General features: G+C 48.1%; 3 protein-coding genes and 1 non-coding gene across 5 annotated transcripts; 2 read left to right on the top strand and 2 right to left on the bottom strand.

Annotated features, from left to right (window-relative positions):
- The first annotated feature begins 66,531 nt into the window (after positions 1-66,531).
- SLC22A23 (solute carrier family 22 member 23) lies at positions 66,532-233,689 on the top strand. Of its 2 annotated transcripts, XM_032861479.1 has the most exons (11): positions 66,532-67,380; positions 103,927-104,030; positions 109,719-109,873; positions 189,195-189,363; positions 208,891-209,018; positions 216,426-216,528; positions 218,501-218,733; positions 220,328-220,360; positions 220,486-220,509; positions 221,579-221,702; positions 232,638-233,689. In XM_032861479.1, exons 1-11 carry the CDS (start codon positions 66,715-66,717, stop codon positions 232,993-232,995), a joined length of 2,097 nt encoding a protein of 698 aa, XP_032717370.1. In that variant the 5' UTR covers positions 66,532-66,714; the 3' UTR covers positions 232,996-233,689. The 2 variants fall into 2 exon arrangements, with proteins under 2 accessions (XP_032717370.1, XP_032717371.1); XM_032861480.1 differs by lacking the exon at positions 220,486-220,509 and having other exon boundaries at positions 66,533-67,380.
- On the bottom strand, positions 137,749-137,853 carry LOC116870113. The gene has a single exon (XR_004383186.1). It is a non-coding gene; the product is annotated as a U6 spliceosomal RNA (small nuclear RNA).
- Positions 233,690-238,444: 4,755 nt separating the features above from the next.
- Positions 238,445-253,240, bottom strand: PSMG4 (proteasome assembly chaperone 4). The gene is made up of 3 exons (XM_032861478.1): positions 253,003-253,240; positions 241,698-241,773; positions 238,445-238,634 (listed from the first exon to the last, which is right to left on the bottom strand). The coding sequence occupies exons 1-3, from the start codon at positions 253,174-253,176 to the stop codon at positions 238,513-238,515; spliced, it is 372 nt and encodes a 123-aa protein (XP_032717369.1). The 5' UTR covers positions 253,177-253,240; the 3' UTR covers positions 238,445-238,512.
- Positions 253,241-282,914: 29,674 nt separating this feature from the next.
- On the top strand, positions 282,915-286,130 carry LOC116869888 (tubulin beta-2B chain). The gene is made up of 4 exons (XM_032861473.1): positions 282,915-283,093; positions 283,932-284,040; positions 284,342-284,452; positions 284,809-286,130. Exons 1-4 carry the CDS (start codon positions 283,037-283,039, stop codon positions 285,867-285,869), a joined length of 1,338 nt encoding a protein of 445 aa, XP_032717364.1. The 5' UTR covers positions 282,915-283,036; the 3' UTR covers positions 285,870-286,130.
- Positions 286,131-286,792: the final 662 nt, after the last annotated feature.

Genomic DNA, 286,792 nt, shown 5'->3' with positions numbered 1-286,792 from the left:
AGAGTTTGGCCCGGTTGGCCTAGGAGCACATAGTCTGCCCCAATGGAGCTAGACATGTGAAGGCCCAAAGCCACAAGTGCACACTCATCCCTATACAGTCCCAGTGAACAGCAGCCCCTAGGCTGCGGAGAACGAGCTGGGCGACTGTATACAGTGGGCCAGGCTCCAGCACCTTCATTGTCATCTGTTTCCAAAGGGACCCATCAGCAGGCCTCCCTGTGCCGTGGCCACCTGCCCAGCGGACCCTGGGGTGTTGTACAGTTGGAAACTCTCAGTCCTTCCTTAAGTCTCAGTTGCCCCCGGGGCCCATCAGTCATTGGTGCTCCGTTCCTAAGTGGGCTTGATCACCCATTTACCTCCCCTGCCGTGCTGAGCAAACTCAGGTCCCTTCTGAAAGAAAGTTCTAGAAGGGGAGCACCACCCCTGAAGAACACTGGGGGCAAAAGAACCCGTTTCAGAAGGACTGTGGTGGTTTCCAGGCCCAGCGGGATTCAAGTCAGCTTGGTGTGAAGGAGCCCAGAATGAATAGGCCAGCTGACCCTTTCTCTGCAGCTCTCATTAGAAACTGGCTCCATTGTCACAAAGTGGAGGGGGAGTGAGGAAGCCCAGGGACAGCACTGTGCTCTCCAGTTGCTGAACTTCTCTGTAACCCTGGTCTGACCTTCTGCCTTCTTCTCTCAGAAACATGACAATGACGGTCCAGGATCCATCTAGGATTTCACAGAAACCTAAATAATATACTCAGAGTGCCAAATCGTGTCCCTTAGGTAAAAGCAGTTCCTAGGAGATTTTCAGAAAGGTAAACTTAAAAGTCCATGCTGAAAATACTTTGTGCGTCTTCCCTTCCCTGCAGAATTGCAGTTAAGCAATCTATGGGAGCTCGCTGGTATGGAATAAATGTGCAGCACATAAAAGCCTGCAGGGACCCAATTCTGCCATACAGCGCAACCTCTTCCTGGACACCCCATGCCTCGCAGATTAAAGGATCATCCTAAAAATATTCAGAGAATTTCTGGATGTTCATTCTCATGTAAAAGGATATTCACTCATTTACTTCTCAAAGGCCAGGCACCAACCTGATGCAAAAGTGAAGAGACACAATTCCCATCCTCAGCATCCCATGCTTGGGAGCAGAAGACAAATGATATATGATAGTTACAACACAATGAGACAAGCACTATAACAGAAGAGAATTGTCTTTTGTTTTAAGTGCAACAGAAACCCAGAAGAGGGACCACACTAATGCTGCATAGGTAAATCAGGAAAAGAATGAGTCATAGAGGGAATTTTCAGCTGGGTCTTGAAGGATGGGTAGGAGTTTTCAGGGGGGGAGCGAGGTAGGGGTCATTCTATCCAGAGCCGGAGGTATATGCAACAGTTTTGGGGTTTAGAACATTGTGGCATAGTCAGAGGGCTTAAATAGTTCCCTGTGCCCAGAGTGTGGGGTATAAGAGGCAGGGGAGGAGAAATTGTAGAAGGGCTGCATGAGCTGAGGCTGGAAAACTCTGTCAGGACCCCATTACCATGACAGCTTCAGCCTGCAGCTCCCAGCGACTCGGGCAGCTGCATTCATTATTCTGTGGAAACTAAAATTAAACTAAACGAAGTGGTCAGATTAACCAAATAGGCAGCCTTTGCCTCCTTAACGATAAAAGAAGGTAGTAGTCTCTCACTTGATGAAATCTGAAAAACAAGGGACTCTTTGTCCCAAATATCCTATCTCCCAACCTGACCCAAGACCGGAAATGTCACCGTCTGGGTGCCATCCCGTTGGATCTGAAAGGTGGTTTGGTTTTCAATGTCCGTGAACAAAAACGGAGAGAGACTGGGTTGAGAGAACAGCTTGAATTCTAATCCTCCTGGGGACTGACCTGGGGGGCATCTTGCCATTTTGTTACTGGCCATTCATGGTTCCCTTCTGTGAAACACCTCGTCCATGCTGTGCCTAATTTTTCTACTGAGTTGTTTCTTATTGACTTACAGTAATTCTTTATGTTCTCTGGTTGCTAATCCTTTATTGGTTACACATGTGACAAGTATCTTCTCCCAGTTCAGTGGCTTATCTTTTATTTTATGAACACCTGCATTTGTCTAACAGCTCACCTGGGATCATGGAGTTTTGTGCCTGACAGATGGTCGAGAGCGGGGTGTTAGGACCCAAGACAGAGTCGCAGGCCTGGATAGAAAAGGCTAGACCCAGCGAAGAGAAGATAAAGTCCAAGAGGCTGACTCAGCCTTCACTGTTGGAGGACTTGACACCTGTGCATCACTCTTGTCTCCCTGGTCTCCTCCACCCAAACATTCAGGCCATGGGAAACCGTTCAGATCTCTGAATGCGCCATGCTCTCTCTGCCTCAGTGCCTTTTTCCCATCCTAGTCCCTCTACCAGAGCTCCATTCCTGAGCCCTCCCCCAGCCCACTCTGCCTGGAAAGTGTTAGTGCCCCGTCAGTTCTCACCTGCCTGTCCTCTCCCAGTCATCCTAGGACCCAGCTGCATTCCCTCCAAGAAGCTCTTAAAGGACCCTGACTCAACCCTGCACCTTCTTCTTTGACCACATATTGTCACATTACAAAAAAGGAAGGTCAATTAAACACATTGTTAATATTACTGTATTAAATTTGTTCTCTGCTTCAGCAAACTGCCCTGCTGAGACTCCCACCTTTTTTTTTTAATTTGATAGTTGGGATATTAAGATTAAATTAAATATTCATATTTTCCTCCGAAAACATGTAAACTCCACTACCTCTTAATACATTACTGACAATGAGGCAGGCAAAAAAGTAAACATGTTGCTGAAGCAATTTCTTTTCCTCCGTCAGGGCAGAGTGTGGGAAAACTGTTGTCCCACTTCTAGGTTTAAACAAAAATTATACCTACAGCTGAAGTAATGCTAATATGTCACAGGAAAGAGTTCTGGCTGACACAAATACACACATTTTCTTCATTTTTTTTTTTTTTTTCAGAACCACCAGCACATGATTTAGGCAAAACAGGGTACACAGGAATATGACTGAGTTTTTGGCCAAGCCAAAAAACAAAAACAAAGAAACAAACACAAACCCCTGAGCCCACTCCCAACCTACCTCCTAAGCCCCACTCACAAAAAAGTTATCCTAGCAACTGTGTCTTTCACGCTTTATAAATATTAACTTCTTAAACCTGCACCTTCTTCTTTGACCACATATTGTCACATTACAAAAAAGGAAGGTCAATTAAACACATTGTTAATATTACTGTATTAAATTTGTTCTCTGCTTCAGCAAACTGCCCATTAGACCATCATTTCACCCCACCACATGCCCACTTCCAATGAAACCAATGGCGTGTTCACAGTCCCTAACTTCAGATACCATAAGACAGGAGACTCTCACTTTTTACTCATTCCCACAGTATCCCTTTATCCCCTCCTGCAGACAGATTCCTAACTTTTGTGGGCAAAGCGTTCTACTTCTTTTGCATTCCACACATCATATAGCACGAGACTCAATGCACCATTACCTATTTAATACATTTTTTTTAAAGAACAAAATGACTTGATAAAGACAATTTGGATGTAATCACACTTTTAATGAGGCTTCCCTGATCACTAGCATAAATACCGTTTTTTTTTATATCAGTATTTATGTTGTAAGTCTAGCATTTTGTAGAAGACACAAGACAGTTTCAGTTGAAGTTAGAACTTTTATGACCTGTATTTGACTCAGGAGTGGGACCTTCTGTAGGAATTATCGGCTGGTGGGACAGTAACAGAATAGCCCAGACGCTGTAGAAGAGGCACCCAGACCTATACTGGACTAGGATGTAATGACAAGATAAACCATTATGGTATCAAGCCTTTATGGCAGCCAGTGTTCCTTAATTTCTCTGACCCCACGCTAAAAAAAAAAAAAAAAATCTCCTTTTGGTATTGCCTCTGAGATCTGCGTGGAACATCCTCAGTTCTCAAACCATTATTCTCTGCATATGAATGGATTCATTGCTCTAAGTCAGTTTAACAAATATGTATTGAGCACCTAGTGTGTTCAGGATAGAATGACAAGGGTTAGGACAGATAGCAAGCTAAGTCACAACATGGTACACACGGGAACACCCCTGCAGCCACCAATACCTTGGAAGCCGAGTGGAAGGTGTGGCTGGGAAGACGCCAAGGAGAGGGTTTGAGATTTAAGTCACAAAGCTGCTTCCTTGGAAGACACCATATTGAAATGAGAGTCCCTGCCCCGGCTCTCTGGGTGACTGGAACCACATGTACGATCCATGGCCAGACAACGTCAACTAGCCTTGACCTCTGCGCAAGGAGCCCTGCTCCCGAACTTTGGGAGGGTGGGGACGAGCCCACCTGAGAGACAGTGAGGTCGGCAAGCAGACATGATGGGCTTGACACTTCCTGTCTTAGGAGGTGATCTCCAGGTTGAGTTATTCCGTTGCTGAGTGTCTCTCGGATGAGGTTGACCACTGTTGTCGCTCCATTTCCCCACAGATGACCCAAAGAAGGGGAAAAGCCCTTTATGCTGCTGCATCAGGTCATGTAAGGATAAGGAGGGAATGCCTGGTGAGGGCTTGTGCTGTTTTGTTGTGATGAATAAATCATGCTGAGTATTGACACCATTATTGATGATGGTGGGGCTCGCACAGCACTCACCTGATTGCTTTTTTAAAATTCCTCCCCAAAAGGGCATATTTGGTAAAAGCGAAAAGATAAGATTAATGGAGAAGCAAGGGAATGTGAAGACCGCCCCACTGGGATGAATACAGGAGTTCACACCCGTAGAGTCATCTGACCGTAAGGGCCCAAGCACCTGACTGACTTCTAGATCCTGCTTCAGACGCTGCCCATGGCAGCTCCAGCCAGCCCTGACAACCAGACTCGTCAGTGCGGCCAGCCAAAGTGGCCCTTGTGGTACGGAATGACCGATAGTCTCGCTGTATATCTCTCATTTCCATTCCGGGCACCACACACGGATTCCATTACCTTACCCTCTCCTCAGAGACAGGCTGAGCTTGTCTTTCTAGCCTCTGGTTTCATTCTTCCTATATAATCCATAAGAAAGGTCAGATTGACTCGGCAATTCCTTCCAGCCCAAGTGTTCTTACTTCTAGTTACAAAGCTCCTAGCATTCGTGCCTAATCACCTTTCATCCTCACAACTAGCCCTTGTGGTGGTTCTCTTTTAGTTCGCATCTTACAGATGCGGGAGCTACGGCGCAGAGACATGAAGTCACCTAAAATAAAGCCACACAGCATGTATAGCAGAGCCCCAAATTCAAACTTGGGTCTCTTGGACTCTGTGATCTGAATTCTTAGCTATCACGCTGAGTACTGCCTGCGATGGTTGATTTTATGTGTCAACGTGACTGGGTCACAAGATGCCCAGACATCTGGCTAAGCGTTGTTTTGGCCATCTCTATGAAAGTATTTCCGGAAGACATTAGCATTTGAATCTGCAGACCCTCCCCGGTGTGGGTGCGCCCCATCCATCTGTTGGATTAGGCAAACAGAACAACCGTTGTCCCAACTAGAACAAAAAGATGGAGGAATGGGGAGTTCTCCATCTCTCTGCTTGCCCATGAAGCTGAGACATGGATCTTCTGTCTGAGACTTGGACCCGGACTGATACCCCTGGTGTCTCTGTTGTCGGACCTCCCGCTCACACTGGAACTGGACCCTTGCTCTCCTGGGTCTCTGCTCTTGCACACAGACTGTGAAACTTCTCGGTCCCATAATTGCATGAGCCAATTCCCCCTAATGAATCTCCCTCCAGAGATAATAAGTTAGATACACGTACAGGTGTCTACGGAGACTCTTGTCTCTGCTGCTCTGGAGAACCCTCTCCAAGGCAAGCGAAACTCATCCTTTGTGGTACTTTTCTCTTCGACAATTCTCTAGGATAAGGATGATGAAAGGAGGGATGCCTGGATGGCTCAGTCGGTTAAGCGTCTGCCTTCGACTCGGGTCACGACCCTGGGGTCCTGGGATTGAGCGCCGTGTCGGGCTTCCTGCTCAGCCGGGAGTCGTTCCTCCCTCTGGCCCTGCTTCCCACTTGTGCTGTCTCTTTCTCTCGTTCATATAAATAAATAGAATCTGTAAAAGAACAAAAAGGACGATGAAATTAGAAGTCTGAGTGACAGTATTGTCACCCATCTACCTAGTCAACATCAGCTGCTATTATTTTAAACAACTTCAACATAAGCTCATTATTTTTAGTAGTGAACTTCTGAGTTAAGATGGCTTTACAGAATCTCTTCCCAATTCTCAATAAAAGTAAGGGGAAAAAAAATAAATTAGGGGGAAAAAAAAGGAATTTTCCACTAGCAACCAAGGGGGAAATGAGTGTAACTCAAAAAACAAACAAACAAACAAACAAACAAACAAAAAATTTTCAAAAATCGGAAGCCAAGGGGCACCAGGCTGTCTCAGTGGGTTAAAGCCTCTGCCTTCGGCTCGGGTCATGATCTCAGGGTCCTGGGATTGAGCCCTACATCGGGCTCTCTGCTCAGCGGGGAGCCTGCTTCCCCTGCCCACCACCCCGCCTGCCTCTCTGCCTGCTTGTGATCTCTGTCTGTCAAATAAATTAAAAAAAAAAAAAAAGTCGGAAGCCAAGGCAAGGAAGAATGTGGCATGGAGCCAGGTGGTCGGGCAGCCGCCATACTGCTCCCAGAGCCGTAATTGTGGGTCCCCCAAATCCTGAGAGCCAAGCTAGGAGGAGAGCTATCTCTCTCTTTCCTCTTCTGATAAATGAGTAGTGGAATCAGTCGTGGGGGGAAAATGGGTAAAACAGGGAAGGGGGTGAATCAGGGACTGACTGAAGGCCTAGCAGAATGCGCATAGCTTTGGGGAAATAATCTGTAAGCCTTAGCCCAGTTCCCATGGGAGTGGGGCATACCCTCCAACTGGGTAAGTAGGGCCTGTCACCAGAGAGGGAACAAAATTTCCTTTCATGAAAGAAAGTCTAGACGGTCCAGCAACTATCCCAGTTCATGTCAATTGAACCCCTTCCCTTTACACATGCAATTCTTTGAGGCAACAGAAAGGGAAATATGCAGGCTTCATACTGCTCGTAGAGAAAAACAACTTGGTCTCAGAGAGGGAAGGAGTAATGTCAAGTTACCCTCTTTGATTCAGAGCAAACAGAAGGTCTGCAGAGAGCTAGTCAGGCATGTGTCAGATGAAAGAAGTGGCCGGGCAGCTAAGCAAACATATAGCACAAAGAACAGGGCAAAGGAAGGGGGTGTGGTGAGGGGTGGGGAGGGAATTCACCAAGAGTTCAAAGCTGAGAGGATAAAATGACAGGCAAGAAGAAAGGGAGACTGCACGCCTAAAGAAACAGCTAGTGAACAATGAATCTATGTCATGAAACACACGTGTCACACACCAGTAGGAATTAGGGTTACTGGGGCTCCTGGGTGGCTCAGTCAGTTAAGCATCTGCCTTTGGCTCAGGTCATGGTCCCGGGGTCCTGGGATCAAGCCCAGGATCAGGCTCCCTGCTCCTTGGGGAGCCTGCTTCTCCCTCTCCCTCTGCCGCTCCCCCTGCTTGTGCTTCCCACCCCTCACCTCGTCAAATACACTAAAAAGACCATTAAAAACAACAAAACAACAACAACAAAAAAAGAGTTACAGTTCCCAAACAGAACGTCACTGATAGACAACATAAACTGGGGCATTGCAAAAATAACTATGAATTTGCTAGGGCCGCCCTAACAAAGTGTCACAGACTGGGGGACTCACACGACAGAAACTGAATCCCCCACAACACTGGAGGCCACAGGTCCAAATCAAGATGTTGACAGGGGGGATTCTTTCTGGAAGCCAAAGGGAAGACTGTTCCAGCTCCTAGCTTCCAGGGTTTGCCAGCACGTTGGGCATTCCACGGTTTATGATTACACCACTCCAGTCTCTGTCTTCACGCAGTTTTCTTTCCACTGTGTGTCTGGGTCAGAATTTCCTACTCCTTATAAGGACACCAGTTGCTGGCTGCATGCAGGCCCACTGCAATCTAGTATGACCTCATTAACATTTTTACATCTGCAAAGACCCTATTTCCAAATAGAGTCACATTCACAGGTACCAGGGGTTAGGACTTGAGCATATGTTTTTAGGGAACTCAGTTCAACCAGAAATAACAATAGAACTGAATAGAATTAAGAGGAAGAGGAAGAGAAACTGAAGCACTAGGACAATGTCAACGTCCTCATCTTCGTGTGGAAAGAGACAAGCAATCATGTTCTAAAACCCAGACATGTCGATGTGTACACGTATGCATACGGATAGAAAACCCCAAATGGTGAATTCTTCTGTCAACTCTTATATTCAGAGAATATGTAGTTAAGAAACATTTACTTAAGGTTCAACAGCTTCAGTTTATTTTTGTTCTTTTATAAAATAAGTGAAATTTCAATGTAACGCTCTTTGTTCTTTCAAGCATTCTAGTGACTCCTTACCATGTTGTTCCGTTAAGCATTTCCAATATGAACTTCCTTCCTGACAACCAACAAAACCATGAGAAAGCATGTGACTAATTCAGAGCCTTAGTCATGTTTGCAGCACCGCAGCTAACAGTGTGCCTGGTACATAGCTGTTGTTTAATAAATGCTTGCTTGCTACATTGGCTTGTTTTGTTGCTAATTATACCATGCTGTACTGGGTAACGTGCAGCAAAACCACTGTGGGCGTGCTCTCTAGAACCCTGCACCCGTAGAGGCACAGGGTGTCCAGTTCTCGAAGACTACATTTCTCATTTCCCTTTTGCACCCAACAGTCTAACTCCGGGAGATTCATTCCAGACATAACTAAGGGGGAGACGGCACTGTTGTCCTCCGATGGGCTGAGCCTGTACTCAAAGGGAAAATGAATCCCTTCTTTCTGTCTGGAATGTATTTCGTGCTCCCTGCTCTGAAGCCCTATTCGCGGGCAACGTAGTCACTTCAACCACGGACAACAGAATCTGCTGGTAAAAAGCCAAGGGTGAATGGGTCAGCCCCTTGGGCTCGGCGCCTTCCCTGCAGCAGGCATTATTACTGCTGGAGAAGGTAGCCCGGATCCAAACAGAGCAGGTGTTGCTGCTGACAGAAGCGGCCAGGTGTGCGGGCACTCCCACTGTCCCCCACCTCCCACGCCAGCTCACCTCCAACTTCTTTGGAAGGCATCCGAGAGCTGCTCGGGGCTTAGTAAAGATACAGCAAGGCTCTTGGGAAAGAAAACTAGGGCTGAACGCCTTTCGCCTCCTTATCTGCATCTGTCTGGTGTAAATGGCTCTCTCCCCCTCCCTCCCCGTCTCTCTCCCTCATTTTCGCCCCAGTGCGATCAATATTCCCCTCCATCACAGATTCGGGACCTGACAGGCTGCGTTTGCCGTTCCTGTGCTGACTCATCCACGGAGCCCATCACGGGCCAAGTGCTCCCTCTGGCCGGAAATGCTACTCAGTCGAATCTCCAACTCTGGTTTATCTTTGCTCCAATCGGTTTCCTTTTTCCTTTTCCCCAGAATGTCATTTCGGTCTCCTGTGCCTTGCCAACCTGGGAGTCCCAGAGAGACATTAACACGGGGTGGGGGGGGTGGTTTGCAGGACACTGAGGGAAGGGCGGCAGGGACTAGTAGTGTCCCTTGTAAGTATCAAGAAGCAGCAGCTGAAAGGAAGAAAGCACCAGCACTGGTGAAGGGGCGAGGTCTGGAGCCAAGTAACACACTAGAAATAGCTACCACCCCAGAAGGGCATATTCTGCGTCCAGCTTTGGTTTGATTTCCTAATTTTGTAACCTAAGAAGGACCACAGGGGTGGAGAAAAATAAACACTTGTTTAAATTCTTTTCTGGAATGTCAGCTGTCAGGTGATCAAGATTTCTAGCTGGCTGAACCTCAGAGATGACTGCTTTCCGCGTCCTTTAGCCACAGAGGAGGAGCCAGAGGGATGCCAAGACCAGTTCTGTCTCCAAGGTCAGACAGGGGACAGGGTCCCGCGTTTCAGTCCTGGGCTGTTTTCCTGCCCTCTTCAGTGTGACCTCTTTGTGCACAGCCACCCGAGTGTTTATGCTGTCAAGTGCTTCACTCGGCAGGGTCTGTGGTTTGGAACAGCTGGCGGGTAGCAATACCGGCAGAGAGACCTCTTTAGGGACGAGAAGCATGGTTGCAGCCGGTGGTGCAGGAAGACCACTCTGCAGCCAGGGGCTCCGGGTGAGGGCAGGGAGAGGCAGCGGGAAGGACTGGGGCCAGCTTCAGCATGGAGGGTTCCCCGGGGATTACAGGAGCTGAGGCTCTCATCTGCCTCTCTGTTACACTCCGGGGGGCAGAGGACAGACAAAACGGCCTCACACTAGAACTTCTGAAGATGGTAATGAGCAATTTGACATTCTCCATCTTTAGGTCACCAAGCAGCATGAGCTCTTCTGAAAAGTTCTCCTTGTAGCCTTGCGGCAATCTCTGCAGAGAGAGTGCTTGGCTCCCATCAATTCTGCTCCCTTGGTCTGCAGCGAAGGGAGCGGTGGGGGGAAGGATGCTAGCGAATAGGAGGGATGAAGGGTAAGAAGGTGGGGAGATAGGAGGAGGGGGAAGGGGATGGGGAGTTAGTGGGGGACGTGATGGAGTGTGAGGACGTAATGTGGAGGGAAGAAGCCAGGTCTAGCTGCTGTGCTGTGACCCCGCCAAAACCACAGGGTTATTCAGGTTAGAGTTCAGGACTTCAGGGAATGCCGGCCCCGAGACTAAGGGGAGAAAGGAGGGACCAGCAGGGGACTGATCAAGCCCAGCTGCTACTCCAGCGTCAGTCAACTCAGGGTTCTCCCAAAGGAGACCGTGCATAGGCTGTTTTGATGCAATTGTGTGCAGGAAGTAATAAATTGAGGAAGGAGAAAGAAGACCCCCAAAGTACCTTCTTTTTTTTTTTTTTTTAAGATTTTGTTTATTTATTTGACAGGCAGAGATCATAAGCAGGCAGAGAGGCAGGCAGAGAGGTGGGGGGGAAGCAGGCTCCATGCTGATCGGAGAGCCTGATGTCGGGCTTGATCGCAGGACCCTGAGATCATGACCTGAGCTGAAGGCAGAGGCTTAACCCACTGAGCCACCCAGGCACCCCTCCCCCATGGTGCCTTCTTGAAGGCTGTGAAATCCCAGGATTGCAGACTCTGAGTTGAGAGTCACCTTTGAGGCCATCGGCCCATTCGTGCACCCGTGTAAGACTATCTCCTCAATCAGCCTCCTTTGAACCATTCCGAAAGAGCTCTGGTCTGCTTGCCCTTTAACCATTCCATTCACGTCAATCTAACTGCTAAGACATTCATCATATTACAGACTCAAAATGGGCTCCCCATAGCCTCTAGCCTTTTTTTTTTTAAATCCTCTAGCCTTTACCCTAATCCTTCCACGTGATTCTCAGAAGTCAGATTAGTACACCTTTGTAACACAGTTCAGAAGCTGCGTGTGTGTGCATGTGAGTGTGTGTGTGTGTGTGTGTGTGTGGTGAAGGGGAATTCCCACATTGTTCATATGTATGATCTTGGCAATTACAAGCAATTAGCAAGCAATTGAGTGATCTGTTCAGTTAGAGATTATCAGTGACTAATGCAAAAATCATATTTTTGTTTCATAAATCTATTTGAATTTCTGAATCCTAAAACAATCCAAAAAAAAAAAAAAAAAGCTCAACCAACTTTCCAAATGTGATGCTGGAAATACTAAAACAAACCTCCACCTTTTCCCAATATGCATCCCCCATCTTTAATAATGACGGATGCCGCCCGGTCACTAAGCCCGGAACCTTCCAGTCTTCTTGATGCCTCCTTTCCTTCCACCCGGTGCCAGTTTTGCTGGACCCCTCTGCATTGTGGCCCTGCCCTAGCTTCCATGAGTAGCTCAGGTCTTCCTTAGCCTCCAACCTGCCCCGCTCCAGGCTCCAGCTCCTCAGGCTGCCTCGGCTGTCCACAGCACAGAATCCGAACTCCCCCAGCTGCTGGTTTGTGTCACCCGCCCAGAGGCCCCTCAATACCCCACATCTGCCTTAGCAACCCCAGCTTCTTGCCGTGCTCTCTCCTCTCACAGCACATTTGAACTTGGCACTGGACCCCTAGCCTAGGTCTCTCAAATGCACATGTCCCAGCCACATCTCAGCCTGCTCCCCCCAGCTATCTGCTCCTAAAGAGCCTGGGCATCTTTCCCCCTGGGCATCTCAAAGGGTCTGCCTTTTGGTCTGAAACTCTCTTTTCTTGTGCACCAGCCAGCCCTTTTCTTTACCACTCACCTACCTAACTCCAGGTCCTGAGACCCAGAGCTATGGGGCCATAGCCCCTCCTTGTGTGGCCCTGGGGTACCCTGCATTTCTCTTCTCTTTCTCAGGTTGACTCCTCCCAGGTCTCCAAGCATGGATGGCCTCCATTAGGGAGGGCACCCCCCCATGTCATTTGTGGCTGCTTCTCCTGTACCTAGCACAGCACCTGGCCTGCATGAAGAGCTTGGTACATACTTGTGACGAGCAAGTGTCCCCTTTTCTACTGAATGCAGCTCAGATCCCCACAGAGCCCTATAACAGTAATCCTAAAATCCCCTCCATCCTCCTTGCCCACTCTGTGTCCTTGTACGGGCTATACAGACCCGACTGACTGCTCTTCTCTCCTCAAACAGACTGGAACATTCCACCGTGAGACCCTTGCTCACAATAATAGGTACTGTATATATGTACTATGTATATATAATATACCAACACAAAATAATATTCAATTTCATACACTAGCTCAATATATAAAATTAAATGGTAGTATTATTTAATATGCAATGCTTAATAATAAATTATAAAAATAAATTATTATACATGATCTGTTAATATAACAATATAGGAATATACTATACATAATATATTAACAAAGTGACATACACATAAGACATTGATATAATAATACATCACACATAAAATATTATATAACAATGTGTTATAATCTAATAATTTATTATTGTCCATTACTGAGTGTTCATATGTTATAATTAAATACAGTGGTATGTATACACCATCAAGTGTGTGTGTATGTGTATACATAAGGACAATACACACTACATTCTTTTCAGGTCAGCCACTCTCCAGGACACATTGCACGTATTATTTCATTCATTCTCAACAACGGCTCTATGAGCTCAGGTCGTCTGCAGCTTGCCCACCCATCCCTACTAATCTGTGAGAGTGGATCGAGTGGATCTATCCTTCCCTTCATGACGCCAGTCCTTTCTCTACGCCCCTTGGATGCTGAGCATGGCCCAGAGTCTGTCCTCACATATATCCATTAGGGCACAAGACATAACTCCCTGAAACATGGGAAACACACCAAAAGCCAGAGGTAGGCCCGTTCCTTTCATTTACCTACAGCACAGGAGCTAGTCCATAGCCGCTCAGATTGAATTACGCAGGGTTCCCACAGCAGCTACCACTCAGTCTACAGACTTGATACAAAAACAGGTGAGCAAGTCATACATTTGCTCATTGTGTTCTGCCCCAGACATTAGCTTGACTAAACCTTTGATACATTCATTAGACCAGTTAGTTGAATGACACCTATCCTGTTAACTTGCTCATGACATAGAAGTTCTGTCAAAATTCAGACTTAAAACACAAGTCTGATGGGTAACTGATGTGGGCAGGGCGAAGTCCTCTCTCCACCTGTTAAAGAATGTCCCTATACTTCTCAGACTTACAGATGAAATGTCATTGTCCTGGACTACGCCAGGCCCCCTCCCCCGCTGTGACTCATCCCACAGTTATGGGGGCTGTGAGGCGGTCAACTCTGGTCTCACCATCTGACTCCCTCAGGCCACTGGGCAGGGCCCCAGGAATACCTAGGCCTGTAGAGCCCTCCTGCTCCCTCAAGGACATCAGTCCCTTTGTGCACACCCTCCCAACCCTGGCAGCCGCTGTCTTCCTTACTTCCTCTTCAGAGAGCTCGGCAGAAAACCCGCCTCTTTCTCACCAGGAAGCAGGGGCAGCTGGAGGCATGTGGGTACTCCAAGAAAACTCATACTTTAATGGAATTTAATACCATTCAATATCTATTTTGAGAAGAAACTGAGTGCTGCTCCAGCCCCCTTCCTTCCTGTTCCCTCCAGGCAAAATTCAAGCTCCACACCATCATCCCAAGCAATTCTGCTCAGCGTTCTCCCCACCATTTATATATCCAGTCCAGAAAACAAACCAGCGAAAAAGCCCACAGGGACCTGGATCTGCTTTCTCTAGAAGGCACTTCAGTGAGCACTTTGGAGTGGGTGGGGCTCACCTTTCACACCAAAGTAAATAGTCAAGAACTCTTTCCAGATGCATTGGGCAATCAACTGGAGTCAAGTTCTGCAGGTAAATGTCATTTTTTCTCTTCCTCGTTACATTTCTTGGACTGTGATAGCAGCCGGAGGCCAGACTCCTCCAAAGTGGGGCCTGGGCATGTGACTTATTCAGGGCAGGGACAGCAGGGCAGGAAGTGGGAGGCGGCCACGCCGGGCTGTCCTGCCACCTCAGCGGATCCTGCAGATAAATCTAGAGTGAAAGTTACTCCTTGGACCTTGTCTTCTGTCAGAGCAAGGAACCTGGGCTTTCATATTCCTTCCCCAGACAGCGGTTGCTAAAGCCCTCCACCCCCTGCCATGGCAATGTGACTTCCAGACACTTGAGGGACCACAAACGCAGGCCAACTTCTCCAGCTGCCTGTGGGCAGTCCAGGCATAGGGCTGCCATCAGAAGCCAAGTTCAAGGACACTGGGGCTTAGGCACCCAAGAACCAGTGGGGCCACGGAGACCTGGACAGAGCACCCACAGTGGCCACTGCAGTGTGCCATGTGGAGTGGCACTTTGGGCCACTGCTGCCCAGCTGGGGCACTCCTTAATCAGGTTCTGCCAAGAACTGGGGATTAATAACCTCGTAGAATCCAGTTATAATCCTGGCATCATCAGGTAACCAAGAGGAGCCTCCATCATAATCTCTTTCTGTGTGTGTATTATGGGGAATGTGTGTGCACACGCACGCACACACACACACAGTGGCCGATGGAACCTCCACACACATACGCTCCCGACTGCCTTCAGAGCACAGCAGAAGGGCAGAGAGTAAACGCTGGAGCGCAGCTGCCGGTGGCTTGGAGAAGACTCACACAGGTGACAGTCCCTTCCATCCTGCTGGACATCCAGCGTCTCCCTGAGCAGCACCTCTGTCCCCGTGCTGCTTCTTCCTGCCCCCCACCTCTTAGCCTTTCTGGGTCCGTTTGCAAAAGAGCATCTGTTTCCTGAATCCTGTTTCCTTTTATCACCGACCTTGTGTCTTCCTTTGCATCCATAGGATTTATTTGTGAATCCTTTCCTGAAGCACACACAGTTCATACACAAACCCTTCTCAAACCATTCTCACAGATTCCTGGAGGCTGTGTCCTTCGCCAACAAGGATTCTGAGTCTCTGAAGCCCCGGTCCACACTTTATAAGGCAAAGAGCTATCTGTTTCTAGCGATTATTAGAGTTTCTCCCAATTTTACTGGGGCCAGAGCCTGCTAGCGGGGAGGTCACCTCACAGCCCTTGCCCCGAGACTGCACCTAACATTGGGTGTTGTGAAGATGCCACAGAGAATATAAAGAGCATATGCTAGAAGCAGATGGCCAGCTTTGAGTCCCATTCCCACCCCTTGTTAGAGGGGGGTGTTAGATCACTTTCCCCATCTGTCAAATGGGGGTAATAATAGTAACTGCCCACCAGGTTCTTCTAAGAAAACAAGATCATGCAAGAGTAAGTGAACAAAATAAAGTCTGGAGCACAGTTAACATTCCAGAAATTAGGGGTGGTAGGCACAGTCACAACGGCCACTGTTTTTATTTTTGTGGGGATGGACCCAAAGAAGAACATCTCAGAGATTCCCTCTGGTTTTGCAAACCAAAAGCAAATATCATTTGCTGGTCATTGACACTAGGAACACCCAAATCCCAGGGGCAAGCTCAGCTGCCTAGCCTGTTCTCTTGGTCCTGTGAGAAGGAGATACTCGGCCCACAGCCATGTCGAACTGACTCATTGGACCTGCTTCAGGTAGAAGGAATTTGTGTGTGTGATTTGTGTGTTGCAATCAAAGTAGTGGTCAGTTATGGGAATTGAAAATAAGATTGACTAATATTGATTAACTTGATATTCCTCTGGGGTTTTTAAAAATTTTTTTTGAAGATTGTATTTACTTATCTGAGACAGAGAGAGAACATGAGCATGAACGCATGGGGGGTTGGAGAGCAGACAGAAAGAAAAACAAACCTCCCACTGAAGCAGGGATCCCAACGTGGGGTTTGATCTCAGGATTCCCCCCAAGATCATGACCTGAGCTGAAGGCAGATGCTTAATGGACGGAGCCACCCAGATGCCCCATTCCTCTGGGTTTTAACACAACATGCTACAAGGCAGATTCAAGCTCAAATTGGCTAAAAGCAGGAAGATGTTTACCTTTCAACATTATCTTCTCCCTATCCATTCACCTAAACTTTCTTTTGTTTCAGCTTTTTATTTTTGAGTAATTATAAATTTACAAAAGAGTTATAAGAATAGCACCAAAAATTCTTATATATATTCACCCAGTTATCAATTATTAACGTTTTTCTATATTTACTTCATTACTCTTATCTAAATGCATAGGTATATTATTTTTTTCTGAACAATTTGGAAATGAGAAGCAAACACCCTTTAACCCTAAATATTTCATCATGCATTTTGTGATAACAAGGATATCCTCTTACTAAACCACAGTACAATTATCAAATTCAAATAGTTTGGCACTCATACAATACTATGACCTAATGTGCAGTACATACTCAATTTTCACCAGTTGTTCCATTAACATCCTTTATGTATAAATATACATAGGATCCAGACGGGACCACACAGCCCCTGTAGTTATCAGGTCCTTTGCCTCTTTTAATCTACAACAGGTCTGTATCCTTCTTTGTCCTTCAAAGTCCTGATTTTTTTTTCCAGCTTTATTGAGACATAACGGACAATACTGATATTTTTTAATAGTATAGACCATCTCCTTTGAAAAATGCCCCCAATTTGATTCTGTAGAACATGTTCTCATGATTAGATTTAGATTAGACCTTTTTGGCAGGAACACTATTTGAATGGTGTGCTCTCGATGCATCCCCTAGGAGGGACCTAACATCAGTCCCATTATGGCAAATGGTAACATGCTCATTGGTAAGGTGGTATCTACCAGGTTTCTTGACAAATCTTTGTTTCAAAGAGGAAATCAACTGCAGTTTAAAGATGTAACTCATCCCTCAATAAATTTATATATCTAACATGATCCTCCAAAATGTACTAATAATTTTCCTTCCCTCAGAAATAGACAAGCAGGTTCAGCCAAAATAAATCAGCAAGCATAGCACAGGAAAGACCTAAAAAAATGAGAAAAAAAAATGAGGGGAGGGACTGGTCTCCCAGTCCTTAGAACCCATCGTAAGACCTTGGTTAAAAGTGCAAGATGGCACATGAATAGACACCCAGCCCAATGGAACAGAAGAGGTCGTCCAGAAATAGACCCAAATGTACACAGGACATTAGTATATGACAAATATGGATACTCCAATCAGTGGGTAAAGGTGGCCTTTGTAATAAATAGCGTTGGGTCAAGTGGATAGACATTAGGGAAAGGTAAAGTTCGACCCACGCTCCATCTAGCACATCAAGGTAAACTCTGATGCATCAAAGTTTTCAATATAGAAAATAAAGCTATGAAAGCATTACCAGCAGGCCTTCTATAACTGGGCTGGATCTCCTGCACTTCCCAACCCTGCACCGCAGAGTTCTGACCCACTCGCCCTCCCTGTTCCCTGCTGGGGAAGGCTGCTTACGTTGATGACGCCAGCAGGTTCCTGTACCCTCCGGCCAACGGGAAGCCATGACAGGACAGATGAGGGCCTGAGGGAAATGAAGGCAGGGTATTCACTTTCTGGCTTCCTCCTGCAGGCCACTGTTTCCCCAACAGACACCAACTCTTCTCTACTTGGCCTGGTCTACAAAACTCTCTTTCGCTCTAGGCTACAGTAACCTATCTGCTCTTCGTCCCCTGGAATCCAGGGGTAATGACACCCCTAGTGCTCCTAGGCCCTGATTCTTCCACCACCCTTGGAGGAAAGTCTCCCTAAATCTTGTCTACACCCCCTTATAAGTAATCCTTTTGTACATAAACTCTTCTCGAATTATCTTAATTGGGACTCTGCTTAGGATTCTGATTAGTACAATAACCTTGGAGTAGATTGGGATACCTATGTCTCAAACTCCAAAAGCAAACAAACTAACCAAAAAAAAAGGTTCATAATTATAACAGGAACCAACAACAACCACTTCTATATAGAAAGTGTCATCAAAGCACAACACAAAGAAAAGAGACAGCAACTAAGGGAAATATTGACAGCTCATGACACAGAAAAGTGTTTTTCTCCAAAAGATAAAAAAAAATAGTAAAACCCCAAGACCAATAGAAAAATGGGCAAAGGTCACGAGCAGTTCACAAACCAAGAAAGCCAAACAGTCCTAAACACTTGTGAGCACTCATAATTACAGACATGAAAATTAAAACTCCACTAGGGCACAGTTTGGAACACTTCCAAAGGTCTGACAAAACCCCCCACTGGCTAAGTGCTAGGGACACAGATGTTGGTCTTCCTCAGTGGAAGCACCAAACGGTAGAGCCCGCCCCCCCCCAGGGGTCTAGCCATCGTGATTTCAAACGCACTTTCCGTTGGACCCAGTGACCCTGCTCCTGGGGTTCTATCTGAGCAGGAAGAACTACCATCTGACAGATCATTCCTTCCAGCATTGTTTGTGTTAGTAAAACATCTGGAAACCACCCAAGGGTCTATGTTTGAGGAACTAGATAAATAAACTTGTGATTTATTCACATGCTGGCATAGCCTGTCCCTGTTAAAAATATATATATATTTGTTTAAATGAGGAAGCTCCCTGTGAACTAAAATCAAAGTATCTTCTGGACACATCACTAAATGAAAACAGAAAAGGGAAAAAGTATGTTATAATGTGGTATGCTAACTTTGGGGTTAAAAAGTAGGAAATAGGAACATCATTTCTGTGTTCTTGTGTTGGCAGAAAGACACACAGCAAGGATACCAAAGAAATGAATTATGGCAGAGCCTTGGGGTGGAGGCAGGAGCACGTGGCTGGGCAGCCAAGGAGCGGGATTTCTCAGAGCCTACCTTCCCTGTTGGTTCCATTTTTGAACAATATGAATGCGGCGCCTATTCCAAAAGATAGAAGAGGAGGAAGAAGAAGACATGGAAGGCTTAGATGGAGAAAATGAAAAGAAAGACCAGAAAGAAGACAAAGACAAAGGAAATGAGCATGGGGATGGAGAAATGAACCACATTGCTTGGGATGGAGGGCTGGGTAAACTCTCTCCTCCGTAACTGTTTCTAGGGTTTGGAGAGCCACAGAAAGAGGGGCAGAGGTAAAGAACACGGGCTTGGGAATGAGAGAGACCTTGGTTTGACCTTGGAGCTTCTGCCTTCTTACTGGACAGATGAGACCACCTCTCTGAGCCATAGTGTGCCTGATGGGGAAGTGGGCAGAGTAGTCCTGAATTCACAATGGCATTGCGAGGACCTGATCAGATAATATAGGTCTATAGAAAGCACTGACTCATAGGAAATATGAGACATTCTTATTTTTATAGCACTCAGGCAGCTATGTTGAAAGGTAAGAATTTAATTGCCCATGTAAACTCTTCTTACCGAAAATTCTCCCTGGAAAATGAAATTACTGTCTTCCAAATAAATACTGAGCCTTCTATTTCGAAAGGCATTGCTGAAGGCTCTTCCCTGGGCTGTGCTTCCATCATTTAATTAGCCTCCATTAAGGATACAAAATGTCAAGGCACATGCTTTACTCTCAACGAATGCAGTGTTGGGTTTTCCTCTCTCTTTCCATATTCCTCCCCCTCAGTCTTCTCTCTTTCTTTCATCTCTCCCCCTTCTCTTCATTCATCTCCATTTTGTCTTCTCCTTTCTCCTCCTTTTACATCTCTGGAGTCACAAATGACCAGGATGTTAAAAACGGAAGCGACCTTAGGAGACCAAAAGTCCAATCCACTCTTGCTGCAAATCCAAGTCCAGAGAGAAAGAGGGTTCACCCACAGGCCAAAGTGGAAAGAGGGGAGGAGGCAAGGACTCCACTCATCCTGGTGCCTACTTAGACTGTCCCCACTCCAATGTCTTGTCTCGACCATTGATCTAATTCTGAGGGGCAGGAGAACCTGGCAGTCATCGGCTCTCTTTGCAGTGTCCCGTGTAGGGCATTCATTCTAGGCTTTGGAGCACAATTTTTATAAATGCCCAAGAGCATGTTCTTGCAAATCAGAAACCTTTCTCCCAAGACTACCATCTCTGCGTTTCCTTTCTCTTGGTCATGACTTTTTCAAAAAATTATCAAACTGACACATGGATAATTAAAATCAAAGAGAATAAGTCTTGTGATGAAAATGGTGCCTTGAGCTCTTTGCTATTCTAGCATTCACAGCCCTGATTCTAAATAATATCATTAGATGATTATTTTTCAGTTTATTGATTTTAGACATTATCTGCTGATTTCCTGTCATGAACACTATGTATTGAATCACCTTGGTGCTCCCACTCTAGTTCCATCTCCTCCACCTTCTCCGTATTGGCCAAATCAATAGTCTGTGTTTATAAAATTATGACCGGGAACCGTGATTTAATTCATTCTGTATACAACTTTTTAAATTTATTCCCCTGGATCTAATAATAGCTATCATTTTTAGAGCCAGTCATTGTTTTTTTGTTTGCTTTGTTTCATTCTTCCTAAAATCCTCAACAAATTATGGAAACCTTCTGGTTGTTATTGCTTACCTACATGACCAAACATATCAGATATCTAACTTAACTATTCCAGTTCTTTTCTAGGCTACATCTCTCCTAAACCTCCAATCTTCCAGCCTCAGGCTGGACCAGGAGCACCACCAGTCTGGTTTCAGATTCTCTTGTCTGGAGTCCACTGCTTCCCCCTTGGTGCACCCAGTTTTGGTAGTACTTCTCTAACAACTCCCATGAAATTGTGCATGAGAGTTCAGGATTTTTAGACTATGCATATCTGACAAATGTCTTTAACCTACCCTTCCTCTGGATTGATGAATCAGTAAGTCAAGAATCTTTTCTCCCTGGTCTTCTGGCTTCTGTTATGGTTTTGAGAAGTCCCCATAAAATTTGAATTCTCTTGCCTTTGTATGGGACCTTCTCTTTCTTCCCTGGAAGCTTTTAGGATCTTCTGTTCCTACTGGTGTCTTAATATCTCTGTAATGGGCCTTAGTTAGGGTGGTTTTTTTCATTCATTGTGTTGGCCATTTCATGGACATTTTTATCTAGAAAGTTATGCATTTTGTAGTTGAGCTATATGCTTAAGATTTGCACACTTTATTTGTTCCACCTTAATGGAACTTCAAAAACAGGAAAGAAGGAGCCTATTTTGGAGCTCAAAAGCTGAAATGTGAACACTGTGGGGGTGCCTGGATGGCTCAGTCTGTTAAGTGTCTGAATCTTGATTTCAGCTGAGGTCATGATCTCAGTGTTGTGAGATCAAGCCCCAGTCGAGTTCCACACTCAGCTCAGAGTCTGCTTGTCCCTCTCCCTCTGTTCCCCCCCCCACTCTCCCTCTCTTTCTCCTCTCTCAAATAAATGAAATTTCTAAATGAATAAAGAAACAAATAGAAAAAAATAAATAAAAATAAAATGTAAATGCTTCATACCTGTGTTCCCTCTCTTGAGGCAGTACACACTTCTAGAAGAGAGGGCAAAGGCAATAACTGTTTACCAAACTCAGTATCACCAAATTCTATCTTGCCTTCCTTACCTGGCTTATGGATCCTTACCCTCTCAGGTAGGTGGGTGTTCTTATAACCCATTTTACTGATGAGAAAATCAAGACTCAGAACACTTAAGTAACATTCCCCAAATCCCAGTGCTAACTCACATTTCAACATGATTTGGAATCCTGCTGATCACACAAAGAACGTTCTTTGTTTTTATTTACTTATTTATTGGTGGACATTAAGCCTCCATTTGAGACTGTTAAGAAAATGCCAAAATTTCATAATTCTGCTTTCTGTGTTAATTTCCTATGCATTTGGAAATATTTAATATCCTGAAAATAACATTTGATGATGTAAATAAATAAGAAAAGTTTTGTGGAGAAATTATAATAAATTAAGGTGTTTCTGAAACTCAAAGATATTCACTGGATGTATTTTTTTCTGCCATTGTGGTATATATAAGAAAACGCTAATCATTGAAGAAAGCCAAGTGAATCTATGTGAAACATATATAATCATGCTTTTTATATGTTTATGTGTTTTTACAAATGGGGTTTACAAAGACACATAATTACATAAATTATAATTTTTTCTAAATATAATTTATAAATTATAAATAAACCGCAATTTTGGAAGACCATGAATCTTGGGGAGTAGATGATGCTTTTATTTCTAGTCAAATCTGTGAAGTTTAAAACAAAATTGGAGGTAGACAGACACAATTTGGACAGCCTCTATATGTCCTGTGGATGTCCGTGTCATCACTGGGATATCTTGGAATCTCCTGACATCAGTTTTCATGAGTCACTTTCAGATCCACGCCACAGCCACAAATGGACAATTTGTCTTACAGTCCTCATGTACTCCAACCTCTTCTGTACCACGTATGCAGAACTCAGCAGATGCAGAACTCAGCCTCTCTTCTGCATTTCCACAGAGACCAACTGACAGGAGACGTGTGTGAATTTGGCACATTCTCCTCAAGTTGTGGAAAAGTTTACATGGCAAAAATACCAAAAACCTTTGTTTGCCTGATGACACAATCATTCCTTTCTTCATCTTTACCTACAACCAAACTCCTATTCTTTTCTCTTTTTTTTAAATCGAGGTGTAATTGACCTATAACATTATATTAGTTTCAGGTGGATGCCATCGTGATTCGGTACATATATACATTATAAAATGATCACCACAGTGAGGTCTAGTTAACGTTCATCACCATACAGTTACAGTTTTCTCTTGTGCTGAGACCTTTTAAGATCTACTTTCTTACAAACTTTCAAATATACAGTATTGTATTATTACCTGCATATGTACTGTCACAATGCTAGACATTATATCCTCGGGACTAACTTACTTTATAACTAGAACTGTGTACCTTTTGACCACCTTTGTCCTTTCCCCACCCCTCACCCCCCTCAACCACCAGTCTATTCTCTGTAGCTATGAGCTCAGTTTCTTAATTTTTTTCTTTTTTTTGGATTCCACATATAAGTGAGATCATACAAGATTTGTCTTTTTCTATCTGGCTTATTTCACTTAGCACAGTGCCCTCTAGGTCTATCCGTGTTGCTGCAAATGAAGGATCTCCTTCTTTTTTATGACTGAAATATATATATATTTTCTTTATATATATATATATATATATATATATATATATATATATTCTTTATCTATTCATCCATTGATTAATTAAAAGCTCATGTTCTTAATTAAAATTCTGGAGTGCTCCCCTGGAGAAGCATAGAAGTGGTCAGGGAGGAAGGAAGGAAGGAGAGGACACCAGCTGGTATCACTTGAAATTATTTTGCTTCCCATTTTCTATCCTTTTGCACCTGTAGGGAGATGGTGAATCTCAATCTCCCAGGTAGACTCAAATGAAAATCTAGGCTCCTTGAAGCTAAAGAAAAGTATTTTAAGGTTCCATGTTTTCTCTATAGAATACTGCAAAGATTAGTATTCTATAGAATACCTTTCTAATGGGATAAAAGGTACAGCATTCTCCCGCCCATTTGGTTCTAAGGTGATATTTTATTGGCACTAACCACTCCTCCAATAACCACAGAGGTGGGGGAAAAAAAAAAAAGTGCCCTGTTGGCTCTCTTTCCTTTAAAAGAACATTTCTCTTGGGGGTACTGACCTGGCACTCCCTCGTGTAAACATGAACAGTAAACCAACAGCCAAATGGATCCCTGTGGCTTTTCCCTACCAGATGATCTGTGATCCTTCTAGCTGATTCCCACTTAATCGACATAGTTCTTTTCCAATTAGGTGCTATAAGAGTCAACTAAGCATCTTAGTTTCTCTAATGACACAAAGGCGTCAAAGGAAGAAGGACTACTCATTGCCATGATGGAAATCTGGAGAAAATAGAGGTAAATAGTTCCCTGATAAATGGAATCTTCAGTTGGATTCGCTTTCCACAATTAAATTTGCTGGCTTAGCCTGGTTTCGCAATGCAGTGATTAATGCATTAAACCAATTAAACTCTAAGTCACTCTTCACATTTGTTTGCCTATTTTTTTAGAAGCGCACACACAGAATTAGTCTGAACCAGAGGTGTAATTTATTTGTCTGCAATCTTGAGTCACAGAGTTCCCTCGGGGTATCTTTCCACTGGTTCTTTCTTAATCTCAAAGGAGTATTTTTTTTTTTTTCAAAACGTGATTTATTTAGAAACAGGTTGCCCAGCAAAAACTCAAAGTGTTCCACGTTTTCGATTTCAGAATGTGCTCATATGACTTAAGAAACGTCAGAACTATGCACTCTCTGCTTTTACAGCTCTGAATTGGTATGCGGTGGCGCACGTTGTTAACTGCGCTCGCTTCCTCACAGAAATCAGAAATGGCCGCCCTCTCTAGATGTGCCTGTCAATATTGGAAAGGTAAAGTGAGAAAACAGGAGTGATCATCTTCACACACCCTTTCAAGTCTATTAAACATCTTTCCAGTGTTTTATTTTAATTCCAGTTAACATCCAGTGCCATATTAGTTTCAGGTGTACAATACGGTGATTCGACACTTCCATACCTTACCCAGTGCTCATCACAACACGTGTTCTCTTTAATCCCCATCACCTATTTCACCCATCCCCCTTCTCCTCCCCTCTGGAGTCCATCATATTGTTATCTATAATTAAGAGTCTCTTTCTTGCTTTGTCTCTCTCTCTCTTTTTTCTCCTTTGCTTCTTTGTTTTGCTTTTTTTAAATTCCACATACGAGCGAAGTCATATGGTATTTGTCTTTCTCTGTCTGACATGTTTCACTTAGCATAATGCCCTCTAGCTCTATCCACGTCCTTGCAAATGGCAAGATTTCATTCTTTTTATGGCTGAGTAATACTCCATTGTGTGTGTGTGTGTGTGTGTGTGTGTGTGTGTATCACATCTTTTTTATCCATTCATCTGTGGATGGACATGTGAGTTGCTTCCAGATCTTGGCTATTGTAAATAATGCTGCAGTAAACATAGGGGTGAATGTATCCCTTTGAGTTCATGTTTATGCATTCTTTGGGGGAAATACCTGATATTTCAATTGCTGGATCATAACACAGTTTTATTTTTTACTTTTTGAGAAAGCTCCATACTGTTTTCCACAGTGGCTATTCCAGTTTGTATTTCCAGCAACAGTGAAAGAGGGTTCCTTTCTCTCCACATCCTAACCAACACCTGTTGTTTCTTGCGTTGGTGATTTTAGCCATTCTGACACGTGTGAGGTGAGATCTCATTATAGTTTTGATTTGCATTTCCCTGATAATCAGTGATGATGAGCACCTCTTCATGTGTCTATTAGCCATCTGTATGTTTTCTTTGGAAAAATTCTTATTCATGTCTTCTGCCCATTTTTAGTTGGATTATTTGGGTTTTGTGTGTTGAGTTGTATAGGTTCTTTATGTATTTTGGATACTAACCCTTTATTCGATATGTTATTTGCAAATATTTCCTCCCATTCAGTAAACTGCCTTTTAGTTTTGTTGATTGTTTCCTTTGCTGTGCAGAAGCATTTTATTTTGATGAAGTCCAAAAACTTCATATTTGCTTTTGTTTCCCTTGCCTCAGCAGACATTATCTAGGAAGAAGTTGCCATGGTCAATGTCAAAGAGGTTACTGCCTCTGTTCTCTTCTAGGATTTTTATGGTTTCACATCTCACATTTCAGTCTTCAATCCATTTTAAATTTATTTTTGTGTATGGTGTAAGAAAGTGGTCCAGTTTCATTCTTTTGCATGTAGCTGTCCAGTTTTCCCAAAACCATTTGTTGAGGAGACTTTTTCCCACTGCATATTCTTGCCTTCTTTGTCAAAGATTAATTGACTATATAACTGTGGGTTTATATCTGGGTTTTCTGTCTATTCTATTGATCTATGTGCCCATTTTTGTTCCAGTCTGTGCCTGGAACAGCTTTGTAATACAGCCTAAAGTCTGGAAATGTGATGCCTCCAGCTCTTCTTTTCTCTTTCCAGATGACTTTGACTATTTAAGGTCTTTTGAAGTTCCATACAAATTTTAAGATTGTTTGTTCTGGTTCTGTGAAAAATGCTTTTGGTATTTGATAGGGATTGCATTAAATATATAGATGGCTTTGCATAGTATAGATATTTTAATAATATTTGTTTTCCAACCCAAAAGCACAGAATGTATTTCCATTTCTTTGTGTTGTCTTCAATTTCTTTCACCAGCGTTTTATGATTTTCGGGGTACAGATCTTTCACATCTTTGGTGATATCATAGGTATCTTATTATTTGGACTAGAATCATAAATGGACTGTTTTCTTTTTTTATTTATTTTTTAAATTTCTTTTCAGTGTACCAGAATTCATTGTTTATGCACCACACCCAGTGCTCCATGCAATACGTACCCTCCATAATACTCACCACCAGTCTCACCCAACCTCCACTCCCCACCCCTCCAAAACCCTCAGATTGTTTTTCAGAGTCCATAGTCTCTTACAATTCCTCTTCCCCTCCAATTTCCCCCAACTCCCTTTTCCTCTCCATCTCCCCATGTCCTCCATGTTATTTCCTTGTGCTCCACAAATAAGTGAAACCATATGATAATTGACTCTCTCTGCTTGACTTATTTCACTCAGCATAATCTCTTCCAGTCTCGTCCATGTTGATACAAAGGTTGGGTATTCATCCTTTCTGATGGATTGTTTTCTTAATTTCTCTTTCTGCTGCTTCATTACTGGTGTATAGAAATGCAACAAATTTCTGTAGATTGATTTTTGATTCCTGAGACTTTACTGAATTTGTGTATCTGTCTAAGGAGTTTTGGGGTGGAGTCTTTAGGGTTTTCTATATAGAGTATCATGTCATCTGCAAATAGAGAAAGTTTTCCTTCTTCCTTACTAATTTGGATGCATTTTATTTCTTTTTGTTTTCTGATTTCTGTGGCTAGGACTTGCAGTACTATGCTGAATAAATGTGGTGAGAGTGGACATTCTTGCCTTGTTTCTGACCTTAGGGGAAAAGCTTTCAGGTTTTCCCCCATTAAGGATATGTTAGCTATGGGATTTAAGTCTATTAAACTTTATGGCGCTGCAACATTAGATAATGTGTTATCTAAAGTTCAAAAGAAGTTTTCTTCCTAAACTTTTACTTAGCTTTTGGCCTTAAGCTAAAAGAAAACCAAAGATATACATAATTATTACAACCCAGATACAAGATCACAGCTTTCTTCTAGAACATTCATGAAACTCCATGGTGCATGGCCAAGAAATCATCAGAACTCAGGCTTCAGGCCTGCTACTACTTACCATGTAATGGTGGGTGAGTAACTTACCCTCTCTGAGCCTCAGTTTCCTGACATGGGGCTAATACCTGCTTGGGCCACTTCACAAAGTTGTGTTTGGATTCAAATGATTTAAAGCCTGTGGAGGCCCTTTGCAGCCTGTGAGGTTGTCCGGCCTCAGCGCATTGGTGTGTGGCTTTTTTATTATTGTTTTAATGTCTCCTCAGTGAGGTCTGCAAGGTCTGCAAGGTCTGAACCATGTGGTGGAGGGAGAAATCCTCAGAGTGTCTAAAATTTTACTCTCAACTTTTCATTTCTCTTTCTGTGCATATTTGTGGAGCGTGCGATGTGCCTGTGTTTGCTGGGAGGCTCGCTTGCTCAGCATCAGTTCCGGCCTTCTTCTGGTTTGTCTTCCTGACCTCAAAGCCTGAAAAGTTACAAAACACTGCCCAGATCCCTCGTGGCTAAGCCTCCTCAGGTGTTTGAGCTTGATGTATCGGCCATGTTTCTCACTTCCATAAACTTGGCTCTTGCACATCTGCCCTACGGGCACAGAATGATCGAACCATAGCATGGACAACCCAGTGATCTGCTTGAGCCCACTTGTCTCAGCCTCCTGCTTCCCTTGTAGTGCCCCCCCTCACCTTCCCCACACACACCAGGAGGAGTCTTCCTGGTGGGAGGCACTTTCCAGATATAAACCAACCAATTGGAGCCCACACCCCAACCACCTACCTCCTCTGTGGGCTGTCAGACTCCAGTCACTGTCCACCTGACATATTCACCCCAGCCAGAAGGACAACCAGAGACAGCTCCCATGACCCAGAGCTTGCAGAAGATTTCCAAGCTAGCCAATCTAAAGCCTTCTTACTCTACCTCATTTACTCTTTCCTGAAGAAATGACAAGAAAGACTGTTATTCACATTTCTCCTCTCTCCCTCTGCCTCCTGGGTAACCCCGATGCTTCCCATGTGGTCCTGCGTGGTATGCACTTCTCTTGGGATCTGTGAGAAATAAGCTATCCTTTCATCGGCAATCATTTCCTGATCTGTTGGCCTCACCCTACCTCCAATTTTCTATTAATACACTGTATTGCAAAGCATCTGCAAATCAGCTGCACTCACAGGAGACCTGGAGTTGAAAGGTTAATTCGGGAGCAGGTGGGATGTGGATTTGCCAGGTCGCCCAGGTGCAATGTAGTTCTGAAGCTACAAGTTCAGAACACAACTTCCTGCTCTCTGCTTTGCTGCTCAGGTTTTCTACTGCCGGAGCCAACGATCTTGTGTTTGTGCTTCCTGACCCCACAATGCCCTGAGTGGCAAAGGTAGCAGCTCCCCTATCAAGCTCTGTCTGCAGTGTGGTCCTGGGGGCCTTGGCCATGTTCCCGTGTAGGCTATATTCTTCCCCCTCTTCATAAATACCTTCTTCTCCATATTAAATCTGTTTAGATGTTTGGTTATATACAACACAACCCTGCCTGATACAATATTTCATAGTAAATGTATCACACAGGATCCTTCAGACAGAAGCCACAGGACTTATGGGAACAGAGAAAATTTAATATGTAGAATTATTAAGTAACACGGGACTCACTCCTAAGAAGGGTAGAAAAAATGCTGAAGAACACAGAAGCAGCCAGTGTAGGGACAGCCACTGCTTCTTTGGCGGAGGGAGCTCATCCAAGGAAGCAATATGGTTAGACAGGCTTGCCCTCCTCTCACCATGGCTGAGATCTGGACATCACTGCAAGGGTCAGCTGAGGCTTGCTGGGAGGTCAAGAGCTCCCCAAGGGTCACAGGCTGGAGCAGGACACAGCTTGCCCTGGTCCCAGCAAAAATGGCTAGAATGTGTCTTCCTGGGGAGCACCCTCAGGGTGTCAGCAAGACCGGCTGCGAAGTCACCTGGGCCACCAACGAAACACCCTGGAAGGAATGTGCTTTGCCATGTGCCGCTGGTGGGGAAGCTTCCCAAGGGGAGCCAGGGTGTAGGTCCAGGAGGAAAAGACCATGGATCCAGGGAGAAAAGCCCCTTCCTCTTGCTGTGTTATCCCTCTGGGTCCAATCAGGAGAGAGAAACCACAGTTATTTGAAACAAGCAAACTTTCATAAAATAGAATTATTAAGCCATAACAGGGGGATGAGACTAATGAGGGAGTGGCTAGTGAGAGGTAGAGAGAACTCTTTAAAAGTACAGGAAGCACAGACAGAAATAGGAGAAGGAGCAATAGCTCTAGGGCTGAACCAGAGCTCCTGAGAAAGCAAGTACACCCCCACACGGGCTGGGATCCGCGCCCTGCGAGGGACGTCTTGGCTACGGCTAGGTCAATAGCATACATGTCGCCGTGTTGCCTCACCAGCAGAACTTGCTGGAAACCTGTTCCCTACAGTACCCCCAGAAAGCTGTTCATGTGCCATGTCTCAATGGACTTCCTCCACTGCAAAGCCTCGTGAACAGGGTGCCAGAGGGGATTTGCTGACCTGCAAGTGCCTTGAGCCGCGGTGCACTGTTGGACACAGATCTGGCTCCAGAATCACCAAGCTGCTCAAAGAAGGGAAGATTTGGTGATACGAAGTACTACACTGATCCTTGATAACAGTCTACCCTCCAGCTACTTGGCCTCTAGATGCATTCTTTGATGCACATTTGAACTTTTGTACTCACCCCTTCCCCGCATGAGGAGGTGAGTAGCCATGGTACCCATCCCTGGATGTGTTCATTACTCTCCTGATTCAGTCATAGTGTCACCAAATAGTGTGTCACCTAAAGCCTAAATGAAAGTGAATTTGTACATGAAGTAATAATGAAAGGAGAAGAGAGAAGAAGACACATAGAAAGATACATGCATCTAAGCAAAGAGAAAAGAGGCAGAGCTACTTTCTGCCCTCCTTTATGTCACTGGTCACAAGGCTGTAAGTGGTACCTATGGCTTCCTTCTTCCACTTCCCATTCCGTGTTTCCCTTGCCCTCAGCTGAAACTGCCACAGGTCATTTACATGACAACCTGAAACTTCATTGGCAAAGTGGTCTGAATCCTAATGAGTTCTTCTCTTCTTTTTTTGTGGGGGACGTGAGGGAGAGGTCTGTAGTTTCCTATAAACCTCCACTATGAAGCATGGAAATATTTAGAGTCATCCAAGGAATCCCCTGGGTTCCAGATGTCATCCTCACTGCCCTGTGGGGCAGCAGCAACTCAATCTCCCCTCGGTTATTGGGATTGATCCCTCCAGCCAGCAGAGTGACCTCTTCTTCTGCCTATTAGTTAGTGGCATAATAGGCCCAAAATAGCCCAGTGGCAGTCTCAATCATACAACTCAGTGAAACCATCGTTGTGTCCAATGGTGGGAACATCTCCAAAGCAGCAGAGCTCAGAGATGCTGGGACAAGAAGCAAACTTTCTGTGACTGGGTTACTAATGACAATGGAGAGAAGAGTACCTCTACTTTCATTGCTTGACTCCTAGATTCATGGATCTTAGCAAAGGAGAGACACCCCTTAAGACAGAATCCCATTCTTTTGTGTGTTATGTCCCAACTGGCATTCCACCTGAGTCTTCATGAAGCTGTTCGCCCTTTCAGTGATGGAGTGTATGGTTAACTTCATGGCAGGAGACCATTACCACATTTCCTTCACTGTGAAGTGATTTCCTTGATCAAAAGCAATGCTGTGCAGAATACCACGACAGTGAATGAGCCTTTCCAGAGTCCATGGGGGCAGCCCGTCAGAAAGAGTGCATCTCAGTAAGGCATAGCTGTGTCCTGAATACACTGTTCCCCTGAGGACGGATCTCTACCCCCTCCATGATGGAAGAGTGCCAACGCCATCACTCTGCCCCAGGGGGTTGGCTCGTCTCCCCCAAGGAATGGTGCCATACTGGGGACTCAGTGTTGCTCTCTGCTGCTGGTGCTGGTGGTGTTGCTCTCTGTTGCTGATGGTGGCCCTCAGAAAAGTTCCAGCTGTCTAACCTGGAGCCAAGAGATCCACGGGAGTCTTCCTGATCCCACAACTGCTTGACTGAGACAGAGGTCGAAGCACCCTGGACAGATCCTTCCTATAGTTTTTTCCTAGGAACAATTTCTTGGATCTTAGAGCCTATTCTTCCAGGTCTTTCTAAGCATCTAATTATTTGTATCAAATCCTTTCTCTTAACATTTTCTCCTGTCTGCAATTAAACCTGGTGTGTTATAATGTTTTATGATTAAATATTTGTACAATCTTATGTGAATATATTTGATATGCCTGATTAGCTTTTTAACTAATGCATAAGCGTGATTTAAAATTTTTTAGAGACTTTTACCTAGAGAGCATGCCGTGGTCCCTTGTGGACATAAGGTTTTATGGAACTCCTGGAACACTGGAATAGTTATCAATGGGTTATTTGAACCAAGCTCAAATTTGCTTTAGGCTAATGAAGTATGGAGCATGGCCCTCTGCCGTGGCCACGTGCTCTTGTGAGCTTCCCTGCCCCCCACATGGTTCCTCCCAGGAAAAGTGCCCTGAAAGGGCTGCAGTTTCTTCCCCCTCCTCCCCCTCCTATGCCTCCCCCTCCTCCTCCTTCTTCTCCTCATTCTTCTTTTTCTTTCCAAATCACCCTTAGGTCAAATTTCTTTTTTATGCCTATACTGTCTATCTCAGATGGACACCTTAACCTTTGTGATTTTAATAAATGGTCCTCTGGTACAAAAAGTTCCCTTGGCTCTAAATGAAGCCTTTTAAGGTCAGTTTTAGTCTTTTTCCGATTTCCAGCTTCAGCGGGGCCAGGCTCAGAGACTCACGGTGGGCAAGGGAGCCACAGAGTTGCTCAGCCATTTCTCTGCCTCAAAGCTCCCCTCACTACCACTCTCCATGCCACCTCTGACCACCAGAGTGGACAGAGAGAAGAGAGGGGATGCAGGAAAATGGCTCAGGACAGGTGCCAATGTCACATTGGTGGCCTCTGCAGGTGGCTCTTTCTCCCACAGGTGGCTTTGTCGGTCCCTTAGAGACCCCTGCTCCTAAGACCCTCCCAGTGCCCGCCACAGCCAAGTGCAGGCTGTGTCTCCCTGCTTGGCCATGGCCAGCAACCTCTCAGCTGGCACTCTCAGAGGCAGACCCTGTTTCGGCTCTGTCTCTTCCTGTGGCAGGTCTCTGGGCATGGGCATGGTCCCATGGGAACAGATGGCACTGGCCACTCTCTCCACCGTCCATTCTCCTCATTCCCCTGGTCCTACTGCTGCAGAGGCCGGGTCTTTTCACTCTGCCCTCCAGGCAGCTCCCGCCAGCTCTGCCCTGGGCTTCCTCAGACCCTGGGATTTGTGTTCACACGGGTACTCCAAAAGTGACCCTCCCCTGACCCAATGTGAACAGGAAGCGCACCCCTCCCTGACACACAGCCTCTCCCAGCCCCTCCTCAGAAGCCCTCATTCCCCACCAGGCTCTTCCGATCAGTCCAAACCCTGAAAGCCTGAGATGGGCAGAGCCAGCAGGGCTGAAAAACACCTGACATCTCTTCTCGGAGAGGGGTTGGCTCTTCTCATAAGAGCTTGTCCCTAGTTTTTGTTGTTGTGTTTGTGTTTGACTGGGTTTTGGTTCAGGGGGTGCTTTTATTTTGTTGTTCTGGTATGGGCCCAGAAAAATAAAGAAATAGGAAAAGACACATTTCAAGGTTACATAAGAATCTTCCTCTCCTGGCTCAAAAACACATTCAGGTTCTTCAAATATGTATTGTTCTAATAATTCTTAGAGGTCAGCAGGCTCACATGTTAGTATTAGACCCATTTTTCCATTAAGAAAACCAAAGCCAAGTGAGCTCAGGGACTTACTTGCAGGGGCCACACAGGGAGCTCTTTCTCCCCGAGGTTCCTTGGAATTCAACATTTTCCCATATTTGAATCACCTATAGCCACAGAAGAGCATTGCCCTTCTATGTCAGATCACATCTGTGTAGCATTATAATGATATGACCCACACTGGAAACGGGTCGTCAGCCAACATTGCTCATAGACCTGATATATGGGGCACGTTGCTGCTGGTGATGACATTTCTCATTCATTTGTATCCCATGACAGCTGATGTCACCATCACCCTTGACACCTAGATCACAGGGGCCTGAATCCCTAACCTAGAATTTATCCAAGTTCAGTGCCATTGCCGGGGTTTCTCCTGGTTCCCTCTGGCCCTGAGCCCACACACTCCCCAGGTGAACTCAGTCTGTGGTGTATCCCACCCCTACAGGCAGCCCCCAACTGGGCCCCGTGTGGACCCAGCCCTTCCTGGATCCCCACCAAAGAAACAGCACACGCACAGACTCTCTGTCCCCAACACATTTCCTGAAGACGTGAGGAGAGGGAGGAAGTTTTCATCGGAATAAAGTCAATGCTCCCATTCCAGATGTTCTTTCAGCTCCTCCAAGACCAGGCAGTGCGGACCAGCCATACCCTCCCCAGGCTGCCCCCGGAGCTGCACCAGATCCCCAGGACAGCTCAGCTCCTTTTTCCCCACCCCTCACCCCCATTTACATCATTCCTTCCTCTTCCTATTCTATTTTGTCAAACTCTTCAGCTCTCCCAGCCCTGATGCCCAGATCAGCTCTGAGCTCTTCTTGGCAAATCCAAATCAAGATCCTTGGCCGAAGTAAAAAAGGGGAGCCTTTTTCATTATTAGCACAACATTCTGTGTTTACTCTTGTTTACTAACATGTCCTTTAAGAGAATCCGAACTCCTCCAAAAACAGATCAATTTGATTTCAAACAGCAATTTCTTTTCCTTTTTTTTTTTTAATATGCTATATTTATTGAAGGAGAGCCAGGGAGACCCCCAGTTGGAAAGACATTACATTCCAAGCTAGTTAGATTGATGAGAGCATTTTAAATCAAGCAAATGAAGATTTCCAATCCATGGGACCCCTATTCCCAGCAACTGATGCAAAGTAGCGGAATTTGCTTAAATACTTTACAGGTCAGCTTTCACTTTGTCAAGAGGGGACAGCTAACATCAAATGATCTTGAAGGAGTAATGAAGATGTTCAGGACAGACAGAATAAAAGAAAGGGTGTAAGAAAGTAAATTTCCTGTGCCTCCAGACTGCACACATGTCCGGGTCTCCCTCTCAGCGGAATCAGACCCTACAGATTGATCCCGCTTCCCTCGTCATTCCTTATCTCCCCCTGTGCCTCTCAGTAGACTATCTGAACACTTCCTGCGGGGCGTCCATTTCTCATGATCCAGAAACAGTTTCTTCAGTTTCGTCGGAAGTCAGCCTCTCCAAAGCCCCCAAATGGGTTTCTCAGATTTGCACATTTTTGGTGTCAGTTTTACCAATAGACCCCAGACCTCACTAATCTGCAATGGTCATTCCACAAGACAGATTTTCTTTCCTGTGTGACTCTCAAAGAATTCCTTCTCCTCTTTCCAAAAAGAAAAAAAGTCAGATCCTCTCTAAGCCAACTAGTACACTGTTTCTTCTTTTCAATACTGGTTTCTTTTCCCCTCTCAGTCAAGCATTTATCTCTGCTCTTAAGGCTAATGGCCCCAAATTAGTGCCAAGTATTCTATTTAAGTCACATTTTAAATAGCAATAATGGAATTGGACTGTAGCTTTTACCAGGAGGAGGAGGAGAAGAAGAAGGTGAGGAGGAGGAAGAGGAAGAAGAAGAAGAGAAAGAGGAGGAGGAAGAAGAAGAAGAAGAAGAAGGAGGAGGAGGAGGAGGAGGAGGAGGAGGAGGAGAAGAAGAAGAAGGACAGAAAGAAAAAAGTAAAGGAAGGAAGGGAAGGAGGGAGGGAGGATAGGGAGGGAGGGAGGAGGAAGAAAAGGAGGGAGGAAGAAAGGAAGGAGGGAAGAAAGGAAGGAGGGAAGGAGGGAGGGACAAAAGGAGGGAGGGAGCAAGAAAGGAAGGAAGGTAGGAAGGAAATGTCAAGAAACTGGGCATTAAGGCAGTCCAGTTTTGAGTCACACCAGAGTCCTTTTTTCTCTCTCACAGACACAGTTTCCATCCCGAAAGGCTTTCTCCGTCAGTGATGTATTGTTTTCAGGTTAGCTTTGTGTGGAAAACAAGTAATTTAGGGGCACCATAAAAGCTTATTGATTACCAATGGTCCACTCTGTGGTAGGTACTTAGGCAAGGAGAAAGAATGAAAACTATAAATACGCCCCAAGTTTACTTCTGCAGAAAGAAGTGGACCAAATACCAATATGGCACCTTCCCAGCCCAGATCATTTCTTGCACTCATTAAAATTCAAAAGCAGTGATCCAAGCGTGTCCTGGAGGAAACTTCCCAGAGTCTCGCTAATGGATCTCTGGAGCCTCCCTCTCCGTCTCCAGCAAAGGCTCTCTGAGGGAAGATGGGGAGGAAAGGCAGCGGCTCACAAAACTGAAGCCGGCTTCAGAATCACCTCCAAGGCCTGCGAAACCACAGCTCACTCAGCCCCACCTCCCAAGGTCAGGGACAGCCCAGCCACTGGCATTTCTAACCAGCTCCCGGTGCTGCTGCTGCTGCTGGCCCAGAGATCACTGAGAATCACCGGTTACAAAGCAGTAAACTAGAGTGGTAAAGAACACAAACTCGGCAAGTCAGACTGCCCCAGATCCAAACCCTTTCTCCACCTCCCTCACTGTGTGGCCCCGGGCAATTACTTTTGGGTGCCTCAGTGTCCTCCCCTATAAAATGGGAATTAGGGCTACGATCCTACTACATAACATTGTCAAGAGAACTGAATACATTTACATGGGTAAAGTACTTACAACAAACCCGGCACATGGTAAGAACCATGTACAAGCATTAGCTAATATTATATATTTTTTAATTTAGATGATCACATTGTTTGGTGACCCCGGTCGGGCCCAGAGTAAGCAAATCTGCTCTGCCAAAGGTCTTGTAGGTGAGCCCGCATTCTCTTCTCAGCTGTTTGCAGTTAGACTGAGACTAGTCAAACTATAACTGGGCCTCAGTTTCCTAAGCCATAAAATGGGATGGTCAGAGAGTCGGTTTCAAGGTTCTTGTTAATAGAAACACAAAGTGATCTATTTTGAATGTCCGTGGGTTGTAAACTACACCCAGTCATACCTTCTTTTTTAACTTTCCAGTGTAGCATGTGTCTGGGTCCTGTACTGGTTAGAGAGGCTGACAGTGTGCAAACTTGCTCTTCCGGTCTCTTTTCCCGGCTGTCTCCTGCCTCCCTGCTCAGTTGTGGCAGAAGGAAAAAGAAGGGAAAAGGAGCTGAGCTGGAGGCTGCACAGGCGCCTCCCATAACCCTCAGGGCAGCCCTAGGGGGCAGGTGGCATTGCCCCATTTTGCAGATGGAGAAAGTGAGCCAAGGCAGGTAGTAAGGGCATAGAGTTACCCAGCTGGGAGGAGACAAAGCTGCAGTCTGAGCTCTGGTCCGAGGCCTCACGGAGATGCTGAGGGGTGGAGAGGCAAGGGTACAGATAGGCCCAAACAAACACACCAGAATGCCCCAGAGGGTCCAACAAAACAGCGGAACTCTTGACATGCGGCCACCAAACTAGTTCTCAGCGCCGATTTGACGCAATCATCCCAGCTTCCACCACTCAGCCAGGGGTGGCCACACCCCTCATCTCTGCCCCAAAAGCTTCACAGGAGAATATGGGGTGACCAGCTGCACTTCCTGTAAGTCCTTCTGCACAGCTGTTCCCCTGCCTGTGGTCAGGAAGCTCACCACTCCAAGCCCGTGCATCTCCTCCACCCTCCCCGGGGAATTAGTCATCCTTGAAGGCCTGGCCCTCACCACCTCTCCAGGGGATCTCTGTGGCCTGCACCCCACCCTGCAGTGACCCTCTCTCCTTCCCTTCCCCCCCCACCATCCCCAGCACCCCAAATGTTTCCACCATAGCATCCAAGACACTTTACAGCATGCTTTCCTTCCCCTATCTGGCCCCTCTTATGGGCTCAATTGCATCCCCCACACACAATTCACACGTGAAACTCTAACCCCAAAAAAGGAAGTAAGGGTTAAATGAGGTCATTAGCATGGGCCCCAATCCAGCATGACTGGTGTCCTCAAAAGAAGAGGGGAATCAGGACCCAGACACATGGAAGACTATATGAGGACCAGGGAGAAGGTGGGATCTACAAGCCGAGAGAGGCCACAAGGAACCAACCCCTCTGACAGCTTGATCTTGGATTTCCAGCCTCTAGACCATGAAGAAATGAATTTCTGTTGTTTAAGCCACTCAGTTCGTGGTATTTGTTACAGCAGCCCCTGCAGACTAATACCCCAACCCCAACAAACCTAAGAAACACCTCCTCATCTTAGAGATGAGCACTGTTCTTCCCAGAAACTCTGATGCCCATGATCGTCCCTCGTTCCCGGGAGGCCTTCGGTAAATGGAAGTTGACTAAATCAATGGGCATGTCCATATATACACACATATACATATATACACTGTCCTAATGTTTCAGTAAAGCCCTGTTATGTCCCCCACCTGATATAAGAGACATGTGAGATAAACAGCCTCTCCCTTCTGCCCAGAGTGACACTTGCAAAAACAACAGGTAAAGGGGATTGGCTGAAAACACACAGGTGTTACTTCTGCTGACTGCGGGGACAATTTTAAAACAGCAGTCCATGACCCCCAGAAGCTGGCCTGGCCATGCTATTCAACTGAACGGAAGCCTTGGTTGGCACAGGGCAGCAACCCCAGATGTCATTCTGAAAACCACAATAAGATGAGACAAAGCGAGGCCACTTCATAATTTCATCTAAGCTCACACAAAACCAGGTCACTGTACCACCCACAAAAATACTCCCCCCCAAAGGTCCCTATATGGGCTGAAGTGAGTGCGTTCTACTTTACCAATTACAGCTTTAGGTTATCTTAGTCTCCCCTCTCTGTAAAGATTTATTGAGGTGCCCAAGGAATCGCTCCCACATTCTGACATCATCCAACCTCCAACCAAACTCTAAAGCCAATCCTGGCTTCCTTCTCATGCAACCAAATCCCCAATCCTATAACAGACCCTTTCCAACACTGAGATTCTCAGGTTCTTCACAGTGAGGTCCTCACTGCAGCTAGTAATGAACCCTACTTGTCCAAGTGCAAGTGTGCCCCTGGGGTCTTGGGCCTCAGCCCCTTGACAATGGTGTTCAGTTGACTTTTGTGTGATGCAGTGAGATATGTTAAAAAGCCAAAATTTTAAGAAGGGTGTCAAGAGAAAGATAAAGTAGAGCCATCAAAGATTAAGAAGAGAGCTTTGGCAATTTCCAAAGGGAGAGACAGGTTTGGGAGGCATATTAAAGAAGGTTGCCTCCATGCGGGTAACCCTTTCTCCCACCTCTCAACAAAACCTGCAGTAGTGTTGGTACCATTTGCTAAACTCTTGAAACTGGGTCTGGGGTTGGGACACAGAGGGGCCAAGTCTTACAATACCTGGCTGAAGAAACTGGACTATAAGCAGATACCTTAAGAGAGATGAGCTGTACCCAATAGATAACTGTACCCAAAGCTATCTATTGGGTTACCCAAGACTTCCTCTCCACCACTCTGAAAAGGTCTACAGAGCAGTCTGATGATGACAAGAATAATTTATACAGTGCACTGGCCATGGTGGGTGCTTGAGGCTGATTAGGGGACATCTGTCCAAACATTCTAAGAAACCCTTCAGCCTTCTAAGAAAGCTGGTCATGGGACCCATCACTACTCTACCCACAGCTGATGGAATTCGCACTGGGCTTCTGGACACCGGGCAGCCAATCTACAGGCTGGCTAGTGGTCCATGAAGTGGTCCTGACCTGAGCGTTTGGGGGACAAGGAATGACAGTGGCAGATGGATAGATTCTGGTCCTTTTGTGGGCAGTTTTTATGTAAATTAGACAGAAGACAGCACGAGTGAATCCTTTATTTGTAGGACTGCTCTCTAACAAAGTACCACAAACTGGCTTCACAGGAATGTCTTGTCTCTTCATTTGTGGAGACCAGAAATTAGAGATCAAGGTACTGGGAAGAGTGGTTCTTCCTAAGGGCTGTGAGGGAAGAATCCACTCCAGGCTTCTCTCCTGGGCTTGTAGAAGGACATCCCCATGTTCATACAATGTTCTTTCTGTATGTATTTCTCTATATCTAAATTCCCCCTTTTTATAAGGACATCAGCCATATTGGATTAGCACCCACCCTGATGATGCAAGAAGTCACCCAATTTAATGTGACTTCCTCTGTAAAGGCCCTGTCTTCAAATAAGGTCACACTCTGAGGGGCTGGAAGTTTTGGACATAGGAATTTGGAGGAATATAATTCAGCCTGTAAACAGTGAGTGAGTGGATACCCAAGCAGACATTTGAAAAACATCATTTTGGGGGAGCCTGGGTGGGCCAGTCAGTTAAGTGCCTGACTCCTGATTTCGGCTCAGGTCATGATCTCAGGGTTATGAAATCCAGCCCCAGGACAGGGTCTATACTCAGCGGAGAGTTTGCTTCTCTCCCTCTGCCTCTCCCTCTGCTCCCCCACCCCGCCCCCGCTCACACGCACATGTTCTCTCTCTCTCTTAAATAAATAACTAAATCTTTGAAAGACATTATCTTGTACAGTTCCTTTCAAAGTGCAATATGGCCTTGAGTCATCTGAAGACCTTATTAAATACTGATTCTGATTTAGTCAATCTTGGGTGGCCCCTAGGATTCTGTATTTTTTTTTATTTATTTTTATTTATTTTTTTAAAAGATTTTATTTGTTCATTAAAGAAAGAGAGAGCATGAGCAGGGAGAGAGGCAGAGGCAGAGGGAGAAGCAGACTCCCCACTAAGCAGAGAGCCCGACACAGGGCTTGATCCCAGGACCCTGGGACCATAACCTGAGCTGAAGAAAGATGTTCAACGGACTGAGCCACCCAAGTGCCCGGGATTCTGTATTTTTAAAGCCAATGGCAAGATGATGCAGATGCTGATGGTGGTGGTCTATGAACCACACAATGAGTGTGAAGAGAATAGGACCTCTCCTAGGATCACATTCTCCTTTTGAAGAGGACTTGCTGATGCATGAGTAAGACTGGCCAATTCTCAACAGTTTCTTGTGTTCTGTGAACTCAGGGCAGCAGTCCTCGACCTTCACAGCACATTTCACCCACCTTGGGAGCTTGGACAAAGTCCTTGTGGTCCCATCTCCCAGAGATCCAGATTTGTCTGGGATGGACTTGTGATTTTTTTTTTAAAAAGTCTTCCAGGTATTTCTACCATTGCTTTCCATGGCATCCTTTCTACAGGTCATATATTTACATTTTAACAGGTGCACTGGTTCAGTAAGTGACCCTAATTGTGAGAATTTCAGCCACTAATTTCAACAGTGAGAAAATATCTGTGGACAGAGAAGTTCTTCCAATAATAGAATGAGGTCATTTTAGTGCTTCATGAGATCATCCTTGCCTGAAGTATAGGGGACTGAGACATAGGCTATCTTGTCAGTTCCCTTATTTAGAACAGAGACATTTACTCATTTTCTAAGAATGCACTAAGTTGTGCTCAAGGCGAGAACTAGCTCCCAACCTATAAACACCTGTAATCCTCAAAGGACAGGAAATACTCTTTCCGTTGTTGGTGCTTTAACAGAACGAGGATGTCTGGATGGAAGTGGGCCTTCTGCCACCGGTTCTCTAAGGACCATGACCCAGTAGAACAGTCCCAAGACCAGGTGCTTGAAAATGATCAAATATTAGGCTATGTAGTCCTGTTAGTTTGGCAGTGGAGGCAAGAAGCTGAGATCTAGGGAAATAAAATATGGCATTTCCAAGGAGAGTGACTTAGAAAAATCATATAGAATTTGAAACAAAGAAAATGTGCCCCTGTGAGTCTCTTTGTCCAAGTGTGCAACATTTGAGCATTGAGTCCCGAACACTGTATTATTTAAAATGCACATCCCACGCTCTGTCGTTAACAGCCTACTGATGACTGTCTCTTCCTGTGACCATAAGTCCCTTCTTGTCAGGCCATGTTATCTGGATCAGAGAGTCTCCAGTACCCAGCACAATGTCTAGCACATGGCAACAGGACAGGAGGGTGGGTGTCTGCAAGGTCCCTGCTCTATTTGAGCCCCCAGCGCACAGAGGAGCTCAGTAAGTATTTGATGAATGAGCCTCAGGTCACTGAGGACCCAAAAGTCAAGTTCTCCCTCTCCAGAGGCATGCCCTATCCTGTAACTTTTCAGATGATTTCATTTACGCAGATGGATGCAGCTTCAGCAGGAGAGAGAATGGAAAGGGTGGGAGGTGGCTGCTTTGAGAGGCAGGGATGGTGAGTCATCTTTGAGCTTGACCTTCCCTTTTCCCCTGAAGACAGTCTAGGTTCCCACAGCCTGGCCACCTCGTTTCCTGCCCACCACTGAGATCTGAGAGTCCAGAATCCAAGCTGCCTTTCTATATGGTGGTGTTTCTTTAGAAGATGACTGAAGTGTCCTTGTTGACAGCTCCTCTGTCTTCCATTTCAACTGCTTCCCACGCAGTTCTGCCCTGATGCTCCCAGCCTTGCCCTCAAGTGACCCTGAAAGCTGTCTTTTTCCAAATGAGGACCCAGCGCACTTTTGCCACAGGCAGGCACCCCCGGGCCAGGACTATGCATCCTAAATAAATTCAAAATAGCTCTGCTGATATTTTGGAAACTGATTAGTAACCTGACGTTTGCTCAACTCAGCTCGTAAGTTGACATCTATTCATGTCAATCAACTAGTAGCTATGGAATATCAGTCAGGAGTTCAGGACCCTGCTAGGTCTAAAGAAAGCAGAAAAGCATTTTTATGGGGGTCCCAACCAGAAAAAATTTTCCCTTTACCTGGAGAGGCTGGGTAATGCTGAGGACAGCAGCTAGGTGCTTCACTGTAAGAGCAGCTGGAGGATGGGGACATGACTGGGAACTGCAGCAGGGGGAGGAGGTGGGGTTGGGACTGAAGCAGGGGAAACATCGAAAGGGGGGAATCATGGGGTGTGAGGATGACATGGGCACAAAGGCACAGAGGCAGGAAAGTCAAGCTGTCTCAGGGCACCTCCAGGAAGCTGGCCTGCCGACTGGGACAACTGGTCGGCTGGTCCCAATGGACGTGGATGTGCAAAGCCTTGATGAACAAAGCAAGGCTGGTGATTCGGAGAGACCAGTGAGGAGGCAGAATAGAAGCAAGCAGAGGCCAGAGGGACACTGATCAGAGAGGAGCAGGGTAGCCATTAGGAGGTGACAGGCTGACCTGGGGTAGCGGGCTGGAGATGGGAACAAAAGGACAACTTCAAGGTGAGAATGGCAGGATCTGATCCAAAGGACAGAGAAAACGGAGGCTTTCGGTAAGAGAGGTAAAAAGTCGTGACTGCTAGGTCAGACGTTTAGGACAAATTCTCGTGATGTGAAAATGAGCTGAAGAGTTATTTTCTAAAATTTTTTTTATTCTTTTGAAAAATTGTGTTAAAATAGACATGACATAAAATTTTCCATTTTAATCATTGTGTTCAGTGGCATATGGTTCAGTGGCATCAAGGACATTCACAGGAAGGAGGATCCCAGGAGGAAGGATCATCTTTCCTCCAGTTTCCAGTGACACATTCCTCATCCCTGCCCATATTTCTACCAACATTGTGCCCACAGTGATACACATATCTTCTAAGATGACAGAGGCCTTCTTTCCAGCTCTTCTCTTCTCTTCTCTTCTCTTTTCTCCTCAAGTTCACTTTAACATCCATGTTTCTACCAGTGGGCTCTCATGAGCCCATTGAAGCTTAATTACCTTCTTAAATGCCCTGTCTCCAAATACAACCACACTGGGGTTAGGGTGTTAGCATAGGAAACTTGTTCCACAGTTCAGTCCATAACAGCATCTATCTGTTTAGAGGATCTCATCCTGGCCCTACCTCCTCAAGAAGCCATTTAACCACAATAAGTCTCAGTCTTATTGTCGGGGGGAAAGCAGGACCTTTCCCCAGACTTGTCATGCTGGTAGAAGGTACTTCAGGGTCCTGCACACTTAAAGAATTCCTGGTCATGGCCTCCCCCATACGTGGTCTAACAAACAACCAAAGCCCATCTCCAGCCTCATCTCTGGGGGACACCCTTCATACTGACCTCTAGCCTAAGTGCAGGAAGGGTAGCATCCTCTTTTTTGGGTAGTTTTTGGGGAGTACTTTGTTTTAGAATAGAGACCAAGGGTAGCAAATACTGTGTTGCAAAGGAGTCTCCAAAGTGTTCAGTCTCTGCTCGGTCTGATGGGGTGGCAGGGCCCGCCTGGGGCATAGGGGGAGGGGCCATACTTACCCAGAGTACCCGAGGCTTGGCTGTCAGTCACTGGGCTCTTGTGTTTTTCATTTCCTAGGTTCTCAATAACCCTACTAACACTCTCCATTATGGGGATTTGTTGTCCAAGGACATGGAACCATTATATCAGAAGGTACTGAGGACCGTTTATGATGAAACCACAAACTAACATCCTTGAATCCTTGGAATTCCCAGAAACGAGTACGGAGCCTTATACTAAGTGAGAGATGAGTGAATTCCCACACACACGCACAAGGCACTGTGAAGAAGTAGTGCTAGGTTTCATGTCTCGAGCATCACATCTTGCATTACAAAGCAAACAGAACAGAAGACTGCCACACGTCATCTCAGACAAGACAAACACTTAAGATAATTAAACCAATAAATAGTTACAAGCAGATTTACCTATGTTGACACGCATCTCACTTCTGTACGCTTTAAGAGTACTTTTGCCATTCTGTCATTTAGGATTTCCCATGTAGTATTATAATTACATAATTCTATTTTGTCTCTCTCATTAGAAAATAAACTCCTTGAGGGCCAGCAGCCCCTCTTAATCTGTGCTCCGACAGCCTGGTACACAGTCTCCCACATCATCAGTGTTGAACTTGGGACAGATGACTCAACAGATAAACGGGGAGGGAGGGCTATCAAGCTCCCAGAGCTGGAGATGCCAGCCATGGCTTCCTTTTCTCATTTCTTTCTCCCTTATCCCATCACCTAAGGGTACCACAGTGGCACCGTCTGATTTATTCTGGTCTTTGTGTCTGCAAACGCATACATTAGCTGGGTTTTTAAAAAGGGGTGGCTATTCAAAAGCCTGGAATTAGATATTATTTTGGATGCTCGCAGAGCTAATTATGGGATTTAAAAAGATGCCCTTATCCCGAACAGGAATTGGGATGCTTCCTATTTTTTAATGTAAAACATGAAGTAAACATAATTCACTGTCATTTTTAATGTCCTGGTACATTTCAGAGACCCACTTAAGATAAATGATTTCCAAATGCCTGATCAGTCTGGTTTGAAAGCCTCTATGGAATTAATGTTCTATAATGTATTCAAATCATTTTAAATCCAGGCCTTGCTTTGATTTTGTTTTTCATTGCCATCATTGATAGAAGTACAAGTTCACATAAATAGGACGTTGCCAATGGGATGTGCTCTGCCCCAGCCATTAATTCCAGGGCTCATTTTCTAGCTCAGCCCCGATGAGCAGAGAAGTTGCAAGACAAGCCACTGGAAATGTTTATCGTGACACATATGTAGTTGGGCAGGATAAAGGTGGAGGAGTGTAAGTCTGTGTGTGTGTGTGTGTGTGTGTGTGTGTGTGTGTGTTTTAGCTTCAGATACTCACACCCAGAGGAAAGATTTTGAAATCTGTCAGATATAACAGAAAAGAGTTTTTAAAATAGATACATATGGTTAAAACTCAGAACAAATGAAAACATGGATTTAAAAATTTGTACATTAAAAAGACATTCTCGGGCGCCTGGGTGGCTCAGTGGGTTAAAGCCTCTGCCTTCGGCTCAGGTCATGATCTCAGGGTCCTGGGATCGAGGCCCGCATCGGGCTCTCTGCTCAGTGGGGAGCCTGCTTTCTCCTCTCTCTCTCTCTATGCCTGCTTCTCTGCATACTTGTGATCTCTCTCTCTCTGTTTCAAATAAATGAATAAAATCTTTAAAAAAAAAAAAAGACATTCTCCTACCTCTTATTTAGTAGTTGTTGGTGTGTCTCTTTAGCATTCCTTCACACACATGGGGATATATTTTATTTCCCCCCAGAAAAGATGATTATAAAGGAGGAATCCAAATTGTAAATGACACTTATTAGGTATTGACAACATGCTCTAAGTGTTCATTTAATCCCCAAATTAATTCTAGGAGGTGAGGATTCTTATTTTCCCCACTTTATAGATGCAGAAACTGAGGCAAGTACAAAGTGAATTAGGTACTTTGCCCAAGCAAGTGGAGAGGCAGGATTTGAACCAGGCAGGGTGGGAGATCCTAACGTCTGCCCTCTTTCCATTCAGGCAGAGAGAAAAATCTGCAGAATTTCTGTTCTCTTCAAGAGGAGAAACTATTTCAAAATCAAATAAACCATTGCTCCTCAGGTATTAGAAGAGAGGCCAATGAGGTCCTTGGAATATGAAGGTAGAGTAGCAAAGACTGTCCCCAGCCAGAGAGCCATGGAGGAGTCATCACTGACACAGGTTGTCTCAGTGCCTGTGAGAGAGACCCATGTTCCTTTGAGGCATGTCCAAGATGTGGTAGAAATGTAGACCAAGCCGCCTAGTCCTTCTGTCTACTCCAAGATGAAGTCCAAATCCACTGTAGTATCAGGACCTAGCTAGCAGTGAATTTGTGTACCCAGCACTTGGGGTGGTCTCTCACATGTGAGATGCTGAATGAATGGATGCCCAGAATGAGAAATGGAACAATTCACTAATCCATTAAAAGAATGATTGACAACCATGATAGGCCAGATGTTGGGCTAGAATGGCAGGAATACAGGGATCACTAGGACTTGTTTCTGCCTCAAGATGTGGATAATTTAGAGCAGAGCACAAGAAGACACTCAGGACACTGTGATGTGGCATTACAAATGACGCGGTGATGGCACGTACACATGGAGGTACAAAGATGACCGCTGTGTCTGCAGGAAGTTGCAGGTATATAGGTGGGAAACAAAGTCCACCCAGATGATTCATCAGAAAGTGTGGGTAGGGGCGCCTGGGTGGCTCAGTGGGTTAAGCCGCTGCCTTCGTCTCAGGTCATGATCTCAGGGTCCTGGGATCGAGTTCCGCATCGGGCTCTCTGCTCAGCAGGGAACCTGCTTCCCTCTCTCTCTCTGCCTGCCTCTCTGTCTACTTGTGATCTCTCTCTGTCAAATCAATAAATAAAATCTTTAAAAAAAAAAAAAAAGTGTGGGTAGGATTAATGGGAAACGGGGGGGTTGCAGTATAACAAAAAAATGTATTTGGTCTTTGTCCCCAATTCCTGGCACAGATCTAAAATTCTTGGCATTTCCTGATGATGGGAGTGTCTTTTGTTATTCATAATGAGCCCCTTTTGACCACACCTGAGTTTACAGCAATGATGCATTAGCATCGTTGCTAATTGGTGGGTCCTTAGACAACTTTAGGATGGTGTTGGTCCACAGAGGAACCACCATGTGACCAGAGAGCTAGAACTTTCAGCCCCATTCTCTGACCTCCTAGGAGAGGAGAGAGCCTGGAGGTTAAGTTCAACCATCATTGGCCATCAATGGCCAATCAATCATGTCAAAGTAATGAAACCTCCACAAAACCTCCGAACAACAAAGCTCAGGGGAGCGTCCTAGTTGGTGAACAGAGAGATGTGTTGGGAGGATGGTACACCTCACCTCCACAGGAATGGAAGTGCTTGCATTCAGGACTTCTGAAGACCTTGCCCTCCACATCTCTTCATTTGGCCATTTCAAACTCCCTTTGAGTTGTATACCTTATAATAAAACTTCAATTGCAAGCATAGTGCTTTCCAGAGTTCTGTGAGTCATTCTAGTAAGTTATCAAACCTGAGGGTGCCTTATGGGAACCCTGGAATTTGTAGCCAAGTTGGACAGAAGTGTGGATCACCTGGAGGCCTAGGATTTGCAGCTGGCACCTAAAGTGGGGGCAGTCTTGTGAGGCTGAGTCCCTTAGTCTGAGCTCACTCTAGGTGATCAATATCAAGATTGAGCTGAATTATGGGACTTCTGGTTGGTGTCAGAAAAATGGAGAATTGTTGAAAGGACAGAGGGGTGCTACAGCACCCAGAGTCTGGCAGCAGAGAGAAGATGTTGCCACCCCTCAACCTGTTAGGACAAGGAGAAATAAGAGTGGGACCCAGGGAGAACACTATGAGAAGAAGCCCCTCGGGCAGGGGCCTTCATCGTGTGCAGGGCTGGAGCTAAAGATTCTGAGGGGGTTAGGGGATTCTCTCACCTACCACTGAGTACCAGCCAAAGACCCCAGAAGGGGGCGACACACTTAAAAACCTAAAGAAGATCAAGAAATAAGATGGACAGCATCAAGACTTGCCTTTATTTCTATGGAGAAGAACTTGCCAACTTTTTCAAGCAAACCAAATAAGAACATACCTGGGCAGTAACTATTGTAAAGGGACATCATTATACTAATAATTCAGAAAACAGTTAAGAAAATTGCAAGCCAAATTTTCCCAAAACGTTGTATTGACTCTTCTCAACAAATCCCTATCGTTTGTAAAATCCTGAGTTAGCACAATTTATGATTTCTTAAATAATATCTAACAAACACCAACAACAATAGAAGAAGATTGACAATTTGGGCTACATCAAAATTAAACACTTCCACCTAACAAAAGGCACCACAGGTGAAGTTAAAACCAATACTGACAACAAAATGAGCCAAAGACTGAGAGAAGATATTCACAATGCATGTAAGTGATAGAGGATTAGTATCCAGTATACATAAAAACTTCTCTAAATCGTTGTTTTTAAGAATGATCTGTTGGGGAGCCCCTGGGTAGCTCAGTTGGTTAAGTATTTGCCTTCAGCTCAGGTCATCATCCTGGGGTCCTGGGATCAAGTCCTTCATCAGGCTCCCAGCTCAGCAGGGAGTCTGCTGCTCTCTCTGTCTGTCTCTGTCAAATAAATAAATAAAATCTTAAAAAAAAAAAGAATGATCAATTCATAACAACCCAAACAACTAATAGGGAAATGAATGATGAATTGTAATAAATTTATAGAAATAGCACTAAAATAGCAGTTCAATCTCCAAGTATCATCCAGGACAAATTTGAAAAACCTAGACTTGAGTTAAAATGTAAGTTGAAGAAAAACCATATGAAGTGTTATTTACCTAAAATACAAACACCACTAAACATTAATTATTTACATATACACACAAAACATTAAAGCATGCATGGAAAAGAGAGACCAGGATCAGAAGAGGGGGCTGCTGAGGGCAGGAAGAAGGGCAGGACGAAGGAAGTTGGGAAAAGAGTTCCGAAGTTACCTTTAAAAAAACATGAAGTGGTTATGTCCACATTTGCGAAGACTGGATGGTATATGCTTTTATTAATCTCTGTACTTTTCTGTGTGTTTTCCAGGCATCTGGAGCAAAGTCACCCTGAGACTTCTTTGAGTCGCAGCCCCCCTGAGCTACTTGCTGGTCCCTAAATGGCCTGGTTCACCTCTTTCCCACCCCTCAAGACTCAAAGTGGGGATGGCCAACAGCGATCACTAGCAGCTTCTTGAAAATGCAGATCTCAGGTCCAACCCAGACTTCAAGACTCAGAATCTGCATTTGAACAAGCCTAATGGAAGTCTGAGCAGCCTCCATGGAACTGCTGTCCCCCTCCTTCCCGCCCACTGCCCCGATTACTAGCCAACTCCTAAAACTCTCGTCTGGATGTAGCTCCATGATTGCCTATTCTAAGGTTTCTTTGAACCCCTACCTAGGTCAAGAGTTGTCTGTGCATGCAGTACACCTCCTTTTCTCAAAACAGGAAGCATTATCATCAAGTTAGTTGAACTGTGAATTCCTCAATAGTCCCATTAGCCTTTGGGCAGTTATCCTTATCACAATATATGGCACATGACATGAACTCATGGAATGTTATAAGAATCAACAAGAACCACATTATTAAGTGCTAGTAAGGCCATCGTCCATGCTCAAACTGTTTATCCAGGGAATGGAAGGATATGGTTCTAGAGCACTTTAATACATGAAATCCATGTCTTACTACCTTCTTGGTTCTCAATCCTTTAATAGAAATTAAATTTACTTTTACATTTTCAGCGTTTAAGGAACTGCGCATGCTTAAAATTTTGTAGTAAAGTGCTGTTGTTTTCTGTTGGTTTTTTGGTGGGGGCACACCTTAGTAAATTGGTGTAAAAAACGTCTCTACTTCGGGAATTCTTAATCTCTCCCAAAGTCAGGCCCCATCTGAGGCGAGATGAAAAATGTGGATCTTCTCCGCAGATAAATGTACATAATTTCAGCTTATAATTTCAGTATCTACCAACTCCAGGTGAAGTCTAAAAGGCAGTGCAGGATACCCTTACTTAACATTGTTCTAGAGTTTTCCACAGCATCATGTAAATAGAAATGTGTCTGTGAACATTCCCACCATATGATGCCTTTGATAGCAACCTTATTTCTCTTGCTACAGAAACAATCCCACAATCCACTGAAAATCAAGAACACCTTAAAAACTTTTACCATCACTGACTAATAAAGTGGTTTTTGTTTTATTTTTTATTTTATTTATTTTTTAAAAAGATTTTTATTTATTTATTTGACAGAGAAAGATACATCGAGAGAGGGAACATTGAGAGTGGGAGAGGGAGAAGCAGGCTCCCCACTGAGCAGGGAGCCTAACTCAGGGCTTGATCCCAGGACCCCAGGATCATGACCTGAGCTGAAAGCACACGCTTAAGGACTGGGCCACCCAAGCACCCCTTTGTTTTGTTTTTAAAGATTAATTTATTTGAGAGAGAGAGAATGAGTGGACAAGAGGAGGAGGGGCAGAGGGAGAGAACCTCAGGCAGACTCCTGGCTGAGCATAGAACCTGAGATCATGACCTGAACAGAAACCAAGTGTCTGACACTCAACAGACGGAGCCACACAGACACCCCTAATAAAGTGTTTTAACTTGAATTAATCCCACAGTTCCCACCCACAAGTCTAGAAGACAGGAAGTCAGCACTAAAATCAACACTTAGAGTTGGAAGCAATCACGAAGGAGGGACATGGGCCTGAGCAAGAAGTGAATCCTGTCCTCAGTTGCCTGATCCAAACGGTATTTTATCAAGTGGCTTTACTTTCCCTTAAGATACACAAAAAGTGGAGCACCTGGGTGGCTCAGTGGGTTAAAGCCTCTGCTTTCGGCTTGGGTCATGGTCCCGGGGTCCTGGGATCAAGCCCCACATTGGGCTCTCTGCTCGGCGGGGAGCCTGCTTCCCCCTCTCTCTCTGCCTGCCTCTTGTGATCCCTGTCAAGTAAATAAATAAAATCTTTAAAAAAAGATACACAAAAAGGTCTTTGGTAACAGTCAGGAAAGCAGTGGAAATCTTTTATTCCATTTATAAGCATCATCTAACTACCATATAGTTTAAGCAAAAAGGACACTTAATGCCTAAAGGTATCAAGGGATGGGAGGAGCCGTCAGCCTAAGACTCCAGTGATGTCAGAAGCCCAGATCCTGAGGTTTAACTCCCCCAGGTTGTGCTCATTTGCCTCAAAGAAAAGTCCAATGCCCAACCCCTCAGTGAGTGGCCCCTAAGGCCTTCGGGGGAAAAAAACACCACCTTCCAGAAGTGCTCACTTCCCCTGACATTCAGGCATTGGAGCTGTGAGGAGTTAATAGAATAATAGTACTAATATAATAATGAGCATTTGCACTGTTTTTAGCTTTGCAAAGCTCTTTCACTTTGTGTCAGTCTAGCAGTTTAATTATGTTGCCAGAAAGAAAGAGGAGCTTCTTTCTCCACTGAGGCCTTGTGTCGCTCTGACAAGGCCCCCACAGAATCCCCCAACTTGTGAGGCTTGAAATTTATGCTGAATCATGGGAGACTGGGCGGTCTGTGGCCTTGTTTGTGAGCTCTCAGATATTTGTGAAATGATTCCCTGGGGACATAAGTCAGCTCTTCCTAGAATCAGAGCGAGGTCAGAGGTTGATTGAAAAAGACAGAAATTTTTTAAAAGGGCAGAAATTTCAAGCAGGGTGGAATTCATGAACAAGGGTAAACTTTTCAGAAGGATGGCCTTTCTCTCTGGGACTTCTATCATTACAAATCTGGAGCTAAAGTGGAACTTTGAATGAGTAACATTTTATTTTGGATTTTGATTTACTTTATGTATTGCATTGATGTTTGGAAAAGAAACCAACTTCATCAAAATAATGGAGGTAAACCATGGTGGTGGAATTTGCTTCCACCTGTGGCAGGTTAACTAAATTCATTGGCACTAATGGGGGAGTCCATGCGGTCCTTTGTCGGTTAGCTGATTTTGCCTAGTGCTATCCCTCCCTCCACTCACTATTCACTGAGCCCCTGCTAGGCACAGAACGGGAAGGATACACAGTTGGGTCTTCAGAGAGCTTGAGATCTCTCGGATGAACTCAGAGAGAGCCTATTTTAAAACTTGGAAGCTATTTGTTTACAGAGAGATGAAGTAGGAGAATCATGAGCATAAAGCCATCCTTTCGGCTAAAGGGGAAAATGCTCTACTGATAGCATGTCAACAGTTTTATTATTGATCTTAAGATATTCTACACAAATTCCATTTCCACGGAGGCAGCATCAAGGAGGTGTTCCTGGGAATCAGAAGACCTGAGCCCTAGTCCCAGGCTGACTTCTGATAAACTCTTTGATTTAGGTCAAAGGATTCAATTTCTCTGGGGCCTCAGTTTCCTCTCACAGAAGAGGAGGCTTCAGGTAGGTGCCCAGAGGTTCCCTTTAGCTTCGTTATTTGTTATCATTCAAACACTTTCTTTCCCTCCTGAGAAAGGGAGAAGCTATTTTTTGTTGTTGTTGTCTTGGAAGAAATCCAGCTGTGGTGCACTAGCAAATCAGTAACAGTCCCACCCCTGAACGAGCTGCTTCTTCCCCTTTTCTCTTTTGACCAGCCACCGTGGGTGGCCACCTTCAGGTAGCTCTTGAAACAAATGAAAAGAATGTCCTCCTTGCCCGGGGCATGAGCACAAGTGGCTATTTGCAAAGCGACATGAAGGCCATCATTAGTGTGAGTTCACACTTGGGTTTACAGCAAAACAGCATCTCTTAGCAACAGAGACCTTCAAACAGTGAAGCCGAATTCCAGTGTAGACACTTCCAGAAGGGAGTGAGGAATCAGTGTTGGAGAAAATGAGGGCCTCCTGATGTAGTCCAGAAACCATGGTAGCTAGAAGAAGAAGAGGAACCACCAGAATTCTTTTCCCGAAATGGCCCGAGGAGCTGGTCAGCATGTTACCTTGATGGGACCCAAGATCCCTCTCAGACTCAGGGTAAAGGGGCATTGCTGTTGAAACTCGCCGACTCACCCTCGGCAAGCTTTCACACCCTGAGATTTAATTAGGTGGGAATGTGAACCTATCCCATGTTTACTCCTTTGAGAGGAGAACAATAAAAGAGAGAGAGAGCCCACAGGAATAGGACTTTGTACTCTATCCTTTCATCTTACTACAGTTAGAAAGCAAGTTCCATCTGAGGAAAGGCAAACATCAAACATACCTTTATGGGGAGGACACATGGGCAAGGAAGGACTTAAATTCTTCACCCATTTCTCTTGAGGGTGAGACACTGGTCACTCTCATTAAATGATGAAGGAGAAACACTCGGGGAAGATCAAAAAGGGGCAGTATTTTAAAGTGGGGCCAGAGAAGAAAGAAAGTTCTTTAGCAGCTAGCCAGAGCCTGATCTCAAATTGCCTTGTCACAGGGTTGCGGGGTCCTCTCTTGAGAAGCTTTTGTGCGCCTCAGAAGAAAAATCATTATGGTCAGAGCCATCTTAAGGACAACAAAAGACATGCTTCCTCCTTATTTTATACTCACAGACCATTTTTAGCCTCAAATGATATTTCTCAGTTTAGTCGCTAAACTGGGTTTCAATGGACTTTTAGCTACTTTTTCTTAAAGTCAAGAAAGTTAAACAAAAGTTCACAAGAAAAAATATTCAAAAGAAAATATTCAAAATTCAAATATTCAAAAGAAAAGCAAAGGATTGAGGTACTTTACCTGTGCTTCTGGTTAGTTCTGTTTGTAGCAGTGGGATTTTCTGAGCACCTCACACCATGAAGACAAGAGAGGGAGACACAGAATTTTGTACTCCAGAGTCTTTTCAGCAGGAGAATATTTCTGGACCTGAAAGAGAAGGGAATCAGGCAAATTTATAAGAAGCCCTCATTGTCTAGAGTTCTGTTTTGTTCACTGACTAAAGGTGAATGCTGACATTATCCCTTTGGCGAGGTGAACGATTCCTGGAGAGCTCAAAGGGCTCAGAGCTGTCTCTGGGGAGGGCGATGGGTAACAGTCATGGCCTGCAGATCTGTAAGTGGGCATTTTCCTGTAGGGAAGCACTTTGGGGTTTCCCAAGGCTACGGGTGTTAGAGCAGAGAGGAAGCTGGTTCCAGAAGCGAGGACACTCATGGGAGCCAAGGAAGCCCACGAGGTGTGACTTTGGGCTGGGAAGACGGGGAGAGGAAAGGGCAGCAGCCCTCTGGCTGGAGATGAGCCCTGTTGGATCTAGACATTCACTCAGTCAAATCGAAGAGACCTGCCTGTAAGAATTCTCTGCTTTGTGGAGCTCTCTCCTACCAGGGCTGGAGGGAGTTGCTGGCAAGGACTAGCATCCTGAACTCTGCCGTCAGCCCGAGTTTCGGGAGTGAGTCCTGGTTCTGATACTGTGTGACCTTGCGCAAGTTACTTAACATCTTTCACACTTGCCTTCTTCACTCCAAAATGGTGCCAAAGGTGCTTCTTTCATAGGTGTGCAGGGTACTTTAAGTGAGGTAGCACATATCTAGAAAGGCATTAGAGGACTCACGATATGGCAGCTGTGATCGTTCTTAAGCTTACGAGGAATGTGTCTAATGTCTGGTTCTGTCAAAGACGCAGAACAACGTGTTTGCAGCAAGATAAGGCAAGCAGGACGAGGTAAGGCCTCGACCTAGCATCAGATCTGCTGGGTGGATAAAGTCGGGGGGCAGGGAACTGGGAAGGCTCCTAGGGTGGTCTGGGTCAGGGGGATGAGACACAGTGTGAGGGTTCCGCACCTGCGCCATGTTTATCTCGCAGATATCTGGTAGACAAGATGGAGGATCAGCTCGCCTGCCCTGGCCAAAGAGAGGCAACTGGGATTTCAGGACAATCCGCAGAGGTCTGGGCCAGCAAACATTCACTACCAGGAAGTCTGACCACAGGCAGCAAACTCAAGCTCTGTGTCTGTCTGACTCTACTGCAGAATTATTTAGCAGAGCTAATGGAATGAAATGCCTGCTGGGGATTCCAACCTCTTTTCTCTATTTGATTGCTATTGAAATCTGACCTTGGGTTTGTGGGGATGTAGCATCAGATAAACTCAGTATAGCTATCTTGGGTGGTTGGGGTCAAGATGATCGCTTCTGATAGCACCTAAAGAATACTGGATGCTTGTGTAACTGTTCATATGTGCAAATCCCCTTTGTCCCCATGATCTCAGTTGCTCCTCATAGAAAGGCTGCATGACAGGTGGGTGAAGCAGATAGTACCATTATTCCCATTTTACAGTTGAGCAAACCAAGGCTCTCAGAAGTGATAGAATTCATTCAAGTTCACACCACCAGAAGGTTGGAGGGTTGGGACAAAGAGTCAGGAAGGCTGACTTCAGATACTCTCTTTTCCCACCAAGTGTTTCTTGGGTTTGAGAATTTTATCCTTGTGTATTTGGGCTTTGATGTCTAGAGGCAGCCCTGCCATGGGGTTTCATGGGCAAGGAAGCCAGCAGGGAATTGGGGTTTTTGTTGTCCCACATTCACCTGTCACAGGTTAAGGGGGAGCTAAACCCCAGGGACTTCCCATTTCCTTGACAAATAGGCTTCAGTAATCCAAGCGCAATGCTTTGGGGGAAAAGTCTGAGGTGTGGAACGACAGAAGCAAAAGCCCCTTAAAGCTGGCCTCCCTCTCTCCAACCCCCAGACCTCCAAAAAGAGTTAAAGGGGCCCTGAGGGGTCTGACCAAAGCCTTGACACCATTGCCCACAGTCACCTTAGCCAGAAAGGTCCCAGAAGGTTCTGCATCCCTTTCACCTAGTGATGGACCATTAACAGTGCTCTCAGACTCACTGTAGATGAAAGATAGGGTTTAATTTGGAGTCCTTGGGGTTTTGTGGTAGCAGCTCCCACTAATTTTTTTGCTGAATTATCCTGAAAAGGAGGATGCTTTCCTGACACAGTTTGTAACTAGCAACTCACCTACTTTCTGTTTTGGCTTGGGAACCCACAGTGATTTCTATATATTTAAAAATCTAGAATTTGCGCCTAATTTCTAACTGGGAACAATGGAAATGGACATTGTTGTTTCTCCTTCCCGAAGCTGGGCCTGGGCAACTCTACTATTCCACTTCCCATCATCAAGGCTCCGAGGAGGCTAGGGCCACCTCCATGACACGTGACCAAGCCTGGCCAATCAGAGCCAATCACAGGCTGGAGAACACGGTGATAGGGTCAAAAAGAGGACTGACCCAACCCGCCATAAATCAGAGTCAATAAGATTGGCTGTGATACTGTTGGAGCTTTTAGAAAACAGACATTCTCTTCCTGTTGGAGCTGCCAGGGTGAGCAGGGGAAACACCACACAGAGCCTAAGAACGAAGGTCACAGAGAAGAAAACAAATTCAAGAGGTGGAAACAGACCAGGATTTAGCCACGTCTAAAGCCACGCAAGCCTTGGTCTTTCTGGTTTACGTAAGCTAATAAAGTCCCCTTTTTTGCACAAGTCAGTTTGCCTTGGGTTTTTTATAGTTTGGATATGAAAAAAAAAATTAATACCAGGACAGTATTGGTAATTTCCTATACATGTTTTGCTATGTAAGAAAGTTTGATGAGACCCCAGATCCTAAAATAAATCAATTTTCGGAGACTGAGGTTTATAGAATTCACTTTAACCTAAGACTCACTAACCAGCATATTCTGTGGCATCTCTTCATTGTTACTTGTGTCCTCAAAGAATACAAGCGTTTTTCTGATTTCATAAACATGTAAGCTGTTCCGTGCTGGCTCAGATGATGCCCTCACCAGCCCTGTGGTTTAACCATGGCCCAAAGTACAATTTTTGTGGGTTGGTGACTTCCAAGGGATCATTTTCAATAAGTGAGACATGACTTACTGTAGAGCCCACTGTATCATACAGTCCTACTTCCAGATGTTTACCCAAGAGAAGTTAAAACATATGTGCACACAAGGAACCATAGACAAAGGATCAAAGAAGCTTTATTCAAAGTAGCCCCAAACTGGAAACAGCCCAAACGTCCGTTAACGGAATCGATAACAAGTTCTAGCACAGTCACGCAAGAACAGTACTCAGCAATGTATACAAAGGAATAAAATACCGAGACATGCAACAGCACGTGGGTGAACCACATACGTGCCACACCGAATAAAAGACACTAGACACAAGACAGCACATGCTGTCCAGTTCCATTTGTTGTCAGTTCTAGAACAGGAAAAACTTATCTATAGTGAGGGAAAGCACACCAGTGGTTGCCAAGGTCACGTGTGGGGTGGGAGGATTGGTTGCAAAGAGGCACAACAGACATTTCTTGGGTGAGTGAAATGTTTTGTATCTTGATTGGGGTGATGGTCTCACAGGTGAATACGTCATGAAACTGTACATTTAAAATGTGTCTATGGGGGCGCCTGGGTGACTTAGTCGTTAAGTGTCTGCCTTTAGCTCAGGTCATGATCCCAGGGTCCTGGGATCCAGCCCCGCACCAGGCTCCCTGCTTGGTAGGAAGCCTGCTTCTTCCTCTCCCACTCCCCCTGCTTGTGTTCCCTCTCTCGCTGTGTCTCTCTGTGTCAAATAAATAAATAAAATCTTTTAAAAATAAATTAAAAAATAAGACAAATAAAATGTGTCTATGTAAAATATGCCTCCATAAAGTAGTTTTGTTTTTTTTTTTAAAGATTTTATTTATTCATTTGACAGAGAGAGAGATCACAAGTAGGCAGGGAGGCAGGCAGAGAAAGAGGAGGAAGCAGGCCCTCTGCGGAGCAGAGAGCCGATGCGGGGCTCGATCCCACGACCCTGGTCTCACGACTCGCGCCGAAGGCAGAGGCTTTAACCCACTGAGCCACCCAGGCGCCCCCATAAAGTTTTTTTTTTTAAGTGAGGTATTTCCCTAGGATTTTCTTCTTTTTTTTTTTTTTTAAGATTTTATTTATCTATTTGAGAGAGGCGGAGAGAGACAGAGCGTGAGCAGTGGGGAGCAGGCAGAAGAAGAGGGAGAAGCAGGCTCCCCGCTGAGCAAGGAGCCATGTAGGAGCCTCTATCCCAGGACCCCGGGACCATGACCCGAACTGAAGGCAGCTGCTTGATTGACTGAGGCACCCAGGTGCCCCTCCCTAGGATTTTCTTTCTTTCTTTCTTTCTTTTTTAAGATTTTATTTATTTATTTGACAGATAGAGATCACAATTAGGCAGAGAAGCAGGCAGAGAGAGAGGAGGAAGCAGGCTCCCCACTGAGCAGAGAGTCCGAATTGGGGCTCAATCCCAGGACCCTGAGATCATGACCTGAGTCAAAGTCAGAGGCTTTAACCCACTGAGCCACCCAGGCACCCCTCCCTAGGATTTTCTTAACTTCAAGACTCATGATGTTTATATTTAAAATAGTATCATCAAATTTTAGTCTATAAATACTTTATTATTATGTATTGTGTTAATATATAATATTATCATAAAACTGCCACAAGGTCCATAAAATTGTCCAAATATGCAATTTTCACTACTATCTTTGTAATTTTATTCCTGCTGTCCCTTTAACTTGGAATACACTGTTTCCTCTTCTCTCCTTGACAAAATCCTATGTATTGTCCCATTCTTCATTCATTCATTCATTTCCCAAATATTTATGGAGTGCCAGACCCTGTGACAGGCTGTGGCACTGTCGAGACATATAAATCAGGGGCCCTGCCCTTTAGGGACATATACTAGAAAACAGAGTTTTACTTGAATGCCCAGATCTATATGCCTAGCATTTTTTGGCTGACAAAAAGACTGTCAAAGACTATTATCCTGGAGGCTACAGGCCACTCCATTACATTACCTAAAAGTGTGACAGTAATTCCATACCCATGTATTTTGCTGCTTCCCTAAAGGTTCTATGTTATCTTTAAAGAAATAGAATCATTGAGGAGGCTAACGAGACAGGAGGAAAACATCTCTGAGAAGTTAAAGGGAAACTTGGTTTCAGTGCATTTCTACGTCTATGATGAAAACATGACAAAATATGGGGACGTAACTCAAATGAAAGGGGAATCGAAACAAAGTGAAAGTTGCCAGCTTTCTCAGATGGGGCTGGAGGCTCACCTGGTCTTGGTGGTCTTTTAGACAGACTGGAGACTGGACCCCAGCTGACAAGTTTGCTGGTGGCATCTTTTAACATTGTAGGGTATTTTTAGAAAATCAGTTACTATAACAAGCTTTTATTAACATTTATTTTTCAATTATTTACATTTTCTTCTGCTCCCCCATCAACTCTGGGTTACAAACCATTAAATCTTTATTTGATTCAAAATATCATCACGAAGATAGGACCTACATAGAGCAAAATTACTAATTTAAATTAAGTGGGATATTCATGTTTGAAAAGACTGTCAAATCACCTTTTTTTTTTTTTAAGTGTTTATTTTGGAATAGTTTTAGACTTCTAGAAAAAGTTGCAAAGGTAAGACAGACAGTTCCCATATGCCACACATCTTTGTCACAACTAATGAACAATATTGATATATTTTTATTAATTGAAGCTTACAGTTTACTCAGATTTTCTTAGTGTTTATCTAATGTCCTTTTTTTAATTCCAGGATCCCTTTCAGAATGCCACATTACTTTGATCATCATGTCTCCTTAACCTCCTCTTGGCTCTGATAGGTTCTCAAACTTTCCTTGTTTTTGATCACCTGGACAATTTTTAGTACTGGTCAAGTATTCCCTAGAATGTTCTGTGATTGGGATTTGTCTGATGTTCTCCTCATGGTTAAACTATGGTTATGGGTTTTGGGGAGGAAGATCACACAGAGGTGAAGACTCATTCTCATCACATCCTATGGAAGCTACGTGCTGTTGATGTGTCTTCTCACTACTGACGTTGTTCTTGGCCACCTAGCTGAGGTAAGGATTATCAGGTTTCTCCACTACAGCTTTTCTCTCTCTCTCTCTGTCTTTTCTACCTCCCTTTCCATATGCTCCATTTTGGAAAGAAACACTCCATACAGCCTGCACTTGAGAGTCACACTCAACCTCCTCGAGGGCTGTGTATCTACACACATTCTTTGGGATTCTTCTGCATGGGACATTTGTCTCATCCTCCCATTTCTTTCCTTATTCAATCCTTTCTTTATACCAGTATGGATTCATGAGTAGTTATGTTAGACTTTGGGTCATTACACAACGCTACTTTATTTTGTTGTTCAAATTAGGAGCTCTTTTCACTTGGCTCCTGTGAGACAACCCTGTCACTGGGAGGGTGGGACAGTGGTGATGGGATCAGGGGGAGACTCAGAAGTTTCTTACTTTGAGGCACTACAAGCTGCCCTGGGTTCATTTGTGTATTTCCTGCCCCAGTCCTAGAATCAACCATTTCTCCAAGGAGCCTTGGTTCCTTTTATTGGAGAATGGTATTAGAAACCAACAACTCATGCAAGGTGTGCTAATTGCTACTGGGGTGTCAAATAACCTTTTGAAATAGCAAAGGTGTTTTACTCGAATTTAAAATTGTAGTTTTATTTTTTTAAATATTGTTAACAAAAAATGCTTCAGTGACTTTATGTGTTTATGGATTATTTTGCTATAGAAGCACTAAATTTTTATTCAAACCACTATTTGGTGGCCCACAATTTAGAGTGACAATAAATATGTATATGTCATTCATTGTTTTAAATACAAATGGTCCTTCAGGACTCTCTAATAGCCAAAAATTCAAACTGACCTTATTAGAGACAAAAATATTATCTAAAAAAAATTCTTTGTCAAAACATCTTGATTCAGAAAGCATATTCTGGGTCTATGATTTACCTCATTTTAGGATTATTCCTTACTCTCATATTCTTCTAGCTTCTAGTCATTGAAAGAAATCAGCTTAAAAAAAATTTAGATTCGACTAGAACACCTAGACCATACAGTAGTGCGTTTTTCTTCCTCTCCATTTAGAATTAGTAGGGAAAGAGGGGGAAAGAGTTGTATAAAGAGCATTATTTCATCTATCTTAGGAAGTGAAAATCTCTTTCTCTAAACCTTTGTTACTTGATTGTTGTTCTCACAAACCTTCCTGACAATAACAATCTTCAGATTGCCCATTCATTGCTGAAAGCCCCAACATCCATACTTGAACTTGAAGTTCATTTGCAAATTTGGGGATGATGCTCCTAAGCAACAGAGGCTGATTCCACGCTAGAATGAAACATATAATATTCACCTGTCAGTCCTCCTGGCGTTCTGTCCTGTGTGGGGGACAACATTCCTAAGCACAATAAGGCAAATGTGACATCTGTGATTTTTAGCAAACAGAAGCCAACATCAACTTCTAGATCAATTTGTTATACTAATTGTTTTTTTACTCAATTAAAGGAGTTCAAAATTAAATTTTGACCAAGCTTTTTAAAAGTAATTCACCCTTATCAATCATGTTTACAATTGAATAGCTTTTTGCACTGAAGTCTTCATTTTGTTATTTCTTTTACTTGGCCTTTTGGTCAGGAAAGATGAATATAGCTGTATTCACTGTGTTAGTTTTTCTTAAGATCTTACCTGTAGTTTTCCTTTGGCTAGATTATGTGACATTTTTATTACTTCTGCCACTGAACAAAAGTAGCTTTTTCATTTTCGCTTATGATAGGTCTTGTAAATGTCAAATTCCTTGTTAGAAAGTCAGAGTTAACGTTCCAAAAGTCAAAGGATGATATAAGTAATGTTCAAGTGTATACATTTAGAGTTTGAAGTAATTTCAAATCACTTTTTCCTAGCCCCCACCCAAATCAAGATAACCTACTTTCCAACACTTACTTGAAAGAGAGAAATCAAGCTGCACTAAGAAAAAAGAAAGACACATGATATTCTAAACTGTGGCATTTATCTATATTTCAAGTATAAATTAAAAACAGGAACATACAGAGGCACTTGGCTGGCTCAGTCAGAAGACTGTGTGATGCTTGATCTCAGGGTTGTAAGTTCAAGCCCTATGTTGGGTATAGAAATTATGTAAATAATTTTTTTTTTAAAGTGAACATACAAGTAAAACTAATGTGGAATCTATTTGCTATGACTAGTATTATACATTCGAAGTTAATTAATCCTGACACCAATTCCTTGGAACTCACTTTTACAGAATTATGAAGGACTTAAAATTAGATTTCTATCAACTTTAGAAGTAAGCTACGTTTTTTCCCCCTCCTGTTATCTCCAAGGAAATAAAATTGTTCAAATGTATTCGTGATTAGGTGTTATCTCTCATTTCTTTATTTTCTCAATCTTTAGGAAAGTGCAAACTGATAGATTATTTAACACGCTTTCAGAGCAGGAGAGAAGCTCAGCTTCTTTACAGTGTTAAGTAACAAAAGTTCAACAGAGTAAATTTTAAAGATCAAATCAGCTTTATTAATTCAAGTTTAAATTTAAAAAAAATGAACATACAGATTCATGTTCACAGATGCAAGCTCCAAAGGACTACAGAAAGGGAAAGGTTTTTAAAGACAGGACAATGAAGTCCTAAACAAATAAAAAGTTTCTTTCAGGTGAGGTTACCTTCTTTTGGGGACAAAAAGGTCTCACTGTGTGGATTACCTCATCTTCCTTTGGGGGATGGAGAGGGTCTATGTGACAGATGACTTTATTGGTACCGACCAGAAAATTCTTAATTGACCTGTTAAGACTAGATTTTGAAGGTGGTTGTATGTGCAATTAGGTTAGATGTTAAGCCCCAGTTTGACGATATGCCCTAGCATAAGTGACTCCATTTGGGGCCTGTGGTTTTCTTTTTGATAACGGAGTTGAGTGAGTGCAGGATAATAATATAAATTAGGGTCACAAATTCAGATGCTTTTGGGGGCCAGACAAATGACATGCATGAGGGGTGTGTGCCAAGCAGGGATGAGGGGGAGCTGGGAAATACCCACCCATTTACTATATTCGAAGGAAGCACAGCCCTGCAAAAAACAGGCATCAAAAGGGCCGAGGTTTCTTCCTTATTTTGTTTTTATGGTTTAAAAAAAAAAAATGTTCAGACTCCTGATTTTCCAACATTGACAGTTATTTTTCTGGGAACATTGTGTGTGGTCTGTGAGCTGCATTTGTCTTCCAGGCCAATCGTCTGCGCACAAGAACTTCATCCTGGGAGCTAATCCATTAGTCACAATAACTTACAATAAGACATATAATTGTTCAAACGGATTCTCCGTGCTGGCTGATCTGAGCACTGTATAGGAGAGATTGAGCAAAGAGGAAAAGGTTGCTTGGTGACTTAAGAACCAAAGTAAACAGAGCTGTAGGATCCTGGATGATAATATCAAGCGATAATAACTTGATACGCTCATTTATTCAGCAAAATTGAGTGTCTTGAGTGCCTTACATATGCCAAGCGCTGTTTTAATGCCCCTGAATTGCAGCTGAGGGCAAATACGGAGGACCTGTCCAGACGTAGGAGATAATAAATAAAGAAGTAAATGAGAAGACTGGCACTTAGTGATAGCCGCCACCCAGAAAGGAGGGTAATCTGATAGCAGGTTCCTGATGGGCTGTCCCATACCAGCTGGGGCACCTAAAAACTTGCCCTGGAGGTTATTAGTGTCAAATTCCTCTTCCTCGCTGCTTGCTCTAGGTTCCTCTGTGATGTCATTTGTGATATGTCTTCATGAATTGAAGGCAAGTTTAATTTTAGTTAGTTACCTTTTGATCTTGACTACATTTGGTGGGGAAGCACGTCGATGGGAGAGGGATTTAGTCAAACCTCTAATCTAATCAGGAATTTAATTACAAGGTAAGTCAGGGCTGGGTCAGGACTACAGATGGCTAATTGCAAACATTTTATGTTGGTTCCTTTTAGCTTGGATCTTAGAGGGTACTGTTTTCTAGTGTGCCTCCTAATTCTGAGACTGTACCGTCTGAGGATTTTTTTTTCAAGATTTTATTTATTTATGTATATTAGAGAGAGAGAGAGAGGGGAAGAGAGAGCACGCACACAAGCCTGGGGGAAGGGCAGAGGGAGAGGGAGAAGCAGACTCCCCGCTGAGCAGGGAGACCTATGTAGGGCTCCACCCCAGGACCCTGAGATCATGACCTGAGCCGAGCCAAAGGCAGATGCTTAACCGACTGAGCCACCCAGGTGCTCCCATTTGAAGATTTCTATCACCCTTCTAGGATAAGGACTAATAGCACCTTGGCAATGAAACTTCAACAGAGGGTTAGGGTTTCTCCCACCTAAAAATGCATATTAACAAATATCTCTTTAAAACACTTCCTGGGATGCCTGGCTGGCTCAGTTGGTGGAGTGTGGGACTGTTGGTCCCAGGGTTTTGAGTTTGAGCCCTACACTGGGTATAGAGATTACTTAAAAATAAAATCTTTCAAAACAATTAAAAAAAAAAAAACCCAAGACCCCAAATTCTGCATATTGAAATAGAGACACCCTGGAATGTCCAGTCAGAAAGTCTGGGTTATTGAGACCTGGGTTAAGAGCCTGTTACTTGGCTCTGCTGTGGGACAACTCTTTGATCTGGTAGACATTTCACCTTTAGAGCCTCATCTGGGAGAACTACCTCTCAGGGGTTCCATGAGGATTGATGAGAATGTGTATTTGGAAACTAACCTCGCAGAGTTCAATATTATTTATTATTATGATTAGAATGGCCATCAATGTCGCTGGCAATGCTTATTTTGTGATGAGTTCTAAGAAAACAAATGGGTCCTTGTGACTTTGGGGTACAGAGGTAGAGCCCAACACAAAACAGAACTCTTCTGGAAAAATCAGCCACTGGAGAGGAAATAAATATCTGTAAAGTTACATTTAAATTCAGAAATAAAATGTAGATTTTATGTAATAGTAATAGTGGTGGTAATAAGACACAGCTAACATTTATTAAGTACTTCCTCTGTTCCAGGCATAGTGAACACTTTGTATTTATTATCTCTTCTAAAGGAGAGAGGAGAGAAAAGAAAAAATTCAAGGTAATAAATAACATTAAATTGGAAAAGAAATCATAAATATACAATATGCCCTATCACCCCTCAAAAGCTTTGAATATGTGCAGGTTTTGAGACCCATTTCTCAGAGGTTTGGTATCTTCTGCCGCCCCTTTGGCCCATGGTTATCTAATCTCCCCTTCTCAGCTACTCAGAAAAGTCCATGACATCCTCCCATCCTCAAGGCCCCAGCTCACTAACAGACTTCAGAAATAATTTTGGCGGATGTGCAAGTATTTTAGCAGTAAGCACATGATGCCCACAGCAAGAGAGAATTCTAGGTTAAAAATGTAAGCAAATAATTGAAATGCAAACGAATGCATTGAGTGTGCGCTGCTTAGACTGTATTCCTTTGTAAAGCAAAAGCATGTCTTTCAAATTCCCCCCCCCCCAAATCATACTGGAAATGGATTGCTCTAAGATTTCCATTAATAAACTTCTCAGAATGTGAACTGTATCCAACACGTGGGGACGTCGGGGTGAAAGGTGCCAGGCTATCCTCATTTCTGCCAGGCCCCGGGTGCAGGAGGAAATATGCTAATGCAGCCGTTTGCCGCAGGGCTGGTGTTATTTATGTAGTGCTGGCTGGGCAAGGTTCGAGCGAGCCGGAGCACGGGAGAGGTGGGAGAGGTTTGTCTTCATGCGTGTGGATGTAGATGTGTGCGCCTGTGCACTTGGCGTTTGAAAGGTGAATTCAAGATCTTGGGGAGGGGGTGGGGAATACCATCACAATTCACGTTTCTGTGTATACAGTATAACTCGTGCCGGCGGTGTATCCTTCTAGCATTGTACTTACACAGCATGCATTTTGGAGTGGGGAAGACATGGCGATTTGGGAGCAGGTGCGGCGATCGGTCGCTGGTGACCTGACGCTGCGGGCGACCAGAGACCCGAAATTGGCAAATGCGCATTTTTGACACTGCTCCGCGGACACAAAAATCAACCAGTATCTGAAACCCGGAAAAAAAGTGCGACGGGGGTTGCTCCCGAACACTGGCGACTTTGGGCTCAGGACCGGGAGTGGGATGTGGAGAGCGGGTAGTGGGCACCTCTGAAGCAAGCAGAGGTCACCGACACCCCGCGCACGGGGGTGGGTGGAAATCCCTCGCGGCTCGGGAGCCTAGCCTCGAAGACGACCCAGTTCACACGCTCCGCGCGCAAGCCGACCCCCAGCCCACCCGCGCCCGCTGCTCCGCGCTCCTGCTCCTCCTCCGCCTCGCCCGGCGGGGAGGGGGAACAAGCAGGGGATCCTCCAGCCAGGCAGGCACGGGGTGTCCCGTTTCCCCGCCCCCTCCCGTGGATCCCGCGGCGGCGGCGGCGGCGGCGCGTCCCGGCTGGAGAGGGCGCTCGCGCACAGGAGCCGGGCGCAGCAGGTGCCGCGCTTACCTCCACCTCGGCGGGGGGAGAGGGGGCGGGCCGGGGGACAGGGGAGGAGGAGGAGGAGGAGGAGGGAGGCCGGCTCGAGGAGCGGGAGAGCGCGGCCGGCTCGGCAGGCTGGGATCCGAGCTCGCGGCTTCCGGGAGGCGCCCGAGGCCGGATAAATACCTCCCAGGCTCCCGGGGACAAGCGGACGCTACCCGCACCGCCGCCCGCGCCGCCCGCGCCGCCCGCGCCGCGCACAGCCCGCACAGCTCGCACAGCTGTCCGCAGGGCACCGAGCCGCCCGGCTTAGGCGCGGCGCCCGCTCCTCCTCCTGCGGCCGGCGCGGAGCAGCGGAGGGCGGCGGGCTCGGCCGCCGGCGCCCGGGCGGAGGAGCCGATGAGCGGCGGCGGCTGAGGGCCCGGGCCGGCCTCTGCCCGCCCTCCGCCCGGCGCCCGAGCGTGGCCGCAGCGCCCGGGACGCGGGGTCCGGGCCGGTGACATGGGGGCGGACTGAAGCACCCGGGGCGGCCGAGCGCTCTCTCTAGAGCCGCGGGGCTCTCCTCCGCGGCTGCGGCCGCTGCGGGCGCCCGGCCCGGCGCGCTGTGCCCGGGGCGCCCGCGGGAGCCTCCGCTGCGCTTCTATGCGCCTCTGCGGGCGCCGTGGGCCCGGGCCATGGCGATAGACCGGCGGCGCGAGGCAGCGGGCGGCGGGCCCGGGAGGCAGCCGCCCCCGGCCGAGGAGAACGGCTCCCTGCCGCCCGGGGACGCGGCGGCCTCGGCGCCCCTCGGGGTACGCGCGGGCCCCGGCGGCGGTGGCGGGGAGATCCAGCCGCTGCCCGCCCCGCATCCGGCCGCCGGCGGCCCGCACCCGGGCTGCAGCTCGGCGGCGGCGGCCCCGAGCCTCCTGTTGCTGGACTACGACGGGTCGGTGCTGCCCTTCCTCGGGGGCTTGGGCGGGGGCTACCAGAAGACCCTCGTGCTGCTCACCTGGATCCCGGCGCTGTTCATCGGCTTCAGCCAGTTCTCGGACTCTTTCCTCCTGGACCAGCCGAACTTCTGGTGCCGCGGGGCCGGCAAAGGCGCGGAGCTGGCGGGGGTCACCGCCACGGGCCGGTGGGACGCCGGCGACTTGGCCAACTGGACCAGCCCCCCGACCACCCCCTTCTCCACTGCCTCCTGGGGAGCCGCGGGCAACCTTAGCAACGGCAGCGGCGGGGACGGGGGTGACACGCCACCCCTGCCGTCCCCTCCGGACAAGGGGGACAACGCCTCCAACTGCGACTGCCACGCGTGGGACTACGGCATCCGCACAGGCCTCGTCCAAAACGTGGTCACCAAGGTAAGGGCTGCGCCCGCCACGGCCCGGTGTCCTCCTGAGCCTTACACTCCTGGATCTCCTCCACCCTTCCCTAGGTCTCCCTCCGTGCAGACCGAGGTCCCTTAAAGCGATGCTAGCCTGTGTGTACATGGATCTGACATCGACTTGATCCTCTTTCCCCCAGAGGAGATGCATTTGCTTGTGAAGCGGGGGCTTTTCTTTGCCTTCCTCGGGGAAACTGCCTCCCGAACCTAAGGAGGGACTCCATAGCCTTTCCTAGTTTGCACGCAAACTCCTGCCCGAGTGCACGTTTGGAAAGAGAGCCCCTCCCCCCCGAATGACTTGAGCTCCCTTCCCCTACCCTTCCAGCTGTCACCCTCATTCAGGCAGGGGTGGCCCCTGAGAAATGTAAGGCTGCTGACCTGGCAGCCAGCCAGCTCTGGAAGACTCGCCTCATTCAGGGTCTGATGGCTGGAGCCAGGACCTCGGTTCTAGTCTTCTGCGGGGCTTTTGGTCTCCCACAAAGAAATATCTACCCATGAGACTAATGGCATAGTCCCAGATGTTCTTCCTTCTGGCAGATCTCAGTCATCCCGTGCTGGGTTTGGAAAAAGACTAAAGCTAACTATGGAACCCAAGTTAGAGCCACAAAAGCAAAGAGCTTTTGCACATTTCCCTTTCCCTCCTCATTGTGCTCATTCCTCTCCAAAGACTGGTATTTTTGACTTTGGATTTTGCCACTCGGGTGTTTTCTCGGGACTTCGGTAATCTCTCTAGCGTATAGGACGGGAACTAAGAATTTGTTTTGTATTCCGGGACCACCACTGCTCTCACACAGCAGCGGCTTTTGTCTGAAGCCGTGAGACCCTGGGAAGCTTTAGCTGAGCAACCGCCTTGCTCAGAGTCCCGAGGAGCCCCTCTCACAGATGCATTGCATTGTGTGAAATGGAGCAGCCGTGTTTTTTGAGAGGAGATGGGTGGCCGGTAGAAAAATGGAGACTAGGCAACGTCAGAAAAATTAATCCCTAAGATGTCTATATTTTCTGATTTTTTCATATAAGAGGCATTTGTTAAGCAATTTGTGTTTTTTGTCCCTTCTGTGTTTTAAATTACTAATTTGCATTTCAAAGTAAGTGTAGACCTCCCACCCCCCACCCCCTTCTGGGCAGTTCTGGGCACAGTTTTTTTTTTTTTTAATTTTTTAAATTTTTTATTAACATATGATGTCTTAGCCCCCCAGGGGTACAGGTCTGTGAGTCGTCAGGCTTACACACTTCACATGGGCTCAGTTTTAAATGCTTTGTTTAAAGGTGAGACTGAAATGTGACAGAGTGCATGTGCTTTCTCCCCCAAATGAGTGTTAGTAAACAGTTGTAGCTCAGGGATGTGTAAGATGAAACTCTTACATCATCATAGTCATTGTTTTAATCTTGTACCAACCTGGCAAGAAATGATCTGTCCTGTGGGAACTGACGGCATTAGCTGTTGATGGGGAAGATCCTTCAGGCTTGGTTCACCTTGACACCCCTCGGCCCCAGCACCTCTCCTCTCCAAACGTGTTGCTCTGACTCTGTTTCCCATCCAGGCGGGGCAACATTTGTTTTTTTTTGTTCCCAGCATGGAAAAATTGAGAACAATGACTGGAGTGACTATTTTAACACCCTTTGTATGTCCCTGCAAGTAAGGATTTGGTGACATTTTCAAATACTTTAAACCCCTTTTTAAAGTAGAGGAGGAATAATAGAGATGAAAGCAACAGTGTTTAGAGGACGCTGTGTCCCAGGGTCAGAGGGGAGGGGAACTTGAAAGTTAGGAGGTGGGACAGAGCATCATTATCCTAGTGGTGGGGACCCAGGAACAGCTATTCACAGGCTGCCTGCCTGATGGTGGGATGAGAGGACTAAAATAGTCATTGAAAACAGGCTTTAAAGGCACAGTGGAGAGCTGGCCAATTTTTCTAAATTAACACTCAGGAGGGTCAAAGATGGCAGTAATGTGTGCCCTCTGCTTTGGGGCTGCTTCAGAGCTATGTCGTGGTTACCTGTAGCTGACAGGGTAAGACTGGGAGCTGAAGACCTCGGGAGAATACTTAGAGACACATTCTCTCCTCAGATAAAGACTAGAAAGGACATATTGATTTTTACGCACAAATAAGATCTAAAGAAAGGACTGTCCTTCTACAGTGTTCTGTTCCATAACAAAAGCCTTCAAGAGCTCTTTAAGTGCATTTGGCATATACTAAGGCCTACTTTCAGCTTCAGCTGCCTGTGTCCACTGGCTACTCTATCAGATACACAAATGCGGACGGGATACTGTGATGGGTGCGCGATCGAAGTGGTCAGGTGCCTCTCCGCTCTGCTTGTAAGAGCCGAAGTGGACAGTGTCACCTTCCGTCAGTGGATCCAAGTTCGGAGTCTGACAAGTTGTGTTTTGTACCCTCTTTCCCCACTCCATACCACAATCTAGCCACTTGAAAATAACCTCACACAATGTCCCTGTCATTAGATTTCCCTCAGCCTGTATGTGCCCCTCCAATAAGCACCCTGTCCTATCCCTAAGTGTTAGGTGGGGAGGGGATACAGAAAAACGGTCAGGCATATATTGTGTTCTACTGTATTATATTATATGTACATATTTTATTATGAATGTATCTTGTATTATACATACATCCTATTCTAAATATACATTATTAATGGGGATATATGTAGTACACAATTATCGCATATAGGCTGTAATCGTACCTACACATGTGAAACTGCCGAGCCCGTTAGAATCCTAGGTTATTGTAGTTACAAGGGATCTTCAGGCTGACAAGCCTGTCTCCTCTCCTGATCAATATCCCTGACATGGGTCCCCCTTCCAGGATGGGAAGGGAGGGCCCCACTGGCAAGGCAGCTCTCCGGGTAGTTGCTCTTCCTTGCAGACAAGCATGTTTCAAGGTGTATAGAACTCAGGTCATCTCATGCCCATTTGTATGGCCTTGCTCCTCTGAAGGGTTCTTTTTCCTTTATATAATACGTGTCCAGATAGCAGACCATACCCAAGACCCAAGTTTCTTTCCCGGCTAAAAAAATCTCCAGCTACTAAAGCCATTCCACACATGACAAAATTTGCCGTCCTGATGGCTGCCGTTGGCACGTATGCCTCTTAAACATGACACTCAGCGCAGTCTGGCTGGCCCCGTGTGTCCTAATCAAAAGGGAGCATGGATGGACAGCGTGCTTCCACGAACAGGAGTCTGCAGCTGAAGGCTTTCAGTAGACGTGACAAGTTTCTATCTTGAGACCACCGTCCCCAAATCTTTGTGGGATTACGTTGTCAAGGATTTCTCAGGCTAGGCTTCCATGACATGGCACACAATTTAGATTTCTTCGTAATACTTTTGGGTTGTTAGATGTCACCTCTTAGGATCTGTTTATTTTTATTTTGTGCCTTGGTCTTTGGTTTTGTTCCAGAATTTTCAATGCCTTCAAAATAGTAACAAAGATCTCACCTTTCTTTTATACAGCCCTGTAAAGTTTTCCAAACGTTTCCTTTTACTACGTTACTTCCTTTTATTAATCCAAGGCCAGTCTTAACACTGAGCATTTCTTGGGTATTAAGTTAACGCATACGTGAGTGGGCCAGGTGCTGTGTACCTTCAGCCCTGCGTTCAACTTCCCAGTGACCTTCATAGCTCTGCATTTTATCTCCTAGCCATGCCTTCCCGAAACAAATCTGACAAAGTTCTGAGTCACTAGGGGTCAGCTCTGGGAGAACTGAGGCCGGACATGTCTCCCTGTCCCACACCAGCAACCCCTGGCCCCTCAGACTGTCAAAGATTTTACACAAGGTTAAAAAACACACACACACACAATATTGCTGACTTTAAAATAATCCTCTTAATAATTTGCATCGTTATCCTGTATTGTTCTGAGTGACTCCTCCTTGGTTTCCAATGCTCACCACTTCCTTGGAATGCTGCCAAAAATCAATGTCACTGCTAAACTTTCTAAACTCCGTTCGTTTTCTGTATGTAAAGTTTGGGATGTTTGTCCCCAGTCTTCTGATACTTCTTCTGTTCTCCATGATTCTCAAAGATTGCTGGCTTTCATCCTGTAGGTACATCTGAGAGTTGTTTAAATATCCTGGGAAGTAATTTGTATTCTTTTTCTGGGGCTCAAGTCTAGAAGTATTTAAAGTGATTCAGTACAATTTAATTAGGATTAAAAATAATTACAATCTCATTGCAATAGTAATATTTTAAAAATAACCCCGTGTCAGGTCATCCCAGGGGCGGTTGATTTATTTTGTCTAGTGTAGACAACACAACAGTGAACATCTTTATGCATCTCTATTTTTAGAAATTGACTAATAGATAATGCATGCACCTGGTACAGAAAGCAGACAGTGAAAGTAACATTGCCTGCCATCTCTGCCTCCAGTTTCCCTCTTCAGAAGCAACCATGGTTACCAGTTTCTTCTGTATCCTTCTAGAAATAGTCTATTTTCATTTATATATTTGTCTCTCACAAACAATGACATAATACATACATTGTTCTATGCCTGTTTCCACCAATATTGGGTATGGGTGCCTATCCCCAGTGAGAAAGCCCCTCATTTTGCGCCTATAATACTATGTCTGTGGAGTATTCCACTGCACCAGTAAGCCATAATTTATTTAATTAGTCACCTACTCAGGGGGCACTGAGGTTGTTTCCAGTCTTTGCTGTTATATGATATATAATGAAATTCTGGCATGCATGAAATTCTTAAAAGTGGAGGGTCAAAGTAGGCTACAGTTTGTATTTTGATAAATGTTGTTAAATGCTCTCTCTGGAGAGCTTACCAATTTCCACTTCCGCCCCTCATGATGGAGGTGCTGTTCCCCATACCCTCCCTGACCAAGGACTTAACCCACTTTGAAGTGTCTCCTAGTTTGATCTGTGAGGTGTACTTGGGGGTGGTTGTTGTAATTCGCATTCCTCTAGTTAGAAGGGAGGGTAATTATGTCTCTGACATTTTTGGAGCCATTTGTTTCCTTTCCTTTGAACTGCCCTCCTCAGGTCCTTTGCCTATGTGTGGGTTTTGGGGGAGCAGTACGCAAAAAGTATTGTCCAAGTACTTGAAACAGAAAGTAAATTAACTCTCTGGATGTCTTGTAAATGTTTTTCCCCTGGCTCCCTGTTTGTCTTTTTCTTTTATTTATGGTGTGTTTGTTATGCAGAAACTTTGGGTTTCTATGGAGTCAAATTACTCTTCTCTGTTAGGGTTTCTGGGTTTTGCATTAGATTTAGGGCTTCCATAATCCCGGAATATTAGAAAAAGACCCATACTTTCTCCTACTATTTTATTTTTGATCTTGGAACCTTTGTCATTTGGTGTTGTAGATATCCATTTTGCTTTGATTAAGCTAGTAGGATGAATTGCTAGAAAGGGAAATAAATATTTGGGCCTGGATATACCCAGCATTTTTTGCAGGCTTTGACTTGCCCCTAGCAGCGTCCTAAACACTGCATTTGGCAGTGGCGCCATTGGGGAGACCAGAAGCTCAAGGGTTGTTAAGCAGCCCTTGTCATCGTTTGGGAGCCCACACCCCTCCCCCCGCCCCATGCTGTGGGGCTCATCTTTCCTGCATCCTCTTGTTCTGAGCTGGCTACAAAATCTCTCCTTTCTTCTCCTCCTTCTTTTTTTTTTTTTTTCCCCCTCTTCTTCCTCTTTTGTCCATAGCATTTTTTGCAGGTCTCCATTCATTTTGGCCTTCAGTCCAAAGTAGAATTGAGTCAAAAGTTGGTGTCATTTAAAACCACGATGGGCTTTCTGAATGTCTGTCCTGGCATTGCCACAAACCAGCCGTGAGCTGGAGCCAGCTTGGCGTCTACTGGCTCCAGCCAGCGCACGCCTCTCCATCCAGTGGCCCGTTTGGTGTTGTCTCGTTGGTGGCTTCAAGTCCGCAGGGTGGGAGCACTTACACCACGGACTTGGCAAACACTGCACATTTGGGGTTTTATGTTTTCTGCAGAGATCTGGTTGTTAAATGCTCCTTATGCCACTAAGTGTGACCCCAGGCCACTCCTTTCCTTTTTTTTTTTTTTTAAACTTTTCTCCTTCCTTTCATAGATGAGTCCCTCTTTTGGGCCAAGTTTGTGCTATGTGTTTGGGATACAATGACATATAGACAGTTATGTTCCTATAGAGCTTAGACACTAAGGAGGGAGGCGCACCTTATTAATTAATAATAATCCTTTAATTACACCCAGAGTTAGGTGTGTGGAAAGAAATGGAAATGAAAGGCTAGAACAAAAAGCCTGGCCTACACTGACTGGTCTCTGAGTGCAACTGACATCTGAGTTTGGCATCTTAGGTTTGAGTGGGAGAGAGAGGAGAGAGAACGGCATTATGTGAGAGCTTCAAATTGCTAGGAGGTAGTAAAGGTGGGAACATGGGGAGGAGTGGCTGTGACACATTCAGAATATCAGCCGTGAGATGAACCAAGTCAGCTAAGGGGATGAACTGAGAGGGAGGGTGGCAAGGCAGAGCATGTGGAGAAGGGGAGCTGGGATGGGGAGTGGGGCTCTGTGGAGACGCAGAGGGGAGGGTGCAGAGCATTTGATGGGGAGAGAGGTCGTCTGACCAAAGGTGATACAGAAACCAGGTGGTTTGAGCTGTGGGAAGGAGGCCAGCCAGCCCAAGAAGAGGTTCTGAAGAGGAGCTGGGGGAAATCACATTCCAGCTGCAGGTCCAGGCCCGACTCAAGGGCCTGAAGCCTCTTTCCAAGCTATTGCTAGGAAGCAGCACTGGCCCATTGGAGTATTCCAACATTTTCTCCCACCCTTCCGCTCGAAAGGGGAGAGTTGTAATTGAATTTGCACAAAGCTGAAAGACCCTGACATAGGAAATCATCGGTCTAGAGTTTACTTGGATTCAACCAAACCAGCTTTACCAAATGCCTAGTGTAGGTAAAAAAAAAAAAAAAAATGTTGTCCTAGGCATGGCTAGCGTATAATATCTCTTCGTCGCAAGTCCTCAGTTTACAGATAAGAAGACGGGGGCTGGAGCAAGTTGGGGGGGTGGTCACGGACTCATCCAGAGCCGCCAGCTCCAGGGGGGCTGGAATCTAGCTCTGCTCCCCCCGTAGAGTATTCTTGCCTCTGCCCCGGGGTGGCCCCCACCAGGGAAGAGGGGCCAAGGCTGGTGGGCCAGTCGTCCCTCCTTCGGCCCTGCTCATCCTCACTCTGCTGTGCAGCCCTTGGCCGGCTCTCTCCGTCCTGACACCAGCTGTGTGGTGTTCCAAGTGGCACCGGCCACGCCCCACTGGAGCTGTGTCGGACCCTTTTACCCACACAGTCTTCTCTGTGGCTGTCTGAGCTCACCTGCCTCTGAAACCGTGAAAAGAGGAAGAAGGGCTTTTTCGTTTGGCAGGAGCAGTTTCAGGTCCTGATGGCTGCTTAGGACCAGCAGATGTTACCAACAGCCATGACAGTCCCAGGTACAACTCCATTAGCTTTATCTTTGGGAGCGGCAGGAAAAGTGGGTCATCCCTCGCTTTACGGGGAGGCGAGAATGAGAACAGCTGGGGAGAGCCCATCGTCCTCCCCCTCCCCCGGGTGCCTGGCAAACCCAAGGATTCTGGGAATCTCAGATCCCTTTCTCCCTCCTGTGTGTGGGGTGCAGACGGGCCCAATGAGTCGAATGAGTCATCTGAGAAATACTGTGGCAGGGAGGAGCTGATAGGCCACACCTGGGAGGGTGATTTAGGTGCCTGCCCCTCCCCTCCGCCCAGATACCATCACACGGGGGGCCAGGTGTGCCCTTCCTCCAGGACGCAGGAATCCAAGGTGGCCTGAGGAGTCTGACCAAAACGGACTTCTGGTCTGATGAACGAGACCATGTAATTGCTTTGTGTGTTTTCAGGTCACTGGTCAAAGGGCTCCAAGGGATCTGGAGAGGAAAAGGCTTTTCTGGCCAACCTCGAGGAATGGGAGAGCAGGGCTCTGCCAGGGGCTTCACACCCCCACAGGGGTCTTGGATCAGACACTTGAGTTCATGCCATTGGATAGAGAACCCTCTACACGTGTTAAAAAGTCTGGGCTGGCTGTGCTGGTGACAATGGATCAAGAAACCGCAGAATTTTAGAGGAGTTGGTGGTAACTTTGGACCTCAACGGCAGGGGTCAGAGAGCTCACCTCAGGGGCAGGTGTGAACCGGACAGAAGGCCAGGCGCCCTTCCCCAGGGCTGCCCCACCCACCCTGAGTGCTGTCCTTGCTGACTTGCATTGGGACGGCAGAGCCTGGCCTCACTAGCCTTCAGACTTTGATCAGATGTGACTTGGGGCTCGTCCTTTCATTTGCTCTAGGCTGCTCAGTGCTGGTCATTATGTGTGAGCAGACGTTCCTCCAAACGGGGACCCAGAGACTGGCAAGGCTTCGATTTCTAGGAAAGAGAGGCAGAGTGTTTATTGATGATTGAGCTGGCTTTCCTCTAAAATAAATCACTGCTGAAATAGAACACCGCTGGAGGCCACTCCATTTGCATAGGATGATACTCTGTAAAACCCCTCATATGACTCTTGGTCGCAAGTAACAGAGAAAAATTTCACATCACATTAACAAAACAGAAAAGAAGTGTATAGGAAAGATGCAGGAATGGCTCGGGGAACCTAGGGTGGGATCTGAAACCAGAAAATTGGTGGGTGAGGGAAGGGTTTGAATCAGGAGCCCTGCTGCCACTGCCCTTCTGTCAGAAGCCACACGTGCTCTCAGCCCTTTGTCCAGAAGTCAGCTTTGTTCCCCCTACACACTGACTTTGCCCAGGCTTCTGCTTACCTGGTCAGGCACCAGTCAGCACGGAGGCTCGCATTCCTCTGTCCATTCCAGATTCCTGGGTGTGAGTCTGATGTCCAGGCAGGTTTCAGAGTAGGGGATGTGGTGACCCAGCGCCAGGGGTCTCCTGCAGACCATGTGGCTCGCGGTGGTAGTAGCTGTTCTTCAATGGTGTGGAAGGGATTAGAGAGGAATCTTTTTGACAATTAACCGAGAATAATTGCATATTGATGCAAATCATTACATACTTTAAACAAAGTATTCTTTTTCTTCCCAAAGACTCAGGATGTAATTTACCTGATGGTTTAAGCTTAGTATGGAATTGGCAGAAATGCTCCTCCTGAGGCTTCTTTTCTAGAAACAGTGATACATGGTCTCTCTTGGCTCCAGATCACAGAGAGAGCTTGGAACAAGCCCTTGGACTGTCACTGAAACAGTTTTACACGTTACCCCCACCCCTGGCCCCACACAGGGTGAGTGTCTGTTTTTCTAAACCTTTCTGCTGGTCAGGACCAGCTAGATGAAAATGCGAACTCCTCGTTCAAAAATTTTTAAGATCAAGGGCGCCTGGGTGACTCAGTCATTAAGCGTCTGCCTTCGGCTCAAGTCATGATTCCAGGGTCCTGGGATCAAGCCCTGCATCAGGCTCCTTGCTCTATGGGAAGCCTCCTCCCTCTCCCACTCCCCCTGTTTGTATTCCCTCTTTAACTGTCTCTCTCTCTCTGTCAAGTAAATAAACTCTTTTAAAAAAAATTATTAAGATCAAGACGGTGACAGCCTAGCTGTAAGCCAAATGTGAGCCCATCTGAGCGGTGGTGCTTCTGGTGGGCTCCAGCCTGTCACGGCTACAAAGCCAAGCGAGGATCCCTGGGCCCTTGTAAGTCTTTCTTCCTGATTTTTCAGTGTCCTTTCTGCTTCTCTCTTCCTTCGTTGTGTTTTGTATCTTTTTCTAGATTTCTTGTAGTCAAAGTGAAACATACTTTTTGTGGGTCTGTTTTTTCCCAGGGAACAGTTTCACAAAGCCCCAGCCAGTTTTGTTTTGAATATTTAGTTCGCCCAAGGTATGCAACAAGAAGGAGCCACCGAGGGAGCCTTCTTACATTTGAAAACACTGCCCCAGAAGTGAGACAGTTGGTTTACTTATCTGAGCAGTGAACCAAACAGCTGAGTCATAGGAATGTGTGGTAAAGAATGTTAAGTCATAGGAATGCTAGTTAAGTGTTTATCAGCCATTTTTTTTTTAAGTGGAGAGGAGGGTCAGTCCTTTCTCTAATTTAATTCTGCCAGCTAACAGTCACACTTTATTTCTTAGTATCGTTTAAAGAAGAAGGGCAAAGGATATAATGCTGGCATACAACAGCCACAGGCGTCCCAGTGGTCGTATTAAATTATGGATGGGTTATGCACTCAGCATAGTAATTTGCACTACAGAGTGTTTCCTCCCAGATTAGATTAAAAGCTGCTTTTTCTCTGTGTGTTTAAAAGATGCTTTACAAATTGGGCACCCTTGATTGTTACATACTGAGGAACTCCACTGTTCTCCAATGAATATACATGAGCGTTTGCAGCAAACACAAAGTTTTTGTCCTACTTTTTAAAAGTTTTTTTTTTTAATTGTGGTAAAATACACATAACATAAAATGTGCCATTTTAACCACATTGAAGTGTACGGTTGAGTGGGATTAAGTACAGTCCCAGTGCTGTGCACCCATCACCACCATCCATCTCCAGGACTCTGTCGTCTTTCCAAACTGAAACTCTATCCCCATTCACCGCTAAGTGCCCAGCCCCTCCTCTTCCCCCTCCCCCTGCCTCTGGCAACCACCATTCCACTTTCAGTCTCTGAATCTGACTACTCCAGCGACCTCAGATCAGTGGAGCCATTCTACTTGTTCTTTTGTGACTAGATAGATTTATTTTACGTAGCAGAATTCATCCACATGGTAGCATGTGTCAGAATTTCCTTCCTTTTTAAGGCTGAACTATATTCCATGCTATGTATAGATCGCATTTTGTTTATCCATTCATCCACTGAGGGACCCTTGGGTTGCTTCCACCATTTGGCTGTTGGAAATAAGGCTGCTGTGGACACAGGTGTTGTTCTACTTTTTGAAGACCGTTGGGTACAACCCCTTCATCCCTCCCCTGTTAGGTGATCTCTGGAGCCACCTGTGTGGCACCCAACCCTGGTCCTTCTGTCAGAACATCCATTCTGAAAGCAGGCCTTCTGCTCTGCCTTGGGTGGGTGACACAGATGGGCAGAAGATAGTCTGTGCCCCGAAGAAGGAGCTCATGGTATAGCCAAGACAGCTGGTAAATGGAGGATTCTAGGCCCAGTGTGGGATGAGCTGAGATGAGCACATGAGGGCCGGGAGCTGAGGGTGTGGAGTGCAGAAGTAGGCACACCCAAGAAAGCCCACAAGGTCTGTGCTCCGCTCTGGGAGTTCCCACCATGGGCAGGGGGAGCCGGGTGCTGTAGCCTTTGAGCTGGGCACCAAAGGAGGGCTGGGGTCTTGAAAGATGGAAAGGGTTTCATCTGTGGGGGAGCTGACAAAGGTTGGGAAGGGACCAGTGCAGGGCGCAGAGGGGGATACCTGCAGCAGAACTTGGGTCCGACTGCATGGGCCCCCACAGTCCATCCTTGGGGATCGGTGGGGTTTTCCCCAGTAGAAAATGAGTTACCTGAAGTTTGTAACAGAGAAATGAGGGTAGAGACCCAGAATAGAAGAACTCCCAGGCCCAGGCTAGGTCCTTGTGGCACTGTGTCCTCAGGACCCCTATGGCAGGCATCTTGACTTCTGTCTGGCTGCCATGTGCTGCCCCTGGAGCACATGTGTTGGTGTGGGCCTCTGTGAGAACTCTTGCCAAACCCCCATCCCAAGTGTGGCCATGTCCCAGGGGCTGTGGCCCTCGCCCTGTCTGTGTGTCCATGCTGTTGGGAGCTGCTGGCTTTGCCCAGCATCCCTGCCTTACCCACTAGGCCTCATGGCCTCTGTGCCCCAGATGGTGTCAGCTTGCCTGATGTCAGATCCCCGGGACTACTTCAGTGATCTCTGTCATGGTCAGCCTCTGAGTGGTGTTGGCAGTGACTGCTCAGTCCTTGACTCTCTCCTTGGGATAGGGGGAGGCTGCTTTTCCAGATTTTTCTTGTGCTCCCCTGGTTGCTCTTCTCCTTCGGGAATCCTTTCCACCATCTGCTGCCTTCAGATGGTTCCCAAGAGTCTCAGTCAGCTTGGGCTGCATAACAAGTACCACAGACGGGATGAGGGTGGGGGGCTGACAGACATTTGGTTCCTCTTGGATCTAAGAGCTGGAAGTGTAAGATCAAGTGTTGGCAGGGCTGGTCCTTCTGAGGCCTCCCTCCTTGGCTTATGCATGCCCTCTTCTCCCCGTGTCCTCACGCGGGCTTCCCTCTGTGTACGCCTGTGGTCTAGTCTCTTTTTACAAGGACACCAGTCCAACAAGGCCCATCTGAATTACCTCATTTTTAAGTTAATTACCTCTGTAAAGGCCCCATCTCCAAACAGTCACATTCTGAGGTACAAAGAGTAAGGACTGAACATTTGAGAGTTTGCAGGGAGGGGGGTTGGGTTTTTTGGGCAAGGGGACACAGTTCAGCCCATAATATCTGAGTTCCAGCTTGCACCTTGAGTAGGGCAGCTGCAATCTTTATCTGTAACCCGGATGTCTCCTCAGAGCCCTAGCTCTGTGTGTTTGGTTAACCGCTAGACCGGACCTCTCATCTGGCCCCTGATCTTATCCACCCCCCTTACCTGAAATCCCAGTGGTTTTGATCCTAAGTTGATGATGAGAAGCTTTTTTTACTTCCCTGCTTCAGATCCATGATCTTCAGGATGAAGTTGGGTCTGGTTGGCTGTTTTTCAAGGTCCCTGTAAGTCTGTCTGCACCCAGCATGCATCTCCTGCGTGGTCCCACATCATGGCCGTGTGGGGACCCTGTGCTCTAGCCTCTAGTTTCTCAAACAACACTTGACCTTTGCACGTGGTTCTCCTTCAATCCAGAATCTACCTGCCCTCCCCATCATCCCATCACCTTTCTAAAGCCTTTCCTGGCTCCCTATTCCCCCACCCCAATCCTCTGCCCCTACTTTCCTGGCCCAGATCTGTATCCTCAGCTCCTGGATCTAGTTGGCACTCAATTAACATTTCTCGAATGGCAAAGGTAAATAGGAAGGGGACCATTACTGTGACTCTCACTGGGCAAGGTGAAGTGACTTAATTCTAGGATGACAAGAAAAGGAAGAGGACAGGTAACTCCGACCTAAAGTCAAATTCCAGTGCGTTTATTGAAAACTAAGAAATAGCAGCTAGGCAAACTCGAATTCCCAGTGGGCTCTGGAATGGGTTATATGTTGACTTTAAGTCATCATTTTTCAGAACTTTCAGTCCCGGGGCCTTCTCTTCTCATGAAGGTGACACCGAACTGGTGTGAATCTAGGATTGCCGTAGCCGTGGCTGGAGCTCATAGAGTCACCTGGGAGCTTTTGGAATCTGGGACCCAGGTATCAGTTGCTTAAAAAAGTTCATGCAGTGATTTCTGGGAGGTATAATCCCTCCCCCCCCCCCAGGGGGCATTGGGCAGTGTCTGGCAACATTTGTTGTCCTCACAGCCGATTGGGATGCTACTGGCATCCGATGGGTGGGGACCAGGGGTGCTGCTGAATATCCCACAATGCACTGGACAGCCCCCACAGCAAAGTACGACCCAGTAGAGCACACCAAGTTTGAGAAACCCTGGTCGAGGCTGATACAGAAGTTCATTGTGTGTTCTGACCATACCCAACAGATGGCCGGGGTCAGCCCGGGTGAGACCTTGGCCCTTCTGTAACCCACAGGGGGAGCATTGGTATGTGGGCTCTGGAGCTATAGGAGGGTGATTTGTCACACCGGGAATCATCACAGCGCAGCCAGGGCCCCTTTGCCCTCCGTGAATAAGGGTTTGCTGAGCGCATAAACGGTGTAAACCAAGTGTCAGTGGACACGTTTAGCCTACCTAGGGAAGCACATTATGAAATGCTGTCCTAGCATATTTACGTACAAATGAATGTTGCTGCTGACCAGGTCACTCATTAAGGTAGGTCCTTTGAACCTTGGCTTGGAATAATGGTTAATTACTTGAAAAGGAAACATTTATTTGGAAGTAAAAGGTATTTATTTTCAAAATGTCTCTAATTCAGACTAGCCTTTTCCATAATTAATTCCCATTAAGGTGGTTTGATCATGTTTTCAGCAGCAGGAAATGAGAAACCCCCTGGGGGACACAGACACCAAGAACCGCAAGAGTTCAGAGTCAAACATAAGCACTGTTTACACTAGCTGAGTAACAGAGCGGGGTTGACAGCTCCCTTGGGCACGGGCGGTGAACCTACAGCGGGGTCCTAATGTGACATGGACCCGTGCTCAGGGCTAGCACGTGTGAAAGTAGGCATGTGCAGTGTTAGCTGGGGCAGCTGGGGAGGTGCCCCCTTCATTAAGCTAAGCCAGCCTCCCCCCCCAACCCTCAGGCAGGTCCAGGCCCCAGGCAGCCTCAGCACTTCCCCAGCGAGACCTTTCCTTCCTTACATTCTCACGGCATCATCTGTCCGTCCCACTCATTTGTATTACTTTTTGGGAGTTTGTGCTCATTATCCTTGGTAGCTAATAAAGAATTATCAAGGGCCACAGAGGGTCAAAGAGCTTTGTGTCCTGGGGCTGGCCAGAGGTTCTGACCTGGCTCTCAGAAGGAACTTCCAAGTAGTAAATAAAGATGCTTCAGCTAGAGGCCATCCAGTAGGAGGTAGTGAATGCAGGAAGGTAATGTGTCTTCATGGGGCCTTCCTTGTTTCTGGAGCCATACTGTGTGGTGAGTCATCAAATCCTCTGTGTTCCAAGGTATTATTTCATAGAAGTTTTATTGGGAAGTTTTTCTGGGAAGTCCCATAAGAAACAGCTTTCTAAATATGGGTATCATCTGGGCCGTGAAGGTGTTTGGGGTTTTGTTTTCGTTTTATTTTTGGTTTTGTGTATCTGCTGATATGGGGTTTGAATTGAATTATGATTTAAGTATAAGCAGTGGCTTCTCTCTTTAATTAATTTCTCCTCTGCCATTGGATTCTTCCCCATTTATAATTGTAGTTCTTTCTTGACAGAATTTCAGATAAGTGACTAACAGGAGGGATGGTGAAAAGGAAAACTGTGACCTCGATTATGAATCTCATCTCCAAAAGCAATTTTTGGGGAAACTGGAATGACCTTGGACAGGCAGAAGGTTACCAGGGAATTTAAAGACTCATAGTTTATCATACTGAAAATAGGTTTTTAAATCTGCAGAAGGCATTTTCTCCTTTAGTCTGGGGAGGCAGTGACACACAGCAGTCTTTCTTTAGTGATCTGTTTGAATCTGTCTAGTGACTATCGTCATCTAATCTCATAGAGTTAAAAGCATATGCAGGGAAGATAGCCCACAGGAAAAATGCAGAGTAGTGTGTTGTATTCGGGCACATGCTGGAGCTACAGGGGAGAAGGAGCCATGAGGTGTGCCTTCAAGAAGGGTGGTCCCTGGAGGCAGAGACAGGCAGAGGGAAGCAGGGAGCCAAAGAGTGGTTTAGAGGAAGAGCAGGTATGCATGGGGAGTAACCAGAATGTGAGTACTGTGGAAGGAGGCAGGAGGGAAGCACTTGTTTTCAGTTAGGAGGGGAGCACGTACAGTGTTGGAAAGGGTTTGGAAGCTTGGAGGGTTCTGCGCACATCGCAGAAAAAAACTCAGATCAAACAGGCTTAAAAATATAGACAGCGATACCTGTGCTGTTTCTGGAAGTCTAGAGAGAGGATAGGCTCCCCTGGATGCCGCTAGGCCTTCTTTAGCACTGGTTCCTTCTAATGCTATATTATTAGTCTGTATCACAGACTGGGGGGCATAAATAACAGAATTTATTCTTCATGGTTCTGGAGGCTGTCAGTCCAAGATCAAGGGATTGGCAGGTTGGTTCCTTCTGAGGCCTCTCTCCTTGGCTTGCAGATGGCCTTCTCCCTGTGTCTTCATGTGGTCTGTCCTCTGCACGTGTCTGTGTCCTCATCTCCTCTTATAAGGATGCTGGTCAGTGACCTCATTTTAACTTAAATCTCTGTACAAACTCTTTCTCCAAATGCATGACGTTCTGAGGAACCAGGGGCTAGGACTTGAGCAGATGTATTTTGAGGGGGTACAACTCAGCCCATAACAGATGCCGATCCATTGTCATGGCAAGATGGCTTCCAATGACACCTGGTTATTTGCTACCCCTGCCCCCTTGTGACTCAAAGGAGAGGGAACGGCCACCTTCTCCTTGAGCATGGTACATGAGTCCTCCTCTCTGGTGGATCCTGCCTCCCCGCACACCAGCCCCTGGACCAACACCCCTCACTGGGTGATGCCACGTGTGCACTAGGGATGGGCCACCTGACCCTGAGTCACGTGGGAGGAGAGTGCCTGCACAGCTGCGTTCTGGCGAGAAGAGACATTGGGAATGACCAGCACAGCCCGTTGCTCTCTGCCGAGGAGTCTGGACTTTGGCAGGTGATGGAGGGTACTGAAGGATTTTGAGCAAGGTCACGGCAGCACGACCTTCCCCGGGTGCCCTTCGTATACCCGCCGTGTACAGGCTCCCTTGAGCAGGCGGTGTGTTTCACCCTTGGGATAAGCCAGTGAAGCGGCTCTGTTTGCAACGTCTCCGGCAGGTGAGGATACGGAGGTGAAGAGGCGAAGAAACTTGGCCAGGGACACACTATTATAATCGGAGAAGTCAGCACCCTAACAGCGCGTCACTCCCCTACAGTGCATCACCTCAGCTCCAGCATCTGCACGCCCTCCATCCGCCCCATGCCACGCTTTCAGAGGACAAAGCTGGCTGCACTGGGGGAGAGGAGGGGATGGTGCTGAGTGCCTGTGCTGCTGATTGTGGGGCCCCAACCAGGTGTGTAGGAAAGGGAAGAGATCATGCTGGTATATGGGACGAAGGCAGGTGGGAGGGCACGAAGCATCCAGGGGGATCTAAAATCAGGGTGTTGCTGGGATGGGTTCCTTCCAAGGGCTGGGGGGACAGTCTGTTCCAGGCCTCTCCTGGCCTTTGGTGGTTGCCACAATCTTCGGTGTTCCTTGGTTCATAAATGCCTCGCCCTAATCTCCACCTTCATGTGGCCTTTGCCCTGTCTCCCTATCCTCACATCATCTCCTAACGTGAGTGTCTCTGTGTCCGAATTGACCCTTTTCCTAGGGACCCCATTCACACTGGGTTGGGGCCCACTTTAACAATGTCATTTGAACTTGAATACGTCTGTGAACACCCTGTCTGCCGATGAGGTCAGGTTCTGTGGCAGCAGGGGGAGGATTTCACCAGAACATGTTAGGAGAACACAGTCCAGCCCACAACAGAGTCCTTTCGGGGAAGAGAAGGAAAGTTCAAATTACGGGAACCTGGTGATTCTGTCTTTCGCCTGAGTTGTGCAAGAATAGGGCTTTCCATCTGTGTTATCTACTGTTGGAATCCAGGGGTGTGACCGAAGGGGGCAGGTGCAGAGAAGAGGGGGCCACGGACAGGGTGGGAGGGCCTGTAGGGCATGTTACGGGGGTGGCGGGAGGGGAAGGAGGAGGACCAGGAGGCTGCGGCAGGATTACAGGGCGCAGTGTCCCCCACATGTCACCACCGAGGGAATTTGGCATTCAGAGAGGCATAAAGAATGTGGCTACACAGACCCAGTGGAGCAAAGTGGCAGGGGCGGGATTTAGGCCCCCAAGGGTCTGCATTCCAGGTCCCACTGGGGCAGCGCTGCATAAGCCGGGCCTTCCCAGGGTGCTGCTAGCCCCATGTTTCTAGGGAGGACTTCGTAAACCGAGGGTAGGGCTCCTGTTTTGTTTGCCTTTGATACAGTTACAATAATGCTCTGGTTTTGAACTGAGGGACAGCCCATAACCACATTTGTCAAGAAGCTCAGGCCTTGAAATAGCAACTGTGCAAGTCCTTTGCTGTCTGTTCTGCGTGCTTGGCCTAGAGATCTGCTTGGGCAGAAGGGAAAGTACGTGCAGATGCCTCCCCACCTTGGAGTGAATTGGGCTGAGATTGGCCCTCAGCGAATGGTGGGCGCCCTGCGCGGCTCCTTCCCCTTTGCTCCCTGTGTCCCGAGAACTGGCAGTGGAAGGAGCCGTGAAGCCCCAATCAGTTGGGTATTTCTGTCTCGTCTTTGGAGACCCATTTAAAACCATTTCCCAGATTTTTGCAAATGGAGGTATCATTAACACGTCGGTAAAAGGCACCGATTTTAAGCGTATAGTTTAGTGGGCTTCAACCCCTGTTCCACCCAGTAGCCACCATCTAAAGGAAGATTTAGAACATTGTCTTCACCCCATTTGATCCCCTCACGCCCCTCCAATGAGCTCGCCCCCACAGGCAGCTGCTGTTTTCATTCCCAGCCCCAGAGCTCAGCTTTGCCTGGTGCAGAACATCACAGACATGCAATCACACAGTGCGCAGGCTTCTGTGTCTGCTGCTTCCCCCAGCAGCATCTTTGGGATTCGTCTGGGTCTGGCTTCTGGCGTAAACCCGCAGTCGCTCCCTTCCGTGGCCATGCCGTGTCCCCCCGCACATGCGCACCACGTTTTGTTTCTCTCCTCACCTGTTGGTGGACCCGTGTGTTGTTTCCTGCTTGTGGCTGTGACACACAGACTGCCATGAACATTACAATCCGAATTTTGTACATCCTTTCTGGTCTTTACTCCCTTTTAGCTCTAATGTTTAAAAGTTGATTGACAGAATCAGATCAGCTAGTGAGAAATCTTGACTTGTTGATAATCTGGGTAAGGTTCCTTCTTTGTCTTTTCTTTTTAAGGGTAGAAGCTAGAGTGACAGGGTACCTGAAAGCGGGGCTGGTGGCTGCCGTCCCTATGGGGTGGGAATCTCAATACAGTTTCCCTACCAAAGTTAGATGTGGATTTTCCACTGCATGGGGTGGCAGGGGTGGGGGATCAGCACCCCTACCCCCTGCATTGTTCAAAAGTCATCTGTAGTTTCATCCCATCTGTGACACATTGTCCCTATAAGCAGCCAGGACTTCGTGCCTATTTTGTAGCTCCCTCCCGCTGGTAGGACCTTGGTGAGAACCTCCTTCTTCCTCTCTTAAAGAAGACCCAGGTAGGGCGCCTGGTTGGCTCAGTTGGTTAGGTGTCTGACTTCTGCTCGGGACATGGTCTCAGGGTCATGGGATCAAGCCCCATGTCAGACTCTGCTCAGTGGGGAGGCTGCTTCTCCTACCCACACCCCACCCCCAACCCCACTCATGCTCTCTCTCAAATAAATTAAGGAAAAAAAAAAGATGACCCAGGTATCCCTTGCGAGAGCAGATAGGTCAAGGGTTAAAGAATGTTTGGAGTGAGCCCCGAACAAAATCTGGGGTGTAGCTATCACGCAGCCCATGGCTGAAGGCAAACTGTGCCAAGGGCCCAGTTTGTAGGGACCCCCGGCCAATCGGAATTCTTTTCTGATGGAGCCTGCCCTACAGAATCCTATTTGTTCCTTCATTGGGTTAAAGAGGGAATTCGCAGGCTATTTCTCAACAGGGCCAAGGGAATGAGAGAAGGAGAGTCAGCCCTCCCAGTCTGTCACCTCCTGTCTAGAAACCTTAAAGGAAGCCATAGAACATAGGCAGACATTTCTGACCATTTTTAAACATACCAAGATGTGGTGTTTTTCATAGGGTTTTTACATCTCTCTGTGTTTGCGAATCAGCCTGCATTTTGTCAAGAAACATGTCTGTGCTTGTGCATACGTGTCATCCCACAATGAACTGTGCTTTTTTAAGGCAGGTTAAGCAACCAGTGATGAACTTTCCGGGACTAACGGTTTAGAGGTTGGAGACCCCCAGCGTGTTCAGCATCCCGGCTCTTTGATCATGACTGCTGTTGAAGGGACTTGAGCCCAAGCAGAAGGTTCTCCTTCCATTTGGGTATTTAGTGCTTTGAACAGCATTTTTGCACCAGAGCAAAGAAGCTTGGTCCCTTTAGGTTTTGCAAAAGCAGTCCCATGATTGGAAAGAAAGACATTTTTTTTTAAATGTCTTTCATCTTTAAATGATTTTAATCATTAAATCATTTTATGGTTTTAAACATGGCCTTTTTCGTGGGCTCCCAGCCAGCTCCCCCCTCCTAGCACTGAGTGGTTGGGAGGAGTTCAGGGTGCGTGTAGCAGAGACTGGGCATCCTGCTCGGGGGCTGCACAGAGAAGCGGGGTGGGGGGTAGTTAGCGTGGGGCTCAGTGTGGAAGACGTGGGTCTAAATTCCCGTGCTATCTCTTCACCTCTGTGAAACACTGGGGGTTCCTTAGCCTCTGGGAACCTAACTGCCAAGCTGGGGATGACACTTTTTGGGCATCAGATGAAATGACCAATGCCTGAGCTCTCTCAGCAGAGTGTGTGTCTTGAGTCCTCTTCTGCCAGGAGCTCCCACCGGAGCTGGGAAGGCCCCGGGCGTGGCTGTCCCTCTTGCCTCACACTTCTGCTGTCTCCCAGTGCAGCTGTCTTACTCTCCCAGAGCCCCACGCCTGACCAGGGCTGGCACAGTTCACGGAAGGAAGTTGAGATAAAAAATGGGAACTTTGACCATCTGATGCACTATCCCAGGACCTGTAGGACGTCTGCCATCATGGCCCTTCATTTCTCAGAGTTGTCGTTTTTATTCCTGGCCTTTTTCCACCCTTAGACTCAACCCTCATGAGCAGGGACGGTGCTTCCTGCCCTATTATTTCTTGGGGGTGTGGCACTCGGTAGGGGGGTGATAAAGAGTGCTTAAATCTTGAAGCTCTGCCATCCTCTGACCTGTGGGTGAGCTCCCCATGGGCCTGGACCAGCTGCTGGCTGTGAGACAGGGATTCAAAAAGAGAAGGAAAACCTACTTAGGCGAGCGCCGGACCTGAGAGCTTGGGGTGACCTGCTTTGAACATCATGTGAGGTTGAAGGCAAAGGTTGAGGGACGCAGGTGACTTTATGACATAGGAAGGTCGGTCACTCTTCCTTTTTTGAAGAGGAGTTTTCTGTCCCACCCTTCCACTCATGGGCAAGTTTGAGGACAAAGGCTATCTCGCTGCGAGGTATGGTCACTCTGGTGGTTAGAGGATGCCACGAACAGGGGTCTGCACCTTGCAGATTTTCTTGAGATTATCATCCACAGGCCTGAGAATACACCAGAATGGGATGCACCAGTCCTTTCTGCTAACGTCTTACTTTGGGCTTCTCTTCCAAGCAATCATGCCACCTGTGTTTAAATGACACGAACCCCTGAGGAGCCCATTTTCCCCGTTCCACATCTTGGGTTTGTCACTGATAGACCTGGAATAGAATTGAACAGTCAAGCTAAGACTTGAAGATAAACTAAAAAACCACCACAACACTTTTTAAAAATTGCAGTAAAATATACATAAAATAGAATTTACCATTTTAACCATTTTTAACTACATCGTTTGGTGACATTGTTCACATTATTGTGCCTCTGTCCCCACCACACACTTCTCCAGAACTTTTTCATCTTGCCCAACTCAAACTCTGCTTCTCTGGGGTCAGTAGACTACTTTTTAAAGAATGAGAGAGTCTGCAGTTTCTTACAGAGTATGTTGTCGCTGGACGTGGGCTGATGATGGGGTGCCCTCCTGCAGGAGGAATGGGGACAAGCAGGGCAGTTACCTGGCTTTTCGAGGGGGCTGAGTCCTACACAACTGATTTTTCTCTTGCTGCAGTTGACCTTTGGCCTATCACTTCCTAGGAGTGCTTAATGTTTGTCCATCTGTTACCAATTAGCTTTTTTTTTTTTTTAAAGATTTTATTTATTTGACAGAGATCACAAGTAGGCAGAGAGGCAGGCAGAAGAGGGGAGTGGGAAGCAGGCTCCCTGCCGAGCAGAGAGCCCGACGTGGGGCTCGATCCCAGGACCCTGAGATCACGACCTGAACCGAAGGCAGAGGCTTAACCCCCTGAGCCACCCAGGTGCCCCCCAGTTAGCTTTTATAATCTCTGGCAAAGACAGGAAAATAGTTACCATTTTTATTTTCTCTGATTGAAAGTAGAAAAAAAATCCCTATGCTTGCTTTCTTTTTTCTTCTAATTTTTAATTTAAATTCAGTTGATTAACATGTAGTGCATGATTAGTTTCAGAGATGGAGCTCTGTGATTCCTCTGTTCTGTACAGTACCTAGTGCTCATTCCATCACGTGCCCTCCTTGATGCTCAGGCTTTCCGTGTCCTTGGCCTCACTTGGGCAGCACCCCACCTCCCCTCATGCTGATCGCCAGGGCTGACAGGGCTGTTCAACTCTGGCCTTAAAAATCCCAGAATTGTCATGTGTTGGAATTTGCATTGTGATCAGGCAGTAGGAGGGGAAGAGCACACAAAGTATGCATGACAACACCTCTCCTATTCTGCGGTCCAAAAATATACCCTCTAAAGGGGAGGGAAGTTTCCAAGGTCAAATAAGTTTGGGAAGGGCCACATGCAGATCCCCCATCTTCAGAATTCATGATGCATGTTAACAGTGTCAAGGCTCTGAGCAATCCTGCAAACGAGACCCCGGCTTCTTTTTGTTTAACTGGATGTCACCATGCATTCTGTGACCATCGATTCCCTTTCTGAGATGCACACCTACCGGTGCCCTGACGGTCATGCTGCCTCGAGAAGATGCTTCAGCTGCTGACTCAGAGGTGAATGCTTTTAAAGGTGCAGCTGTACACGGGAGCTTGGGCCAGGGCAGGGTTTCATTTACGGGCCATTCACTTTATCTCATCTTTTGCTTCCTGTTCGCCTTAGAGAGGGATGAAGAACGGAGAATACCTAATGAGTGGACTTGGTTGTCCCATGACAAGCTTCGTAAAGGCTGCCCTGTCGAATCAGCAGTTTGTGGAGAATATTAATGTGGGTTGTCTGAATTGTACCTTTTCAGAGCGTGCCTTGGAGCTGGCGTGGAATTGAGGTGCCCCACTCAGCTGAGCCAGACCAGGCTCCCGAAACTCCAAACACTGAGTGCAGTTAGTGCTACAGCAGGAAGACCCCCATCTTTGGAGGGTCAGTGGGAGCAGAACAGCTGCTTAACTGTGTTCACCAGAAGGGGCTTCTAGTGACAAGTTCCTAGGTGCTGTCATTCTAGTCTGTAAATGGCCGAAGGCTGACGCTCTGGAGCTCTCCAGCCCCGGCCCATCACCAGCCTTCAATCTTGTGTCATTCTGACTGTGCCGCAGCATGAAGAGGGCTGAGGACATCCAGGAAAGCCACAGTAGAGCGCTATTGGGAGACCACCTGGGACCACGGCTTGGTCACTTTGCTGCTACTTTGGCCTGAAAGGGTCCCTGTTCCCCTTTCTCCTCTTGCTGAGGGGCAGACTGGCTAGCATGTTCTCCATTTCCCTCTCCCACACCTCTGCGGGCTCCTGCGATCTGTCCTCAGAATTGATTCCCGCAAACGGTACCCTCTGGGAGATGATTCTAGCTCGGACTTAAGGATGCTTTGGAGATTTGTTCGAGGCAGGGGCTTGGAGAACTGACCGCCAGTGAACTCGTGCCCAGGATGTCAGAGGCACCCACAGTGGAAGGCGAGGGGCCCTCTCCTCACTGTCCCACCCGAGGTAGGACGCCCCCCCCCACTTCTCGCCGCACCCCCCTGGGGTGTCTCTGCACGTCTGTGCTCCCCGCCGAGCTCCGGGCAGCTGAAGAGACAAACTGCATAGTCATATTTTGCTGTCACGTTGCCAGTTCAACCCAGTGTTTTTAGGAGATTAATAGTTTAAGGGAAAAAAAAAAAAAAAAACATAAACACCATTTTGGGTAGAATGGTGTTGTCTGTTGCTTTTTCTCCTTTTGGTCAGAGAAATAGTCTATCTAATAAATGACTGTGGAGTCTGGGACCCAGTGCTGTGTTGCTGTTCCTGTAGGCTGTGGAAGAGGTCAAAGTGAAGGGCGTTGCATCCTGAGGTCTGGCGGAGGACTTGGTGAGCTCGCAGAACCCCTGTGCCGACCTGTGCCCAGTCTCTGGGCGGTTCCTCCCCAGCTGGGAGTATAACCGTCTCCCTGTACCCCCCCACCCTCCCGCCAGGGGCAGCTTCTCTCCTGGCCTCTCCCACTCTCCGTGCTGGTGCTGGCTAGGCAGACAGGACGCACAACTGGTAAAAATACCTTCTTTTGGATCCTTAGTCTGCCTGATGAATAAGGCAGACTGTAAATATCAAAAGCCTTTTTGAAAGTAGCTTTATTCCTCTCACATTCAGATATTACTTTACCAACAGCAGCCCCATGGAGCTGCTGAAATGACAGACAGAATTAATGAGTGCTAATCACCTTGTGCCCGTTACTATACTAGACACAGTCTTTATAGGATTTGGACTCCTAGGAAAGCGACCTCCTATGTTTTGTGACCCGCATATCACACGTTGCAACTCAGGCCCCAAGAGGGGACAGGGTCCCACGAGTATCAGAAGGCAAAACGAGAAAGTCAGGTCCCTCTGACTTGGAATCTTCTCTCAACCATTAGCCAGCTCCCAACAGTCCCATTCGGGGCCTGGGCTCAGCCCCCATGTTAGGTTATAAGTTTCAACCTCCAGGTTCATATTTATCCTCTGATGCTCTTCCTCAGGGATAATGGTAAACTAAGCTTAGCTCAAGTGCGATGAAGACAAAGGTCAGATCAGTAAAAATTCAAAATGTTAGTTGTGCTCTGCTCTCCTTTGACCATTTGTTGGGCTCAGTAAGCGGGGAGGGGGTGCAGGCCAGGTACAGGGGGAGGGCTCTGTGCCCTCTGTTGGGGAGGGGGTGTTGACTGTCTTCACGGAAAAGGTGATCCTTCCGTTCACAGTTGTCCTGCCTTCCAGTATGAGTCAGAGGAAGCATAAACATCCTTTTTGAAGAGACTTTGCACCAAATATTCATGTCCTTTCAAGATGGTGAGAGCAGTGTCGGAGCAGGAGAAGGGCTGCGTTAGCTTCTCAACTATTCTGATTCATGTGTTATAAAGAAGATGATTGTTGGACAGGAAGCCCAAGATTTGGTCTCCATTAGAATGTTGACCTTGGCTTTTCCCAGCATTTTGATGCTAACATTTTCTATGAAAAATAAAGACCCTGGGATATTCTTATTTCTAACCACCACCGTTTATGAAGCACCTGCTATTCACGGGCTCTTTACAGGTTATTTTTGTTAAGTCACCGTAACGACGAAATAACACCAAAGCCTGTCCTACTTGCACTGCCGTACTGTTCTTCCCTGTACGGGAAGTGTTGTAGCCTCAGCAAGACAAATGGCATATAACCCGTGGCAATGTAATATAAACCACGGAATTGTTTTTATTTGCATGAACCAGAGATGTTTCTTTGAGTTTATGGGGAGGGAAAGAATAGGAGTTTTCTCCAGACAGGGATTTAGAATCTCCTATTGAAGAGCCATTTGACCTTCCACTAGTTGCTTTACCTCTCTTGGCCTTGGTTTCTTCGTCTGTAAAATGGGCACACTGATAATAATACCCATGTTGTAGGATCATTTTGATGCCTGAATGAGAGAGGATCCTGAGAGCAGTTAGCAGAGTGCTAGACAATGGTAGGTAATTAACAAATGTTAGTTTCTTTCTTCTTAGGATGGTGCCTAGGGCTCCTGGGTGGCTCAGTCTAAGTGGCTGCCTTTGGCTCAGGTCATGATACCAGGGTCATGGGATCCCTGCATTGGGCTCCTTGCTTAGCCGGGAGCCCACTTCTCCCTCTGCCTGCCACTCCCCCTGTTTGTGCTCTTTCACGCTCTCTCTCTAACAAATAAATAAAATCTTAAAAAGTACTGAATTTATATAATAGATTTGCTCTATTAAGAGAATTATTCATTGTTTTAAACAAATTTCTCATATACCCACTATTCTATTGGTTTTTATAATAAAACTAGAATGATCTTTCCCTGGAGGAAAATTGCTAATAGTGGAAAGGTAAGTGGAAACATTTAAAACTATATTGCCTGTATAAATTGTATGTAATAATTATGTATTAATTATTTAAATTAAATTATATTTGAAGAAATGATCCCAGAGGAAAAAAGGGTTAGAAGGTGCATGGCACCATGAACACAAGCAAACCCAAAGAACATTTTGACATCTGGGAGTGGGAGTTCCTGCCTGAGGATGTACCTTTGTACCTTCTCCCTTCCAGACATTAGCCTGGAGACTAGGGTCATAGAGATAAGACACGGTGTCTTTCTTCCAGGGACTCACAGTGTAGTTCTAGGGTTTACGAGCTTTAACTGTGAAGGGCCAAATAAGTATTTTCAGCTTTGCAGGCCATAAGGTCTCTGTTGTAACTACTCAACTCTACATAAGCAGTGGTGGTGCCTAAGCAGCCAAAGACCGTACCTGAATAAGTGTGGCTGTATTCCAATAAAACTTTATTTATAGAACAGGTGGAAGGGCCATACTGGGCCAACAGGCTGTAGTTTGCTGACCCCTGAGCCAGTGAAGAAAAAGTTGTAAACAATAGTCAATTATAATATATCATGATACGTGGTCTGGGTGTTTATCGTGATAGAGGGTGCCATAGGAGTACAGAGAATGGAGACCCGATCCAGTGTAGGAAGAAGAGACTCCCCTCAGTTGAGTTTATTAAACTCAATAGAGATATGGAAAAGTGTTCATTTGAATCTTTGTAATTTCATACCCCTTTCCCTCTTCACTTGTGTGTTTACAAAGGTAATATATGTTCATTGACAGAAGAAGAAGCAGGCAGTACAGAAAGTCAGCATACTAGGGCCCACAGGTGATGGATACACCATGTTAAATAATTTGAGTTGAAAAGAGTCTGACCCTTTGAATAGGCATTGAGCCAGAAAAATTGGGGTCTCTGTGGGTATTGTGGGGCAGGTGCAGAAGAGCGATGCAGGCAAAGAGCATGAGGCTTTTGGGGAGCTGGCGGGTGCTCTGACGTGGCTGGACCACGGCAAGGGAGGGCAAGCGGGGTGGGGCAGGCATGTGAATGGGAGGTGAGGGGCAACTCAGGTCAAAAAGGGAATTAACAGGCCTGTGTTAAGTCAGATCAGAGCCTGCCAGCCGGTGGGAAGGGATTGAGGCATTTGTGTGCAGCAAGTGGAAGATGATTTTCCTTTAGCCTCTGAATTCTTCAGTGATGGATCACCTGGGTCATCAAATTCTTCTCATTCTAAAGGTTCCCTGATCCTACCGTCAAAAGTTTTCCATGCTTGGCTCCTTCCAGAATTAGTGGAGCTATTTTAAATGTTAATGTTATAGTCCAAGTTTTGCTCATACATTATATCCTACTAAAAGATATCCTCTAGTCACGTACGAAGCGACTTTTTAATTTTTCAAGTTAAAATTCTTCCTGTTCCTTAGTATATGTTAGCGTGCTCGAAGGACATTAATAGTTCCTCCTAATTAATGCTTAGAACTGTGGGGAGTTTTCTTTTTTGCCTGCTGGTTTTGCAACAGGCCTCTTTAATTTATAGGGCTTACTCTTAATTTCTCTTTTTAGAGGTAGTTGGTGAGGGCCATTAGTAAAGTATGCATTGCAGAATTTGGAAAGACTCTCCAAGGTTTTGGTTGATAGAAGGGCATTACTTATTTATAATCTCTGCTGCCTTGTGGGGGTATATATTCGTTTCCCCAAATGCCATAGAGGGCATTATACCAAATGAATAAGAACATTCAATAATGTAAACCTCCTCTTAGAATAATACATATCTGTATTTCCTTCAAGAAAAAGTCCAGGAGAAATTTAGCATCTCCCGTAGACGATCCTACCTCAGCTACTATGGGCCTGTGCAGGTGGTTATTTTCCCGTCTCCTTTTAAAATCCTCTTCGGCAGAAATTTTCTATTTCTAGCCCTTTAAAAATGGTGAAATTCAGGAGGAACCGGGGAAGCCCCCAGTTATGAACAGCTGAAGCATTGTAGCTTCCTGCTCTCTTCCAGGGAAGGTGACAGCAGAAGGACCGCCCGCAGTCACAGTTGTCATTGCAAAAAAACCCCAAAGAAACAAGACCAAGATCACCACGTGAGGGTTAGAATGAATCTAAAATTACTATATTCATCAGAAATGGGGCATTGCGAAGTTTAAGAAGTGTAACCAGCTTCAGTGCTGTGGTTTGGGATGGGTTTCCTGCAAAGGACAGGGAATGCGGGATTTCTAGGCTAAGCGCGTCCTACACCTCCATGAACGGTCTTGCAACAGACTTCTGGTACCACGGTTTCCTTCAACAGGCCACGTTCGGTTTTCTTGGCACTAAGTTCAGAAACAAAAAGAAAGCTGAAGAGCAGTTTGAGTAGCAATTAATGGAAAACAGAGAAACAAAACTGAAAAAAAAAAAAATCTTCCAGAGTACCTGGCAAGGGCCTTCATTATGTCATTCAAGGAAGCTTGCAATGATGCCAACTTGAATTGGCAGTTGTTTTGGCTACTGTTGACAGTGAATCTCCTAAAATTGGAGGATGAGCTTAGAGGCAAAAAGCAGAGAGCAATTTGGGGTTTTCAAAACATGCAGCATATCTTGAATTTTGATGGAGTCTTTTTAGGGAAAAATAAATCCATGTACTGCTAGATTAAAAAAAATACTTACACAAGGTAGCATAGGCTGTCTAAACGTAGCTAATGTGTTTATGAGTCTGGCTCACGTAGCGTGTTTCTCTTGTCCATCTGGGACTAGTCTTGCAGGTGGACGTGTGTGCTCTTGCACATTCCTGTTGTTTTCAGTTAGGAAATGTGGAGATGGCCAATCCCTGGTAGAGAAAATAGAGGTTCATGTTTTGGTGGTAGGGGCGGGGGTGGGGTGGAGGTGGCAGAACAATGCTGACCTTATATTTCTCTAAATTCCTACAACTCAGGAGGTTTGTTTAAGCTTCCTAAATTTTAAGTGGCATTATCCCCTTTGTAGTGCTGAGCAGGAGTGTTTCCTTTTATCTCAATTGACTGTCCTCAGGTTTAGCACAGAGGACTTGCAGTGGGATCTGTGAAAGCCTGTGGTTTCTAACAGAGCGGGCTCAGAGGGGGATCTCCACTACAAGAGATGAGACTTGGGGAAAATTTTCTTTTTCCAATTTCTAAGAAACTTTTTTTTTTTTTTTTTGGCTTTAGTCAATACACATTAACATAAGTAAACTTTAGGCTCTGAAGATGTGGTTTCTTTCAAGTCGGGTTCCAAACAAACTTCCTCTAGGCTTAAGTTTTTAGATTGTATTAAAATGAATATCCTTGAAAAGGGTTATTTGTCATTTTTAATGATTTTTGTCTTAACCCTCATCTCCACCCATTCCACCTGCCGCCATGGGCATATATATATTTACCTATATTTTTTCTCTCATTATACAGTTTGTAGATTAGTTGTAGAAAGTTTGAAAAAGTCAAGAAAAATACAAACTCAAAAATAAAACTCAGTCTTGGGGCACCTGGGTAGCTCAGCTGGGTAACGGCCGACTCTTGCTTTCGGCTCCATTCATGATCTCCGGATCCTGGGATGGAGCCCTGCTTGGGACTCCGTGCCCAGCGGGGAGTCTGCTTGGGTGCTCTCTCTCCCTCTCCATCTGCCTTCACTCTGTCACTCTCTTTCTCTGTGTCAAATTAATTAATTTTAAAAAAGAAAGAAAACACCTGTCTAAATTAATTAATAAAACTCAGTTTTAATTCCACCTTCCAGAGACAATCGCTTTAAATAGTTTTTTCTGACGATTTCCCCATATACATGAATATCTCTTCTATTCACTGGTTTTTGTGTTTTGTGTTTTTGTTTTTATTCTGAGGTTTTCTCATGCCATGACATCATGAGCGTTTTTCTTAATCATTAGTTTCCAAAGGCAGCTTTTGTTTTAATTGAAGTAGAGGTTGACATACGGTGTTAGGTCAGTTTCAGGAGTACAGCAGTGATTTAGCAAGTCTATACTACTCAGTGCCCATCAGCGTGAGTGCAGTTACCATCTGTCATCATACACCATTATTACAATATTTTCGGCTGTGTTCCTTATGCCATACTTTCCATTCACGTGACTTATTTATTTTCTACCTGGAAGTTTGTACCTCTTAAGCCCCTTCACTTATTCCACCCATCCCCCTCCCCTGTCCCTTTTGGCAGCCACCACAGTTTGTTCTCTGCGTTTCTGAGTCTGTTTCTGAGTCTGTTTGTTCATTCACCTGTGTTATATTTAGATTCCACATATAAGTGAAATTATATGGTATTTTTCTTTGACCTATTTCACTTGGTATGAGATCCTCGAGGGCCATCTATGTTGTCACAAGTGGCAAGATCTCATTTTTTTTATAGTTGAGTAATATTGTGTATATCAAAAGCAAAAATTTTTTAAAATATTTATTTGAGAAAGAGAGAGAGAACGAGAGTGAGCACAAGCAGGTAGAAGAGCAGAGGAAGAGGGAGAAGCAGGCTCCCTACTGAGCAGGGAGCCCGACGTGGGGCTCAATCCCAGGACCCTGGAATCATGACCTGAGCTGAAGGCAGACACTTAACTGACTGAGCCACCCAGGCGCCCCTCAAAAGCAAAATTCTTAATGGAAGTATAGTATCTCTGCACATTTAGTCAAGTTACCACTTTTTATTCTTATAAGTTAATAACCAGGGAACATCATGGCACTGGGGTCTCTGTGTCCATCTCTGATCATTTCCTTGGAAAAAGTTCCAAGAAGAGGAATTGCTGGGATAGAGAGTACACTGTTTGAAGTAATGTGATGTGTATTGTTAAACTGCCTTCCAGAAACACAGTGTCTAGTTTACACTCCTAGTACAGATCTGTACCTCTGTGTTTCTTCTACATCTTTGGGAGATTAAAAAAAAATTTTTTTTAAAACAAAATATTGTACTTTGATGTACAATAGTAGAATTGAGTATTTCCCAAGCGTTTTTTAACCAATTTGTTTCATATTTTGTAAACTGGATGCTTTACCAATTTCTGGTTGGAATATTAGTCTGTATTGTTATATAAATGCTCATTAAATATCAAGGATATTAACTCTTTGGTTATTGTTGCGGAGTAAGAAAATCACTTTTTCTCCTACCCAGAAGGCAGATGGAGAGGTTCTGTGGCTGGGGCCCTGGAAATTAGACGGGCAAAAGTTAGATTAACAAGAGAAAAACCGAGGTTATTAACATATGCAGGGTGCACACATAGGAGAGGAACCCAAGGGGGTGTGAGAATTCAGGCTAATCCAACATCTTCACAAAAAACAGGAAATTTGTAGAGATGTGACAAGACAAAGGACCCTCTTTTGGTGAGGGTCGGGGTGGGGGTGGCGGGGTTCGGGGTGGGCAAAGGTGGGCAGATGAATACGTGGGGACACTGATGGAAGTCAGGTTTATTTTAGTTAAGTTTTGTTTGTAGACCCATCTCTGTGCAGACTCTGCCTTCACGGCCATAAGACTTCCCCAGGAGAGGGGCTTTGTGGCGGTCCTCCTTTCTCAGAAGTTTCTTCTTTTCAGAGGACCTCTCGAGCAGGCTTCTTTCTGTTCATGTTGCCTTCAGCTCGAAAGGAGCCTTATGCCAAACTGGCATGTTCTGGTTCCCTGCAATGTATTTACAAATAGAGAACTTTATAATTTGGTTCATGGTATTTTTAGTGCATGGAAGGTTTTTTTGGATTTTTTTTTTTTTTTTTTTTAGAGAGAGAGTGCATATGCACATGTGTGCACGACCTGGGGGAGGGGCAGAGGGGGAGAGAGAGAATCTGAGGCAGCCTCCACGCCCAGCATGGTGTCTGACTTGGGGCTGGATCTCAGGGCCCTGAGATCATGACCTGACCAGAAATCCAGAGTCAGACACTTAACTGACTGAGCCACCCAGGCACCCCTAAGGTGGGAAGTTTCAATTAGTAAGTTAAATAAATCATTTAAGCAGTAATTTGTGTAACTTAAATAATTTAAATGAATAGTAATTAAGTAGTAAGAGTTAAACTTCTACTAGATTATAAAATATATATTATTATATATAATAAATTTATAATTTTATAATAAATTTATAATATATATAAATATATAAATATAATTTATATTTATAATTTATATTATAAATTATAAATTTATAATTATATAATAATTTTATATATTATATAATTATATAATAATATATATTATATATATAATTAATTATAAATTATAAAATCTCTGAATTTTTTCCTTAGGTAGGTTTTTTTTTTTAATTCTGCTTAGTTTTTATCTTTATGGATTTCATTTCCACTTCAAAGCTGGACAAGTTATCTGCTTTCTTCCAATATTTTTATGTTCTTGTTTTATACTTACTTTATCATAGAGTTTATTCTTGTTGAAAATAAGGTTATTTTCCTTGTGTCCCATTTATTTTTGCATCTTCTTTGGAAATTTCATTAGTTTCCTTGATGAGTATTTTTCTACTCTGGCAACTCAAGCAGTGAGATCATTCCTTTGAAAATAATGTAAATTTTACTTCTTCTCTTTTAGCTTGTCCTTAAACCATACAGGTAGAAAAATGGTCTGCCAGATTTCCAGATTTTCCATAACCTCTGCTTTTTTTTTTTTTTTAAATGGAACACATGCAGCTAAAATTGAAACCACTTTTTGGGGTCATCTGTCTCACTGTTTATTCATGGCTGGCAAGTGTCCTGTGGCATCACCAAAGACTGTCGCTGGTCTTGGGACGATGGCAAAGAGAGCAAGCCTAAGATTATGAAATGGGGCCACGACTTTAACGCTTTTATGGTTGTGTTAAACCTGCTGATGAAGTGTTAACATGCCTAATTAGGAGATTGTTTTCATTGTTCTGTAGGGAATAGATTTGAGGGAGGCTGGAGTTAATACATGGAGAGGCTCCTATGAGTTCAGGAAGAGAGAATGGTGGCATGGCCCACATCCTGTTCTCACCCTACAAGCTCCATCCCAAGGAATTTGAATCAGGAACAAGGGTTCAACGTGCAGATAACAAGGTACTCTAGGTATTTAAGGAGATTGGGACGGAATACAGGGAAACAGTATTCACTAAACTGCAGGAGGAGCTGCAGGCTGGGTCTCCAGAAGGCGTCCTAGAACGACTCCCCAGGACTAGCGTGCCTCTGGAATCGGGTCACCGTGAGGGGGCCAGGGAGTCAGGAGGTCGCCCTCCAACCGCTGGCTCAAGAGGACGGCCGAGCCCCCTCCAGACCAAGCCCTGGCAGATCTGAACAGCAGAGTGGATGTCCCATGTGGTCCCTGCTGCTCAGTCGTCCTAATTCAAGTCATCCCCAAACTTAGATCCAGGCGGTCTGCTGGAAGTTACCTTGGGGTGTGCAGCTGATGGCCTGAACATAAGCCCCATTCGAAACGTAGCTGGGAGGGAGTTCGGAAGTGGTGTTTTTAGCCTTCCAGCTCCCACTGCGGGAATGCCCTCGCTCCCCTGTCCAGCTCAGTCAGGCTGCTCGGGGTGAAGCTGGACTGCGGGCGGTGGGTGCGGGATATGTTGGAAAGGAAGAATCCTCTGGATTTGGTGGTTGATGGGGTGGTGTGCAGAGGCTGGAGAGGCAAGTGTCACACCAGAGACAAAGCCCAGTGGACATTGTAGATTTTTAGAAGTCTCTTAGTCCCTGCTTAGTGAAATGGCCAATGGCCCTATCTTATCAGGAGCGTGCGAACACATTTTAAGGGCAAGGGTGATCTCAAAGCTTCCTCATACTTCTGACGTTCTTTGGGAGCTATTACTGTGTCTGAACACATTTTGTCTTCCCAGCTCATGTTTGTCAATCCAGGAGGTCGAAGTCAAACAAAGGGAGGCTGTCCTACTGGATTCCGCCAGCCCTCCCCTCCCCCGCTTCTAGAATGTGCCTCCAGGATGGTGTTACAGACAGATCCCCAGGCACGAGGAAGCTTATCATGGGAAGCCTAGAGTTAGTTTGCTTGTTGACTTAAGAGATGTTGTCTATTCTTGTGCGGGAATGAGGCCGTGGAGGCCGCAGCTGGCTGCCCTATCCCGTGCTCCCCACCCCCTCCCCGAGGCTGAGAACAGCAGTGCTAGGGGACACTTTGGGCCAAGCTTCCTCTCCCCACTGGCCGTGGGAGCAGTTCTGTCTGTCTCCTCTGTTTTTCGGTTTTATTTTGTTTTGTTCCACTCCAGCATTGTTAATTGATAGAAGTTGTGCGATGAGTGACCACGAGATGTCTTACTAGGTAGCAACTAAATTGAGCTGTGGCTGCCCAAGGTCAGGTAGGGTTATTGCTCACGTGGCTGAGCTCACAACAGTATCGGCATTTCCCCCCAAGTCCCTGAATGCTTTCACTAAAATCTCTTTTGTCTCCAGGCCATCTAATCTAAGCATAATGTACTCTTTGCATCCCTTACCCTCAGATAAACTCATCAATGGGAAGTCTGGGGGGAGGCGTGAGCGAGTGGTTCTTTGTCCCCTCTGCACCCCAAGCCGGCAGCTGGTGGCCGCCTCCGTGGCAGCCGGGGGACCAGGTCCCTCTCCTGCCAAGAATGTGCCACGCCGGGTGCAGGACCGCGTGACGTGATTGGGGTGGTCACGATTCCAGGTGTTGGTGTTGTAAGCACCTCTTTTCAGGTTATCCAGGTGTGCTTAGAGATGGGGCTCTTATTCTTGGAACTGACTACTTTGTGGGCAGGGTCCTGTGCTGGGCAGAGAGGAGAACAGTCCATCCAGAAATGGCAGGGGACACAGGATAGACACACACAGTTAGTTAGGGTGCTGTAACTCCCATGAGAAGGCAGGACCTGCATTTCTCAAGCTGGGTACCACCCTAAAAGGTGTTTTCTTAAAAACATATTTACTCCTACAAACAATATACAGATGACTATTGATTCGCCCACTGACAGTCTGCTCGTACAGTCCTGCATTTGCAGTTCAAGACAACAGCACCGTTGTGCATGTTTCATGCACATGTTTGGCTGCATCCTGCTCGTGGAGAGTTGGTTGAACCCCAGCCCAGGACTGCAGAGCTCATTCATCATCTTCTGAGTGACAGGGAAATGGCAGGACAGGGCTGGCCACTGGTTCCCAGGCTTGAAGCGGGCCCCAGAATCGCCTGGAAGTCTTGCACACTGCATTCCTGTGCCTTACCCCTGGAGTTCTCACTCTGCGTGTCTGGGGTGGAGCCCAAGAATTTATATTTCCAGCATGTTCCCACGTGATGCCGGGGCTGCCAGCCGCTGGAGTGCATTTTGAGGACCACTGGAGTAGACATAGGAGAAGTCTCACCCTCTGAAGAACTCCTGTATCTGAATTCTTACGATTCTGTGCAACCAGCAGTGCCTGCTCCCCAAACACATGAATCATTCTTGACGAGAACCACGCCCGCACCACCCTTTGTTGACAGGGTCCCATGCAGTCTGTGCCTTCCTTTTCCCGAGCCTGGCATTGGACATCCCTCTGGAAGCAGATGGGTAGAGGAGTAAGTTACTTTCCCCAGGCCTCTGGAATCTGGAAAGTCAAACTTGCCTTGGGTGCATCAGTGAGCAAATATGTGTCCCAAGGAGTCCGGGGGATGGTGTGACAGGACGCTGCCTTCTGGCTTTGTCTAGGCCAGGCGCTTCCGTCTGTGGTGGCCAGTGCAGAAGCGTGTTGAAGTCAAGACCCACAGCTAAGGCTCGAGGGCGGGGGGGTGCTCCATCGTGCTTACCAGAAGTTTGAAAACGGAGAGCAGGACCAGAGCTTACAGTGCCCTGGAAGGATACCCTGCATTATACTCTGGGTCTCAAGATGGACAGACAAGGGGCCAGGGGGACAATTTGAGTAAGATAAAGCTAAGATCAGGTTTCACCCCAACAAATCCTGCTTCTGACATTTCCATCCCCTCTACCTCGATGTGCATCTTCCCATCTCCACTGACCTAAAGTTCTTTAGCCACTTATTTCTACCAGAAGGAGGACATTCAGTGGGGTGATATGGGGTGGGGGGCTGCAGGCTTCATAGTGTCACCAGCCAAGACCCTGCCCATTTGTTTCTGAAGCCAGGATGTAAGCTGTTTGGGGATCTGAGCACCCTGTCCTCATAGGTCTTCCGCTTGGACACACATCACTTCCAGGGAACAAATGTGGGTTTGTCTCCTGCTTCTGCAAAAGGACAACAAAAACTTGGAGACTTGTTTTATTTATTTATTTTTTATTGAACAATAAAACTGAATTTAAGAAGAAGTTAAATGTTGTATTCATGAATTGATTGGCTTTCCCTTCAGGTGGAGCAGATAGCTTTAGAATGGAATAAGGGGAAACAGAAGGGACATTTACGAGAGAGAGAGAGAGAGAAAGAATGCTTTTCAAATGATATTTCAACATTAACTGTTAACTTTGTGTTTAAGACTTCTCACAAAGTGTGGGGGAGGCCTTGGGGATGGAAACACAGAAGTTGCTTTTCATTGCCTTGTGTCACGATCCCCTGTGCCAGAAGTTGGCAGGGTCTTCTGTTCTCTGGGCGAGTGACAGTTCTGTGGGTGAGAAGGGCTGCTGGCCACAGGGACCGTCCAGTCTTCTCGGTTACGGTCCCTTTGATCGCTGGGACAGAAGAACACATGACCCCGACATTTCCTGGGGTGCTGCTTGCGGACATTTATAATCTGTCCTGGACTAAAACATTACACTGCCTTTTGTGGGCAAATTCTTTTTCTCATTGTAGAATTTCAAACCCACTGAAGGGAGGTCTTTCATGGTATGTGTGACTTGGTGCTACGAATGGGGTCTTGCCCCTTGCTGTAGTGATTGTATTGCCCTTGTGATTAACTATAGCTGGCCTCTGTGTATGTTTCTCTCTGATTTATTTTCTATTTGCCCCTCTCTAGTGGGATCTTGTGTGTGATAATGCCTGGAAGGTCCATATCGCTAAGTTCTCCTTACTGGTTGGATTAATCTTTGGCTACCTAATAACTGGATGCATTGCTGACTGGTGAGTACCAACGTGCCCGCTGCCCGAACCTTTGGAAGCCACAGCAAGCCTTTGCTGGCTAAAGAAGAGTGGTCAGTGTTAGCTTACTGTTACCGGGTCTTTTCTTGGCCCTAGTGTTGGTGCTGCCACAGAGGGCGGAAGCCGTCACCTGAAGAACTCAGAACTAAGAGCCTTGGCCAGTGCATATAACCACCCCTTTCCAAGGAGAATTTAAATTCATTGTAATTTTCCAGCCGCGAGAATCTAGCAACACCTGCATGCAACCCACAGCCCCATCTGCTCCTGATGTTTATTGTTTAGTCGGGAAGAGCTTGAGGGCATATGTTCAAGGCTCTGTAGAAGTAGATATACAAGATGCATCAAAAAAAATGGGGAGGGGATGAGCTAGAGACTCTACCCACATGATCCAAATGGTTAGGGCGGTGCCGATGGGCATCTCGAAACACCACCCAGATTGCAGACAGGCACAGTTCTACAGTTGGCTTGGCCAGGAGACGCTTCTGCAGGGCGCCTGGGGAGCCTTGGCAAGTGGACAGCATTTGGATAACAGATGGGCACTGCAGGCAGAGGGAGGGTGGTGGCCAGAGGTGAGAATGAATATGCTTTACTTGGGTGGGTAGGGAGTTCTTCATGCCTGGAGCGAAGCGTGTGGTTCATGACAAAGTGATAAGGTTAGGAATACAGAGAAGGGTTGTGAAGAGAGTTACAGTAACAGTAACGATGACGATGGCAACAGTATTAGCAGCTACCACTTCCCGATTGATTATTGTTGCCAGGCACCGTGCTAAACATTTCCACGCATTAAAATATCCCATCCTCACAGCACCCCTGGTAAGTAGGTACTATTTAGTATGTTTACAGTGGAAAAACAGAAGCACAGAAGTCTAACTAAAAATCCCCAAATTCACTCAGATTTCAAGTTGGAGAGTCCAGATTTGAACCAAACCCCAGTGGCTCCTGAGTGTGTCACACTCTTCACGAGTGTGCAACAGCCCCCTGTGTTCACGAGGGTTTCAGTGAGCACACGTCTGAGCAGGGAGGCCAGCGCCCAGTGTTCATGGGAGTTTCTAGTAACAGGGCTGCTCCAGGAGAAAGGTGTGGGGTAGCCGGCCCCTCTCCCCCACCTTGACGTTCTTTATCTTTAAAGGAACTTTCTGTGACTAAGGACACCTTGGACCCAGTGACTTCACAAGGGCCAAGAGTGATTCGGAGCAAACCCCTTACATCTGTGTCTTTGCTCAGCAATTACCCCTGTTCCCTGGTTAGTTGACAGAGTGGGTTGAGGCACTCTGGCAAGAGCCTGGATGGGGGTCATGGGGCGCACAGAGGTTCTGAAACCACTCTCAGATTCTGGATGTTTCTTCCCAAAAGCAAACATCTATTTGGGAGTTGATTTGCATTTACAAGTAAGTGATTTCCTGTGTGTTCAGAATTTGCTTAATCATCATTTGTAAATGCTTCTTAAGGACACATTCCCTGGGAGCAGCAACAGAGAAGTTGTCAGTGACCTCTGAAAACCTATACCAGGGCCCCCTGGAGGGACTTTTTTTTCTTTTTCTTTTTCTTTTTTTGGGGGGGCAAGATCGGCAGTGGGGAGACGTCGGGGGAGTGTAGGAGTTTATTTTTTTTAACCAAATCCTTGAGCTTACAGGTTTTCAGAGCAACCTATACTAATCTGAAACGTACTCTAATTCCAGTATTTTAACCACGAGGACTTTTGTTTCCCAGTATTCTGCACTGAAATAAGTTTGGAAGAGATACTAATGTAATCTATGCCACTTCTTTCTAAAAGATGCAGACTTGGCCAAGGCTTGGGTGTCCTTATTCAGTGACACCATCGGGAAAGTTACTACAGACTTCCATGAATGGATCCATCTATAATGGCTTAAACTGTTCAGAATTTGGTTTTGTGATTTCTTTTTTTTCCTAATTTAATTTTTTTTGGTGGGCAGCTAAGCCAGGTTTCTTTAGCGACAGCAAAGCTCCCAAGGAAGGAGGGGACCCAAGGGGCTTGCCGGAGAATTCTTACTTCTTGCGCATAGCTGCTGTGTGGCACCCCTGATCACACACCGGGCCCAGGGACAAAAGGGAGAGGGGGTTGGCAGTCTTCTCTTTAGGTCCCCAGAGGCTGCTGTTGCCTCTATGGTCCATGGTGAGTGGGCAGGGGGTCCCCAGAGAGGCAGGGCCGCCTGCTGTGTGCTGCGGTGCTGGAACATCTAGAGTGGACTTTAGTTCCAGTTTGAAAGTTTGGTGTTTTCCACCCTTTATTTATTCATTTATTTTTGACTGTTGACTCCTTGCTAGGGCCATGCCGAAAGGGAAATAAGCACATTTAGAGGGAACTCCAGACCTCACAGCTATTAGCACCCGTGTCATGGTGGCATGGGGAAGTTGATGAGGTCGGAGGTTAAGTTTCTAAGACTGAAGTCAGCACATAGTGAAACTCCTGTAAGACACGTTTTTATTTTATATAATTTTTTTAAAAATTAATCTCTGCACCCAATGTGGGGCTCAAACTCATGACCCTGAGATCGACAGTCACATGCTCTATAGGCTGAACCAGCCAGGGGCCCTGGGACACTTTTTTCTTTAAAAAGTTTCAGTGTCTCACCCACATCTTGCTTGGGGATATACGTCCTGTGCTGTCCTATAGCGTGTTAGCTTAGATGTTTGGGAGGGAGCAGCCCCGCCCATGCCCCTGCTGAGTGAGCTCCCTTCCCTCCAGTACTGGTTCTGTTATGGGATGTTGCATGCCTCTCCGTCCAGGAGCCCTCTGCACCCTGTCCAGCTGGCCCCAGGCCCTGGCCTTTCGAGGCTGTGCCAGAGGAGACCCCTTGCCCTCTAGCTCCTGGCTGAGACTGGCCATGGGCAGCGAACACCAGCTGGAGGTCTGAGAGAGAGAGATGAGAGTGGGGAGGCCGTTTTTGTCTCCAGCTGGGTCTTTGCAATGCTGCCAGGGGCTGGTTGCCTCCTGCTCACGGCCCCTCCACACCACGCCTCTCTTTCTGAGTTCCAAGACCATCGTCCCTGTTTCCGTTGCCAGCCCCAAGGTTTCTCTCACAGCTTGCCCAGCCTTTTGCAACTAATCCCTTTACTGAAATTTCCTCAGATCACTCTTTTTAAGTGGGGTATCCCCTTCCTGTCGAGACCCTCTATTATTTCCCTATGGCTACTGTGATGAGTTCGCACACACACGGTGGCCTGCATTTATTCACTTACGGTTCTGTAGTTCACACGAGGCTAAAATCAAGGTGCCGGCAGGGTTGAATTTCTGGAGGCTCCAGGAAGGAATCCTCTTCCTCACTTTTTCCAGCTTCCAGTGACTGCCCACACTCCTTGGCTCACGGCCCCTTTCCTAGCTAGCCACAGAGCCTGCAGTGACAGCTGCTGCTCATGTCACCATCTCTCTGTTCCCTGCGGCCGGAAGAGGATTTCCACGTACTTAGATTGGATCCACCGGAATCGTCACCTAATCCCAGGGTTTTTAACCTTCTTTGCAGCTGCAGAGCCCATTTCTCCCATGCAGGGTAACATATGCACAGGCTCTGAGGAGTAGGACATGGACAGCCATAAGAGCCACTACCCGGCCCACTTTAACTCCCACCTCGGCATTCATGGATTTCGGAGTGTGGTTTTGTCTGTCATCTCTGAGGGGACTCTGCTCTGAAGGAAGCCAGTTCACGCTAAAACTCCAATGATCATAACATTTGTTGAGTGCTCACTACATCACCTGCACATCTCCATACCTGACGTTTGCCCCCTAGTTCCTAAAAATAATTTGTATTATTTACTGATGTTAGGAACCATTTGGGAGGGAGAGATTTAGAGCAGTTTCTACAAGTTAAAAAAAAAAAAAAAAAAAAAAAAAAAAAACGGTTTTTTCTAAAGTATCGGAAAAGGGCAAACCATGTTTGGTGGGCATCCAGGCTATAGACGTGTAGGGAGGAATCATATGAGCTAAACCTTTAACTATTTGCTCTGTGGAATGCGTTGTACCTATATCCATCACCTCTCTTAATGATCTCAGTAACACTGTGAAGTCAGACAGTGATCCCCATTTTACAGACAAGAAAGGGGAAATAACAATGGAGAAGTTAGATCTCAGCTTTGTTTTTAAGAGACCAGCTAAGCCATATTCCAAATTTATTTCTTTAAGTGAATTGGGTTTGCATAAAACTACCTTCTGTGACAAGGGCTTAAGGATCCCAGCACCAGTCAAGAGAAGTAATGCCTAAAAACTCTGAAAAGAGGGTTGACTCACATCAGCATTGAGTTCGTAGCCCTGGCCTCCTCTCACTAAACCCGTGTGACTGACAAGATTGGTTAGAAGCCTAAGAAATAATGAGTGAAATTGTGCTCTGTAGTTCCCTCCCCCAAATTTTCTCCAAATTACATCTGTTTCTTTCACAGGACATGCGTAACTAAGTATTTGCTTCTTTCTTAACAGCTTTAGTGAGAGATAACTTACATACCATAAAGCTCACCCATCTTAAGGTGTAATTCAGGGAATTTTAGTATGTAGACAGAGCTATGGAACCATCACCACACTCTAAATGTAAAACATTTCCATCACCTTGAAGGGAAATCTTGTGTTCACTTCCAGTCATTCCCCATTCTTATCCCAAGCCCTGGGCCACGAATCTATCTTTATGTTTTTATTTGTCGTGAGACTGTCACAAGAATGTGTAGGCGAGTTTAAGCCATACGGCTACTCTGTAGGTGTTTGGGGTGCCAGATGTAGATTTTTTTCCCCCTTGGCAGATACTCCAGTTTTTCTGTGAGCTATCCTTCCAGTTCAAGCTAGATTTATTATAGTAATTTGTGTGGTGGAGAGTTTCCCCCCCACCCCGCCATGAGTTGATGAAGGAAAAGGTGGAAAGATACTTTAGGAAGGATGGACAACTAGTGACCCCTCATTCTCTGGGACCACCCCCTCTGCCCTGCCAGCCACACCTAGAAGCACATCGCCCCCTAGTGGTCGCTGATCTCGCACCAGCGCGCTCTGTAACCCGCCAACCTTGCATGATCGCTGCCCTTTCCTGAAACATAGTTGGTCGGGTTCTTTCCAAGCCCCTTGCTGCCTGGTGGGCTTCACTTCCAGGTCAACACTCCTTAGTTAAAGTTCAGACTCTTAGTTTAGTCTGTGATCCCTTTAAAAGTATTTCTCATCTTGTAGCTGAAACAGGTCAGCAGCTGTGGGGTCCTGGACTCGGATAGCCTCCCTGGGAGGTCAGGTAGGACTAGTTAACAGCCCAGAGAAAGGAAATGAAGTGCCTTGGCTCAGTGTTTGTGTTGACTCTGGAGCCAAGTCCAAAGGTCAGCGATTTCTCAAGACGTTTGTGCTGGGTGTGTCAAGGTTTGTGTTCAGGGAGTTATTATTGATTTTGTTACTCTTGCCTTGGATCATCCCTCTTTACCCTCAGAAACAGACTTACAAAGAGGAATTGGGTCCCTTTCTCAATTCCATTCGGTAGCTGCCCCCTTTTGTACAAAGCAAGGTTTTAGGCTGAATTGACCCAGAGGGCCTCTCCACCCTAGATCCACCAGATTGGGTCTGGATGCCACAGAGCCTTTTAATCTAGGACTCATTCCACATCTGTTGATCGCTGGCTGGATACTGGGGTCAGCGTCAAGCACTGCAGCCCTGTCTAATGATGCTTCCTCGTTTTCTCCCCTCTCCGTACGCAGGGTCGGCCGGCGGCCTGTGCTGCTGTTTTCCATCATCTTCATTCTGATCTTTGGACTAACCGTGGCACTGTCCGTGAATGTGACAATGTTCAGCACCCTCAGGTTCTTTGAAGGATTCTGCCTGGCTGGAATAATTCTTACCTTGTATGCATTACGTAAGTAGGAGCCTTCACAACTGTCTTGAAGAAGTTCGTTGGCAGTATTGCTCTGCGTGCTGGTGGTTTGGGAGCGCAGTCTTTTGGAAGCACAAACTTCAGTGGTCTCAGCAGTTCCTTCAGTGGTCCTCAGCAGTGTCACCCAACACTCTGTTCTGGTTTTCAGCTCGGGCTCAGGGCTCACTGAAGGACATGGAGGGTTCACATAATTGCCTGGAGACGTGGGGGTCCGCCCATAGCTGATATGGAGGGGCTTTTGCTTCCCTCCAGAATTTTCTGGGTTCACATTCTGGGCGCTTCCAAATCCAGTGTATAATCGGACATTCTGCAGTTGGTTCCAGAACATACCAAGTACCGCTACTGTTGGGTCTGGGCTCAGCATTCTCATGGGTGCTTTAAGGAGTCGTTCTCATTTTTTTTTCCTCTAAGTTTATGTAGAGCCCAATGTTCCCAACAGTCTCCCATGTCCACCTGTAGCCTTACATGGTCTGGACTTGAGCCCTCATCATTGGTACTGGATGGGCAAATCTCAGCATTTGTTAGTATTTGCTCTCTTTAGGGTGAAGAAAAATGTCCTCCACTGATCTAACACATTTCTTGGCTAATATTAATTCCTTTGTCAGGCATGGTTATATCTCATTTCTTTGTAGCTGGTGTTTGCTAAAACAGTCACAAACTCATGGGGAGGATGAAGGTTGTAGGTCTTGATGTTTTACTTATTTTCTGGTTTTACTTTTCAGTTACCTTGTGGGAAGATGTTAGGAATACCGTAAAGTGATTTTTAATATATTTCGCCTGCTTCTTGACTTTTGACAACATGGGTAGGAGTCCCATGTAGACAATGCCCAGTAGTTCTGATTCTCCTAGATTTGCATATTATAGACTCAGTAATACTTTTCAGGTAACCTGAATGCTTGTTCCTGGTTGTAGAGAAAAGAAGTAGAATAAATTTGTAACATCGTTTTATTAGTCACAAAGGAGGAATGAGCATAGAGAAAGGTGACAGATGTGTTCTTCCCAATCTACAGTTGGCGGTTCTGTCCTCCTCTTCCAACACCGAACTGAATTGTCCTTTCTTGGAAATCACTGTTTCCAGTTTATTTGTATTTATTTTGGAATCCTTGTTTCCAGCAGGGAGGTGTTCTTTAGGAATATATGTGTTCAAGGTCAGTGGGTCTGGGTGATGGCTGTTTGGAGGTTTTGTTTCTTTGAACCAACCACATGGGCATCAGGCTTGAATGTTCCCAGACAAAATGCCAGTGCCCATGTTTGGCCTCACCTTCCCCCACCCATGGTCCGTGCACACGGTCCACGTGTGTGGAGGAGGAGGAGGTTCTGTGCTCTTTTCCGGAGGAGAGGCCTGGCTGTGTTCTCAGACCCTCGCCTGCCCCACACATGTGCAGGTGTGATGGGTTCTCTCCTCAGGCAGCATCCTTGAGAGGGGCTCCTGCTTCCCACAGGACAATGTCAGGCCAGCGCATCCTCGTGTATGCCATTAATGGAGATGGCTCTGCGTGTGGACAGAATAGAGGAACTCCGCTCAGGCATGGGGCAGGGAGCATTATCTCCATGTCACCAGCCCAGCGCATCTCAGATGCAGAGGCAGAGTGTTGATAGAAAGCTGCCTTGAAGCCAAGATGGCATCCCAGTTCTGTCTTGCATGTCAACCACTAGTGGTTGGCTGAGGCTTCCAGAAAACATGGAGAACACTTTGGAGGACACTTCAGGACTCCCTGCGGGAGGGCACCCAGAGCCCTTGGCCATGTCTGCCGGCGATAAGGAAGGAGGGTGGGAAGGGCTGCACGAGGCTGGCCCCCATCCCCACAACTCTCCCTGATTTAAGCCAGAGCTGGAGAGAATTACTCCTGACCTGCTTTGTTGCCGCCTTACATAGAACTGTTTCACTGACATCCGTTGTGACATCATGCCCTCAGCCCTGTGAAACCCATCGCTGTGGTACTGTGAGAAAAGAAGCTGAGGATGCGTTTTCACGAGATTGCATAGTGAGAGCTTTAGGCTAGAACGTTCTCTGTTGAAGAGTGTCTTTCTCCTAGGAAACTGCTTTGCTTTGATCTTGTGTGCACAGAGTCCCGTAACCTGGTCATCTGTGAACTTATTTCTGGAAAGGGCCAGAGAGTAAGCAGTTTAGGTTTTGCAGGTCTCTGCAGCAGCTGCTTGACTCTGCCACCATAGGGTGGAAAGTGACCATAAATGATATGTAAATGAATAGGTGTGGCTGTGTGCCAATAAAACTTTACTTAACTGAAACAGAAGGTGGGCCAGGTTTGACCAGCGAACCATAATGTTTCAGCACTGATACAAGTGAGTCTCTGTCTTTCCACTGGCTTCTAAGGAGCTCAAAAACTTAGAATCGGATCCAGCCGTGTATATGATGAGCTGACAAGCTGGGCTTTAAATTCTGGCTTCTCTCCTAATTTCATCCGAACTTTCCTCCCTTCATTTCTCCTTTGTCCCATTTTCCTATTTCCATAATGCAAGTGCTACTTCACTGTGTGTGTTTGTGCCAGGAGCCTTACATTTTTTTTTTTCTTCTGAAATGAAGCAGGGCATAAATAAATAATTATGTTTTCTTAAATTGGGATTACAAGTCAAACATCCTGACAAATATCATGGCAGTGAAAATTTCCAAGTATCAACCTGCCACCCACTGTCTGAGTTAATACAGTATCTAAAGGGACAAAGTTAGAATAAAGCAAAAAGATGTTAGTGAGTACTTAGAGTTCATTGAGGGAGTATTGAAACAATAAATTGGGGGGAGGTTGGTGATGGCAGAGGAGCTATAGAAATGAATTTGTAAGGGGCAGCCGGGATTGGAGTAGGGTATGAGATGTGCTGGGCTGGGATAGCCCATCTCTGGCAATTTTAGGCAAAGACAGAGACTGGTGATGAGAAGTTAAGAGGCAGGCTCCCAGTCAGTAGGGGAGGCTGCGCCTGAATTTCCAAATTAGTGCACTTGCTAGGGTTTTATACACGGGTAGTACATACTTAGGAACTTGTTTTGCTTAAAGGAAAGTCTTGATAACCCCGGTCACGGGGTCGAAGTCTTTATTGACTCTAAAGAAAAGTTTTTAAATTGGGGACATTGATTATTTGGAAAATGCATTTTTAATGATCCCGACGTTTTCTCCCCCTTCAGCCATACGGTCTTTTTTTAATCTCACTTAATGCATCTGCTGGAAAGGCTTGTACTTTCTCAGAAGAGATCTGGGGGTCATTCTTTTTTAGTCCCGCAGGTGCTTGGCAATGGAAGCAAGGGAAGTAATGATTTCTGCAGATTTTATTTCTCGTGTAGCCTGCCATGCGGGTGGACTCTTAGTTTTGTGAAATGCTGCTGACTTGTGAAAGTTTTCAGCTCTACGTACAGGGCTGCCAGAGGTTTTTTCCCCCTGCCTTGGAATTTTTCTAAGGTGCATTTCAGTGAAATACGCTGTCCTTTAAACTTCAAGGCATCAAAGGGAGACGTGGTTGGGCAATTAGGACATTAAATAGAGATTATTGGCATCTTCCCCAGGAGTCTTCACACGGAAGCAGGGTGCACGCTGGAGAGTGCACCCTGGCAGGAGCTAGAGAGAACCAGCAAAGGTGGATGGCTTTGTGTCTGCCTGGGAGGCCATTGAGAGACAGTGAAATAATTAAACACACTGGCTAAGTCAGTGGCTTCATTGTATCTCTTCGCCTCAGGACCAGGAAACACACACACACACACACACACACACACACACAGGTGGGGGAGAAAACATTGACTCTGCTGGGCAAAAGGCAGGGAGCCACAGACCGAGAAAAGAATCAGTGGATCACATTTCCTTATTTGATTATGAAAATGAAGACTTATTAAAGACTAAAGAAATAGTCGCTTCTCCGCACAGGCTGACATGATGTGTTGTGGTATGAATTCTTTCTCCAATGAAGACTCATAACATCACCGATGGGGAAACACAGTATCATTTCAGATGTATCTTTCTTCAAAAGAAGCCCATGAGAGATTATTGCTTTTTAATTTAATTTGATGTTAGATGTAATAAGTCCTATGAGAGAGACATTCTTTTCTTAATGTAAATAGTTTTTCTAGTTTCTCTCTTCATTTGATCTCTGTCTTCCCCCTTCCCATCATTGACAACCTTCCCCCACCAAAAACCCCAGTCTGAAATAATGAGCACTCCTTTTTGCTGGCAGAGACCATATCTTAGTTACTTTGGGTGAATGAACATCACTTCTTTGTTCTGTTTTTGGATCTGACAACAGTGCACAATTTCCTTGAAAACTTCTCTCCAAGCTTCACATTCTCATTATAATAACCCTCCTTCAACCCAGTCAGCCTAAATTTTACATACCATCGAGCAGTGACCAGAAATGTCACAGACGACTAAGTTCCTGAGTCTTTTGCAAAATGAGAAGCCAAGTCTAATTGGTAACTAGACTTGGAAAAGTCCTGAGTTTGCTGTGGGTGGGGTGGTGTTCTCCGTCTCGCATGGCACTGATGAGTTTAGCCTCTCACTGAAGTGGTTGAGTAATTCCTAATGTGCTGGTGTAGGGCGACTCGTCCTCACTCCTGCACAGATTTCTGTAATTTGATGTCTTTCTGAACTCTTACACCCCAAAACATATTTCAGTCAGCTGGGTTGTTAAGCATCAAAGTCACGCTGTACATTTGAGAGAGAGGAAAAAAAAAAAAATGGATGGAGCCAGAACTCTTCCAAGAGTGAGTTGCTGAACTGTGGAATGCAAAGAACGGTGATTCCCACTGTCAGGTACAAGTGACTTTCCATTGGCTTGTGGCTCACTTCACTGGGGAGCACATATTTGCGCTGCATTTGGGTGAAGGGACGGTTTCATGGGAATGAGTGCTTGGTCACCATCGCCTTTATCTCTCCTCTCTCACCTCTCCCTGGCTTCAGATTCCTGGGCCCTCCCCAGAGCAGCAGGACAGAGAGCCCGCACCCCGTTCTTCTGGTGGGACCAGCTCTACTGACACGGCTTTTTTCCACCAAGGAAATGATTCACTGTTTACCAAAAGCCTTTGACAAATGATTTTTTTTTTTTTTAAGCCTCAGAAGAATTTTAGTTTTCTACCAGGTTCAGACTAGAGTAGCTAAGAAATCAGAACAGGCTGAGGTTTCTACACCAGACTCTCTCTTCACTGGAAGCTTTTCTCACCCTGCAGGCAGACTGAAAAGCAAAGGAATTAATATATACGGAAGGAAAAAAAAAAAAAAGAAGAAGTAATGAAGAGTTTGTCCTCCGCTTCTCTGTCTTCCCCCTGCCCCACCTCAGGGGAACCATAGCTCCTGGGATAGCCGCAGAGGGTTGGGTCAGTCGAAGCTCCTGGTGAGTGAGCTCCGGTCCCTGGGAGACCAGATGGCGTGGCGGCCACTCAGGGCCATGCTTCTCATTGGCCTGACCCTCCAGGGGTGAGTCGTCCAGCAGAGAGCCAGAAAATGCCACTGACAACTAATTTTTCTCAAACTTCAAGTAAAACATGAATGAACTTCTCTACCCCTACTTAAGTGTTAGCCCAAACTTGAGTTTATATTGAGACTTTCCTCTGGGGGGAAAAAAAAATACAATGTATGTCTGAAGAGCATGTAAGGAGTTATCGCCTCCCTTGCAGGTGAAGGTGGAACACGGGGCTCATCCTCAGAGCTGCCATTGAGACCCACAAACCCAGTGTGCCTCTGTCCAGAAGTTTGGGCGAGACAGCATGTGTATTTTGCCCAAAGATAGGTAGGCTTCAGAGCGCCTATTTCTTTGGATGTTTTAAATTTGCAAAATAGTCTTGTTTTCAAATCAGGGGGGAAAACGGAAATTTTGATACCTGGCATTTTGAAATTAGAATATTTGAATGCCTTTTCCATGCAGTGGAACATGCTATAAAAGCTGTGTATGATTCTTTCAGGACTGGGTTTTCCCCATATTGGAATCTTCATGGTGCTTCCATTGAAGCATATCAGTTCGCCGCACTAACGGGAAGTAGAAAGGTCTGGAAATCGGGAGATCCGAGCGATGGTGTGCGCTCTGCCGTGGACCGAGTCCGCGTCAGTGACAAGCTGCTTTATCTGTAGGCTTCTGTCTTCCCTGGCTCTCAAGTCAGGGCACAGGATTTCCTGCTACGTCCTGGGGAGCCATGCGATCCCTTCCTGGACCCGTTTGTGGGGAACATGGATGGGAAACAATACCACCACCAACCCCCTGTGGCTCCTCCATGACAACATTTACTACCGCTCTAATGGTATGGCAGTAACCACCAAACCAAATGGAAAACCACTGGTCTCTACCATACCTTCTCTTGAATTCTAAGCTGTGCTTCAGTGGGGTTGGGCGGGAGGGCATGAAGCCCGGCAAGTGGGTGTGGCCCTTGGATGGTATGACCGTGTCATGCCAGGAAAAAACTGCTTTGGATGGTTTATATTTTGGGTTTGGGTGACCTTGGAAACACAGGACTACTTTCTCCTTCACTCGTTCGCTTGGCAAATAGGTGAGTACTTACAGGGGCACACTGCGAGCCTTACAGGGACACTGTCAGGTGCTGGGCACACAGAGGCAGACACACCTGCCTGTGCTCCGGGACACTCAGAGGTTAGTGGGTAACGATGCAGGGACAGGCCCTGGTTGAAGTGAGAGCGTTAGAAAGCGACCCCTGGATATGGGTTTGGTGGGGTCAAGGGGAGTGGGTGTTTGCTGCTTACACTGGGTGCTCAGAAGCCAGAGAGCCTAGTATGCACTAGGTCCTGTGGTTGGGAAGGAGGCTGGGACCGTACACAAAGGTCCTCTCCTCCATGACCCCAGGACACTGCCAAGCTCACGAAGGGTCTTCAGCAAGAAAGGCAAAGCTTTATGTGCTCTGGGGGATCACTCGGGCTGCAGCAGAGGAGAGCAGACCAAGGAAGAAGGCCAAGCTCGAAGCTGGGAGGCTGTTGCAGGATCCAGGTGAGGAAGAAGAAGATTCTGAGGAAGGCCGTGGACATAAGGAGGGAGAAATAAGGAGACGCAGTCCACAGTCTAGCCAACTGAAGAGAGAGGTGAAGGATGGGCGGGGGACAGATGACCAACTTGGACAAGTGGATGGATATCCCTCCCACTGGTAGGGCTAGGGTGCAGCCCAGGCATCCTGATTCCAGGTCCTATAGATTTTGAAGCTCCTGGCCACTCCCTTCCTCTGACAGGTTTGGCAGGGGAAGATGACACATTCAGTTCAGATCTGATGACTTGGTGGTGCCTTCAGGGTTGCCAAGGCACTTGATTCCGCAAGTGAATGAGTGACTCTTCAGAAGTTCAGGAGCAAGGTCTGCATGTCCTCGGCATCTCTCCGCAGTTAAGGGCTGTGGCATAACTGAGATCACCCAGAGATTGTGTAACATGAGCAATAAATGGGCCGAGGTAGAAGAACCAGTTGGGGGAGATGGGAGGGGATAGCCTGAGAAGCGAGTGGAAAGTCCAAATAGGCTGATGCCCAGGGAGCTAGGGAAGGGGCCGAGCAAGGTGTCAGATGACACAAGACCAGAATTGAGAAATGTCCATTGGATGAAGCAATGATTGCCAGTAGGGAAGAGGCAACGAGGGCAAAAGCAACTGTCGTTCAATTTCGTGATTAACGTAATTGACATGATTTCAAGCATAGGTTTTACTTCGTGTTTTCCCTGCAAGAGTATTGTCTTATCCTGATGTCAAGTATTTGAGAAAGAAAATAACTTTTTTTTAATCATAGTTAAATGTACATAAGCGTAAAATTTACCATTTCACCATTAAGTGTACAGTTCAGTGGCTTAATAAGCACATCCACATTGCTGTGCAAGAACATCCCTTTTTAACAGTGGTGAATATTCATTAAAATTGGGTAGAAAGAATTGAATTGGAAGGCAAATCTGTAATGACTGTTTTTCCTCGAAATCACCTGAAACAGTTCAGTTTCCCAGCTCGATAACTGGGCATTCAGAGCCGCCGTGAATTAGAGATGCAGTTTTGTTCTCCCCATGATGCTGTGTTGCTCACACTGAAGGCAGCGTCTGAAGACCGCACCCACCCTCCTTCCTGTGCACACGTGCGAGCACATATCAGCAGTGGAAAAGCCCCTGGGAGGGTATCCCAATGTGGGTTGCGAGCTGTGCCTCACCACTCCCCCGCTGGGGTCTTGGGCCAGGGGGACTTAACAACTCAATCCATTTTCTCACCTCTGAAGGATGGTGCAGAGGGGAATGCCAGTGACCACCATCAGCAGACCTCAGCCCAGAGAAATGGTGGGCGTGCTCCTTGGGTGCCTGTACCTTGCCACGTGGCAGCCACCGTTCTGCCGAAAGCAGACATCCTATGTTGGGACAGTCAACGCTTTTCTCTTCCAGGAGGGTCTTCTCAGGTGAGGGCCTTTCTGAGCTCACAGCAAGCTTGGAAAACTTAGCTAAAGAGGAACTTCAGCCTGGGGCTGTCTCCCAGCTTAGGGTCCCATAGGAGGATAACTTGGAGGTCGGAGGGGCCGAGAATCTGCTTCATGAGCATTTCTCCAGTGACTGGCTTAATAAAGTGCTTCTCCTGTAACATCCATTCAGAGCTCCATAGCCTACATTCTAAAAGCCCTAACTGCTTTGGGAGTGGAAGAGGGTAATAAACTAAAGGAAAAATTCTCCTGGATGAATTATACGTAGGGACCTTGTCTCTTTTGTGGGAAGGACGTGAGTACCTGAGTATCCAGTACCCGACTACGTGTTGAGAAAAGACACTAGAGTAGAGTACTGGTAGCCATTTTCAAGATTTATCTCACACATATTCCAAAAACCTCTCCCTTTCCCTTCCCTAAAAGTGCCTGTATACATTTTCTCTGTAGTTCTAAGTGTTAGCTCAGGAAGCTTGTTTGCGTCCCTTAATGCAGCCATTGGCCTGTTGTGGTCCTGTTGTTCTCCATGTTCTGGCATGACATCTCCACGCCCCAAAGCAGATACACTTTATGGAGGCCTGCCAGGGATGGGCAGATCGCTGTCCCCTGCATGGGCCTCCTCCTTGTCTTTGGAAGCTGAAAGGGGCTTGTGTCCCTTCTCACCTGTGCCTTTTGAAAGTATATTTACCTTCCTCCCTGTTGGGACAATGGCAGCTCCCATGTTTGACAGGATTTGTGTGAAAACATCTGCTCCCAGGACAGGTGTGAATCAGGGTAAGATGAGGAGCTTTGCTGTGAAATGGCATAAGGTTTTTGGTTGTTCTTCCCAAATGACTCCTCAGGAGGACAAGCTGTCCAGCCGCCACCTTCCAGTTGCTGGTCCAAGAACGCGTAAGACTGGACAGTATTTGGGGCGAGATGATGGATAGCACCTGGTTTTCTTTGTTGGTTTCGCTGCCCCCTCTGGAGAAGTGTTCCTTCCACAGGAATGAGCCCCAAACCCAGCATCTGGGCCTTTAGGGACTAGGCATCTGAGGCTGGGCCGAGCTGAGTTAGGCTCACTCCCAGACTGTGGGACCCATTCAGCTCTTCTCCCTGGAACCCGGCAAGCTCCCTGGCGGGCAGGTCCTCCCTTCCCCCATGTTTGGAGCCCTTGCAGGCCGAGACTCTGGACGTGGTGATGCTCTGTAACGTTGGACTCCCGGGGCCTCTAGGCATCTTTAAAGCTGTACCCTCTGCCCCAATAGAAACCAGTCTCGGGGAGTCTGAGGAGCCAGAGCAGAATTACAGCCGGGCCGGATGCCCCAGAAGGAGACCGCAGGGCCTCTCCGGGCGCCCTTCTCCGGCAGCCCCCATGTGGGGCTCCCTCTGAGCTCCCTCATGGAACACAGAGCTGGGAAAATGATGGGTCTCTGATTGAGGGCTGCTGTTCTGCTGTTTTCTGTCTCTTCCTCCTTCCATGAGGCCTTTGATGATTCTCCTCGAGAAGGGTACTTTGTGTCTTTTTGTCCAGCCGGAGTCCGTTCTGCCTGTTCTTTAAGAACCGAAAGGTGCTTGTGTCCCTTCCAACCTGTGCCTTTTGAAAGCATCAGGGCTTGATTTTTGCTCTGTGCCAGTTCTGGGAAGGGGCTCAGAACTCTCTCCAAGCCTTGGTCAGGGTGGGGGCGGGGGAGGAATTAGAGCTCTTTCCTTTTACCCCAGCACATGCCCCCGCACTCTGTCACAGCACTTTTACTTAAGAAAGAGAGAACTTGGGCTAGTTCTGGTGTGACTTGGAATTTCTGACTACTCTTTGCTGACATCTGTGCAATTTGTCAAGCTGACATTGCTGTCTTTATGTGTAAGGCCCTGGGCTCAGACTGTAGAGGTGACAAGGGCTCCTGAGATGGGGCAGCATGTGGGCATACAGATGATTTGCCAAGTTGATAAATATTCTTGGCGTGTGTGTGTGTGTGTGTGTGTTGGGGAGGGCATGTGACTGCCTGACCTTAGTATATGAGAGGTGGTGCTGGGAGGCCACCTGGCCCTTGGTCCCTGGTATTGCTCACTGTTTGGCTGGCCTCAGATGCTTACACCACTCCCTCAGTCAAATGGATGGATGGATGGATGGACGGATGGATGGATCGGTGGATGGATAAGTAGATAATCTCACTATTTTCCTTTTAGAAAGAACCACAGCTCTGATGAGCAGGGGTTAGACAGAACAGCTGAGCAGAACCTTGCATGCTGATCTCCCTCTATGCGCCCCCCCCAGCACATGCCTGGCATGTAGGGAGCGTAGTGCTGGCAGCTGAATAGTATGTTGATGTTAAGTGATAAAAAGGAGAAAGGAGGTCGTGATGATAATTGTTTGATAACAATAATAAGGTATTTATTGAGTGTTTTCTAAGTTCAGATCCTGTGCTAAGTTACACTTCCATACACTATATTTTAAATTTCCTACTAACTATATAAAGTAAATTCTACATGGCCCCATTTTACAGATAAGGAAACTGAGTCCCTATTCCCTGGACCTTATCTATTTCACTGGCGGGACCTTTAAGCAGGAACTAACACTTATTGGACTTTTACAGTGTACACGGATGCTGTGCCAAGTGCAATAGAAGTATTTCATCCACCCCACGATTCTGTGCGTGGGCACCATTACTTTCCCATTTTATGAGTGGAAACCTGACATGTAGGGGAGGAAGACTGCCCAAGTTCCCACCGTGGAGTCCAAGGAGCCCCAGGAGTGGAAGTCAGGTGTGTGTGGCTCCAGTGTCTGTGACTGTAACTCTTGGGTCGTTTTGAAGAGCCCCCTTTTTCTTTGTCTTAAAATATGTTAATATAAAATTATTTAACTGTATACAAAATATCCCATAAGGAGTTTGCATTAGTTCTTATAACTTCTAAATAACTGTAAGAGCCAAATGTTAACAACCACCAGCTTGAAAGCCAGAACAATCCAAATTAATTGTGGTGCTTTCGTGTGGCGGATGGTGGTCTTTCCATGAAACAGAATCACCGCTCACCCTTGTTGGGTTAAATAGCAGAAAGACACAGCTTCCAATTTAATTTCATATTTAATCTATTTTGGCATTTGGACTTGAAACATTCCAGTGTACATGATGCCTTTTCATGTAATTTTGCCGTCTAAAACGATGTTAACAATGCGTGGGCTTTGCCCTCACGGACCGCTCAAAATGCCCATCCCAGCAGTGCCCATGACCATGCCTCAGTCTCTCACCTTAATGAGGTGCCTTCCTGACCTGGCTACTTCTCTTGAAGATACAGTTAGATCTGTGGCATTATTAAAACATTAAGTAAATAGATATTTAATCCATTTATGATGGGAATTGAGACTGGAAACCTTCATGGCTGCCTGTTTCCCAGGACTCTTGTGCTAATGAACGTGGCCTTTACAGAGCTGGCAGGGACAAAACTCACGTCCTCTGCCTGACACCAGGCTCCACTGAGGTCCAGTGCATGTGCCGTCACACACACATGACCACGTAGTTCTCCTGCCACTGTCTGCAGACCACTGCGAAACCTGCGTTTGCACAGCCTGGCATAGTAACATTTGGCCTTTGTGAGTGTACTTCCAGACGCAGACGTGGACTTAGACATCTCAGGCCCACCCTGGGTCACAGACTACTCATCTAGATAAGCCAGGGTCCGCTTACGTTAATATAGGCTAAGATTTTCATTGACACTAAAATGAAGAATTTTTAAATTCTTGTAGACTGCCAAGAACGCATCCACAGATGGCCACAGTCCTCCCACCCTGCTTCAGAACTCAGTGTTCTAGAGCGTGGTCCCACTGGAGTGACCCACTCTCCACTGTCCTCCTCCTTGCCGCCCTCCATGCCCACTTCATTACTGTGCTAACCGCTTGGCTGAGACCTGCTCCCTCTCGCCCGTCCCTTTCATGGTTCAGCTTCTGCTCCGGCTCCCTGGCCTCACTCTCCAGCATGCTGCAGGGGAAGCACCTTCCCAAGCCTGAATTCAGTCCCTCTCGCTGAGGAGCCTGGCCAGCATGGATATGACCTCTCTCTGGTAGGGGGCCTGGCTGACATGCAGCCGATGAGGAGCTGGGAAGGTTTTCCCAAAGAGCTCAGGCCAAGAGGACACGATGTTTGGGCAGTGGAGAGCCATCACCCGCTTTTTGTTCTCCGTTTTGGGGAGATAACTCTAGGGCTCATTCCCTCCCTGACCCATGGGCTGCCAGAAGGCAATCCTAGTTTGCGCCATCCAACAAGTCTGACAGAGGAATTTCCCCCTTTGATGTCGATGGCATCCCTGGCTGAAGTTACATGGAGAACTCATCTTCCAGATCTGTGCTTCCCAGAAATGAAATTTACCCAAACCATTCCTCTCCTTCACGGTTTTGGCACTGAAAAGATGGTGGTCTTTGGAATTCTCATGCAGCTTCCTCGTGTTCTAGATGGTTTCTTGAGTCTCACGCACATAGAGCCTACGAGCCACGTATCAGGATTGCTTTAGAACTTTCACGTGAGTTTGGAATCATCGGGGAGCATCCTGTGACTCTAGGATTGCATGAATCTCGTTCTTTAAAAGGGTTTAGTGGAATTACAGAAGGCACCAGCCAGTGAGGCTCACGCTGAAGTCACGGGCTGCCCCGGAGCCCAAGTCCCATTTTTCCCTTTGTAATCATTACCCAAGAACACGGTGCTGTTCGCTGAGCTGTTCGAGGTTGGATCTGATTTTCCATTTCCTTTGTGGGGTCACTGGAGGGTCTTATTTCATGTTCTCTTCAGGGGATAATTGCTCTTTTGCTGTTTTGCCAAGCTCTCCTTTTTGGCATTTTTCCTTTCGGTCTTGTGACGGTGGAAGCGAATGTTTGCACAGTTGGCTCTTCCACTCCCTCGCGGCCGCTCCAGCGTCTGTGCGGAGCAGGGAGAGGGGGCCGTCCAGGGCGCAGGGGAGGCCACCTCGGGCGGGTGCAGGGTCGCCTTCGCTTCTGTCCGCCCTTGGAAAGGGGATCATAACTTGGAATGAAAGAACAAATGACAGCCTGAGGACAACTAACCTTCTGAAAAGGTATGCAGCCCTGTGGTGTCTTCAAATATTGAAAATTTTGAGGAACGGTTTATAAACCTGAACCGGAAGCATTTGGGCAAACGAGGAGGAACAAAGCTGTTGCGTGTCTCTGTTAAAAAAGGAAAAAGGAAACCAAATGGGAAAACGCAGGCGGCTTTTTTCTGTCCCGTTCTCACACACACATGATCCCATGAGACAGGGCGAATCGATCATAATAAACCATTTCTTTTTTTAAAGTTTTATTTATTTATTTTGGAGGGAGGGACGGAGGGATGGAGGAAGAGAGACACAGAGAGAGAGAGAGAGAGAGAGAGCAGGGGGAGGGGCAGAAGGAGAGAGAGGGAGAGACTCCCAAGCAGAGTCCAAGCTAGCATGGAGCCCAGCTCGCGAGGCTCGATTTTGTGACACTGAGTTCATGACCTGAGGTGACACCAAGATTCAGTCGCTGAACTGACTGAGCCACCTGGGTGCCCCTTAAATGCTTTCTAAAGAGGTTTGCACCAGAGCTTTCTGAGAGAACTTGCTCTAACGACAGACATGTTCTCTGCCTGCGCTGGCCAGCGCTCTGACTACCAGTCACACTGGAGATGTGGCTAACCTGACTGAGGAGCCGAATCTGGAATTTTTGTTCCTTTTAATTAGTTAAATTTAAATAGCTCCAGGTGGCTGGTGATCCGCTAGAAACATGGCCTTGAGTCATCTCCGTACGATTTAGATCATCAATTTTGACTGCCCTGCCAAGTTCTAAACTCATCTGTCCAGCTACCTAGTGGCTAGTCCATAGGCATTTAAGTTCCGTTGTGGCCGACACAGCACCGTCATCTTCCCACAAGCTCAAAGCTCCTGCTCCCTGGTCTTCTCCAGTTTCTGTGAGGAGAACCGCCCCCCATGCAGAGGTGTTCCAGTTGCCCCTTCTGCCCTCGCTCGTGATCAGCCTGGCCCTCAGCTCTTCCCCCAGACGGTATTCTGAGTCCCTGCATCTCTCTCCACCTCCGCAGAAGCCTCCTGAGGAAAGCCTTTCACTTCTTGCCTGGATAATCACAGTCACTTCCTGCCCGGTCTGCCCACTTCTGCCCGAACCTCTACAGCTCATTCTTCACTTACAACCAGGGGCATATTTCTACAACATGAGTCAGACCTACTGCCTCCTTCACTCTGTGTCAGTTAGCGAGAGCCTCACTGTAAAACACTGAAAGCCAAAACAACAGGGATTTAAACAATGTAGGAGTCCATTTCTGCCATCAGTGTGATCAGTCCAGGGCTGACGGGGACAGTCTGCTGACACCAGGGTGTTTGCTAACCCGGCCGTCCTGTCCATACTCCAGCCAGTGGAGGGGTGGCACAGAAGGGGAGGGAACGCTTCTTCCCATTAAGGTCACTTCCCAGCACCGGTAGGTGCCACTTTGAACATCCCCCTGGCCACAGCTCAGTAACCTGGCCCCCCACCACCCCACAATGGCAGGCGTGGCTGGGAAGTGCGGTCTTATTTTGTACAGAAATCTGCCTGCAAGAAGAAGAGGAGAGCAGGGGTCGGGGGTGACCGGTGGTCTTTGCCTCGTCTTCCAGCAGCTTTTATCATGCGATGTAGACCCCTCACCATGGCCGCCAAGGTTCTGGGTGGTCTGACCCTACAGCTCCCATGCTGTATTCCAGCCAAACTGACCTTCTGGTTCTTTCCATGCTGTTCTCTCCCTTGTTCCCAAGATCATTTGTGCAAGCCTTTCCCTCCGCCAGAACTGTTCCATCCACAACTTCTGTGGGCCCAGCCACGTCTTGTCACTGTGGTTCCACTCGTGACCTCTGCACACCTTTCTCAGACCACCTGTCCAATCAGCACATGCAAATTCTTTTGGGAAAAAATATTTCCTTTAGAATCACCTGCCGTGTTTTAAACATCTACCACTCCTTGAAAATATGTTTATTTATTTGCATTTCCCTGCATACCATTTACCCACTCTAGAGCAGACTACACAAAAGTAGGACCTTATCATTCCTTTTCTCTGCTGTGTCCTTTGTACCTGGCCAGAAAGGGCATCTAAATGTGGGTCGGTTGGGTGAGCGAACGCCCCAAACAGGATGGAAAGCTAGGCAGCGGTAGTACGGGAGAGACGTGGCTGTAGGATTATAAAATCTTGAAGCCGGATGTGCTCGGTGTCCCCATGGTAAAGGGGAGCGCAAGGGACAGCTGAAGTTATCATCTAGCTGTTTGTTGATACTAGAAGTAATGTGCCGAGATTTCTCATGACGTCCTCCTGAACTAGATCGGTTCGGACAGGACACCAGAAGAGCTGGCTGGACTTCAAAGTGAGCTCAACCATGTCCCATGACTATTGATGAGGGAACTAGTAGCAGTCAGAATAAGGTCTCAGTGACTCAGGGAGGACGTCTGTGTGCAAATCATGTTTCAATGAGCATAAAATTAGGGGCTGGTCAAGAATGAATGATGACATAGGGTCCTTATCTTCCCTTTCCTGCCATTTTTAGTTGATTTCCATGTGGGTCGTTGCCATTGTCTTCCTTCTAGCTCCGTGAGCAAGGGGACAGAGCTGATCTTGCCTCCTCTTTGTGTCGCACAGTGCCTGCCTAGTAGATAACCAGTAACCCAGTAAGAACTTTTGTGGGAGAAGTGAGGCATCTCTAAAGATGGAAACAATCTCATCAGGGGTCTCTGGTAAGTCTGAGAAACTCTTCATCATTATAAAGGGTCAGGTACTGTCCTTCTATGTTCCATCCACGTGGTTGACCAGATTCGCTTAAAGACAGGAACCGATCTCAACAGTACGTATTGGATCAATCATACTGGCATGTGGGGCTTTTAGGCAGGACTCCAGCGTCCATGTGAGAGTCCTTGGCTCCAACTCTGTCCAGCCAACGGTTTGACCCACAGCCAGCATTTTATTTAAGCCCATAGGACCTGCAACTAATGTTTTGAAAATAAAGCAAGCAAGTGTCCCGTGAGGGTACAGGCCAGCTCCCTAGTTTCTATCCAGATGGACGATGAATTGGAGCTTGCGTAGCTGTAGGGGCTGCCTTCAGCTTGGATCATTCCTTAGGGGATATTTAAACCCGCATGTGAGCATGAAGTAGACCCCATCAGTCTGGCCCCCTGAGAGAAGGACGTTTACTCTGGGCTCTGAGGACATTTGCTCATGGAGAGCCTGCGGACTGAGGTTACTGCAGACGTGAAGGGCGTCCTGGGCCTGCACATGTTGGTTTTGAATGAGGACTTGACTAGGCTTTGGGCCTGGAAGAAAGAGGCAGTGAGGTAGGTAGAGGGAATCAGGAGGTGCGTAGGTCTCTCTCCATTCTCACGGAAGGGAATCTTTAAACATCAGACTCGTGTGTTCTGTGATTTGAAGCCAGTTACCTAAGGTGGCCGAGCATCTGTAAATTTCCTAGGAAGTCGTGCATTTTTCTTCCAGACCTTTTTTTCTTCAGTGTCCGCTGGATGTGAGATTTAGTTTAGGCCAAGAGATTGTCAAGAGAGCCCCATTCCCTTAACGCCTGGCCGTGGCTTTCAGCCGGTGACTGTTCCAGATGAGCTCACAGACGGTTGGTGGCAACTGGCCTGGGAACACCGATGCCAGGAGAAGTCTGTTCCTCTCATCCCACTGGGCCTGTTTCTGAAACACAGAATTATGATGTCCCTTTCATACATTAGCTCACCCTTTTTCTGGCCAAGTATGACCTTTTGGAGACAAGTGACCTCAAGCTGGCGGCACTAGCAAGAATGAGCAGCAGTGGGGCAGATCTTTGAAACTTGTTCTGGCAAGGCAGTTCTGCACTGACACCTGCCCCTCGGGTGGGTCTCCAGGGGCTGGCTGGGACCTCAGGGCACCCTTTCCCCTTATGGCTGGCCCATGTGGGGAACTTCAGAGGTCCTCACAATGTCAGTGAGATGTCTTAGCTCCATCCCCTGCTGGGTTCAGACCTGCATGGGGCGGGGCGGGAGGGTGGGTGGCCGGAAAATAGCCTGAAAGGGTAAAGATGTGGGGTGGTCAGAGAGCATCGGAAATGAAAGACGCCAGAGACCTCTGCCCTCCACCCTTCTTCCCTCCTCAGAGGGGCCTTCCCTGATGTCCACTCCGAATTCACTAGCTTATTTCTCTGTTCACACTCCAATTCTTTGCATATACTTAAAAAAATTTTCAATTCTGGTTAAAAAAATGCATAAAATTGTCTCAACCATGTCTGAGTGTGAAGCTCAGCTGTGTTTAGTACATTCGCGTTGTTGGGCAACTATGAGCACCGTCCATTTCCGGCTGAAATTCTGTCGCTGGTAAACACTGATGCCCCGTTGCCCTCTGCCCTCACCCCAGCCCCTGCCACCGCCTTTCTGTTTTCTGTCTCAGTGAATTTGGTGACACCAGGGACCCCAAAAGTAGACTCATCCAGCGTGTGTCCTTTTGTGACTGGCTTATTTCACTCGGCATAATGTCCTCTGGGCTCACCTGTATCGTAGCCTGTGTCCGACTTTCCTCTTTATGCCTGAGTAGTACTCCCTTACAGGTACAGACTACGGTTTGTTTGCCCATTTGTCTGTGACGGTGTCTTGGGGCTGTTTCCATCTCCTGGGTGTTGGGAATCCCGCCACAGCAAACACTGCTTCCAGTTCTTTGGGGCACGTACCCACAAGTGGGGTTGCTGGGTCCTGCCGACGCCCTTGCTTCATCTGGGAAACAAAAGGACTGGCCGTCAAAGCCCGCTCGGGCTTTGGGGCTGTGTCCAACCACCAGTGGGGTGCTGGGGAACAAGGGCCCTCAGAGCCCCTGGCCCGCCTCCTCTGTGACACTAAGAACAGGACTCTCAGAAAGACCCTGAGCCTCCTGTGGCTGCTTTGTTCTGAGCCCCTCCCCCGACTTTTCAAAGAAGCCAACTTTTGGAGGAGGAATAGGGAGAAATGTGTTACAAGGGGCACTTCAGAGTTCATAGATGTTGGCTCTGTTGATGGTTTCCGTGAAACAAGTGGGTGTTTCTTTTTCCTTCTCTCTTTTCAGCTGAGAGGCCTGTCTGCCTCCCACAGTGCCTGCTAGGGCCGTCTCCCAACCCCCGCAGCAGCCCTTCCTGCCTACCTCTCTCCCCTCCCCTTCCCCCGCTTTCTGAACCTAAGTTGGTCGCTCAGCCTTGGTGATGCCAGTGTCATGTTTCTAGCTAATGTTGTGCTGAGTCATTTAAAAATCCATCTTGCCAAGGAAGTAAAGACCTAGGAAAGGTTTTGGGTTTTTGTTATTTGTTTTTTTTTTTAAGATTGTTTTTTAATTTATTCATGTGAGAGAGAGAGGGCACGAGCAGGGGGGAGAGTTGGAGCATGAGAAGCAGACTCCCCACTAAGCGTAGATTCCCAACGTGAGACTCATCCCAGGACGCTGAGACCAGGACCTGAGCCGAAGGCAGACACTTAACCGACCGAGCCACCCAGGCCCCCCTAGGAAAGGTACTTCTAAAAACATACTATTGCTGTCTCTTCTCCGAGTCCAGCAGGGACCAGTGTTTCGGAGGAGTGTGCTCACCGGGTCAGTTAGCATGCGATGCATTTAATTCGGCCCCAGGCTGCTTGACCTCAGAGCGGGGTCACTTGCTGCAGTGTTTTGACAGCCTAATGGATTATTCTGTGGATGCTGTTTAGAGAAGATGGACTGAAAAAAATGAGGTGACCAGATTTGCCCTCACAGCATCCTCCCCTCTAAGGCAGCTCTCCGTCCTGGCGACCAGGTGTTCTCTGAGACATGTTTTGCCCTGAGGACAGGGGTTTCTAAAGTTTTCCATATAGGCTGGTAGCGGATGCTCATGTGGGCTCCCGTGTGGGGTACCGTGTGGGCCACCGCAACTAGACGGACAAGGTGCCCTGACCTGGCCAAGCACTTGCTGTGAACTTGGGGGACTTCCCCAAAAAACCCACAGACTTTTAAGGGAACCAAGACAATTGAATCCAACAATGCGGGGCAAGTCTAGTCTGTAATAAACTCAGCTGTGTGTGGCTCAGTTAAGTCAGCCATGTTTTGGAACTTTTTGTTTTACTGTGATAAAATATATACAACCTAGAATTTTCCAATATAACCATATTTAAGCATACAGCTCACTGACATTAAGTCACTCACCCGCCTGTACGAAGTCTCCACCCTCCTTCTCAGGACTTCTTCATCTTGCCAAACTGATATTCTATACTCGTTAAACACTAACTCCCCCGCCGCCTCCCCCTAGACCCTGGCACGCACCCTTGTACTTTCTGTCTCCATGAGTCTGACTCCTCCAGGTTCCTCACATCAGTGGAATCATTCAGCATTTGTCGTTTTGTGACTGGCTTTCTTCACTTGGTCTTCAAGGTTTGGCCATGATGTAGGCTGTGTCTGAAGTTCCTTGTTAAGGCGGAATATCGAATGCTCCGTGGTATGCCCACACCACATTTTGTGTAACCGTTTCTCTGGGGATGGACGCTGGGATTTCTGCTACCTTTGGGCTGTTGTGAGTACCGTTGCTCTGAACGTGGCTGTCTGAGCATGGGTTTGAGGCCTTGCTTTCACTGCTTTCAGATCCATGCTCTGAAATAGAGTTGCTGGGTCACTGAGAACTCTTAACATCACTGTGCCCTTTGGAGAAGATCTTTGGAGATCTGGTCTAACCTGCTGTAGGCATTAATAAGTAAAAGATGACACTGACATTGTTTCCAACAGAAGTAACAGGAGGTGACAAAGCATGGTCATTATTGAGTAATTAAGGTCCAGGTTTGAACTAGGGGGTGTGATGATGAAACCAGAAGACCTGTCTTCTGGTCTTACTTTTTGTTTTCTTGGTAGCCTCATGTATATCCATGTTTATTCTTGCACTAGAGAAGTTGTGTGTGTGTGTGTGTGTGTGTGTGTGTGTGTGTGTTTTAAGATTTTATTTATTTATTAGAGAGAGAGAAAATGAGAGAGCGTGAGCACAGGAGGGCAGAGGGTCAGAGGGAGAAGGAGACTCCCCACTGAGCAGGGAGCCCAATACAGAACTCGATCCGAGGCCTCTGGGATCATGACCTGAGCCAAAAGCAATCACCTAACCAACTGAGCCACCCAGGCACCCTAGAAGTGTGGTTTTTAACTGATTTTTCCCATTGCTGTGATTTAAAAGCACTCACGGCAGTTTTAGTCTTTACTTACCTATACTTTTAAAGAATTAAACATTTTTATTTTTTATCTATTTATTTTTTTATTTTTTAGAATTAGGCATTTTTAGATACTGCCTTTGGCTCAGGTTATGATCCTGGGGTCCTGGAATCGACCCCGACATTGGGCTCCTCACTCCTCATGGAGTCTGCTTCTCCCCTGCCTGCCATTCCCGTTGCTTGTGCTTGCTCTCTCCGTCTCTCTCTCTCTCTCTCTCAAATAAATAAAGAAAATCTTGAAAAAAAAATGAGAATGATAGATTAGAATCTATTATTATAACGTTGACATATGGTAGGAGATTCTTTAGAGAAGGATCATGTGCTTCGCTTTGCAAAGACACCACGGAGCATCTCTGCCATCGTCAGCTAGGGCACTCACATTTATCTGTATTAGTCACTGGTACTCATTTCAACATACAAAAAATTGAGCTACACAGAACTTTCGTGTTTCTGCTTCTCATGGTCTATGGTCAATCAGCATCTGTCGTGTTAATGACACGCCTGCTGACTTTGGCCTGACACCCTCTTGTCTTTGTTCCACTTTTTTAAGCAGTAGGTGTGTTGGCCGTTGCCACACACATACAGGAACTGGCCTTGTTCTCAGCCCCGCGGCAACCAGAAGAGACTTGAGGCTAGCCGAGGAAACCAGTGTTAGCATACCAAGACAACTCTGATCGTGTGTCTGCATTCCCTGGCTGAAATCCTTCAAAGGCTCCAGTTGCTTTTGGGATAAAGTACACATTTCTCACTGTGCCTCACGAGCGTGGCCCCAGGGGGACCCTCGCCAACCCTGCTTTCCCGACGCAGCACTTCACTTGCTGGTTTCAGTTCCTTGAAAACTTTGCAATCTGTTGCATCTCTGTACCCTCGCATGGGCTCTTCTTTGCTGGAAGGCTCTTTCCTGGCTTCTTCTCAGGGTGAAGTTTGCTCCAGTCCTCACGAGACATGTGCCGTTTTCCATAGGGATTCTCTCTTGGCCCTGGCATCCGAGTTAGCGGTCCCTCCACTGTGCGCCCGCAGCACCCTCTGGGGTCTTTCTTACCGCATCCTAGCACTTGTCGCATTGTTTCTACTTATAAAATTCATTTGGATTCAATATCAAGTAGACATAAAAGGGCTAATGAAATACAGGTCGGCTAGAAAAGATTCTGACACCATGTACCTTTGTGTACTCACCAGCCAGTTCTAGAAGAGGAATATGTGGTCGTGACTTTTGAAGTGCCCTGAACAGCCCCTCCACAGCCATCCCAGTCTCCCTGCTACCCTCCCACTGACCGTGAGCCTGGCCGTGCTATTCTCTTCACGCTGCTTTTGTTTCTAATTTGCCTCGTCTTTTGGGATCCAAAAACAATACAGCGTTTCATTTTGCCTGGCTTGGGGCTTTTGGTAAATCAAATCATACAGCACATGTTTTCCTGTGCTTTTTTCCACCCCCCCATGACTCCCAAGATACATCTGTGTTGACCTTCACAGCTACAGCTCCTGGGTTTCACTGCTGTGTGACTGTGCCACCATGATTTGGCCTGTCATTGCCTTTTTACATATTTCTGTGCCTTCTCCTTCCCTTAGGCCCCATCTTTAACCCCACACGCAGTTTTAAATTCCCAAAGGACAAAGATTGAGTTTATCTTGCTTGCTGTTGTGTCCTAGTATCTGGCACATAAGAAAATATTTGTGAAGCGAGCCCTATGCCCTTTGGTCTAAGGGTTTGCCTGTGGATGGTAATCAACACAACCTCATTCTTTGTTGTGTTTTTTTTTTTTTTGAAGATTTTATATATTTATTTATTAGAGAGAGAGAGGGAGCGAGTGTGTGCACATGTACACATTGGGGGAGGGGTGTGCAAGCATGCGCTGGGGGAGGGGACGAGGGAGGGAAGAGAGAGAACCTTAAGCAGACTCCTGACTGAAGGAGCCCCGTCGCAGGGCTCAATGTCATGACCCCAAGATCATGACCTGAGCTGAAACCAAAAGTCAGATGCTTAACCAACTGAGCCACCCAGACACCCCAGGACAACCCCCTTCTTGCTTGGCTGAGGCCTTTGCTCCCTGGACCCTCCCTTATGGCAGCACTCAGGACCAGAGCTCAGCAAACTTATTCTGTACCAGGCCAGACAGTAACTATTTTCGACTTTGGGGGCCATATGGTTTCTCATGTAAGTACTCAGCTCTGCCACTGTAGTGTGAAAGCAGCCACAAATGATACTTAAACAGATGGGCGGTCCAGTAACACTTTGTTTACAAAAATAAGCATTGGGTCAAATTTGGCCCAGAACCTATAGGGTGCCAACCTCTGCTCTACGGAACTTCCCTGGTTCTGTGTCTAGTTCTGACCAATGAGCTGTGAGCAGAACTGACACGTCCCTACTGGTCCAGACAGTCTAATTACCTGTTGACCAGTACTGCTGCTTGATCACTGTGGGCCTTCCAGGTGGATCCTCCCAGCCTAGTATGGACAAGGACAAACATCAGGCCCCAAGGCAAAATGATATGGTCACGGTCAAGGTGAAAAAGTAGCAACTTACAGACTAGGACCGAAATGCATCTTCGAGGTTGTCATGCGTGTATATAACATATAAATGATGTATATATATAACATACAGACTGAAGGCATGGGAAAAATACTACCGTAATATTTGAGTTGCAGGCTGGGACAGAGTTTGGATCCCCACCTTGCCATCTTCCATCCCAACCCTTTCTTCCCTGGTTCCTGGCAGACCCTGCAACAGAGAACTGAGAGTTGGGGTCTTAGCTTTGCCAAGCTCAGCACATATAGCCCGATGGAGGAAAAACGCTGACTTCTACTCGTCGGGTTGAGCAGAATAGCTTCTTTGGAGAGCTCTGAGTACAAGTGGGGGAACAACATGGGCTGGGTCATTTTCCTTTCAATAACGTGGACCCCCTTGCATTCACGACAGGGGAGCACACCAGCAGAGCATTGCAGGGAAAGAAGGCAGCCTCGGACGGATAGATTTGAAACCTGAGTCAGTCCTAGTCCTCTCATGACTTAAGCAGGGATACTTACACCTGCTTCACAAGATTATTGTGGAATGTAATTTGCTCATTGCAGTAGCAAATTAGTTTGAAAGAAATATGGCTGAGCGAAGTCTGGATGATGAGGAGAAGGAAAAGAGGACTGACAGAAGCCAGTGCTCGCCAGGCACTGCCAGGCACTGTTACCTTCCCCCAGGTCACTGTAAGAGTGGAAGGAGGAGTAAGGTACTATCACTGAACCCCCTCACAGATGGTGAGTAAAGTGGAGAAGGCAGGTCACTTGACCAGGGCTGCTTGGTTGGTAAGTGGTGGAACCAGGATCGCTGTACAGTGTCTAGCCAGAGAGTGCCCGCCCTTTGCCAGATCCCTGCTTCTCATGGTTTGGTCCTGAGGCTTTAAGTCTGGCAGTTGTTACGCTGTTATCGGGGAATGTTCCTGAAACCCCTCACACTGAGGTGACTTGGTCAGCCCTATTCCGCGCTTCTGTAACTAACATAGAAAGTGGTCTCAAGACGTCAGCCATTTCTCTAAGGACACAGAGCAGCTGGGAAATCGTATCAGTGTCTTCCCATGTGACGTGTATTTGAAACATTTTAAAAGAATGATCCGTGCATAACAAACTATGGATGTCATTGGTGCCTTTTTTCAGGATTTCCCTGGAGATGGGGCAGGCCCGTGTGTCTAGTTCTGGCCAATGAGCTGTGAGCGGAATGGACATGTCCCTTCCGGGCTGGAGCATTTAATTACCAAGAAGACAGCTTCAAGGCCTGTAACACATCAATCAGCAACATTCAAGATAGTATCTGCTCACTGAACCCGCACCCCAAGTAACAGTGATGAGCAGAGCCCCCCGCCAACCCTCAGTGGGCACATAGTGTGAGCAAGAAATAAACTTATAGTGTCGTAAGGCTCTGAAATTGTGGAGAATTGATTGGAACTGCCCCAGGACATAGCTCATGCCTAACACACAAGCCTGTAGACCTTTTCTGTCCTTGCAAACAGCTTGTCTGTACAATTTTTTTTTTTTTTAATTAGGACTAGCGTGAGAGAATATTAGCGTCGACCTTGGGTGTGTAGAGTTTTGTAGAGAAGAAATAAGTTCCAAAATTTGGGTCCAGTTCAGTAAGACTTTTTACAAAGTCTTATACCAACATGGCTGATTTTCTGATACTGTCAAGAAATGTTTGTTTCATTGGCAGACCCTTGTTAGGGGACACAGATATATAGAAATACGTTAACCAGTACATGCAAGTTACTCCCTTGATATTCTTCCTGTCAATTCCTTGTTCCTGGGGTCTAAAGGAAGACCTTCTGCCCACGGCTGATGCAACTGTGTCTGCCCTTACAGGGGAGGTAGCTAGTGCAGGTACAGGTGCTGTGTTCAACAGATCACTCCTGTTTGCCCAAAATGACCTCTGTTCATTTACAACGTCCACCTAAATATTTCCAAAACCTGCTCAACTTGTCAAGTTTGGGCAAACCATTCACTCCGTTGGCCCTGAACAGGTACCTATTGGCTGAGGCCTTTGCTCCCTGGACCCTCCCTTATGGCAGCACTCAGGACCAGAGCAGCAAACTTATTCTGTACCAGGCCAGACAGTAACTATTTTCGGCTTTGGGGGCCATATGGTTTCTCATGTAAGTACTCAGTGTACTCAGTTCACCTGTCAAGCACTGTTCCAGCCCAGAACCTGTTTTCTGTCCGTTGTGTCTTGAACACTTAGGATTTCTGTATCTCTCACCTTCTCTCCCCTTATCTGTCATCATGTTTTTGATAGTCTTCTCTTTTTTTTGCTCACACACAGGCATTCTCTCTCCCTCTCCCTTGCCCCCCTCCCCCAAAGATTCAAACTGACCCTGTTCTAAGATTCCAAACACTGGGGAAATGTATGCACATTATCCATCATCCCTAATGAACAAAACTGCAGGAACCCTTTGAAACGCTTCTGCTGGGAACCGAGGGATGCTGGAGCAGTCGTCAGTAATCTGAGCCCACCCAGCTGCATGATTTCAAGTGGGAATTGCATAAGTTTCTGGCTTAAGCATGTCCTCCAGAGGTTTAGGCTTTCAACTTGTGTTCAAGGTGATATGGAGCAGGGGTAGAATTAGTGGGAGAAATTTAATATTGAGGGAAAGGAAACATGGCAGCGTTCCAGTCCCCACGAGGTATGTTTGCCTTTCTCTTTCACAGAAGCTAAAATTTCCAGAACCAAGTAGGACTGCTGTCCACCCTCTCCTCTCCCACCCCTGCGCCTGTCAAGTGTGATACCTTGAGTTCGCTGCTTGGGGTCCTTGGGTTCACTGACAGCGTCCCATAGCAGGAGAGACAATTTTCATCCTTGAAAATGAGAAGCATACCCTGAGCTTTCCCAGGGAGCATTTGATGATGTTTAAGGTGTATAGATTCTCATTAAAAAGTGGGCCTTTCCCTCAGAGGGCTTCTAATCTAGTAGATTCTAAGACGTTTGCCAAGAAGAAAGAGCGTCTCTGGGGGAGAAGACAGTTAAGGCCCTTTGGTAGAAAAGAAAGATGTTGTAAATTTCTGCCCCAGTCTACGCGCAGCATGAGAGAGCAGAACTTCTCTCGGAGGCCAACCAGGTATGGGAGAGCATCTCCAGGGAGCTCATTAAGGGAATCAGACTTACATCATGGAGAAAACAGCGCAGACGGGGGCAGGCTGGCAGGGGGCCCCAGGCCAGCCCGGCCTATAAAGATGGGCTTTGCTAGAGCTGCAGCTTCGGGCCCAGACTGCAGCCCAGCTCATCCTTCCTGTTAAAACCTGCTGGGGACAAGAGGTCAAGAGAATGGACCTACGGCCAGACAGAGGGAGTCTGCACCCGAGTCAGAACGGAGACCTCTGAGTAACAGTCTCATGGCCCTCAGAGAGTGAAGGGAGGTCGGAGCTGTCAGGGAATGTGTACAGGAAGGAGAACTGATGGCTTCTCAAGGAAAATGGCAGCTTCTTGCGTGAGGAGTAATGCCAGTAATGGACGTCTATAAAAAGTTTTGTTTCAGCGCCCCTCAAGTTTTGCAGGACAGAGTGCTGACACACGGGTGAGGGGTTCATGTTCAGTTGGTCTTTAATTCCTGGAAGAACTGGCCACATTCTCCCTGTGCACACCCAATGACCACAGTGACCCATCGCCATGTTGACCTCTGGCCTCCCGGCACACCCCCTCCCAGCACACCCCCTCCGGAGTGCAGGCCTGGCTGGAAGGGCTGTTTGGAGCAGCAGCAGTACCGAGTGTTAAAGAGAGTTGAAAACATGCAGGAGTTAGTGTGTGCCATCACTGATGCTTTCCAGGTAAACCCATCCCGTGGAGATGTCACCCGGCGCTGACATGTGTGTACTGGGTGGTCGTAGAAGCATTCCTGGGAGCTGCTGACCAGCAATGTCCTCAGCCAGGCAGACGGTGTATCTCCTGCTGTCGGAGGGGCTGGCAGGCCGTGGGAGGACTTTGAGGTGCTCCCAGAGCAAGCGTTCTCTGCAGGAGAGAGGACCCCAGGTGTGAGGCATCCGCACCTCCTTCCCAGAGCCACTGCCCCACCTATAGGAGGTCCTGCCTGTCTCAGTTGTCTCCTGACTCTTCCCCTGCCCTAGCCTCTTCCTTCGCCAGTAGGACTCGGGGCCCCCATGGGTCTTTCTAGAACACAGCATGTTCACTCTGATTCTGCAGGTTAGCTGAGTTTGCTGCAACCTGCAGTTGCAGGAACAGCCTGACTTCTCGGTTACAGTGTGGCTGCCCTAGGGGTGAACCACCCTAAAGCCAGGGAAGGGGGCAGAGCTGCCCATCCTCATGTTGCTTATGGACCAGAGAGAGGAGGAGGCATCTGGTGCAGTCTAGGCACAGTTGTTGCACTGCGGGGGCAAGTGCCCCAACCAGGAGGATGGAGGCCTCCCTGGAGGAGGTGCTGTCGTAGTAGCAGAAGGGCTCTTTCACGCCTTCCCCAGGGCTGTCCTGCCTTTGGACTCCCTCTTCACTCTGCTCCCAGCCTTCTTCCCCGCACCTTCATCTGTACCCTTACTTCTACCTGAAATGCCTTTTCCTTCCATCTGCCATTTGCATTTCGAAATTCTACCTGCTTCTCATTGAGGCAAGTCAGAAGGCCTTTCTTTTCTCCTTTTTTTTTTTAAAGATTTTATTTGTTTGACAAGAGAGATAGAGCGAGCACAGCCAGGGGGAGAGGGAGAAGCAGGCTCCCCGAGGAGCAGGGAACCTGATGTGGGGCCCAATTCCGGGACCCCGGGATCATGACCTGAGCCGAAGGCAGTCACCTGACCAACTGAGACACCCAGGTGCCCCTTTTCCTCCTTTTTTAAAACACGGAGTGCTTCATGACTTTGCCTGTCATCTCATGCAGGGGCCACACTGATCTTCTCTGTGCCACCCAGTTTCAGTACACGTACTGCCTAGGTGAGCACAAAAGGCCCTTTTTCTGCACAGATCCCCCAGTTCCCCGCCTCCAAGCAGGCATGTGGGCCCCTCACTCTCTGAGCCCCTGCCCCGCTTGATTTGTCTTTTGTTTGATCAGTGTCACTTCTGTCTCCAGCCAGCCTGCAGGGTCGATGTGCGTCCCGCTGGGTTTTGTCCAAGGGACCCGGCACAGTGTGTGTACAGTGAACTGCAGCTAAGTACACTGAACCGTATGTGACGGACACTAACATATTTGTGATACGATGCATGAATTCAAGATCGGTGCAGGGTGGCTAAGTCATGGAAACGTAGGAGCAGGGAAAGACTTGAGCGTTGAGAGCTGAGCAGACCGTCCTGCAGGAAGGCAGACTGGAGCTATTTCATGGCAGGGATGAGATGGCACATTCTTGAGTGGAAGAAGAGCTTGGTGACAGCACCAGATGCCAGCTGCAGAGAATGAGTACGGGGACAGTGGAAGGTGGCAGGGCTGCTCGGGGCTTAAACATGGCTCCAGAAGGTTGGCTTAAGAGAAGGAATCTGGGGGTGGGGGGCTGCTCACTTTGCGCCATGATTTGGTGCTGGCCTTACTTGGCCAGGGCACAGTGATGGTGATGTGAATTGCTCAGATCAGACCGTGAAAGGATGAGGGAAGAGGAGGAGGCTGGGTGACCAGTCCTTGGTCTGGGTTCTCACTGTTGGGTGCCACTCTGAAAAGAGGGCACAGTAAACGTTTGTATTCCCAAGCCAGCTGTGGTGTTACTGCTCTGCTCTCCCTGGCACAATTGTTTGATGAAATCTGCAGAAGCTTTATTACCCCAAATGCAGTGTTTTTCCAGGGAAATATATCTGGCTCTAAAGTATTCAAAGACGAAATATAGAAAAGACTTCCTCATGCTCGCTGGAAATGGAATTGAAATACACACAGCACCAAATGAATTTATCCCCACTTTTAAACTTCCTAGTTTACCAGCTACTTAAAAGGCAAATTCAAGTCCACAGAAGAGGCATGTGCTTTCCTCTAAGGGGAATATTTTAATCAGGCTCAAGACAGTTGATAGACATTTCTGTCTGGATCCCTTCTTTCTGCCCCATTAAACCAGAAATCGGTCTTTGCCAGTAGTGACCTAGTATATGTGTTCAAGGTAAGATAATTAACTGGAAGGGGGCCGTTTAGCAACATTGCTAAATCCTGTCATATTTAACACCAGCTTTGTATATGCAGCTCAGGTACACACATCTGAGGCTCTAGGTACCCTCCCGGGAGAGACAGACCGTACACGGAGCAGTAAATGACATGCTGAAAAGAGGTTGCGTGGTAGGACTGAGCCACCCTCCCCGGAGCCTATCTCTCTGCCATCCTGGGAGCCCGGGCCCTGGCCCGCTGGCCTCCAGTGCTCCCCAGCGGTAAAGCTCCCCGCCACCATTGTGGCGAATGGCTTAGTGGGCTGCGTCACCGGGCAGGAAATGTGGGAAAGCAATTAGCTTCCTGAGGGTCAGTAGTTGACCCTCTGTTTCCAAACACAGAATGTGCTCAGATAGAATCAGGAGAATTAATCAGACCCAACTACAGTGGTTGTAAGCAATATTTTGACAGGGGGTGGTTTGTTTTGAAGCCAGGCGTACTGGAAACGTTAAAGGATGAATGGGGGGTGGATAAAGCAACTATCAACTAAATCATTTCCTCTTGGGCTTGCTTTTAAATTTTTTCTGCCTTTTTCTTTTCCTTGTAGCTCATTGTCCCTTGAAGTCTCACTTCTTACAGCTCTTAAGACTATTCGTATTAAAACATATTTTTTGAGTGAAATAGAAAATGTCTGTATTTCCTGCCCAGACTTCCTTACTCCTGTCTGTATCGCCATGACTCCCTTGGTCCCCCGAGCCTACCTTTGACACCCTTGCTGCTGTAATTAGTGACCAAATTCCATCCATTCTCTCTTCAGAATGGCTCTTAAAATCCACAGCTCCCATCCTCATTCCAGCCCAAATCTGTTGGAATCCTGAAGAGTCAGAGGGGGAGGGAATGTCTGAGATGGTCAGGGCCCCCCACCCCATGAGCTGCATTGTCCGGAACCCTGTGTGTCTTCCCAGCAGATTTGGCCCCGCCCTCAGTCTCAGGCTCTGGCCACAACTATACCTGGGAGGCATCGCATCATCTGGAATCCTCTCTCCTCTCCACCGTGCTCCGGGGCTCCAGCCCATCAAGCCATCTGTCCCTTCTGCTCCCCTTTGAACCTGTCACACTCTGGCTCACTGGCTGCCCATTAGTTTGAAACTCTAACTTTTCAGGGTCGTCATCATTGGATTTCACTCCATTTTAGCAAGGCACACCCCTCCCTCCAGCCAGTCTCTCGCTGTCCTCACCCCGCGGTGCTCACTGCTGGGTCCACCTCTGCTCATACTGTTACCGCTGTGCGGATTGCCTCTTTTCCCTTCTGACTCTTCAGAACTTACCTTTGAGATCTCCCTCAGTCCTCCTGAGACCTGTCCTTGCCGCTCTGGACTGTGCTGCCCTCCCACTCTGGAATGCTTGTTCTCTGCCATCCGTGTGCATCTGAGTGCTTACCATAGGCCAAGTATGGTGCCGTGGCAGAGACCAGAGGGGCGCTAGGCAGGAACCTGGCCACGCAGCTTAGAGTCTAGCACAGGCATTAAAACATGCGTACAAATAATTTTAATGCAGGTTGCCTGGGTGGCTCAGTCCATTAAGCATCTGCCTTCAGCTCAGGTCATGATCCCAGGGTCCTGGGATTGAGATCCACATCCGGCTCCCTCCTCAGCAGGGAGTCTGCTTCTCCCTCTGCCTGCTGGTCCCCCTGCCCATGCTCTCTCTGCCTCTCTCTCTCAGTCTCTCTCTCTCTCTCTCTCAAATAAATAAATAAAATCTTTAAACACACACACACACATTTAAAAAAAACAACAACACAATTTTAATGCTGGGCGGGTATGTAACAAATATTATGGTTGTTAAAGATGTGGATACAATTGAACCTGTTTATGCTAGTCCAGAACTCAGATACTGAAGCCAGAGGATATGTTGCCATTAACTAGTTCTGTGACCTGGGGCAGTACTTGCCCTTGATGTGCTAGGCATCCTCATGGGTAAGGACAGAAGTAGGAAGAGCGCCCCCCCCCCCCCAGGGTTGCTGTCGGAATTACATGAGTTGACTCAGGATTACATGAGTGCTCAGGAGTGGCTTGCACGCGGCAAGCACCAGGGAAGTTTTAGCTCCTATCACCCCCACCTGCCATCATCCTTGTCCTCATAGTTCTCCCCGTCATCCTCTCTTGCGCTTGACTAAACATTTCAAGGACATAAATCACAAGGTCAGCATCTCACTGAGCGTGGGATGGCTGCTTGGTCAACATGGAATGGGACAGTAGGTCATCGGATTCCTGGTTCCCCAAGAGATTGTGCTTCAGGATCAGTAGGGCGAGTGGCCTCCCTCTCCCTAAACCTGGCCCAGCCCTGTTGCCAAGGGAATTGGCTGAGGATGGTTTTGTCAGGAGTCCCCAGGATGGATGGGGGAGTCACTAGGACTTATAGGACTCAGCATCCCAGCATCTAGTTTGGCTGTGATTTATTACAGCTAAAGGGTACAGAGCAAAATCAGCAAAGGGAAAAAATGTATGAGGCGAAGTCCAGAGGAAACCGGGCTCAAGCTTTCCAGAGTCCCCTGCCGGTGGGGTCACGCAGGACGCGCTTCATCGCTCCGGCAGTGAATCGTGACGACACGTGATAAATGCTGTCTACCAGGGAAGCTCATTAGTGACCCAGCACCCAAGCTTTTTCCTGGAGGCTGGTCACACGGGCACCCTCTGCTGAGCACGTCCCAAATTCCAGACTCTCCAAAGGAAAGCAGGTGCTCAGCATAAACCACATTGTCTGTACAAAACTGTGCAGCCGTGGTGAGCCGTGCTTGTGCCTTCGGGAACGGTAGGACTCCTGAAGTCCAAGTTACCAGATGCCAGCCAGGGGCCAGCCGGGCAAGGAGACCTTTCTAACAAGAGCGGTCTCAGGTCTGTGTTGAGTCCTTCGTGCACAACAGCTTAGACCAAAGCCACATGTTGGGCAAGCTTTTGACTAATTAGAACTTCATAGGAAAGAGAGAAATCTCATCCCCTTGAGCATATTTTAAGCACTTCATTAATATTTGGTGATAAAATAATAATAGGGAGAAGGAGATTTGAAGTTAAACTTTTGAGGGAAAAACCATTCAGAATTTGAAAGAGAATTTTGGCCTAAATTATTCTGTAATTTCTGAGCCCACAGAATTTCATCCAGTGCCCTGCGCTGCGTTTCCAGTTCCCAGCGGCTGCCGTGCACGGCAGAGCTGGGCATCCAGAGCACATCCTGAGCCATCCCTGCCCCAACCCCCCCATGCAGCCAGGATGGGAGACCCAGAGGAATCAGAGAGACCCGGGTGGCAGAGCTGCAGGCTGGCCTCTGGCCTGCGACTCCACCCCAAGCATTCCCTTCACACAAGAAACTGTAGCTCAAGGATAAGAAACTTCTCCCTGTCTTTCTCCTCTGCCCTGCTCCGTCCATGACCTGGACAGAATTCCCAGGACAGCTGTTAAGAGGAATTATGCAAGCTTAGATGTTAGTGTGCCTTGCCATTTTTATTCTGCATTTTAGAATTCCTGTTTCCCGTTATGTCTTGCTGCATTACCACCCACCTTGGAAATACCAAAGGGACGTGACTGACTAGCTTGATGTTACGTCCTCTCGCCGAGGAGGAAGCTCCTCTGTGCCAGACTGCTCAACCTGGATTGCATACTTTAAGTGCCAGCGATTTCCAGCCTTCTTCCCAGTGTTCAAGCACTCACGGCTGAGCTTCAACTCTGGACCCGGTTAACCTGCCTGGGTTAAAAAGCATTGACACCTTTAGCTTTTCCTGTAGAGGCTGAAACTGTTTCTCAGTTTCCTCCTCTGTACAGTAGGGATGATCACAGTCCCCACCTAGGTCCTAGGTAGTACCTCGCCGCAGGATAGCTCTGGGCTTAAGAGAGATGCCACAGGATAGCTCTGGGCTTAAGAGAGATGCCACAGGATAGTTCTGGGCTTAAGAGAGATGTCGTTTCTGTCGGTTCTAAAGTGCATACCCCGCCCCCTCACATACACACACTCCAGCATTTGTGAGATCAGAACACATCTTATACTCAGTGCCATGTCAGAGGTTAACGAGCAGCTTTTTCTTTCTCGGTGGTATGTTCAGGAATGGCACATCGTAGAATCGATAGCACCATAGATGAGATGAAATACTGTAGAAAGAAGTTGGTAGCACTTAACACAACGCCTCGCAGGAAACAAATGTTCAGCACTGTTTGTTATCATTGCCATTATCGATGTCCTTGTCATGTTCAAACAGGACACCCCTCCAGGAAGGAGATCAGCTATTGTTTTGTTTGTTTGTTTGTTTAGGTGTCTAATTTTTCAAACTCACAAGACAAAGATTCTTACCCTTGGCAGTCGAGCAAAGTGAGGCTCGGGAAGTCTGGGCAACTTCCCTTCTCACCCCCCTCCCCGCACCCCCAAGCTAGCCAGTGCAGATCCAGAGCCTGCAAGCTACAGCCCATTAGCCAGCTCTGGCCAGTTGCCTTTTTAATGTGATCTGTGAGCTCTGACTGGTTTTTACATTTTTTACTGGTTACCAAACAGCAGAAGAAGAGTAGTATTTTGTGATACATGGAAATTATGAGAAATGGAAGTTTCAGTGTCTGTTTAATAAAGTTTTATTGGAACACAGCCCTGCTCATCCATTTACAGTCTGTGGCAGCTTTTGCACTACCGTGGCAGCGGGGGGTGCTTCAGAAACCACATGGGCACACAACGCCTGAAATATTTGCCATTTGGCTTTTGAAGGGAAAATATGTCGACTCCCGGTGTATCTCTGCACTCTGATGTGTGTCCTTTAGAGGAAAGAGAGTTCCGTGCTCATCGTTTTATCTTCCATACTTGGTAGGCACTCAGTAAGTGCTTGCTAAATTGACTTTCTATAATCGGTCCTCAGTCTAAGACGTCAACCTCGAGTCTTGCTGGTTACCATGGCACCAGATAAACATCAAAATAAAATGTCCATAAGCTCAAGGAGAAGAAAACCAGTTACAGAGACTCTCCCAGGCACTTTTTCAAATGCTCATATTCGCCTTGTAGTATCTCTTAGAGAATAAATAAAATAAAGTGATTTCCTAAGAAGGAGGCCACATTCCAGGAGCAGCTGGGTGGATGAAAGAGTCTTGGGTAGGAGATGTTTTCAGAAAACTGAACACATATCAGCTTGTTGCTCGTCCACCCTCGGAAGGCCTACGGTACAGCTGCCTCAGGGCCAAGTGCAGACCCCGGGGTTCCAGCGGTCAGAAGACCCCTCAGCAGGTGTGTGGAGAAATGAATCCTCGATGTCCTGGCTTTGAAGGCCTTGTTGGTTTCAAGAGATCAATCAAATGATTGGAACTAAACCATGATCGATGTTGCCTACTCATTAAATGTTTACAACGGAGGCAAGCATCGGCACACTCAAGGTCATTGTGGGAACTTGCTCAACTTGGAGTTTGAGCCAGCCGTCGGGTCTGTGGGCCCACAGTCAGGTGATGAGTGCTGAGGTGAGTGAGAAGCTCCGCTACCTCTGACTGCAGAAGCTAGGTCGCATGGGGGGCATCCCGGGAGCTTCCTATGGCTGCAGCTGCAACATCTGGAACAGCTGGCTGATGCCTGGTTAGCTCCGCCAGTTACAGCCCTCCCTCCTCAACCACCTGGACACCGGTTTTCTCTGGAGCCCAGGTATCTTGGGAAAGAGTGCCATTCTTGACACCTGTGTGGAGAAAGCTTCCTACAAAGTCAGAACCAACAGCGAGAGCCACCTGCCTGTGGAAGTTTGTGGGAGGAATCCTCCCCTCCCAGCCCCCTGGGAAAACTTGAAGTTCTTCAAGGACCAATTCGAGATTCTTCAAGACTTGTTTTAGGCATTTATAATTGTTTTATTTTCCCTCAAGTCATTTCTCCCCCCGCCAAACCTAATTTAAAAAGACTTTATGCATTCCAAATGTAGCTAACCACCTTTAGTTTTAGGCAGAAAATCAATGGAAAAATAGGTTTAGAAGAAAAAAATTCCCCAACCAAGCTGTTTGTTTTTTTGTAGAAGCATGTGTTCTGTAAAGTGAGGTTCAGCACACTTTTGGCTTTTTAAGGGAAATCTGTAATCTGTCCTCTAACAGTCATCCTCACAAAATTGCATCTGTTTTCATATAACTTACCTCTTTTTCCTGAAAGAAAAGTGTGATGCACAGCAATATTAATGGTGGTTACAGTGTACTGAGTTTTTATTTTTATTTTTTCTCTTGAGTATGGAAGTATACCTATATGGTAGGGAAATTTTCACAGGAAAAGTGTTATGCTTAAGATACATTGAAAATCACTTCGGATATTGAAACAGTATTGTTTCAACACATACACATCTAAAGGCTGAAGCATTTCAGCTGTCTTTGTGTTAAAATGCTCATGTGGACTAGGCCAGGGCCTTTAAAGAAAGCACTTTGACTTGAGAACCCAAACAAATGTTTACACCATTCTTTCTTTTTTTTTTTTTTTTTAAGATTTTATTTCTTTATTCAACACAGAGAGAGATTACAAGTAGGCAAGCAGAGAGAGAGGGGGGAGCAGGCTGCCCGCTTTGCAGAGAGCCTGATGCAGGGCTTGATCCCAGAACCCAGAGATCACGACCTGAACCGAAGGCAGAGGCTTAACCCACTGAGCCACCCAGACACCCCCACCATTATTTCTAATAAGCAAGTTGCACATGAACTTTTGGAAAGCATTTGAGAGGTGGAGCTTGCCTCGAATATAGGGTTGGAAGAAAATGATAGGAAGTTGATGACTACAGTCCTTGCTTGTCGTAATTTTTGTTTGTCTTTTGTTTTTAATAAAGGACCTGAGGGGTGGGACACAGGATTCACCTGCTTTCATTAGTCCCCTTCTGCCTGGAGTGTCCCTCTGTGTCCTGTGAAGAAATGCTTGAAGGAGGCTGGAGGAGTGATCAGCTAAGCTCAATTTTTCATGGGAATATTAAGAAGGAAAAAAAAAGTATTTTCTTAAAAAAAAAAGTAAACCTCACACTTGAAGTGACAGTCAGAATTAGGTTAAAAATAGAGCCATCTCTGGGAAAGACCATAGAATTTTAATTAGCTCATCACTGAGCGGTTCTGACGTGTCAGCAGGTTGGTCCCAGAGGGGATGCCAGGACTTCTGCGCTGTATACACATTTTTTTTTTCAGTACGTTTAAATAAAAATAGGAAGTGATGTGTGACATCAGCGAGCTGCTGGGGAGCCCACCTAATGAACGGCATCCATCTCTGAAGGGGAATTGCTGCCCAGCCCCTCGCAGAACTTCCTCTTCTTCCCTTTGTTATTTCCACCGCTCCTGGCTCCTTTCCAGGTTCCTCTCCTTGTGCCCCTCCCCCCACGGCCCGTGATTCCTTCCTTCCCTTGGAATCCTTTTGCATCATTTATAGCCTCCGAGGGTTTGTTTTCATTTCCCTGAAATCTTACCGATTGAAGGGCCCATCTTTGACTTTTTTCGGCTTTTAATCGCTCTGACCCACTTTAGGTTGAAATTTGGCCAATTTGACAGAAACGAAAGCTCCTTTTAAAGCAGAGCTTTGGAGTCTTCTGAATCTTTTTTGGGTCAGAGACCCCTTTGAGAATTTGAAAACTACGGGCCCTTCCCCTGGAAAAGTGTGTATCTGACAGGCTCGCACACACGCACGCTCGCACGCATGCGCCCACCACGTTTCACATAAAAGTACAGAATATTCATGGTTATCCCTAAAACACATCTGTGGATCCCAGGACAAAAAGCACACAGCTCTGGTTGAGCACGAAGGCCAGGAAACGGGAGCCTGACTTGAGTCCAGATGCTGGGATCACGTGGGAGCGGCAGGGTGTGAAGGACCAGGGTGGGAAGCGTATTTCTGAGATGCTTGTGGTCGCGACTTCCCACCCCTACCCCCCATCGGCAGTCTCCTTGCCCTCGCTGGAACCCAGTGATGGGCTTTCCACATGATGAATACTGATGTTTTCCTCTCCTGGCTCGTCCTTTTGCTCTCCGTGACCCAGGTGGCACACAGTGCTGGCTGGAGTGGCCATGGGGGCGCAGGGCATGCTGTGCATGGGGAGTGAGATGACCACAGAGCTAGCCACAGGGGCTGCTGAGGCCTGGGCCTAGGCCTGCAAGAGGAAGGCCCTTGCAGGCCCGGCTCACTAATGCCTGGGATGAGGGCGCAAAGAAGTTGACACTTTCAATGACGACGGAAGGATAAGGCTTTGAAGAGCCACCTGACTGCACCTGCTAGGACCCTCCTCCTGCCTCGAAAGTTTGATTTCCAGATGGCCTAAGAAATGTGCTTTGACTTTCTGAAGCCTAGGAGACTGGAGCAGCTGTGACCACCAAGAAGCCCAGGAAAGCAGGAAGCCTCATGGAAGGGAGCATTTCCCTCGAGCTGCACGTGCACTTTCTCTGAAGGTTTGCTGACCGCGATGTCTTATCAGGAGCTCCTGGGGCCGTGTTTGTGTGTCATAAGGATCCTGCTCGTGTGCTCGCTGCTTAAGACTTGAGCATGTCCCCTGCCCTTTCCTTCTAGAGGAAATAGCGGGGGTGGTGGCTGCAACATTGACAAATCTCAGTGAGGTTTTTTTGAAGGAGAGGATGGGGTGGGACGCAGAGGCCACTTGCTTAATTAAGCAAGCTGTGCCTACCGTTGCTCTGAGGGCCACAGCGGCTCCTGCTGGGGTCAGCTCTGTGGTTTAGTACTCTCCTAAGACTGATATCTAGGGTGGGCGTTCTGCTCGGGGAGCAGGTCCGAATGAGTTCCGTGGACCTCAGCTCAACACTTGTCTTACGGTAACAGAAAAGAAGTTTTTTTAATGGACATATTCCAGAAAATCCGTCACAGACAGGTTCTATGGTGATAGGTTTGATCTGTATTCTTTAGTGCTGAATTCCATGCCAGAAATGCCATCAAACAGAGAATGTGCACTCTCCAGGGGCTGGTACTCCTGCCAGCCTCGTTCACCTCTGCGTCTGCAGAACCCAAACAGGGACGGGCACATGCGGTGGGGACGCCACAAATACTTGGTGACTGATGGGGCAGATCTCGAAGCCAGTGTTTCAGGAAGTCCTATCCTTTCTCCAAGCTTTGTACCAAGATAGGTGTGTGCTGTCTCCTCCCGTGTCTCCCCGACCCAGAAAACAGGATGGGGGACCAGTGCTTCACCACCTTGTGACACAGCGGAGACCTCTGCACCTTATTCTGTCGTTCCTTTCATTTCTCCTTGGCTCCCAGGGACTCAGAACAACTTTGCCCTCCCTCTGATCTGCTCTCTACTCCACAGCCAGAGTGACCTTTCTAAACCCCAAACCCATCACGTCCCAGACCCAGGCATGTCCTCACCCAGTGTGAGCAGGGTGCGTGGGATAGGCATGACCCCATCCCACCGTGCTTGACCAGCCCCAGTCCTGACTATTGTGTGTTTCTTGTTTAAAGAAGGGAATTGAGCATGAAAATATCTTAACCTAGGAGTCTGAGAACGTGGCTTCCGGTCCCAAAGTCAGGCCTTCCTTAGCTTTGTATTCTAGGCTGGCTTGCTGCTGATCCTCCGCATCTTAAAATACAAACTGAGAATTGTGCCTCCTCCACGTTACCCCGTGACGTGGGATCCGAGGTGCCTGCATGTGTGGAAAGGCTTTTCGGAACTAGAAAGCTCTGTGCGAGTGGCCTTGTCCAAACACTTGGCACTCATCTTCAAGTGGGATAATATTGCAGCTTTGTGTGCAGAGTGGCTGGTGGGCTGTTCTTCTCTGTATATGCCTTACCTTTGTCCCCTCCCAGAGGGACTGATGGAAGTGTCCCAGGAGAGCCGGACGTCAGTGTGGATGTCAGGCTGTGGGTGTCGGGCCATGCCATGGTCTGTGCTTCCTGGGCCTCAGGGCAGGCCGGGTAAAGTTGGCGCCCATCTGGGCCACTGCTTAGACCGGACTCCAATCTTTGGCCTAAAGTTGAAGCGTGTCCTCTGAGCATCGGTGGTGGCTAATGACTCACGGGGTTAGGCGGTAGCTGGCTCTGTCCCATGTTCCTGTGTGCTCTCAGAAATGTCACACCAGTGCCCCTGAGTGTGCCAGGATAAGAGGTGCAGGGGGCAGGGAGGTCATTGCTGAGGTGGAGCCTGAGCAGAGGCTGAGATGGGCTCCTCCTGCCACTGCCCCTAGAACAGCCAATGTTTTTCTCGCCGGGATGTGACTGTGGTTGGAACAAGGAGGGGCCAGGCTGGGTGCTAGGTTTTCATTTCAAAGTGCCCTTCTGCTGGGAGAGAGTAGGCAAGCCCCTCCATGCTGGGGGTGCCATGTCCTAGTCTAGCCATGGCCACGGGTCCCCACACTGGGCCTGGGGCTCACTGCATGCAGCAAGCAGCCTGTCTCATCCAGGTGAGCCCTGGACAGCCGGGCAATGAGCAGGGAACCAAGTCCCTGAGCCATGTTCCTACCTCCCCCTTCTCCCTCACCATCTTCCCTCCCAGCCTCTCCCCAGCCTGTGCCCCCAGAGACATCACTGCTCCCTGAGGCAGAAGACTGTGGGGTCCCAGGCAGGCTTTGTCTTATACGTCCTGTTTGGCTGGTGGCCTGGTCCCTGGGACAGAGCCCCACAGACCCCTGCTGGCCATCTACCCTGATGTTACAGGGCTGTCTGAGCTTCTCCCCTGCTGCTCTGCACAGAAAGAAAAAATTGGCCTACAGGAGAGGGGACTGCTTATGTTTTTTTGTTTGTTTTGAAACAATAGAAACCCAAGTTGCAGGAAAAATGCCACTGCTTAAGTGTGTCACACTTTTTTTTTAAACAAGGAAAAAGGGTCCTTAAGAAAAAAAAAAAAAAACTGAGGTCAAACTGTTAGATTTCAAACCGTGAAAATTGTAGTTGTCATTGTCCCATCTTAGAAGAACCACAGAAGTGAAGTTTCTCCTAATCTGGCCCAACTGTCACTCTTACTGTTCATAACAATGTGAACCTAAATAAATAGTCATTGAACAACTCCTTCCAAACTGGAAAGGAATGTGGCATTCTGGCCTCAATTTGTAACCACTGAATCCGGTCCTCATCTCTACATCTCCCACGCACTATACCCTGTTTCCTGCAATTGTCCTTTAAAGATGACCCCTTCCACTGCTGCTCTGGAGCAGAGATTAGCAAACTATGGCCCGCCATCTGTTTTTGTAAATAAAGTTTTATTGGAACACAGCCAAAAAAAAAAAAAAAAAGACACTTTCTGTCCTCAGCTGTATGTGGAGAGCCCGTTTCTGACCTCATCAGACGTTATGGGCGGTGGGCTGCACGACAGGCCCTGGAAGTAGCAGTCAGGGGCCCCTGTTAGACTCTCTTAGGGAGGGGAGGCCAGCCACCTCCTTTAGGCACAGGGATCAGGCTGCCTCGGCTGGCCACAGACCGCCGGAAGCCGTGGTGGGCACAGATCCCGCTAAGTGCTGCCAGCTCGGTGGGAAGTGGGGTGAACAGAATGCTAACAACAGAATAGGAAACTCTTCTCGGCTGAGTGCTGAGCCGTCAAGCGAGAATGCAGATCAAAACTCAGTTCCTCAGCCTCTGAGCATCCATCATTGAAAGGCTGCTAATTGGCTGAGCCTGTTTAATATTTCATTCACACCCGTAGAAACGGAGAGGCTGGCCCGTGCAGAGGCTGGTACAGAACTTTCCCCACCGCCCTGTTCCCCTTGCCCTCAAAAATCCTGATCTGGTGGTCCTCTCCCATCTACACTTAATTAGGATTTCCTGTCCTGGTAATGGGGTGCTGCACACTTCTGGGGCCCAGAGCTGGGCTGGCTGTTTTCCACTGTTCCATCTGAGCAGTGGAGAGACAGATCACATTCATGGATGACAGATTGGGAATCTCCCCCTGGTCCCAGAACTCGGGTCCTCTACGATCTTCTTTAAAAAGATGGATCTAGAGCTTTGGCTCGGGGGGCTGGCGGGGAGGGAGTCCTTAGTCCTAATCCCACAGAGCCTGGCTCGAGAGGCCCTCGGAGCACCCCAGCAGACCCTTGCCTGTTGAACAACTATTTGGGTCAAGGAAGGGTCTCCTTGGGTGTTTCAGTGCCCGATTACAATGTGTACTGATGTTATTTGAGTATACGTGTGTGTGCACATACTTACCTGATCGAAGTTTCCAGAGCCCATCATTTACTCGGCTGCACGTGAAACTCGGAGGAAGGTGAACCAAGTGTTCCCTCTGTGTTTCTGTGATCTCTGCGTGGCAGCACGAGGCAGTGCGATATTTGGATCTGGGGTGTTTTCTGACTCCGACTGTAGTTCCCCCAGGGTAGGAACTGTGTCTGTATGCTCTTAACTGTTAGCATGGGAATTGGCTCATATGTCACACTTCACTAGTGTTTACAGCATTAGCGAATTATAATCTACTGAGATGACTTTGTGTTTCTTAGTGCCCCAATAATGAGCGCGATTCAACAGAAAGGATACTGGGAAAGAAAGCTGTTGGGGGTTTTTCTTGGATCACGTGGGGCATGCTGTTGTCAAGCCTGTGCTTTGTAGAGACGGTGTGCCTGGCCCTTTCAGAGGAGAGTGAGGGATTGGTGGGTGTGGCGAGATCTGTCCAGTTCCTTGCCTTTCATGAAACTGGGGAGAAAAGTATAAATCTGGAGACCCAAACCCCAAAATTTGGGAGATGGAACTAGGATCCCCACTCCCTCTCGGGACCATGGCCTGTGTGACTTCTCCCAGCGGCTAACTTTGGACCCCTCCATCACCGTGACGGGCTGGTCCTTACCTGGCCATGATGACGAGTGACCCAAGGCACTCAAAGTTATGACAGAGAAGGACAGGATGGGGGACAAAGCATCCACTGGCCAGATTTAATTCATCCTACTTTTTTTTTTTATTTAAGATTTTATTTATTTATTTGACACAGAGAGAGAGAGATCACAAGTAGGCAGAGAGGCAGGCAGAGAGAGAGGGGGAAGCAGGCTCCCTGCCGAGCAGAGAGACCAATGCGGGGCTCGATCCCAGGACCCTGGGATCATGACCGGAGCTGAAGGCAGAGGCTTTAACCCACTGAGCCACCCAGGCGCCCCTATCCTACTTTTTTAAAAAGATGAAAAATGATGTTGGAACCATCTTGAAACTTCTTAAAAAGGAAGGGCTTGGAGGACCCAGCATCCTCCCTCGTAAAGTGCCATTTGGTTGTGGATGGTTGTTGTTATTTTGGTAAGAAGGCGATACAGAGGGTATGTTTTATGAGATGTAGTTACGGGACTTTTTTGGGGGAAGGAAGCCCTGATCTGAATCCCAGCTGATTCAGGTCCCAAGTCGTTCAAGTCATTTAACTTGGGGGCACGCATAAAATGCATAGAAATAGAAAATACGTGAACTATGGAAGTATAAAACATAGGGTGCTCTCTGCAGCTTGGACGTGGGGTCCCCGCAGCCTCACACTCCTCTGCTCTTGCATGTTCCCTGCGCTCCCCTTACTGACCCACTGTACTCCTCCCAGCTCAGAGCACCCCTCCTTCCCCTTCTGGGGAAGCCTCCTTCAGCTCCCCCTCCTCCGCCTGCTCTTGGCCCAGGCAGGACGCCCCCATCACCAGTGGTGTCTCTGGGAGCACCCCCAACTCTGGTCTGACCCCATCTTGGAGGACTCAGCTCCTGGTCCTCTTTGTTTCCCAAGTACCTGGGACAGCATCTGAGGCTTGGGTGAGCCACGAAGCAGGGTTATGGGAAGCGATGTGTGGAATGAGATCGTCAGGGGGGACCTTAGAAGGCGAAAAGGCCTTGAAGCAACCTCCCCTATGACCGAGCTGGTGCCCCAAAGCTGACCCTTCAAATGTAATTCTCTATTTTGAAGCCACATGGGACAGAGAACAGACTACTGAGATCGGGAACACAGCGAGCTCTGTGAAACACTCCCACCTCTTGGAGATTGAGTTTATCTGATTGTCCTAATGGCAAAGAGGGGCCAATACGAGGATCCTTGTGTGGGTAGGGTTGGAGGCTGGGGTGGGCACAGACCCCAGGGGTCAGAGTTTCCAAGAGCAGATTCACCTACTTTACGTTTTCTGGGGGCTTTTGTTTGTTTGCTTGGAGGAGGAGTTTCTTTATTATGGTAAAATACACAGAACATAAAATTTACCATTTTGACCATTTTAAGGTGGACTGTTCAGTGACATTAAGTACTTTGCATTGTTGGACTACCATCCATCTCCAGAACTTCTCCATCTCTCAAAACTGAAATTCTGCACCCATTAAACACAAACTCCTCATTCTCCCACCTGCCCCTGGCAGCCACCCTCGTAGTCTCCGTCTCTATGGTTCTGACGACTCTAGGGGACCTCATGACAATGGGATCATACAGTATTAATCCTTTCGTGACTGGCTTATTTCACCAAGTGTAACGTCCTCAGGGTCTGTCCGTGTCATGGCCTGTGTCAGAAGTTCCTTCCTTTTTAAGAGAGAACACTCCTCTGTTACAGGTTAGGTACCCCATTTTGTCTACCCATTCATTAGCCGGGGGCCACTTGGGTTGTCCCCACTTTTGGCGACTATGAATGATGCTGCTGTGAACCCGAGTGTACAAGTATGCTTTGAGTCCCTGCTTCCGTTATTTGGGGTCTATATCCAGGTATGTGTGGACTTGCTGGGGCTAACAGCTGTGAGCTTCCATCTCCTAGTGGTTTGGATTTGCATTTCCCTAATGGTCAGTGAGATGGAGCTCCTTTCCCTGGGCTTCTTGACGGTCTGTATATCCTCTTTGTTTTCCATTTTGTTCTAAACTTGAGATGCTTATCCACATGGGGTTCACGTGTGTGACCTGAGAGGAACTGCTGGATGACAGAACCAAATGCTCCCACGGGGCCAGCCGGGCTCACAGGGTCTGCTGCCCACCCAAGGGTGGCGGATGCTCCTAGAGATGCTGCTGCTGGCCCTGCCCCAGAGGGACGGGTTCGGGGAGCCCTCCTCCCTTCCCAGGCACCCATCCTGTTCTCAGTCGCCAGGACCTGTCCTGTCTGTGGCACCGAAGTCATCCGGAGTGTTCCTTTGTGCAGTTGTCTAACTGGGGCTTCTTGTCCCGTCCTGCTGAGTGAGTGGGGTGTGCCAGGGTGCGGAGGAGGGGGCAGCAAACCTGACCTGAAAACACCGCAGGTGCTGGAGGCCCAGCCCAGAGGAGCTGGGAGGACAGAAGGCAGGGGAGGCCGGAGCTTCCCTGCAGAACTGGCAACATCTCCCAGCACCTTCGTGGCCTCACAAAGGCAGGTCCCTGCCGGCTGCTTGTACATGGGGGCTGTGGCTCCCACGGCTCCTGTCGTTGGATGACAGAATCCTCCCTGGGGACTTTGTGATGCTGATCACCAAACCCGTGCCCTAGGCTTCTTCTGTGCCATCCCCCTTTCCAGGAGTTGTCTCTCACTCCATCTGTCTCAGCTCCCTCTCCTCCCCACCCCCCACACCCACCAGGCAGGACAACCCTATTGACATTCTCCCTCAGGGTCAAAGCCAAATGCTGACCCCTCTGCGGAAGTCTCCCCAGGGTTCACCTCCACAGCGGAGGCCTCACACCTGCCTGTGCTTCCACTCGGGAGCCTGTGTCTCCCCCATCAGACTGCCAGCCCCGGGGGCTGGGAAGTCATCCTTGCTCCATAAGTGCATAGCGACGCATCTATTATGTACCACCGGCATTCTGTTTTCCCTTATTCACCCATCTTCAGTGTTTTCTCTGGGTCTGGAGCTGGGCACGGGAGCTAGGCTCAAGGAGATTTCAATTTGGTTAAAAAAAGGAAAGAAAGATTGTAAATTTTTATTTATGACATGCTTTTTGCTATTTAGAAAGGCATTAACAACACAGTGTACAGAGTTTTTTAAAGAGTTGAGACGTATGGCTAGTGCCGTGTGTAAAAAGCAAAGGAAAACATACCTACTGTGTGCTTGAAGTCACTTCCTCATGCCGATTTATAGGCGAGTGATCAGTACACCATCGCTGGACCGCGCGTGTTTACATAGGAAGGCTGTTTGGGTAATTATTAGCAAAGACTGTACCCAGGCTGTGGCCCGTCCTCCCAGCTGGTTGTTTGCTCTGGGGGTTTTACAGTGCATTTGACCTTTGCTTAAGGTAAGGGAGGGTTTGTTTGACCAAAACAGTGATAAGTATTCCCATGGCATTTCAGCACCACTGAATCTTTGAGACCCGGAATGTGATGTGGGCGCTGCTCAGAATGTGAGATTTTCCTGCAGGGCCCGCCTTGTTTCACGTTTCTTGTTCGGTTGTGGGTTTCCCTTCCAGGCTGCAGGGCTGGATTGTATCTTTTGTCCATGTGGTCTGGGCGGCCACGGCCTCTGGGACTTGCCCCAGGGGTTGGGATCCAGAAATCTGTGCCTCTCTTGGAGGTACCACTTGGCATCACGGTGCCCATGAACTGACCTTCTGAGGAGGCCGATTCCTATGTTAGAAATGGGGTAATACTTCATATCCCTATTTATAGGAGCTGGTGAGGGCCTATGAGATAACACCTCTGAAGCTGCTTTGAAGGGCTTGGACGTAACTGGACACCTTATTATGGGAGGCTGTTGGTCTCCAAAGCCAGGGGGGCAAGCCAGCCAGTCCTTATGCTGCGCTGAGAGGAGGGAGACGGCACCGTTACAGCAAAGCTCCTGGCTTGGGAAGAGAGGTTGCACACTCACGGGGGCCTGGCCTGCAGGCCCCGTTCTAAAATAAACTTGCCTATATCTGGAGCTAAAAGTTGGCCGGGAGAAATGGGAGAAGCCCAGGGGAAGGTAGCGTGGCGTGGCTAACTGTAGGGTCAGCTGTATTTTCAGAAGCAGATGAGGAAGTGAGGGGGGCCACCAGGATCACACCCCTGAGGCTTCCCCTTCCTGAGAAGGCTGGGGGTGCGACCCCGGAGCCTTGCTGGCCATTAGGTTGTTTTATGAGCCGGTTCCCTCGGCTGTGTAGTTGCTCGAGTGTCCTTCCGAGCAGTTCCTGTAGCCAATGGCCCACATCCCAGTGGCTGGCAGGCTTCGGGAAGGCACTCAGGAGAAGCACCTGCACCTTGATTTCTTTTATTAGGATTAACTATGAATCAATTCAAATGTCAGGTCTCTGTGGACCTACTACCCAGACCCAGAAACAGAGCCTTATCAGTACAGTATGATCCTCACCCCACGACTTCCTCCTCCCCACTGTTTCCAGAAGTTTTGCATTGCTGTTCCTCCTCCCTGTGAGTTTCCACTGGTTTTACTACATCTCTGCTTCTCCCTCAGCAGCATCTAAAACGCCGTCTGGTGCTGTTTTGTCCTTTAAAAAAAAACTCAGAATAAGGGCTGTTGCACTGTCTTTGTTCTTCTGAACTTCCTTTTTCTTTCTTTCTCTCTTAAAGCTCGGCTTCATGTTTGGGAGGCTCCTACACGTTGACAGGGATAGAAGGAATGAGCTGGTGTGATGTCAGTTTTGAGAGTTAGGGTGGACTCAGGATTGAACGTGGCCTCAGGCCTTAGCAGAGGAGCGCAGTGGGTGAGCCAGGACATAACGTGGCTCTGTTCCGTCAGGGCTAAAATGAAAGCTTGCAAGTTTGTCTTCCTCCTGTTTTTTATTCTAAATTCAAAGGCTTCTACCGTGCATAATAAGTTCATCTCTTGCCTCTGATGCTCTCACTTCACATTTTCAGTTTGGCGATAAGGAAATTGATGGTGTTGGGTCCTCTCTCTGTTCATGTTCTTTTACAATGTAGAGAGGAAGAGATTCTAGTCAGTATTGGGGAGTGAGATTATTTTTTTGATTGGCGAGGGCAGTTACCACAAAGGAAGAAGACCATTTCCAAGCTGCTGGAGGACAAGAACCCGAAGATAAGGATTTAAATACTAACAGGTTGTATGGGCCCAGAGGCATTGTTTTTATTTAGGTTTTTTTTGTTTTTGTTTTTTTCACTTTCACTTTATGAGCTCAGTAATGGATGCCTCAGTATTTTTCCTGTTTTCTATTTAGAAAACAAACAAACAAAACATGTGGCACAAAGGCATGCAAATGCTTCATGCTTTTGGGGGCCAAGTCAGTGCTCTAACCCTTCTGGCCCTCCGATCATTACTTTTTCTATTACGCCATCTTGTCTACCCACGAACTGACAAAGCCACCACCTTAATTGACAAGTATGAATTAAAGAGGATGACATTGAATTATGTGCTTCAGCAGTCAATTACGTGGTAACTTGGCTCAGCATAGTACCTTCCCCACTGTAGACATTCACTAATTATTTGATTGATTAGTAGGAAATTAGAGGTAGTGTGAATAATTGAAATTATCAAAAGCCCTCCAACTCCTCGTTTTCCCCCCTGGACTCTGAATGGGCATCTTCTAAAACGCAGAGACCGTGTTTCAGTTTATGCGTCAGTTTATCCGCTGACAGATGGTACATCCACCATTTATTGAGTGCCTGCTGGATGCTGGGGCTCTAAAGGTGAAAAGACATTGTCCGGCCACTGAAGCACAGAATCTCTGGCATGACTGTGACACTGACCACTGTACGGTGTTTGCTGTGATCAAGGCACATAGATGCTGAGGAGACGTGGGAGGAGGAGAATCTCAAACTTCCTGAGATTTTCTTTCCTCACCTAATTCGCCTTCAGGTAAAGTGCTGTGGAACCAGAGGCAGGAGAAGGGAGCCTGTCTGAGTGCCCTTATTTCCTAGCTTCTTGGCAAATGCACATTTCCTATTGAATTCATCACCGAGTCCTCCCGAAAGGAGTGTTTTGCCTGAAGGGAGAAAGGATCGGTTCCATTCTGTCCCGATAAGCAGCCTGTGAGTTTCTGGTTTGGTAGAATCCCCGACCCTTTCACTGGGCTCTTGTCTTGGACTTGCCAGCTCTCTGAGGAATAAATACGTGTGATTGTCATTCAAGTTCCCACAAGCCATTCAAGTCCGCCAAGGAGTTTTTACCTTATCAGGAAGATGGTTTCACTACTCGTCACTTCAGGGACCACATTTGAGAATTCAGTCAACCTGCCCAAGGAATGGTGGGGTTTTTCCCCCGACTCTCTTCCTAGAAAAAGCAAAACAGCCCACCCACAGGAAATCTGGAAAAATCCCTGGCTAGGATTTGGAAAGAAACCCTGCGTGAGCTTGTTCAATGCCGTTATGTTCAAGGCTGGAGCTGGGGTCCTGGGAAACGTTCACCAGCGGGGGAGAGAGGTCCTCCCCTACTAAGAAAGGGGGTGCCAGGGCTCCCTGAGTCAGGGCCTTGGGGACAGCAATGCTGGAAGCAGGACTCACATGAGCACGTTGTGGTAGCAGTGGGAGGAACAGAATGAACTTGTCAGAGCTTCCATGAGAATAAGAGGGCGCCATCCCCCAAACTCTCACCCCACCCCACCTGGGAGAGAAACACTTGACCCATTTGGTGATTTGGTGACCGAAATCCCAGTAGTTCTAGGGGCCCCTGGGTTGTTCAGTCAGTTAAGCGTCGGACTCTTGACTTCACCTCAGGTCATGATCTTGGGGTTGTGAGATCGAGCCCAGCATTCGGCTCCACACTGGGCGTGGAGCCTTACTGGATTCTCTCTCCTTCTCCCTCTGCCCCTCCCCCACAAAAAATCCCAGTAGTTCTAGTCTTTATGTTTTCAGTTGAACTTTTTTCCTGATGGCTATATGATTTTTTTTTTTTTGAAGGGTAACATACACCTCTGTCAGAGCAGTGGGATGTTTGATAGCCCAGAGTCTCCGTGTTCCTGGTTGGGTATGATCCAGGCCACCCGGCCACACGACCTGAGAGATTCTGGGATTTGGGGGAGACGTGGGCAGTTGTTTAAAGTAGAATAGCCACAGAGAAGGGTGAATTTGGCAACTGGGAGAGTGTGGGGACAGAGGCACCTCTTAACTGGCATTCTGGCTGTGGTGTGGGGAATCTGACAGACGGAGCTTCTCCTTTTTTGTCCATTTATTGGAGAAGCAGGTTTCAGTCCGGGCAGCAAGGTAAAGCCCCCAAGCATGTGTGTTTTGCAGGCGTCTGCCATCTCTTCCAAAAGATAAGGGTTATTCTTTTGGACACTAGCAGTTCTTATATGTAATTTTAGATTAAGCAGGGTGTTGGCAAGTCTTCACTTCACTTGATGTGTGGTGGGACAGTCAATATTTGTACAGTGATTATATTTACTCACCGCCTTCACTTTTAAGTAAGACTTTTCGCCCTGTTCCTCAGAAACAACATTCTGCTGAAACAAAGCCAGTCATCGGGGGGTTGGTTCTGTCAGCAGCCTGAAGGTCAGGTAGGCTATCTGTCCTTCTCCCAGATGTTTGCCGGCCTCTCAACTTGTGTGCACGGCAGGTCCAGGTGTGTTTCCAAACTCTTGTGCAAGCCTGAGGTTTTGCTACATGCTTTCCCTTCCCAGCAAAAATTCCTCACTCAAAATGAATGACAGAATTGTAATCTTAAAAAAAAAAAAAATACTGGTAAACAGCACCCCTGGTTCTTAGAACTCAAAGAAACTTGCTGCTGAGACAGTTGGCGATTTTCACACAATGTGAGAATATGGTTTCAGGGTCCAAGCAATTCCATTTTCCATGATTGAGGTGAGTCCCAGTAGAGGTTTCTGATTTACAGATGGGAAAATGATACCAAGGTAGAGACACAAAGAGCTGGGCCTGTAGAAATGAAACCCTTGCAGTGGGCTTTCTTTCCCTTTTGTTATAAACCCTTATCAGACTAGAAGCTTGGCATGCTCACTGCCTCTTACCACTGGTGTGTGTGTGTGTGTGTGTGTGTGTGTGTGTGTGCGCGCGCGCATGTGTGTGTGTGTCTTGGGTGCATGTGTGTATGTGTGCGTGTATGTGTGTGTATGCGTCCCCTATCAGAGTAGAAAGAGGCACTTGCACTTTCCTTTCACACCTTCCATTGTCTGTGGCCCCCAAAGGCGGGGTTTGCTCTCTGTCTTTGTCACCCACCTTCCAGCAGAGAGGGGGGTGGGGAAAGCTTTTGTCTCAGCTGTCATCTCACACGTCCTCCTCAGAGGTGGAGGAGCCACCGTGCCAGTTGGGCTTTAGGCGATCATCAGCCCTGAGCATTCCTTCCTGCTCTCCTGTTTGCTGTGGCCACAGGGGAAGTAGGGCTGCCTCCTGGGGTGGTGGTGGGGGGTATGGGGTGGTCCTACCATCTGCTGAGAGCAGGGCAGTCCTCACCATTGTTTTCCTTAGTCCTGCCCACGTGGGGGTATGCATATCTGATGAGAGTCTGTGAAAGCCTTGGTCTCCTGCCTCTGCCCACAAGGAAGCACCAAGGCTCTTTGGCTACCATTTTGGTACCAAACAGCAGAATGATGACCTCCATGAGGCCAGCTGCTATGGGGCCACGGGGGGTGGGGGCGGCCGAGCAAGCGGAGTTGGGAAGATGTGTGAGTTTTCAAAGTGGCCAATGGCACATTCCTGGGCTGAAGCTGGGACAGGCAAAGACGAGGGGTTTCTGGAGCTGCTGGGGTTGGGTGGGAACGGAGGTGGGGGAAGAAAGGGCCATTTATTCAGCCGCAGCGACTGCTCATTAGTTCCAACTGTACACAATTGGCGAACGCTCCACATTGGCCTGGCCCCCTCAGGCACAACCCTGGGTCGGGTAGTCCACTGCCCACCTCGGCCATCCCACCCCCATAAAATCTTGACATTTGTCTTTCTGCCAGCTTGAGTGATAACATCAGATTACTTTTTCCCTTACCTCTTCCTTCTCCCCCCTTTTTTCTGCCCCAAGAGGCTAAACCCCCGGCACTTTTCACAGTACTCTGATTACACGGGACAAAGAACGCTGGGCTGTGATGCTAACAGGGAGATTTCTTTTCTGGGCAGTGGGAGCCTCACAAAAGCCCCGGCTTAAGCTGCGGGGGCCTCCCCAGCTCTCACTTTCTTTCCTGTAATTCTATACAAATGGCATTAGCCTTTTACGAGGCCTTTGTTTGCAGCCACTCTGAGGGTCCTTTTCAGCTGACATTGGTTTCTTGAATTTTAAGTGAAATTTGTTCTGACCCGCCTGGTGTGACTTCTTGTGGAGGAAATGCAGGCTTGGGATTGTAAATTACTAAATGCAAAAGGAACAGCTTTTTAAAAATCTTTCTCTTCCAGCACAATTAAATGCCTCTGTAAGAAAGGAGCATTAAAAATTAAAATGCCCTTTGACGAAGCTAGTTCATTGCCCTCTGTGGGAGCACAGGAGTGAGAAGGCCCGTCTCCTCCATGCCCTGAGAAATTCTGTTTGTGTTCTTTCTTCCCGAGGAAGGTAGCCCAGCCTCCTCAAGGGCTCTGTTCTCATAACAAAAATCATGATTTGCTTTCTTTAAGTGATATTGCTGATTCCTCTGCTACAAACTGAAGTAAAGCTATAACATCCTAGCTCTGGCGACCAATTTGACAAATTAATCAGATAATCCCATGTATACCTATCTGAGCCTTAGAACACGCACCAGCACACTTGTTCTGTGAAGGGTCAGGAACTCAGCATTGTAGGCCACATGGGCCTTACAGGCTGTGTCACAGCCACTCAGCACCGACATTCTGGTGTGAAAGCAGCCACAGACAGTCTGGAAGTGAATGAGCGTGGCTGCGTTCCAGCCAAACGTTGTTGGCAGACGCTAAAATGTGAATTTCACATAAATTTCACACAAGAAATATTATTCTTCTTTTGGTTGTTTTGAACCATTTAAAAATGCAAAAAAACCATTCTTAGGCCCCACGCTGACTAAAAATAGGTAGCAGGAGGTGCAAAACGGGCCATGGGCAGGATTTGGCCCATGGGTCATTGTTTTCTTAGTTCTGTAGTACCCTTGATCTCAGCCTTGGCCGAGAAATGATTCCCAACCCGATCGTAAAGCAGCATTTTAAAACTGGAGCTCCTAACACATGAATTGGTTAAATTATAATTATAAGGTCCATCTTGGGGGAATCCTTCCTAGCGTCTTAAAAGAAAAAGAATAGAATTCAGCACAGCACACATAGTAAGAGTCTGATGTTGTACCATGAAACTTCTGTTGTTGGTATGTATGTACTGGGCCATTGTGTCTACTACTTGGAATTAATGTTTTTTGTCAGCCATGGCCCTCCCCATCCCCAGACTTTTGTACACCCCAAGGAACACAGTGACTCACAATCAACAGAGTACTAATGTTGTTAGCCAAAGAGAAGGGAATAGAAGTGAGTGTGGTCATCTTCTGGCATGTGTTAGAGGAAGCAAGACTCAAGACAACTCGGCTGTCTCTCCTAGGTCTACAGCTGGAGAGAGACGGGAGCAATAAGCAAGTATCTCTCCTCATGATACCAGGTTGTTTGGGGCCCTGCCCACTGAAAATGAATTTCCTACTTTCCTGTTTTGCTTGTTTATTTCTAAGTAGTTCTAAGAATCCATCTTCTTCCCTCTACTCTTCTGCCTTCCCAGACTCCGTGATATTTAAAGCACTTGGTTGGGTATTCAGTATTCTTCACCAAACAGAAACACAATTGTGTGGGGGAAGAGGGATGAAGCATTTTAATCTGATAAAAATACCTTATGCCAACCATAACTTTTAGCCTAACTGCAAGCCAGGCTGTGAGGAGGTGGAAGAGGAGGAAGCAAGGACTATCCGGGCACTATAATAATGCAGGGCCCACAGGGGATGCCCTGTAGGCCATCCACACTCTAGAGAGGGTTCCAGAAACTCCAGGAGCCCCAGGGCTCTCCTGGGGCTGTGGCTTTTGCGTTCTGGTAGTCAGAGTCGGTGGGGCTGAAAAGTGTGCCAATAGGTAAGGTAGGGAGGGAGGGCATGAGAGACTGACCCTCAGTTTCCTGCCTTGGGCCAGTTCTAGAAAATGGGAGTGGGGAGGAAGAAGGAAAGGTGGGGGACAGAAACATGTTTGGAGGTTCCCACTGAACAGTGTGAAGACCCAGCCCTGTGCTTCCTGGTGCTCGAGGGCAGCCTCCCTGGAGGGCTCTGGGCCTCTCAGCTTTGAAGGCTTCTACTGAGAGGAATAAAGGAGCAGAGGGAGTAGCCCCGAGGCCAGCTGGATGCTTCTGACCGAGGAGTGGGGAACGTTCCACCGGGGAGCTGCCAGGAGCAAGGGAGTCCTGGCAGAGCCAGAGGGAGCGTCCTGCTTCCGTGTTCTCTGGCTCAGATGATGCTTTGTGGCTTCCTTATTTACCCAGAGGGAGAACTGTTTACTCTTCTGAAGGGATAATGAAAGATTAGCTTCTATTTCCAGGGTGGTGATGAAGGGTGAAGTAAAGGGAGGAAGAGAGTATCCGTTGCTTCCCTTCCAGAACAAAGAATCTAGACCCACTAGACATCTTCTCCACAGCCCTGGCCTTGGCATGTAGGCTGGTTCGGACCTGTAGGCTGGTTGGTTGTCTCCTCATGGTCAAGGACACTTGCTGTGAGGTTTAGTGACTCTTCATGCAGGTGGAACAGTTGCAGCCACGTTTCCCCCGGGCAGTTTTCCAGTTGGCTTTGGACTGAGTGGACACTGGCTCTCATGAGATGCCTAGCCCCGGATGTTTGAAGCTGGGACCTGGGAGTAGCGAAAAGCACCACACCCAGCTCCATGTCTGACACATGCTGGACACTCAAGGAGTTGCTGAATTAGTAAATGCAGAATGGCCCGTGTCCTGTGTGTGTACTCTCTCAGGTGCACAGATGGGAGCCAGTCACCAGGAAGTGGCCTGGCTAAATACAGAACCATGAGAGGAAAATGAATAAGACACAGACTGCTGTTGTCATTCCAAGCCACTGGCCACAAATCAGCCAGAGCACACCCTTGCAGAGGCAAGAGGATGGACCAGAAGCTCATGGAAAATATAGTCCCTACACCAGGGAAGATGGTAGCTGGGCTTAGGCTTAAAGTTAGGACCCCATAAGGTGGAGTAGTTGAACCCAGGCAGTGGTCACAAACTCCCTGTGTCCCTTCCCCACTTCCTTCCTTCTCCAAGCACCAAACACCTGTAATGTACAGGCACTGAGAGCAAGAGATACGGTATTGAAGATATAGTATTCCCGTAGGTCTAGGGCAGGAGATCTATGTCTGATATACAGATAATCAGATACACGTGTCCCCCCAGATGGGACAACTGCTATGAAGGAGGAGTCTGGGGGCTATGAAGGAATGTGAGGAGACCTGATTTAGATGACGGGGCAGAGAGAAAAGGGCTACAGGGACCTAGAGGGTTAGCAAGGGGAATGACAGGAGAAGAGCATCTGGGCAGAGGCTTTGGCCCCAAACGTCCTAAGGCTGGAAGACTCAAGCAGCACAGCCTGGGGACAGGCAGAGAGGGAGAGGACATGGACCGAGGATGGCTTGAGAAGATGAGAACGATGTTGAACAGAATCAACAGGTCTCCGGCATGAGCTGCGAGTGAGAGCAGGTGCTTCTTAGTAATGAGGGGAAGTTGGAAGAGAAACTGTGAGAGATCCCACGAGACCCAGAGATCCAAGCCACTGAGACCTTCATGCCATGGTTGGGTCCCTGCTTCCTGTTCCCCAGGGAAATGACCAGGTGTTTCTGTTGCAGCTGAGTTCCACACTCCGCTTATAGTTCTGCTGCCAGAAGTGAGCACCAGGCGGCTCACGTGTTAGCAGGTATAGGGCTCAAGTCGGTCAGCCAACTGACATGTACCCGGGGCCTGGCCTGGGTCAGTTTTTACTAGATCTTGGGGGGCTACCAGGAAGTATGAGACGAGGACCTGACCCTGAAGCAAGTCCATCTGGGGAGATAAATACATACACATATAAGATAAAGTGTACAAAATGCGAAGAGGCTGGATGTCCAGCAGTGAAGAAGTGGGGAGGGTAATTCATGGTGTAGCCATCAGTCACACCTCATGCACTCGTGAAACATCACATTTTAAAGATTTTATTTGTTTATTTCTTTGAGAGAAAGAGAGATTGTGAGTGGGGGGAGGGGCAGAGGGAGAGGGAGAGAGAATCTCAAGCAGACTCGATCTCATGATCCTGAGATCATGATCAGAGCTGAAATCAAGAGTCAGTCTCTCAACTGACTGAGCCACCCAGGCGCCCTGAAACATCACATTTTAGGGACTAGTGAATGCTTGAGGAAATTTTTCCAGTGTTTAAAGATGTTATTTTTAAGCTACACCCAACATGGGGCTTGGCCTTACAACCCCGAGATCAAGAGTCCCACGTGCTCCTGCCTGAGCCAGCCAGGCGGCCCTGGGACATTTTAAATGCTGGACTGGGAGCTCCTCAGTAGCACGGGACAGCCGACAGCGAGCGTAGGCTCCGTGTCAACTCAGTCACGTGGGTACTCTCCAGAATCAAATCAAAGCAGCCTGCCGCAGACCACGTGCCGGAGAGGATCTGAGACCCCCACATAAGGGAAGCGCTCAGCTCCGTGTCCAGCTGTTTCTAAATATAAAACAAAAACAAAACTGAAATGTGCCTGGCATCAGGTAGGCCGGCTCTATTACAACGAGTGTCTGGGGCAGAACTTTCTAAACAGCGGACGCGGGTGACTGTGGTGAGCGGCTCTGACCCTGTGGACCATGCCACCACGTGTCTGTGCCCCTAGAGTCCCGCTTGTCCTGGCAAAGACGGCACATACATGTACTTTCTTTATCATTTAAAAGCGAGTGGCTTCCTGCTAAGAAACTATTTTCTTCAGATGAGTGAAGATGGATTGCAGGAAGCTTAAACACGTGCCTTCGCTTTTGTTTCTCAAACACCGGCCTGGCCTCTCGGTGGCCATTGAAACAACTCCACGCTCCTTCCCCAAATGCTGATGCCCGGACTGTCCTGAGTGTGAGGCATAGTAGAAGGGACATTAATGTGGACGAGTATAAAGAATGCTGACAAAGCCGTTCGTTCTTCACATCTGGATGTGGGGTCCTATTTATTACAGATTTAGCGATAGATCTTTTGTCAAGTATTGGACGATAAATAACCATTTCCTTTGTATAATGGAAGCTTGCTCTGTGAGGGGTCCCCTGGTTTCCTGACACTTAAAATGTATTGAATGATTTACCAAGAGTAGAGAGATGGTTGCTTCAGTCCAGGTTCCCGAGGCTGCAAAAAAAAAAAAAAAAAAAAAAAAAAAAAGTTGAAACAGTGTGTCCTGTGCATTTGTTTTTAGTTATCCAAGCACCTTTAGTCTTAAGGAGGCAGCAGATAGCTTGCAAGAGGCTTGTTCCTGAAATTATAGAGGCCAGAGCTTCTGATGCTGAAGGAATTGCTTACCAATTACTGACTTCAAGACGCTTCAAGTCTGAAATCAGTTCTTCCAAGATGTACTGTCCATTTCTACCTCTAGAAGAAGGATCTTTGTGAATCATCTCTCCATTCTCTGCATTTAGTTTTGCTCGAGCCTTCCACAAAACCCCCAACATTCTAGAATTGATCTTAGTTGTCCAGGAAACTCGGAACCCCTGCTGTCTGGCTCCACAGCCCAGGATCTTAACCACACGGTTGTGTTGAACACCACTGCTTATATGCTTATATGCTTTGAACTTCCAGTAGAGCATTTATTGGAATCATTAAAGGGGTTCAGTGGGGGCTTCTATATCTGTTGTGTTTTATTTCTTATCCTCACTGAAAGCAAGGGGGGAGAGGGAAGATGGCAAATGGAAAGATTTGACCAAGCCAAATACTGGTCACCCACATGTTTTCTATTTCTTACACTTTTTCACTATACAATTGATCCTTGAACAACAAAGATCTGAACTGTATCAATCCATTTATACGTTTTTTTTTAAATAGATACAGTACATTAGCATAAATGTATTTTCTCTTATGACTTCTTTAATAACATTTTTTCTCTCACTTACTTTATTGTAAGAAACCAGTATATAAAACACATAAATTACAACATGTGTTATGTTACCAGTCAACAGTAAGTAAGCTATGGGTAGTTACATTTGGAGGGGGAGTCAAAAGTTTTTCAAATGTGGGGTCAGTACCCCTAAACCCCTCACTATTCAAGGATCAACTGTACTTGAAATATTTCCTGATTTAAAAAAAAAAAAATTGAGTTCAGTTTTGACCTCCTTTGTATTTACATTTTCTTGAGAATGTTTGCAAAATGTCTTTATTTTGACACTTTGACATCTGAGTTTAGCTTAGTGCTCCAGTAGAACACTTGGATTGTGGCCAGTTCCATTATTTAATTTTAATTAATTTAAGTTTAAATTTAAATAGCCGTATGTAGTTGCCATATTGGACAGGTACAATTCTGGAAGAAAGAAACTGCAGAAACCAGGATAGTTCTTCAATGATATCAGACACTGGGCTATGTATTCTAATTGGTGTATCATTCTTCAGAAAAAAATCCTCTTAAAATACTGCAGGAATTAACGAATCACGTCTAAAATTTACAGAAGGAAATAATATCTTTAATATTCATAGAATATAACTTCCTTCCTGTGCCGTCTTGTAAATCTGCATGTCCTTTTCCAAATGGAACCTCTTCCTCCCTTCCTGTGTAAGAGCTGCTCCCCGGCAGGTACTAGGGTTTGACAATGATTAGCTCTTCACTAGGTTTAACTACATCCTAGTCCCTGAGGTCATCCATCAGTGTCATTAGGTTTGGAAGCAGATGGACAATTCAAGAGCAACCTATGGTCCTTAGACATTTGGCTGGTTACCAAGTGTGTAATTATGTTTCAGCAAACACTGGATAGAGCCTTCGTTGATAAGCATAGTTTATTAAGGGCTGGTCTCGTTAACAGTCATGATGATAAATTGTGCTAGTCTTATTGAAAAGAGATGACTAAAAGGATGCTAGTGTGTTCAGAGGGTGGGGTTGTTTGCTTTGTTCTTAAAGGATAAATATGGTGTTTAAAACAGAAAGGTCTGAATTCAAGTCCTGGATATCATAAACCATATGCCTGAAGCCTGTTTGATGGCCGGCCTCTTGGGGATGCCCTGTAAATGGGAATAACTCTTGTTTACGTGACAAGAATGTAGTTAGCAATAAATGCAGTGATGTCGGTGACGGTGTTTGCTATTGAAGGGTCCAGAAGGATTATTTTGTGATGAAGGCGTTTGAGAATGTGCAGATACAAGAAGAGGTCTTCTCTGTACTCCCAGACAACCTAAAAGCAGCTCCTTCCTGAAGAACTCATAAATCCTCCTTTAAGAGAAGCTTCTCATAATAGAGGGAAAGAGTGTCTCCTGTCACCCCGGATGATAAATTGCTCAAACAGACTTGATTAAAACAAACCTTGCCTTCCAGTACTTTCATTCATCTATTTTGCAGTCATTTCCCACCGTTTGTCATTCCTTAAAATCCTAACTCCCTTCCCATCTTAAGATGCTATATAATCCCTAAATTCTAACCACTTCCGTGAGCAGCCTTCTTTATGAGTCCTTGCATACACACCTTCACCAATAAGCTTTGTCTTTTCTCTTGCTAATCTGTCTATTGTCAGTCTAGTTTGGGGTCTGCAAATTAAATTAAATCTAAGAGGATATAGAAAAGTTTTTCCTCTCCAACATTAACAAGTGACAGACAGCGTCCCTTGTACAATGGTGGTTTGAGGTAAATAGAAAATCCAGCAATTTTGCTGACACTTGATGGCAAAAGTTCTCAAGCTTTAATGTGCATCAGAATTTCTTGGTCCCCCTGTTCAACTCTGGCATCTGGGTCTCCACCCTGAAAGTGTCCTGGTTCTGTAGATATGGGCATAGGGCCCCAGGGGAGTTCCCTTAACAAAGGGTTAAGGGAACCAAGCGCACTTTGAGAAGCACAGCTCTCAGGGACCTCTGTGTGGGGGAAGGTTCAGAAAGCATAGTGCATGACCCCAGGAGGCTCACAGGTCTGGTGTCTGGGCTGTCCTTCATTCTGCATTTCAATCTTAAGTTTAGTATTTGGTTGCCTAAATGAAATGAGATATTCTTTTTAGTTCTGCTTTATCTCAATTTGCTAGTTGCTGTTAAAGAACAACAGTTCAACTGTATAAATTTTAAAGATCTTACTGGCCTTATTGATTTGGGATGCAGGCAGCATTATTACATCTAGCAAGTAGGGGGAGCTCCTAGGAGGTGTACAAAATGGAGGGTTTTAGAGGAAGGCAGGCAGGACAGGGAGGTGATTAGCAAAACAAATGAAGGCTTGTTTCAGGCAAGGTCACCTTCATTTGGGGGGGAAGATCAGGGGGTCTTATTAGAAGATTACTTCATCTTCCTTTGGGGAATGGAGAGGGCCCTTGTGGCAGATGCCCTGATCGGTGTTGACCAGAAAATTCCTGACTGACTGGTGGAGAACTGCATTCCTGGGGGAGGCTGAAACGGCATGCAGATCAGATATTAAGCCCCAGTTTGGTGACTTGTTCTGGCAAAAGTAACTCCATTTTGGGCCTATGATTTTCTTTTTAACACTACACAAAGACTTTCTGAAAGGGTTGAATTATGTTAAGGTGGCATATATCCTTAAAATACCAAGCTGTAATGGGTTTGAGTTGAAATTCGGGGTTCCACTGTAGCCGGGGTGCAGGGGTGCAGGACCACTTGGCTCCAGGGTCCCAAACAGACCGGGTCCAGCCACTTGCCGCTGACCAAATCCACAGGCAGAGAGACTAGGGGTGGTGAAGCAAGAAAGGAATTTATTTTTGAGAGAGAGAGAAGCAGAGGGAGAGGGTCAAGCAGACTCCCTGCTGAGCAGAGATTCCCTATGTGGGGCTCCATCCCAGGACCCTGAGATCATGACCTGACTCGAAGGCAGATGCTTAACTGGCTGAGCCTCCCAGGTGCCCCCTTCCAGGTTGTGTAAGGAGAATGAGGGACAGAGGTCACTGGGGACCTGCTGGTGGATGGTGAAGATCAGGTCATTACTGTCTTGTGGCCACTTGTGGGGATCCCGCTGGCTCCATATTGTCCTTGTTGCTGGCGGAGGTAGTTTTGGCTCTCACAGGGGACGCCGTGCCCACAGGTTCTTCCCCCTGAGATCAGAGAGAAGCTGGAAAGAAGAACTTAATCTGGAAGCACAGACTGAGGTCAAAATCCAGCTTAAAACAGTGACTAAAAATAACTTTTCACTCGGGCATACCTGGAATTTAAACCAATACTATTTACCTAGAGGAATAAAAGGCTAGCGTAGGAGTTATTAAACTTAGATTATCTTCCTGACTCTGCTAGGCAGATTGCTTCCTCTCTCCACAAATCCAAATCCGTTTCATCCCTTGGACCCTAGGAGTTGTTTATGAAATGACAGAAGTGCATGGAGATTGGTTACATGGCTTAAAAAACAAAACAAAAACAACAAAAAAAAAAACAAAACAAAAACAATTAAAAAAAACTTTAAACTTTTCTCTTTAAAGACATTACATCGATTATTTATTTTGCATGAAGCACATCACTCCAATTTCAATGCTGTTTTTCCCAAGCCACACATGGGCCCGGGCTGGGAGGATCCTCCCCCGATTGTGCTTGGCGCCCTCTGTCCCATTCCTGAGGCCCGCAGGGAAGCTCTGGTCACACACATAGATGATAAATGAATTGTTCATTTGGATTCTGCTCTTTGCCTCCTTCTCTCCTGTCAACTTCGTCAAGGCAGCCCAGCGTGAATGCGAAGGGCTGGCTGCCCGTTTACCCCCAGATGTCTGGGGTTATTTTGTGTGACAGCCTTTACATCTGAATGTCGCCTGGTACCACAGAAATGATTAACCAGCGATTGCTGCATCCCATCCCAAGTGCAGGCATGGAATGGCTTTTTCTGTGTTTTTATGTTCTGGACCAAAGAGATCGGGAGAGAGAACAAAACCAACGCACTTAGAAGTTTGCCAGTGAGGTCTGACCGCTATCTCGCTAAACCTGAGCTTCACGTGCCCTCAAGACTTCCCTTGGCACCTGCCCCCTGCACCCTAGAAAAGTGGGCTTTGGGAATAAAATCTTCTGGACGACAGAAACAACACACCGCTGTGGCATAACTCTTCTAAACTTTAAATCCTTCGGGATTTACTCTTTTCCTCTCAACTTGGCACGAGGGAATGCGTTCTGAGACGCTCTTCCCGTTGCGCGTCGTGAGGGCATCTGTGAACCGGGTCAGCCTGGGAAGTACCTCTCTTTTCCGAGTACTATGTGTTCTGAACATTCTTCCCTCAGAACCAGGAACTCGAAGGAGCCATATAATCCCTGACTTCCCAGCGGGCCATTTTTAATAGTATAAAATGATGGGAAGGCATTGTTGTGTGCAAAATGTGACATTAATGACCGTGGGCACACGGAACGTAAACGAGGGGGTTCCTGACCCCTCTGCTTCTTTCCTAGAGAAGGAATGCAATGTGAAAACACTACTCTTTCAGACATAAATACTCTAGACCCACATTCCTTCCATTCTCCGAATGTGAATGTGTCCTCTCCAGGTGGCTCTCCGTCAAAATCTGCAGATACCTGAAGAAGATCTCCCTGCTCTGCCATCTTCTGCACATTCTGGGGCTGTGCTTTCCCCATCAGCCACATCTATCTTCCATAAGAATCGCTCTGTTGCTCTGTAAATTTGCTATGGCTGTTATCTCATCCTTTTTCACAAGGGACCTTAGAAATCTTTTTACACAGTAGATCATTCAGCAAGGCCTTTCTACTGTGGTTAGAAATCCAGTCGTTTTGGAAGTTGCCATTCTTAGGCAAAACATCCCCAAGTTTTGTAAGAGTTAGAAACTTCTACAAAAGTTCTTTTATATCAGGGTTACCTGGAACTAAAGGGGCATTTTGGTCACAGCCTCTGTTACCGTGGCGAACAGGCCCCCTCACCAGCTCACAGTTGGACTGTGTCCCTGAATTACACTGACAGGCTATTTCAAGATAGCAGAGCAGACATCCCTGGCGTGGTGCAGCGTATCATCATTTTCTTTCATTCTTGCTCCAGTTCCGCAGATGGTACTCATGATCCTTTCGTAAGAGAGACACGTGAATGTTAAGTACCTTGCTTAATGAAACTGTTTTTGTAGGAGAGCCTGTGGGAAAGCAGGAGAAGGAAGGTGGATTCTTGTGAATACAGTCATGTTTAATCCCATGTTTCTGCACCGGGAGCCTGGCCTGTGGGCAGCCACGCTGAGGCAGAATGAGTTGGAAAGCTGAGGCTCTTTGGGTGCCTGGGCGGCTCCGTGGGTTAAGCCGCTGCCTTCGGCTCAGGTCATGATCCCAGAGTCCTGGGATCGAGCCCCACATCGGGCTCTCTGCTCAGTGGGGAGCCTGCTTCCCCCTCTTTCTCTGATTGCCTCTCTGCCTACTTGTGATCTCTCTCTCTGTCAAATAAATAAATAAATAATCATTTAAAAAAAGAAAAAAGAAAGCTGAGGCTCTGACCCCGGGAGGGATGGGGTCAGGGCTGGGAACTGGGGTGCACCCAGGGAGTGGGCAAGAAACAGAAGGCTTCATAGCGAAGCTTGGCATACTCTTTGAAGACAGATCATCATCTGTCTCCGTCAAAGGCCTGTGCGCATAGGGCTGGGTTATTGGATTGGGGAGAGAGTGGGGAGGGTGGGGCAAGCATACTGATTTTATTTTTAATCAGAATTGGTGGGGAGTTTTAAGGGATGCAAAACTCTGATTGGCCAGCAGGAAGCCAGCATGGATTTTAATTGTGGTGGGATGATGAGCCACAAAGCCATCCTGTCTGCTGAGAATGGCTGCCCTCTTCTTTGATCCTACAATTCACTGTCCTCTCCCCAACGCACCATCTGGCACCACCACCACATCTCTTAGATTTCAGCTTAGGGATTCATGTCCTCTATTAAGCCCTCTTGGACCACCCCCCAATTCTCCTCCCAAAGCCCCTTCCTTGGTATCTCTCTTGCTTCTTATTCTCCATCTCAGCATTCTTGATGGAACAGTGTTTTGGGCTGGGAAGAGCCAACGTTCTCAGACAAAAGGAACAAATCCAAAAATCTACATCTTCTTGCATAACTGAACACTCTTAAGTTTGCACAGACTTTTCTTTCTCAAACAGCATTGTTCCTTTTTGATAATAACTACCAAAAATTATCACATAATCATAACATGTGATGTAACTATAGGGGAGGAAAAATCTTTTTCCTCTACCCTCTTAGGTTCAGTATCTGGGGCCATGTAAGTTAAATTCACAAAAGGCATGCAAATTTTATTTGATGTTAACATTTTAAGTTTCACGTGTACACAAGTCTCACAGAAACGAAAGCAAGAACCCAAAGAAGGGGTAGCCTTCTCCGTTAGCTCTGAGAGCTTATATATAATTATAACAAAGAGTGATACTCTATGGAGAGATTGCCTGCAGGAGGCAAAGGGGTGAGACTCCTAGGGTTGGTAGATTGTGGAGATGTCATTCCATGCGGGACGTAATGGGAGATCAGGCTCTTTCAGAGAGCTGTGTGACGAGGACTCAAGTTGGTGCCATCTCCAGCCACAAGAGTCATCTCGTTTCCTCTTCCTGGGACAAGAGAGGGAAAGGGGACACCTTCACAAAGGAAAATGTATTGCCTGGCCTTTAGGCAGAAAGGAGGGCAGAGAGACTTTTCCTGTATCCACAGTGTCTCAGCTGCTTTCGGCTCCCTACAGTCCTACCATCAAAGAGACACATCCGGGTGTGCATGGTCCCATCTCCAACCTTCCTTTTACAGATGAGAAAACTTAGTCCCCAGGGGAGTACTTGCCAGGAACCAAGCCCATGCCGATGGGGGGACTCGCTGGGCCTGTCTCCCACACTGGCTGTCTACACCCTTTGTAGACAATGTGCACATCAGTATGCAGGGAATCCGGACCCTCCTGTACCTCCCCAGCCAGGCTGCACAGACACCTGGGCTTCAAATCTGCCTCTTCCCTTTACTAGCCGTGGGTGTGTGAGCCAGTGTGGTCACTCTGCTGAGCCTCACCCAGGAACATTAACACCTACCTGAGAGGGGTTCATGCAGATGCCATGCACACAAGATGTGTATGGAGAACCCCACCCTGCTGTGCGTGAACCTGGGTACGTTACTGAGCCTGTCCAAGCCTGTTCATACCATCTGTGCAACACAGACCCAATAGTTTCCCTGCAAGAATAAGAAGAAAAGAAGAGGGTGCCTGGGTGGCTCAGTCAGTTAAGTGTCTGCCTTCAGCTCCGTTCATGATCTCAGGGTCCTGGGACCAAGCCCTGCTTGGGCTCCCTGCTCAGTGGGGAGCCTGCTTCCCCCTCTCCCTTTGTTGCTTCCCCTGCTTGTGTTCTCTCCCTCTCTCTCCCTCAAGTAAAATAAATACAATCTCAAAGAAGAAGAAGAGAAATAAAAGACATCATGCACAATGACAGGCACACAAGCCCTCTGTAAATGGTAAATGCCATCCCCACCACCACCACAGCTGCTCTCCCTTAGGCAGCAGATGCCCACTGGGAACCATAGCGGGAGCGGGGGTGGGTGGAGATCTTCTCTAACAAATGGGCCTACAAGCTTTGATGCTGTCGAGTGGCTTTGAGGAGCTCGTAGTGTTAGCGTTTGGTGAAGAGAGCCCTCAGAGGCTCCATTCATGACAGATCCTCATGCCTTCACATCACTGTGCTGCGTGCTTTCTTAATTAACCGGATTCTCTGGCTCCCGTGGAAAACTGTGCCTCTCTTCATTTCTGTTGTTTGAATTCAGCTCACATTCGTGGAGCATCTGGTAGGTGCTGAGCACAATGCTAGACATTAAGAAGGATGCAGAGAGGAGCAAGTCTGGTTTTCATTCTCAAGGAGCTCAGGGTTGCAGCGGGGGGAGGCGGAGTAAGAGGCTCCGGAATGCACTTGCTGAGCATTCAGGGATCCCGAAGGAGGAGGTTGCATCTGGCTGGGCCGTCTGGGAGCTGACAAAGGAAGGTGCAGGGACAGCTGGGCCTTAATGGATGGGAGGGATTTGAGCAGACAGAGGCAGAGGGGAGGGGTGGAGCAGGTAGGGGGGCACAGTGTAACACTTGGAGTGGTCTGGGCGCTGCACATTGAGTTATGTGAGGAGAGCCCAAAGTGATGGGGAATGGCCAGGAAGGTAAAATCAGAACTGTCACCGGCATGCTCGGAATTTGGACGTGACTTGGCATTTTTGGCAATAGTGAAACATAACAGAGCTGTGTGTTAGGGTCAGTAGTCTATCACTGGTGTCAGGCGACTTAAGGGGAAAACCTTCTTGCAAAGCTATGGTAACAGTCTGGATAAGAGATGTCACAGGCGGAAGAGGAAACACGCCACAGAGACTCTGTCTTCTGCCTCCAGCCTCCTGGAGAGGATGATCAGGAAGATGTTCTGGAAACATCTGCTAACTGCCGAGTTGGGGGACATGCGCACCTCAGTGTGTGCGCTTTCCATGGCTTCCAGCAGCCACCTCTAGGATTCAGCAGAGCAATACTTGACTGTGGCGCTCCCCCAGGGTCCGGATTTGTGTCCACTACATAATAAACTCTACATCCTGTGGCTGGAGGGACAGACGGATGGAGCCCCCCAGGAGAGACAAGCACCTGACTTCCAGCAGAGAAGGTCACACTCCACATTGTAAAGGCGAGATACCCTATCAGTTTTAAGAGGCTGAAGGGCTGCCTCAAGGGCACGCTGCTGTCGGTGGGGTCACAGTAGGGCTTGGCCTGATGGTGTGAACTCCAGTCTCGTGGTGGAGGAGTTTGGCAAACATATGGGGGACTTAAGCCGAGGAGTGTTCTGTTACTTGACGCTTATGAATGTGTTACTCAGCGGCTATACTGAGCCCACATTGTGCACACCGCAGGGCATGGGTGTGGTGAGCGCAGGGTGACCTTGGGAGTTCCCTAGATAGGACTTGAGAGCAACGCCCTCTGAGGCTTTGTTCCCACTTGGGACAAGAGGCTTTGCCACAGAGGAGGCATTGTCTCCCAATTTCCAGGGCAGGACTTGGCTGAGAACTAGTGTTCTGTATGTCAAATTCCTCATCTCCCCACCCTCACTCCATGGACGACAAATCTAAGGTCAAGCACCAAGTAGAACAAACTCTTGTCAGAAACAAGATGGCTCCAGGGCAAGATGGCACTGGATCTTAAACCATCTCAGAATCTCCCGCTCACTCCACTACACTTGGGGTGGGAGGAAAATCACTTATGATTCCTTCTGGCCAGTATAGCCCCTCACCAGAGATCTATTTCTTGAAAATCCCTTCCCAGTTGTTGGCCTGATCTGACCCTTTGTTTAGTTGGGAGATGCTGTTAGTTTGAATATGGCACAAAGGGGTTTTCCAATTTGGTGGCAGAGGAGAGAGGTAATTTTAACTGACATATGTCACATCAAGTTTGATTTTTGTTTTTATTGTCATCTCCATTTAAAAATAAACCAGGAGCAGTTCAAGTGACCTGTATTCTCCGGAGGTCATGTCGTAAAGCCCAGGGACCCCTAGACTTGGAATTCGTGCTTGCTTCTGCTACTACCAACTCACTCTATGACCTTATTTTCCCCTTGAACAAAATGAACAGGTTGGGTGAGGTTCAGTGGCTGCAGGCGGGCAAGTGTGTGGCCAGACCCTGACCCTACACATGTTTTGTGTGACCCAGACAGTGTTGTATTTTCTAATTGAACTTAAAGGCCTTTAAACTGGGCAAGCACCTGCTAATTTGTCTCGGGCCCCGCCCCTCGGGGCTGGTCAGTTTCACACGTTTCTTATCTGCCTGGCATTTGACTCCACGGACACCCAGTGGGTGTTCTCTGAGTTTCCTTTCATCTGAAATAGACTGAGAGTTGAATTTCTTTGCAACCCCAGGTCTTTCATGCCCCTGCCTGCCTTGCCGTTTGGGACTTGGAGAAACTATTTTCTTCAGTGGGGGGAAAAAATCCCATGTCTGACGATAGGAGGAAAAAAAGCAAGCATGCAGTCACTCCGAGGCCAATAGGCCAACAGGTGTTACGAGCTGAAAAGTAGTTTTGTTATATTTTATTGTTAATATGCTAATGCTGCAAAGGGAGAGTTGATCATGGAATCTCAGGCTTAAGGTGTCTAAAACTCTGCTTACGATGTTCAGAGCAATGATTTTCAAAGTGTGGTTCTTGAACCCACATCATCTGGAAACTGGTTATAAGTGCAGATTCTGGGACCCTGCCCCCAGACCCCCATGAGTCCAAATCCCCAGGCATGGGGCCCAGAAGGCTGTGTTCTGTCACCTTGAAAATGGAATGATACCATAGGATGTGGTATCATATAATGATACCCTTCAGAGGGTGATAGGAAATGATGAAATGATCCAAAATATTTGTCAAGTGCACTGCAGCTGTTCTGAAAGTTGAGAATCCTCAGACTCCGCTGCGGGCTTGGTTAACACAGCTTGCCGGACTCTACCCCAGATTCTGATTTGATCTGGGTCTGGCAAAGGGCCCTAAAATTTGTTTCCATTATGGTCCCAGGTGATGCTTATTTTGCCGGTCTGGGTCCACACTTGAGAACCAGAGTTCTAGGAAGAGCATGTGAGAAGTCCTCAGGGAGAACTCGGGGCATGAGATGGGGTGAGGATTGCTATCCAGCCTAGACCGAGCTCCCCTGGTGGAGTGACCCTTGGGCAGAGACCTGAAGGGAGGGAGGAGAGAGCCATGTGACTGGATGGGGTTCCAGGCACAGGGGACAGCCAGGAAGTGCAACAATGAGGCCAGTGTAGCCAGAGTGATGTGAAAGAGGGGGTGAGTGTCGGATGATGAGGTCTGGGGGTGCGGCTGGGTTGGAGATCACACGAGGTTTACTGGAGTAATTACGGAAGGCTTTGCTTTGCTCTGAGTGCCGTGGGAAGGTGACATGATGTGTGAAATTGTCCGTCACCTGGAGCAATCATGATTATACACTGCTGCCTCTTCCGAATTAACTAAGTCCTTTGCCAAATAATTCAAGGTGAAAAAATGAATGATGGAATTAGAAAACCAAATCACCATTTTGTACCCCCTAATGAACTAACTGACATGGGCATTGATCATCAGAGGATGGCAAAACTAGTAGCAGGAATGTTAGTGGATGATTCCGGGACAGGAGACTGAGATGCCCCCACTGGACTGGTTGATTGATCTTCACATCATTGGATGCCGGTGCACCTCGTGGGGGAGGTGACAGGAAATGCGGACCTACCCATGAACCCTTCTTCCCTAAATCGTTGGACTTGAGTCCAACCAGATCCTTAGGTCTAGCTTTTCCAGTCCAGGTTATGAAGGAACCATGGGAAGGTAATCCCATAAGACCAGAACACTTCTGGTTTCTTCACCAGGACAGTGTCATGGGGGAGAAGGAGATGGCGAGGGGCTTCTGTAGCTTGAAAGAAACCTAAAGGATGTGCAGCATATAGACCTGATTTTTAAAAGTAAAACCAGGTGGAGACTTTTTTGAGGTAATTGAATAATTTGAATATGGACTGGATATGAAACAATATTAAAGAATTATTGATTTTTTTAGCTGTGATGACCATATTGTCTTTACATAAGAAAATGTCCTTTTGATAAAGAGCCATCCATACATTAATGCTTAGAAGTAAAATGACAGTATCTCAAGCATTTGATTTAAAATATTACAGGAAAGAGAGAAAAGAAGCAGAAGAACCAAGAGAAGCAAAACACTGATCATTGTTAGCCCTAGCAGGTAGTATATGAGGATTGAATATACTCTTCTCTCTTCTTCGCCAGTATGCAAACTTGCAAAAGTTGGGGTTTTTTTTAATTAAAGTACAGATACAAGAGAAGATGGGAAGGTGAGAAAATAAGAAAAAAGGAAAGCCCTGTTTAGAAAAACTTAAGTTACTAATAATTCTTCCGGAATTAGGAAAATTATTCCAAAGAGTGAAATGCATTCACTATTGCTACATGTTACAAGTAATGATACTATGAACTCACATTGTGATACGTTCTATTTACCATAAACCCAGCCCCAAAGTTCTTGATCCCTTGCCAGTCTCATAAAATAATGACAATATAGGCGATGATGATAATGAGAAATAAATATTGGGTAATCTCTGCCCTCGGACATTTGGGAAGCTAAGTGCATGCCGCTGGAAGTCAGAGCTGGAACTAATTTAGGACTGTTCTTTGTGGCCGCACCTGCTGTTTCAGATCGCAAAGCCTGGGAGTCTTCCTTTGGCTCAAGTGCATAAACTAATAATGCAAAAAGAATTAATCAGTAAGTGTGATCTCGATCTGTAGCGTGGACAGAACTGGAGAAAATTAAGTTTAAAGATTGTTACTTTGGAACTGGCAACTGGAAAACCTGGACAGTAACTTCTGAAGTTTGTTCTTGACCCTGAAACTACGCACTCTGCATCTCTGGGCATTCACTGAGCTTGAAAAGGAGCCGTAGATCTGAACTGCGAGGATTACTGTGGACTTGAGGCCGTTCGGGCGTTTGAAGTCATTTCTCTTCTTGGATTTTTCTTCTTATTAAATACCAGGAGACCAAAAAAAAAAAAAAAAAAAAAAGGCAGTATTAATTTAAATTCTTAAGCATGTCCTACTGAACATCAGTCACTGGTTTTTAAACAGTGTTTCTGAGGAGAAACATTACGGAGCATTTAAATCCTCGTTCCTCCTTTTGAGGAATTGTAATGTTATTTTGTAAAAATGTAAATTAGTAGAAATAATTTATTTTTTGGAAAGGAAACAACCTTATGGTTCATATTGGGTAACTGGGCTTTATGGTTGACATGTCCCCAAATTTTGATCAGCCTGTGACTGTGTGGACCACGATGAGCTCACATGTAAGACTAGTTTCTGCAGATTTACCAACTGATTTCAGTTGCCGCAACTCCAATCGATCCCACTGTAGGAATCTAAGAAAGGAAAGGAGGAACATAGGTAAAGTGAGTGATCTAGACAGGAAGAATGCATTATGCAGCTTTTCATCTGACGGGACATCTGAGCCCCTTCTCTGTGCCAGGCACTGTCCTAGGCTCTGAGGAAGGGTGATGAGTGAAAGCGTAGAAGCCTTGGCCTCCATGGAGCTTAGATTCAGGCAAGAACAGAGTCTGTACCCACCAAGGGCTCTGTTTGAAGACAGCTCCTGCCTGAGGAGCGGGGAGGGGAGGGGTGGGGGGAGGCGCTGGCTTCAACTCCCACCTCGTTCCTTCCTTAGCTCTGTGATCTTGGACGAGTCACTTAATTACCCTGAGCTGCAGGGTCCTCTTGTATAAAATGAGCATTAAAAACAACCCTTACATCATAGAGTCGCTGTGCAGATGAAGTGAGTTTCATGTGTGAAAAGTGCCTCCCAGAGCGCTTGGCCCACAGTGCGTGGGAGTGGTGACTCAGGCCAGCAGTGGAGACATTATAATGGGTTACTCAGCTGGTCATTAACTCAGCATTTCTACATTTGAGCTTTAAATGCCTATGTCCACGAGTCTGGGAGACACTGGAACGTGATTCGTAAGAAATATCTCCGTGCCTGTGTTTTCTAATTTTCTCTTTCTCTAAATAGAGGGAACAGCCTTTTAGACTCTTCTGACCATTCCTTTATGTTGGCAGGTCCTAAATGAGGAGGAAAAGGGAGTTTTCCACGGGGAAGGGAAGATTCAGAGCTGTTCTGATAATAGCAACCTTTCATAGTCATACCCTTGAATGCTATTTGAGTCGACGTGACTGGCAATTTCGGGCCCTCTTGCTATAATAAGGAATTCCACAATCACATGCCCAGAGGGCTGTTTTTCAGGATCCTGGGGGCCTTGTGGTCTCAGCCAGGGCCGTAATTATTGAGTGGCACATGCACTTACAGGCCCAGCTGGGTGAATGACCGGAAGGAGGGCTAGTGCCCTGAGGAGGGGAGAGGCTCACAGGTTTCAGGAGGCAGGAGGCCCTTGAGGGATCTGAAGGGAGTTCTCCTTGCTGGGAAGGGAGTGAAGGGGCACCCACAGGGGTTCCGGGGCCGCTGGAAGGGGTGTCCGGTGGCATCCAGGTGGGCAGCAGCAACCGCGAGGCTGAGCCAGGGCAGACTGGAGGGAGTCTGTGCCCAAATGAGGCAGGCGGTGTTGCCAATGCCGGTCTCCCACGGGAGGTGGGAGGGCGCCCTGGAGAAAGCAAGCGCTCCTCCCAGGGGCAGTTTTGCGCTGTTGAGCTGTTTGACTGATAATAGAGGAGGGCTGCCAGAGGACGGGAGAGTGGGCTCCCCGTGTAAGGACCGAGACTTTGGGCAGGTGGCCTCTGTGAATGGCTTACGTTCTTGCATGGGGCCCCACCGGCCTCTCCGTGGCAGCCCATTGGCCCTGTGTTGCTGGCGGTCGCATTTCCCAGGCATCCCAGGAATCACGTTTAATTTTGGTGCTTAAACACAGTGTTGGGGAGATGCTGTCCTTTCCTGAGTGGGTCTTGCCTCTCTCTGCCCAGCGCTGTGATGGCTCACCCTGTGTGGACAGGTGTCCTGGGTCCAGTCAGGGTGACCCGGGGCCGTGCAGCCGGGGAAGCTGTGAGGGCCGGCTGCTCCCGTGAAGTAGGGCGTACAATCAAAGTGTGCCAAACCTGTTAGAAGGAGCATGTGCTTTTATTTTAATTTAAAGATTTTATTTATCTGAGAGGGCAAACGAGCATGAGTAGGGAGAAGAGGCAGAGGGAGAGGGAGAAGCAGGCTCCCTGCTGGGCAGGGAGCCCCATGCGGGGCTTGATCCCAGGACCCTGTGATCATGACCTGAGCTGAAGGCAGAGGCTTAACCCACTGAGCCACCCAGGTGCCCTGGAGTGTGTGCTTTTATACACTTAACAGGCCTCTTTCTCCTCACCAGGCCTCTCTGCTTCCTTCCTTGGAATCTACTGTATGAATCAGTGAGAGAGGAAGAGGTAGGCCTGGGCATGGGCTTCATGGCTAGCATGAAGCTCTGCAAGGGGGACCTGAGAGGCAGGACGAGAGGGACAGCTGACGTCTCACAACCTCGGCTGGGCGAAGGCCCTTCCCACAAGAGACTCTTCTTCCCAGGTAGCCTTGTCAGCTTCCCCTGGCTCACAGAGGCTGTTGAGAAATAAGAATCCTATCCTAGGGGGCTTGTACGTCATACCACATGGTTTGGCTCCATTCTGACCAAGTTTTGCCTAAAACACAGGGTAGTTTAGGTCCCTTGTGGAAGAACTGAATTCACTGGCATTAGCGTCTGGTGACACGCGCCCCACGCAGAGCCTTGCGGAAGCGGCCTGAGGTCTGCAAGGACAACAGCAAGTGAGAAGCCTTTCACAGCAGCTAGATATGCTGTGTGGGCACAGTTCCTATCTCCTTCACCGAGGACAGGCGCCTAAAGAGGGTGAAGAGCTTCACCGGGCCTGAAAGAAGCCGGGGAGGAACTGCACCGCGCTGTCCCCATCCCTGGGCCTCAACGGAGCTCCCCGGGCAGCTGGTTCATTCTCTGGTGTCAGTGCAGTCAGCCGACTCCACATGTCCCTTCCCTGCTGGCCAGCTCGGATCCAGAAAAATCCTGTAGGCTCACATCAGAAGAGCTGGGAGCATTTAGCAATCCCAAGAAAATACAGATTTCAACAGCAGACACAGTTTTTGAAACAGATATTGTGAGAAAGAATACGGCTGTGTTTTATTCACTTACATGTTCTAGAAGGATGGGACATGTCTTTTTAAGCCTGGTTCCAAAGTGGGTTTGTTTTTTTGTTTTTTTAAACAATCATAATTCCCAAATCCAGTGCACAGTGAGGTAAGTGTGCCGGGGGAGCTGGGAAGGTGGGAAGAGACTGTTTCCTGCCAGCAAATCCCTCAGACGCCAGCGCACGGATGAGCTTGTCTGAGGCCAGCGCATAGCTTTGTCTCTCACCTAGCGCTCCTTGCCTGGAATCTTCTCAACACTCTGAGTGCCTCTGGTCCAACAGCGCCGCATGCCCCGGAGGGGGCCTGAGCAGGAGGTCAGGTCTTTGTCCTGCTGACTGCCTTACCCAGTGCTGCGTGCGCGGATCCTCGGAGACTCTGCTCGACCTGAACAGGGTGTTTCGCTTCTAATTAAACTGTATCGGCACTTTCTAAAGTTATTGTTTGGTGTTGCATACCAGCTAACCTACAGGCTTTTATTTTTTTTTATTTTTTTAGATTTTATTTATTTATTTATTTATTTGAGAGAGAGTGAGAGAGAGCATGAAAGGGGAGAAGGTCAGAGAGAGAAGCGGACTCCGCGCCGAGCTGGGAGCCAGAGGCAGGACTCAATCCCGGGACTCCGGGATCATGACCTGAGCAGAAGGCAGTGGCTTAACCAACGGAGCCACCCAGGTGCCCTAAACTGTCTGCTTTCAAATCCCATCAGACTGAATGTGATGACACATTTATGCATGAATGAGAAGGCGGAAGCTTTGGTTTCCGCCAAAGGAGGCAATTGCATATGTTGAAGCTCTTGATGGACGTTTGGGGGCGTTTTCTAGAAGAACTTCACTCTGTAGCTGTCACCTGACATCTAGGCTCCGCCTGTAGTGTCTCCTGATCAGCCAGGATCCCCCAGAGGCGTCCTGGAACCAGCCCGTGGGGTTCATAGCAGCCACACTGGAGAGCTCCCAGTTCAGAAGTCCCAGGGGAGCTGGATTCAAGGGTTGGAGCCACCTGGACCCACCCTTGAGGCCCTGCACCCTTATAAACCATTCAGACCCCATGGCTGGTTTCAGCTACTTCTGCTCAGATGCCATCACTCTGAGTGGCAGTGTTGAAGTTTTTGATGCACCTGCATGTAAAGGCTCTTCGTGGCTATTGCGGGTTTGTGGAAAGTCCAAGCTGGATGGGCCCTTAGCGAGATGTTTGTTCCCTCTGCAGACTGACCCTCAACTCCCTGGTAGGGAGGCGGTCAGCAGGACAAAGCATCTTCTCCCTGGCCTCTTGCTCCTGAAACGAAGATAAAAGCCATGTGGTGTTTCCTTCTTAGAGCAGAATTGACGAAATCCTCTCTGAACTCTGAGGGTTAATTCTTAGGTCTTGCCCCCACCCCCAACTCTAAAACTTTCCTCTGCCTGGCCTGTCTCTGATGGAGGGTGCCCACATTGCGTGCCCTGGCCTGTCCCCAGTGCCACTTTGTCATCCAGTCTGGGGAACCCATCTAAGGGCCATCTATGTGCTTAACCAGGAGAGTAGAATAATGACACCGCCTTCACAGGCTTTGGTTCAGATGAGGCTGGGGAGGCAGGTTCAGGCTGGCCTGGAAGGGGAGACAGGGTACGGGATGTCCGTCCATACTGGCGGCACTGTGGGAAGGCCGGGTGGCCGGCTGGGGCCGCAGCTTCAGAGACGGCCTCATGGGGGAACCTGTGCGACCTCATGTGAGCATAAGAAGTCCGACCTCTGTATCGAGGCTCACCTAGAGGAACAGAAGCAGAGGAGATACGCAGGAAGAGATATTCCTCAAGGAATAGGCTTACACAGTCTCGGGAGCAGGTTACACAGATTGGAAATGCAGAGGGCAGGCTGACAGGAAGGATAGGCGCAGGGTGAAGCTGCCGTCCACAGTCGGGATGTTCTCTTTTTCCCTCGGGGAGGCCTCAGCTCTGTTTTGTAAGGCCTTGCTACTGATTGAGTCAGGCTCGCCAAGATCATCTAGGATAATCGACCTTACTTCAAGTCAACTGACTGTGGGCTTTAATAGCAACACCTAGATTACTGTTGATTGACTCCCTGAGAACCTAGCCTAGAACCTAGTGACCCATCATAGTGACCCGCACACCTTCCTTCTGTAGAGCAGCTGTGGGCTGGTTAACGTGCCCCACGCTGTGATGACCCAGTTCCCCTTGGATCTTTGTCCTCCATCACCTGGAATGGCTCAACCAGCCAGCATGCTTCTTGTCCTCCAGGAAGTTTGTAAGGATCCAAAAGCTTCTGAAAAACGAATCTCCCCAGAGTTACAGCCCCTGAAAAGATCTCCTGCCCCAACACCAGGTTTCCAACAGACATCGCAAAGGGGCGTCGGGCTGCCGGTGTACATGGTGTACTCAGACTGCTGTGGCTGTCCCCCCGCACCGCCCCGCTTCTGCAGGCCCAGTGCCTCCGCCAAGGCATCATTCCCTGCTGTTTGACTCTCGTAACGTTCTGCAATTCCTCTGCTTACCGTCCACGTCTATCAGGCTGGGAAGAGTAGCTTTTCAGCCTTCTCCATTAGGGCATTAGGGGAAAAATCATTTAAGAGTAGGGATTTCTGATGTGGTTTTCTTGGATTCCCTTGGTTCTGTTTTTTTAATTGATGGATTGTTGCTAGGCCTGAGAGAATCTCTGAGAAAGAAAATATATGGCGAAGAAAGAGTGTAGAGTGTCATTATAGGTTCTCTTGTTCAGGCTTTTTGAACAAAACTCATTTCTACCCTGAATCCATTCATTCATTCATTCATTCATTCATTTATATATATATTTTCTCATTTATATATTTTTTAAAAGAATCTCTACACCCAATGTGGAGCTCGAACTCACAACCCAGAGATGAAGGGTCACAAGCTGTACAGGCTGAGCCAGTGCGCACCCTTTCAGTCCTACTCTGAAATTTACCAGATCAGATGAATAATAAAGAGGTCAAATGAGACCAAAGAGTGACTTGGCAATAATTGTATCATTATATATGGTAATAATCCATATTATTACTTCAAAAAGCCAACATACCACATTTTCTATATGCAGCCACTCTGTGCTTATTTAATGCTCACAATAGCCCAGTTTACAGATGACAGAACTGAGGCACAGAACTCACAGATGACCAAACCAAGGTCACAAGCTTATAAGTGCTGGGGACAGAGTCAACCACAGGCCGTTTGGCGCCAGAATCCAGGCTTGTCACATTTGAATCTACAATGCCTCACCTAAGATGATGTGTGTGTGTGTGTGTGTGTGTGTGTGTGTGTGTGTGTGTGTGTGTGAGAGAGAGAGAGAGAGAGAGAGAGAGAGAGAGACACTTAATTGTTTTACATAAGGAAGGGGAGTAGTCGGTTGCCTGTGAGTGAAAACCTGCTGAGATGACTTTAGGGCGGCTCTCCCACGAAAGTGGCTGTGAGGAGTGCTGTACAGAGCATGCCTCCTGGGCAGCCCCCAGTGCTACTGACCAGGCAGCTGTGCAGAGCTATGGAAGCCTGCCTGGGGGTGGCCTGTTCTCTGTGATCCTCAGGTCCTGAGGAGGCGGTGCCTCTGGGGACACCATTTCCTGCTGTGGCCAGGTTTCCCTGCCTTTCAAGATTTTATTCATTTATTTGTCAGAGAGAGGAAGAGAGAGCACAAGCAGGGGGAGTGACAGGGAGAGGGAGAAGCAGACTCCCTGCTGAGCAAGGGGCCCGACTCGGGACTCGATCCCAGGCCCCTGGGATCATGACCCGAGCCGAAGGCAGCCACTTAATCATCTGAGCCTCCCGGGCATCTCTCCTGCCTTTCAAGACCAAGGCCAGTGGCCCGGCCTCGTGGCTGTAGGCATCTCCACGGTGTGTGAACCCCTCGCTGAGGGCTCCTGTTCGCAGAGCCCAGGAGCAGGCCCTCTGTGGGCGGAAACCATCTACCTGCCGTCCCTGTCCCTGCTACCAGATGCCAGGACTCAAGGCTTTAATGCTCTGCTGTATTTCTTCCTCTCTTCCACTTCAGGAAAACTGATTTCTCATCATCCAAAGGAACATGTGATTAATGGCAAGCCTAAAGTGCCTGTGGTTCTTTGATAATTGCTTTTTTTTTTTTTTAAGCATCTTTATAGCCGCCTTCAGAACATAGTGGATCTTGGACAGTTTGGAAGGGATTTCTGGTGAGTCCAGGCAGAAGGGTCATTATATGCAAGTGTCATACCTGTGTCCTTCCATCAGATCCGTGTTTTTCCATCACCCCAGCAGGAATGCTGAGATACTAGAGTAATGCTAAGATCGGTAGAGTGCTCGTCCAATTTTCTACCTGGCGAAATAAAGTAAAATCTCCGCTAACATTCCTTGCAAAAGCAGGAGTGGAGAGCTCTAGAAATGATGTTACATATTCAGTTCTCAGATATTGTATCTGGGAGGCAAAAACGTTTCTCGCGCTATGGGGGGGGGTAACCACTGGGGGGAAGTACCGTGAGCCTATGCCTTGCAATGAGTCACCTGGGGATCTTGCAAAAATGCAGAAGCTGATTCTGGAGGTCCGAGTGGAGCCTGAGATCCTGCATCTCTAAGAAGCTCTCAGGTGACACAGAAACTTCAGCACCTCACGAGGAATTAGAGAAGCCCTCCGCCCACCTGTGGGAGAGGGACACGAGAACCCTGCGGGAGAGAAACTATGACAGTTAATCACTGTCATGTTGACAGGAACGCTGACATATGTCATGAGGGGGGCGTGGTCAGAAGTCAGACAGCAGAATCATTTGCTCATCAAGGGATGACTTTCCTTTGGCCTCCACAAACCCACACCCTCGTTGGGGAAGTTGCCTTGGGATCCTACGTGCAACAATACAAAGTGTAGACTAGCGTGTGGGATGAGACGTCCTGAAGGGGGTCTATAGTAAAGCTGTGGTAGTTGTGGATGGTCTCACACTTCCACAGAATCAGAGAGAGAGGCAGGGAAGAGCAAATCCATGCTGCGAGCCATGCCTGCTGCACCTGCCTGCCCGCTGACATGAAGCGGTCGTGCTGTTTGAACGGCATCCCTCTGGTTCTGTTTAAAGCTTATCTGGGTGGCCCAGGGCTACATTTCCTCTTCTGAGACCAGCCTGAGCTGAGCCCCAAGTGGCAAACTCATCCTGGCTTGTGCCCATTGCTGGTTTCCGTGGCGACTCCACCGGTTGTGCCTACTAAGTGGAAGCTAGCACCTGCGTGGTTGTTCTTTTCTGTAAAGACCCTGACCCGTTATTTTTAAGAGCAGAAATGCCAGATCTGGAGTGAATACCCGCGTCCCACTAGGAAGTGATTGTTTAAATGAACCCAGCCTGTGCTTATCCAAAGGAACCATGTCGCAGTAAATGGCTGGGAGAGGGCTGCTTCATCCTGGTTTCTTAATTAAATGGCAAAACGTCCTTTATAAGCTATAGGTAGCGAGGCCGGCTTTCTCTCCCACTTGCCCTTCGCCGTGATGATCATCTGTGTGTTTGTGGCCAAGTAGCAGTGACAGTTCTGATGACTGTAGTATTCTTTCAGTGCAGTAGAGCTGGTGTGGAGATCGGCACGCGTGGGGCCCTGCTTTGTTAGGGCTGATTCTGTCTGTATGGCCAAGTGTAACGTGTCTGTGTTCCCCTCCAACCTGCTCCCTCCGTACTGCCTTTCGTACAAAACAACAGCAGCCCATTGGCTGTAGTCACTATCCTCGGTCTCTGAAAACAGGTATAAAATGTATTCTCTCCCAAGGGTCTCTCTTCTTTTTTAGAAAGTCATTTTAACTCTACTTCTTCTATTTTTTTTTTTTTTAAGCAAGCTTTTGGGAATACTGCATAGAAGATAACTAGCAAACAAACCGACGTGCCCCGTAGGGGGAAAATGTATCAAACTCAGCGTAGGTTCTAGAGTGGAGGACGTTGATGATAGGAGTTCACATTCTGGGTCTGTACTGGCTGGTGCTCGGGTGCTACAGCTGAAGGTTTTGTGACCGTCTCAAGTCTTATTTTACTCAAGGTCAAATTAAGAGCATAGATTCTTGCCAGCAAGGGGGACCATGGTGTCCCTCCTTCCGGGAGACGTTTATGGAAGGCAGACAGCCGTGCTGTCTTGAAGCTCTGAACATGAATTGGACTTGCCTCTGCCGGAGGAGCTGTCTATCTCATGGGGACAGAGAAGGGGTCGTGCGACAACCCCTTGTCACAGTAGGCTGCAGAATTCCAGCAGAGAGGAGAAGCTTACTATATAGTCCAAAACTGCCTTATGGATTGTTTTGTGTTTTTTGGGGGGAGGGCGGTGTTTTGTCTTGTTCAAATAGATTAACCATGATGCTACTTGGTCTGTCTTGGTCTCACAATGCAGAGAGATTGTCTGGAACTCACAGTTGCAAAGGAGGCCGGGAGTCGGGACTAGAAGGAGGGAGGGCACAGGTGGCGGGAGGGAGCAGATGGACGTTCCGGGAGCTCTGTCCAGAGGTGGGGGGCGTCCCCTAACACAGCATCGTCCCGGGAGGGAATGGCAGCAGGTGGGCACGAGACGGATCCCGCCCTCCAGCAAGCTCGGTAGCACCCCGAGAGCAGAGAAGGTGGGATTGTGCCGTGCGCGCACCACCCCACACACGAAGCAGCGTTTCCTGGTTCCTGGGCTTAGCGACTGTGAATTACAATGTTCTTTTGCCACTGACTCGCTCTGTGACCTTGAGCAACCATCTCTCCCTTCCCAGTTCAGGCCCCAACTCATCCAGCTGTAAAAACAAGGATCTCAACATTGACGTACGGCGTAGAGCTCTCGTGGCGGCCAGCAAATTTACAATTCAGTTTTACAGCGCTTGGTTGTTTGAGAAGGTTCACTGACCCTGGTGCCCCTGTGGCTCTTCCGGGCTACGGGGCAGGGCGCTCACGTCTCTCTTGTCCCTTCTGTGTTCCAGGCATAGAGCTGTGCCCCCCCGGAAAACGGTTCATGATCACGATGGTGGCGAGCTTCGTGGCCATGGCGGGGCAGTTCCTCATGCCCGGGCTGGCCGCCCTGTGCCGGGACTGGCAGGTCCTCCAGGCCCTCATCATCTGTCCCTTCCTGCTCATGCTGCTCTATTGGTCGTGAGTATCCTCCCCGCAGGCTTCACCACCTGCTGCTTCTGCCAACGCTTTCTGAAGGGTGCGTCCCCCGGGGGAGGAGACAAGGGACACATACGACTGGGGGCCCGCAGTCCCCCAGCTTCTGGTTCGTTTCAGCTTGCATTTCTTTTCGGTGAGGGCATTTTCTTTTCTCTTTTATAAAATCTCATCTTTTAAACCTGGTATCCTGGGAAATGTTGAAACACACACAAAAATGGGCAGGAGAGAGTAGAGTGAGGCCCCAAGTGCACTTTCCCCTGCTCCGAGAACCTACCTCCATCAGTCTGGCCAGAGGCCTGCTTGCTGGTGTATTTTGATAGGATTCTTATGGATAGATTTGCAAAAGGAGTATTCTTGTGTTGGGTGGGGGGGGGAACTGCGGAGACATCCAAGGAGTGATTTAGGAAAGCCCCCTTATCTCCTCTAGATTAGGGATGGGCAGAGACCAGAATCCATGGACCAAATCTGGTTGCCATCTGTTTTGGTAAAAAAAAAAAAAATAGTGTCATTGGAGCACAGTCATGCCCATATGATTATACGTGTCAACTCGGGCTGTTTTCATGCCACAATGGCAGAGTTGAGGAGGGTACAACGGTCTCATTGGTCTGCCAAGCTCAATATTTACTCTCTGGTCCATTCCGGGAAGTTGTCCGCCCCTGCTCCTGACAAGTCCACTAAGCCTTTGAGAACCATGTGTAACTTAAGCCTTTGGCTGGCTGACGGCAGGGAAAAAACAACTGAACACACTAGGTTGGGAGTATAATCTGGGCAGCTCTGTTTTTTTCTTTAAACTCCCCAGAGGACTGATGCTTAGCCAAGGTTGAAAAACCCCACTCTTGGATAGAGAGATGTTTAGGGGAAAAAAATGAATGTTAGGACTTTTTTTTTTTTTTTTTTAATAAATTACTCTTTTTCGTTCTTTCACTGCCCCTCCCTGCCCCAACACTCCCTTCACACATGAGTATGAGACCCTGTCGTGTACGTCGTGTAGAGAATACATGCGTCGCCGTGTTGCGCTGACTGGGTCACTAATGGAAACCCGGTTTCTGGCAAGAAGTTTGTGTCCCAGCTGTAAGTGTTCACTGGAGCAGAGAAGGCTCCTTAATTGGGCTTCCTTTTCTACAGTGCCAGGGATAGGAAGAAAGCTCCTACCTGTTACCTTCCTGGTGCTGGGCCCCAGCCCCACCGTGTAGGAGGTCCTCCAGCAGAGAAGCCGCAGTGAGTGAGGGAACAAGTGCATTTTCCTCCAGAGCCCGGCTCGGCTCGTGCTGACTGCATCAGAAGGACCTGGGTGGCCGCAGCGGGGAGCTAGCAATAAGGGATGAAGAAAGGCCACCTGCTGGGGAGCCGCTCATCAGGGACAGATGCCCAAACTGTGCACTGCTCCCCTTCTGGGCTCCTCCTCGCCACACTCCCTGCAGCCTTGCCTGCCAGCTGGGCCTGGACATCACCCCGCTCCTGCAGGAGCCCTGCGCATTTCAGGACCTCCTGCTCCCTCCAGCAGGGTGTTAAGAAGCAAAGAATGAAATCGTTTCCCAAAGCAGGATGGAGTGGGCAGGTCTTCCTTCTATCTTCTAGGCAAGTCCTTCCTGTTCCTTCCCTTGCTGTGCCTAGACCAGGGCCTTGCTTGTTTTGGAATTCAAGGGCACTTATTTATTGAACAAATGCTGATACCATGTTCATGTCGCACACATTGCAAGCTCTGTACAAGTAGTAGGTTATCCAGTCTTCGTACTGCATCACCCCACTGTACAGATGACAAAACTGAGGTCACCCAGCTGGCCCTGGAACCCAGACCACTCTGACCACATGCAGTGCTATCTCCTGCCTTCCCTGAGCTTCTGTCTCTTGTCTCTGACCACTCGGGGCCCTGGCCCTGGGAGGGAGCACTGTTGCCCCAGAGGATCCTCTGTGAGGTCTGGCGTCCTCCCACCCACCTCCTCTCACTGCAGTGCCCAAGGGCCCCCGGGGCTGTCTGCTGGCCCCTTGCGGGGTGCTGGAGGCCTGGGGAAAGGATGGGCACAGCCACCTGGAGGCTCACACTCCTATAAGAGCTAGGCTTTGAGTCTCCGCCAGGTGCTGTCCCACCTGCCCCAGGTAGGAGGACACCTGGTGGGAAGCAACAGCAGGGAAGGCTTTGGATTAGGTCTGGGGGACTGACCTACATGGTAAAGGACTGGGGTTCCTGTTGATCTTACTGTATTTTTTACTTAAATTTAAAAGGCATATCAGGATTTAGTGGCATGTAGGACATTGATTTCTTTAAATAATACTATAAAACCTAAGAAAAAAAATTCTTTGAAACTCACAAGTGTAAAAACAAAATTTTCTAGTGAAAAGGGCATCCAGGGTACCGTGACAAGTAAAACACGCACGCAGACCAGCAGATGGATGAAGGTTCCAAGTCATTGATGCCATGTGGTCGCGGCTCTGGCACCGCAGTCTGGGGTAGACCAGCGCTTCCCAAATATAGCATCTTAGCTGTGATCATTGTCATCATTATTTTGTATTTATATTATTTTCTAAGGTACTTGGCACATGTCTGACCTCCAACAAGTGCTCGTAAATGTGAGCTGCTTTACAGCGATGAGCCAGGGTGTAATGGGGGGCAGGTCCAAGAAATTAGTGCTGAGGGATGCAGCCCACCTTTACCTCTCGCCTTGAAAGGCTCCAGAAGAAGCATTGGCTCTTTCTTGCCGGCCACCCTGCCACATGCTACAGGAGGCAGGAAACTCCTCACCCCCACATGCTCTGTGTAGTTTGCCAGGAGGCAGTGAGCTGCAGGGCAACTCCCAGGGCCCAGGCCAAGGAGAACATTCAAGCTGGAGTGGACATGGAGGCAGCGGGCAGGGCATCTGGACCAGAAAGAGGCCCAGGGAGCTTGAATCTTACGACCCGTCCCAAGGGCTGGAGCTAAGGCCCCAGGCCCTTCATGCATATATAACCAAGCTCCTGGAATGAAGCCAGGAACTGTCCTGCTCGAACAACAGTATTCGGAAGTGTTGTCCGCCGCAGGGGCTCACCTCCAAAGCTGGCTGACACCTCGGACGGCGGGCAGAAATGAGCCACGTGTAAGACAGAGGAGCCGTGAATCCTGCACCACCCATGACGGTGTGCCCCAGATCCCAGCCGCTCAGTAAGGCTGAGAAACGGACGTCAGAACCCGCGAAGCTCATTGGACCCTCAGGCTCAAAAACAAAAGCTCCCGTGGAGAGTCGCTGGACCAGGCACTTGGGACTCACATGGAAGACAATGCTTGCCGAGGATGAACTCACAGAGCCCCTGGGACTCCGTTCTGATGGCCTGAAGCTATTGGTTGAGAAATTTGCCTCCCAGGAACTCTAGGAAATGGAGCAATCTGAAGAAGAAGTTGATTTGAATAATTTATTAAGGTAGTTACTACCACCTTGTGCCAAATGCTGTCCCAGTTACTAAATATTCCAGACACGGCACATGCATGGGAGCAAAGATCCCTCCTCCTTTGAAGCCTGCATTATGGTGGGCACGGGGATCGGGAGGAAGTCCAGAGACCTTAAACCCATACTGGAGCGAATAATATTCTGGGGACATGACATAAAGCAGTGGTCGGGAAAGGCGTCTCTCAGGGAGTGACATTCAGGCTGACACCTAAATACGGGATCAGAAAGAGGAAGTCACACAACGTTCTGGGTGGAAAGATAGGCAAATGGGAAGAGCAGGATCAAAGCTGGCTTCCACATGACTTCCGGACAAGAACGACCACAAGCGGGGCTGAGTGTGAAGGACAAGGTCAGACACACAGGCGGGTCAGACCCTGTGCAGCCTTCAGCACGATGGGTCCTTTTTTTGTTTTTTTCTTAAGATTTTATTTATTTGTCAGAGAGAGAGTACAAGCAGGGGGAGCAGAAGGCAGAGGGAGAAGCAAGCTCCCCACTGAGCAGGGACCCTGACATGCGACTCAATCCCAGGACTCTGTGATCATGACCTAAGCCAAAGGCAGACACTTAACCGACTGAGCCACCCAGGTGTCCTATGATGGGTTTGTTCTAAAAGCCACGCAGACACATGGAGGTTTAAGCAGGGAAGGAATGTGCTCTGACAAGGTCTGGCTGTCTGCCTCTGGGGCTGGTGGGAGGGTGGCTGAGAGTGGGACCAAGGGAGACAGTGTGGTGTTCCCCCTGCCCCCACCCTGCAGTGGATGGGGTGATCACCTGGAGAGGCCTGAGGCCCAGGTGTGTTCAAGAGCCGCCCCAGTGAGAGGTGCTAGGGGGTCTGCTTTGGCCTATGAGGGCAGGAGAGCCATGGCCCCGGGCTGTTTCCTGGGGTGGGGGGACACAGGGCTCTCTGTGGGACAGAAGCCCCACCAGAAACTGGAGTCTCAAGTCCTGTCCTGAGGGGAGAGTCAGAGAGTAAATGAGGTGAGAGCTGGCGAGAGGAAAGGTGTGATCTTGAGTCCTAAGGGCATTGGAGGAAGCCCTGCCGGGGGCTGGGAGCCCTGAGTGAAACCCAGCCCATTTGGAAGTGTGGATTTAATACTCCCCAGGGCGGTGGCTGGCGGAGGCCAGGCCGGTGGGTCAGGAGATGCCATGCCGGCCACCAAGAAGACAGTTCCCAAGAGCTGGGGGCACACCGCGTCCCAGGAGCCCCACAGGGAAGCACCAGCTGATCAGGAGGCAGAAGGAGAGGAGGGAGAGGAACAAGGGCAGGAGCCTTCCCGGCTGTTCTGGTCGGAAGAAAGGGGTAGGACAGGGTAAGCAGGCTCTGGCTTGGCTAGTGTGATTTCTGCAGGCTCTGTGACTCAGGGCTTGTCCCTGGTTGTCTGGCACCTGGCTCTGGGGTGGCTAGAGCGGGTGGGCAGTGGCTGGAGTGTGAGAGCCCACAGAGAAGGCGGTGGGGTTGGGGCTCTGATCGGTTGGTTTGTACTTGAAAGGTGCACTCACAGGTGAATTGTTGGCTGTCGCTAAGAATTGGCTAATCTGGGGTGAGGGGCCGTCTTCCCTCCCAGAAACACCAGAAAATATAGGAAATAAAAAGGCATGATGAATGCACAGCCCTACAACAGCTTCAGGGTTACAGAATGTTCTGAAAGGAAGGGAGACTAGAGCTGGAGAAACCAGTCAGCAGAGGTGTGATGTGCCCAGGGACCGGGTGGGGTTTGGCAGGGGCTGTGATGAGTACAGGTGGATCCCCGGGAGGACATGGTATGCCAGTGACCTGTGCCCCCAAGGGGGACCTCGATCAAAGAGGAGCATCCTTGCCCACGCTGCCTGGGGTTGCTGCTCACTCCAGGTCCAGGGAGAACTAGCTGCTATCCTGCAAGTGTTTCGGTGAAGGGAGAGTTTCGGAAACTGAGCAGCCCAAGAAAACGGAAGGGTGTGCTCGCTGGGATGTGAGATGCTTCGAAGAATCAAATCTAGGCACATTGTTAGGAACCCAGAACAGAAGGAGAGAGACTACTGTGAAGATTTCTCACGTGAATGAGAATCCTGGCAGAGGTGGTGGGTGACTCCACGGTTGCTGCTGGTACCCGAGGCTAAGATCCCCCACTGTCTTTGTCCCTCAGGACACCAGAGCCTTAGAGAAGTGCCTGCTTTGTCATTTCACTTGGACATGCATGATCGCTTAAGGAAGGGCAGCAGAGCATCAGGGTCATCCAGAAGGAACCCATACAGACCTATCCTTTTTCCAGAATAAATGAGGAATTCTTCCAGGGTCACAGAAAACAAGTGGGGCTGGTGGGAGAGGGGGAAGCACAGATTGGGTGTTCAAAACCAGGTGAAGGGAGAGCCTAAGAGAACCCCTGCTTCCATGTGCCAAGTGGCAGGTGAGCCCAGAGAGGAGGAAGGGGTGGTTGGGAGGGCTGCTGCTCTCTAATTGCACAAAGTGTACAAAACCGTCCCTGCCAGCTAGCGGCAGCCTGCCCCAAGACACACAGCTCGGTGACAGAGTGTCCTCCTCCGCCAGGAGCCCTGGGGCAGGGCACAGCCTGGGGCAGTGCATCCGGGGGTCCAGGTCTGCGTCAGGTGAGAATGTCTTAGGAAACCACAGCGTGGAAGATCGGGAAGATGACACACAGGGCAGGTGGCCTCAGTTTTCTGGGTGAATCTGACTACAGGAGACTGAGCCAGAGTGAGAAGGCACCGCGGGGTATCCGCCTGAAATGTTGGCGGGGACAGCATGATGTAGGGATTGCGAGAGATGAAGATGTCTGTGCCGCTCTTCCAAAATGTTGATGCGTGACCCCACCACACCGTCAGACATAAGCTAATGCCGAGCCCACACGATTATTCACGAAAACAAGCATGTGCGCATCAACTTTGGACCCGGCGTGTGCCGGGGGCGGTAGTGGTGCCGACTCAGTAATGTCCCCAGGGAGGGCTCCTATCACCACGTGAGAACACCCACCCTTCCACAGGCGGCATTGGCTGGGTGTGGGGGTGCCGCTGTGAACACGGTGGACCCCTCAGCCAGGAGGAGAAACGTCACTATGTTCACAGCCTGGACCTCCTCTGTGGCAGAGGCCCCGGGACGCATCCTGGTTTGAACGTGTCTCAATGTTTTAGGGACACTTCCCCTGGGATCCGCAGCAAGCTTCTGCATGTCACCCTCCAGTAACCGTTCACCCTTGGAATTGGTCGGTGGGTTTATTCCTGGCTTTTGCTGGGGAAACCAGGGCATCCAAGCGCTTCACCAAAACACACAAAAGTGTGAGAAAGTCACTACAAGCTGGCTGTCAAACATCAGTGGTTCTCCTTGTGTGGTCCCTGGACTAGCGGCCTCATTGCCACCTGGGAGTGTGCTAGAAACACAAATTCTCAGACTCCACCCGAGGCCTACTGCCTGGGTCCACATGTCTGGGCTGGGGCACGTGGTCTGGGGCTTAAGAATCCCTCCAGGGGATGCTGAGGAGGGTTCACATTCGAGAAGCAGGATGGGTCCGTCACGGAATAAAGGCCAGATGTCTTGCACATGGACTGAGGGACCCAGTACACCCCCAAAATAAAGATGGTGTCGAAGCATGAAGAAGATCTGAGTCAGCTGTGGAGGGGCCACACTTCTTGTAGGAAGAGGTTTCTCGGTTCTGCAGGGAAAGGAAACAGATCCCATCCTTGAGGACGAGGGAGATATCGTGCAAGGCCTGGCTGTCCCATCCAATTCCACTGCAGAGAATAAATTCGTCTTATCATCTCAGACAACAGAAGTCATAGGTATTCCCAGAACAGATGAAAGAAGAAAAAAAAAAAACCTGGGTCCTGGATCTAACAATTTTATCCGCACTATGAGAACATAAACCCAGACGCGAATGTGTTTTGGAGTCTCAAGTTACAGCCTGTGCTGAAGGGTAATGGGAAGGACAAGTTTCTCCCCCCCTTGCTGTCCTGTCCTCTGAGGAGGCTCAGCGGGGGGCATCCTCCCTGAGTTTTTGCCTTCGATGCGACCAGGTGCAGTTTTCCTTTGCTCTCCTCCAACACCCTCAGCCGTGCACCCAGTTAGGGAGGATTCTCATCCAGGACTCACCAGACGTGTATTTTTGCCCCAGCTGCTTCGAGAAAGAACAGACAGGCTGGAAATGTGTGAAGATGGTGAATTATTAACCGCGCTTTGTTCAGCTGGAGTTTCATCCTGACGAGAGAAAAAGTGCTGCTGGCAATCAGCGTGATCATCAAAAGCATCTGGGAAGGCATAAGAAGGAGATAATAAACCATAAGGGAAATAAGGAGGAAATTAGAGAAAGATCAAGCAGCACGGTGGAGCACTGAGAATAAGTAACAGTATCAGTTCCCCGACTAAAAGGTAAACCTTTAAACAGAGGAAATGAGAACACGCTGTCATAAGGAACTCGCAGGGTAGAAGAGGAAAACAAAAAAAAGTATGTGCTAAAAGGGATTTTAATTTTTAAAAAAATTTCAAGGAAAGAGCCATTGTGAAACATGTAAACGGCCTAGGGTTAGATAAATATCCAGCATTAAAATGTAAATGGCCCTAAAGTCACTGGCTCTTTTCAAATATCATCAGCAATATTTTGGCCAGAATCATACTCATTTTTAACATTTCTGGAGGGTTTGCTCTGAGCCAGGCATCACGAAGCACTTTCAATAATTTGGCCCCTTGGGTCCTCCTGGTGAACCTCTGGAGGAGGTGCTAGGAAGGCCTCTAGTACAGATGGAGAAACTCAGGCACAGAGCTATTCAGCAACTTGCTTTGCAGTCCCAGAACTGGTACGTGGAGCCGAGGCATGAAAGCCACCTCCCAAAACCCAGAGCCAGAATGAGGACCAGTGGCCTCTCAGTCATGGTGCTCGTGGTACCGCCACCCAGCATGCCAGAGAGATGGGGGGAGATGGGGAGAGCCTTGGCCCACCATGCGCAGGGCACAGAGGGCACTTCTCACCAAGGGGGGGGGGTCTTGTCTTCTAGTTCCTCTTGTTATTTAGCATTTCCCTAATATGTACGAAAACGTTTCTTAAAATCATTGGGCGATCAATCACTACTTTCCCTAACGGGACTTCAAAAAACTGTGTTAAATGGAAGGATTAATTTTGCTTCTTGTCATTGTGGAAATGATTTTAAAAGACCCCTTAAAATTTTATATATTTATGTGTGTGTGTTGTGTGTGTGTGTGTGCACAGTATATATGTATATTCATTCTAGCGATTCTCAGTCTTTTTTCTTACCCACACACACTTGAGGGACACAATACCTTCTTCCATCAAAAGCCATTTTATTTCAGAAGCCAATCAAAAGTACCACATGCTGCAAACTCTATTACTGGTAAAGGAAGGCTGCCGGGTTCCCAGCACAGCAGGAGAAAAACTGAATGCAGTTATACCAACAGGGAAGTCACACCAGAACATCTTTCCCTCAAAGGAGAGTAGAAGAGGTGAATCATAAAAACCATATAGTTTCTGGGAGCTTGAAATTCTGCAATAATTATTTTTACAGGTTATCAGATAGTTAATTTGAGGACACTTTTGGGAAATTGAAAGCCGAAAAAGAAGTTTGCTCAAATCCTCTTTGTCCACAAATTATCTAGATGGGGGAAGATGAGGTTCATCGTGACCAAAGCCAGTGTATCAATAAAAATGGTAGCCCACATTTCAATCCTAACAATGGGGTGAGCAATTAAAAGTGAGATCAGAATGTTCTCTGACTTGCTGTTTGGGGATTTGCTAATGGCATGGCATTTTAGGGAGCCCTCAGGCAAGAGGCTGCCCCATTTTTAACTTCTGAGTCTGCAGAGATTATGTAAAATAATAGGAACCCCTGTAGCCAACGAAACTGCTTCCAAGTCCCAGTGGAAGACGATCTGTGAACGTGGGAACATGGCCCTTCAGTTCCATATCCTCTCCTCTGAAGGCCAGCGTTACCAGCTCCTTAGCCCTCACTGTGCGCACACCAGGATGTGCTCCGACATTCCATCTCGCTAGGCGGTGGAAGCTGGAGGATCCTGGAGTCTCGAATCCAGGCAGCGCTCAGGGGCCCGATGTGTGCCAGCGCGTGCGCCGTGGGAGCGGTGGGGACGGACTGCTGGCAGCCGGCAGAAGGAGGGTAGGTGGCGCTCCGGTGACTGGTGTCTAGGGATAACTGCTAAGTGGTTACCCTGCTGGCCGCTGGCAGGAATCCACATGGATGGAAACAAGAGTGAGGCGGAGGAGCACGGCCCCATCAGCGGGGAGCTCTGGCAAGAGCGCATGTCTGGCGCCATAAGAAGTGGGGATCCTGGACACATGGGCCTGACCTGACTCCGTCCACACTGTTTCTGCGGAGCTTGGGAGGGGTGAGCGTGCTCACAGCAATGGCAAGAAGCTGCTTTCCAGAGCCGGGTCCAAGGTCAGGGTAGAACCAGCAGGGGCCACGCTGACAAGTCAAGGAATTTGTGGTCTCCGTGAGCTCCCTTATCATCAAGATGGGAGCTAGCAGGTCAGGAGAGGCCGGCTCCGGGAGAAGGTGGACCAGACTCCCTGGACCACTGCTAAGACAGAGGTGCCCATACAACTCCAGTTAGAGGTAGTGACAGCCTCCAGCCTGCCTGCCTGCTGCTGACTTCTCTCCTCCAATCATTCTTCAGCATCATATTTTTTTTTTTTTATCAGTTGCAAAAACGCCTGCCAGATTCATTCCCCTGCAGCGTGATTTTTTTAATGCCCTGGGAGCCTTATATTTTCTGCAGCCTGATAATTGCTACCTGGATAAATTAGTAAAAGGGATCAGGGAAAAGAGGATATAAAGAGAGAGAACATGGAGAAAATTAACCCAGGTACTCTTAAGACTTCAGAACATTTTCAGGTGAATTCCAAGCATTCGTGTTTTGAATGTGAACGGAGGAATATTTTAAATTTATCGCAATTGTAAAATATTCTGGGTTGCTTATTTAAAAGGCTAGCTCTAAAGACATTCTTGGCACTGACTTCATTCCACGGGCCAAAAACCTAAGGCAGCCTTAAAATATTCGTATGGTGCGTGGCTATGATCGGCATCTTTCATACCTCTCAGAAGAAGGCAACAGTCACCATTAGCCTCATGAAATAAATATACATAAAGAATGTTGGTGCCAGGTAAGGCATTGGTGTCCTTCCACACCCCTGCCCTTTTCTACAGATGTGGGGAAACTGAGGCCCAGGGGGTTAAGTGGTCTGCCCAAGGTCACAAATCTGGTGTATAAACCTAGGGCTCCTGATGTAGTCCCTTTATCATTTTTCTGTAAGGAAGAATTACAGCAGTTAGGTGTGTACCGTTTTGGAAAATACCAGAGACACAAAGTTCTGAGTTTATGTGACAAATAAGTGGGATGCCCATTTCATTATGAAGGAATTTTATATTCTATAAAGACATTTAGAAGACATCAGGAAAACTTTGGGGTTTAACCATCCTAAAAGCCATTTTTATTTAATTTTATGATATTCATCCCGCCTCCCTGAATTACTAAGTTTAACTCAAATCATGAATTTGAATTTTTTTAGAAAGACCTAATTCGTATATGCTTGCTATCTCCTGAACTGAGCTGACTTACCTTTATATATATATATATATATATATATATATATATATACACACACCAGACAGAACTAAAGTTTAAAAAGAAAAAAAATCCAATTGAAAGCTTATCTGGGGGAACCAAGCCTATATTTTTCTAAGAGCTTTGGACCAGAAACTTAAAATGTTCTCCCAACTTGTATTTCATTCAATTCTAGACTTTGATTTCATTTTTTAAATTTTGAGACTCTTTTCAGAATTTCGTAGCACTGTAATACTTCGTAATTAGTACTAACCTTGAAGTACTAACAGCTAGAATCACCTCTTTAAATCAGGTGATGGTCTTAGTACGGTCTGAGATGCTTTTCACATACACTCAGGGAAACTTCGCTTCTAAAAACCTGCCATGACTCAATTCTCCCAATCTCACCTGTGTCCTTCCGTCGACACTGGATGACCCACTGGAGGGAAGCCCTTACCCTGTAAGGCATCTATTAATTGACATGTTTTTCCTGCTGGCAGGTTGATCACGCCCTGTACACACTGATCCCATGAATCATGGACATTGGCAGCGTGAATGTCCACACACGTATCACTCTAAATTTAATACTTTAGAAAAACAAACAACTTGAGGATAAAATTAATAGAGTATAAACCATTACTCTTCCTTTCTGTTTTTTTCTTTATGAATAAATATTCTAGGACAGTAATTTAAAAATTATAGACATGCTTTTTTTAATGCAGAGAATTGCCAAGTTGGCGTCTTATCTGAGCAGGTGCTAAATGAATTAGCAAGAAGACAGCCTAGATAGTATCCTGGCCTGTGACTGGTTCTCCAATTGGGTAGAAGGAATACTTGGTTTTATCTTTAAATGTCAAGGAAAAAAGCAGTGACTGCCTAGTGTTAGGACAGGATCCCAGTATTGAGTTTTAATTACTAATTCTACCCAGTGACTCTAGGTGTGAGCAGATCCATGAATGGAAATCAGACGGGCTTAAGACTTAGCCAAATAACAGAAAAAGCGGAAGGAAGCCAAAGACAGGAAAGTGTATCAGAAACAACACATTACTATTAAATCATAGAGTGGTGGTCTGAAAATCAGGGAGTGTGCCGAGAGGAGAAGCAGATAGGGTTCTCTTTGTCTGAATGGCACGCAGACAAACAGCTTTGAAGAACAACCATCTAGTGGTAGCAATTAGGAGAACATGGAAAATTTATCAGCCTTGACAAAGTTAACAGCATTTACGTGATACCACTGGGAATGTGGTTCCATGTAAATAAATTTTCCATATAACTCATCAAGAGTCAGCACTTCAGTGTGGCAATTGGTGGGCATCTTTCTAAAATAGACTTTGCTGCTTTTTAAGCAATGCTATGAAGTAGTGTGATGTGGAGAAAATCATACTGGTCTAGAGGTCTAAAGCCCAAGCTCCAGGTCTGACCCTCTTGCTGTTATCATCCCCCCACACGCACCCCGAGGCATGGGAGGGGCTCAGCCCCTGTGCTTTGCCGCTGGGTTGAGTCAGAGGCCTCGCTCTGACTCTGAAGTTCATTTTTACAACCTGGCCTTTTTTTGGTGGGTGATTAGAGAATTTGCATGATGGCATCAGGAGCACTCCTGCAGTGTGAGCCTTCAGGATGTGGGAGCTGTAGCCCCAGGTTGAGACTGGACCATCTGTGCTTCTCCACACTGGCAGCCGTCCTGTCTTCCCCAAGCCCGTGGGCCCCCTCCTCTCCGAATGGCCTCTCCCCATTGCTGTTTGCCCTGGGCTTTCAGACCTAGAGCACGGGTGTCTGAGTGGGAACCCCAGTCGCCTTTGGGGGGATGGCCTCCAAAAGCTCCGTGTGACTGAGTCAGAGGCCCTTTTCACGTGATGGCTGGGCCTTGGCTTTCGGTGGAATAATGGAGGCCGCAGGATGAGTGACGTGTAGATTGGTGGCGTTACGATGTCGCACGTACGCGCTGGAAAGTGCCGTTGCTCCGGTTGTTGATCGGCCTTGTGTCAGGCGACCCCAGCTCACAAGAAGGAAGTTCGTGTGGGTTTGATCCAGGACCTCAACATAGAAACCACTGCACACACGTTTGTGGGTGATGGTCTCCGGACCACGGTGGGCAAACGTGTGCCAGTCAAAGGCAATTTTTTTTAATTTTATTTTTATTTATTTATTTGATAGAGATCACAAGTAGGCAGAGAGGCAGGCTCCCTGCTGAGCAGAGAGCCCGCTGCGGTGCTCGATCCCAGGACCCTGGGATCACGACCCGAGCTGAAGGAAGAGGCTTTAACCCACTGAGCCACCCAGGCACCCCCCGAAGGCAATTTTTGAGGGTGAAACCAGCATTTCTAACTGAAAGTGGGGGACAGTGTGATATAGCAGAGAAGCACGGAAATATGTAAGTGTACAAGTGCCCAGAGTGTGATTGGAAGGACTCGACCCCACCAGGCAGGTGTTAGACCCCAGAGAGGATGAGGGCCATTGTAAGGGCACCAGGACTGGGGCAGTGGGTCCAGGAGGGCTGCAATATTTTTCTTAAGATTTTATTTATTGAGAGAGAGACAGAGAGCAGGGAGGGGCAAAGGGAGAGGGAGAAAGAATCTGAAGCAGACTCCACACTGAGCACAGAGCCTGATGCGGGGCGCGATCCCACGACTGCAAGATCATGGGCTGAGCCGAATCCAAGAGTCAGACACTCAATGGACTGAACCACCCAGGCGCCCCTGTTTTAGTTTTTAAGTAGTGAATGGGTTTATCTATGATTTTCTTTTTTTTTTTTTTAAGATTTATTTATTTATTTATTTATTTGACAGATCACAAGCAGGCAGAGAGGCAGGCAGAGAGAGAGGAGGAAGCAGGCTCCCTGCTGAGCAAGGAGCCCGACGTGGGGCTCGATCCCAGGACCCCAAGATCATGACCTGAGCCGTAGGCAGAGGCTTAACCCACTGAGGCACCCACGTGCCCCAATCTATGATTTCCTTAATGAAAATTTAACTTCATAGCCAAAGGCTTTGTTCCGCCGTGCCCAGCGGTCGCTCAGCGCAGGGGTGGCTCACCGCTGTGGCGGGAGGCCGTGGGGTGAGCGGACGGAGCGCGGTATGGAGCGCGGTGAGCACGGCCCGTCCCCGGCAGGCGCTGGGTAGGTGCCGGTCGTCCACGCACAGCTCCGCCGTCACCTGCCCCAGGTTCCGAGGTGTCCATGCCCGGTCACGCCTTCAGCTAGTCAGCCTCAGATACCGGACGCTCCGGCAGCGAAGGGGGAGTGGTGCCCGAAAACTCAGAATGCGGACATCCGCTCGGGGTGGTTCTGCCTCCAGAGAGGTCAGGCCCCTGCCTGTGTCTTTGCCAAGTGAGTGAAACAATAAGGTTTTTGGATTTCGGAACTGCTGGGACTCTGGAATCATGACTATGGGATCGTGGACCTTCTAACCATCCGAACTCTCTTTGGAGACGGCCTCAGCACGATCCGTCGTCTGCCTCAGGGCGAGAGGCCTGTGCACCTGTGATCCTCAGCAGAGGAGAGACGAGGCATCTGCCTGGCAGGGCCCCTCCTTCCCCCTCACTTGCCTACCGGGTGGGGTTTAGGACCAGAGCAGCTGGAGTGTAGTTTGGCCCGCATCCTCTGGCAGAAGCCCTGGGGCTCACAGAACCACCTGGCTTGGAGCAATCCCAGCCTCAACATCTCTCTAGTCGTGGGTTCAAATCCGGCTCTGCCACTCGAGAGCTGTGTCCTCTGGGCCAGGTACTTGTGCTTCCTTTGCCTCAGCTGCCCCACCTGCACAAGAGGGATAATAATACCACTGCCCCATAACGAGCTTGAAAGAATTAAATCCTTCTAGCTTTCAAAATTCCTGCTCGGCTCCTGTGGGCTGAGGCAAGCCTCTGGCCCCGTGGCCGCTTCCTCTTCCCTGAGCCACAGCCACAGGCCACTGTGAAACTACCTCCCAGAGAAGCCTCTGTGGCCTTCATGCCTGGTTACCTGTCCTGGTTGCAGAAGTCACCCCTGAGGTCACTTTCTTACCAGCTGCAGACGCGGCCACCGGCTGCCTACTGTGCTCTTTTCTTTTTGTTGAAAATGATCAATTTCTCTAAGGTTCATCTATAATCCTCCTAGGTCCTGGGCTGTTGGTCAGATTTTTAATTTGCATGGTGCTGCTCCGTTATGTACTTGTCAGAAGAGAGATCGTTAGGCTTCCGTAATGTGGCCACTCTGCACATTATCCGAACTAGAAAGCCATCGCTGGGCTTTCTCCGAGGCCGGTAGTCCAGCAAGTGCTTTATGGCTTTGTCGTAAATGTAAGTAAGTGCTGGGCATCATAAAACTTCATCCTTCCCTACAGGCACCCTCTGGGCTCAGGCCGTTCTGGAACCCCTGAGGGGGCAATGCAAGAACCGTGTGACCCAAGATGCTGTCACCTGTGCACCCTCTGGGCTGCGCGCGTGAGTTTCCTTAGCCATACCCCCCAGGTTAGGGATGTGGATTCTGAGTCCGACTGCCTGCGTGCAGTTAAGCCCTGCTAATTAACAGCTCTGGCATCTAGACAATGTACTCTAACTTTCTGTGCCTGATTGTTCTCATCTGTAAAATGGGGGTAATACCATGACCCGTCACAAGCTGGAAAGTATTCAGTACATGGGAAACGTGCACAAGAGGGCCCGGTGGTTGTAAATCCATTTCTGGGGAAGGCAGTTCGTGATACTCTTGGCCACCGGAAGTGGGGCCGGGTGGCTAATGGGAGTCGGCCCTTATTCTTGTGTCCAAGTCTTCTGGGAGAGCACCCTGTCATCACTGCAGTTCCTTCTGGTCAGGTGGCTGCAGCTCATTTGACTCCCTGGAGCTCAGGAGCCTCCACCACCTGGGCCCTGCCTCTCTCCCTCTTCTCCTCTCTTCTCATCCAGCATCCCCGTTCTACCCGCTTGCAGCCTCCCAGACACATGCCACTTCATGGCCCTGTGCCTCTTCTTGGGGTCCTGTCCCCAAACACCCCACAGTGTGCACCTGCTCATCTCCCGAGAAGCACAAGCATACTGCCACCCTACAAAGTCTCCCCAGCACCCCTTCTTTTTTTTTTTTTAACTTAATTTTATTTATTTATTTGAGAGAGAAACAGAGTGAGAGAGCATGAGAGGGGAGGTCAGAGGGAGAAGCAGACTCCCCATGGAGCTGGGAGCCTGATGTGGGACTTGATCCCAGGACTCCGGGATCATGACCTGAGCTGAAGGCAGTCGCCCAACCAACTGAGCCACCCAGGTGCCCCCCCCCCCAGCACCCCTTCTAACAACAGCCCACTCTAGTTCTTGGCCCCAGTGTGTCCCATACTGTACAGACTTCTCTCCGGATCACTTGTAAATCACGTATGTTTTCTTCCTTCAGTTGTCTGCCTATTTACGTATAGAGATTCCCTCCGACGCTGGAGGACTCTTAGCTTGAGGTCAGCGATGTGGCCACGTGGGATGCTTCAACGCATATTGGATAAAAATAATTTGGGGACAGAATGTCTGAGCTCCAGAAGAGGCCCGCACCCACTTCTTAAATCCGAAGATCATGGCATGCCTTTGCAAATGGTGCTGTCCTTGAACCCTCTTCTACAAGCTTTGCAGTTCTCAAAGATCCTCTAGGAAGAGACTTGCTCGTTGTCATTTCTCATAAGGGCTGTTTATTTTTCCTTATCGATTTTTAGTTATCCGAAGTCTGGTGTCTTGAGGCACGATTTGGGGGCAACAGAAATGAGTGATAGAGGGTAACAGGGCCATCATGAGTAGGGCAACGTCTCTGAGACCCACGAGCCCATGTGCCCCCACACCACACAGCACCCTGGTCTCCATCTGTGGCTCTGAAACCTGGGAGGAGGAGCCTCTTCTCCTGAAGGACCAGGGCTGTGTGGGTCCTGGAAGGATTTAACGCCTAGATTGATGGGATTTCGGTGGCCAAACATTGGCTTTTTCTGCAAAGGGCAGGGCTTTCCCTTGAAGACAAAGTGACATCAACTAGACATCGCTTTGTAGTTCCCTGGAACTAACACTCACCTCCCATTCGAGGGCTCAAAACTGTTCACAGAGCATGTCACGACAGTTGTCCCCACCTAGTCCCACCCTGTCGGCAAAGCTTCGGGTAAACAGAGGAAGAGGACCTCAGCTTGTGGGGGGGGACATGAAAACCCGTGTTCTGGTGGATGATGTTCCTTGCTTGTTTACTTGCTCTGTGCCAACAGTGCTGGGCACCTGGGGATCCTGGCCCCCCAGGGGTGGAGGTGAGCTGCACGTCTCCTAGCTTCTGCCTCCCCAGTTCTGGGCCCTGTTCTTCCTGCATCGCGCTCTGTTATGGTATTGACTTTCAAATTCCGTTCCCTGCTGTGGAGTTTGGTCCATAAACATTTGATGTAAATTATGGTAAATTACTTTTAAAAGGACCCAAACTTTCTCCTGCTGTAGACCATATTTTACACTTCAGAGACTACCTGCAAAACATCTTGTGCTATCAGAGGACTATATGAGCTGGTTTTCTGAGATGCCTTTTAAAAAGATTCTCCCCAAGTAGCTAAGTATATTGGACCACCTGTGACAGTGCCTGGCTGAGGAAGACAACAGCTCTGTGCTGCTGTTGGCAATGGGGCGCCCTGTCAAAAGGGCACCCCGAAGTCCAGGCAGCTCACAGGTCCATTATTGAGGCCACAGCCCTGCAGAGCCTCCTTGGGCCCAGTAGTCAAGGGCTGTGGCAGATGGCCTGCCACGGTGGGGCTGTCCTATGGGGCATCTGGAAATTGGGGATGCTTCTGGGCTGGCCTGGGGCTCTCTATCCAGCCTCCCCAGTGTTGTTTATAGAAGCACTCCCATCCACCCCAGAGTGTCCTGCCATTGCCCAACGGTGTGATGAGCGCACAGCAGTGCGGCTGCTCGGAATGGCCGCTGCCAGGAGGGCTCCGCCCAAATAGGACCTAAAATCTGCCGTCAGAGGAGCAGCGGAACCCACCTCTCAGTGCTCAGTAACTTGATCAGACTGTTTAGAGAAAGTACAACATAGAAAATGAGCTTGATTTCATAGTTGTGTGTGGGATCCTGCATGAGCAAATGGAAGATTCACAGTGGGGCTTCTGGAATACTTTAATTAGAGGCTCTCTGGATCCGGCAAGGCTGCCAGCGTTAGCTCTAGTGCTAACTTCTTAGCAACATCAGTCAGGACTCCTTGATACTATGTAACTGACACTGCGATCACTAGAGCCCAGGCTGGATGGAACAACTTGCGCTTCCCTCCCTGTTAGGGGTGCCCTCTCGCCTCTTGGAAAGTTCAGAGGGAACATGACCATACCTATTCCTGCACGAGTTGCCCAGGGGTGCTCGAGCACGTGGCAGTTGAGGGGTTAACCAGAGACCTCGCCGGTCCGCAAAGTCTAGAATGGTGATTAATATTGGCCAGAAAAATTGGGCTGACCCCCTTCTTCAACCGGGCACCCTGTTCTCTTTGATCGACTTGTAAATACCGTCATAAAAGTAAGCTGATAAAATGCACTGAGAGTAAAATGCTGGTGGGTTTTTTGTTTTTTGGTTTTTTTTTAACTGGGACTCCTCACAAGATCTCATCCTAACACAAACAAGGACTTTGTTGCTAATAAAACTTGAGACAGTGGGTTGGGCCACTGCCTTCGGCTCAGGTCATGATCCCAGGGTCCTGGGATCGAGTCCCGCATCGGGCTCTCTGCTCAGCAGGGAGCCTGCTTCCCTTCCTCTCTCTCTGCCTGCCTCTCTGCCTACTTGTGATCTCTGTCAAATAAATAAATAAAATCTTTAAAAAAAAAACAAAAACTTGAGACCTGCTGTGTTCTGTGGTCTCATCTCAGAGAGATGGAGCATGCAGTTAGCGGGAAGATGAAAATAATTCTATCGGTAAGTCCTGTGAAAGCCTTCAAACATTTGAAAACTGAAGGTAACTGTCTGGTTGCTCACGTCGGGCATTTTTAAAAACTTAATCCTTCTATTAATATTTGGTCTTTGTAACAAAATAGAACAGAAGCAGCCCTTCAACAAACTGCTTAAACCTGCTGAAGAGATTCATAGTTAGGGACAAGTTTACACTGATTTCTTGACACGATGGGTAGGATTGTTGTTCCCATCTGCCACATTTTGAAAATCATTGTTTTTATACCTTCTCAAAAAAATTTAGACCCCTTCACCTGCCCATAGTTTTGCTTCTCTGACTCAGCTCATGACAGCCCTGAGCAGTCAATGGCCTCTGCTTCCCATGGGTGGAAACTGAATGCTACCATCTGTGAAGCTTCCCAGCCCAGGACAGTGGCTGTGGCTTTTTGTTTTTCTGGTTTTTGTAATGATTTTATTTATTTGCTTGTCAGAGAGAGCACAAGAAGGGGGAGTGGCAGACAGAGGGAGAAGCAGGCTCCCCCGCCAAGCAAGGAGCCCGACGCGGGGCTTGATCCCAGGGCCAGGGATCATGAGCTGAGCTGAAGGCAGACACTTAACAGACTGAGCCGCCCAGGCGCCCCGAGGCTGTGTGTTTTGATTCCCTACAGAACCGAAGACCTTCACCCATTTCCCTTTGTGTCTTTGAAGGGTCTTCCCCGAGTCCCTGCGGTGGCTGATGGCTACCCAGCAGTTTGAGGCTGCCAAGAAGCTCATCCTGCACTTCACGCAGAAGAACTGCATGAACCCCGAGAGTGACATCAAAGGTGTGATGCCTGGTGAGTCGCGCTCACTTTGCCCCACAACCCCACCCTAATCAGGAGAGGTGCCCCCGTCCCAGACAAAGAGTCCCCACGATCTTCCAAGCAGCTGCCTTCGCCGTTGAAGTTTCCATCCCAGTTGGTCTGCAGCTGGACCGGGAATGTGACAGGAATTAAACTCTGTCCACCTTCCAGGTGTTGGATTCAAGTCTAAGGCGCCGTGGTGCCCCACCTAGCCTGTCCAGACCCAGACGTGAGGCACAAGCCTAATGCATACCTCGTCATCTGGGAATATTTGGGAAGGGCCCAGCCTGAGTCTGGTCCACAGCCAAGCCTGCCAGCCAGGTTTATACACCCGCAGAGCCCTGGCATGGGGCGATCTTGGTCCATAATGCCTCTGTCTTCCCAGGGTGGACCTTCAGGGATGCCACTGTCTGTTTCTGTCATGACCTCTTTTTGGGGCACCTAAAGAAGTAGGAAAGTGAAGTCTTTCTGTAGAGTAGTTCAGATCCATTTTATTATTTATATTATTATTTTTTAAGATTTTATTTACATTCAAGTTAGTTAACATACTATGTATTACTCGTGTCGGGGATCGGAACCATCAAACACGTGTGTATCAAGAGCGTTACCAGAAGCTAGATCAGGGCTTTCAGGCTGGGGATCTGTCAGTATCACCAGGAAGTTGTTAAAAATCCATGTTCCCGCTGCCCTCCCTTGTACTCAGAGATTCTGCTCCAGCAGATTTGGAGTAAGTTCTGAGAAATTGCACCGTTAATAAGCACTGGAAGAAGCTCTGCTGGACATGCCCTTTGAAGGTCCCAGGAAAGCCAACCCCAGGCTCTGACCCACGGCAACAATCCGCCAGTACTGTTGTTATAAATGTCCCAGGAAAATGCTCTGTGGGCCCTGCCCAAGAGAGACTATGTGCATCCCCCACCCCCCACCATAATCTGGATTTCTGTCCAGCAGATATTTACTAAATACCCACGGTGTACCAGGCACTGTTCTAGAGCAGAAGGAAACCAGCAAAGCTTTGTTTCTTCCGTGCAGCTTACAGGCAAGAAGGGGAAGGCACACAGGGAACAATGGAATGTACGGTCCATCAGGAGAGATGCATGCTGTCAGAAAATTCCGCAGAGCGGAGAGATAGAGGGTGGTGGCGAGGGCTCACAGACGCTTGGGGGAGCCGGGCTGCAAGGACAGAGGTGAGCAGAGACCTAACCGAGGTAGGAGAATAAACGCATCACAGCTCCATTCACAACAGGGAAGGAACACAGCGGGAAAATCACGCTAGCCAGGAAGGGCTTCTGGAACCGTCTGTCCCGTGGTTCCTAGACAGGCTTTTCAGCGGACTGCTGATTCAGACCTAGGGTTCACAGTCAACAGAAGTCCTCAGATGCTGCTGCTTGACCAGGATGGCGTCCGTGTCCTGGCCTGGACCCCGACCTGGGAGATGGACACAGAAAGGCTGGGCTGCCCCCACCTGTGGGGTTGGCATGGTCTGCCTGGCACCCGGCACAGGCTGAAAGCCTCAGGAAGCCTGGAGCCCTTGCTCTACTGGAATAAAGAAGCCCATGAGCCAGGTCTGCTTTTCATGAAGAGTACTGAGTGCCAGTGCTGTGCAAAGGGGCACCTGGGTTCCTTTTTATCCAGTGACAATGAGAATAGGATGATATTCACATGGTGCTTGTATGTCAATCACTTTCCCAAATGATTTGCAAATACTAACTTAATATTTAATACTAAGTGCTTTATATGTATTCACTCAGAATACTTCACAACAGCCTTACGAGAGAGGTGCTGTAATTATCCTGAATTGCGGATGAGGAGACTGAGGCACAGAGAGGTGAATTATCTAGTTGAAGGTCACACAGCTAGTGAGTAGTTGAGCTGGGACTTGAACTCCGGAAGTCCAGCAGAAGCAGCTCCACTCTGCTGCTCTGCAAGAGGAGGGGGAGCTCACAGACAGAGACACCACTGTCACTGGAGAGAACGGGCCTTGAATTAACTTCCCCTTTGGGGGCCATTGTTTGCTCATTTCAGAAAGTCCACGCCATCTTCCCAAACTTTCCCAGCCCCGTTCATTAGCTGGTTAATGCTCTTAAGTCCTACAGTATAATCTGTTTCTGGCGTTTCCCTAATGGAATCACCGCATTCCATTTCTTTCTGGTTAAAATACTGTCTGGGAAAATCTTGTTTTCTCAATTCTAATTATACTGCTTCATTTTCCTCCTATTTTTGGAAAGTGGTAGGAAATCTTTTTTTCCTTTCTTTGCTTCTGATATTTGTGGCAGTCCCTGCAGAAGGCTGACACGTGGGACATTGCCCGCCCCGGGAGGGTAGTCATGGCCCTCACTGCTGGGGACACACGGTTCGCATCTGTCTCAGACCTCTGCTCACTCCCCTCTGTCAAACGCATTGATGCCAGTGCCAGGGGAAGGCAGGTGTCCCATTCATTGGAATTGGCCACTTCCAACTTTCAGAGAATGCTTTCTTCTGCTTGGAATCTTCTTCCCAACACCTCATCTCATCCACCTACCAATCCCTGTCCCTTATCTGGTCTACCTGCCTTGTCTCCCTCTCGCTGCCCCTCCCCTCACACTGCTGGCTCGGAAATCCCTCGGAAATCCCAGGGCTAGATCCCCATGACCTTCAGTGAAGCCGCTCTGGGACCCTGTCTCACAGGGTCTACTTGCCTTTCAAAGACTCTGCAGCCTGCATTAGGCTCTCAGAATGCACCTCTGGCCTCCCCTCAGCAGGGCCGTCCCCACCCCAGGTCTTCCTGGGAGACACACTGCACCCGCATCGCTTCTTGACAGAGACTTGGTGAGGTCAATCATCACATCACCCACGTTTGACAAATGGGGCAGCGGGACCCAGACAGGCTAAGTGTTGGGGAGCACTGCCGCCTGCTGCTGATGTCACTCCATGTGGAAGGAACAAGCCCTGTGCAGGGAGCGGGTGTCCTCTGTCCTCAGGCATCAGGCCCTCTCTGGGCAGCGCCCCCCGAGAAGCCCGGCAGGCCCAGCATTGGTGGGATGGGAGATGGCGAGTCCCCCCGTCAGCCCCCCGTGGGGCTTCACTCAGCCCTTTTCCGTGATTGAGCTTGGATTCTGCCCTCTCCTGCCCCACTTCGTCTGGTCAGTCTGGTCAGAAACCGAGGTGAGAAGGAGATCTGTGCATCCAGCCACCACTGCGTCCCCAGGGTTAGGTCACTTGCCCAGCCCCAGCACTAGCAAGTGAGGACACGGAGGCTAGCCCGGCCGGCTGACTCCAGGGCCCTGCTGCTAACCCCACTAGCTGCTGACTCCTCCTCCCCCGGGCTTCAGGCCAGCAGCGGCCACGTGCCATGACAGGCAAGTACAGAGGTCAGCGCTGCTGGGTCACTTGTCAAAATGTGGGGTAGATTTTAAAGAGGGAGCTATCTGAGGTGACTGATAAGATCCCTGGAGGCGTTCTCCGAGGCTTGCTCTGGAACCACTGATCCTAATGGCCAGGTGCCGGCATCGCTAAAGCCCCACCTGCGGGGGGAGGGGCAGCGCGGAAGAGACAGCAGGTGCTTTCTGGGCTTCTGAGCTCGGGCTTCTCCTGGGCTCCCGGCCTCAGAGCTGCTGCCTTGGAGCCTGTAGGGAGTGCTTTTTGGAATGGTTCTGGCAGCCAAGGGGGCTGCAGCTCCTCCTGGTGCTCCTCCTGCTTCTCCTCCTGCCCCTCCTCCTGCTTCTCCTCCTGCCCCTCCTCCTGCTACTGCTGCTCCTCCTCCTCCTGCCCCTCCTACTCCTCCTCGTGCTCCTCCTCCTCCGGCTCCTCCTGCTCCTTTTCTTCCTCCTCCTGCTGCTCCTCTGCCTGCTCCTGCTCCTCTTCCTCCTCCTCCTGCTCCTCCTCCTGCTGCTGCTCCTCCAGCTGCTCCTCCTGCTACTGCTGCTCCTCCGGCTCCTCCTCTCTCTCCTGCTGCTCCACCTCCTCCCCCTACAGTTGCTTCTCTTCCTCGTGCTCCTGCTCCTCTTCCTTCTCTCCCGCTTCTCTTTTTCCGTTTCCATAACGGGTGTTTCTCCAGCGTCCGCAGGAACGTGTTAGCAGTGCACACAAGTATAAGAGCAAAGCCAGTTGCTCTCACCCCACTCCCAACAAATGCAAATATTGTCTCTGTGTTTTCCCTGCATCTCTGAGGCTTGAGTGACCTGCCACTGCCTTCTCCTTCTCTGTGCTGTCCTGGAGAAGCATGGTTGACCCCTCCCCTGGATCTCTTCAGTTTGTTGAGGTCATGACTGCTGTGTGTCTGCAGGGACACGTCTCCTTCTGCAGCTGGTGGGGTGAGGGGGAACGCCAGAACCGCCTGGGTCAGCCATAGCACTGGCCAGAAAGGGTGCCTGCTCACCAGGTCTATGCGGGGCTACACCCGCTTCCTTTGGTCCTTGTAATGATGCTCCAAGACGGGGCACTGCCCCACTTACCAGCCGAGGAACAGAGGCCCAGAGCAGCCTTCCCAAGGAAGCTCAACAAAAACAATGAGCACTGGGATCCTGCCAGGTGTGTCAGACCCCTTGCTGCATCACAGGTGAGGCTGTGACCTGACAGGTCCAGCTGAAATGTGCCAGGGGGTGGGGGGGGTGGGGACAGGGCACGACAGTGGGTCAGAAAGCTTGGGAAGAGAATGAGGGAGAGGAAATGCTTCTAACAGTCCCATCCTTGGTGGTTCAGAGTCTGACCAATTTGCATCCCCTCTGTACTCCTGTGCAGCCACGTCCAAGGACTCGAGGACATCCCCACTTTCGGTCTGATGACCGGAGAGATGGAAAAAGTCCTCTGATGGTTCTTACGACTCAGAGCTGGGGGATTTTGTCCCAGAGACACAGACTTCATGCTGAGGAAGTTTTATGTTGTGGTTAATAGGCCAGTGATGTGTATAACAGAAACAACATATCAATAGCCCCAGACAGGTTAATTTCATTCTGTTTAGAATAATGCAGTTACCTCTGTAGATTGTGGTCAGTTCTGTAGACCGTGGGCTCTCCAGTTTAATGTTATTTAAAAAAACAACAGCACCAACAAAACCCACCACTCAGGTCAGTCAGAGTTGCTGTGGTTTCTTTAAACATCTGTTTCAGACAATAATGTATTAGCAATTAGGTGTGGGCCACGTTACAAAAAAAAAAAAAATTTATATGAACATTCTAACAGCCATTTTCTTCTTGGGCAATTTCAATGGTGAACAAGTGTGGCTACTGTAGTTGATTCCTAATGAGTTTGATTTTTTTTTTTAAGATTTTATTTATTTGAGAGAGAGAAAGTATGAGCCAGGGTGGTGGGGGAGAGGGAGAAGCAGAGAGATAGGAAGAAGCAGACACACCACCGAGCAGGAAGCCCACCATGGGGTTCGATCCCAGCACCCCGGGATCATGACCTGAGCCAAAGGCAAATCATTAACCAACTGAGCCAGCCAGGTACACCCCTCCTGCCCCCCACCCTCTGCTGATAACTTTTATAACAGTGAAGATACTCAGACCATATGATCAAACTGGTTAACAGTAACCATACTATTTCCATGTTCTTTAAAAGTTCTGTAGTATTTTAACCAAGGGGAAAGGATGTTTGTAAATCAAATTAGCCTATGTTTGCAGAGGGGAAAATAAAGGTTCAGAAGACCTTGGGAGCTGGGGGGAATCCATGGATAGACAGCTGAAGTGCTAGCTGTTCTGGCTTGTGCACAGACCTCAATTTTGCATCTAAATAGGGGAAGGAAGAAAGTTCTGGAAACTCAGGTGGCATGGCATCCCTCAGACATCAAAAGACTTTTCCTTCTCCCTTCAATGCCCCAGCTGGTGACACTGATCCCCCCTCCAAAAAAAAAAAAAAAAAAAAAAAGTTGTTTAAATAAGTAGCTATTAAGTCCTCATGGTTAAGCTACATATTTTCCTTCCAAACTAATAAAGTTTGTGTCCCTTCGGCCATGGGATGGCAGGCAGGAGGTATAAGAGGAGAGTTGAAGTGGGGACGTCCAGGGGTGGGAATGGCCCTAAGGAATACCAGAGAGCACTTCAGTAGCTCAGTCCCCTTTGTACACACTGCTCTAGGGTCTCTCCTGAGGCAGTTCTCTTTCTTCCAAGCTTGGAAGCCTTCCTCAGTAGACTGGGCCTTCCCACCCATACTGCTGCTTTTGGTTGGTTGGTTTGGTTTTCTTAGTCAACTTATTTTGGACTATTTTTAGGTTTACAGAAAAGTCGCAAACCTAGTACAGAATTTCTGAATCCCCTGCACTCCGTGTCCCCTATTGTTAATGTATTACCATAGGACCTTTGTCTCACTTGAGAAACTGCCACTGGTACTGCATGGCTAACTGACCCCAGCCTCTCCCTGGATGTCACCAGTCTCTCCATTAATGACTTCCTGTCCCAGGATCCCATCCAGGATCACACTTCATGGTGACGCCTCCCTAGCCTCCTTGGGTCTGTGCCTTATTTCTCGTGGCCTTGACCGTCTTGAGGAGCACCGGCCACCCAACAGTGGGTCAGGTCTCCTTTTCCTTTTTGAGCTCAAGAGTAGAGAATGACTCCCTGAGGACCCACAGGGAGGGGCCTCGGAGGCTGAATGTGAGACATTTCTGCTCCCAGAAGCACAGGGAGACCTTGAAGGCTGGGGCATTTCCTTGTTTTGACCTTCCCTGTGAAAGTGCTACGTCAACACCCAGGCTTCCGCAAACCGCTTAACCCTGTGAATGTGGGGTTGGAGTCTGTTGGGAGTCTGTTCAGAACGGCTTTCAGAGCTAGTCTGAGCCTCACGAGAAACTCTTTTTCATAACCTTGGAGTTGGTCACATCACTGAGCAAAACACTGTCTGTCTTGCTCAGGTTGCAAACAATTTTGTTCACTAAGACGTACACATACACATGTGTGCATACGCTTATGTCTGCCCTTCTGTGCACATGTGTGCACTCACGCGTGTAGTTCTCTTTTGGAGATCGCTGCCCACGAAGTTAGGGATCTTGAGCTTCTCCTGGCCTCTGAGCAGCGGGTGAGGCAGACAGATCAGACCCTAGACGGGAAGGAACTGCTTATTTTCACATGGCCAGAACCTGACCGGTGCCTCCGTAACCTAGAATGTCACTGAGTTTTGAGCTCAGGCAGAGCGGAGTGAGTCTGCCCTGATGGCTTATTTGTGCGGATCCTGTCTCTCTGGTGAGAAAGGTTTTACAGTGGCAAGGGACACAGATGGCGTGCTGTGGCTCCCTTCCAGCCCTACGAGGAAATTTGAAGTACAAAGCTAATGTCTCTGTGGACACGTTTTCTAACCTGAGGGCCAGACCCTGTCTCCTGGCTTAAAGAAAAAAAAATTGTTTCCCTTGTCATGATGCCCACGTCTGGGAACGTGCGTGAGGTCGCCTGTCCGGGGTCCTGCCGAGAGGTCACAGGCTCTCTTTCCCTGCAGAGCTGGAGAAGGAGCTTTCCAGGAGGCCCAAGAAGGTCTGCATCGTGAAAGTGGTGGGAACCCGGAACCTGTGGAAAAACATTGTGGTCCTGTGTGTGAACTCGTGAGTCGCAAGAGGGACATGGAGAGGGGAGGTGTCAGGGAGAGGCTGGGAAGGAGAGGGGCTGGAGGAGAGGGCAGTGGGGCCCTCCTCCTCCCATAGCTAGATCCTGAATTACAGCCACGGGGGGGTCTTTGGCCAGCCCAAAGAGCTTTGCTCTTTACCAAGAGGCCCTGAGTTGAGCCCCAGTATCAGTGTTACCAAGAAGGTCTTTCTCATTTTGACCCACAGCTTAATAACCCCACCCTTCCCTGACCACACAAGGTGGCCTTCACTCAGGGTCAGAGGTCACCTAAGGTGCGGTGGGGTGTTAACCCCCATTTGGTGTTAGAGGCTATGGTGGAAGGGGGCAGTTTCGCACTCAGCTGTGAAAGGCCTCAGGACTGCTGTCCAGGAAAGAGGCCCGTGGTCAAGGCTCTGGTCCAACCATCCCCACAGCTATTTCTATCAAAGCAGCGCCATTTAATCGGTTCTCAATATTGGGGTTCCTACTTATACCCTTGTCCTACATGTGGCAGGACAGAGGCCCTAGGCACACAGTGGGTCAGAGCTGGAGCCCTGATGCCTCAGCCTCCCCGCTCACAGCCAGCTCCGGACCCGGCTACCATGCCACTGTCCAGTCTCAGACAGACACTAGCTAGTTAGGCTAATGGGACCATTAAAAATGGAATGACTTCTCCAACTTTTAGTTCAGGGGAAAAAACACAAATTATGACATAAAGGAGATGGCAAGTTTCCATTTTAATGCTGCTTCTTTGGGGGAAGGAGGATGCCTCTCTCTGACCTTGTTCCCTGCTGTGGTCAGAAGACCGCCTTCCTACCAGAACAAAAAGGTAGATTTCCCTGAGACCCGCGTAGGCTGAGCAGCAGAGAAAGTCATCTGGGATTCCCAGAGAGGAACCAAATCTCACCAGTTGCTTGATGATAAAAGGACGGCACCAGCAGGCCCTCTGCCGAGGATTTCCCACGTGGAAATGAGTTCATTTGGCAAACGGCAGCCTCCTACGGGGGCAGGGGTCTGTTGCCATTGACCTTGATGCATCCTCATGGTGTGATAAAAGCACTTCGATTTCCCCAAAGCACGGAAGAGGGGTTGGGAGAGAAGGAAATTTTTAGCTCTGGGATGGCTGCCGAGGGCTGACATCACCAATGAGCTCTCACGGCTGCCCTCATGGGGCACATGCACCTGCAGCCTCCTGTGGCGGTGGGGGTTGGGGGCCCCAGTGCGTTCAGAATCCCGTTTCCTAGACTGGACTTCTGCCTCCGGCAATCAGGACACACATGTCCCAGCAGGTTTATAGGATTCTCTGGGGGAAGGAAAAAAAGAGGCTTGACCCAGGGCAAAGGAAGGGGAAGAGTGTAAATTAAGAATGGACACAGAGTCTCCAAGACCAGACGTCTTCACCTGGCCTGACTTCTACACCTTTCCCAGGGCATGTGTGTCAGTAGCAACATGGTTAAGTCAGTAGTTCTCCGGACGCATCCCCAAGTTTGCAGAACCCTGAGTGCTGAAGGAAGAGCTGAGGCCCAGACAGGCAGGATGTCTTTGAAGTTGTCGCCTGTCCGCTCAGTAGACTGGGACAAGCTGCTTACCCTCCTTAGGCCTTTTTGCCCATCTGTGAAATGGGTCTGACAGGAGCTCCTAAGTGCCCACATGGGATGAAGTGAGTTGAGGCGTGGGGAGTGCTTTGTCATGGTGGATTTGTTGGCTGGTGTTCGAACAGAAGGCCTCACTGCTTGTGTGGCCCTGCTCTTCTGCTAAAGGGAAGGTGAAGGAGAGCGAGCCCCCCCCACCAAGAGGGGCCCACTCTGGTCATGTCTCTGAAGTCCCTCTGCCTTGCGCCCGGTCGTGCACTCGCTCGTGGTGAGCACATGTCTTCCAGGACATGCTGAGCTGCCACTCTGTGTCCTGGTCACTGAGCCTTCCTGCCTTTGTCCGCCGGCCCACCGCCCCCTTGGCCGTGCGTCCCCACAGGCTGACGGGCTACGGGATCCACCACTGCTTTGCCCGGAGCATGATGGGCCACGAGGTGAAGGTGCCGCTCCTGGAGAATTTCTATGCCGACTACTACACCGTGGCCAGCATCGCCCTGGCGTCCTGCCTGGCCATGTGCTTGGTGGTCAGGCTCCTGGGGCGCAGGGGCGGGCTGCTGCTCTTCATGATTCTCACCGCCCTGGCCTCGCTTCTGCAGCTTGGGCTCCTCAACCGTGAGTGGGTCTGGGGAGTGGATGGGCCGGGGGGGGGGGGGGGCGTGGGGGAGGAGAGCTGGCCCGTGACCAAAGCGTATTGGACAGAGCTGGGTGAGACTGGAGGGAAGTTTTCTGTGACCTGAGCTGTTATTCCAGAATCAACAGCTTGAGGAAAGTGCCTTGGGAAGGACTGGAATGGCCATGGTGACGGCCCTCGATGGAGTGCCCTGTGCTTCCCCCTCACCCCCCTCCCCCCGGCCTGGGACTGGAACTGGGAGCCTTCCTGGCTACAGGTCATTCCCTGCATGGGAGGCCCGCTGAGTCCTGGTGGGCGAGATTTCACGGAGGGCCAGGCTGTGTCTTTGTCATAGGTCACGTGGGGAAAAGAACAATGCACTCTTTCATGGGACAACAGGGGGCCGTTTGACACCCTTGAACTGGAATACTGCTTTTCAGCAGCTCCTCCCAAGTTTATCAGCTTGTCTTTAGGCCAGAGAATTCCTCAGTAAGTGCTAAAAATAACACAGAAAAACTAGGGAATCCATGCGGCATACTTGACACGGCTCCTCGTGCATGGAAATAGCACCAGGCGTCCCTCTGACCGGCCCAGAGCGAGACCCAGAAGAGCCGGGCACGGAGCTCCCTGGGCAGGCTGGGCCCCTTCGGGGAACAGAGGCCACAGATCACTCCCCTCCTCACAAAGAGAGCCCACCTGAGGGTTGGGACTTGGACTCGAGGCCTGTCCAGGTGCAGCACAGACCAGAGCTCCTGACCAAACAGAAAGCCTTCTCCTGCTCCGAGGTAGGAAAGTCAGTGTCCGGAATAGAAGAAAAAGAAAAAAACTCAAAACTTTCTCAACCTCGTTGTGCAAACTGGATTAAAGAACAGCTCCTTTCAGCCTCGGGAGCAATTTCCCATGCACGTTCCCATGCATTCTGCCTCTTGCTGGGAGACAGGTCTTATTTTCAGCTGTGACAAACAAGGAAACAGAGAAGTGGTGTCTGTCCCCTGGCAGGGGCCGCCCAACCTACCCTTCCAGGGAGCCCTGTGCAAGCTCCTGAGCCTTGGGTGCAGGGAGGGGCAGCCCCTTGGGGGTGTCGCAGGTGCCCTCCTTGTCCCTGAGCAGGAAAGCTCCAGGAACTAGGTGCACACGAGAAGCCGTGAGCCTCAGGGCTCAGAGCACACGGAAATGTCGCCTGACAGGTCTGCCCCCGCGGTCCTTGCTGCTCCCTGCAGCACAGACCGGCAGTGACTCGGGGAGAATTGTTCACAATGAAATTAATCCTGTAGCTGGAGGTCTAGAGGAGCTGCTGGGGTCTCTGTCCTGAAGAGTTCCATTTCCCCCCACATCTGGAAGCCAGGCCATGTCCAGGGGCTCTGTCGCCCGTAGGTCTCTGCATCCTTCTAACAACTGGCCTGCAGCAGGTGTTGGCCCTGCTCCCCATGGGCCTGGCGGGGGGCAGGGGTCCAATCCAGGCCTGAAGGGAGGTCACGGAGAAGCCAGTCACATGGAAAAGCAGGGTAGCGGCTTCATACCTAACAGGCTTTCTTTCCCCCCTCTCTACGCACTTTCACCCGCGTCCGCATGGGGGCGTCACTCCTGGGGCCGCAGTGATTGGGAAGTACAGCCAGCATCCAGACTCAGGTGAGTCCCGAGGCCCGCGCCATGCACTTGATCGCTTTTTATTGCACCCAAGAGGGCCTTTTCGTCAAGACTCACAGACTGTGGTTTCCTCCCCTCTCTCTCCCCCTCTCTCCTTATCCTTCAAGAGTTGCAGCTGAAGTTGGCCGTAGGTTGGACACTATAAGCATACATTTGTATTCTCTACTCCCTCTTGCCTCTAGAAAGAGCACCTCGTTTCTCAGTCTGTGCCTGGCTTGCACGCATGGCCTCCCCCAACCCCGCCCAACCCCCGCTCTGGCCTCGGCAGTCAGTCAGCCCGGAGCCCTGCTGCAGCCAGTCTCAGGGACGGTGCCTGGGTGACATGAGAAACCCCCAGGGAGTGCCGGACATCCTGCTGACTGTGCCGCCAGGGGAAGTTGCTGTCCCCCTTTGTCCATCACAGCAGCTGGCTGCTCTCGGCCACGGGGATGGCATTGCTGCTGGTCGCACATGCCTGGCCTGCTCCGAGCCCGTGCTGCTGGGACTGTCTGCTCTGAGGTCCCCTGGGTTCAGGAAATGCTTTGCAGGGAACTGCGCTGTGCCCCAAATGTACGACCCCAACCGCATGCCCGTGCTCTGTGCTAGACGCTGCCTGGGTGTGCGGTCAGACTCTGGTGCCATTGGCAGGGTGCTCAGATGGGTTGAGCAGTGTCCCTCCGGGCCATAAATTCTTCTGTTGAGTTATTAGAGTTTTTGTTCCCTTCAGTCCAACCTGGCATACCCTGTCCTGTGCTTTGGATGGGTCGAACCTAAGGCCAGGGTAGCCAGAGCTCTCTGGAGGCGGAGGCCTTGTTCCTCCAGAGGCTGGGATAGAAGGGACATTGCTAGAGTCCCAGGGGAGACCGCCAGCCTCCCCTCAGCCAGGCACAGCTTGTGGCCTCTGGAATCTGGAATCCGCGTGAGCTCCAGCATTCCTGGCCCACAGGCAATCACGGGAACCCCCAACAAAGTCTTCTACCAAGAGGGTCTGACCCGTTACACCTAGAAGTGCTCCTTGGTCTCCAGAGGGAACTGAGTGCCCCATGCTGCACCCCGAACTGAGAAGGGGGAAGGGGAAGACCCTTCGTGTGGGCCTAGTCCCTCCCCCACCCCTTGTCCCGCTGCTGTCTCTGCACCGCCCTCCCACCACCTGCCTTGCCAGCCTCCTTTTCCCTTCCCTTCTGCCCGCCCCCTCACTGTCTCCCTCCGATTCTCCTTCAGGTATGAGTGATAGTGTCAAGGACAAATTCTCCATCACGTTTTCCATCGTGGGCATGTTCGCCTCCCACGCGGTGGGAAGCCTCAGTGTATTCTTCTGTGCCGAGATCACCCCCACGGTAATCAGGTAGGTCACGGGAGGGGCCCCACCTGCACCTTCTCCCTAGGACTCAGGAGAGGGCTGGGTGTGGAGCGAGGCTCCTGTGGAATGAACCAGCATCAGTTGTGTCCTGCCCTGGCCTCCAGACCAGGGTGCAGCATGCGTGCCAGGCATGTCCGGCCTTCAGCTGGAGAGCTTTGCCTTGACTCTGAGGCAACCGAGAGTCAGCTGAGAGCTTGACCCCGGGCTCCATCCAGGCAAGGAGCCAGAGGAGCAGGGAGCAGGGAACTTTTCAGGGTGCAGAAAGCCCTGTACGGTTCCATCTGAAAGGGGGTGTTACCTGGGGCTTAACTACTCTTGTCTTAGTTCACGGAGTAAGGTCTGATCCTTTCTTGGTGCCAGTCCCAGATAGTGGTACCTGGCTGGTACCTACCCTTTGATGTTACTAAGATTACAGCATAATAAAAGGGTTTGCCTTCAGTTAAAAGGGCATCACGTAACTACGGAATCATGTCATTTTCCTGGTAATTACTGTTTGTGACTTACAGAAGGGCTCACCGTGATTGACATCACACTGAACTTGGCATGGGAATATCATTAGCATTGCTAACACACATGCTTTTCGAACATATAAACTGTGAATAAATTAGGAAGTTATTCAGCTGTGAAAGAAAACCCAGAAGTCAGCATGACGACACCCATCCACCCTGACTTTCCCACGCGGACAGACAAGAGAGCCCAGTACAGGTCAAGGCGGGACTCGTGCAGACTAATTATTTTAGACCCTCGGGTGCTGGGAAGGTCTTTGAGCAAAGGCAGGTAGGTTCATGGACTTTCTTCCCACATTTCCAGGAGTCATGCTGACAAGAGAAATTTCACATGACCTCATTTAGCTTCATTCTCCCAGATTTTTACAATGTGCGTCAAGTCTGAAGGCTACTCAGTGCCTGTGGAATAAGATGCCAAGGGATGGTATATGTAAGAAAAAAAGCAATTAAATGCCAAGTAATTCACCCTATACCGACCCTCTCCTAAGCCGAAGGGAAGAAAAAAGCCTGAACCTTATTTCATGCTCGAGGCTGCAAAATGTCTCAAGCAGACAGCATCTCCCTCCGTGTCTTTTCTTTACCTAGTTAAAATTTCCTTCCTTGGCCAAAGAATCCAGCAAAGAGGGTTCTTTCATTAAAGCAGAAGTCAAGGTCGGATCTCTGGCTTTCCTGCTGGTCTCCCCATAGATTGGCATTATTGTGGACCTTTCTCTGGTGGTGGCCACCCCTTAACTGTGCTGGTGGTGGACCTCATTAGTCATTGTTAGATTTTGCTTAACAAGCTAAACAGAAGGAAATGCACTGTCCTCTTCCTCTTTGATGCAGACCTGCCAAGATCATTTGGGGATAGAAATTCAACAAATACATTCTTCGATTTGGCTTGCCAAGATGACACACTAGAAAAAATATTTGACCTTTGGTGCTGTTTTTGTACTCGGAGAGGGAAGAAAGGAAATCGAGGCCAATGGGGATCTCCGGCCAGGAGGGAAGGGGTCCTGAGTCACTCCTGCACCCCTCCCCTTCAGCGGCCTGGCTCTTTCTTGCAGACACACTCTGGGACAGTTCCTGCAGAGTCCCCAGGACAGAAACTGGCCTTCCTCCCCTCCCCCTCCTTCACACAGCTGAATCCCAGATAAACGAGGGTGAGAGGCTTGGGGTGTGCGAGCTTTCTCTTTTACTCACTGAAGTGTAACTGACATACAACATTCCATGAGCTTCATTTTTCTTAATATGAAATGAACCTTTTTCTACAAGGCTGTTATTAAAAACATCCCTCCTGACCCAGAACCAGTAGCCCAGGGGGAGATGCCTGGAATCACTAACGAGTAGCAAATAGGAGGATGAGAACTTTTTCGTACAGAGGCTCGTGGAAATCCGTTGTCCAGGAATGACACACTCACTAGGGTCTGATGAATGTATTCATCATGTCGCGAGATCCCATCCAGACTCTCTGTTGCAGAGAAGTGCTTCCCTCCCACCCAGGCCTGGTCTGGATGGCGTCACTGGCAACACCGCTCTCCCTCCGTTTGCTTCCTGAGGCTTCAGGACTCAGGTGCCTCTGCAGGCTGATGGGGAGGACCCTGGGTCTGCAGCAGCTCTGCCCTTGGGGTTAGTTAGAAGTGGCCCCGGGGCCTGGTTCATCTAGAAGCAGTGGGTGTTTTTTTTTTTTGGTGCAGGACCATCTTTTCTCTGCAGTGTCCATCTGGGAGCCCATGAGGACATCACCTACCTCCTCACCCTTCAGCAAAGTTCAGAGATGAGGCAGATGCCGGTGATCACAAGCCCGTTTCATTGTCCGGCAGCTCCACACAGGCTCCCTCCGAGCCCCTAGGCCTTGGCTGTTAATGCTCTGGTCTGAGCTCAGCTACTCTTTCCTGATTCTCTTCTACTTCCTCTCCTTTGCGCTGTCCTACTCCTTTCTCTAGAAACTTCTTTCTTGGAATTTGCCTTCTCTGAGAACTTCCTTCTGAGTGATTCCTCCCTATTCATGCCTCAGGACTAAGAACCTGGGCCTTGCTGTCCTCCCTTCTAAAGGTGCCTCAGGAACAGGCACCAAGGACAAAGATGGCCTGTGTAATGGGACATGTGGAGTCTACTTAACTTTTTAAAGATTTGTGTCTTAAATATATATATATATTAAATATATACATTATATACATAACACACACACACACACACACACACACACACACACACACATACACGCACACAGCAACAACAAATGCTAAGGTCAAGGAGCCACAGCACGCAGGCTTGGAGTTCCACAGCAGGACAAAAAGCAAAGCATAGAGAATGTGGCCTCGAGCCTCAGATTTGGATCTGGGCGTGAGAGCAGGTGGCTGTGTGTATGACCGCAGAGGTCACTTTCCTCCGTGTGGCCTTAGGCAAGTCCTTCAGCCGGACTTTATCTTTTTGCCCTAACACGAGACAAGTTATGACTGACGGCCTTGTCACATACAGGGTAGTGATGCTGGAGGGAGAAGGAGTCTGTCGAGAGGATCCAGCCTCAGTGATGACAATGGATATTATTAATTATTCCTACCCGAGTATTTCTGGCAGTTATATTATTTCTGTAAAACTGGCACAAATATTTGTTAATCCTTGACTTCACAGAAATGGAGTCCAAAAAAATTAAGTAAAACGTAAGAGGAAGTGAGAAATGGGAGGTTTGTTCTGTTTAAACACAAGATGCTCAGTATTCCCATGTTTAAAGGAATGATTTGAAGATTCTGGAATTCTTAATTTAAGCTTACTACTTCTAATAGTAAGTCTGCCTGTGCATCGGCTTTTATATCCTTAATTTAGATATTATTACTAGTGAAATAAAGATATCTGGTGGATATTAAAATTTTCTGTGCTCCTCATGCACAGGGAGACAAAATTTGCCTGTAAATTTTTTATCTCTAAATTGAGCCGGCTGCCTGCTCTGATATTTACACGTGGGTACATGCTGCCCTCTAGTGACAGTCTAAAGAAAAGCAGGACATGCACAGAGTCTGCATTTCAGGGGAGGAAAGAAAGGTTAGCACTTGAGAGCCAAACACAAAATTAGGACTCCATTCTCCAAACAGAGATTTCAAAAAGACAACACAAAGCCAAGAATGGTATACCAAATTCTTTCAAAGGTGTTCCTAACCTTACTGAATAATTTCAAGGTATTCTTGACAGAAAAGCAAACAGAAAATTGCTTTTGTGAAAAAAATACATAAAGAAATATGCATATTATATATGCACACGTACGTAGTCTGCGTTTTATTTATACACATACACACGTGCGTGCAGATACTTACGTGAGCTGTCTGATCCTACCATAAATATATTTGACATGAATTATTAATGTATTATTTTGGCGTTATGACGCGAGACTTTGTCCCATGCTGACTTCTGCCGCCTTGACCGTGACTGTTTGTACCCTTCCCCATGGGTCCGTGGAACCTCCCATCCTGTAAGTTAACTCACGTGTGGACTTCATATGCACTGAGCAAGGTTAGTCTCCCTCTACTTGTCAGTGCCGGCTACATGTAGTGACAGGAAGGTCCCATGGAAATCCAGAAGGCTGCAGAGAAAAGGATGTCTTATTGGTAGTAAGGGCCCCAAAGAAACACGTCCATTAACCCTGGCATCTGTCTGTCCCTCGCTACATCTTGCGGCTTCTCAAGTGGCCAGAATGACCGAAAAGACAAAGGGGCTATTTTAGGTGTCCGTATTCTTGGTTCCCATCCCATCACTCTTCCTGATGGTCATCTATTTTTAACCCGCCCCATTCATTCGGGTGAGCTGACCTTCCTACCTAGGAAGCCAGCATAATCCATAAGCATCCAATATTTATTAAGCATAAATAATACGTGTTGGTTGATATTCTAGAAAATAATCCTTGCCCTTGACAAGCTCATAAACTAAATAAGGACGGTAGGCATATGAAGAAATACTAACAGAAAGGTGCAGTGTCTTCAGAAGGTGGTCTGGGACTGTCTGCCTGGGAAGGGTGCTGTATCTGGGGGATGTCTCCCCAAAATATTGCTATTCCTTACTTGTGTTCCCTTGATGGCCCAGTAGCACAACAGTGTGGCTGCTCTACAGTCCTTCCCATCTCTCCCTTGGCAAAAGGCTTTCTAACACATAGGACCAGTGACACATCCCAGTCTGGGTGAGAGGTGGCTGTCTTCTTCCATACCTAAGGCTAGGAAATTCCATCACTCACTGTGTGTACTAGTTATCTATTGCTGTGTAATAAATTATCCCAAAACTTAGTGGCTTAAAAGAACACCAGCTTGTTGTCTCACAGTGTCTGTGAGCAGGAGTTGGCAAAGTCTAGCTGGGCCTTCTGCTTCAGGATGTCCCATGGGCTACAGTCAGCCAGGGTAGCATCGGGCTTCAAGCTCATTCAGGACTTGGTCTTCATGTGTTCGTGCTGCTAAACCAGAATACCAGACGGGGTGGCTTATAAATGACAGTGATTTATTTCTGGAAGCTGCAAGTCCAAGATCAAGGCGCCCACAGATTTGGTGTTTGGTTGGTCTGCTTCCTGGTTTGTCAGTGGCCATCCTTCCTCTATCCCTTTGGGATTCCATGTCCTCACGCGGTGGAGGGGTGAGGGAGCTCTCTGGGGTGCCTCTTCTAAGGCACCTTATCACCTCCCAAACCAGATCTAATCACCTCCCGAAGTTCCCGGCCTCCTGACACCATCACACTGAAGATGAGGAGCTCAACATAGGAATTGGGGTGGATGGGGAGACAGATATTCCCACCAGAACGCAGGGTTCGGTTCCTCACTATTGGACTGAGAGCATCCGTTCCCTGCTGGCTGGAGGTCACCCTAGATCCCTGCCACCTGGAGTATAATAACATCACAGCTTGCTTCATCAAAGCCAGCATGAGAATCTGCTAGAAGTCAGTCTTTTCATAACCTAATCATGGAAGGGACATCTCATTACCTTTGCCATATTTTGTTGGTGAAAAGCAAATTGCTAGGTCCAGCTCACATTCAAGATACAAAGGTATGAACGCTTGGAGGTGTGACTCATTGGGGCCGTTTTAGCAATCAGCTGGTCCCTACCCCCGAATGCCTCTTCAGTCTGTGAGGGACCCACAGACACAAGCACAAGAAGCAAGCAGGGGTTGGGGGAGCTGCAGGGAGCACACTGGAGGGACAGGGGCTCCTCATGGGGATGAGGGATGTGTGTATGAGAAGAAGCCGCGGGAGGGAGCGAGGCTTCATTCTGAAGGGACAGTGAGCAGGAGCAGGGGTGCCTGGAAGGAGGGGGGGCAGTGAGAGGCAGCTTCAGGAGGCATCAGGTGCAGGGTGTGGATGGGGAAGCCCAGGGAAAGAGGAAGAGGAAGGACCAGAGTGGTACCACAGCTTCCGACCACCTTTAGGTCTCCGTCCTCCCTGGAGGCTCTGGACCCATCTTCTCGTCATCCTCCCAGTGCTTGAATTTGCACAGCCCCGGGCCCGCCGTCACTCCCTAGCGCTCCCCGGAGGAACCAGCAACACCCCAACCAACCCACTGATCTCCCTGTCCTCCCTTCACCTCCTGCACTTTGTCACTTGTTCAGTATTAATGCCGCAAAAAAGACGTTAAAAATACAGCGAGATTTCTGCCTTGGGAGGCCAACAGAGAAGAGAGAAGGAGCTTAGACAACTGGGAATGACAACAGCCGGCATGTACTTGGGAATGCCTGGCCCAGCCTCAGGGACACCAGCACCCCGTCTCCGTTGATGTGCCCTTCCTGTCCCCGTGTCATCTCCTCCCTGAGACTCATGTAGGTGAGCCTGCTTGGTAGTAGAGGCAGGATTCGAACCCAGGCCTGCTGGCTCCCGATCTGTGCTCTTAACCAGCGCACTCCGGCCCGAGGAGCAGGGAGCGCCTGGTGGCTGCTCTGGCCTGTGCGTGCGCACGTGGGCCTGCTGCACTAGGTGGCAGTTGCTGCCCGGCTTGACCCCGAGCCTCCGGGCCAGGAACCGTGCCAGGCCTGGGGATCCCCAGGAAGGGCCTCCGCTCCCTCTTCAGCAGCACGTGAGTAAACTGTTGCCTCCGGGGGAACCTGGCTGACCTGAGCTGAGCAGAAAGGCCACAGCCTCCTCACAGAGAGAGTGAGGGAGAAAGCCAAGGAGCTCAGGGACTGGGGGTGCTGGTCAGGCAGGTGCAGGGGCCAGGGCTCAGCTAGAGGCGGGAGGGAGCCCTCGAAGGACCCTGAAAAAGGGAGCGGCATGATCCACTCCACGTTCTAGAAGAGTCACTCTGTCAGCAGTGAGGAAAGAGCCCCAGGGAGTAGGAGAATGTAAGACATGCCAGTTAGGGGAGTGTGACCCAGACTGGCGGAACTGGAAGCCATGGGGCTTGGGTACGGCTGGACAGAGGAGGCCGGAGACAGGGAAGAGTCTGGCCACTCCCAGGCTCTGGCTTTGTCCTGAGGTCAGTGTGTCCCACCTCTCCCCACCCAGCACGAGGGGTGTGAGGAACCCCCTCCTGTGAGCAGAGGTACAAGACCTTTTCTTATTCGGGGCTGAGAGAAGGGAAAGAGAGCAGTGTCTTTCATTGTTGCTACGAAACATGACAAATGAGGAAGGGAGAACCGCCCCCTGCAACATTGTCCCACACGTGATTGTCATTCTTCTGTTCCACTCTTTGAGAAAAAGTGTTTCTTTTCTGTGCTCCTTCATGTCTTGACCATCAAACTAATTCATCCGCTTTACGGTGGCCCTTAGGGACAGCTGTCGACCTGGGGAGCCCCAGACACCGAATCCCCTCTCGTTCCTGTCAGTCATGTGGATCTAGGACTGGCCAGCCAGAGGGCCTACTGTAGACAGCAGGGACTGTCGGTTCACTGTTGACAGCAAGGCCCTGGGAAGGCCCCAGGAAGAGGGAGCCCGCTGCTGAGCCAAGCAGAGCAGAACCCCCGCCCCAGCCTGAGCAGCAAGGGGCACAGAGGGGAGGCCTGGGTGGCTGCCCCACACTGGAAGCTTTGGGGGTTTGTGTTAGGACACCCCAGTCCCCATAGATAGAACAGTGTTGGGTTGTTTTTTGTGGGTTTTTTTTTTTTTTAAGATTTACTGCGGTATAATTTATATACCATATAATGCATGCATTTTAAACATAAAAGTCAATAATCTTTGGCGCCATCATCCCCATAAATCCAGATATCGAACATTTCCATCACCTCAGAGAGTTCCCTCCTGGCCCTTTGCAGTCCTCCCTGTCCCCACTCACAGCCCCAGGCAATCAGTAATCTGCTTTTGGTCTCTCTAGATCTGTCCCCCACCCCCCTAACCCCCGCCACTTTTTCGAAATTTTATATAAATGGAGTCTACAGTCACATAGTAGGACGTTTTTGAAATTCGTCCACGCTGTGACAGGTGTCAGTGCTACACTCCTTACTGTGGGATACTGTTCCGTTGTCCAGGATGTGCCACAGTTTATCTCACCAGGTGGTAGTCTCCAGGATTCTTTCGGATTTGGGGCTATTATGAATAATGCGGCAGCGAATATTCACTTCTGAGTTTCTGTGGGCTCTAGGCTTCCTAGGTCTCATGAGAGCAGAGTTCTCATTTAACTAACTGTTTCAGATACTGACAAGCGCTTCCACAGCCGCTGCCCCCCTTTCCCTTCCTAGAGGTGGTGGTTGGGGTTCTCATTCTCTGTGCAGCCTCACGAACACTTGTCACTCTGGTTTGTTTTTGTTTTATTAAGATTTTATTTTTTTTATTTGAGAGAACACAAGCAGGGAGAGTAGCAGGAGAGGGAGAAGCAGACTCCCTGATGAGCAGGGAGCCCAATGTGGGGCTGGATCGCAGGACCTTGGGATCAGGACCTGCGCCGAAAGCAGATGTGTCACCAACTGAGCCTCCCAGGCGCCCCCATTCTCTGCCTTTTTGATCATTGCTGTCCTGGTGGGTGTGAGGCGGTATCTCATTGTGGTTGGGGTATGCATCTAATGGCCAGGGATACTGTACATCTGCTCGGGTGCTTTGAATGTTTTATACTTTGTATAGTGTCTTTGAAGAAGTGTCTATTCAAATCCCTGGCCCATTATTTAAATTGGTTGACAGTTCTTTATATATTCTGGATCCAGATCCTTTTTCAGACATCCTCAGTAACCATGTTCTCCCAGTCTGTTTTTTCTCTTTCCATTTTCTTGAGAAATTAAAAAAAAAAAAAAAAAACTTCTGCACTTTAGGAGGACAAGTTTTTGGTTTTTGGTTTTTTTTGAGGATGTCCTATTGATCATTTTCTCTTCTAGATCCTGCTTTTGGTGTCATATGTAGGAAATCTGCCTCACCGAAGATCACCATTTCCCTTTGTATTTTCTTCCTAAAAGCGTTACAGGTTTAGCACTTACATTCATGTCAGTAACCATTCTGAGTTCATGTATCGTGTTACATAAAGGCCCAGCTGCTTTCTCTTGTGCCTGGATAACCAGCTGTCCCAGCCACTTGTTGAAGGACTCTTTTCCCTTCAAGGAGGTCTCTTTTCTGTCAAAAGTCAGTTGACCAGGAATATGAGTTTGACCATGAGTATGACCATGAATATGAGAGTTTACTTCTGAACTCTCAGTTCCACTGATCTGTCGATACACCAAGACCACACTATTAATAGCTTTACATAAAGTTCTGAAATTGGGACAATAATTCCTTGAATTTCGCTAAGTTTCAAAATTGTTTGGGCTGTTCTGGGTCTTTTGCATTCCCATGTAAGTCTCGGGATCAGATTATCATTTCTGGCGGGGTGGGGGGGGGGACATATCATCTGGAAATTTGACAGGGATTGTGTTAAATCTATACATTCCACCTAAGATGGAAGAATTGCCATCTTAACGGTACTGGGTCTTCCAATCCATGAACATGGACTGTCTCTTCATTTATTTTATATATCGGATTTTCTCTCTTAAGAGTGATTTATAGTTTTTAGTATGCAAGTCCTGCATTTTTCTTTTTTGAGATTTTATTTCTTTGACAGCGAGCGTGCACGTGCACGTGTGAGTGCAGGGAGGAGCAGAGGGAGAGGGATAAGCAAACTCTGTGTCGAGCACAAGCACAGGCTCGATCCCATGACCCTGAGATCACAGTCTGAGCCAAAATCAAGAGTCAGATGCTTAATTGACTGAGCCACTCAGGTGCCCCAAGTCTTGCCTTTTTTTTTTTTTTTTACTTATTTCTAGGTATCTTCTTGTTCTTTTGATATTATGATAAATGGAATTTCCTTAATTTCATTTTCACCTTTGTTGCTAGCATGTAGACATATAGTTGACTTTTTTGTCTGTTGATCTGGTGTCTCATGACCTTGTAAGTCAGTTTTTTGATGAGGTAGAGCCACCTGTAGTGCCAGAGAGTCAGAGGCTCCTGGAGAGCCTGCCGCAGGAGCCTTCTGCCTAGGGGCATCCAAGAATAAAGGTCTCCTCACTAAAGGGTGGGGGCACAGCTCTTAAGCAACTCCAGTGGAAGGTCTTCTTTAAACTGACCAAGATCCACATCCCCATACCCTCTGTCCACTGGTGTGTGTCCACACTCTGATGGGAAGCAGAGAACTCCACTCCCCTTTCCTTGAGACCAGCCAGCCCTCCCTGGCCTGTGCATTGCATGACACAGTGGAACCATGACTTCCTGTCACGTGGACACCACGGTCCACTTTTCTGCAGTCCAGCACTGCACTGCTTCCCAGAGACCACGAGACACCTTCTCCCCCAAAATACACTTTTATGTCAAAGGAGAGATGTTCGAGCGATGATGGACTTTTTAAATGTTGCGTATCTCCTAATCTCTTTGGGACTCTGGTAGGTTCCCCCAAATAGCAGAGGAGTGGAGATAAATGGCACATGCTCTAGGCTCCCACTCAGTCACAGCATATGGCCTCTGGCACGGTAGCTCAGAGAGGGGACCGCTTCCACTGGTGGTGTGCAGAATGATTTCAGGAAATATACAGGACACAACAATGAATAGGAACTCACAGTGAGAAAAAGTACCATCTTTCAAAGTATCTTCCAGTCTCTCTAGTTCTGGCTGGAGAAGATCTCTGTGAGTGCTGGCAGGTCTGTCACATCCTCTTTAACCCATTAATCCACCTCCCACCCGCCCACTGACCTGTTTCTAAATGAAGAGCAAACTTTGGGAACTAGTACAGTTTATTAATACTGTGTCATTGCGTATTATTTATGGCGAGTGCTTTTCCATTTACAGTAGTATTGGAACACTGCCTTTCGAAATAAAGTAAAAAATGTTGAGCTGGTGAGAGACGATGTTAACTAGAAGCGGTACAAAGATAGCCAAGGCGAAGGTGGTCTGGGATATCCCACAGGTGGGATGTGCTCGGGGTTTTGGCGGGGGGGGGGGTCCTGCCCGAGCCAGGCCCCAGTCGGGCCCCCTGAGGTGGGCTCGGACCACGGCCGTTAACCACGTGTGCCTGTGCTCTCCCCACAGGTGCGGCGGGCTGGGGCTGGTGCTGGCCAGCGCGGGCTTCGGCATGCTGACGGCGCCCATCATCGACCTGCACAACCAAAAAGGCTACTTCCTGCACCACATAATTTTTGCCTGCTGCACGCTCATCTGCATCATCTGCATCCTCCTGCTGCCTGAAAGCAGGAACCAGAACCTGCCCGAGAACATCTCTAACGGGGAGCACTACACTCGGCAGCCGCTCCTGCCCCACAAGAAGGGGGAGCAGCCCCTCCTGCTCACCAACGCCGAGCTCAAGGACTACTCCGGCCTCCACGATGCGGCCACTGCAGGGGACGGGCTGCCTGAGAATGCCACGGCCAATGGCATGAAGTCCATGTAGCTCTGGGCACGGACTTCCCTATAGGGGGCACCGTGGGCACCGGGGACTTGGGGGCTGTTTGGGCACAGGTTTACAGACCAGGGACCAAACACGTGGCTGGGGGGCAGGAAAATCAGGTTCTGCTGCTGCTGCCGTGGATCCCAAGACCGTCAGCTGGTGTGGGTAAATTCTGTCTTTCCAGAACTTTAAGGATCATGTGTGTGAGGAAGCAAACTCTTTGAAAATAACCCTTCAGACTTTCTTTTCTGCCATGAAATGTTTGTATTTATTTTGGTCATTTTTACGAGAAGCACTTTATTCCCTTTCCTCTAACTGATCTCGAAACAGAACCACCTCCTTCGGAAGAGGGATACGGTTGCCAAGGAGGACGTTGTAAGCAGCCAGCACAGCGGCCCTGGAGGTCACACCATGCTCGCCCAGCACCCCACTGCGGAGCCAGGGGTCACTCATTCTGGGCCCACGCCCCACAAGGCCGCCGGCCTATGTGCGGACAGACTGACCAGTCACGGAGTGGCTCCATGACTGCATTGTAGACAGAGTGAAATGTAAATGAGTAGGCTTTTGCTAGAGAGTCTGTGTATGGTTTTTAAAGGGTTTTTGTGTGTGTGTGTTTATGAGGTAAGAGCTTCTGTTCCATGTGCTGGGGGAAAGCAGCTCCCAAATATCATTAAAACCAGCTTAGTCTTTCCTTCGAGATCATCCTTTTGTACTTGACGCTGGAAGCTCCTTGGGGAAAAGTGTAAACATTTCACCAGAAATCCTAAGTAACGAGTGGTACTAAGGCCACGGTTTGTCGACATGAGTTCGCCTGGCTGAGCTCACCACAAGCAAAGGTGTGGAGAGGTGAGGAGCGGTAACGTCATTAATACTCCTTCCCGGGTTTAGCTCCAGCAGGAAAGTCCCCTCTGTCACACTCGGCTTCCTCGCCAGCACAACCTGAACATGAGGCTACTTTCTGAACTGAAAACCAATAGGAAACTGACAGACCACTGAGGCAAGCCCACAGGACCGAGGGGTGCTCTCCAGGACACGGCCCGTCACCCACATCTCGAGCACACGCCGCACAGAAATCACCAGCCTGGATGACTGTCCGCTCTCACTGACTTCACACTGACAGATTGCAAAGCCTGTGGGAGCCACTCCTCCACGCAGCCCTGCCTTTGCCTGCTTCCTGCTTCCTATCACTTCTGTCAGCACGGAGTGGGGCTCAGGGCAAGGACTCTCACAGGTGAGTCCACCCGACCTCTGGCCTCTCCAAGCATCAAGACCAGTTGAGAGAAAGCAATAACTCACCAAAGTTCAACACCCACCCCGCCCCCAACAGCCAAGGGTTTTCTTTGTGTTCCTCATTGCGTCCCAGACAGTAAAGGCTTCATCCTGCCTTTCCAGGTCAGACTTTCTGCGCCTGAGGGGCGCGTCACGGGAGACTTGGAGGGCCTCCTCAAGGACACCCGGGGGCCACGAACAAACAAGCTTCATTGGTGCAGGCAGGCACTGCCTTGTAGCAATACAGGCACCCGATTTTTTGGACAGCCTGGTTTCTTTCTAGAATTGTCCACCTCTGCACTTTGTGACACATGTCTTTGCTGTGAGCTGTGTTCTTCCTGGGAAATTGTGGTCTTGAGTCTGTGCAGCAGTTAGGTGACTTCCAATGGACAGCTGCTAGAACTCAAAAGGGACAGGAAAGAGGCTGACGAAACTTCCCTTTCTCCCCGTCCAGCTTTCCAACTGGTCTGTTCACAGTCCACCCACCAGCCTCCTCCAAAACTGCTAGACCCCAGTACAAGCCCGCTGACAGGATGAAAACAGTGTGAGAAGGTGAGCAAACTTGCAGGCATGCACGATTCCAGGGAGTAAACTGCATTATCTGTTTCATCACTGGTGCCTGGGAACGAAGGCCGCCTGGCAGTCTCTCCCCAGCTCCAGCTGCTCCAAGCCCAGCTCACCCGCACCTCCCTTCATCTCTTTTAAGTCACTTTCATTCCATGTTTCAATGTTGGTCTGCATTCACCTTAATTTGAGATCTCTGCAGCCTTCATGTGCCAAACTTGTGGGAATACCGTTTGCCTTTTTCAGAGTACTTACTACAAAGCCACCGTGCGGCAAGACCCAGTAAGCACAGGCCACTGGGCGGGTGGGAAAGTGGGAAGCAGCCTGCGTGGCCCCCGGGGCCGCACCTGGCCAGGTATGTGTCCTCACCCCTCACCCCAGGGCCAGGACAGCCCACTTGCTGTCCTCTAGGACTTGGGCATGTTCACTCGCCGTCTGCACGGACCTTCTGTGAGAACCGTCCCAAAGCTGTCGAGTGCCGTCAGCCATCTCTAGCCAGGAAGGCAGAGGTGAGGTACAGCACATACAAAGTCCTATTCCTCGGTCTCTGATCTCCGTGTGACGAGACAACTGTAAAGACCAGTCCAGAGGAGACAGCAGTCAACACTGTCTCTTCAGTGATCCGGACTAGAAGAGAAGCTGGCTATGAGGGCTGGGCTCTTGGGACCAAAGTCTAGCAGATGTGAACACGGCTGACTCACCAACAATCAGCAATGTCTCAACAAAGAGGTCCCACAACTCTTCTCTCCCAGCAGCTGCAGGCTTAGGCTGAGCTCCTGTTCTGTTGCTGGTTTGGCTTCGGGATACCTGAAGCTCTTAAGGAACGAACACCTTTATGAGATGTAGACAAAGCAGGAAAGGTTCCATGTGGGCTGAGCTCAGGGCGATCCCATACCAAGTGAGCAAGGCAGCAAGGGCCCCCCAGAGTCTGAGCCGTCTGCAGCTGCCCTGCTCGGTACGGGAGGGGGCTGCGGCCACCAGCTCCCTGGCGCAAGTCAGTAACGCATGGACTCCTCAGTCCTATTTCCTTCGTGCTTAGTGAGGAAACACTTCTCAGGCACCTGCTACTTCAAGTCCGCCTTCCCCACCACCTCTACCCCCCAGCTGCCTAGGGAGACATCCCAAGGTACGTGCTCCAGCTTCCTCCTCCACCACCCACTCCTGCACCCTGCTATCCTATCAGGGAGCTGTGATCCCCTTCCAATAAAAGTTATGCACAAATGTGAACACCTGAGACAGGGCTGGATACTTCTTCATTTTGTTCTCTTCCAGAAGTCAGCAGTAACACCACATACCCGAAACGTTAGCGCCCCAGACAAATAAGGAAACCGTTTTAAGCGCTTTATTTTCTAAAAGAGTAAAATCACATGTGACTAGGGGAAGGGGGATGGTAGGTTTGTTTGGCCACAGAAGACAAAGAGAGCAAAACTAAACCTCATAAAGGAAGTAACTGCACTCAAACATGACCACTTCCTAGAGCCAAACAAGAAATGACTGAAGTGCCATTAAATGACCCGTGTGACCATCGCATCACCCGGCCCCTAAGTGGCGCGCGGGTGCACAGCACGTGCTGGGGGAGCCCACACTTCAACTTTTAAAGAACACCTCACTTCAATGTATTGTGTGTTTTGGAAAAGCAGTACAGTGTGTTATGTGTAGTGGGGAATACTTCCCTCCCTCTGTCCTCTCGGCAACCCCCACATCTGAGGTTTCTGTGTAAGAACCGTGTTACTGTATGTGTCGACCGGGGCTCCTCTGGAGGTGCTCATTCATAGCACAAGCCTAACCTGAGTTCTGAACTGTCGTTCAAAGCTAAACGTCTGCATGATGTCACATCTGTTGTACCTTTGGGGAAAATTTGTATGTAAATGTACAGAAATAAAAAATGTTGCCCCATTAACAAATTTCCACTGGAATGTCTTCCCTACCTCATCTGATGGTATCCAATGAAGGGCATTTCACAACCATTGACTACAAGTAATAAAAACTCTACCTGTTTATGCAGCTTTCACTGTCCCTACTTCAGCGCCTCTGTAAACCGAGTCTTTGCTCTCACCCCGAGGGGACAGCGGGCGGCCTCTCACCTCGCTTGCAGGGTCCTAATCTTAAAGACAGGCAGAGGCAGAGGTCGGATTGCACGCAAACTGTTCCCTTAGTGATGTTCTCAGACCACCTGAGAAGCAAGGGCCATCAGCAAACTGAAGAGTTCTTTCCTCGTGTACTGATGTCCTGCTAACCCATGGCCTGATGGTTCCTAGAGAGGTCAAGAGAGGACTCTCTTACACTGTGATTCTGTGAGGAAGTTCTGATAACCCAAAACTCTCTTCTTTAATGTAGTATTTTTTAACAAGAAAACACTATTTCTTTAATAAAGTATTTATACCAAACTCTTCTCTCCATAGCCCTGATTTTGTGTTACTTACTCTTCTTAAAAGAGATGCCCACTGTGCTTCCAAGCTATGATTGTGGTGGCTGCAGCCTCGGAAGTCAGCACAGGAAGTCTGTAAAGGAGGCAAGCATCTCGAACCTCAGGCCTGCTCCTCTCAAGTGCCCTTATGTCTTGGCCAAAGTGTAACCACCCCGGGCTGCCTACCACAGGCTCCTTACAAGACTTATGCCACTTCATGAATCCTGTTACAGGGCCCTAAACAATCCACCGCCAGATGGGCCTTGAAGATTAGAAAGTTCTTTGCCAGTGTTCCTCAACCTCACCTGTACTGGGCAGCGCATGGGGAGCTCTTCAAATCTGCCAAAGCCTGGACCCCAGGCCCTCTGAGTCTCTGGGGAAGGGCCAGGCATGGGCAATCTGTGAAGGCCACCCCCAGGGAACGAGTTTGGAGCCCCTGACCCATGACATACTGGCTTTTGGAAAGGAGTGTGAAAGAAAATATGTAGCATGTGGAACTAGAGATTGGAACCCACTACAAGTGGCAGGCAGAAAAAGGCTAAGGTAACCAAAGCAGGTGCTTGGGACTTTGGAGAAAAGAAAGACAATGGTAGCAAGATGAGCAAGGAGGAGTTAAAGCACTTGGACTCGTAACAATGAAGTAGAGAAATACCATAACTGACACCGGACTGCCATGCCGCTTACTCCATCTGCGAAGCATGTATATTATAACAATAACAGCCTAATAATAATAACCCAGCAAGGCAGAGATTATTCCCAATTTACAGGTGAGGAAACAGAGAAGGCAGAGACTTCACCAAGTCCATAAATCCAGTGAGCAGTGTGGAGCGGGGCTCAAACCCAGGCCCAAGGGAGAACACAGCAGGAACAGCAGTGAACAGCCGGGCCGGGAAGAAGATCACCTGACACGTATTTTATAAAGACTTAGTACCTTACCTCTAATCGGGAGTGTACACAGCAGGGTCATGACTAATTTACCTCTTTCCTGCACTATCAGATTAGCCCTCTGCAGTCCCAACAAAATCCCATTTTAACCCCTGTTCCCTCTTGCTGAGTGGACACACACACACATACTTGCCTGCCATTTTGTTCTTCTCCTTCCCCAGGCTGATGGATTGCAGCTTTCTGGCCCACACTCTGGTGAGCGGAAGAAGGAAAGTTAGATTAAGATTTAAAAACAAAATGTAAACACATTAACCTAATGACAAACAGTGAAATTCAATCCCTTTATTTCAATGTATATTGTACATAAGTTACGAATCCTCACTTCTGCCACTCTGCTAGAACTTTTCCGGAAAAGCCTCCATTTCTTCCTTGATCCTGTTTTCTACCAGTAATGCGAAGTTACTGTCTGTGTTTTGAAGGTTATAGCTGACAAACACCTGTTTCTTGGTCTTCCTGGCTAAAAAGACAAAACACATCGGCACAGAAGTGACTGAAATGCCTGGAGGTTGTGTGTGCGTCACACGTCCCTGACAGTGGAACCATGCCTGGGGAAAGAGAATGGGGTCACAAGGGGAGAAGAAGGTTCTGGTGTTTAATGCTCATCACCGGCAGTGGCTGCAAATGCAGACCACAGTCACGCAGAGGCCCTCCCACTGTCCACAGCACTGGTTCTGCAAGCGCGGCCCCAGTCAGCTACAGCATCTGGAACTTGTCAGAGATGCGGATTCCCAGCTGAGCTAGAGAGGGAGCGGGCAGAGCCAGAGATGCACAAGCCCTCAGGAGACCTGAGGAATGCTGGACTACTACTGTTCTACCTAAGAAGTTGGCTTGCTTTGTTTTTTGTTTTGTTTTTTACTTTTTTTAAATAGAGATAAAAGTAATTAAAATAAAATATTTAAGTTCTCCTTCAGTACCACCCTCTCTACCAACTCCACTCCCTTCCGAGAGAGAATCCTACATGTGTGCACATTCACATTTAGATAACACACACACACATATGCACACACAAACACATGATTTTCAATTTGATGTTGGAGACACGTGTTAGCCCCTCTCTACGGAACCAGTAATAGTTGAAGTGCACTGCTCCACTACAAAAATCAAGCCCAGTCACATGTCCAGAATCATAACACATATCGGGCAGGAAGCCTAAAACCAGTTCAGTACCGACCATGCCAGTGCTGGGGCCTCCTCCCTTGGACTCCCCCCACACACAGGGCCAGCGCGAACGCCCACCCCCCGACAGACATCAGATGACCGTGCCAGCCCTGTCATATGAGGTGAGGAGGGGAGGCTGGCACAGCCAAGTCACAGCCTGCTCAGTCTACTGTCATCCAGTGGCAGGAAATTCCTTGTCCCAGGGAGAGGCCACTCTGATTCCAATCACTCTACTTGCTAAGACAGAATCTTCAGGGAGCAAAACCAGGCCTGCCTGCACCGTCCACCCAGCAGACCCAGCTCTGACCCCCAGGTCGCACTGAGTAAGGGCGCCCCATGCACACCAAAGCCCTCCAGTGCTTCTGGGGTTACTCTGAACCCACTAGGTCTCTTTTCCTACTTCCTATCATCCCCCATGTAAGATACTGTTTCAGGACACCTCTCTTCCCCTTACCCCTCTAGACAAGTGATGCATTTTCAACTGCAGGGACCCGACCTAAGCTCGAGAGGACCAGCACAGGACAGGGCGGCGCTGGACGACTCCCTCATCCCAGCGCCCATCCATCCCCAGGCCCCTTGGCACTGCCAGCAGCCACATCACACCACTGACTTTTCCAGCCGTTTCCATGTGCTCGTCCTTGCTGGGGAACAGCTAAGGGCTGCCAGGTTTTGCTGATACAGGCAAGAGACAACCCTTCATTAAAAGCTGAGTTTAATAAGTTAGTGAGGACATATTTTTTTGTCTAGGTTCTGTTTCAATTTATACAGATTATAATCAATAGATGTAAGCCACACAAGAAAAATATTAATAAAAAAATCATTTGCACAAAACAAACAAACCAAAAAAAACCCCCCAAAATACAAAGAACAAAACAAAAAAATACAAACTAGTTTGGTGCATACAAAGTGCTGGTAGGCTTCCATTTTAGGACACCCGTGAGCCCATCTTACTTTATTGGCATAAACAATTTATTCGTGGCACAGCAAACAAGCTCCCACCAGCCTTCTCTAGCAGAATCGGTCTCCCGCCCTACGGCGATGCCCCCAGTTTCCCAGCTCTATAAACATGAGCAGGCCGTGCCTCCCCTTGGCCAGGCAGGGTGTGGCACAGCACGTCCGCCCTTCAACACTGGCGGATGCGAAGGAGCAAAGGGGCATCTCGTCTTCAACTTCCTTTCACGTGGCCCAGAAAACAGATAACAACATCAACACAGGGAATGATAACACCTGGGAATCTGGGGGAAGGCTAAGCTGGAATTCCCTGCATCTTTGCTGCAGATTTTCTGTAAATTTGCAACGACTTCCTAATAAGATTACCTAAGTAACTTGCTCATTGGCTGACTAGCGCACACTAGTTACCAGCCGGGTTCCTCTAACTCCAGCCTAGAGAAACAGGGCAGCGGGTGCTCCTGTAACACCACAGCTGCCCACGACGCCTGCACCCTCCGCAGGCAGGCAACTCCGAGCAGCAGGTCTAGAACGACCCACCCTCACCTGGGCCACCACGCCCCTATCCCCCTCCACTGTGTGGCCACACTGGTCACGCTGGTCACACGGGGGCTGCCCGGAGTGACTGGCATAGAAACGCCCACCGAGCAGGCGTCAGGTTGACAGAACGGCGGGCACCACTCAACTACCCACTCCCCAACACCAGGGGGATTAAAAAATCCTCCTCTGCCTCCACCTCCAGTGCCTGCGGGGAGCACTGGCGCACACAAAGACGGAGGAGGAGACAGATGCTGCCCCGCTGTCCCATGCCCCCGGGCGCCCTGCACACCGGCAGGAGCAGGACCCAGCTGTCCTCACCTGAACACTCAGCTATTCTCGGGAAGCATGTGTCCGAGGCGTGAGAGAGGGTGGAGCCTTCAACCTCCCTCTCTTATCACCCTCTCAGCCGCACTCAGGCCAGGCCCGTCTCCCCTCTCGCCAGCTCTGCACGACACCACCCAAAGAGGGAAGGCCAGCAACCCCTGCGCAGTGCTGGTACCCCGCTCCACAGGCTCGGCTGCATCACCAGGAGGCAACCCGGAGCCCCTGCCTGAGGGTTACTGCAGGCATCACTCTCACTCTCCCCCCCCCGTGAGGACGTAATGTGCTTACAGGAGAGAACTAAGCCACCTTGTCACCCGCCGGCCTGGACCACAGCCAAGGCAGGATGTGGGAGCCCCTCGGGAACATGCTGGCCAACACAGTGGTCAGGGACACGGGCACAGACAAGCCCTCCTTAAAGAAGACCCAACATCAAAGCCTGTGCTGCTCTTTCCGTGTGAGGATGCTTTCCTTCTGAAGGGCCCGGCCTCATGGTTCCACGGAACAGCGAGCTCCCCATCCTGCTGCTGCAGCCCCCACCACTGGTACATACCTAAGCGCTGTGCAAGGCCAGTAGAGGTGGTGTCAGAAGTGTCTCCGAGGAGGGAGGTAGACACAGGGATGGAATCCTAAAAGGAAAACAAACAACACAACGCTGCTTTCCCATCAGTCAAGCTTCTGTGGCTGCAGATTCTTCCTGAGGGTGGCAGTGGCAGGTTCTGGGACATATTTCCTGAGAGAAGGAAGCTCTGGCATCTGTGTGGACAGTCAGGTAGGCTGACCCTATGCTGCATGAGTCAGACAGCAGGGACAGACAAACAGCAGTCACGAAAGCTGGCATCACAGTGCTGACAGCAAGTTCCGAGACGTATTTTACATAAAAGGCTTATTTTAGTGTTGGAAACTCTAAAGCATGCTGAAGGGCTACATTACAACCAAGAGGGAAGTAAACAAGATCATTAAGAGCACAGCAGGAAAAAGGCTAATCACAGAGTCTGGGTGCCAAGTGCCTCTGGGTCCCTCTCACCCCCAAGTTAGCCATCAGCCCAGAGGGCAGGATGCCTATCTCCTCATCTGAGCCTGCAAGAGAACACACAGCTCCATTCCCCTGGGTTGGAGGGGGTCTGCCAGGTGAACAAGGGCTCTATGACTGCAGAAAGGCACCAGTCAGAGGTGTCCAAATAAAGAAAATAGGAACAGAATATGTTTGACCAACCCTCATTTCAGATAAGCAGTAAAACTAAAAAAAAATAAATATGGCCCTTCTGAAATATAGAAGAAATCTGACCTCCAATTACTATGGAAGTAATATTCTTTACCATTAAAATTCCTAGCTTCAAAGAAAAAACTCACTATCCTAAAGTAGGGTCAAAATTACTTTTATAACATACGAGCCTTCTAAAAGAAACAGCAATTAGTAGAGTCAAGTACAGAGCACTCAGCACTCAGAATAGAGTCAAGATTTTTTTTTTTTTGCCTTTCACTCTTTTTTAAATTATCTTTTTAATTTAAATTTTAGTTAACATTCAGAGCAATACTGGTTTCAGCAGAATTTAGTGATTCATCATTTACATATAACACCTAGTGCTCACCACAACACGAGCCTTCCTTAATGCCCTTCACCCGTTTAGCCCATCCCCCACTGACCTCCCTCTAGCAACCCTGTTTTTTCTCTGTCATTAAGAGTCCTTTATGGTTTGTTTCCTTTCTCCCTTTTCCCCCTTCCATAATGTATGTTCATCTGTTTTCTTTCATAAATTCCACCTATGCATGATATCATATGATATTTGCCTTTCTCTGACTGACTTATTTCACTCAGCATGATACCCTCTAGTTCCACCCAGGTCATTGCAAATGCAAGATTTCATTCTTTTTGATGGCTGAGTAATATTCCATTGCGTGTACCATATCTTCTTTGTGGATGAGTGGATGAGTACATCCACACACCTGTCGATGGACATTTGGGTTCTCCACAGTTTGCTATTGTTGATAATGCTGCAATAAACATCAGGGGGCATATACCCCTTCGAATCTCTGTTGTCTCTACTAGTGCAATTGCTGGGCCATAGGGTAGCTTGATTTTTAACTTTTTGAGAACCTCCATATTGTTCTCTACAGTAGCTGTACCAGTTTGCATTCCCACCAGTAGTGTAAGAGGGTTCCCCTTTCTACACACCCTCGCCAACACCTGTTGTTTCTTGTCTTCTTAATTTTAGCCATTCTGATAGGTGTGAGGTGGTATCTCATCATGGTTTGGATTTGTATTTCCCTGATGATAAGTGACCTTGAGCATCTTTTCAAGTGTCTCTTAGCCATCTGGACATCTTCTTTGGAAAAATGTCTATCCATGTACTTTGCCCATTTCTTAACTGGACTACTTGTTTTTTGGGGTGTTGAGTTTGATAAATTCCTTACAGATTTTGGATACTAACTCTTTATCAGATATATCATTTGTAAATATCTTCTCCCATTCCATAGACTCCTTTTAGTTTTGGTTGTTTCTTTTGCAGTGCAGAAGCTTTGTATCTTGATGAAGTCCCAAAAGTTTATTTCTGCTTTTGTTTCACCTGCCTCCAGCAACATTTCTGGTAAGAAGTTGCTATGGCCAAGGTCAAAGAGGTTGCTGCCTGTGTTCTCCTCTAGGATGTTGATGGGTTCCTATCTCGCATTTAGGTCTTTCATCCATTTTGAATTTATTTTGTGTATGGTGTGAGAAAGTGGTCTGCTTTCACTCTTCTGTGTGCTGCTGTCCAGTTTTCCCTATACCACTTGTTAAAGAGACTGTCTTTTTTCCATTGGATATTCTTTCTTGCTTTGTAGAAGATTAGTTGACCATATAGTCGTGGGTCCATTTCTGGGTTCTCTATTCTGTTACATTGATCTATTGGGACTGTTTTTATCCCAATACCATACTGTCTTGATGATTACAGCTTTGAAATAGAGCTTGAAGTCTGGAATTGTGATGTCTCCAGTTTATTTTTCTTTTTCAGTATTGCTTTGGCTGTTTGAGGTCTTTTGTGGTTCCATACAAATTTTAGGAATGCTTATTCTAGCTGTGAAAAATGCTGGTGGTATTTTGATAGGGACTGCATTACTGTGTAGAATCCTTTGGGCAGTATAGATATTTTAATAATGTTTGTTCTTCTAATCCATGAGCACAGAACACTTTTCCATTTCTTTGTGTCTTCAATTTCTTTCGTTAAGTGTTTAACAGTTTCCAGAGTACACCTCTTTTACCTCCTTAGTTAGGTTTGTTCATAGGTATCTTATTGGTTTTGGTGCAATTGCAAATGGGATCGATTCCCTGAATTCTTTTGCTGCTGCTTCATCATTGGTGTTTAGAAATTCAACAGATTTTTCCACCATCATTTTATATCCTGCAACTTTGCTGAATTCATGTATCAGTTCTACCGATTTTTTGGTGGAGTCTTTCACATTTTCTACATAGAATATCATGTCGTCTGCAAATAGGCAAAGTTTGACTTCTTCCTTGCCTGTATGGATGCCTTTAATTTCTTTTTGTTGTCTGATTGCTGAGGCTAAGACTTCCAGTACTATGTTAAACAGTAATGGTGTGAGCAACCATCCTTGTCTTGTGCTGACCATAGAGAAAGGCTCTCAATTTTTCCCCTTTAGGATATTAGCTGTGGGTACTTTGCATATGGCCTTTATAATGTTAAGGTATGTTCCATCTATCCCTACTTTGTTGAGGGTTTTTATCAAGAACGGATGCTGTATTTTGTCAAATGCTTCTTCTGCATCTACTGACAGAATCTTGTCCTTTGACAGGTTCTTATCCTTTATTAATGTGGTGTATCACATTGATTGATCTGCAAATATTGAACCATCCCTATAGCCCAAGAATAAATCCCACTTGATCATGGTGAATAATTCTTTTAATGTACTGCTGAATTCAATTTGCTAGTATTTTGTGGAGAATTTTTGCATCCGTGTTCATCAAGGATATTGGCCTGTAATTCTTTTTAGTAGGGTTTGTCTGGTTTTGGAATCAGGGTAATGCTGGCTTTGTAGAATGAGTTCAGAAGTTTCCCTTCCATTTCTACTTTTTTGGAACAATCTGAAGAACAGGTATTACTCTTCTTTAAATGTCTAGTAAAATTCCCCTGGGAAGCCACCTGGCCCAGGACTTTTGTTTGCTGGGAGATTTTTTTATTACTGACTCAATTTCTTTGCTGGTTATGGGTCTGTTCAAATTTTCTATTTCTTTCTGTTTCAGTCGTGATAGTCTGTAAGTTTCTAGGAAACAGTCCATTTCTTTCAGATTGCCCAATTCATTGGCATATAATTTTTCATAGTATTCTCTCATAACCGTTTGTATTTCCTTGGTGTTGGTTGTGAGCTCTCCTCTTTCGTTTGTGAACTTATCTCTTTGGGTCCCCTTCTTCTCTTTTTTGATAAATCCAGCTAGGAGTTTATCAATTTTATTAATTCCTTCAAAGAACCAGCTCTTAGTTTTATTAATCTGTTCTACTGGGGGATTTTTTGTTTCTATATCATTTATTTCTGCTCTAATCTTTATTATTTCCCTTCTTCTGCCGGCTTTAGGCTTTATTTGCTGTTCCTTTTCTAGGTACTTCAGGTGTAAGGTTAAGTTGTGTACTTAAGACTTTTCTTGAGGTAGCCCCGTATTGCAATACACTCCCCTTTCAGGACTGACTTTGCTACATCTCAAAGGTTCTGGACTGTCGTGTTTTGATTTTAATTTGCTTTCATGTATTTTTTTTTTTATTTCGTCTTTAATTTCCTTGTCAACCCATTCATTCTTTAGTAGGATGCTCTTTAGACTCCATGTATTTGGGATCTTTCCAAATTTTTTTCTTTGTAGCTGACTTCAAGTTTCATAGAGTTGTGTGGTCTGAAGATATACATGGTATAATCTCGATCTTTTTGTACTTGCTGAGGGCTGATTTGTGACCCCATATGTGATCTACTCTGGAGCCTGTTCCATGTGCACTCAAAAAAAAAAAATGTCTATTCTGCTGCATTAGGATGAAATGTTCTCGATATATCCTTTAAGTCCATCTGGTCCAGTGTGTGACTCAAAACCACTGTCTCCTTGTTGATTTTCTGCTTAGATGATCTGTCCATTGCTGTGAATAGGGTGTTAAAGTCCCCTTCTATTATATTATTACCAATGAATTTATGTTTATTATTAACTGATTTGTATATTTGGCACTCCCAAGTTGGGAGCATAAATATTTACAACTGTCAGATCTTCTTGATGAATAGACCCTTAATTATGACACAACACATTTTTTTATCTCTTGTTATAGTCTTTGTTCTAAAATCTAGTTTTTCTAATATAAGTATGGCTACCATGGCTTTCTTTTGACGTCCATTAGCATGATAGATGGTTCTCCATCCCCTTTCAACCTGCAGGTGTCTTTAGGTTTAAAATGAGTGTCTTGTAGGCAACAGACAGATGGATTTCATTTTTTTTTTTTTTTAATCCACTTTCATACCCTATGTCTTGATTGGAGCATCTAGTCCATTTACATTCAGAGTGATTACTGAAAGATATGAATTTAGTGCCACTGTGTTACCTGTAGAGCTGGTGTTTCTGGTGACGTTCTCTGGTCCTTTCTAGTCTTTGTTGCTTTTTGGTCTTTCTTCCTCCACTTAAAGAGTCCCCTTTAAAATTTCTTACAGGGCTGGTTAAGTGGTCACAAACTTCTTTAGTTTTTGTTTGTATGGGAAACTCTGTATCCTATTCTGAATGACAGCTTTGACAGATAAAGAATTCTTGGCTGCACATTTTTCCCCATTCAGCACAGTGAAGACCTCCTACCACTCTCTTATGGCCTGCCAAGTTTCTGTGGACAGATATGCTGCGAACCTGATGTTTTCCTTTTTAAGTTAAGGACTTTTTTTCCCCTTGCTGCTTTCAGGATTCTTTCCTTGTCTTGTATTTTGTGAGTTTGACTATGATATGCCTTGTTGATGGGCTGGCTTTTGTTGAATTTAATGGGGGATCTCTGTGCTTCTCAGATTTTGATGTCTGTGTTCTTCCCCAGTTTAGGGAATTTTAGCTATAATTTGTTCGAATAAACCTTCTATCTCTTTTACTCTCCATCTTCTGGGACTCCCATGATACAAACATTATTACGTTTTAATAAGTCACTGACTTCCCTAAGTCTACCTTCACGATCCATTACTTTTGTTTCCCTCTTCTTTTCAGTTTCATTATTTTCCATAATTTGATCTTCGATATCACTAAATTTGCTCCTCTACTTGGTCCATCCTTGTTTTTATGGCTTCCGCTTAGGATTGCATCTTTGTTATACCATTTTTAATTTTGGCCTGACTAGATTTTAGTTCTTTTATCTCTGCAATAAGGGATTCTCTTGTGTCTTTTATGCATTTTTCAAGTCCAGCTAGTATCTTTATGATCACTGTTTTAAATTCTAACTCAAACATCTTACTTATATCCACATTTATTAAATCCCTGGTTATGAGTTCTACTTCTTTTTCTTTCTTCTGGGGTGAATTTTTGCACCTTGTCATTTTGTCCAGAAAAGAAAAGAAGACAGAAAAAAACAAATAAATAAATTAAAAAAAAAAAAAAAAAGAAGAAGAAATACCCAAAAAGAAAAGTAGATCTTGGGTGTGTTTTGGTCTGCTTGTTAAAAAAAATCTAGATTCAAAAATTTAAAAATAAATAAATAAAATCAAAACAAAAAAATAAAAATATATTAAAATACATATAAGTTAAAAAAATAATAAAGAACAGAAAAAAAGAAAATAAATGAATAATTTTAAAAAATAAAGAATGAAAGGAAAAAGGAAGCTAGATCCTATTTCCCCTAGAGCTGAAGCTTTGCAGTACTCTATGATTAGTAGACTTGGTACCAGCCAGTTGTTTTTGCTGGTCTTCTTGGGGTAGAGGCCTGCTGGGCTGATTCTCAGGTGGCTTGCCCTAGGGGAAATGCGGCACCTGGACACAAGACCGCAAAGGTAGTGTAAGCAGACCAGCCTCCTCTAGGTGGTGCATTTTCCTCCCTGAAGGCTTTCCTTCAGAGCAGGATGAATATGGCGGTGACCCACACACTAGCCCTGGAGCTGAAAGTTCACACCCCCACTCTTCACTGAGCCCTCACGAAAGAGCAATCAATCACCCCTCGTGTATCCAGTTTCCATCAGAACCCGGCATTCACCCCGCCTGTATCCAGACTTTTTTATCTCAAGCACATGACTTAGTTTCAAAACTCTAAATTTTAGGGACTCCCACGGCATGGACCCACACTGTTCCTCTCGGGGAGGGTCCCCCCACGCTTTTGCCATCTGCCGCCCATCCTAGGAAAGCAGTCTCACCACCGCAGAGCAGTTTGCAGTTTACAGCAAAACAGCAGGAAGCCAGAACCAAGACCTGCTGCTCTCAGCTAGCATCCCCACTCCTCTGCCAGGAAACAGCACAGCACCTTAGCACCACCTATTCCTCCTGCAACCCAGGGAATCCTCAGACCACCCTGTCACTCCTGGCACTCTGCCCCGCTTCACCACCTGAGCACCTTTTAGTCAGAGACATACCCCACAGTAGGGGACTTCTAAAAGTTCCGAACTCTGCTGCTTAAATACTTAAATACTTTGTGGTAAGCAGGCTCCCTCCCTGCCTCTGTACCCAGTTATATTTTCTCAAGTCAACTCTCCACACCTCCTACTTTCCAAAAGGTGATCCCTTTTCTACTTGTAGACTTGTAGTTTTTGCTCTCTCAGACCTCAGACTGATCTCTTGGGCCTTCAGAATGATGTGATAACTAGCTGTATTCAAGGATCAAGACAAGCCCCTATTCTTCCACCATCTTACCTCCTCCCTGCCAGAAGGCAAGATTTTTAGAGGAACAAGCTTGTGCCATCAGAGGCTCTGGGGTGGGCACCCCTCCCCCAACACTGTCCAAGTAGAGACCAGTGAACTGAATAAACACCTACTATGTGCCAGATACTGTGAGCAGGGCACAGATCAGAGACTGCTCCTTGTCTCCTAGTGGTTCAAAGTCACTTCAAAAGGAGAAAGAATTTGTTCGGTCTATAAGAGATGATCAAAAAACACAGGATAAGAATGAAAGCATTTACTGCAAGCTTTTTTGCTGAAAAAGATAACAAAACATGAACTCAATTAATGAATTTGCTGTTTACGAGTTTCAAGTTCAATATTCAGCTGTATGCTAATAATATTTACAGTTAAACTTTTAGAGACAGAAAATCTACCTTAATGTGATCATTTCCCACCAAAAACAAGACTGAAAACCACATATTTTACACTTTGTGCTTCATTATTTCCAAAAATCATACTATGCCCAGCTGATCTCCCAGGCACACACATGCTTAGACAGCGTTACTGTGGCTGGAGCACCACTGTCCACTCCAAGTGGGCCCAACACATCCTACATCATCTGAGCACTTAGGGCCATATATCATCCTTGTTCTAAAGCCCGTCAGTGCTGCAAAGAGACCACGTGACACAAGGCAGGACAGCTGGAGGAGCAGCAGAGTGATATGGTTTTGTTCTATATGGTCTTGTCTTACATATGAGGGTTGAGGGGGAAGGAAGGAGGGGGAGACATCAGAAACCCTTTGGTGCCACCCTCCATGCATGGGCCAGAAACCTTTTTCTAGGAAGGGCCAGAGAATATATCACTTGGTTTTTATGGACTACAAGGTCCGGTTTTAACTGTTCAACTCGGCCAACAAATTACAAAAGCTGTGACAGACATTACTGAATGGATGGGCAGAACTAGGTCCCAAAAAGACTTGATTACAAAAGTAGAAGGCAGGTCAGCCCTAAGCCAGGTTTGCCAAGCCCTGTTCCACAGGACTCTTGTGTCTCCTGCTTTAACCTATGGTCTACACCTCTCTCTAACTGGAGAGTGCTGCTCTGGTGCTAGAAGACAATGTACAAGTATACAATGTGGCCAGTGAGTAGGACTGCACTTCTGACAGGTCCGGTAACTGAAAGTGGCCCCTTTTCCCTTTCCTACCTGATCTTGGTGGAGTGTGAGCTTCCAGCTGCAAAAACATACCCTACCAAGAGCTATGACTACCAAATGGTCAGACTGCCAAAGCGCACCAAAGCAGCCCAAGGGAGGAATCTTGAAACTGATTCAAGGAAGCAATGCCTGGTCTTACCAATGAGCAGTCCCAGACCCCATGTTACCCCCAGGCTCATCAAATAGGCAGAGAGGCAGGCAGAGAAGGAGAGAGGGAAGCAGGCTCCCCACTGAGATATGGGGCTTGACCCCAGGACCCTGGGATCACGACCTGAGCCGAAGGCAGAGGCTTTAACCCACTGAGCCACCCAGGCACCCCTGTTTTATGAGTCTTTGTAACCTTAGTGTCTGATAAGTGGCTCACTAAATTGTTGAATGAATGAATGAGGCCCCAGTCAGGGAACTCCAGGTTTGCTAGGGACAGCTACCAATAACCTGCGGCCTGGCAGGCAATGAGGACTGTAATCTCTAAGGGAACCTTGGGGTAGTAGAGGAGTAAGCCATCAGGCAGGACCTGGGCAAGGCTTTAGGAAGGAGACAGCCTCTGAATGGGACTTCTGGATGTCTTCACACAGTATCCCTCTTCTGCTTTTTCCCTTCTTGCTGTTCTTTCCTGAGCAGGTTTTCTATTATTTTCTGGTGGGTACTGGCAGACAAACCTCACCACCACCACCACCACCACCACGGATACTGATAATAAATTACAGAAGGAGCAACACCTGGGGACACACTGCTAAAAGCAGCCACGAAGCCTGTGAATTGGCAGGGAGGAGGGCAGGAGCTGGGGAGATCTACCAGGTAACAGAGCCTACGGGGTTACTGTAAAGTCTCTGAACTGTGCTCTAAGGGTATCTCTTGAAAGGTCTGGAGCAGAGGAATGACAATATCTGATTGCTATCTGCTGCCCTGTAGAGAACTGGCCATAATGCAGTGTTGTAGGCTGAATCATGTCCTCCAAAAAGATAAATGCACATCCTAACCCCTAGCACCTGTGAATGTAACTTTTTTTTATTATTAGAAATAGGATCTGTGCAGATGTAATTAAGTTGTAATTGAAGATGAAGTCACACTGGAATAGGGTGGTCCCTTAATTTATTATGACTGGTGTCTTTACAAGAAAAGACACAGAGAAATAGACACACAGAAAAGAAGGCAAGTGACATTGCTAGCTGAGACTTGAGTGATGAAGCTGCAAGCCAAGGAATGCCAAGGACTGCCAACAGATGGGAGAGGCTTTCAGACTTCTGGCCTTCTGAACTGTGAGAGAATAAATCCTAGTTGGTTCAAGCACTTTGCCAGAGCAGCGCTAAGAAATTAACACAGGCAGCAAAGGGGGAATCCAGCAGGGAGCCAAGGAGATGCTGCAGGTTGGCCCAGGGTGGCAGGCCTGAAAGGAGGTGATGGGTGTGCAGAGGCCCCTTTGAAGCAACCAATTTGAACAATGGAAACCTGAGCACATAAAAGGGCCCACAGTGACCTCCAACCCTTTGGCTGAATACAAACAGGCCCATTAGGGGACCCACCTAAGCCCTAGCTAACCAATGGGTTACTTACACCCCAAAACAGGTACCAAGAAAGGTGAAACATTTCATATGTTCCCATACCTCCTCACCTTCTCCCTTAACTAACAGTTCCCCAACACCAAATCCTGGCAGACAGTCTCTCCCTTGCTGTGCTTCCCGCTGCTCCCTTGAGGTGCATTCAGCAACCTCTGCCTCCTTTGTTCTGCCTGGGCCAACTCTTTCACTGACCCTACCAACTGCCTCCACCTGAAGGGGTCGCCCCACAGGCTGGTTGGATTCCCCCAAGTTTTTTGTTTTTTGTTTTTTAATTTTATTTATTTATTTGACAGAGAGAGATCACAAGCAGGCAGAGAGGCAGGCAGAGGGAGAGGAGGAAGCAGGCTCCCTGCCGAGCAGAGAGCCCAATGTGGGGCTGGGACCCGGAGATCATGACCTGAGCTGAAGGCAGCGACTTAACCCACTGAGCCACCCAGGCGCCCCTCCCCCCAAGTTTTGATGGACCGCAGCGCCTATAGACTCACTGACACTCCCATGCGGGGAGTGGAAGAGAGAGTAATCAAGGCTGGAATGGAGTTTCCACAACAGAGATGGGCCAGCTGTGAAAGAAGTTCTGCGGGAGGAGGTTAGGAGTTCGGTCCTAAATAGGTCTGGTGTGAGATGCCTATTAGACTCTCAGGACAACACAGGAGTTCGAAATTCAGGAAAGGGGTCTGTACTAGAAACAAAGAAAATTCGGTGTGGTCAATATAGGGAAGGCATGAAAACTAAGAGATGGATAACCTCAGGGCGCGTGTGTGACCTGAGAGCAGAGGTCCTGCGATGAAGCCCCCGTGAACACTCCAAACTACAGAGAACGGCTAGAAGAGCCAGCAGGGGGAAGCCCGCCCCAAAGGCAGAGGAGGGGGGTGTAGAGGCGGGGCTCGCCTGGGGGTCCACACGCCGGCCTACCGCACCCCGTTCTCCTCCGGTGGTACAGGTTGGGACCGGACCCCGGTTCTCTGAGACACCACAGTAAGAATTCCGGGGAGCCCCTAGTCCCCCTGGGCCCAGGAGAGACCTGAGGGCCACGCCCGCGCACCTAGGGGGCCGGAACCCCTTCTGGTACCCCACTTGCGCTGGGACCCTCGGTTGCCCTCTGTCCCAGCCCCCGCCCCCACACCAGCCCGCCCCCTTGGGCCTCCCACCCCCGACTCCGGTTCGGCCTCCCTCGCCGCGTCCCCGGTCCTCTCCCCCCAGTCGTAGCCCCAGCCCCGACCCCCTTCAGGACCTCCGGACTGCGTTCGGGCCCCTAACCGTCCTCTCCCTCGCCCCTGCCCCGACCTGCACTCACGTAGCGGTTGCACATGGCCACGGCGAGGTTGCGCAGGTGCGGCGTGGCTCCCACCCACAGGAACAGCGAGTCCGTCAGCCGCATCACATGGAAGTGGACAAGCTGCTCCCACAGCCTCGCGCTGAAGTTGTGCAAGGAGACTTCCCCGCCCGCGGCGGCCGGCGGCCCCTCCATGCCGCCCAGCACGCCGGGCCCGGCTAGCGCCCGGAGTCCCACTGCCCGGCCTTCGCCAGCCCGGTCAGACCCAAGCAAGCGAGCGCCGAGAGGCCGAGCGCGCGCCTTCACTTTCAGTCCTGGGACGCCGGCAGGGAGGGCCAGAGGAGGGGGGGCGGGGCCGGGGCGGGGGCCGGGGCGGGGCCGGGGCGGGGCCGGGGCGGGGCCGGGGCGGGGCCGGGGCGGGGGCGGGGCGGGGCCGGGGCGGGGCGGGAGTGGGCGGGGCCGGGATGCTAGCCCTCGGAAGGTAGGCCGAGCACAGAATGCGCGGTACCCGCCCCACCTCTCCCAGTGATGGGGTTCTCTGAAAACCTGCGGTCATCAGCGGCAAGGGCAGGGCCGGCGTCGGGGAGGGTAAGGATGAAGGTGACCCGAGGGTGTCCAGGGCACCGGGCAGAGCTCGCCCTCGCTTGTTACCTCCCTCCTTAGTACTTGATAAGTAGCATTCTTGTATTGGAGCTAGCTGCAACGTCTTCCCAGGTCGTGACTCAGAGCCCTTTGGAGACGATCACTTGTTAATCAGTTCCTTAAGGGCTCTTAGCGCAGCCACCTCCCATCACATCGTCTTTGGTTTGGTTTGCCAAAATCCTCCTTCCTTAAGAAGGATTGAATGCAGCTAGCCTTTGAGAAAGACGGCGATATTGGAAGAAAGCCTCCAAAAATTGTGACCACTAAAGCTGGCAGGAGGCACTCTTGGACTCAGACCCCCTGAGGTTTGCTGTCTCATACAAGCCTGGGCCTCGAGCTGACTTTTAGCCTTTCTGAGACTCTGTTTCCTAGTGGACAAAACGGAAATAAGAATAGTAGGAAAGGAGTAGGAAAGGGGGAAAGGAGTAGGCGCCAGTATGTGGGAAGCACGGTTAATAGTGGCCATTATAAGCCCTGCCAAGGGTCCCTTTCATTTGAGTCATTTTGGGACACTACAGAGTTGAAATAAAGAAGCCTTCGATATAAGAGAGAATGAGGTAAAAGCAAGCAGGATCCATTTTGTCAGGTCTGTTACAACAGACCTTTGGGTTTTACGTAGGAACTATCACAGTCCTACCTTTTAAATCTCTAATAGGTCTCAGTGGACAAAATTTATATGTGAAAGTTTAAGTATTTTTAGGTTTGTTATATTTGCTAATTATCAATGATTCAATACAATAGTTAACTTTCAGGTCAATATTTTTAACAGCTTTATTCACGTATAATTGACATACAATAACTACACACTAAAAGTGTATAAATTGAAGTTTTGACACATGTATAACCGAAGAAACCATGACTACAATCTAGATAGTGAATGTGTCCATCACCCCAGAGGTGTCCTCAATCCCCTTTATAACCCTTACTGCTCACCCCCCCGCAACCACTAATATGCATTTTTGTCACTTCATATTTGTTCAGATTTTCTAGAGTTTTAGATTAATTGGATCAGAGTATGTACAATTTTTTTGTCTGCCTTTCACTCATCACAATTACTTTGAGATCCGTCATTGTTATGTATATCAATAGTTCACTCCTTTGCAATGAGCACTGGGTGTTACATGCAAATAATGACTCGTGGAACACTACATAAAAAACTAACGAAGTCCTCTATGGTGACTAACATAATAAAAAATAAGTAAAATAAGTAAATAAAATAAAATAAGATCAAGCAAAATAGTTCACTCCTTTTTATTGAGGAGCAGTATTCCATCGTATGGCCACACCATTATTATTTATTCCTTCACATCTTGATGTTCATTTGGGCTGCTTCCAGTTTGGGGTGATTACACTACAGCTGCTACCCATATGCTTTCATCTCTAGTAGATAAACACCTAAGGGTAGAATTGCCGTATCATATGACCATTGTATGTGTAATTTCTTTTTTTTAAAGATATTATGTATGTATGTATGTATGTATGTATGTATTTGAGAGAGAGAGATGCAGAGGGAGAAGGACAAGCAGACTCTGCAGTGAGTGAGGAGCCCAACATGGGGCTCGATCCCAGGACCCTGAGATCATGACCTGAGCCAAAATTAAGAGTCAGTTGCTTAATCAACTGAGCTACCCAGGCACCCCTGTAACTTTTAAAGAAACTGATGAACTATTTTCCATAGTAATTATACCGTTGTGCATTCCTACCAGTGTATGGAGTTCTGGGTCCTCCCCATGCCCATCAAATAGCAAGGAACATGTCAACTACTTGATATGGTCAAGCTTGTTCATTTCAGCCATTCTAAGTGATGTGTAGTGGTATCTTATTGTGGTTTTAATCTGCATTTCCTTATTTACCAGGGAATCTCAGTTCATACTTCACGCCATACACAAAAACAAACTCAAAATGGTTTATAGACCTAAACATAAAACCTAAAACTATAAAAATTCTAGAAGAAAACATAGGAGAAAACCTTTGTAATCTTTAATTAGACAAAGATTTGATAAAACAGCAAGGTCCGTAAGAGAACAAATTGATAAATGGGACCAATGGAGCAGATGATCTCTCCACATCTCAACTCTAACACCCTCGGCATGCTTTATCCCCTAGCAAACAAATGAATTTTAAAGTGAGAATATTTATCTAAAGAATCCAGAAGAACTGTCTGGGGAAACTGAGGCAACTAGTTAAGAGCATATTGCCTCACTGTCCTCTTCCACATCCACCCAGCACAGGTTGAAGCAAACTCCTCTCTGCTCCTAGCTGGGCACTGAGCACTGCTGGGAAAACCACCTGACTTGCAGGCGAGGGTCACGATCAGGCATGGCCCCAACATCAGCTGCCCACCCCCCAACACTACCCTGCACTCCCTTAGACAACGTCCTCTCTCATTTACTCTCAGGACTATTCTCCTCAAGCCCTAACCCGATAGGGGTTCACCAGATGAGGTGCTTCTGATTGTACAAAGAAAATAGAGATTAACTGGCTTGATTTCCCCAACACATTATCTCTCTACTCAAACCCTTATCTTCATCTGACCCCATTCTTACCAACTTCTCCTCCCCCCATTACCATGAGTTTCCCCTCCTCTTTTCGAAGGTTAATCTATCCACCTGTGTTCTGACCCTATCTTTCTAGACATTCTCAAGAGCTCCACTCTGTTAACTTTGGTGGCTTCTCCAAAGACTCTGGGGTGGGCTCTGAGATGTGCTACCTAGATTCCCCCTTCAAGAAAGGACTTTGTCCCCACTGCTGGAAATACTGTTAGCAAACAGGCATCCACTATTACCTCCTTTGGCGTCTACATACCCTTCCCCGGACAGCTCACACCCAGTGACTGATGGAGGCAGCTGCACAGAGGCCAGGTCATTTCAGCCCAATGCAGCACAACTGTGACAGGCCATTTTTGCTCCAAAGTTCCATGGATTCAACTAAGGCTGATGGCAAGAGTTGATTCACCCTACACTGTCAGAAGAACTGTGGATGGACGATCAGGAGGCTGAGTGCAGTCACCCCAATAAAATCTTATGGTCCCGGGGTGCCTGGGTAGCTCAGTGGGTTAAAGTCTCTGCCCTCAGCTCGGGTCATGATCCCAGGGTCCTGGGATCGAGCCCAGCCACGGGCTCTCTGCTCGATGGGGAGCCTGCTTCCCCCGCTCTCTCTGCCTGCTTCTCTGCCTACTTGTGATCTCTGTCTGTCAAATGAATAAATAAAATCTTTAAAAAAAAAATCTTACAGCCATGTTCCCTGCAAAACCATATTAAGTATACACAGTATACTTTTGACCCTCCTCAAAAAGACCAAGTTACCCGCGTAACTTGAGACCAAGTTACCTGAGTCATTTACTCAGATAACACTATCCTAGGGAAATGGAAGACCCGAACATCTCAAGAGTCAGAGTGGGACTTGAGATATGGAGATCTGAAGTTTCATCATGGTCCTTCTGCTAAAATGGGGGCATACAGGAACTGGACAATACACAGAGTCCTGGCTAAGGGTTCATTTGGTCTTCAGACCCATCTAGGATCATTTTCCCAGTCTCTGAATATAGAACTAGGATAGGCATACTTGGAAGTTAGCACAATCCCCACAGTGGGTCCTTGGCCCATGGGGTAAGAGCGTTCATCGTGGAGAAAGCTCTGTGGAAATCTAGGAAACTGCCCCTTCTCCAGCCAAGCAACACTGCATTGAGGGAAGGATGTTGGAAATTAGTGCCACCCTTAAGGATCCAAAGGAAGCAGTGCTGGTGGTCTTCATCATATCTCTACTTTCCCACTGGATCCTGGAAGATGATAATAGACTACAACGAACTCAACCAAGAAGGAGTCCCAATTGCAGCTGATGTGATATCTTTGATAGAGCAGTATAATAAGGCCACAGGGACATATCTGTGGCTAACAATTTGGGATATGCATTCTTTTCTATTCCAATCAGAAAAGAGGAGCAGAAACAGTCTGCATTTCCATGGGATGGACAACAACATTCACACAGTTTTGCCCAGGACCATGTTCGCTCTCCACCCTCAGTCAGAACATCATGAAGAATTCTAGACTGTCCAGACATCCCACAGAATATCACCCTGAAGCGCTACAGCTCTTGTCACCTCTGTTTCACCAAGGCCCTGTCTTAAGTTCACACCTCTGGCTGTATGGGGGAGCCCACACAGAAATGACAACGAATGAGGTAAGAGCCCGAGCTGGGTTTCCGTATGGGTCCGTGTAGGGGTGCAAGCTACACCAGGTAGAGTTGTGCTGTAGTCTTACTCCTACAGGCTGCCTGGTCAGTCACGTTGTGTGGGCAGAGCAGGAGTGCAAGGTTAGGGTGCACATCGACTTGTGGGCAGAGGGCCAGGCATTGGTGAGCTGATCGGGAAACTCTGGGGAGAAAGATTTTGACAGAGGACAGGACAGGGAGGTCTGGGGAAGAGGCATGTGGGTAGAGTGTCCATGAAGTGTGAAGATCATGATCTCTGCCATCACAGAGAACATGAGCAGACAAAATGACTCAACCAGTGGATGTTAGCTAGCCCCTGCCTTCTACCACCACAGGGCTGGTACAATCAATGGGCCATGAACAAAAGAGCCATGGTAGCAGAAGTGGAGACAACAGCATAGAATTCCACTCACCAAAGCTGTTCTTGCTGCTGCTGTCACCAAACATCCTACCTACCAACAGAGGCCCAGGCTGAGGCTGTCATGGCACCAGGCGCCAAGGAGGACTTGCTGCTAGCCTGCAGTCTGGTGATGCGGGGCTCTTTCCACCCAGAAGGGACAGCATTTCATTCTGGTGGAATAGAACCCATTCCAGGTGTCGGCTTGCCCTCCCTGTCCACAGAGCCATGGTGCCATTACCTGAGCTCTCACAGAGTGTGCAATCTGCCAGCATGGCCTCACACAGAATGTCACGTGAGACAGCCAAAAAGGTGGGAGAGTGGGCCCAGAGCTGTGGGAGCCACTGGCCACATCGCACCATCTGTGCCACCCACAAGCTGTCCACCGAAGACCAAAATGCTCAGAGATGATAATTTTGGAGGTTGGAGAGCCATCCCCCAAGACCCTTAATGGAGCTAGAAGCAAAGGGCTATATATGGTGCTGTGTTCCCAGCAGGAAGACCTCGTAAGTCAGGGATCCATGAGTGGAAGCAGGAGCAGCCCCTCTTATCATCGCTCCCCCAACAGGGACAGGTGACTGTGCTTCCCCGTGCTGCACTTACAGAATGTAGCGGTAGTGGTCCTGCTTCACAAAGGGAGAACTCTTCCTCCAGGGGACACAGCAAGGGTTCTGCTCCGTAATTAGCTATGGCGGCCACGAGGCGCTTTGTGCTCCTTGTTTCCAGACCCAGCAACTCACAAAGAGGAGTCACCGTCCTGGCAGGGGAACGCCACCCTCATCATAAGGGAGAGATAGGGCTGTTGTCATCAGGTGAGGGCAGGGAGGAAAATGTCTGACACTCAGGTGATCTACTTGGGTGCCACATGGTACGCCCTTGCTTGATTGTGACACGAATGGACCCACCTGTAATGCTGGCCTAAGGGCAGATCCTCCTTCCAGGGAAGAATGGTTGCCCTGTTGCTGGGACCACAGGGCCTTCAAGAGTCAACCCCTTTGGGGATTACCTGCTGCTGAGAGCTGCCTTGTCCCCAGGGTCTTTCCTGGGCTGGGAGTTGGGGGCAGGAGGGCTGTCTGATGGAGGCAAGGGAATAAAGATGCAGCTACTTTGGCCCAATGCAGTCAATGCTGACAGCCATGTGAGCCTCAGAGCTCCCCGTGGGGTCACCGGAGGCTTCTCCTTCTCCCTCTGCCCACTCCTACTTCCTCTCACTCCCCACATGGGTGTCGATTCCAAGGGTATTCTCTAATAAAATATGCAGACTAAACTCTCTGAAATTGCTTTCTAGCGAAGCCAGCCTGGAGCAGGCTCCCTGTGAGCCGGTTCTCCTCTCCCCTCATGCATTCCCTGGGCAACTGCACCCGCGGCCATGAATTTGCTTGTCACTTAATCTCACAAGTACACATGTACAGCCATCGTTGATTTTCCCAGAGGCGCACACAGACCCAACTGTCTGGGGCCGTCATTTCTTAACTGTCCCCCACAGCACCTGGCCCCTCCCCACGTCCACACCTAATTTCACCATCTCTTCCAGCCCCTCCCTCCTGCCCCCACCCCAGCCCTTTCCTTCCTGTACTCCCTCCGTTGGTGAATGTTCCACCACTCCCTTGGGTTCCCAAACCGCAACTGAAGAATCCCCGGCTATCGCCCACAGGCCGGGACACAGCCTCCCCGCCTGCGCTCCGGTCTGGGGCACGCCTTGCCCTTCCTTCTCTCGCCTGAACCCCTGTCCTGGCATTCTGGCATGCTCTCTTGCTTCCACCAGGGGGCCCTTCTCTCTGTGGCCGGGGAGATCTAGCGAAGGACTAAACCGGCTCGTGTAATTTCCTCTAAAGAAAACTTTCTGCGGGGACATTTAGCCTCATTCATTCGAGGTCCCTGGCCCAGCCACCAGGCTGCTTCAGGTCTGTCCCTTCCCCCACGTGCTGCTTTCCGCTCTGGCAGTAGATACGGAGCTCCACAAGGCGTCCAGAACCCACCACCTCTGCTTGCGCTGGGCACCGACGTGGTCACTATACCACCGTTGCACCTAATGGAGAAACCCCTAATCCCAGAGTTACCCCCAGGAGCATCCCTGCGGGAGGCCTTCCCGACTTCTCCCGGCCCTTCATCTTTACCCCCCACAGAGCGCTAATTTTTCTGTGTTGGCCTGTTTGCCTGTTCCTCGGCCTCCTCAGGAACCTCCTTGAGAGCCGCGACGGGGTCTCCCAGCTTCAGTGCCCTGAGCAGCACGGGCCCTGCACCCAGTAGGCACCGAATAAATATTGACTAGGTAGTTGAGGGAGTGAATGAATACTTGCGAGAAGGATAAGTAAGGACCTCCTGGAGGGTGGGGAATGGGGGGTGGGGGGCCTTGGGCTGTAGGCCTGCCTCCACCAATTAGCTCAATGCCTCTCTTCTAGGTCTCTGTTACCTTAGCGGTAAACTGAGACGATTGGCTTAGAGGCTCTCTGAGGCGCCTTGCAGAGCGAATGCCCTCTGAAGAAGATCAGATAAGAACACACAATGGTAACCAGATCCCCGGGTGCTGCCGACCCAGAGCAGGAGGGTGCAATTCTCGGGAGAACCACTAGGTGGCAGGTGGGAAGGAAGCGGGCTGGCTGCGGTGTAGCTTTCGGAAAGCAAGGTCCTACTCTGTAACTCAGGAACCCTGTCGGGGGCAGTCTTTTCTCTGGGCTCTGCAATCTTAGAATGCTGATGAAACAGCGGGTCCTGTTTCTCAGCGAGGCCACAGCCCACACATGCAAAAGGACTCAGCAGCGCACTGCAAAAGGGGCCAGCCTCCCTGGGGTTAACTGCTTCAAAAGAGGGCAAGAGAGGCATTGGTACTTTGATTCATCCCTCTCCTCTTTCTGCCACCAGTCTGGGTTGTGGGACTTCGTCTGGCATGAATTTTGGTAGGAACCAAGAATTACAGGATTATTTAGATGATAGATAAGAAAACTGCTCTGTGGGGAGGATACTGGTTACCTCCCTTCCAGGTGAAGAAATGTGAGGCTTGGAAGACAATGCATGCCATCTGAAGCTAGAGCAGCCCTGGGCCTGCTCGCAGGGCAATCAATGAGTCATAAGAACATCCAGGATGTCCTCAGCCTCACAGGACTCTCTCCGGAGATCCTTGGGCATTTAATCCAAAACCAAACCTAAACTCTCACATGCCGTGACTGGTGATGTGGTGCTTGGTTTCATAATAAGGCTAGGTTATGCTATAGTGACATTTTAATCATGCAAGGGCATTGGCACTGGGGGGTAGGAGGTAAGGTGGGAGGACTCTGCTCCATATAGTGCTTCGGGGACCTAGACGGTACCTTGGGTCACAACAGCAGAAGAGGGATCTGCACTCTGGGGTCAGGCTTCTTGATGCTCTGACCTAGAAGTGACACCACAAATCTTCTTGTGGCCAATAGCCAGAAACTGCCACCTGTTGCTGCCTCCCTGCGGCAGGAGGGAGGGTTTGTGTGCAAAATGTGGGAAGCAGACGAACATTTGACGAGCACCAAATGTCCCTGCTGTAGAGGCCACTTTTAGGCAACAGGCTCAAGCAATGAAAACTTGAGCAAGGCAAAAGGACCCACAGTGGCTACCGAGATGACATAAATGGGCTCATTTAGTGACCCACCTTGAAATGGCCAGAGTCCCTAACTGACCAATGGGCTTCATACGACCAGGCACAGTTCCACCCCATAACTATAGCAACCCCCCTGCAACCTCATCCTGGTGGACGGTCTCTCCTTTGCCGTCCTGCCTGCTGCTCCCTTGCAGTATATTCAAGAAACTTCTATCTCCTTTGATCTGCCTTGGGTGAACTTTTTCATTGCCTCTGCCAATCAGAATGTCTCACATCTGCCATATATATATATGTCTCCAGCTTCTCCACTGGGGAGCCCCAGTGGCCTGGGGTCAAGAGGTGAAGCCCAAAGCTGTGTTCACCACCCCAAGTGGCCCGTCTCTAATCTAAAGAGCAAAGAATGATTCACATTCTGCTCCAAATGTGTTCCTCCCACCAAACCCAATAAACTCTCTCTAACTGAACCCATTAAGTCCACCTCTGTTCTAGTTACTACAGATGAACTTTCTGATGCCACCTGAAGCACCTGTCTGATGTCCACCAATGCACCTGTCCCCCTTCCTTCTCACCTTCTCAAGGACAGCACACTAGCAATTTGTACCTCTCTCTCCTGCATCATGGATTTTCTCCTCGGCACTAGACTATTTTCATCAACATACAGACATGATCTTTACAAAATACCTTTCTCAGTCTCACATCACTCTGATTCCCTCCCCGTGTCTCTGCCCCTTTATAGTAAAATCCCGGGGAAAGGCTTCCACAGTTATCTCCAGATGCTCTTCTCCCTTTCTCTCCTGGCCTCACTCCCTTCATGACACTGCTTTTGCCGAGGCCACTGAAACTCTCTAGCTGTCAAGTCCTGGAGCCTCAGTCTGTCTCTTCCTTGTGCTGGACGGCGCTGACTCCCAGGACAGTGCTCTCTCTCCTTCCTCCAGGCCCCTCCTCCAGTGCCTCTGCTGAATCTCACTCATGGTCCCAACCTCCCCCATGGAAGTGCCCCAGAGACACTTCTCTCTTCCAGCTGCTCTCCCTGTGAAGTGCCCTCCTCCAGCCCATGGCTTCCATAACTTCGACACACTGATGCTGCCCACATTTGTGTCTCTGAGCTTTCCTGAGCTCCAAACCTGTACTAGAGTCAGCTGTCAACCCAGCATCCCAGTTTGAATGTGAGTTGGAAGCTTAACAAGGGTCCCCCACAAAGCCTGCCTTTCCCACATTCCTCATCATCTTGGAAAGTGGTACCTGAGTTCTTCCAGGTAGTCAGGCCCCAAACCTTGGCATCCTCCCTGACCCCTGTCATCCTCTCCCAGCTCATGTCCCATTCCTCAGCAAATCCTGCTGGCTCTGTCCAGACTCTGACTGCAGCCGGCCACTCCACCTCGGCTCTCCTCTGGACTCCTGTGCTAACCTAAATGGTCTCCCTACCCCTGACCTCATCCCCTTACCATCAATTCTCCACGTAACAGTCAGAATGATTCTTCCAACGCAGTTTTCCTCTTACCTCATTTTCAAAATAGGATTAGGTTCTCATACTAAAATTATCTAACAGGAGCAGTCTGTTTCCGGTGAAGATTTCAAAGATATTAGACTTTCTTGATGCACATTTTAAAAATTTTCCCCTATTCATTCTTGAATCTCCCCCAAAGACCAGTATTCTCAGGCACATCCACCTCTTCCCTTCCCCCCCAGCCCCGCCCCTGCCTCCTCCACCCCTGCTTCCCCCCTACACACTCCTCACAAGGGCAGACAAAATATTTTTGCTGGCAGCAGCTGTCCCATGCCATTTCTTAGCACAGAGAAGAAAAACCCCTGCTCGAGTTCTAATGTCATCAGACTCTGGCACAAAAGGAGAGTAAGATAAATCCTATCACTTTGCTTCAGAGGGGGGAAAAAGCTCCAAGCGGATTATAGACAAGTAGAATGGTGTCACAGTTAAGTCACAGGCAGAATCAACCATGAAGAGATTTTTATAACTCTTTGAAAAATGTCAGTATAGTTTCCTTAATCAACTAAGCTTCCATATGGCTCTGTCTTACCCAGCGGACAGCTGGTAAGTCAACTCGGCCTCTGCCATTAGACCGGGCAGCCCCATCGAGGGTCCCGGAGGGCGCCGCCCCTTTCCTTCTTCACTCCACCAGACTCCACAGAAGCCCCAGTCCTCCTCTCCCACAGTGCAAGTGCAGATCTGGCAGATCAACTATGAGTGGTGAATGAAAATGTTCCTCCTTCATCAGGGGAGGCCAAGGGAGCAGCCTACGCGCATACTCGCTTGTTTGGGGGAAGGAAACACACAGGCTTTAGGAGAGCAAGGCAGGAAAGGCCCTTCCAACAAGAAGTAGCTGGGCCGTCCCGCCGCGTGGCAGTTCACCTTCACCTCACTGACCTCTGCTTCTTTCCGCAGCCTTGACAGTACACTGAGCTCTGAGCAATGAGTATGTATTTCACCTTGATCTCCGGGCACAGACAGATTGTTGCAGAGAGGAGGCAGTAATTAACAGTGGTGGGCTGGGCACAGACCGGCCAGGGAGGCTCCCAGAGGAGCCTCACAAAAGTCCAAGGAAGTGGGTATCATGATTCCCAAGGAAATGAACGCTTGAGGAATAGAGGAAATGCTCAGAGGTACACGGGGCCTGGGCTGGAGCGGGGTCTTGTATCCTGAACGCACCTGGAGATCCTCCTTCCCCAGCCAGATCTGAGGAAGCTGAGGGTGAAAGTTGGGGCTGTGAGGTATGGAGTGCCAGGCCAGGAAGCCCGGACTGAAGGGAATGCATAGGTTTCCAGACAAGGGGCCTCCCCAGGTCAGCCTCCGGGCACCGTGTTCATCCACGACAAGCCCTGAAGATGCAGTGACCCGGGGGCCACGTCGTGACCCCAGTGGTACTTGTATTCTGTCCTTTTGCTCTAGCTGTCTTATCCAATATCCCGGAATTCCCCCACACAACCCAGCCTTTTAATATTTCAATTAAGTGTGGGCTTCCAGGTGATTTTGTCTTGTGACTCGATGCTTTTTAGATGAGCAAGCTCACGCACAGGGAGGGGTTCTTTTCAGGGACAGCGTGTACCCTTATCGGAGCGGGGAAATATGTGCTCGTCCATATGTGTGACTGTGTGGGGAGGTTACTTCAGGCTCTGGGACACATGTAGGGTTAATAAGACACAATAAGACTCACCAGGAAACCAGCAAACAGAGACAGCTCTGCTATCACAGGGAACACAGAATTTATACCCTTCGTCCAAATCAGTGCCTAGTAAAAGGCCCTGCTGTCTGCTGGGTGACTCTTCGGATGCTTTATTAAAATCCTTGGCCTGACTTCAGAGCCTGTTGCCAGAGATAAGCAATCATGGAGGATGGCAGAACAAAAGACCGTTTCTCTCCGTCTCTCTCCCTCTCCCCTCCTGCACCCTGGTCCCCCCTTCCTTCTGCAGAAGCAGATCATGTGATGCTGAAGCAGAGATCTTTCTGCGGAGGCACTGCGGATGGGAGGGGCAGGTGGGCTGGCTGTTCAGCTCACTGTGGGTTTTTTTCCGAGAATGTGGAAAGCCTTCCCCAGCATTGGTGCCAGGACACCATGTGAGTCACGGCCTGTCTGCCTGCCCGGTCACCCGGCCCTTCTGATTCCCCACACACGGCCCTTTGAGTCCTGATGGACTCGAAGCGTCCACCCAGTCCATAGATGGTTCTATTCTTGGCACAAAGGAGATCTCCTTTGCAGAGAATATGGCTGCCCTGAAGGGCCCATTTCTGCACTTGTTTCTTCTTCTTGGTCAGAAAGCAAGCACAACGACCTGATAAATAAAGATGCAGCCCACGAATGCGGCCGTATTTCAAGGGGAGTCAGGGACTAAGCCAAGGGATAAATGAAAAGATCCAGTGACAAACTGTCCATTCATCGGGTGCACTCAGCAAACATTTACTGAAGCCATCTGTGCTCCGGGCCCTGTGCTGAGGGCTGCAGAGACACAAAGATGGCCTTGAAAGCGGGGACCACACCTCCTGTGAGCTGTCCACACCCTGCAGCTCCACACAGGCAACCACACGGGGTTGTGTGGGGGGAGGACATGCTCACAGACGCGGCTCAGCTCACCCTCCACAGGCGCCACGGCGCCACAGCCCCCGGAGGAGCTGAGAACGCGTGGGAGGTGTGTGTGAACGTGCAACGGGATGAACGAAGCTCGCGGAAGGAAGCGAGGCACAGAAGAGCACTTACGGTTGGAGTCTGTTTCTCCAAAGGCCCAACATGATGAAACTAAGCCCCGGTGCTGGAGGTCAGGGCAGCAGTTACATCTGGGGGCGGGGGTGGGAGAGAGAACCTCGAGGGGCTTCTGGAAGGCTGGTGGTGTCCGTGAGGACATGCATCGAGCAGAACACCTATGGTCTGGAGGTTTTTTTTTGAATCCAGCCTTCAACAGCTTAAGAATCTATTCACTCCTGGGGCGCTTGGGTGGCTCAGTGGGTTAAAGCTTCTGCCTTCGGCTCAGGTCATGGTCCCAGGGTCCTGGGATGGAGCCCCGCCAAGGGCTCTCTGCTCAGCAGGGAGCCTGCTTCCCTTCCTCTTTCTCTGCCTGCCTCTCTGCCTACTTGTGATCTCTGTCTGTCAAATAAATCGGTAAAATCTTAAAAAAAAGAAAAATCTATTCACGCCTCTTTATGTATATTTGAATACTGATTCAGAGAGCAGGAGGCCTTCGAAGGAGCTGTTCTATGAATTGTCTTTGCCTAAGACCATATCTAATAGATTCAGGCCCCTTCAGTATTCACCCAAACTTTAGTCTTTCTCCCCCGAAGGGTCTTCTTTATGGCCAGTCTCAGTCCATAAAATGCAGCCAGCAAGCCCACGGATCATAACGGTGGCCCCTGGTTGGCACAGAAGGTCAGCCTTCTTCTGGTGAGTCCCCAAGCAGCTTTTCATCTACTCGTGCCTGTGGTCATCCTCCAAACGTGGTTGAGCTCCTACTGGGTGCCCGGCACCAAGGATATCAAAAAGTGAAGACAAAGTTCTTTTTAGTGAAAGAAAAGGACCAGCAGAAACTCCAAAGCAGCACCGCAAGCACTGGGCTGAATATAAACAGAGGGACTTCACGGAGGCTCCGGAAGGGCAGGTGGGGCCGATAGGAGAGCTTCCTGGAAGAGGTGAGAGAGCAGAGGGGAGGATGAGGAGGAGTCAGAGGGACAAGGCAGGAGACCCAGCAGAGCAGGGAGGGCACCGGCATGAGAGGGGGAGGAAGCCAAATGCAGGAATGGCAAGGTGAGAAGGTGGGGACAGCATGAGAACAAAGAGGGGCCCCCCCAGACAGAGCCACTCAGGAAGCTATTACACAAAGAGGGAGAAGGGTGATTGGCCAAGAAAGAGCAGCAATATGGAAGAAAAGGACAGAGCCACATTTAGCAAGATGCCCCGAGCCGATACGATGGAAAACTCTCAGCTGAATGTCCGGGCACCCACTTAGAGAGGCGACCGCGTCTTAAAAAGGAAAGGAATTCGGACATGTGCTACAACACGAAAGACCCTTGAGGGCATCCTGCTCAGTGAAATAAGCCAGTTATGAAAGTACAAATTCTGGATGGTTCCAATGTATAAGGAGTTCCTAGTGTAGTCCGATTCTCAGATTTGGGAAGTGGAATGCGTTGGGGGGTGCTGCCAGGGGCGAGGGGTGGGGAAGGAGGAAGCAGTGTTTAGTGGGGACAGAGATTAATTTTGCAACCTGAGAAGACTCCAAAGATGGGTGCTGGTGATGATGGTCGCACAGCATTGAGTGAAGGTACTTAATGCCACCAAGCCATACCCCTAAAAACAATTAAGGTGGTAAATGCGTATTATGTGTGTTTGCTGTAATTAAAAAGAAAAAAGAAAGATGACCTTGGCCTGAAAAATCAGTCATTTTGTGAAGGAATGTAACCAAGACCCACCACCCTGGGGGGCTTCTATGAACTTTGTTGCCCAAAGGATAACGCATCCTCCTCCAAGAACCCAGAACAAGTCACAAATGACTGTTGACTCTAACATGACCCTATTTTACAGTTCTCCTAGCTTCTGAGTCAACTAATCAACTTTATGTCCAAGAGCCCCATGGGGTCAAGGGCCCACTTTCTCAACTCTGCACTCTGGAAGCCATGGCCCCAAGCCCTCGTCCCCAAAACAACTTCTCAGGATGGTAGGAAGAGCTTGTGAGGACCGGCATGAGGAGGGAAACCTCAGCCCAGCTCTGGCCCCAAGCAGTGCCTTGAGGAGATCTTATTGTCTCATCAGGAGGCTGAGGAGGCCAAGGGCCAAAGGGGAAGTAACTTGTTCACAGTCTCACAGCCGCTGGTCTGAGAGGAGAATCCAGTCTGAGCCTTTCCCACTTACGCTGCTCAACACCCTTGTTCCATATTTCCTCCAACAGCATTGAAACGCAGGTTGCCTTTCATAGGTCTGTGGCCCAGATGTTTTTCGCTATTTGATTCCAGACCTGTGCTTTTCCCACTCTGCTCTTCTGCTCCCTTTGTGCAATCCGAGCTCCCCTTGGAAGTAGGTGTAAGGCTTCCCTCCAGGTTAATGAGAATGTAACATAGTCACAGACTCCTTGGTCCTGTTACTTCTCCTGTATCCCACCCAGCCTGCCCCTTCCTTCCAGGCCTCTAGCTGGGCCCGATTTCTAGTTGTCCAGCAAGAACGCCAACGGCAATGAATTTTCTCTGCAGAGCATGCATACCCAATGCACCTGCCGGCTAGCCCATGCGGAAAGAGGTCCTTAGCCTCCGGGATGGATGCCGCGCCATTTGTGGGTCAAAGTCTATCCGGGCTGAAGCCTGGGCAAGCTGCCCGAAACCTCCCCCCCCACCCACCCGCTGATCTGTCCTGCCCCAACGCACACCCTGGAAATTCTTGCAGCAGGTGGGAGACAACCCCAGAGCAGAGGAAACACCTTCTTCTCTGGCTCCTTTTGTATCTTTCAAAATTTCATCACTAAGAGCTCAGAGCAGAGCACGGGGCTCATTGTATGGCCTTCCGAAAGTCTTGCTCGACTTCAAACTCTAGTAATGGGTAAAGGCATAAGCTATGGGGCCCATAATCTGGCTTGTATGGTAAGGGTGTGCTGTCTACTCACGGCTACAAATACAAACCCCCATGTGGTCACCATCACCCATTCCACGGCACCCCAATGCATGCTTTTACAGAAAAGCCCACCCCCACCCTGCAATTCATGGTTATTTCAATGGGCTCCTCGCTGTGCTCACCCAGGGGGCTCTGAGCCTCCAGGCTGGAGACTGGGGCCAATAAAATCCCTTTTAGGAATTTACATTTGAGACCTAGGGAGATTTATTTCTCTCTTTCTCTCTCTGGGTGGCTGGAATGTAGCAAAGAGGGCTTGCAAAGACGGTATGCACACCTTGAACGTGGGAACATGGACACTTTCTGGGTATGCAGAGTGACAAAGAGCTCTAAGGGTTTGTTTACAGATCTAAACCTTCCATGCATGCCTTTTCTAGAAGTGTTCTGCCAGTGAACATTCTATATTCTGAAGCCTCAGCTTTTCCAAGCGGGCTTTCATACTCCACAGTCAGTCTGGGACTTCATAGGAGAATAGCATACCTCTCCCATCAGGGATCTTGCCACCGGTGTCACTCCAGGGATGGAAAACTCTAAATTGTTCCTGAGTCCCATGCAGAGAGAGAAAGAGAGCTTAGTGAGTGATGTGGAGGGAGCATGCATGGCCTGGCCTGATTTCATCCTGGAGTCAAACTCAGGGCAAGCTTGCACACCCAAACAATCCATTTCTCTTAGAGAAAGAAATCACCCTTTATGGATGGAGGAAGGACTTGGGGTTTGACCAGAAGAGGAGACTGAAAGTATCATAAACCAGTGTTGGATATTAGAATTATAGGGGAAAAGTGTACATACTAAATGGAAAAAAAAAAAAAGCATAGTAGTTGGAGAGACCTGAAAAAAGTACATTAAGTCACTGGTGAACAAAGGTTTGGGTTGGATTATGTTATATGTGTAGAGACGTGGCCAGGACAATGGTATTCGATTGTACGTTTACTTACGGCAATACAGCTTCAGGCGACAGTTTATTTAAAGGAAAGACAATGCAAACATTTCATGTATGTAAGATTAGGGAGGCATCTCCACCACAGAGGACGGGCCTGAAGGTCAAGCAGAACGGAAGCGCTCATCGTGTGCAGTCCACATGTGAACACACACGCATGCGTGCAATGAAACTGCAAGTTTGGTGAAACCGTGCACCTAGCCTCTCTCTAATATCACACTCGCTCAGGAACCAGAGACTGACGATCGTGGGGCAAAGAGGAAAAAAAGCAAAGCTCAGTGAGACCAAATGAACAATTTTCAATCCAATCTCTGTTGCCTTTGTGCAGGCCATGGGTATGAAAGAAGAGAGACTCAACAAGGTTAAATTCCAGCGCGCAGCCCCACGGGCTATGTTAACCCAGCCGAGATGTGTCACCCCCGTGGTTTTAATGACACACCTGGAACCCTGGGTGCCAAGGCGAGAAGAGTTCAAAGCCCATGGTGATGTTATCGCATCTCAAGGAAGCACGTTATTATTCTTATTATTCCCGTCTACAGATGAAAGATGCACTGGGGAGACAGGTGGGCCGGCTTGCTCAAGGTTTCCCAGCTGGTGGGTGAAAGGCTGGGGACGCAAATTTGGATGGGCATTTCTCCTTCCGGGTGATTAAGCTGCCTCTTGTGTTCCACATTAATTGGTCATTATGAAAATAGTTGCGAGATAAGAGGACCTACCTTCCAAAGCTTCTGTGGGCTCAGCTGACAATGAATAAGTATGTCTAGGAAAGTAGATACATCTTTGTCTTTCTATGTGATCTGACCTGAGCAAGAGCCCAGCAGGCAGAATTCATTTAGCATTGAAACTTTACTCTGTCCTGGCTTCAGCTAGTCGATAAAGGAGTAATATTTGGCGGGGGGGGGGGGGTTGCTGTTTAGTCTGGGTTTTCCAACACGATTTTCTCAGAAATTTAGGGGTCACCTTAATAGTGGTGATGATTCTATAATAACTAAAGACACCATTTTTTAGGCTGAAGATTTGTTTCTTTGTTTGTTTTCAATGAAATCCCAGGATCAGTCACTTCATTTTCCTCTATCAGGTAATTTAAGGTCATTCAGACAGAGAAAAGAGAGGGGTCAGGAAGCAGAGCAGTCGGGGTGGGGGAGGAATGGAAGCTGTATTAAAGGCTGGAACCCTGTCCTTACCAAAAGCAGCAGGGAGATTGGATAATCCCAACTGCACCCATGTAATCAGCTGTCCCAGACACGGTGTTATTACAACGCCACCTATGTCCTTTGTAACCTTTAATTACTCCCTCTCATCACCCACGTTACTTAGCAAATAAAAGAAGAAGGCATGGAAAAGAACCAAAATGGGATGAAAAACACCAACGAACAAGAAAGGAAATAAGGAAGATAGTTGGCAAAGCTAAGCGCAGTGCTAGTCCCAGGAGGGCGAGGGTTTACGGCTGATTCACGCACTGCTGTCCTTCTGGTGGGCAGAACACAGTTTAGCACACAGAAAATATCTGTTGGATGAACTTGACGGCCTGTAACATTGTTTGAAAGATGGACTGGGTCTGTCCAGCCGGAAGACAATGCCCTCGAACAACACAGGGGTTAGGGATTCCGCAACAACTTAATGACCTGGAAGCCTTAGCAATATCATAAACAATCGATGAACACATATTTTGTTTGTCTCATGTATTATGTGCTGGATTTTAACAATAATGTAAGCTAGAGAGAAGAAAATGTTATTCAGAAAATTCTTAGAAAGAGAAAATCTATTGACAGTACTGCACTGTATTTATTGGGGGAAAATCCACATGTAAGTGGACCCCCACAGTTCAAACCCATGCTGTGGGGTTCAAGGGCCAACTGTGCTTTCCAAGGCTGTCAGGGTCTTACAGTGGGCTTCCTGGTTCACCTGGAGGGGAGGCCAGCGCCATCCCATTTTCCTTGGAAAGCCTTCCAGGCCTTTTTCCTCTGCCCACCTAGGGAAAGCACCAGTATATCACACTTGGTCCTATACCTAGAACTAAGTTTTTCCTACCTCACCTCCCACTGTGCCCTAACCCACACTCCCTGGGTTCTTCTGATCCTGAGGGAAACTGGGTCACAGTCGTCCATGCCCCTTTAAAGTAGCAGCATGTTACCACTGTCAGGAGCACATATGATTTCAAACCATTTCTAGAATAAAGGCAACGATGGGTACAAAGGAATGGGTCATGGGTGGTGGCATCCCAGACCACCTACTTTCTGAGGGAGGATGGTAGTAGAGGAGCGGACCTCCTCACCACACTTCAAATTACAGTAAGGTTTTCCTCCTTCATTTTCCAGTAGCTTGACATTTCTGAACTTAAAAAGTATTTATTAAAGTTATTTCATTTTCATAATGTTTACACTAATTTGCTAGTTACTCAAATTATAGCGACCAAAACAAAATGGCTGGGTCTTAGCTCTATCTTCAGAGTCTTCTTTATTTGTGGCCCAAAATGCACGATTTGTTTAGGGCAGCCTAAGCAAATAAAAAATTCAGTAAGAACAGTACAATGGAAATGGGTCAAAGCCTAGGGGATGTTTCCCACAGTCCATTCGTTGTCGTGGTGAAGGTCTGAGAGAGGCCTGTGAGTCGTCCTCCAAACAGCCTCGAGAAGAGGGTCAGATCTGGAGCCTGAAGACAGTTTTGAATCTTGCAAGAGGTGGAGACAATTTGTCCCTGGTCTTGGATGGGCCACAGGTGGAGCGGTCTTCTCCGGTGAGAAGAGCATGTGAGGGCCTCGATTCTAAGAGGCGGACCCTCTTTAGGGCAGGAAGTCATGTCCTTAAGTCCATGAGAAAGCCTGCTTTGAGTGTGCAATATTCTGAAAGTTTCAAGGAAAAGCCCCACAGAAATGAGGCGTGGAAGAGGGCACAGAGGCCCAGAAACCACGTGCAGGGAGCAGGTGTCCAAGTGGACTCCATGGGCATCTTCCTGTTGAAAATCCAGGAGTTCTGACACCAACATTATCTTTGAAACTCATCACTGTAAAAGGCAAGAGGTTTCTTGGCTTTATCGATGAAGGCTCCTGGAGCCCCTGTCCTAGGGAGTTTCATTCTAAAAACCTATATGATCCCCCAGCACCATCCACAAATCACCTGGGGGCATATCTCTTGCATAAGAGAAGAGAAATTCAGAGCTCTGGCTACATGATCCATGTGGGCACGGGGTAGAGCTTGTGTGTGCCTCAAGTCAGTGGGTGCAGAAGAGAAGCAAGGTGAAGAGGATTTCTCCCGGGCCGTCCTGGTTTAGCTGCATGAATTTCCATCCCAGGCCGGCATATTTCCCCTTCCACTCCAGCGAGGGCAGTGTGCCAACTGTCATGAGCTTTCTCACTATGAAGAACAGTCTGGGGTTTTATCAGGGCTCTCTGTTGGCCATAATTCATTCAACGTGTCTTCATTCCCTTGCTTGTAAGTTTTCACTTCTTCTGCAGCTGGTAACTTTTGTTGTTTCTTATCCTATTTATACCAGTCATGAATCAGCTCCTTTTTGAGAACCACAGATTTCTCTAGGTAGAGGCCATTAAGAATCAGCATTTTCCTCTGCCATGCTTTGGTTTCCAACAAAACTGCAGCCACGTGGCATGCCTAAATGACCCCTCACTGGTCAGCTCCTGCTGGCAACAAAGGACTTAGCAAAGATTTTTCTAGGAGCCCTTCATCTTTCTTCTTCTCTGATTAAAAAAACAAAAAACAAAACAAAAAAATCCCACTCCACTGACCTGCCGCTGTTTCAACCACACAGTGTAATGATTTAAAGTTTTAATTTCCTTCCCTCTGTGAGCAAGTCTTCTTAGATGTCTTTCTAAGAGTTCTCATACAATACTATTAGTCCGATGAGCACAGAGTGTTCCTTATTCCAGTCAACTTTCCACAATAACTGTTCCATATTTTTTTAAAATTTAGTCACTTTTGGGGCACGAGGGTGGCTCAGTGGGTTAAGCCTCTGCCTTCAGCTCAGGTCATGATCCCAGGGTCCTGGGATCAAGCCCCACATCGGGCTCTCTGCTCAGCGGGGAGTCTGCTTCCGCCTCTCTCTCTGCCTGCCTTTCTGCCTACTTGTGACCTCTCTGTCAAATAAATAAATAAAATCTCAAAAAAAAAAAATTTAGTCATTTTCTTCTTAAGCCTGGTGGAGTTTAGACATCATCTTTCCTTTGTTGGTTTAACTTCATTGCAGCATATTTTTACCTCTGAAAGTTTGATAAAATTCCTTACAAAAATGTGATGTTTCTGTAGAGTTTTGACTTCCCAGTAGCTTGTCCTGTTTTGTTTTGTTTTTTTATGTGGCATCTGTCTTTAGTTCTCAAAGAAGCAGACATTCTGCTGCAATGTGATTCCTTTCTTCAAGCCCTCTGACTGTGTCACTACAGCCACTCACCTCAGACAGACTGTTATTTTGCCTTCTGAGCTCTTCCAAAGGTGGCTTTGTTGCTTTGATCATCTATCTGAAATCTTACGGTTTGTTAGGGATTCATTTTGTCACATGATCTTTTTGACCGTCTGTGCCGTCTGCTGTTCCATCACTTGATATCTTCTGCTCCTTGTGGCAGAAAAGAGCTTCCATAATAAACTGGCTAGCAACCAATTCCTTGTGAGGCAGTAATAATTCCAGTCTGCAGGAGACTCAAAGGTCTGGTAGCCTCAGGCCCTCGGCCAGGGTCACCACAAGCGTCTTGGAATAGCATTTCCAACATCCTTCATTCAAAGAAGCAGAACTTCCCCCATCTGAAGGATTGCTGTATTTCTTTCTAGTCTATATTCGGAGGCACCATTCACTCTCTCTTTGAGAGAACTACCAAAAAGCCAACCTTTCTAAGATCTATGTCTACATTCTCTGGAATCCCTTTCTCTTCCCACATGATGACTCACAGATATTATATTTCCTTAGTTCTTCTATGTTCAAAAATATTTGTTACCTTTAAAACTGAAAGGCAGTATAATTGAATATACAAATATTGAGACATACTGTCTCTGAAATTTTTATAAGAATTGTTCTCTTATCTTTTAGCATTGAATATTGTTTGGATAAGTCTGGGACAACTGTATTTTTTCCACCTTTGGGAATGACTTGATCTTTTTTCCGGGTATCCCAAAGGATTCTTTCTTTAATGGTGAGGTCTAGGAAGTTGACTGTTTCATCTTTCCCCAGGTGCATGAAAGATGGAATTTGCACTTTTTCTCCTCCTCTTTTTGGGAGGGGGAAACACACTTTGTTCTTTCATCTCCAAACCTGCTCAAGAAGATAGCTATCTGATTAAGTGCCCTGATTTATATGCTGAGAAAGAAGACACGATCAATCAATCAATGCTGATTTCTAAGAACTGAGTTCCTTCTCTCCTTCCCTTCTGCCCTCTTAGGCAATCTTCCCCAACAGTGTCAGTCAGGCATTGCCAATGCGGGTAAGTGAGGGTGCAAATACAAGAGAAGGACTGGGCAGCTGCTTGGAGGGAACTGAAAGATCATTCCAGAGAAGGCCCCAGTTTTTGGAACCTACCATATCCACCATCCCGCTAGAACAGCAGAGTCTGAGAAGGATGGGACTTGACCTGGCTAGGCTGGGAGGTAATGATGAAGAAGGAGAACAGTTTCTCACTTCTTACGTGCAGCACAACCTGCTCTTGCTTCAAGTTAGAAATAACCGGGTTGGAATGCCTGGATGGTTCAGTCAGTTAAGCATCTGCCTACAGCTCAGGTCATGATCCCAGGGTCCTGGGATCAAGTCCCGTGTTGGGCTCCTTGCTCAGTAAGGATCCTGCTTCTCCCTCTGCCTGTCACTCCCCCTGCTTGTGCTCTCTTTTTACTTCTCTCTCTCTGACAAATAAATAAATAGAATCTTAAGGGGAAAAAAAAAAAAAGAAGCAGCCAGGTTTTTTCTGGTGGCGGTCTCTTTGAGGTATTTTGTTTACTCAAGGACTATTTTTTTTGCCTATACTTAGTTCCAGGCAATATGGGAGATACAAAAGCTAATAAGACATGGTGTGGTCCCTGACATCAAGGAGTCACAAAGCAGTGGGAATCTGAGGCATCTATAGAACTTTCTCTAATCTAATCTGAAGGTTAGAGTGGGACTGGCAAGAGCATCTTTCGTAGTGTGAAGAGAAACAATGAAAACTCCTTTTCATACCTATTTCCTAGAAAAATAAGTTACTCTTCAAATAGTGTTCCAGACGACACTGCTGTCCTCACAGGATGCTTCTGTCTTCTCGTCACATGTCTCATATCAGTCCTTGAGAAGGGAGGTCCTATAAGCTCTTAGGCACACTGCCATGAGGAACTCAAGTGTGGAAAGATGTTGACCAAAATAAGATGGAAAATTCTAGAAAAGTGTATCTAGAAAATTCTAGAAAAGAAAAACTGGTATCATTAATGAAGTATCTCATACTAAGTGTATACATCTTGAAATACTGGCTTATGGCAATACACATATAAGTTTATATGTGTATTATAAGGTAAATAAATACACATATGTTGGGAATGTATGTTCAACTTTCAACTTTTCTTTTTCTACTGGAAATCTTGGTGACCACTGCTTTCATGTAATAAATGCAGCGCCTATCATAGGAAGAAACTTCTGGGTGTGCATAGCATAGGCAGTTCATTGTTCCTGGCAACTGGGGGGATAGATAGATCACAGATAGCTGAGCTGCGTCATGAAGAACGAATGAAATGTCACCAGAGGAAGAAAAGGAGAGGTCCATTCCAGGTTTATGAGGCTCTCAGAGAACAGGCCTAGAACATGGCTCAGAGAACATGGCCTAGAAGAGAGAGCAATGGGCAAGTCCAAATCTCCTGGAACGTATTGTGTCTAGGTGGAGGGGTGGCCGGTTTCCCTGGAAAGATGGATCACAGCCAGATTCAGAGGACCTGAATTCTACGTTAAGAGTTTGGACCAGACAGTACGAGCTATAGGGAGTCAGTGGAGATGTAGAGGAAAGAAATCCCATGGTCCAGTTACCAGTCTGGTTGTCTCTGACACCACTTTCAGTTGTAAACTGGCCCAGGGAAGGGTTAGATAGACGGTTATACAGGCTCTCACAGGGTGGGGTAGGGGAGGGAGGCAGCAACGAAGTCATGGCCAGCTACTGTCCACAGTGACAGGCAACCCCTGACAAAATTAGAAAGAAAAAGCTATGAAACCCTCCCTGCTTCCTGCCCCAAGTAATGAATATTCCGCTCCCTGGTTAACAACTGTCAATAAAAGTTAGGAAACCAACCCCCAGGGCCAGCAACTCTCTCTTCAGCTGGAGCTCGGCTAGTGTACCTTTTGCTTTAAGGAACTTTGCTGCTTCTGTTAGTTATCCACTGTACTGCGTCCTTGAATTCATTCTTGTGTCAAGACCAAGAACCTTCGGTGACTCCTTCCAGTCTGGCTGGCTCCAGGCTCCAGGGCCCAGGATTCCCTAGTTCACCTGCAAAAGAAAGAGCGATAAATGATGACATTGTCCTTGGTTTTAGGAATATCTATCTATCTATCTAACCTTATATACCTTTCACTGAGAAACTTAGAGCACTATATTAGCATGTAGACAAAAATATCATTTAATATTTAAGAGATGCTAAGAAACTAATCCTGTGTTGTTGTTGTTGTTTTTTATTTTCAACTCTGGTGAAATGCACAAAACACAAAACGTATCATCTTAGCCATCATTAAGTATGAATTCCGTGGTATTAAGTACCTTCTCTAAATGTTATGCAGCCATCACCACCATCTATCTCCGGAACTCTTTTCATCTTGTAAAACTGAAACTGTCTACATTAAACATGAACTCCCCATTATCCCCTCCCCTCAGCTCCTGGCAACAACCCCCCCGCCACCATTCTTTCTCACTCTATGAATCTGACTATTCTACAGACTTCATATATGTGAAATCATATAACATTTGTCTTCTGAGAGCTGGTTTATTTCCTTAGCCTCATGGCTTCAACGTTCATTCATCCATGTTGTGTCGGGATTTCCTTTTTTTAAAAGCTGAGTGATACTCCTTTGTATGTGTACGCCACATTTTATTTCGTCTGTCAATGAGCACTTAAGTTCTTCCACCCTTTTGCTGTTGTAGATAATGTCGCTGTGAACATGGGTATTCAAATATCTCTTTGAAATTCTGCTTTCAAGTCTTCTGGGTATATGTGATAAATAGTATCTCTTAGTGAGTTTCCTTTCTACAGGGTTATTTTGAAAGAGGTAGTGAGTTTTCCCGGAGATTCCCTTAATGCATTATTTTTTTGAAAATACACCACGGATATGTGGTGGCACTGACATATGGGCTCGGCATGTCAAGCCCTTAAGAGTTCCTGTTCAGAAGCTGACCTGTTTCCTTTCTCAGTGAAGATGTAGTTAATATCCACCAGGCATCTCAGTCCAAGAGACAAAGGGTGTTACCACGAGGACCTGTATATCTATCAGAATACAGAGGGGTTTTTGTTTCATTCCTTTTTTTTTTTTTTTTTAAAGTAGGTTCCATGCCTCACATGGAGCCAAACACTGGGATTGAACTCATGACCCTGGGACCAAGACCTGAGCTGAGATCAAGAATCAAAGGCTTCACCAACTGAGTCACCCAGATGCCCCTCAATACACAGTTTTAATTTTATTTCAATGGCAAGCAAAGGTCTCGGAGTAGAAGTACAAGACTAAGAGGGAGCTGCCTAGACCGTGCTGAGCAGCAGCTGCTGGTGGAACAGCCCCGAAGGTGGGGAGGCAGACCTTCGAGCCCGTTAGTCCACAGCATCTACCGCTGACTCTGAAAATGGCTCCGGAAACCTATTTGCGCTAGTGCGCTCAGTTCATTTCATAAGGGATTTGTTTATAAATTTGTGGACTTCACACTACACCTTGCAAGAGACATCCTGTCGATCTTAGCATTCTGTAATGTTCCCATTTAAGGCGACTTTCTACTTCTCTGTTTCTGTTTTCTGCACAGTCCGGCTCTGGGTGGTGAGATGCCATTTACCTAGGATTCCCAGAGCGAGCATTCTCCGGCTCGCTCTCCCCCCGCCCAAGGATCGCACAGATACTGTGGGGGAGGAGAGGCTGCTTATAAAAGGGAGGCGGTGCCTCGGAAAGCCTGGGCTCTACTCCCTCTGTCCCTTTGTATGACAAAGAAGGCAACTCTCTGGTGAAAACTCAGCGCTCTCCGCGGGGACTGAGGCCATTTTAACCCAAATTCGAACTCGGACAACGGGAACACAGCCAGCCTTACCGAGAAACAAAAGTGAATATCTCCGCACTGCCCCGCACTCATGGACTCAGAATTTTCCCTGCTCATTCTAGTCTTTTGTTACCTGGGCCGGCTGGTTCCCCGGGAGCCCCAGGATCTCGGAAGGGCAGGGGCTCTGAGACTCCCAGCCCGGCAACCCCCGGACTAAAGAGCACCAGAGCAGCTCTCCCGGGAGCTGCCGGCTCCTCATCAGGGAAGGGGAAGGCCTGGGAGAGAAAAGAGGGAGGACAGTGGCATAGGAACAGAGACAGTGACAAAGCTGAGAAAGCTGAGGTCTCGGTGGGGCCCAGGGAGCCAGTGCACCACCTCCTCGTCTCAGTCACGCTATGGGGTTGCGACCCCTTCCTCTGGGCATTCGACTTCTTTACGTCGATATTCGGACTGGTAGCTTTCCAATATTTCTAGCTGGATAGTATTGAGAAGGGCGGAAAAAAGGAAATAATGATGGATTTGCAATCTCTTTCAATTCCTCTTCATTCATTGGCCAAGTGTCGGTTGCCTAGGAAACCGCGTGCAGCTCGCCGCGGAGGAGGCTGTCTGGCTACCCCGGATTGGGGCTGTGTATTAAGTGGTGAATGCAGGCAGGCAGTAAGGAAACCGCAAAGCTATATGTCTTGTTATTTCAGCGTGTTAAAAACAAAAACAAACAAACAAACAAAAAAACTTGCTTTAAGAAAACAATGCTTTTAAAAATTCACTACCAAATCAGCAGTACAATGCTCCCTATCAGACTTCAATTAATTAAAACAATGACTCTGTGTGTAATCATAGAGAAATGTAAAATCACTTGAGGATTTGCCATTGAATATACTCTGAATATTGTGAGAGCTTTATTAGCCTCAGGGATATCTCACTCAACCTCAGCCACCCAATCTGTTAGGCATAAAATAAATGTTGGATTTTATTTTATGCTGCCTTATTTCTACAACTGTCTGTGGAAGGGAAATTTTAGAAATACTGGTAAATGATTAAAGCTAATAGCCTGTAAGTGAAGGTGAAATATATTGTCCTGACACCTTTCACGTCTGATATACAATAACCTAGGTGGAGAAGAATTGTGTATAATTCACAAAAAGAAAGGCTGGAGGACCCCACAGAGACCGAATCTATTTATGCTCGGGAGGCTCCTTACTAGCCTCTCCTCGGGAGCTGTACGGAATAAAGCTGATAAGGATTAGCAGCAGATAAACCGAAAGAGCCGGGGAAAGATTTGGCTGTCATCAACGCTCAGCCTTCCGACACAAAATCAGCTTCTTGCGAAAATAAAAATGTGCAGCAGCGTAATTCCAAATTGGGAAGGGGAGGGGGCATGCAGAGGCGTAAAGCCCTTAACAGAAAGCGCCGGCTCCGCAGAGGCTGGGGTGGGCAAAATTACCCGCAGAGGTATGAAAGGGAGGGCATCCGGGCTTTCCGAAGAGTGAGTTGCAGCCTCCGCGTATCCCAAGCCTTCTCCCCTAAAATAAACCCGAGAGGAAAGGGCCTTGTATCCACATAATCTCGACTCGAGTTTTCACCCGACACTCCGCGGCAATCTGGCTCTGAAACCGAAGCTGAGCAAATAAACCGTTAGGTGAGGGAGGCTGGCGACCGGCTCAAATTTCCCGGCCTGGAGCAGAGCCCCTGGAGTGCCTCGTACCAGGGTTGCCCCTTGGCGCTGGCCGCCAGGTGATCACTGCTGGGCGCACGTCTACACAGAACGCGGGTGCAGCCCCAGCTAGGGGCCTTCCCGCGCGGCTCGCTCCCACGGGAGCTGCCACCCCCAGGTCCGGGTGCGGACACCAGCCACAGCTCTTTTGGCCTGAAAATGGTCACCATCCCCGAGGGCTAGGCCGCCTGCAAGCCGGGATTCCAGCCTGAACCCTGTTTTTAACTTGCCGTGGGACCTTGGGAATCGTTCACCCTCGACGCTTCTGCGTCTGTAGGAGCTGAGTTAGAAACTCGGGGTTCTAGGTCCTTGGAACCCTTAAACGGGGCATGTGGGAGGCTCTTCTGGCTCCTCTGCCTCTCGCCCGACCCATCCTAACCCCAAGAAGGGAAGCGGCGTCTGGGGAATTTTGTCCCGAAGGTTCAGTCTGGGCGCCATGGGTGTTTGGGGAGGCTGGGCTTTTGTTCTCCCGGTTTCTCTTTGTGCACTGGAATTGAGTTGAAAGCCCCCCTTCCACCTCCCAGCGGGAGAGAAAGGCGGTGACAGCTTGCTGATAGTTGTGGGAGGGTCTCACTCAACAGCTGCAGTCTCCGCTCCCCCACGGGAAATCGAGTCATTCGGCCCTTCTCGCCAGAGGATGAAAAGGGGTCACGTCACCTCGCCGACGACCCGTCCCGAGTCCAGAGGGGGAGGGGCGCTTCACCCCTAGAATTGCAGGGGCCAGGTTCCAGGTCAGTAGTGAACATTTCAGCTACCCTTTCCGCTCCTACCCTTGAACGCAAGCAGGATGAGCACCCTCTCCCCAGGCCCCACATACATACACACGAAAAGTAACAAAGAGATCAATCATCTCCTTCGACCACCTAGAAACTGCGGATTTGAAAGTGTCAGTCCTCGGAGTCTGCGCACGCGCTCTGTGCGCGTCAGGGTCTCGGATGGCTGCTCCCTCGCTGTGCCGCAGTTTTTAGGCGTGTCCCTCATCCCCACCAACAGCACGAAGGTTGGGGACCTCGTGGCCGCCTCAGGGTCCGGCACCTGATGAACGATAAGAGTGTTAGCGGTGTAGTGGGCGATGATCACCCGCGGAACCCATTTCCCTACTGGACAATAGATGAACGAAACCCAGAGAGGGAGAGCGACGGGGGTGTGATTTTTAAAAACTCGGCTGTGGGAGTTATCCCATACATTTGTGAGCCCTTTGTTCTGCCGCAGCCCCGCCCCCCGGACCCCACCCTCGTTCTGACCGCTGAACTGTACCCGTGCGCGGACAGCCACACCCACCCCATCCACTCCCAAGAAACAAAAAGCCAGCCCGAGAGGTGGAGGGGTCTTTGGTACCAGCCAGGAAGCTGGGGACTCTTGGACAGAGTAGGATGGGGCTGGAAGGGATGCGGAGGTTGCCCCACCCCTGGATGCAGCAACCGCAGTGAGAGGGAGCAAGCCTTTGACAGAGACAAAACGGAGAGCAGGCGGATGCTGGGGGCAGGACGAAGGTCCCCCGGGGCTCCTGGGATTTGGGGGTCCAGGGTCACGGCTCTTCAGACCCCACAGCCTGATCACACACAATCTTCTCCCGGGCTCGTTCAAGGCTCTGTGTGACCAGGGTTCGGCCGCTAGACAGTCTTTGCCTTCTAGGGCTGGGGAAAGAGGCAGTGGTCTCACCAGGGGCGGGTAGCTTAGGGATTTCCGGCCGTTGGCCGAGGAGGCGTCTCAGTCAGCGCTGGCCGTGCAACCTACGCCACCCTCTACCCTTCCACCTGCCAGCACCGGGAGCACAGCGCACCTGAGGGCCTCTCCACCTGCTCCAGTCTCTGCTCACCCCATCCAGTGCCAGCTCTCCCCACCCCCCACCGGCCTGCCACAGGGGTCGCCCTCGCTTCGCCACCCTCCCACCCTCAGTTCCTTCACCTACCCCCCAATTCTCAGTTCCCAGCTCTTTCACCTCCCCCCGCCCCAAGTCCTAGACAATGCCCACGCCTCCACCCTACTACCCCAAACCCCCACTCCTCGCCCGGTCCGCAAGCCTGTGCTGATTGGCTGCGGGCCCAATGTCCAGCCCCCAGGATGGTCCTTGGGGCTCGGAGCATTACGTCAGCGGGGCCTGAAGAGCTCTAGAGCGAAGGGGACTGGGGGGCTCGGGCTGGGGGCGCGGCCTACGCAGGCCGCCCCACCCTCCTTGCATAAAAGGCTGAGTCCTCCGGGCCGGCGCTCTCAGCCAGTAGGTTCCCGAGCGCGTTGCCGGTGACCCCACAGTGGGTGTTTAAGGGAGGACGGGACAGACTGACCAGACGCCGACAAGAGCCGAAGAAGCTAGCAAGCACCATGCGTGAGATCGTGCATATCCAGGCGGGCCAGTGCGGCAACCAGATCGGCGCCAAGGTGGGCGCGCCGGGAGGGGAGGGGTCCAGAGGGGTGGGGTGCCCCGGCTTGAAGGCCCTCGGAGTTCCTCCGCGAAAGCCTCGACCTGAGCAGGCACAGGGCTCCCCAGGCACAGACCTTCCCGGCAGCTTTGTGCGTCCGTGTGGGGCGTGGGCTCGGAGGAGACTTGGTGGGGGTTGGGGGGAGGAATCTCGCTTTCATTTTTGCTGTAACTCATTTGGAATCCCGGCCACTCCTCGGCGCCCGCTTATCCCCTGCTCCTCCCTTGGCCAGGCAAGCTTGCCTGGAGAAGGCGCGGGTGTGTCCGCGAGGTTGTGCGCACGGGTTTACAGGAGGGGCCCGGACGCGGGTAGAAATGGTTTTATCCGCTAGACCCGCAGTCGAGCTGTGGGGGAGGGGAGAAGAGCGATTGTCTTGAGGTCTCTGGACGTGCTTTGAATCTCAAACCACCCTCCTTCCGTTCCCTCCTTTCCCTGCTCCCCAGCCCACCCCCTCTGCGCTGCCTGGAGTCCCTGAGCGCCCGCCTCCCGCCGCCGCCCGCAGCTGCGACTCTGAGCGAGAAACCCCGCGGCCGCGCGAGCCCTCGGCTTGCGGCTCTAACCCTCCCCGCCCACCGCCACCCGAAGGGACCCCCGCCTCCTGCCGCCGGCAGCTGTTCGCCAGGGAAACGCCCAATTTCAACTTTCTGACCATGCACGCTACAAGCCTTACGGCTGAGCCGGGTCACGCTGCCTGAAACCTGGGGTTTTTGGAACTGAGTCGGCGGCTTTTTATTGTGAGACTCATTTCCCCTTTGAGGGCTGGGCATGGCTAAATGCAAACTTTTTCTGTGTCTTAGTTTTGGGAGGTCATCAGTGATGAGCATGGGATCGACCCCACTGGCAGTTACCATGGAGACAGTGATTTGCAGCTGGAGAGAATCAATGTGTACTACAATGAAGCCACTGGTAATTGCTTTGCCGGCACGCCCCCCTCCCCCATTTCAATTTTTTACTCTCCTGTCCCCAGGACTTACTCCAGGAGTGTGGCCCCAGGGGAGGGTGGACCAGCGGATTTAAGATTCCCACTGTTTTACTGGAGCATTTCCGGGGGGCGGGGGGCGCGTTCACAACCAAGGCCTTTGAGAATGTGATGGGTTCTGTGTCCTTCTTTATTTGGGGACAACAGTAGTGCCTGCAAAAGGGGAAAAAAGGCTTTCTCTTTAGAACTCTCTGCTTGCACATTTAAGTCTAGCTGTGTTCCCTCCAGGTAACAAGTACGTTCCCCGGGCCATCCTGGTGGACCTGGAGCCGGGCACCATGGACTCCGTCAGGTCTGGGCCATTCGGCCAGATCTTCAGGCCGGACAACTTCGTGTTTGGTGAGTGACTGACATGGCTGATGGCATGGGAGGCTCATTTGACACAGTACAGCTCAGGGTGGAGGCGTATGGCCGCCTAAGGGAGAGTACTGTATGAAGAACATCCCCTTGTGGGCCCATTCAGTCTTAATATAATCTAAAACAAATTTACCTTTCAACCTTTAATAGCCAGGTATTTCTGGCCTTCCTTGTTTATAATTATATCTCTAACCAAATATTTTAATGGCTGGCCATTTTGGTGGTAATGTGAGATAATCTTATCTGAACATTGACTCATTGATCTATATTAAGGGGTTTAAGGTAAAAAAGAATTTAATCCAGTCATCAGTGACTTATAAAGTGTCTCCCTCTGGCAGGCCAGAGTGGTGCCGGAAACAACTGGGCAAAGGGTCACTACACAGAGGGAGCCGAACTGGTGGACTCGGTCCTGGACGTGGTGAGGAAGGAGTCAGAGAGCTGTGACTGTCTGCAGGGCTTCCAGCTGACCCACTCGCTGGGGGGCGGCACGGGGTCCGGGATGGGCACGCTGCTCATCAGCAAGATCCGGGAGGAGTACCCAGACCGCATCATGAACACCTTCAGCGTCATGCCCTCGCCCAAGGTGTCCGACACGGTGGTCGAGCCCTACAACGCCACCCTGTCCGTGCACCAGCTGGTGGAGAACACGGATGAGACCTACTGCATCGACAACGAGGCCCTGTACGACATCTGCTTCCGCACCCTGAAACTGACCACCCCCACGTACGGAGACCTCAACCACCTGGTGTCGGCCACCATGAGCGGCGTCACCACCTGCCTGCGCTTCCCGGGCCAGCTGAACGCCGACCTGCGCAAGCTGGCCGTGAACATGGTGCCCTTCCCGCGCCTGCACTTCTTCATGCCCGGCTTCGCCCCCCTGACCAGCCGGGGCAGCCAGCAGTACCGCGCGCTCACGGTGCCCGAGCTCACGCAGCAGATGTTCGACTCCAAGAACATGATGGCCGCCTGCGACCCGCGCCACGGCCGCTACCTGACCGTGGCCGCCATCTTCCGCGGCCGCATGTCCATGAAGGAGGTGGACGAGCAGATGCTCAACGTGCAGAACAAGAACAGCAGCTACTTCGTCGAGTGGATCCCCAACAACGTGAAGACGGCCGTGTGCGACATCCCGCCGCGCGGCCTCAAGATGTCGGCCACCTTCATCGGCAACAGCACGGCCATCCAGGAGCTGTTCAAGCGCATCTCGGAGCAGTTCACCGCCATGTTCCGGCGCAAGGCCTTCCTGCACTGGTACACGGGCGAGGGCATGGATGAGATGGAGTTCACCGAGGCCGAGAGCAACATGAACGACCTGGTGTCCGAGTACCAGCAGTACCAGGACGCCACGGCCGATGAACAGGGGGAGTTCGAGGAGGAGGAGGGCGAGGACGAGGCTTAAAGTCACGAAGGAAAGCAGGTTAGGGCAAGTCCAGAAGGAAAGCACGGGGGAGGGGGGCTTAGTGGTGAAAATCTCTTGGCAGTTGAAGGAAAGAAGCATGGTCTTCTCTAGGTGTGTGCGCTGGTTCTCTGGTGCTCTTCACTGTTGCCTGTCATTTTTTTTTTCTTTTTGTAATATTGATGACATCAATGTAACATTTGAGATATTTCTGAACTACTGTTGTAATGGCTAAAATCACATAAACGTTTGTGTCCTAATGGTGTCCTCTCTTCTGTCTCCTTCTTCTCCTTTTTGACTTCTTTATTATGGTATTGCCTGTTAACTTTCAGAACACATCATATTAAATTCTTCCTCTAGAAAAGGGGAGGGATAGGTAAAAGTTCAAATGAATTTACTCTGTTGTTATGGGAAAACCAACCAACCACAGTCATACCCAATATAAGATGTGACATCAGTGCGAATCTGTAAATACCCTTAAATATTTTATTAGTCGAAAGCATACCTCCTTGAAAGCAGACTAAGTGTAATTTTGTTTAGAAATCCTTCTATATCTTTACTTCTTAAAAAGAATTTTTTTTTTTTTTTGAATAGTTACTACTTGCATAGAGCACACAATTCTAAAGGATAGAGAGTGGAAAGGAAGTCTCTTCCTCCTTGCTACAGTTTTCCTCCCTGGAGGGGAACCATTCTTACCACTGTTGTCTCTCCGGCATCCTTGCAGAAATGTTCCATTTATCTTCAAATGGATGTAGCTTATTCCCTTTTTTTCTCTCTTCACACATCTTATGATGATAGTAACACTGTTGTGCTGCCTCTTTCCTTCACTGAACAGTATGTTTAAAACACAGAGCTTCCCACAGTACCCATTATATAATCTTGCCATACTTTATTTCACTGGTTTCCTACCTATGGCCATGTAGGTT

Source organism: Lontra canadensis, unplaced genomic scaffold (assembly GCF_010015895.1).
Source record: "Lontra canadensis isolate GAN:19392208 unplaced genomic scaffold, GSC_riverotter_1.0 scaffold21, whole genome shotgun sequence".
NCBI classification, from domain to species: domain Eukaryota; kingdom Metazoa; phylum Chordata; class Mammalia; order Carnivora; family Mustelidae; genus Lontra; species Lontra canadensis.
Note: the sequence above shows the minus strand (reverse complement) of the source record. Positions and strands in the feature narration are given on the sequence as shown.

Bases quoted from the DNA above. Each gene is read 5' to 3' on its own strand.
- PSMG4 (XM_032861478.1), bottom strand. From the start codon at position 253,176: ATGGAGGGGCCGCCGGCCGCCGCGGGCGGGGAAGTCTCCTTGCACAAC. The intron at 241,774-253,002 runs GTGAGTGCAGGT...TTTTCCTTTTAG, and splicing joins TGGCCATGTGCAACCGCTAC to GATTCCATCCCTGTGTCTAC. The intron at 238,635-241,697 runs GTATGTACCAGT...TTGTCTTTTTAG, and splicing joins TGGCCTTGCACAGCGCTTAG to CCAGGAAGACCAAGAAACAG.
- LOC116869888 (XM_032861473.1), top strand. From the start codon at position 283,037: ATGCGTGAGATCGTGCATATCCAGGCGGGCCAGTGCGGCAACCAGATC. The intron at 283,094-283,931 runs GTGGGCGCGCCG...TCTGTGTCTTAG, and splicing joins GCAACCAGATCGGCGCCAAG to TTTTGGGAGGTCATCAGTGA. The intron at 284,453-284,808 runs GTGAGTGACTGA...TCCCTCTGGCAG, and splicing joins GCCGGACAACTTCGTGTTTG to GCCAGAGTGGTGCCGGAAAC.
- SLC22A23 (XM_032861479.1), top strand. From the start codon at position 66,715: ATGGCGATAGACCGGCGGCGCGAGGCAGCGGGCGGCGGGCCCGGGAGG. The intron at 216,529-218,500 runs GTGAGTCGCAAG...GCGTCCCCACAG, and splicing joins GTGGTCCTGTGTGTGAACTC to GCTGACGGGCTACGGGATCC. The intron at 220,361-220,485 runs GTGAGTCCCGAG...TTATCCTTCAAG, and splicing joins CAGCCAGCATCCAGACTCAG to AGTTGCAGCTGAAGTTGGCC.